The 288,358-nt window shown below is 31.3% G+C and overlaps 5 protein-coding genes, 3 long non-coding RNA genes and 1 pseudogene across 16 annotated transcripts; 7 read left to right on the top strand and 2 right to left on the bottom strand.

The window, feature by feature from the left end:
• Window positions 1-1,317: 1,317 nt before the first annotated feature.
• Window positions 1,318-18,534, top strand: LOC143081791 (uncharacterized). The gene is made up of 4 exons (XR_012980091.1): window positions 1,318-1,397; window positions 2,852-2,992; window positions 14,976-15,124; window positions 18,446-18,534. It is a non-coding gene; the product is annotated as an uncharacterized LOC143081791 (long non-coding RNA).
• Window positions 18,535-62,320: 43,786 nt separating this feature from the next.
• Window positions 62,321-136,801, top strand: LOC143083331 (uncharacterized). 9 transcript variants are annotated; one of them, XM_076259598.1, is made up of 9 exons: window positions 62,321-62,461; window positions 116,185-116,716; window positions 119,735-119,771; window positions 129,806-130,287; window positions 130,662-130,860; window positions 131,216-131,386; window positions 131,950-132,055; window positions 132,534-132,682; window positions 133,205-136,801. In XM_076259598.1, exons 2-9 carry the CDS (start codon window positions 116,189-116,191, stop codon window positions 133,465-133,467), a joined length of 1,935 nt encoding a protein of 644 aa, XP_076115713.1. In that variant the 5' UTR covers window positions 62,321-62,461; window positions 116,185-116,188; the 3' UTR covers window positions 133,468-136,801. The 9 variants fall into 9 exon arrangements, with proteins under 9 accessions (XP_076115713.1, XP_076115711.1, XP_076115707.1 ...); XM_076259596.1 differs by having other exon boundaries at window positions 62,321-62,465; XM_076259592.1 differs by lacking the exon at window positions 62,321-62,461 and adding an exon at window positions 71,905-71,960.
• A 19,441-nt stretch (window positions 136,802-156,242) lies between these two features.
• Window positions 156,243-167,647, top strand: LOC143081790 (uncharacterized). The gene is made up of 3 exons (XM_076257488.1): window positions 156,243-156,301; window positions 165,076-165,746; window positions 166,745-167,647. The coding sequence occupies exons 2-3, from the start codon at window positions 165,173-165,175 to the stop codon at window positions 167,470-167,472; spliced, it is 1,302 nt and encodes a 433-aa protein (XP_076113603.1). The 5' UTR covers window positions 156,243-156,301; window positions 165,076-165,172; the 3' UTR covers window positions 167,473-167,647.
• Window positions 167,648-168,692: 1,045 nt separating this feature from the next.
• Window positions 168,693-180,357, top strand: LOC143084227 (uncharacterized). The gene is made up of 6 exons (XM_076260635.1): window positions 168,693-169,270; window positions 169,803-170,039; window positions 173,137-173,235; window positions 174,385-174,963; window positions 176,482-176,582; window positions 179,074-180,357. The coding sequence occupies exons 1-6, from the start codon at window positions 168,940-168,942 to the stop codon at window positions 180,355-180,357; spliced, it is 2,631 nt and encodes an 876-aa protein (XP_076116750.1). The 5' UTR covers window positions 168,693-168,939.
• Window positions 180,358-181,187: 830 nt separating this feature from the next.
• LOC143083330 (uncharacterized) lies at window positions 181,188-197,754 on the top strand. The gene is made up of 6 exons (XM_076259590.1): window positions 181,188-181,214; window positions 181,861-182,155; window positions 185,489-185,574; window positions 186,518-186,619; window positions 191,776-192,960; window positions 193,662-197,754. Coding segments are annotated over exons 1-6 (2,139 nt in total). The 5' UTR covers window positions 181,188-181,213; the 3' UTR covers window positions 194,132-197,754.
• On the top strand, window positions 187,450-190,816 carry LOC143081789 (uncharacterized). Its single transcript, XR_012980090.1, has 2 exons — window positions 187,450-187,861; window positions 190,315-190,816. It is a non-coding gene; the product is annotated as an uncharacterized LOC143081789 (long non-coding RNA).
• A 4,212-nt stretch (window positions 197,755-201,966) lies between the features above and the next one.
• On the bottom strand, window positions 201,967-238,769 carry LOC143083327 (peroxidase-like protein). The gene is made up of 12 exons (XM_076259589.1): window positions 238,595-238,769; window positions 237,873-238,041; window positions 237,110-237,303; window positions 234,801-234,989; window positions 216,886-216,934; window positions 213,425-213,525; window positions 211,501-211,602; window positions 209,047-209,133; window positions 204,494-205,211; window positions 204,109-204,278; window positions 202,732-202,834; window positions 201,967-202,110 (listed from the first exon to the last, which is right to left on the bottom strand). Exons 1-12 carry the CDS (start codon window positions 238,767-238,769, stop codon window positions 202,023-202,025), a joined length of 2,145 nt encoding a protein of 714 aa, XP_076115704.1. The 3' UTR covers window positions 201,967-202,022.
• On the top strand, window positions 223,781-231,067 carry LOC143083329 (uncharacterized). Its single transcript, XR_012980641.1, has 3 exons — window positions 223,781-223,924; window positions 226,428-226,517; window positions 230,247-231,067. It is a non-coding gene; the product is annotated as an uncharacterized LOC143083329 (long non-coding RNA).
• Window positions 238,770-253,818: 15,049 nt separating the features above from the next.
• On the bottom strand, window positions 253,819-270,377 carry LOC143084226 (peroxidase-like protein; annotated as a pseudogene).
• Window positions 270,378-288,358: the final 17,981 nt, after the last annotated feature.

Raw genomic sequence — 288,358 nt, 5'->3', positions numbered from 1 at the left:
AGGCACATGTCAGAAGGTAAATTGTTACAAAAAAATTGGTCCTATGGAGTGAAATACCCGATCTCAATATTGGTTTAGAAAAGTTCTTTTCTTTTCTTGATTAGTTACTTGAAAAAATTCTGATGAGAACCCAATTAATTAATCAAAACAGGAAACAGAAAACTTACGGACAAGCAGCAAACAACCCCTTTAAGGGAGTTCGCTTCTCAGTTTCAAAGTAATTAACTTTTCAAAACACTAGTCTATATAGATAGAGGATTAATAAAGGAATCCAAAGAGCAAAAAAAATATATAGGTCACCGTGCTTGTTTTCGAGGTATTAGCCATTGAAATTTTGGCGGGAAAATATTCTCTCTTGACTTTTCATAGCTTTATCATTGACAAGTTGAAGTTCTGAAAAACTGTTAAAGAGTAATTAAAATTTTATAAGACTTTTACAGATGGCTTATCATTATACATGTAAAAGATTTACAAAAAGATAAATGGGGGTCACCGGTCAAATTTTTTCAAGGCATTCAAATGGATAAAACCAGAGGATTCCGAAAATCTGACAAAAAAATCTAAAACATGACAAGCCAGCTTCCTTAACCCTTTCCTCCATTGATATTTTATTTCTACATACTTGATTCGCATAGGATTTTTTCAATAAAAAGAAATCATCAGGTTTAAAGTATCAATGCATTGCAAAAAGGAATATTTCATCAATGAAATTCCAGTCAGATGTTCTCTTGAATATCCTTTTTATATTAGATACAAATTTTATTAGGTCTGATACAGATTTTTCGCAGTTAAGACGTTTCAAATGAGGCACTACACAGCGTCAAAAGGCGTCATTATGGAGTAAAGGGGGTGGCGTCAAAAAGCGTCATTATGGAGGAAAGGGTTAAAAGATCAAGCAGTTCACTCAAATGCTCTAAAAGTGAACCAAGATGGATAATCATTTTACAATAGACTTCTTTTTGAATTTTTCTAGATTGTTATAAGGGAATTATGTCATAGGTTTTATTTTTTTCCTTTTCTCAACATTGTAACAAATGTTTCAACAGTTACTTTCAAACATACTTAGACTGATGAAGAAAAGCCTGATTATTTCAGGAATTGATATACTGCAAAAATGGTTTATTTTCTCATGATTTCAAAACCAAAATCCTGATTTTGTAGTTTCTTACTCTTATCTCACTGTAAACTAAAATATTGTTGCAATTTTATCTAACACAAAATTAGCGAAGGAAAATTCTTTGCTAATATTTTCTGCTTTAGAAAAACTCATGATAGATGACAAAGACAAATATTTAACTAATGTTCACTCTATATTGCAGTATGCAGCTGAATAATATACAAAACAACCTGAACCAACTTTAGAATGATAGACGTGCCAATGACCCTTTGAATTCACAGTAAGAAATTGATAAAAATTTGGTTGAATTCGAAAAAGGAAAGGTCTTAATAAATAAGTCGTCTTTTTGATTGTGATTTTTATTAACCCTTCAGTTAGCCTCATTCTGAAGTAATAAAAACAATAAATAGTATTTTAAAGTATCTAAACATATGACCACTTTCTTCTTAAAACAGAGTATATTGTACTTCAATATTGTCTTACTATTTGAGGAGAGTCTTTAGATAGCTCTTCCGTTCTAAGGCGTGCTTGGCAGGTTTGAGGAGAGGAGAGATTTTGTAGAGCCTAGAGTACAAAAGGATTAAGTCGTATTGTTTTTAATGTTTATATTGTGTCACACTTATTGATCAAGTGGGTTGAAGTGGTTTGTCTTTGTATTGATGTGACGCAGAAGTATGTACTACTGCATGATTGTGCATTTATAATCCTTATTACGTCCTTATTATCAGTGGTAGATGTTAAATGTGCTTTAGCAAACAAAAAAGTTTTAAAAAAGTTATAAAAAAAAAAGATTTTCGTAAAAGTACAAATTAGTTTAATGTTGTGAAGTTTGTTTTCATTTGAATTACCAGTATTGATTTGACCATAACTTGAGAGGTTTATTATTTAGACAGCTTTTTCAAAAATTTTGATTATTTGAATCTTGGTTTCTTATTCTCCCACATTTAAAAACACTGTTGGTTTCAATCTTCTGCTTAGGGGTGGTTTTAGTCGGTTATATAAATGATTTTTGTTAGCTTCTTGAAATTTATTTTTTTTTCAAAAGTTTTAGGACTTGGGGAGAGCTGTAAGAAAATAACAATTTTAAAAGGAAGGATGCAGGTCTTTCAGATTAATTTTATTGATTTTCAGATAATTCAATTTCATAGTAAAATCATCCTTGTTAAGATTTGTCAAATCAAATCATGAATAAAAAGTGTGCATTATCTCCCTTTCTACAGCAGATAACTATTGGTCAACTTGTTACATGCTTCACAAAATTAAAAAATAAATTGATAGATTTTTTGAAAAATAGAGAGTCAAGTTATGAACTCACTTATTGTTTCCCAAATCTCTATTCATTTGCATTCATTTTTGAGATAGTTTATGGCGGTGACAGTATTGACGGTCAATAACATTTTTCTAAAAATTGTCAATTCAACTTCATTCAGCCTTTTGTAACTAAATATACACTAGTACTTTAATTGCTATTTCTTACAGTGGTAGAAATTAGTTGTGTCCAAGTTGGCAAGCTTCTTGAAATTACTTATCATCAAATTAATTTATTTTCCCTTGTACATTATATAATCTAAATAGGTACCGGTAATAAAGTTTCCAACATAGCAATTTGAACTTTGGTTAAAGTTACTGTTTATTAAATCTACCACACTGTACAACTGAAACCTCTTATTTTGACCTCTGCCAAAATTAAAATTATTAAATTTTATAACTTAAAATTTATTTCTGTATTTTCAGGGAAAATAAGACTGGATCATTTAAAGTTGCTTGCTGCCAGCAGAAGATATTCATTGATACAGCTGTTCGTTAAGTTTCTCTGGTTAAAAAACAATTTGATTGAATATATACCAGTGGTTATAAAGACCAAAAAAACTGAAGGTAAATTTATAATTGTACATTTATAGGGAGCCTTTTTTGCATGCATCAGTTCTCTACACAAAATGACATCGCTACAACATAAGACGTCAACATCAAAACTTGGATTATTTCCCACGACACAAAGTTTGTTTCTTGTTTTGTCATTCTACATCATCCAACAAAAAGAGAGGAGTTCCCTTTGTTACGACATTGTTCTCCTTTTAATTTTCGTCTCAAAAGATTCAACGGCACAAAATGAAATTATATTGAAAAGAAAATGGAAAATTTGGGAACCTAGTGAGAGTGCGACAATGTATAAGATAAACCCCCGAGTCTATGCAGTCAGATGTGAAAACCTCAACAGTATATTTTAAAAGCATAATAGCCGTCTTTTTATTCTTGTCTACATCATAGTTTTATTACGAGGAACTCATGAAGAAATCAATTTGTTCTCTTTCGTGAATCAACCTTTTTCGCTATTGTTCGACAGAACGAAACTACAATAGTTTACGCTAACAACACTAATACTACTCATGAATATTACATTAGTAGGTTTTTGTTGTAACCTTATGTGTTGTGTAGGGAATTTATTCAGATATTCTTTTGTCAACTTTTTCAATGGAGAGTATGCATATTTTGAAAACGACAAAAGCAGATCATAAAGGATTTTTACTCAGTTAATTATTTTTTCGCATTATTTAACTTTGGCTGTCATGCATCTAAATTGACATGAGGGGTATATAAAAGTGATACACCTGATTTGTCCCAGTCTCAAGTACTTTACTTCTCCATGGCTTAGTTTTGTTCGTATAAGATAAAAAAGGGATTAGGGTTGTATTGTCATTTGATTTGCTTGGTAGTATGTTCAGTTGCCTCCCCTTAAACAGGTGACTTTTCAATTGGTGATATTAATCTCTTTATTAAGTCTAATAATATTTTAATAAGAATTGATATTCCTTTTCTAGTATATATATAAATATATATTTATAATTACTGTAAATATGTCGTACAGTTTTTTGACATACTTATAAATATATATCTAAATTGACACATGTCTATTTTTTTGGGAACTTTTGTAATTCAGTTCATGTTTCGGTACTTCTCTTTTTGTGTTTGTCGTTCCAGGTTTTCATAAGTTCGAGTGAAATCTTTAATTTGGTGGGAGTTAATGGCACAACATTTGATAAACACAAAGGTTTGACACACATTTCTTTGTACAGTGATCACTTTTAAACTTATGGTTTGAAGTAGTTGGATAGAAATGAATGTGCCAACGCTACTATCCATGGCTACATAAAATACCAATACACCTTTTCAGAATATAGTAGGCTATGGTTAGTATCATTGTTCGTACACCGAAATGACAATGTTTTTGGTTTATGATTTTGAATATTTTACTCAGGTCCAAGAATGCATTAGATTCTGAAACGGCAAATTTTGGTCAAGGTTTATGTGTACACATATCCTTGTGTTATTTATATGGTTAGAGCTTTTCAAGACAGAGATGATATCCTGCAGTGGTGAGGCACTCAACTATTTGTATTAAGCTTCATGTACCGGTACTATAAAGCTAGAAGACCTGAATGCTCCATTGCTTGTAAACAGTATATATGTCCATTATCATTGATCTCATTTTCAGGGTTCAGCATTGGCTGAATATAACTGTTTAAAGCTCTGATCCTTGCAAAATATTTATGCCCATAAGAGACCATTCAACTGACATAAGACTCATTTTTATGCCAGAAAGTTGTCTGGGCCATATTGTTTTGCCTTTATTCATCGTTACATTATTCCGTAATTCATCATTCAGCAACAAACAGTTATACATGTACCAGTTAGTCTTACATTCTCCAATGTCAACTTCTTAAGATGGCTTTAGTTTTTTTGCGAGTGGTGCCATTCATGTCCTTTTGACACATCTAGTCTGGACCAGGGTTAAGGGTTAAGTTTTCCTACTCAAGTCCACATGTCACCTACTATAAGCAATAGGTTAACTATATTCGATGTATGGAATAATTGTAAAGTACAGCAGGGTAAATAGGGGCTGCACCCCATTTGTATGGTTCATTTGTCAATGTTAAGTTTTCATGGTTAGGTTCAGATACCAGATACAATATACAGCAAACATTTTTTATTAAAGTTTTCTTTGACAGTTGTTACTATGAAAAATAATTTCACCGAAGAAACTGGTACAGTAAAAATATTGATAATGACAACAGGCCTTTATGATTTATATAAATAGGATATATATATTTATTTGAAGGATACATTTGTACTTAGAACAATCAGATGGTTCAGAAAACTAGGGTATATAGAGAAGATGAAACGATTTCTTTCAAACCAAAATAAGTTTTATATTGTTTTTATTACTAATATTTCATATTTGTTTCCTTTAAATTTGAATTCCTTTTTAGATTATTTTTTTAGATTTATGTAATAATTTGTAAACCATTAAACAAATCTTTTGAAAAGTTGAAATTTTCAGGATCACAAAATCCGACCACTTTATTGATTCATTTTCTTACGTCTTAATTGAGACATAAAGATATTAAATTTTTGACAAATCTTTTTGAAATTAAAACATTTGCTTTATAACCGTGACTCCATACATGTTTAAAAGACCAGAATTGACTTTTATGGTGTAATGGTATGTTGGACTACTTTTAATTTCTACCCGTTGTCAAAATGGATAGTCTATGAAACCGTGATAACTCATCAAACTAGACTATTTTTAATGTGACATAAGTCGTTATCAGTAACATTGTTATAATTTGAAACTTAGATTAATTTGAATTTCAACCTTGCATTTCTCTATACATAGAAGTAGAAGGGTCTCAAATTACATTTATGTCTCGCGAACAATAGAGGAAGATGTATTGTCATTTCAGCCGTGTAAAATAAAACGCTTGATTCTAGATATCCGATACTTTGTAGATGCAAGTGTTAAACAATCGTCTTTTTATTCTGTCGTCAGTAGAAGGTGGGCCCCGTTTGGCTAATCGAATTTGATCCATAACTACAACAATCACTGAGACCTCTGTTAAATTTCCTGTCGATAAATAGAAAATTATTTTTGTTGTCAAACCCCAAATTATCAATCGCTCATGGTCCAGACAAAAGGCTGGAGTGACACGTTAAACAATTGTGAAAACTAATAGCCATATAAAAAGTGTTATCTCGTATATTTAACCTTGCCAATTGTATTTGACTTAATTCAAAGCATAATACATTACTTTATTATGCAGAAGGACGTTATATAAAATTGAACGATTATTTTGCTATTTACAATAAATACCGCAGTTAATAAACGTCAAATTAACAATGCAGCACGTAACACTTCCACGTCTACGATTTAAATTTGATAATTCAGTTTATATAAAGATATTTGTATAGGACATTATCATAGATTTTTGGTCCCTATTTTATATAGATTTTTTGAATACAACTAATAAAGATGTCTCTCATCTATAAATTCATTAGTTGTTTTCTGTTCTACGTATTTATAATATTTGGGGGTGCTGGTGTACTTTTAATATGTCTAGTCAAATATTTTTACTATAATGATATTTTATTTATCTTTTTAATTACTTCAAATCAAATTTGAAACTTCAAAGGGAAATTTTTAAAGTTTTTACAATTTTTGTGGTAAATTGTTGTGTACTTTGAAGAATAAACAATTACATGTGAAATAATGTACAAACAAAATTACTTTTTATGAAAATTTGTATAAGTATAAAAAAAACTCCTCAAAGATACTGGGCTAATGATTTTGTACGTCAGATGCATGGCATGTTTTGTGTACAAAAGACACAATCAGTTATTATAAACAATCATGATAGGTCAGCAACCACAGATACAACCAGTTTTAAAAGTGGGGTTCCAACATAACCAAGTCATAAAAAGGGGTTCCAACTTTATGTTCCCATACAAAAGCTTTAGTTGTCAAATGAAAAGTTGACTCTCTGACCTCTCAAATCCCACACTAGTCAGTCTTTTGTACTGATCACACAATAGTATTTAGGTAAAACATGGTAAAATAATACTGACTTAATGGTAGAAGGTATTTGATAATACAAAGTTTGATTTATGAAATCAAACCAGAGATCGACCTGAAAAAAATCTGATGTAGATGATTGCATGTTTACTTTAGACTTGGTGTAAAAGATAACAGGTTGAGACTTGGTGTAGATTATTGCAGGTTCAGACTTGGTGTAGATGATTGCAGGTTAAGACTTAGTGTAAATGATTGCAGATTTAGACTTGGTGTAGATGATTGCAGGTTTAGACTTGGTTTAGATGATTGCAGTTTTAGACTTGGTGTAGATGATTGCTAATTTAGACTTAGTGTAGATGATTGCAGGTTAAGACTTTGTGTAGATGATTGCAGAGTTAAGACTTGGTGTAGATGATTGCATGTTTACTTAAGACTTGGTGTAAATGATTGAAGGTTGAGACTTGGTGTAAATGATTGCAGCTTTAGATTTGGTGTAAATGGTTGCAGGTTGAGACTTGGTGTAAATGATTGCAGGTTGAGACTTGGTGTAAATGATTGCAGGTTTAGACTTGGTGTAGATTATTGCAGTTTTAGATTAGATATGGTGTAAATGATTGCAGGTTTAGACTTGGTGTAGATTATTGCAGGTTTAAATTAGATATGGTGTAAATGATTGCAGGTTTAGACTTGGTGTAGATTATTGCAGGTTTAGACTTGGTGTAGATGATTGCAGGTTAAGACTTGGTGTAGATGATTGCAGGTTTAGACTTTGTGTAGATGATTGCAGGTTTAGACTTAGTGTAGATGATTGCAGGTTTTGACTTGATGTAGATGATTGCAGGTTTAGACTTGGCATAGATTATTGCAGGTTTAGACTTGGTGTAGATGATTGCAGGTTAAGACTTGGTGTAGATGATTGCAGGTTTAGACTTTGTGTAGATGATTGCAGGTTTAGACTTGCTATAGAAGATTTGAGAAGCTTGGAAATATTATTCTTATATCCCAACGCTAGGTCCACCTTGTCTTTTTCTCTGTTTGTTCAAATGTTCAACAAAATTTTCATTTCACTTTCCTCATATATACTAGCTGCTTTACAAAATGACCTTATATATTAGCTTGACATGGATTACTTATGATGTTAGAATACTTCTGTAATCTGTATGACGTCTACTTTCTATTTGCAAATGCCTAGATTGTTTTAGTTTTTAGTACTGGTATGTTGAATGAACATAACATTTGTTTTCTCACATTTCACAAGCACTACAGTATAACATGACCATATTTGGTCAGCAGCTTGAATGTAATGAGTGGTAAATGTAAGTGTTTTTTTCAGAACTGTCAGACATCTACTTTCTGTTTGATGATAGGTTGAATAACAGGCTGGGACTTAGTCTGATAATTGATTGCATTTTTACAAAAACTGAATAGTTGGTATACGCCTGTCAAAATTTTGACGGGAATTTATGGTATACAAATGTCCACTCCGTCCGTCTGTCTGTCCAGCCTCCACATGTGGCACTGTCACTTGAGAACCACTTATCCAAATTTTATGAAACTTTACATAGTTGTTTCTTATGATGGTCAAACAATCTATACTTTTTGGTGAAAACAAGATTTAAATTTTTTATTTTTTTTCGCGGGACTATATAACTAAAACAGGTGGGTGTTTTTTTCACATGTCACACTGTTTCTCATAAATCGATTTATGTTAATTACTTAAAACTTTACACTCTTAGTTATATTAATCTAAAGATCTGTATACTTTTTGGTGATGATTCAAAATATTATTTTAGAGTTATTGAGTTTTTGTTTTAAAAAAAGGGGGGGGTGTCACATGTCGCGCTTTTGTTTCTTCTTTTCATAACCAGTCGTTTTAAACTTTATATTCCAGAACAAATAGTGTTTGACTTTTTCAATGAATTGGTTTAGATGCTCATTTTAGTTAATCAATGTCCTTTTATTTCAACAAAAATACTCTTGCCTTGAAGTCAAATGTTGAGGATTTAAAAAAAATTTCAGATTCAAGCATACCTTTGATGAAGTCTTAACATTTGTTCTCTTTACCTGAATTCCTAGTTCTTTAAGTGATCACATGATTTATAACAGTACAAATGTCTTAATGACAAGGTATAAAGAAGTAGTGTGAAAAATTAAACCAGTTGTTTATGCAAAGTGACTGCAACCATGTAGGTCTTACGTCTTTTTCCAAACCATCAGAGAGATATTTTTATAAAGAAAAATAATACTTTAAAAAAGCAGCATTAACGATGACATTTTTAATTGACAATAACTGAATTTTGTGTTCTGCTCTTTCTTATGAACTCTTTCTTTACAAAAAACAAACTGGAAGTGTTGGTAATTTTCAATTCTAGACCAACATTTTAATGTACATTTATATATTGGCAATGAACATAATTAAGCTCGTAAATATCCTACAAGGTTTAAATTTAGATAATTTATAATCTTAAGGTGATATGATATAAACATGAAAGGAACATTTTGCATTATGAAATACTTCTATTGTATTTTTCATTTATTCATAAACTTTCCATTCCATTACAGTTAAAAAGGAAATATATTTTATTTTTTCAACCGATTTTTTTTCTAGATTTCGAGGACAATATATTGATATTTGCATATTAACTAACATAATTGGTGGTCTTAAATCTTAAACTTTAAATATGTTGAATATATTGTATGCTAATGAGCTTAATGGAATATAATTTTGGTTTAAAAACGATTTTGAACTATATTTTCGTGTTATTTTATTCTTTGTGTAATTTCCAGTTAATTAAACACAAGTTCATTATTATACAGTCATTGATGAATTTATTCAAACGATCACAAATTATGCCTTAAAAAATCTTAAATTTGTTAACTGTTCAAATTATGATTTTTAAAAGGAAAAGATAAGAAATTTACAGTGCATTATTATCAAAATTTTGAATTTATTTTAGTTACAATACGTTTATGCTTGTTTGTGCTCTGAAAAAAAATATCATAAATTATTCTATAAAAAGTTTGTCTATTGTTAAAATGTATGTTAAAGAGTTCTTTTTTATGATTACATCTTCAATTTAAGAGTATTGGAGTTAATACTTACTATATATTGGTTTTTTGATAGTTTTAATCAGATAAAAAATCTATTCTGAATAAAATTGAATTTTTAATTCTGTTACTTCAACTATTATATACCGGTATGCAATTCTTCACAAAAAAAAAATCATCTTAGATTGCCCTATAAAGGACGCTTTACGGGGAAATCCAAATCACTAAATTTTCATACATACTTTTTAGGTATTTTTTTTACAGTGTATAAAACATATTGACTAAAAATAAGGATAGCCTTATGTCTGAGTGCTTGTTCTTGAGAATCAAGTATTTGAAGAAGAAAAAAAAAGGAATTTTGACGGGAAAGAATGTATCTGGATTTTTATTATAAATTAATATGAATGAAAAATATTAAAAGTATAGAAGAATGAAATGTTTTGTTTTTGTCAGATCAGATCAGAAGTTTTCAATTACAACAAAAATTGGCTAAAGATTAAAATCAGTCTTTTATAAAAGTCTTTCCATTTATGTGAGGCTGTTTTTCAGGATGTGGTAAGCTGTGAGATGGCAAGTTTTAATTCTAGTTCAGGATATTATTTAAGTACAAAGTAGGGTTCATATTCTTTTTACAATGATATCTTCTCGTCCTATAATGCCTGAAATATTTGTCACTGCACATTTAACACTAATTTATCATTGTCATTACAAATATAAGAGTCCCAAGCAAAATTATTTAATGCATTACCTAAAAATCAAATATGATAAGAAAAGGGTTAAACGAAGAGTTAGGACTCAATTTTTGGCTCTCCCTTGACACCATCTGCAAGTATGGTCTTGAGGAAACGATGATAATCGGTCAGAAGGGGACAATAAATGGCTGACCCAGGTTAAGAGAGAGCCATATCTCTTGCACGTTAAAGACACCCTTGTAGATTTCGAAAAAGAGTAGGCTAATGCCGCTACAAGGCAGTACTTGCACCCACAAAGTGGAAAGGGATTAATATCAGTTGCAAAACTTGTTTCCCAATCCACTATAAATAAATATGTTTAAACTAACATCCTAGAGTTTACACTATGGGCCTCTTGTTCTTGTTGCACCATATCAATGAAATATTTGACCTAACAAAATGTTTATTTAGGATTTTATCTTTCTAACTATTTATTACCATTATGTTGTACCGGCACTACCAAAACTTCAAAAGATCTTTAGAAATGTGGATTTATACAATGCATTTAAGAAAAATGGCCAGAGGGGATATATTTTTTCTTTATAAAAATGATAACAATAGCTATTATTCTTTAAAAGAATTTAAAGTTTTTTAGTCTAAAATATCTTCCTTAAGTCCATTAAAACTTTAAATATAGTTCATTTTAGTACCTGTCACGTCATGGAGGGTACGACATTACAATTAAAGATGATGATGTTATCTCTTATCAATCTCATTATCTTACGATAAAGCTAATTAGCTTTAGTCCTTGATCAATGCACTGGAAGAATCAGGTTTTGTACCTTAACAGACCGTTGTTAAATGATCAACGTAAGGTCAACATCTTCAATTTAGAATTTCATTTCTATTTTCAACAGAATTAAAAGCGTCTATTGTTAAGATAAAATAAGGTATGGCCTTCAAGTTTGTTTGATTGAAGGATTTATTGCCGTTTTTAGCAGTATGACAAGTTTGATGTTTAGATTGAGGTCTGTCAACAGTTGTCCTTAACTGACGTCCTTAAATGACTTAGCCCTATTGATATATTAATTTGAATTGACCAATTTAAATGGTGACTTTGTATGAACATCACTTGGGTTGTTTCGAGAAATATTTGAATTTTATTTAGCCTATTATAACCCACAATATTGAATATCGTAATAAAACTTGGTTATCAAATTTTATGGATTTTGTAAAATTTATATTCGTAGTCACTTGTCTCTAAGAGAACAAATGGTGAAAATAAATTAAACATTTTTTTTGTAGCATGTGTATATAAAAAAGAAGATGTGGTATGATTGCCAATGAGACAAGTCACCACAACAGACCAAATGACACAGAAATGAACCACTTTAGGTCACCGTAAGACCATCAACAGTGAGCAAAGCCTGTACCGCATAGTCAGCTGTAAAAGGCCACAAAATGACAAATGTACATGTTATTATACAGTTCTATGGAAAAAAAAAAGCTTTGATGTAAATAAGGATAAATCAGCTGTAAAAAGAAATACAAAACACATTTGAACTTCATTATTCCTCCTGTATAACAAATAATTGCAAAAGTAATACAAATTATTCCTTGTAAAAGTAATGAGGGGCCTCACAAAAATTTCAGTTTATTGTATTAAACATTACCTGTACAAAATCTATAACCATATTTGTGTTTCCTGGCTTGGGGACTTGCATATAAGTATTTGCCTTGGTTTGATATGTTTTTAAGTGCTGAACCCTCCACCTAACCAGGGTTAGCAGTGTGAAAACACAACATAAGAATAAACTAAAAAATTGGTGGAAAATGATTGACTCGACCAGACATCATACACATATTAAACACTGAAACAAATAAATAAAATAACAAAAGACACATAAAACTCATCTGAGAGTACTCTCCTTTACTGAAATCTAGTTCAAAATCAAATTTCAACTACTAAATGAGCCATGCTCTCTCAGACTAGAATGTCAATCAGTACACCTCAAATGAATTTAGTGTAAACAAGTCATAATGATTTAGACCTTGACACTTTGTAAAGACAATTGTTAAAGACAGTATCTGACCTTTAAAAGTGTTTTTTTATATTTTTTAGTGTTGTTTAGTTGCCATATCTCATATTTAATAAGCATGTTTAGTACACCATGTTTTAAGGATGGAATGCAGTGTGCATATTTATACTCCATTTACGGGCATTATGTTTTCTGGTCTGTGCCTCCGTTCATCCGTTCGTTCGTTCATCCGTTCATCCATCTGTCTCGCTTCAGGTTGAAGTTTTTGTTCGAGGTAGTTTTTGATCAAGTTGAAGTCCAATTAACTTGAAACTTAGTACACATGTTCCGTTCGCTATGATATGATCTTTCTAATTTTAATGCCAAATTAGAGATTTTCCCCTATTTTCATGGTCCACTGAACATAGAAAATGATAGTGTGGATGGGTCATCCATGTACTGGGGACACATTCTTTTTTATGACTGTATTGTGCACAAGGTTACAGCCAGCAGTAAGACATGTCACCTTACCAGGACACATTATTTTGACTTCAAACAGACCAGTCTATACTCTAACAGTTCTCAAATATTTTTTTCCCCCCTGGTGGTCCTTGAAGAAAAACTACTGGTCCTGTTTTCCCCCTGGTCTTTGAAGAAAATCTACTGGTCCTCACAACTATTTCTGTTACAAAATACCAAAATTGTGTCAATCCTGTGCAAATTTTGGTGGTCAATTCCATCAGACCACCACTTTTAGAAAACTCTGCTCTAACTGCATTATGCTGCATGTATAGCTGATAAGCAGCAAATACCACTTTTTTAAGTCTTTGATTTAACTCAGCAGAACTATATCTCTGGCACTGGAGGGGAGCATGCTACCACTTTTTAAAGTCTTTGATTTAACTCAGCAGAACTATATCTCTGGCACTGGAGGGGAGCATGCTACCACAAGACCACCAAGACAGTTTTGACACATTGAAATTGTATGCTAAGATGTAGATGTCGTTTTGTTTGATTGTTTACTAAGGTTGCTCTCCTTGACATGTTCCGTGGAGTAAACAAATGAATACAATGCTGTTTGTTCTTCAATTTATAAGAGAATAAATAAAATAAACCGAAATACATTAATAGACAGATGCCTATAAAAAAAAGTAAATTTCTTCATTTTAAAATCTAAATAGGATTAGAATAAGTTATTTCATGTAATCCAAACTCATCTTCTATAAAGCTGTCTTCCCATGTCATATTTTACAATAGTTGTATAAAGATGTAACTTACTTAAACATATAAGATAACGCTAAGAAATAAAATATGTGAAATCTGCAGTAGTAAATCCCTTCACCACCCACATTGTTTAAATTATGGGACAAATTCTATTGTTGTACACTTTAAAAGATCAAACAAAACTTTTAAAGTGGGTGTCATGGTTTTTATACACCCGATTTTTGCAGACACTTGTCAAATTAACGACTGTAATATTGTGTATCTTGTTATAAAATACCTTGTCGGGTTGTAATTCATTTTTAATGCATCTTTTGTGTGTTTTGGCCTATCTCAGGTACAAATGGATGACAATATAGAAATTTACATCACATTGTGTTTTTAACAATAAATTTTTAAATCTTAGAAAACTTTTCAGAGACGCAATGGCTCCTCAGTGCTGATTTATGACGTTCATTATTGTTATTGAGGTACCCTTGTTATCAGAAACAAACTTGACATTGTCAGGTTCTTCCGTTAAAAAAATGATATAGGGCCAAAATTAAATTCATAAAATTTTTGTTATAATTTATTGATATAAAATTGAACCTGCTCCCAAACTTTTAAAAATTTTCAATCCTTAAGAATCTGAACATTTTTGATTTAATGTAAGCCTTAGTTTGAAATAGTTGAGGAACATAAACTTATATAGCTTATATAAAACTTTTTCTTTTTTCAATTTTCTGTAATTTTAGACATTTCACTCAAATTCTCTGGACAGTTGTATCATCATTTCAAATGATATTTGTCCAATGAAAAACCTTTGAAATAATTGTATATACATGTATCAATAATATTTCCATTAATATTATTCATACTTTTTTGGGGCCCTTTATAGCTTGCTGTTCGGTGTGAGCCTAGGCTCAGTGTTTGAGACCATACCTTGACCTATAATGGTTTACTTTTATAAAATTGTGACTTAGATGTAGAGTTGTCTCATTGGCACTCATACCACACCTTCCTATATCTAGTTAATAGAGTAGATTGTTTAAGCTGTATTTGCCATTTTTTAGGTGCTGTGATTTTCTCCAAGTTTTAGAAATATTGGAAATATACACCGACACATGGCAACTAAACTGAAAATGGGATCTTGGCAAGAGAAAAGAAAAGCAAATAAACTGAAAATTGCAGCTTGACAAGATTAAAGAAAAGGCAATTAATAGTAAGAATTTCAGTTTTAATAAGGCTTCTGCTATCAAAGAACAGATCATGACTTAACTGTCAACAATGCTCTATAATGTTTAGCCAACAGCAGTTTTGAGTTAAAAATTAATTGTTGTCAATTGATATAAGAAGAAGCGGTATGAGTGCCAATGAGACAACTCTCTATCCAAGTCACAATTTGTAAAAGTAAACCATTATAGGTCAAAGTACGGTTTTCAAAATGCAGCCTTGGCTCACACCTAACAGCAAGCTATAAAAAGAATGAATATATCTGAAAATCGTCTTCATTTTAAAACAGTTTAATTATACTTTAATTTCAAAGTTCACGGAGGTACGTGTTTAAGTAATGTATCTGATCAATGCAGATCTTATTCGTAAGTTTTGGAAACTGAGAAATTTTGACGGCAAATTTGTCATTGTGATTTAAGGAAACAGAAATAACCAGCAACCATTTAACAAACTTGGAATGTTGGTTTCAAATGAAAATTGGGGTAAATAAATCCTGAAATACAAGTAGCCATTGTTACACTATTTAAGTTAAAATTGAACAATGGTGCATATTTCACAATTAAAGTATCAGAAGCTTGTTTGTAGATCTCAAGTCGTCAGCCTGTGACCCAGTAAACAATAACAATCGGCTATTGTTACCTGTAAATATTGTTAAAGGTAGATAAACAGGTGTTGATTATTGAAAAATGGATCCTATTGTCAAGGCGTGATTTATGACACCCTATTACGTAGGCATCAAGGTGATGGAAATAAAGAAATATTATTTGGTCCAAGATGTTTATTTGAATTAAAAGAAAAAAAAAATGTTTTTCAGGGCGGTTGTCAAAGTGTAATAAAATTTTTATAAATGGGTGGAAATTATTATATTCAACAATAAATTAATAGCTAACAAACAATTTCTAAATAAATTATGAAATATATTTTTATCTGTGATATGATTTAATGGAGTTGAGTTAGAAGTTAATTATCTAGACTTTGTGTCAATATATAACAGCATGGTGCAAGTATAAATGACCAATTGTAAAGCAAGACGGTTTTTAGTCAAAAATGAAATTACACATGTAAACAAATTTAATAATAAATGTGCATGTACATGAGTTAGAGTCTTTGTGAAAAAATCATTGACTGGCAAGCCCCAAAATAAATCTTTCATAAAGTTTCTTTACATTTATATAGCTAATGTCAGGCTTTTTAGTGGCATCTCCAACAGTGAAAGGAGGTATAGTAACCACTCATCTTGTGATCCGTCCATCCTCCTGTGAAAATCAATTGGTAGAAAAACTTTGGTAAAACTATTTTTTAGCTTCTATGCAAGGAAAAGATTTTATGTTTGGGCTGTAGCTTAATTATTATAAGTTATTTTGTGTAAGGAAATGTGCAGAAATTTCCTATTACTTGATTTATTAATCTCAAAGTACATGGAAATTTGCCTCATACTTTTCTTTATAGCTTCAAGTAAAGGGAATTGTCAGATATGCTTCATTATCACTGAACTAGTATACATAAACTAGTATACATAATTATTTTAAGGGCCACCTGAAGGACGCCTCTGGTTGGGGGAGTTTCCCGCTACATTGAAGACCCATTGGTGGCCTTCGGCTGTTGCCTGCTCTTTGGTTGGGTTGTAGTCGCTTTGACACTTCCACATTTCCATTCTCAGTTTTATTCAATTAAACATGTTACCTTAATCAATTCAGCTTGTATTTGTCTTGTTTCAGTAAAAATTTACTGGTTAACAACTTTTACTGGCCTTAGTAGTTTTTGCTTTTGGGTAGATCCTGATGACTGCAAAAATATTTTAAAAAAACATTTAAAAGATTCTTGTCACTCAGAAGTTCAATTTTGTCAAAGTTTAAACAACTTAAAGAGCTAATAGAAACTTTCTAGCAGGCATTTTGAGGAATAAAGAAAATTACGTAGGTAGCAAAATCTTATATGAAAGTTTTTTTTTTTATTCTGGCCTACATAATTGATATATAAAGAGGATAAAAATACTTTAGCAGTTTTGAACTTCTGAGGACTATATTTGTCTATTTTATTTTTGACATAAGTAGTATTATATGCCCCCAAAGTTAGATGGTCTGAAATTTCAAACCTTGATATAAGTAGACAATTCAATGATTGGTTCATTTGTATGGATTCACTGATTTACATTGAAGAAGGTATGCTTATAATCAAAGGGTGATAAAAGTGTTGTGTCAAATTTAACTGAACTTTGATCACGACTGTATCAAAATGAGCGCATGCTTTTGTGACATGCTGACAAATGATAGATCATTAACACACAACTAAATATGTGACATAATGTTTTACACAATTTTCAAATATCTTCTATGCTTATCTATTCTTCCACATTTTGTTTGTTTGCTGTGATATGTTCACAAATATTTGTTGTTGGAGGTCTTTTTGCAAGGAATGTGTCGTCAAAGCTGTGATTTTAACACCTTAAGTTATTTTAGACAAAAATGTTTGCATTTACGACTTGCACCCAATTTTGCACATTTGCCTCCAATCTTGAATGACTAGGATTGCCTGTTTTCCTACTGAAGGTCATGATGGTTCTCTCTAGGTACTAAGGCTTACTCACCTAGTCAAAACTGAACACCATGACAACCCCAATAGTGATAAAGTGGCATAAATCACTCAACGATCCGTCAACTAATCAATTGTTCAATAAATTTCATATTTTTTTAATGTTTGGCAAAAGAAACTAACTTGATAGGACAAACTGTCCCTGCTTATACAAATATAGCATTCAGATACAAATATTTGCCACTGGTCATTAAGTACATTTGTATTTGTAAATGATGAAACAGTCTGCACAAAAAACTTTTTCAACTACTAGACCGAAGACCAATATTCTGACATTTTTCTTATTGGGTCAAACAAAGTTTTGCAAAAGCTTACTAGTCCGAATGAAATTTTACTAGTCTGGCTACATGTAGTGTAGCTTATCTATGTTAATAGAGTATAGAAGATGTTTAAGTCATTCAACAATGCAGCAGTAATCCCACAACAACAAAAAAATGCTAAAAGACTTTTAAGAGAATATGTTTCTACATGTATTGTCATAGAAATATGTGTTATAAAGACTGAAATTGGTTTCTTAAAAATAGATTTCTTTGGAATTTAACATCAAATCTATTTTGAACTATGATAGTCTTCCAGAAAATTTCAAAAATATAAAACATGCCTTGGTGACATGTATTTGAATAAATAATAATAATATGCAATATATGCACTTCAACGACCTCAGAACCTGTGTGTTTCATTTATTTGTCTTCATTCAAGTGCCATAATTTTTTTGCAGGCTAAAAGGTCAGAATACTGAGAAACTCATCTTTTTGGGAGCACAAAGGACATCAAAGAATGAATATTATTTGTGGATGAAGTATGCTTATTTCATATAACTTTTTTTGTTTGAACTTTTTATTTTGACAGCCTTGCACCAGGTTTCACAACTCAACAGAAATGACTTCATATCGAAAAGACAATAACATACGGTCTTTCTGCTCAAATCTGTTAGTTAAGTTTTAGTGCATATCCATTCTAAAGATATTGAAGATGACAGAATTTTTTTAATTGAATGGTTTTATTTATGTTTTTGAAATATTCTTAACTTTTGATAGGCTTTATACTTCAGTAAATGTTATTTAGAGTTTTTATTGTATTGTCAAAAATCATGCAATTAAGTGGGTTTTATTGTGAAATTTTATTGTTAAGAAGTGATTGTGTTAAATGTGAGATGAAGTATTTAAAAAGAAGGCCAAACTAGAAGAATACTTGTTCTTTGGGCTGTCTGGTCTTGATTTTTTTCTTCTTTTTTTAGCACTGTGATTGAGTTGTACTTCAGAAAATGTTATGATTCCTGTTGAACATCGGACTGAATCAGTCAATTTTAAGGTGTTCTCTAAAATAAATCTAATTTTCCGTATTCAGAAATTCTTTAAATATTTTTTAAACTTCAGAAATTCAAAATAACAACATTTTGTTTTACAAATAACCTCTACCATTAATACATAAAATGGATTACAGAAATTGGACAAAATATAGGAAAGCACAACAGTCCAAACCATTTTTTATGTTCCCATCATCAGCAGAAAGGGGCATAAAGTTAAAGTCTTGTTATTGGTTCCCATTCTCTAACTTTAGTTTGCCTGAATAAAATTTTATGAAACTTATACACAATGCTTATTACAATAAAACACAGATCAAGTTTGAATTTGGGTGTGTCACTTTTACTTTCTTGAGTTATACACCTTTATAAGGCTATATGCAAGCAGGGGCATCATCTGTGTTCCATGGATACATTCTCCATTTATTTTTAAAATACCTACATTTGACTCCTTAAAATTTATTTTTTAAAAATACAAACAACAAAAAGTTTTTCCAGAAAAAGGGCATCAAACAACACTGAGAAGTGATTGTTTGAGTTTGACATTGATCTATGGACACTTTATCCATATTATTTTGCAATTTATAAGATTTAAACTGAGCTATTTAATGATTCGTCTACATTTTGAATTGAAATGTTTTAGGAACATTAGACATGAAACAAAATTACCAGAAATGCCTTGCAAATATTATTATTGCTGTTTTAAATCTAGATGTGATTGAAGACAACATGGTATAACTGTATTGATGAATTGCTGTCTCCATGATTTTTACTCATTATCTTCTTTGACTACCAAGGTATATATCTTTTAGCTGTTATTATTTTAAGGTATTGCCAAATTTAAAAAAAAATGCATAGGGTTTCCAAACAATAAAGTTTGAGAAAGGAAATGGTGAATGTGTCAAAGCGACAACAACCCGACCATAGAGCAGACAACAACCGAAGGCCACCAATGGGTCTTCAATGTAGCGAGAATTCCAGCACCCATAGGTGTCCTTCAGCTGGCCCCTAAAACATATGTATACTAGTACAGTGATAATGGACGTCATACTAAACTCTGAATTATACATAAGAAACTAAAATTAAAAATCATACAAGACTAACAAAGGCCAGAGGCTCCTGACTCGGGACAGGCGCAAAATTGCGGCGGGGTTAAACATGTTTATGAGTTCCAACCCTCCCCCTTTACCTCTAGCCAATGTAGAAAAGTAAACGCATAACAATAAGCACATTAAAATTCAGTTCAAGAGAAGTCCAAGTTCGATGTCAAAAACCTTTTTCATGCCTGAAATTGCATTCAATGAAGATTTTGGTTCGCACTTTGTGTAGTAAATGCAGACTAGTTGCAGGTATCCCAATAAAAATAAGGTTTTTTTCTACTTTTTGCTATGTAAAATTATGTTTTTTGTTTGTATGATTGCCAATGAAACAACTGTCCACTCTTGTCCAAATCCCTAGATGACTACAAATATTGGTCATCTAGGCAATAAGAAATACATATACCATATGGTAGGCTATAACAGAATCCAGGATACCAAATGTGAAACAAATGAAAAGAAAAAAAGTTGCTACTGGATTTAAGCTTGAAAAAATATGTAAAAAAACAATCATGGGGGATATCTAATAACACCACTGGACTACAGCCTCCTGAATAGGGAGGGACAAAGGTTACTCTAAAACACATACATATTTTTTTGTTTAGCCTAGAGTATCTCTTATTAATTTTTCATTAACACAGTTGTTTTGAGTAGACAAAAGTAGTGTCCTATATTAGTACTCGTCATGAATATAAAAAATAGCTTGAAACTGTAAGAAACAGAACTTTGAGAAAAAAATGAAAAATCGAAAAAAAAAAGATGAATATCAGTTTGAAAAAAGTAACAATTAAATTATGAAGAAAAAATATTTGAAACAGAGCCTAACAAAAACTTAAAATCAGCTGTTATGTGGTTGAATATGACTAAAAATTGTTACAATTTGTATTAAAGAACTACCTGTGTATGAATACATTATTAATAACACTTACGAGATTTTGATTGATACGAGTGGTACAAATTACAACTTTATAGTGTTGAGTAGAGGTAAATTTGATAGAGTTTTTGTAAGAAGGTGTTGATCAAACCGTTACTTGTTATATCAAATATGAAAATTAAATAACCGATAAAATCATATAATTATAGAATTAACTTAATATTTTTGATCATATTTGACACAGAACGAGATAAAATGCAGAATAAACGTGTGAGGGGGTTGTCCTCAGTTTATATGAAGTTGTTCGTGGAGAAAATTTGATAAATCGCTAAGTCAATCAGGTTCAAGAGGAGTTTTTTCATCTTCTATTCAACGCTGTCAAGTCGTTTTTGCCACTTTGTTGACGACTAAACATTATTATTAATACCTTAAGTGGCAGTTTCAATACGGATTGTTAGAAACGGGCCTACAAACATTTCATATTCTTTACCTAGTTTAATTACGGTTTATTTATGTCACATTAAGAATGCATTATTTTCAATTTATTATACACGTCTTTAAACAGCAAATTTCGTCAAGTCTTTTAAAGGATTTGTCAAAAGAAAATATGAAAGAGTTTGCATTGAAAAGTCCTCGATTTATAAAGAAAATAATGGTCTCTTTATGACAATACCCTACGGAGTTGATGTAAAAATTTAATGCAGTATAAAAATGCGTTTGTTCTGCTTTGTTCGAATGGTCCTTGTACCCTCATTAATATTGTTTTCGTTTGAATGTTTGACTTTAATAAAAATTAACACTCAAAATAGGTATCTCAAGTGATAAAAGGAGTTCTAAAAATGGAAATATAATAAAAATAAAGAAGTCGTCAATCATTTTCATTTCTTGAGATGGAATTGAATAAGAAAAGATAAGCAATAAAGATCATTGTTGAAAACTTTCTCAAATTTTGATGAAAAAATAGTCAAAAGAATTATTTTTTTTTTTGCATCATGTTATGAAAGCATGTTAATTATAAGGAAAAAAGTCTTTGTTGTGGTAAAAACTTTTAATTAAATACTATAAAATGTTAATAATAGGTATTTAAAATTCCCACATTGCGCCTCTACAAACAATACAGTATTTATGTAAATGTTGCCCAGCAACCCAAAAGTGCTCAGCCAAGTTCACTTTTCAAAACAGGATTCATACATCGTTGAGAGCTATTGTCATTTCAGAACCTTTTATAAAAAAATTAAACAAAATATTATAATGTCTTTTAAAATGATGTCTGCTATTTAATTTAACTTTTTAATTTCTTGTTCCCTTTATGAATCACACATGGGTAGTTTAATTCTATTATTATCATTATTTTTGTCTGATTAAATTTTGTCATTTATTTTTGTAAATTTGTGGCACGCCCTACTGCACACCCACTCGTTTTGCTGATGTAATAAGGTATGACAATGCATCTGCAGTGATGTGATTAAAAAGAAGTCATTGATGTCACAATACATATATTTTTTCAGGGTTCAGCCAACTTTTATATTTTAACACCCAAAATATGAGAATGTACTAAAGGATAATAATAGATGACGAAGTGATTGTGTTTTGAAATGCTAATAGATAAAAATATGAGTAAATTTTTTCAGTAGAAAGTAAACAATGAATTTCAATCTTTCAATGTGCAGAATTATGTATTTTTGGTTTTTGGTGATAAGAATGATAGAAAAGCTTAATAACACAAAATATTACAAATTTGATGAACACATCTAGATATATTTTACAGGTTAAAATTTTTCTTGAAGAAATTTACACAGCATGGGAATGGTCCTTTCGAGTCATTTTTTCAGAAAAATGTTTGACCAACTAAGATGGCCACCATTACTAACAATCATTGAATGTTCCTCTTTAATAATTATGTTTAATGAACCCAATCACCAACCAAGATGGCCACCATTACTGAAAATAAAATAAAACTGATACAAACATAAGGTTGTATCATATCGTAAGACTTGAAATGACAAATACTGTTCAGGCATGTTGTCCTTAGGTAATTTTGAAATTCCAGTGATGAAATTTTCTCATAGCACTGGCATTTATACATTAGAAACTATGGTAAAAACAATATTGTTTGTAAAGATTATCCCCTCTTAAAGAACATTGCAGATTTAAACCAAATTTTGGTGGGATGGTCCTTTGGTGTTCCTTTTACAAAATCTTGTCTAATGATCCTCCCTACCACCTAACATTAGAACTGAAGTGAACATTTGGCTGAGATGCATCATAAGACTACAATTGGCAAGCACTGTTTAGTCATGTTGTCATTGAGTAATTTTAAGCATTAAAGTATGAATGATATTTAAAACAATTGAAAATTCAGCACCACAAAAAAACAAAAACCCTACACATACAAATTTATTTTCTGAAACTATTGGGCCAATTGGTACTTGACCCTGCCTGCAAACCCAAAAAAGTCAAAGATATTTACTATTTATATTTCCAATTCGTAAAATTAAGTTTACACCTCACTCAGGCAAAGTTGGTCTTGGACAGTTTTGGCTGTTCTCTAACTGCCTTTTTGTATTTTATGATCTTAAAAAAAAATAAGATTAATGTAAGAATTGATATTTTAAAGCCAAAAGGCGTTTCAAAAACATGCGTCAAACTCACAATTAATATATTTTTTCTACAGAATTACAGACAATTTTGACATTTTGTAATCAGCAGTTTGCGGTGAGAAATATAATTTTTGATAAAGATTTTTGTATAAATGATGAATTACAATTACTTTATTATATAATTGACCTTGACCTTTAAGAATAAGAATACAATTACAACTTTAAAAAACCCATGTAGACAGTTGAGTTTTTGGTAGGAACAAAGTTTCAAAATCATGGTATATTTATCAGAAAGCCTACCAGTACAGAATTGCTTTTGGAGGTTTTAGTCAACTGACCTTAAAAGCTATTTTTTCCATGGATTGCTAATTTTCCATACCATAAAAATATCACATGAATAAATTGAGACAACAAAGAGTATAAATCCTACAGCTAAAAATAGAAAATTCTTATTCCTACATGGTGAAATCATTTATTCTACTTTTTGACCTTAAGTATGGGTATAAAGTCTATACCAGTGCTCATTAATTTTAACAAGTCATGAAATGGCAATAAACAAAGACATTATAAAGAAATGCAGAAAGTAAAAAATAAAGGACAGATGACATATCTATAGTTGTAACTTATCTAAGCAAGTTTTTTACTAGAGGCAAAAAACATTTGGGTGCACTTGATTCACATTGCAGAAGATAAGTTAAGCTAATTGTCTGCTGAAAGACTGGTTCCCTAATAAACAATAAACCTGTTAAAAACCTGTTTAAATTGTCAGCAAATAATGTTAGTAGTGTAAGATTGTGGCATTAAATGCTCTATCAGTCATCACTAAGCATATGTCTTCATAAACTACCGTTTCCAATTAGAGATGGATGTGTTTGGTATTTGTGAGTTAAAATCATGCTGTATCATGATTGAAAAAAGGCAAAAATTCCATGTGATTGGAAGGATTTGCATTATTGAGCTAAAATTTTAAAAGTTAGTATGTGTAATTATATATTGTTGCTGTTTGAACTTAAGTAGCATACACAAAATATCCCAAATTCAGAGGGTAAACTTTGCTCTATGGCATTCCAAAGTGAAAAAAATCCAAGTATTTGAAATTTTTCGAAATTTTGAAGAGTCAAACATTTTAATAGACGTAAGATGTTAAATTATAGATGGATATGTTAAAATAAAAGCAGCATAAAAATTATATGGAAGAATGCTTAAGGTGTAAACTTTGGTTTATGGAGTTGAAGCAATTATCATATTGTGAAGATATAAGAGTCTTTGGGTTTATTTTGTGGTGGTGTACTTGTAGTGTGAGGAAGAGGAGAGAGTTGTTAGGAGAGGCATGTGGGTTTTGGTGAGTCTTTCTTTTTTTTGTGGTGGTGTACTTGTAGTGTGAGGGAGAGGAGAGAGTTGTTAGGAGAGGCATGTGGGTTTTGGTGAGTCTTTCTTTTTTTTTGTGGTGGTGTACATGTAGTGTGAGGGAGAGGAGAGAGTTGTTAGGAGAGGCATGTGGGTTTTGGTGAGTCTTTCTTTTTTTGTGGTGGTGTCTTTCTTTTTTTGTGGTGGTGTACTTGTAGTGTGAGGGAGAGGAGAGAGTTGTTAGGAGAGGCATGTGGGTTTTGGTGAGTCTTTCTTTTTTTTTGTGGTGGTGTACATGTAGTGTGAGGGAGAGGAGAGATTTGTTAGGAGAGGCATGTGGGTTTTGGTGAGTCTTTCTTTTTTTGTGGTGGTGTCTTTCTTTTTTTGTGGTGGTGTACTTGTAGTGTGAGGGAGAGGAGAGAGTTGTTAGGAGAGGCATGTGGGTTTTGGTGAGTCTTTCGGTTTTTTTTGTGGTGGTGTACATGTAGTGTGTGGGAGAGGAGAGAGTTGTTAGGAGAGGCATGTGGGTTTTGGTGAGTCTTTCGTTTTTTTTGTGGTGGTGTACATGTAGTGTGTGGGAGAGGAGAGAGTTGTTAGGAGAGGCATGTGGGTTTTGGTGAGTCTAATCATGCTTTTGTTTGTCTAGGTTGTAATTTTGTACTTATATATTACATTCTCAAAGAAGTTCTTGTCTTCTCAAATATTTTCTATATTTTCCCAAGGTGATTTGTGATTACAGATTGAGTTAAAATTTCGTCTGTTGTAAATTGAGATAATATAATAAACTTGGTTAATATGTAAACATACATTCCAATGTCTTGATGATGACTGCAAACAATTGTCGCTTCTTTTTAACACAGAAATCTCATTTATTTTAAACAATTTTTCATTAATTTTTTGTGTAGTAAATGTCTTTTATCTCTTGAAACTTTTCTCAGTCTGTTGAATGACTGCTATGTCTGTTTCTTATTAAGCGACTGTCTTTTTTTACGTATTGTACCAAATCACCGAGTGTTGAATTTTGAAGTGACTCTGTTGTATTTCTGAATGGAAAAATTCATAGCAATTGAGTTTTATTTGATTTACATTAATGTTAATTTGAAATAGTCTTCCTTGTAAAATTCATTTTATAAACTGGAGTAAGGGGGAGGTTAATAATGCTTGAGGTGGTTACTACAGCAGCAGCATTTAAGACTTGTGAGTAAATAAATACCCAATTCCTACATTGTAAATCATGGCTGATTTTTTTAGGGGGTGGAGGGAGGGGAGTGCCAAAAATGTTGCCCTCGAAGACTGGATCTGCTACTGCTCTTTGCAATTGCTGATCAACAAAATATGACATATTATTTCCAATACAAAAGATAGAAGCATTTAACCAGCAATAAACCTTATGAGTGTTCTTCCCAGGGCCTTAAAGTATTGTGGTACCCTGGTGCTATATTTTCTACCATGGTGTTACCTTTGATGGTTTTATAATAGACTATATTAAGGGCCATGGTGCTATATTTTGGGGAAAACCTGTGCTATAATATTTCTATGGTGTTGTTTGAAAATTTGGGGTAAAACACTGTTGTGTGTTGTTTAGGAGCACATGCTGTTCATCTTCCCTAAATAAAAAAGTTGGACAGGGGGGCAACAGTTTGAACTAGCTAAAAAGTCGTCTATAAAGTCTGCCGGGAAAGGTTTCTCCAAGTGTTTTTCAGGAAACTGGATAGGCTTATACAGAAATAATAAATTACACCTTCATGATGAAAATGAATATTTAAACCAAAAAAAATAAAGTTTGAAATTACAACTTTTACTACTGAAAGATGTAATTTACTGCATTTTTCAATAAAATTTAGAATGAAAATGTTTGTTATGTAATAATTTCTATAAGTATTTGTATCTATCACAATAATTACACATGCTTATTATTCTTCTATCATAAACATAAATGTAAAGTAGAGATCAAATTTGACCTTTTTTTTGTACACACACTCAATGATATCATAGAAGTTTTGTAATACATGTATCAACTTTCCCATGGTCTCTGCACTATGTCCTTGAACAAAAGTTTTCAAACTTATCTTCACTTAGAATATTTCATAATTTTGCATTATTTTTACGCAGCTGATTCATAAATTTTTATGTTTTGATTTGTCTTAAAGTGGTCAACAAGGAACAAAACAATTAATTGGTAATTAAAAAGATTATTTAAGTGACAATTGGAGTATTCTGTGACAGCCACTTAAGCGAGACTCCTTGACGAAGACTTCTTCTCCGGAGTTGTCATTTCTGGTTCCTTTTGAGAAAAACTTGACAAAAAAGCAGGGGAAGGAAACACTGACTAATTCAACCGATAGACAGAGATAAGATTCCCTCCTTTCTATGATAATTAAGGACTTCCCCTTGTTTGCTTGGGTTATTGAGGTTGACGTGCACTGCTTTTAAGTAGCAGTAAAAGATTTGATAATAGAGATTAAATTTCATAAGAGATGGTGTTGAATTGATCAAAAACAAAAATTCTAGGAACAATCTATTTGTAGATGGTTAATTAATTGCATAGAATTGTGTTTAAGTGCAATGCTTTTGACCTGTTGAACTATTTTTATCATAGTCTTTAGTATTATTACGTGACATTATCAAAATCTGGTTAGACCTTTTCTTTAATATTTTAAGCCATTTTCATTATTCTCTGTTATTAATTTATATTTAAGCACCTCATTTATGCCCATAATTCTCTCTTCTATAAACCCCATCCAATGCCATATATCTGTTAAAATCTTAGATTGAAGATGAGGTCATTTCAGGTTTGGGAATTTTTAAACTCCTTTGATTTTCCTACCATACTGGGTAAAAATAAGTTTGCCCCCATATCACCCATTTTTTCTTTTCATAGACGACTTCAATAGCTTAGAAAGAACTGAATTTCATCACCAAAATTTAATCAGATTCTAGATGTCTTTTCTTACGATTTGAGACCTAAATAATGCTTATGCACATTATACGGGAAAAGTCAAATATCTTGAAAAGGAGTTCCACAACCTATAAATATTTTAGCTTATTTTTTTCCTGAACTATGCTCTTTGATTTAAAATGTCAATTTTAAGTTCCAGATTTTTATGCCCCACCTAAGATAGTAGAGGGGCATTATGTTTTCTGGTCTGTGTGTCCGTTCGTCTGTGCATCCGTCTGTCCTGCTGCAGGTTAAAGTTTTGGTCAAGGTAGATTTTAATGAAGTTGAAGTTCAATCAACTTGAAACTTAGTACACATGCTCCCTATGATATGATCTTTCTGATTTAATTGCCAAAATAGATTTTTGACCCAAATTTCACGGTCCACTGAGCATAAAAATTGATAGTGCGTGTGGCGCATCCGTTTTCTATGGAAAAAAATTTTGTTTTTAATATCATTTGGCTATATCCTTAAATGATAGATATTGCCTAATTATCATCATACAGTATTGTGGATTTATTTATCTCTTGACATAGTTTTATTACCCAAAATCCTTTTCAGTTGAAGATTTTGTGACCTTTTTGCACCAGATTAAAAAATTCTGTATATTGGATGAAGTTATTTTAGTTGTCACAGGAAGTGGCCTTTCAGGAAGTTTTTTCTCATCAAAGCATAAAGAGATATTTCTAGTCATTCTATGCTACTGTCATCTCTAATTATCATCATCAAAAGAATAAATTAAGCATTTCTGACCTTCATATGAAAAATTCAAGCATCTTTGACCTTCAGATGATAAATTTTGCTTACGCCTTTACAAGATTTTCCTTGTTTGCAGTTGACCTTGACCTAGTGCAGAACCAATAAATTTAAAATGATTCTAAGCAATGTTGGTCATACAAGGAAGCACTTGTCCTGTATTTTAGAATAATTGACCTCTAAATGATGAAGGTCAAAATTCATGTCGGTATCTTGACCTTGAGTAGGAAGTTTATTACAAGAAATAATCCCCAAAACAACCATATTTTTAATGTTGACAAGATTTCGGTTGTTTTCAAGTTATGTTACCAGTTAAATACTTCATCCTGGTTTGGCAGAAATTATGAATCAAAGATGTGGGAAATTTGTCAATGAATGTGCAATCCAAGAACAAAAGTAACCAAAATGACATTTGATTTCTTGTTTTGTCAGAAATTTTCTGTTGAATAGTTTTCTATTTACTTTACTGAAATGAAAAAAATTTAAAAAAAAAAGAATTGTTTCTGGTTAGAAAAATATATATAACGTTATTAGATAATTATCGGAGATGTGATATTCAATATTTTTCCTTGTTATATAATTGACCTTGACCTTTAAGAATAAGACCACCCAATATTACATTGTCCAAAAGGAAGTACTTTTATGGCACATACTTAAAGTGAGACACTTAATTTGATAGTTTTTGTTTTTTTTGTAAAATAGGGAATTTTATATCATTAATATCTACCACTTCCTGAACAATAATGCAGTTTATTTTAATGCATGCACAAAAAAGCAGTATTTTTCAATATTTCAAAGATATTTTGATAATGTGGTGATGCCGTCTTATTTCAAAATTGATCATTATTGATGTAAGAGAAATCATATTTCAAATAATAAATTCTTTTTCTATTTCCTTGTGATCATTGTTCAGTTAAATTAAATTTACATTTAAAATAAATTTTGCAATATATATAGGACATCCTAGTGTGACTTTTGTTATTTTATAATCATGATCAAATCTAAAGAGGTTGCTTGTACTTTTCACTATGTGCTTTTTCACCCATAGCAGGTAACACAGTCTTTTGGTTGGTTTTTCCAATAATATAACAGAGGTTGTTAGGATTTGCAATAAGAAGTATGATATACTAAAATAACTAAACTCATTGAAATTGAGAAGGGAAAGAGGGAATATGTCAAAGAGGCAACAACCCGACCACTGAGCAGATAACAGCCAAAGGCCACCAATAGCTCTTGAATCATCAACGCTGCCAAAAAATCCAGCACCCCCTGAGGTGGACCTCATTGCTTGGATAAGTTTTGGGGATTGATAAATTTTATAACAGCTCACACTAGAATTCATGTAATGCTAAACATTTGCCATTTTGATAGCAGAAACAGCATACCCTAGACTGCTTAGCAATGGTTCTTCTGGTCCATTGTAGCTGTTGAATAATAGATATGTAGGGGGTCAATATAACTTGGATAGATAGCCAAAAGGGTCGGAGTAAGGTGATATTAGCCCTGCTGTCTTAAAAATACTGTCCAGGAGGATCAAATTCGAATTTCCATTACATTGTATAAAATATTAAGACATATCTTGTCAAAAAGTATGTTTAAAAGATGTATATTATGTCAAAAACCGAGTAGCTAAAGGGTGTATCTAATTTTTGATTATACATGTTATAATTCATTTATGTTGAGTATTTTTTGAGGGAAGGTGAACAATATTTATGAAGAATATTAAAATTTTATTAATACTTTCATTTTCATTTAATAATATTGAAAATATGTCTAAGAAGAATAAAAATCATTTTTTTTTCTATTATGATATGTGGCACGCACATCATGATTTACTATTAAAAAGAACTTAAATTACAAAAACATGTAAAATTGAAATATGAAATAGATGGAACTTGAAATTGAATGAACAATGAAGATTTAACACAACTGACTGCCAATATTTGATACAATAAATTTCATGTAAATAGCGCATGTTACAGTTTCTTTTGAACCTTATTAGGAAAATTGACACATAAAAGAAGAGAAAACTTTCACAGAATACAAAACAAAATTAGGTTATTGTTCAATTACATATAAATTTACTACATGCAGATGCAAATTAAGTCTGCAGTATTTGTTAATTAGGGAACTTAGTCAAATTTATTCTTTGCATGAACTTGAATCCCTGATCTCCATTGCTAAACTCTTTTCTGTTTTGTTAACAAATTTGATATTATTCTCTTTAATGAAATTTCCCTATTATATTCTTTATTGGAAAACAAAAAAATCCTGATGTTTTTGCTAATGTTTCTTGGTATACTTTTGATTTTTTTTTCTATTTTCCAACGTTTTAATTATTCTCCATGTTGTTGAAGTTTAAACGTGTAATGAACGTAAATGTCAATACCTAGTCTTTTTCAATTAATTGAATTCAAAGCTTAACTTTTTTGTAAATTTCAAATGAATTGTGATTGTTAGAAGGTGCTATTTCCGAGATTTTTCAACAATTAATTGACTTTGCATGTCACGTAAAATCTCCGTCCCGTAATTAAAATCGGGATCATTGCTACTTGATTGAGTAATTGTATTACTATTGTTAGCGCAAGTGCATGCAATAACTATAGTAATTTATCTTAAAAAGCACATTCTCCGATGTATTGTTAGGTTAGATGCGTGGATTTGAAGAGAATTAAATCGGCTATCAATGCCAGATACTTTCACTAAGCTTTGTTAACAAGTTTATTTTAGAAATTCTAATTTTTCTTTGCTTTTTACAAGTGGGAAGAGTAAATTAGACAGCTCTTTTAGATTTGTGATCTTGCGATGATTATTACATGAATAATATGTTTGTTTAGATGTTAGGTTTGATATAATGATTTATTTTTTTGTGAATTTCAATTTAATAGCTTCTTTATTTATTGGTATATTCATGATAATGGAGACTTTTTATTAGGTCTTTTATTTTGGGATTAAAAAGGGCAATAGTAGATAATATCTAAGTGCAGGTTCATTTAAACAAATATTCCCCCCAGGGAAGGTACTTGAATATATCATTTAAACAAATGTGCACAAAAAAATGGAATTGTTGTAATCAATTTACAATGGACAACCTGTTTCAAAGTGTCTGAAGCCAAATGGCTGATGGGGGTAAAAACAACGTAGTGATCTTCACCCCATCTATCTTCTAGGAAAAAATAAACTATTAATTCAGAGGGGGAGGAGATAATTTTGCTACAATATTGTCTCAACTCATTCGCCCCCAAGACATTTCTGGAAAATCAGGCATTTTCGAAAATTTGCAATCATATGCAAATTATATGCAAATTAGCAGACTCTTGATGCTGTAACTGATGCTCATCTAGTAAACTATATATTGGGATTTGGGGGCAGATGACATGATGGCATGGGTGGGGGGTGTTGTGGGAGGTGGAATATTTTCTCGTGGGTTTGAACCCACCCCCACTGAAAAATGGTAATTTTCCGTCTATTTTCCGATTTTAAAACGACCTTGAGAGGTGAACACTGACAAGACTGTGTTTCTTTGTCATTCAAGTATTACCCTATAGTTACAGCAGTCCATTCATGCTAGCTTGGAGTATATTTGACTTGAGTATCTTTCTGGGGAATTATTATTGTCAAGTCAGGTCTGCCTAAATGTCGGTTTTTAAAGGAATTTGGACAAAACAGTGACCTAGATTTTACAGACTAGATTCCTATCGGCCATGTTATACCTCGTTGTTTTCCTATACCACCTATGCATGCATGTATGATAATAGTTTATACCAACAGTCACTTCCAGTTACATAGTGGCCATCAAAAGATGCCCACCCCCACCTGACTTTAATTACTTTTCAAGTTTTTTCCAATTTTGAACTCTTTAACGGCTTTCAAAGTGCCATATTTTCATGAACAGACATTTGAGAAGAGTTTATGGACGGTGACCTGCTTGATTGAAGTCCCTGCTATCATGACAGATCGACTGGGGCAGTTTGAAAAAAGTATGGAGGGTCAGACGGGCCATCAAAGAATGATTGTTGCCATCACGCCTACAGACTGGATTGGGGGTCAAAGGTTTAATGTATTTTATGGAAGGAATTTGTTTCTTTTAATTGTTTTTTATGATGAGTTATAATCATACAAGAGTGGATAATTTTCTGCTAAAAGCGAAAAATCAGCTTATTAACCAATATTTAAAAGGTTAGAATTGTAACTATCCAGTTTAATCGTTCTAAACAACCTCAAGAAAATAATCATTAAATGGTCCTAGTTGGCCATTTTAAGACATAACCTTCTGAAACAAGACACTGACTTAGGATTAAATCTGTTACCATTAGTTGGCATTTCATGTCCTTCTGTCCATCCATGTTGTGTACAATTTTGTTAGTCATATATTAAACCTCTCACCAATTTTTGTTTGGGTTGGTCTTGCTTAGTCTTTAGTTTTCCTTGCATTTTGTATACTGTTGTTTGTCTTTTTTTTTTTTATTTGCCTTTCTCTTACATGTGAGAACCACAATTATCATATAGATGTCCTGTTTCAGATATAATCTTGTATTACAGATGATGTCCAGTGGCAAATAGTTCATGCATATTCAACACCCGAACACATTTATGATTAATGCAATAGAAAGTTCTGCAAATCAGACCAACAGGAAACCAGTGTGATGTTAGAAAAGGAAGAAATTTTGCCTTGCTTTAGGCCACCTATATCCCCTTGAGTAAGTTTTTGAAGGGGACAAATTTTTAACATTTAAAGGAGTTGGCATGAGAGCTAGAATTTCTTTGAGACAACATATAACTTAAATCTGAATAAAAACTGCATTTATAAACTGTTTGAAGACCATACATCGTTGGTTTCTTTTTTGTTTGTTAAGTTGCTGTCTTAATGAATTATACCTCATCTCTCATGACAAAACTCATCAACATAAAAACTCAATTTGGACAGACTAACTTGAATAAGAAAAAAAAAAATCAATTTGAAAATTTAACATGCAGACATTTTACAATAAATAATGTGCAATAGAAAGGATATACAAATTTGTCTATTATGATGTGTGATTGTTAAAGAATTGTAATGCATGACAAAAACGAGGACATAAAGATTAGGAAATTACTAGTTGTTTATAAGAAGTTGTACTGAAGTATTTGACAAACATATATAAATCTTGAGAAGACTATTATTGAGGTGTGAAAAAAGATTTTGGTGGTCTATATATTTTATAGACCTTTATTGTATACCCCACGCTATGAAGTATGGCTTCAGATGGGGGTGGTGGGTATTTAGGTTTTTTACCTGTCCGTCAGTCTGTCTGTCCTTTAGTCATTTTTGTTAGCGGATTCCTATTCTAATACTTAATACCTTTTTTTGCACCCTTCTTGGAATATTTGGTCATATATAATGAAAGGAAATTTCCTATTGATTTTGTGATCCCCATGTTATGGTCATAGTTACTAGAAATAGACAAAAAATGTTGAAAAGAGGTTTTCAGATGTCAAATCAAATTAGTTTGCAACCTTACTTGGATATTTGGTCATGTTCAGCTCACGTTCTTGGTTTAATTCCTTCCAAATTGATTTTTGAATGAGTTGAAAATATTTTTTTAAAGCAAAAGAGACTCCAGTAGCATATTTGAAATATAAACTGTTAGAACTTGATTTAAAGAAGAAATATTTATTTTAGTCTTTTGTGGAATGTTGATAATATATTTCAGAAAGAGTTTTGGGCTATCTAACATTCATAGAGAACAAAAAATATATACACAAGTCCCAAGTCAGGTCTTTGTATTTTTGGAGTTTAGTACTGTATGATGTCCATTATCACATTTTTGTTTAGGGGCCAGCTGAAGCCTGCCTCTGGGTGCAGGGTTCTCTCACTGTGTTGAAGACCCATTGGTGGCCGTCGGCTGTTGTCTGCTCTTTGTTCAGGTTGCTGTCTCTTAACACATTCCCCGTTTACATTTTCAATTTTACTTTGTAAACCATAGTCTTTTGTAAAAAAGTTAATCATAGAATCCAGCATTTTATTCTTATTTTTAGGAAAAATTCATAGAATCCAGCATTTTAGGAAAAAAAGTCATAGAGAAGTAGAGATTTGAAAAGAGATTAAATGGATAAGAAGAAAGGCAAGCCAAGATGGAAAGAGACTTAGAGGTAACAATGCCTTATTAATCCACTTGGAGGTAACAATGCCTTATTAATCCACTTTGTTTAATACTGTGGATTCATTATTATTCGTTGGATACCAATTTTCGTGGATTATGTGGGTACAGGTAAAACATAAAATTAAATGTTCATTGTTTGACAAATTTTCCGTAGACTTGTATGCAGACTTTGGCTTAACTTTGAAATTCAATATCCACGAATTTGTAATTTTTAATTAATCCACGAAAATTGGTACCCACAAAAATTAATAAATCCACAGTAAACAGTAAGTTTGTCATTTGATCAGCTGATTATAATTATAATAATAATAATAAATTCTTTATTTAAAGAGGGTAAACACAGTTAGATACAATTACTAACCTTCCCTGAGGCCCTCATATACATGTATACAATACAAGTAAAAAAAAAATGAAATAATAATAATAAGAGAAAAAAGCAGACATACAACATATAAACACAATTGTATAGACATAATAGTTCAATGTACATGTACCATGATTTAAAAGATATAAAACAGTTACAGATTGCATGTAGTAAATAGATATAACATACAAATCATTAAAATCATACATTCTAAGAGTAATAGTTGCAATAATTTCAGACTGAATATTGGGACTGTCTCAAGTATTGTTTTATAATTTGTTTAAAAGAATAAGTGTTTTGCACTTTATGCATTTCATATGGTAGTCTGTTCCATTAAACGAATCCACAATAAGCAAAATTTTTTTTAAACAGTTCAGTTTTTGGCTTTGGAACTATCAAATTACCTTGAGTAACACCCCTTCAGGCGTAAGGATTATTAACAGATATAAGTTGAAACTTTTGAAATAGGTACTGTGGTGCTTCTTTCCGCATACATTTAAATAGCAATAAATATTTGTGGTATTTGATTCTGTTTTCTACTGTCATCCATCCAAGTTCTTTAAATAAGGGGGCTGATGGGGATAATGGGTCTGCATCAAGAATTAATCTTGCTGCTCTTTTTTGAAGTTTTAATATTCTTACTATCCCTTCATTTTTACATTCTCCCCAAACAATACAGCAGTATCAATGAGAGGCAGAATATACCCATTATAATATGCTTTCCTGGCATTAATATCTAAAAATTTCTTTAGTTTAGAAAGAAGGTATATTCTTGATGAAATACTAGCACAAATTTGATCAATTTGATTTTTCCAGCTAAGTGTGCTGTCAATTTTGACACCTAATAATTTCTCCCATGATGAATTTTGTAGTGTTTCTGAATTTATTACTAAATTTGGTTGAAAATATTGGGTTGATAACTTCTGACTTGTTCCAGTAACCAAACATTTAGTTTTTTTGGTATTGATGAACATATTCATTTTGCACCATTCTTCAACTTTGCATAAATCTTCTTGAACATCATCATGTAAATTTTCTATACTTTTCCCGGATTTATGAAGAGTAATATCATCAACATACAAGTCTGTTTTACAATTTTTAATGCAAAGGGGAAGGTCATTTATAAATAAGACAAATAATAAAGGACCTAGTATAGATCCTTGGGGGACACCAAATTTCACATCTTTTTTATCAGAATTAACATTGCAAATGTTTACTTGCTGTCTTCTATTACTTAGGTATTGGTATTAATATGAGGCAGGCATTACCTGTGAATGGAGACGAAGTCTGCATGAATTATTTGTTTTGTAACTTAAATATTTGTCAAAAAAAGAAAAGTAAATACCGTAACGTTTCCGATTTTGGTTCTGTTGTAAGGGATTTTAGTTGTGACGTTATTTAAGTTATGATGTCATATGCAATGTAAACAAAGAAATGCTATCATCAGGTAACGTTTTTTCATATCAAGGAATTATTAAAAATGAAATTGGTAAATTGCGTTCCTTCCTATTTTATACTAGACTGATAAATATATATTTTACTCAAAGTTTCATACAAACGAGACCGGAAAAAAGTAGTACATTGTAGATTTCTGCGCAGATGCATGAATTCAAACATGACATCAAAAAATTTGAACGATTTTGAGTTTATTAGTACAATGAAAACTTCGTCCCAACTTTTTTTTTTATTATTATTTTTTTATTGAATTTTCTATTGTTATTGGGGACTTCGTCCCCATATAAACCTTGAAATGCATTTATATCATTTCTTGTACATATATTCCTTTGATTGATAATTGCTTAAAGGGGCACTAGCTACGAGATATATAAAAAATCTAAAGTTTGATTTTTGTGCCCCACCTACGATAGTAGAGGGGCATTATGTTTTCTGGTCTGTGCCTCCGTTCGTCCGTCCAGTTAAAGTTTTTGGTTGAGGTAGTTTTTGATGAAGCTGAAGTCCAATCAACTTGAAACTTAATACACATGTTCTCCATGATATGATCTTTTTAATTTTAATGCCAAATTGTAGTTTTGACCCCAATTTCATGGTCCACTGAACATAGAAAATGATAGTGCAAAGTTCAGGTTAAAGTTTTTGGTCAAGGTAGTTTTTGATGAAGTTAAAGTTACATCAACTTGAAACTTAGTACACATGTTCCCTATGATATGATCTTTCTAATTTTAATTCCAAATTAAAGTTTTGACCCCAATTTCACGGTCCACTGAACATAGAAAAGGATAGTGGGAGTGGGGCATCCGTGTACTATGGACACATTCTTGTTTTTTGTTCAATCAATAATGAAAGTGAAATAGTGAAATAACAATTCGCTTTTTTCAGCCAAAAAGGGTCAATTTTGTCAAATTACGCTAAGAAACATTGATAATTAGTTATTCACTTGCAAGTAAATGAGTCAACCTCTTTAAATCTGTATTCATGTGAACTTCAATTTAACCCCTCGCTAGAGATTGACAACGCATGCATTGTACGTGTACTGGTTATTTAAAGAAAAAGAATTTCAACAACGAAAGTGAAACTAAGGTAAATCATTTGATTACTAATTAGATACACATAAAATCATTCTTATACGGTTAAAAGCAATGAGAAACATCTATTTTTAATCTATAAAATAAAATCAAACAGACCTATAAAAATCCAATTGCACGTGTTGGTTTAATCTATTCATATCTTTATTTATGTTTACATCGCTTAAATGGTCATCTGAGGTCAAATCGACAGTTAATTATATGGCGTCTGGACTAAAATACACACGAAACGAACCTATCGATATTATCTACCCCATGCTCTGTAAACTGTTTTTTTTTTTTAGACTTTTGATAGTTTGGATAAATGTTTTACATTGTTATAAATCAAATATGAGAATTTGAGTCGAATCGGTGAACATGAATTTGACAGCTAGTGCCCCTTTAACATCACTGTGTTTATATGAACCTAAAACCTGTCATTTTATATAATAAAAAAAAATAACATATAAAAAAAAGAAATGACAAAAGAGTTTTGCACTTGGGAGGAGACAAAATAAATTTGCACCAAAAAAGGAAAATGTGTCTCATATTTAAATTTAGGATCTGAGATGCAATGTACTTTGGGCTTTGGGCTTTTTTGAAGAAAAAATATCTAATGAGGTTGGAGCTACAATCTTATTTGAATGTAACATCAAATCTATAAATATTGAATGCAGCATCTATTATCACTTAACTAGAATACATTCTTGTTTAGGGGCCAATTGAAGCCTGCCTTCAGGTGTGGTATTTTCTTTTCTCCCTGTGTTGAAAACCCAGGGATAGCTTTGGGCTGTTTTCTGCTCTTTGGTAAGGTTTTTGTAGATCTTCGACACATTCCCTGTTTCTGTTCACAATTTTATCTTGAATAAAACTTTGAAGTTTTAGAGAGTGCGGAGGCAAGTGTTTATCTTAGAATGCAAATGTTAAGAGTGCTACATTAGTTTTAGAAAATAATGGATGACATTATGAACTTTGTCCCAATATTCAGCCAAGGAAAGTTATATTTAGATTTCTTTTTAGTACAACCCTAAGTACATTATTATACCAAATTTCATGAAGCAAAAACATAAAAGATGAAATCAAAATAATATTCTATTCCATTCTCTATGTTTATCCAACATCCCTGTATTAATCCTTTCGATTGAAGCATTTATAATACAGTCTTAAAACATTTTAATTTTCAATTTTGCCGTTATCCCACTGTGAAGTTACTCATGATCAAAATTACGATAAAAAGATTCACCCACCAACTTGATAATGAATTCATATTTTATTAACTCGAGTTAAATGGAATTTTTTTCCGCTGATTTCGACTCTTTTGAACCAATTTCTAAAGTTAGTCCCGTTGTTTTGACAAATACATGTAACTGCGCTTAATAACATCCGACCTGAACTGAATACAAATGGTCATTGCGAAACTCGGTTCTTTGCCATTGATTAAATTTTATTTTGAGTATTATACTTTGAAGTATAAAACTATCAATCACAGATATTATTTCTTTAAATTGTATTTCAGCTATTATTAAGAAATGAATTGTCATAACCCATTGTATGCATCAAATGTCGTGAACAGTGAACCAAAATTTTTCTATTTCATCGTGAGAATAGACGAAACATTAAATAATCGTAACGAGGGTTTCTTTTTCTCACTTCTTTGATTCTGTTCTGACCCATTGTTTGTTGATCCAAATAAGTTTTGTTCTCCTTATGTTTAGCAAAAATACTTTGTTCTTTTGAAAAAAGAATATTTCACAAAGTTAATAGGTTCTTCTGAACAAATACATTTTGATGTATTAATCTATGTTTAGTTTAATGTGCATTAAACTTTATTTGTGTGGCGTGCTTACATCTTTGTATCATGATTTATTGTGCAATCGCCAAGTGCGGGGACAATAATACACAAAAATCGGTCTTTTATTGTCGTACTTTATTTCAGTTTATATCACTGCCCCTTTTCCACTTTTAAAAGATTTGAAATGTACTCATTCAAAATATTTCATCAGTGCAAAAAAAAAAATATAAATTGACAAGTAAGAATTAAAAATATATATCTGATTCATAATTTTTTATAAGTTGCTTTGAAATGTCAATTTTAGATAACTGATTTCTTAGTGGAAGTGGGATGGGTTTTTTTTCCTTTAAAAAATATCTTACTTAATTTGAAATCAATCCAAATGTTATCAAAAACATATTGAAAGATTCCATCATTTACCTCCCTTGAATTGTTAAAGAAGTCTAGCTTTCCAGGGAAAGTGGATTTTTTTATTTTTTTTTGTTCTTGATTCAATCTGTTGATTTTATTCTATTAATAAGATTAACATCTTGAAGTCATTCAAACATGCTGAAAAAGGGGGGGAGGGAACTTTCTCAAATAGAACATAGCAAAACTGACATTTGTTTAAAAAATCATTGACATCTTCAAGTCATACTTTCAAACATGCAGAAAAAGGGGGAGATACTATGCAAGGACAGCAAGGTGGGCCTACCTAAAATTACATTTGTTGAAAACCTGATTGACATCTTCAAGTCATACTTTCAAATATTCTGAAAAAGGGGGAGAGAAAGTGTCAAAGACAGCATAGCAAATTTTACATCTTTTTAAACTGATTGTCATCTTATACATATTTTCAAATATGCAGAAAAAGGGGGAAAACTGTGTCAAATATATATCTTGTACAATTATTCTACAATTTCAATATTTGCGATATTTAACATGATTTTGATCATTGAAAGAAAAATTTTACTTCATATAATCAAATTTTTAAATCAAACTAAAAAAAAAATCAGCGAAAAAAAAAAAACAAATTGGCATTGTATATTTTCATAAGAATAGAAGTCAAGAATGTTGGCATTTGACACAATCTATAACAAGCAAAGCATCTTGTGAGTTTTTGATATTGTTCAATAATATTAGCTTGTTTTGGCCTTCAAATATCTTGTCCTGTCATTTTGTTATCTCCCCTGTCAGATCTTGATGCATAATCAAGGGAGATAAACCAGATAATAATGATAAGCCTGTTTATTTTATCAACTAGTAGTTGGTTGTAGTATTACACAATACTGTCTATCTTTATATTGTCAGAAGGTTGAATTTCTAATTGATCACCTGATATATTTAGTTAAGTTGAAGCTACAATAAAAAAAAACTACCGGCACTTATTTTTTGCATTTCAAGATATCTTTATTTTAAGCTCTGGTTCAAGAGGTTGAGGAGAATTTTGTCTATCACTTTGAATCTGTCGGCTTTCCGTTAACTTTTTGCATTTTCATCTTCTTTGAAAATTCTCAGTTCCATCATTCTCTCTAAAAATTCAGGGACAATCTGAACCAAGCTTGGCAAAAAATAATGGAATATAAGTTCTTTCATTAAAAAAATGATTTCATCTAAATCAGAAAAAAGTACTAGCCACTAGGCTATAGTTAATCTTCGCTATATTTGGCTAGGTTTTTCAGTTACATGTATGGACTATACATTTTTTACACTTCTACTCTAGTGATGAATTGGAGACCATATATAAAGAATCTGTGTGGTGATTGGGTGACAGACATGGTGGCTTGGTGGCACTCATTCTTAAAGGCTGTATAACTACCTATAATTGCTTACATCCACTTCATTTGACCTTTGGTTGATAGTTGTCTTATGGGCATTCCTACCATATAGTCCTATTTTTATATTTAAACTTTTTGGAAATCACATTTCATATACTGTACCGGTATTTGTTCATAAGCTTGTCTTAGATGGGAAGAATTATTGTATAAAATCTTACATCTGTTATTCTTAATGTATATGAAGTATTTGCCACTGGACATTCAATAAATAAAAATTCAGCAGTCAGGAATTGTTAGTGCCAAAAGGTTATTATGCTATATTGTGGTCCCTTTAATTTAAGTTTTTCAAACATTGTTTGTTATTCAAAATCAAAATATATCAGTGACTTTGAGATGAAGAACGGTAAAAAAAGCATCATCAGACTCCAGATTATATAATATAAAAAAGAAGATGTGACATGATTGCCAATGAGACTACTCTTCACAAGAGACCAAATGACACAGAAATTAACAACAATAGATTATCGTACAGCCTTCAACAATAAGCAAAGCCCATACCACATAGTCAGCTCTAAAATTCCCCAAATGACAAATGTAAAACAATTCAAGCCAGAAAAATAACTGCCTAAGTTATGTACAAAAAATGATAAACAAAACAAACATGTAACACCACAACAAACCACCTGTTATGGCTATATTTATTCCTTGTGAAAAATTGGTATTATATAATGAATATGCGTTTTGCTATTATATAAAGGTTTTGTCAAATTATTCTTAACTTGATCAGTTAACTGTAATAAAGCATAAATGAATTCATTAACATTATAATTTTACCGGGGAAAGATTGATGAGTTTTTACCTTTATTATATTATAATATGAAAAAAGTTTCAATTTTTTAAATTGTTTGGACTTGATGTTTCAAAATTCATAGATTGTAAAATTGTTATCACCAATTTAAACCTCAATTATATGAAAGAATTAGTTTTAGTTATTGTTAAAATTCTCTTTTATCTTTTGGGAGAAAAGTTTTATCTTCAAAGAGCCAAATCTCGTGCAGACTTTTATGTCAAATGTCTGTCTCTATGTGTTTTTAACTTATTCTTCAACAATAGGAAAACTCTCTTAATCTGTAATAAAAATCTTTAAAACTAGGCAAGTTTCCTGCAATTTTTTTGTTGAAGTTGCAAATTTCATAATAAAGATTTGAATCTTAAAAGTACAAATCAGTAGCTAAATGATATATATACATAAAAGTGGAAAATTTGTTTATTCATTTGTTCGAAAACTTGTTGTGTTCATAATTAATGCTATTCATATTATCAAAAAACAAACTTGCTGACGACAGAACAATTTAAAAAATTAAGATATATAATCGAATTGGATCATTATTGTATATACTAACAATATCCGAAGACGTGAAATAGAATTAAAATTCTTTCGGAATTATTTTAAATTATTAAATTGAGCAAATTTGTAGACAAGCCTATCTTAATCTGTGGGACCATTATTGACAATCAGTGACATTGTATGTCAAAAATTACAATCCAAACAAATAACAAAAGATTCCTGTGTCTCATGGAGTCCTTCGACAAAGAACTAAAGACTATAAAATAATGATCGAAATAGTAACAATTTCACCTTGTTTAAGATAAATCTTTACAAAAGATTGGAGGTTCAATGTCAATATTTTAAATTACCCCTTGTTTAAAACTAAACCTCACATGGGTGTTTGTTCAATTACATGTAAATATACGCATTGTCCTTTTCTTTAAATTAATCATGTAACGTAATACGTAAATCAGGACGGAAAATTTAAGATGAAAACTTTTAAAACTGACACTACAAAGATTTAATGTCATTATTTGGTTATTGGCAAAGGTTTGATGATATCTCTGAGTGTTGTTAGAATGACTCCAGCCTTGGAACCACTTCATGACCATGCATAACATATCGTAGGTGTTAAAAAAATGTCACGGCAGGAAAAGTCTAAAATTAAATCTGAAAGTAATCTATACATTAAAGGTTATCTTTTAACACAATGTGTATTGTGTCGAAATGTTGATCTATCTATACAAAAAATAGACTATGTCAACACAGGGTAACTGATCTGTACATTAAACATCGTAGATAAACATTCGGCACAAAGGAATCTATAACAGTGCAGTGTCCTTACAATGTTTTATGTCTTGTAATTTGATATTAAATTAATCTTCGAAATTTTCCTTCTAATTAAGACAAATTTTATTTTTTGGACAATCGGAAGATGGTACATGGTACTAAAGAATTGGCAAGATTGAAACGGTATTGTCATGAAGAGGGATATTAATATGTCTTCTTAGTGACAATTCTTGGTCTTCATTAAAAAAGAAAGTTGTTCAAGATCATTTTATTTTTGGACAATCGGAAAATGGTACATGGTACTGGATATGGTTTAAGAATCGACAAAATTAAATAGTATTGTCATGAAGAGGGATATTAATATGTCTTCTAGGTGACAATTCTTGGTCTTCATTAAAAAAGAAAGTGGTTGAAGATTTATAATTGAGAGGCCCCGTGCTTTGATAGTAGTATTATATCCAAACAGTTGTCAATGTCCTTTGTGTATTATTTCTCATTAATTGATTAATTATCGTCAGTTATACTTAACACAATTTAAATGTTCATTTCATGTGAAGAATATAATTGTCAAGTTTCTGTTATGGTATATACAACCATTCTGTTTGAAAAAGACGATGAATTATTTTTATATTTTATGTTCGATTCCGTTTCTGTTATGGTATATACAATCGTTCTTTATGAAAAAGACGATGAATTATTTTTATATTTTATGTTCGATTCCATTGCATATGAAAGCAAATGATTTTAATACTCTTTTATGTAGATAATGAGGTTATAGACATGATAATAACCCATAAAAAGATTTCTAAGTGCAAATACACTTGGGTGTTTGTTTATCAGATTGCATAATGTGACGTATAAAAGTTTCTATAGATATTAATTAGTAAAATTCACAAGTCATACATGTAATTTCCTACCCACTTGCACTTATTTTTACTCTGAACAATAACAAATCAATTTTAACTTCCATGGTGAAGCAGCATCATAAAATCTTAGGTTCACAAATATCAGTTAAAATAATATTCAAAGTTTGAATGATCAGATGTAGATGTTACGTCCCCCTTTTCATTGAACAAAAAATTTGTTCACATTAAATTGTCAAATTTAGCAAATGATATTATTACCATTACAGTCGCTTAAATGCCCCCTTTTCTGTAAACCTGATCCCCCCTGTCATTTATTTCTTCTGGTGTTTTAGTAAGTAATTTTCATTAAACTTATTGACATCTTATCCAGAATCAGACAAAATAGAATATTGTTTCATAAATTTTCATTATACAGTTTTAGTGTATGAATACGAACAATATATAATTTAATTGAAAAAAGAAAATTAAAAAAAATTGGACACATTAAAAATAATGCAGAGGGGAAGTAAATATGTTTAAAGTTTAAACTTCGTTATAACAAGATTCATGTGTTTTTCTTTGTCCTATATGTTAAACCTCTACCTAAAAAAAATTAAAATTTAAAAAGAAAAAACTGACAATTTGTTGTGCTAAAAACGAATGGAAAATACAAGATATTTTTCCATGTTACCAGTGAGAATCAAAGTTTGGAAAGTAGTGAACTTAAAAGATTCTTTTCCTAGTGAATTGAAATATTTGATCATTAACCTCCTCATAGACTTTAATTAATAAGCTCTTGACACCTATCTGATGTCTAGTAGCTTACAAGTCAGCACTCATGAAATAGCAATTAATTGTCACATCAAATATAATGCATCTATTATCAACAACAAAAACAAAAAAATAAAACAAAAATTACTTTGGAATTCTAGTGTAAAATGGCAATTAAGTCTATAACAAACAAAAAAATTACTTTTCTTTCAAGTAATAAAAACCATATGTTGAAAAAGGGTGGCAATTTTTTGTGAAATCGTTTGGTTATGAGCACTTGAATGTATTACCATTAATGTCGAGAGGTTATGTTATGCTATTTTTCCTCTCCGCTGACTCAGTACAGAAGGACAGAGGCATCCTTTTCCATAAATCCTCCTTGCAGATCAAATCTTTATTGTTTTGTACCAGGAATCTTTATGTAAATCTTTGTTTTTATTCTTTTACATACATAGAGTATACAAGAGTACAAGAAACGAAATCTACATCATTGGAGCACCTGTCCTCTCTTTGAAGTTGTTGTTAATTTCAGCAAACAGTGGGTATTTCTCAATCAAATATCAATCAGTCTTTTGTGTCGGCTTTTCAAGATCGCATTATCATAACAATCTGAAATCTCTGATCGTCAGTTTCTGCATACGGAACAACTGACAAGGAACTGCTCTGCGGTCTTCATGTTTTTGATATAAACAATTAATTTTTATATTCCTGCTTTCAGATTTACAACTTTAACAGATCAAACCATTATCAAAGAGAATTGTCATTATTAAGAAACCAAGTTTTTTGCCTTTATCTCAATCTTTTATCTAATTTAAGTAAATTGTTTTAGCAGTAAAATTAGAATGAGAAAGAAGTTGCAAGTCAAATATTTGTGTTAATGTTATATTAATTTATTTTTCCATTAATAATAAAACAGCATATATATCAATTTTTCATGTATCAGATATTATTTTGTCCAAAAAAAAATGATGTTATTAAATAATTGTTTTAACTTGTGAGGTAAAATAGTCTTTGAACTTCCGTCAGCTGTTCTTTTTCCTTTATGTCTGTGATTTAAATTTATAAAAGATTTGATAATTATAGATATAACAATATGTGGTATGAGTGCCAATGAGACAACTCTCCACCCAAGTCACAATTTGTAAAAGTTAACTATTATAGGTCAAAAGTACAGTCTTCAACACAGATCCTTGGCTCACACCAAACAGTAAGTTATAAAGGACCCCAAAACTGACTAGTGTAAGACTTTTGTAATAAAAATCATGAAAGTGTAATTCTCTATCAAAAAGGAGAAATATGAGGCATAGATTCATGAACATTTTTAAATGCACTTTTCCTAAACCCAAAACAAAAGATCAGTTCCTTGATTGTTGTCTTCATCTCAAACCCACAGTAAGGCCTTCCAAAACAAAGTATAATCTCAAATTTTAGTCCTAGACTTGACAGTTACTATCACCAGTTTGTTTAGAAAAGTAGAATAATATGTTCATTTCTTAACAAGTTGGTTCTTCTATCTTTTCATGTAGCAAATTGGTATAGAGTTATCTCCCATGTAAGGTATTTTCATATAGTTCATTTTCCAATTATTGCATAATTATTTTCATAATTTTTAAAATCAGTGATGCTAAAACAATTTGAGTAGCTGTGGAAGGAATAATTTTGATATTATGAGCATCAATGATGAGTCTTATGTAAACAAAATGTGTGTCTGGCGTACTAAATTATAATCGTGGTACCTTTGATAACATTGATACAGATTTATTCATTTTAATTTCAGTTTACCGCATGTAATGAAGATTTTTACATGGAAATGGTCTGGGCCTGGTTTTGTCTGGAAATTAAAGACTGCCAGATGATAAAAGATTGTATTCCTTGTAGGCCAATACTGCTTATTAGTACAGGTTACTTATTCTTTAAAATAATTCTAAAGATGATTTCATGGCAAATGAAATTGCTTTTAAGAGCCTGATTTTGGATAGGTATCTAAATCATTGTCTTTATCATCATATTTCAACTTTTGTCCAAATATTTGGGGATTTTTTTTCGAATCATGATATTAAGGGAGTTTGCTTCTCAGTTTTAAGGTAATTAACTTTTCAAAACACTAGTTTATATAGATAGGGGATAAATAAGGGAATCCAAAGAGCAAAAAAAAAATATAGGTCACCTTGCTTGTTTTCGAGATAATAGCAATTGGAATTTTGGCAGGAAAATATTCTCTCTTGACTTTTCATAGCTTTATAATTGACAATTTGAAGTTCTCAAAAACTGTTAAAAAGTAATTAAAATTTTGTAAGACTTTTACAGATGGCTTATCATTATACATGTAAAAGATTTACAAAAAGAAAAATGGGGGTCACCGTGCAAATTTTTTCAATGCATTCAAATGGATAAAACCTGAGGATTCTGAAAATCTGACAAAAAATCTAAAGGTGTAACACCACTAATTCGGGCCCGGCCAGAAAGCACATACCAGAAAGTAGTACATATTTAACACAAAATAGTTCCTACGCATGGACATAACTTTCAAAATATTTAGAGTATTTTATTAATTTTGGTATCAAATGAAAGCTGCATGACTGTTGATCATTGTAGAACAATTTTTGACTGATAAATTTGAATAATAAAAAAATGGCATGAAATTTAAAAAGGAGGGTACATTTTGCCTTTTTGTCAGATAGGAAGTACCTGTTTTGGTACATCCGAAGTTCCGGGAACCAGTTCTTTCTTATATGCAATGTAAGGTATGTTGATTTTTTCAGTACAGGACACCAGAAGGTGTTGCTTTGACATGCAATGATTGTCACTTTATTTGAACTTAAGATAAAAGAGCTGTGACCACTCGAAATTGAGGAATTTAACATAGAAAGCAATGGGGCCATTAATTAGTGGTGTACTTCCTATTACAGAGAATCATCAGAAATCCAATTTTTTGAAGTTGTATCTATTCCAATGAAAATAAGTCAAATTTGATGCTAGTAATCATGTTTCATCATCTTTTTTTGGTGAACCATCCTGTTTATAGGAAATGTAAGCTCTTAAATTGGCATACTCAAGTATTTTAGCCTTTTATGGTCATACAACATGCATGCAGTTAAGACTTGACTCCAAGTTCTTATTTTTGCATTTTTTATGATTGAAATCAATAAAACATGTATTTTATGACTTGCATATGGTACAACATAGCTCTTGGTCAAAATAATTCTATGATTTTTCAAGTTTTATTGTGTTTCTTATGGTAGCCTTTTACAATCTAGGCAAATGGTATATACTCATATAAGAATTCCAAAATCTCACTGTACATGCAATTTTGAACCAATTTAGCAAGTTATTTAGCTGAGGGATATATAAATTGCTCTTAATATTCTATGTTTTACCACAGAAGTAAGGTTTATACAAAAAAAGGCCATTTTTTTTATTTGAAGAAAAAAGGGGGGACAATATTCTCAATTGTGTCTTAAGTTTGGACTAATAAATTTTTATTTAATGAAGAACCTCTGATAAAAATATGACTATTGGTTAGCACAGAGCTTTCCTAATAGAAATTAATAAATAAAACAATAATATTAAGAATAAAAAAGGATTTTGGCCAATATACAATATCCATATGCAGTTTTCTTTGAATAACCCATATATTACTACCAGTCCAATTTGAGCTTAAAATTAGTAAAATAGTATTTGGACTAAAGCTTTATATGTGTTTTATTGCTTGGAATAGATCATAGAATGAAATAAAGTAATGCTCAAGTCAATATAACAAGTTTAGTTCTGTTATAGGTGTAACACCACTAATTCGGGCCCGGCCAGAAAGCACATACCAGAAAGTAGTACATATTTAACACAAAATAGTTCCTACGCATGGACATAACTTTCAAAATATTTAGAGTATTTTATTAATTTTGGTATCAAATGAAAGCTGCATGACTGTTGATCATTGTAGATCAATTTTTGACTGATAAATTTGAATAATAAAAAAATGGCATGAAATTTAAAAAGGAGGGTACATTTTGCCCTTTTGTCAGATCGGAAGTACCTGTTTTGGTACATCCGAAGTTCCGGGAACCAGTTCTTTCTTATATGCAATGTAAGGTATGTTGATTTTTTCAGTACAGGACACCAGAAGGTGTTGCTTTGACATGCAATGATTGTCACTTTATTTGAACTTAAGATAAAAGAGCTGTGACCACTCGAAATTGAGGAATTTAACATAGAAAGCAATGGGGCCATTAATTAGTGGTGTACTTCCTAAAACATGACAAGCCAGCTTCCTTAATTATCCCTTTGCTATCTTCTGCTTCTTTTTAAACATTACAATGTATGCATCAAATTATCCCGTTAAGTTATCAAACATTTGAGGTCAATGCCCCAAACTTATAATTGTATGCTAATATATTGAAAACATACTCAAGAAATAATTGAATTGATTTTAATCGCCAGCTATAAGTTTAGAAAGATGTATATGTTTATTGGTGATTTTGAATCAGCGGAAAGATCGTCCTGAACATGCATGAACTATTTGCTACTAGACGTTAACCAACAATCAATCAGAGGAACTTAACTAATGACCCTATCTTAAATAATTTGAAATTATGCTTGTTATATTTTGTTGGTTGTGTAACTTGAATTGGGGTATCTTGGATTTCAATAAAAAAAAAAAACTTTGAACAAGATAGCTTTGAACAAGAAATCTTTGAACAAAAAATCTTGATCATGGTTGTCTGCTGACACTACATATCAAAGCTTATTGCTGATTGGTCAAAGAAAAGGAAGGAAATCAATGTTTACAAAGAGAGAAACAGTCCTTATAAACAAAATAACTTGCTCTAAGCTCTATGAGTGTACATTAGTTGACAACTTCTATCATAGGCAGATCCATGCAATTTTTAAGGAAAATGGGATGAGCTTCTATCATCGCCAAAATGAGTTTTTTCTCAATTTTTTTTTATCCATTGACACAGTAATCAAGTCTTTCAAAAGAAATATTTTATAATCTTTCACAAAGTTTTCTTGATAAAAGAACACTTTTAAGTGACAACAGTTCTTAAGATAGAATAAAGACTTGCGGAAATAAGTTTCTGTTATGAGAACAGATTTTAAAATGTTGGCTCAGTTCCATGTAAGAAGTTAATTTTCAGTAGTATCAGACAATAGGAGTCAGATAGGTTACTATTTACACCCAATAATCACAATCGTTTGTTTTATCAAGATGGCTTTAGATTATCAGTTATTGTTTACTCCTGAAAATGATTGTATTTTCCCCAAGATATAAACAACAAAAGATAAGAGTGATAATATTTAATTGAAGTATATTAACATGTTTTACGCTTGTTTTATGTCCTGTTTGAACCATAGGTATAAAGCACAAAGGTTTAATATTTGGGTGTGTGGTCGGCTATAGTTCTATTGGATTTTCCTCTCGACTTCAAAAGGGTGGAAATTCTTCCTCATTAGTATTTGGGTAATATCGTCAGACAATACTTTTGTTAAATATTTACCACAATTATTTTTGGACAACGTTAGTGATTGTTTAATTTGCAAACAATGTACCATACTACTTAGACGTGAAAAAAACATACTTAAAATCATGTCCTTGGCAATCTGTGTTTGCTTTGCAAACAATTAGGTACTTAGTTGGATTTTCTAATGGTTAAGGATTAAGATAAACGATCAAAATTTAAACTGAGATATCAAATTTTATTTTTTGCTTAATGTAAAGTCTCTTCTAATGGTATTGTTTGGTTGGTTGTTTACCCCTAAATAAACTTGACTTCATAATTTAGTCATTAATAGAATGAATATTAATAAATACTGATTTTACATTCTGATTTTCATGGTTGAACAATAAATTTCCGTTTTTCTTTTTAATAGACTTTTTACCCATTAACTTATAATTGATAACACTTTTATTAAATAAATTAAAAGAAAGAAATCACCTTCGTAATGCTATTGTTCAGTACATAAAACATCGCTCTGGGGAATACCTTATTTTGAATTTCACAGTGGCTGGTTTTGCTATGGTTGACTGATTTCCAATCTACCCCTCAATGCACCCATATTTTCTCACAACACTTTCCATTTTAACACAATACAAACCTTTTTTTTGGTCATGGTTCATTAGTGCTTGACACATAAAGTTTATTGTAATATACTTAACAATATTATATACTTCATTTTCTATAAACATATTTCTTGACAACTTCATCACCAAACTGTAAGTAGCCTTTTCATAAACTCATAATAAATTATAAATGTCGCATCTCATTTTCTCGCTTTTCTCACGTCTGTCTGTTTTTTTCATGGTAAGATGCAAATGTAAAATACTTTAATTTTCATAATCTCCCAGTAAAAGTTGAAATACCAATGGGTTTGTTTAATGGGTGGATACATTTTGTATAATAATGGCTTGGAAATGTGTATGATATATTTTAGGGGGAATACTGCACATTCATTCATTTTCTTTGGCACCAATTTTCTTAGAGTTAGATTTATGGAAAATTGTATTATCATGTATACTTGATTTCAAAATTTTAACAATGATGAATAAATATCAATGGAAGATATGAAGATTTTGAAAACTGAAATTTGTGGTTAGATTTTACTTGCAAAATCCATAAAATAAATAGTAATAATTGAATATTAATGAGCATTCTACTCCCAGTGGGGGATTACAAAAAAATGGAAATTCATATATTTTGTATTAGCTAGAATATGTTTTGTAAGCAGTTTATTTTCATCATTTTGCATTCAAATAATGATTTGTTCAGATTTTGACAAGTTTAATTATGTGTCATATGAAAATATATATTATTGAAGAGATAGTTTGTAACAGGTTTAAAATCTGCAGTTCTTGAAAATGTGTAGGCTTAATTTGTAGTGTTGTGTAACTTAACAAAATATTTTGTTCTTAAAATAGTAAGATTTTAAATATGAATTATGAAATATAAATTATGAACTAGTACTCCAGTTTCACTTTCACTTTTATGCGTTTTTTGTTTAAATCAGAAATGTGAAATATTAAACCTTTGTTTTTAAGTTATAAGTAAACTGAACTTTGGCTTATTCTTCTTCAATATTGCTATTTCTATTCATATGTACTAATTTGTTTTTTTCGATAATTTTATTTTTTTACAATTATGAAATTAATGCTTCCCAGTACTAACTTTCTTAATTGAAGTTTTTTCACAGTTAAATTCCAGTTCATTGGTTATTTCATGCTATGTTCAATTTATAGAAAAAGCGTTGTCACAGAATATTGTACTCGAAAGACACAACAAATCGGTAAGAAAATTGGTGAATGGGGGAATAGTTAATTATTAGAAATATAAGTGAACTAAATGACTATTTGTGTAAGTTTTTACATATCAGTGAGTAACAAAGCTTCCGTCTTTTCCCACCATTGAATTTTCAATATAGAAGTTGTTTAATAAACTGACTACGAAACAACAAAGGGCAGACCTCAGCGTGACCCAGCGTCTCTCCTCATTCCAGCCGTGTCCGCCAAATAGCTCATTACATCACAATTAAATTAGCCCAACCGATGCAAATGATAAAACATTTAATCAAAACGCGCCTTTTGTAAATTCAATATAGGTTTCTAATAAAACACTGGTATTCAGAGTTAATAAAACTGAGTGCGAGCGTTAAAGCATTAATCTAGGATTTGTTCCCTGAAAGACTTAAACAATTTGGCTTTGTTTGCAAGCACTTGTCACCCATTAGTGGAAAACAATGATACAAAACATATGCCATTCTTAATATCCTTTAGTTACATTGATAAGCTAATGGATATTACAAAATAAATGTCTTGAGATTATGATTTTTTCATTATTTTAAATAAGTATAAAGATGTAAGGGCAGACAACCTGACTCCCAACAAAAAACTTTTCAGACAAGTCAGTGTCAATTTCTTATCAGATCCATGTGGTTTAGTATAAGTATTAAAATATTAAAATGTGCATTAAAAAAGATTACTGTGCAGTCACCTTCTCAGTGTGGGATCTGCATTTAGGAAATGACTGCAGCTTTTTATAAATTGTAATTTATAATAAGAAATTATCTCAAAATTAATGCTAAAATATTTTCTGTAAGAAATATCAGTGTTGAGGAATACAAGAAATCTTGTTCCCTTTTAAAACATAAAATTTTTGGTTTGGAGAATATTTTTTAATGATGATGCATCTGATATGACATCAATTGTAATTTGATTGGACAACAGGTTCATGAAATGGACATTTGAGTGTTTGAATATCCACCTGCAGTTGTGGTAGAAGTTTTCTGAAGATTTTGATCTGTAGAAACTTGATATATCTCCATAATTTCAGGGATTATTAAAATAGGTTCCAATATCAGTTTGGTATTTGATGGTTGCAATCATATTTTATTTGTTAAGTACCGTTATATAACAACCAAAATTTCAAGAACTATGTAGAGAGCGATGGTCATCTGCAGTTTTTGGATTTTTCAGTTTCAGTAATTGTCACATATATTGATGCTCACCTATCAAAATGGAAAGAAACTTACCAATTGATACACAGTACAAATTATAAAAGATAGACCCAAGATTATAAGTTGTCTTTATAATTAATTGTACGCTGACCATTGTCAAAATTAGATGCACATGTCCCCCCAAACTTCTCAATGTATTTTTTCACTATGATATAAATCCAGATTTTTCAAGAAATCCATGAGCTAGTCAATCTGTTTCTTATAAAATTAAGAACATGGTCAGTAAACATCTTTTGGAGGAAAAGGATTTTTTTCTAGTAAAATTTAGAATGCATTTAACTGAAATAAGTTTTCTGTAATTTTTTCTTGACCTATGAAAATTTTTGTCATTAAACATATGTTGACTAAATTTGAGAAAGTGAAACCAAAAGCTGTCACCTATAAATCACTTGCCTAACATGTGTTAAGTATGTGGACATAACTGAGTAGAGTATGATACAAAACCCGTATCAGTTGACTCTTAAAAAAATACTCAGAAAGTCAATTGAACCAGAAATTTAAGTAGAAAATATAAGAAAAAAATTAAAAGATTTCACAATGTTTCACCAAAACTGAAAAAAAGATAAAAAGATCTGGGATGCTTTTTAAAAAGTACATTTTTATACTGCAAACAAAGATTGGTACAAAAAAAGAATGACATTTGACCTGATTTTCCTTTGAAGCTCGACCAACACGGACTTCCTTTACCGTAGCATTTTTTTTCTTCTGGAATTTCCCTTCCGTTGGACTGTATTTTACGAAAATGCACATTGCAAAAACACAATATGTTTTTGTAAGTACAATGTATAAGAATAGAAACATAATTGAAGGAGAAATAATACAAGTACTTAAGAATTTTTATTTGTACACATTGTAAAGGCAATGCACAGTTATAGCGGAAACTATTGAACACTATAATGTGGTCAATATAAAGAGGTTTAAGTGCCTTTGTAAAGGAGCTCTTATCGTGACTACTCGATAACGAAAAAAACTTTTTTCCCATAATTCATTTAATAGGCTGCCAAAATAATATAGATCCGACATGTCACAAAAGGCGAGACGCTTTCCTCTGTTTTTGGATATCTTAACGACTTATTACACTATTTTGTCACTTCAGGCACTCTAATTATGGGCGGGAAACCCTTGTTTTTTTCCTCGTTGCGTTGCTTTGTGGTCATTACAATATTTAGCCGAAAGAATGAAGTCGACAGTCGTAAACGTAAACAAAACATAAAATTAACTAATTGTTTTTGGATTTTAGCCAGGACTAAAAGATCTTTTATATAGATTGCTAATAACTTCCTATACGAAGCAGTAGAAATGAAAGTGTCAGTGAAAAGTTTTTTCTCAGGGTAATTGTTTTAAGTGATGGCTAGAATTATATTTTCCTCTTAATTGTTTCTCTAATTGGCAGTCATTTTGATGGACATTTGTACTTAATCAACTTCCTATTTGGAAAAAGATGGATTTTTAAAATATCTTACTCAAACAATTGACAAGAGTTTTAACAGGCAAATCTTGCTGGCTTAATTATAAGTGTAATGAATTTAGAGCTTTTCATCTTTGTTTAAATATAAATTCTGAGCACATTATTTTATTGAATTAGAATGTGTCTTCTTTTTGGAGGTAATTTGCTTTCAAAAATTATGTTTACATGGATTGTATAACATTTTCTGAAATGGCCCTAGTTTTTAAAGCAGTAAAAGGGAGCAATATTTATTGCCTATATTTTATTAAATATAGGAAATTTTTTAGCATTTCTTATATTGCCTTTTGTGAGTTTAAAATTGGATTCAATATGTATATTTTGTACAAAAGCCATGATCTTTCAAATTATGTATAAAAAGGAAAGTAGAAATGAGAAAATAAAAAGTTAGAATAGAAGTGGCATGAATTTACTTCCTCTTCCCATCATTTATAGAAATTAAAAATTTGGATAGAATTCTTAAATTCTTCCCTCTTCCTTCTAATTTCCTCACCTCTCATTGTCTCTCAATCCCTTTGCATATTCTTAAAATGTAAGCTTTTTTTCTTATTTTTATGCCCCACCTACGATAGTAGAGGGGCATTATGTTTTCTGGTCTGTGCCTCCGTCCGTCCGTCTGTGCCTCCGTTCATCCGTCCACTTCAGGTTAAAGTTTTTGGTCAAGGTAGTTTTTGAAGAAGTTGAAGTTCTATCAACTTGAAACTTAGTACACTTGTTCCCCATGATATGATCTTTCTAATTTTAATGCCAAATTATAGTTTTGACCCCAATTTCATGGTCCACTGAACATAGAAAATGATAGTGCGAAGTTCAGGTTAAAGTTTTTGGTCAAGGTAGTTTTTGATGAAGTTAAAGTTACATCAACTTGAAACTTAGTACACATGTTCCCTATGATTTGATCTTTCTAATTTTAATTCCAAATTAAAGTTTTGACCCCAATTTAACGGTCCACTGAACATAGAAAATGATAGTGCGAGTGGGGCATTCGTGTACTATGGACACATTCTTGTTTGGACTGAAGTTACCCTCCTCAGTCCACTTTAAAAGGAAAACCATTAAGCAACAAGGCTATACTTAATTGCAAAACCCAAAGCTGAAAAATAAAGCCATTATTAATAGATTTTATCCCAGTCTCCCCTTTTTTTGGGAGAGCTTGCATAATTTTTGATTACTGATGGATGTTTGATGTTCGTCTTATTAACAATCATACCACATCTCCTTAATTTCATATTCTACCTATTTGACTTTCAGATATTGAAGGAAACACCATAACTTAACATTATCTCTATGTAAGGTAAACCTTCATTGCTTAGCCTTTACGGTGCTTGAATCTTGTGGAACATAGGGTCATATGTTGTCATCCAAAGTGGAAAGTTCTTTCCACAGTAGTAGAAACAAGTAGCTAGGTAGATTCATAGTATACCACCATCTTAGATTGTACAATCACAGTACAAAATCGGTCTACTTATTTGCCCAAATCAGCAAATTTGGAAACAGATTTCCTATTTAATGGTTAGACTGTTTATTGATATAAAGAAAACTTGTTAATTTATTGTATTATTTAAAAAATTTTAACAAATATCAACCTTTTTGGTTTTTAGAATCATTTTTTTCAAATGAGCCATTAGGGAAATTTTTTATTTTTTCTTGTGGCAAGGAAACAAGTTCAGTGACACCATGTTTTCTTTTTATTTTCTTAGAACATATTATGAAACCTATCTTCTCACAAATTATTTCAAAATTTTATCTCATAGAATTCTTTTTTATACACTCTTATGTGTTTTTCATGAACAAACTAACCAAATTTAGGCAATTTTCAATGACTCATAGCTTGAAAAATAGCACGTGACCCATACTTTTTATTATATTTTTGAAAAAAGCATAGTAAAATCTTCATTTTGGCAAATTATATGAAAATTCTGTCTCAAAAAACATTTACTTATGATCTACCTTAAATCTGTTTAAACAGAAAAAAGGACAGGCAACCAGTCGACAAAATGTATGTTACTAATTACTTGTCCCTTAAATCTGTTTAAACAGAAAAAAGGACAGACAACCAGTCTACACAAAATGTATGTTAGTCATTACCTGTCCCTTATATCTGTTTAAACAAAAAAAAAAGGACAGGCAACCAGTCTATAAAAAATAAATGTAGAAATTACCTGTCCCTAATATATCTGTTTAAACAGAAAAAAGGCAGGCAACCAGTCTAGACACAATGATGACAAGATCCTGTTTACAGAACACACTCTCAGTGTCAAATCCTATTGCATATGTTTGATTGTCAGAGAGAATTATCTATTTCCAGTTATGGCCCTTGATTATAACAAAAGAACAAAAAACATTGTCTAATGTGTGTCTGCAATTGTATTAGTTTAGAAAACAACTAAGGAAATGGAAAAGAAAATAAAATTATGATACGGTTATTTCATCTTGCATTGTTCGCAACAATTTCATTTTATATTCTTCGTAAATCGAATGCCAAGACGATTTACACTAATGAAAAGTATTTTTATTAAGACGAAACTTAATGGATTCGGTTCTTTGTTAATCAGTTCTCTATTGTTACGAAATTTTGTTTGCAGTGTATGCCTTTGTTCCCGAAGCGAGTACAATTCCATGATATTGTATACAATTTAGAAAGACACCGAGTTGTATATTATCTGACTTAACGGGGATCAATAGGCCTGGCTATTGTATTCTGTAATGATATTTAGTCTTCATTTAGCATACTTGAATAGGTTCACAAATTCATCACCGCCTTTGAGGAGAACATCACATTTTCATTACTATAACAAAGCTCAGCGAACTGTTCCAAAGAGGGTTTGTTATAATAATGGCAAAATTAATATCTTTTATTACAATGAGCGGCCGTTGCATTATTTGCAGTATGAAAAAATCATTGCCTCCGATGGGTCTTAAAAATCAATGTTGGTTTTTGTTAATTTTTTTGCTCCCCAAAATGCTGGATCAATAAGTTGATGAAATTCCTAAACATCAATTGGCATTGTTGAATTTTCTTGATGACTAACGAGAAAAGCTTAAGAATTGTTCATTTGTGGTTTTTGTTATGGTTATTAATCCACGCCGCTGCCGTCTCAGCACTGATTCTTTTGGTGAGACACATTTGTTTATTCAAAATCAACACCTGTTTTTTTAAATAGATATATTACATATAATCAGTAGCTTTTATTCATGTTTTTATTTCAATTTTTTTTTTCAATGTTTTTTTAACAAATGTAATAATTTGAATTGTAAATTTTAATTTTTTTCAACGGAAGCAAGTCATATATTAATCAATTTTTAATATTCATCAGCATTCGGTTACAAGTGTACATTTCACTCTTAGAGAAATTGACACACTTGATAAGTGATTATCAGAAATTGATTATTTTAATTACACAATTATGTAATTGAGATATATTCTTTATCAACAGGTACAGATGTGATTGCTGACATCAACTGGTTAACTGAAAATAAAGAGTCCATTTAAACAAGGTAAGGAGATACCTCATTACTGAAAACAATTTACCTGTTAAAGTTGTCACAGGTGCTAATTGATTGAGGGGAATAAAAGGGGGAGGGGAGGGAAATGTGATTTTAGCACTGTGATATGATGTGGTATGCACAGGGGAATGAGAATAATTTAGATTGGTTTTTCAATGGAGGGTGTTAATTTGGTAATTGGAATCATGGCATCGAGAAAAGAAATCATTTTTGTAAGGCTGGTTGTGGTCTCCGAGTGAGAATGATGGATAGTCATCTAAGAAAATATTGTCTTAAAATAATTCGTAAATGTAAAAAAAAAAAAATTATATATGAAAATTGAAATATTGAAAAGTCTATTTTTTAACAGTATTTAAATTAATTTGAGTTCGTTTGTTGCTTGGACTGCAAGCCACTGGTTTCCCCATTCATTCTCCCACTACCCCCCCCCCCCCTTTCCCTCTTTCCCTCTCCATTTTTCCACACTTAGAAAAATGTACAATGTACCTCACTTGCATTTTAACATTTTTTTTTATTTTATATCAATATGGTGCACTCAATTGGAAGTGAACTGGGCTAAATTCAAGACTTAGATACTATTTTTAAAATTTTATACTTTGTATCTAAGTAATTTTGGGGCTTTGGTGCCCAAGTGGTCTAAGTAGGTCTACAATAATCACTAGCCAGTCAACACTTAAGGTTGTGAGTTCAAACTTCACTACTTGTGAGAGTGTTTGACTCATATCTCGATTTTCAAGGATAGCCACTTTTCTGTCAAGGGTTGTGGCTCTCTTCAATACTCCAGGCACCAGCCTACTCCATTATTCCAAATTGGCTACCACTATAAAGCCAAGAGTGTTGAAAGTGGTGTTAAACACAATCAAACAATCAATCTAATTGGTCTTCACGATTTTTGTGGTCTCTGGTACTTTTGACTGGACCTAAGTTCACAGTACAAATTAAGTACTTTTTAGTAAGATATAGTTATGTTAAAACCCAGTGAACAAATGTGCTATGTTAACCTCTAATTAAAAGTGTGGGACCTTTTCTGATCTTTTCTGGAAACAAACTCGGTCAATTGCAGGCATCATGAAGCTATTTAGTTTCAGTGACCATTGGATATCAGAAAAGCAATCCTATTGACTTTAGGTGAATAAAAAAAAGAACTGTCCGCAAGAGACCAAAATGCCTCAGACATTAACAACTATAGCTCACCGTACTGCCTTCAACAATGAGCAAAGCCGATACCGCATAGTCAGCTATAAAAGGCCCCAATATGACAATGTAAAACAATTCAAACGAGAAAACTAATGGCCTCATTTATATAAAAAAATGAACGAAACACAAATATGTAACACATCAACAAACGACAACCACTGAATTATAGGCTCCTGACTTGGGACAGGCACATACATAAATAATGTGGCGGGGTTCAACATGTTAGCGGGATCCCAACCCTCCCCCTAACCTGGGACAGTGGTATAACAGTACAACATAGAACGAACTATAAAAATCAGTTGAAAAAGGCTCAACTCATTAGATGGACAAAAATACAAGTGGACGTGGTATACATATATCAGTAGGGGTTCAGGGAGTTGGAACCCACCCATTTGTTGGACAATCAATGCATTTGAATTGGGACATATCATTGGAAACCTACCCACTTTATCCTGGGTTGAGACCCCCCTTTTGAAAACGGCTAGATTTGCCTCTGATGTTTGATAATTTATAAATAAAATATATAGATTCCACCACTGCATCAAGTGTGTTCAATATTTTTCCACTCCAGTGAGTTAAACTTTAAAAATTAAAGCGCAAAGCTTGTCAAGCTTTTTAAATAATTTAAAAGATTCAACTGTTGCGAGAACTATGGTTATTAATGAGTTATTGTAGTGGAATCTGTTTCTCTGAAGTTTATCTTGCTTTTTCAAAGATCTTAAATGAGAAAAAATTGTCAACAAATTTATATGAATCGGAATGTATCCCACTATATATTTATTAAAAAAAAAATCTATACCACAATGCACCGTTCTTTCATCCCTGAACATTTTGCTTGAATGCAAGAAGTGAACAAGTATCCCGGTGTCACTATTGAGAGGACCAATTTCATCCATCTTTTGAATTTGAACAAATGTTTTCTTATTAGAATTGGACTTCTAATAGATAGATCTTGCTAATCTGGTATCTAGGTTATTTACTGGTCTCTTATCCATCTTTTAAAGACAGCTGCCAGATTATAAAACTTGTTCAAGACCTTTCCAGGTGTTGAGTTAGCTTCTGTTTAAAGGGGGAAGTGTGATTATCTGTAGTTGGCCCCTGAGAAATAAAATATAAGGCTGTTCAATCTTTTCAAAATTACTGCAATTTTAATAATATGTACATTATCAGATTTTGCACAGAAATGTCAATTATGATGTAACAATGACATCATCAACTTATGGAAATTCGAAATGGACATTTATTTTTCATGACCTTAATGGCCAATTTTCAGAGTTTTTATAAAAATTGGATATAATAGATAACCTTGCCCAAAAATATACTTTATTAATGTAAGCTTAATAAAAGACTTGTTGCAGCAAACTTTCAGTTTGGATAAGGCTAAGGCTCATATGAAGCAGTTTGTCAGAATTTTATCCAATGCTTATTGAAGTTCTAACAAATATTGAAAAAAATAGATTATAAATTGAAAAATTTCTAGATGCAGATATCTAGCAGACATTTGCCTTCTAAACATCTGCAGGATATTATATGATAGATTTATGAAGGTGAAGATTTTCAAATTCAAGGGGTTAAAACAAGTAGTGCTTTAATACACAAAAGGTTAAAAGATTGCAATGTCAAAAATCCATCTTAAGGAAAAATGCATTTTTCAACCCTGCAAGAAAAGTTAATGTTTTACTGATGAAAAGAGGCTCACTATCAGCATTGTTCAGTCAAACAGAATAAAAGCTGTCTTGATCATATTTAGTTCTGCGAAATAAAAACAAAAAACGATTATTTCATTTATATGTAAATTATACTGGCACACAATTTGTTTTAGACAATCACATCTTGACAGATTTTCTTTTAAATTGTTTCATTTATAGTGAAATGTGATGGACAGTTTCGGTTTTCGGTTTGTTTATCGTAGTAATTTCTTATTGTTTTCTGACTCACAGCCATGACAATAAATTCTCTCGGCAAACTTTCGCCATGTTTTTCTTGGACATTAAATGGGAAGAATGACGTCTGCAAGAACACTATATGTTTTTATTGTTGTGATTTTCTTAAGAGACATTAGAATGTGTCAGTTAAACAATTACAGCATTGATAGGGACGATTTAGAAAAATATGTACAAGGTCTCAGAATCATTAGAAATAACAATGGACTACTCTCTATGATAGCTCAACGACAATCAGTTGGGGCTCTCAAAAGATTTACCACCAAAATCAATGGAAATAGATAAAGTGACATTTTTTGTTATCGCTGTCAGGAGTTAAGTCCCGATCACGTTTTGATCGCTGTACTATGATTAAGTAAATGTTTTAAAGGCCATTGTTATCTGCCAACGACAAACATAAGAATTATGATAAACCTTTGTTAATAGAGGGTGAATAGCACGAAATCCAAACAGACCAGGTTCTTGTTTACCCCGCTACCTTTCTTATTCTCCAAATAATGCCTACACTCAAACAACAAGCATAGCCGTGTTTCTAAGTCCCTAATCTATCCTACCATTGTACAAGTTTGGGAGAGTTCTCGACAATGGTTTACAAATGAAAGTGTTTACTGTTAACAAACATGATTGTTAGAAGAATGGGCTGAGATAACGAGTCATCGTTGATGTATTGTAGACCGGGGATAATAATAAGGATTAAGTCGGGTAGCGTTATCAGTGGTAACAAAGGGTTAGATAACGGGACTCTGAGATGAATGATTAGAAAATGACTTTTGTCTCCAGTATAATTTGATGTGTTGCAGGATTTAGTTTGTCTCAGTTGACAAGTTTTTCCGATATTGTTCCTTGACGGATTTACGTTTTGTAGGAGGCTGAGTTTTCCCAGGTTTCAGTAGGTAAAATGTATTTGATAATGTACAATGAGGAAGTCATTCATTGTCTCAGGTTTATAAGTCATTGTTTGAACAGCAGATAAATATTTGTAGTATCTATTTTAATTAGGGGAAGATCAAGGTACATTTTTAAGTAGGGGATGTTTGCACTCTATTTTTATATGTGTCTGAGGAAGATTTTTAAGTGAAATTTTTGGGGCTTTTTAGTTTAAATATTTTTGTTAATTAGGTAATACTCATCTATTTTTTCTATTTTCTCTTTTTAAAAGGGGGATCGAGGGAGGTGTTCTAAAGTGTACCTCATAGTGGATAAAATTTGAAAAGACATTCATTTATTTCACAAATAAGAAATTTCAATCTACAATCACAGGTCAACAAATTAATAACCACAGATGCTTCTTTTTTAATTTGAATAATTTTTTTTATTTACTGCAACCAAAAGTTAGATATTTATGAATTGGATGATCTGCTGTTAAAACTTATGTTATTTTTAGATTACTATTTGATAAATATTTGTCTTTCACACAATTTTTGAAGTTCAAATGAACAGTAAAGAAGAGCACCTAGAGAAAAAGAAAAACCACAGCAAGTCAAATTGCAACAAGTATTACTTTGTATAATTGAACAGAGTTATCTCCCCCTGATAAATATAAAGGTATCATTTTTGAAAGAGTTCATGGGTATTTAAGTACCTTTATCTGCAGATATTTGCCCCATTCTACTTGAGAGTGCACAATGTGAAGAGGTAAAAACCAGAAGTCTTTGTTTTATCTGAAGATGAGTTATCAAGAGGTGCTCCTTATCAGGAGCACAATTACAGAACTGTGATAAGCGCTGTCAACAGAATGTAAAGTAGTCATCATTTATCCCAGGGTGTTTGGCTACTGTTTGAAATAATTTTATTACATCAATTAAGTTCATAATTTAATTCTTTTTTCAGAATTTAAAATTTTAAAATAAAATAGAGAGAAAAACAAGAATTAATTTTATGAATATATTGCAGGACACAGATACCAGTAAATTAGCATTCAGCTAAAATTTTAAAATGAATGTAATTGTGATAAAAAACAGAATTACCATTTATTGTATAGCAACAAAATTATTTCAAATAATTGAAATTAAAAGTAAAATGATGAACAGATATTTTTGATGCAGTTTATGGTATATACATATATGGCAACAAATTTCAAAACAAAAGGTTATTGTGCAGTACAATTTGATATTGCACTATTGCAAATTAAGATTCAAATTAGTGGCGTCATCAGTATCAGAAATGTTTGAAACAGTTTTAGAAGCTTTGTCAAACAATAAAAGGGCTATTGCATGAAAATTGGTGCATATTATCCCTGGCATAATCTATATTTCACTCCCAAGTAATAATGGAGTATAAAAATCTATTATGGGCAATATTCATGCGATAATCATATAATACTTTTTGAAAAGTGTGCTGGCAAGTATAAAGGTTTTCAGTACTCCATCAATACAGTACCAGTCCAAAAATGTGACATTTGTTTTAGATAACAGTTTGATTGAATGGCTTACGGGAGAGGAGATTGTTGAAAATGTTTTGTTTCAAATCTAAGGTCAACACAATTTGATAGGCGGAGGTATTGTAGTGCATATAATTTTTGTTTGGACCTTTATACAAAGTCTGTCGGTATTGTAGTGCTTTACTTTTGTTTGGACCTTTACACAACGTCTGTGTCAAATATATTTACAGATATGTTCCATTTATTGACGTCACAATTAAATTTGTTGCTAAAGATATCATATCTAGATATACTTGGATTCATTATTTTTTGTTAGATACCAATTTTCCTTGTTTTTTTGTGGGTACAGGTGAACCACAAATTCAAACGTTCATGAAATTACAAATTTTCTATCGGGCTGTAAGCAGACTTTGTCAATCTACGAAATCACATATCCACGAAAAGGCATGTTTTCTGAAAACTGGGAAACTTTCGTTTAAAATAAATGAATCTACAGTATATAACTTGTCATGTGTAGGATGTAGCCGATGGGCGAGGCAAGAACTGCTCTCCCTTCCAGAACACATGACATGTGTTTCTTATAACTACCAATCTTTTGGGGTAACAGATTGAGAGGATTATGTGTGAAAGTAAACTGTTGCTTTTCTTGTCTTCTCTTTCTTTTGAATTTGTTGTTTTCTCTCTTTCTTTCACCTTAATATTTTGATATTTTTGACATGCTTGATGTCTTTTTATTTTTCTTTAACTTTTTTTTTCAACTTTTATTTATGCTGTATGATTCTTTCCCTTTGAAAAAAAAAGTCATTTATATTTAATTCTTCATGAATTATAGTTAACTGTCTTGCAGCAGTGAACATTTTCACGTAATTACTAAGAAGTAAGGCAGTTAAGACAGTTGAAATTGTTTATATGTGAATTTTCAATTATTTGAATCAAACATCCTCATTATCTTAGGTTTATCTTGATTCATGGATTTTAACAGAGCTCATTGTTTATTGTTATATTCTGATAACTAAGTAAATATCTTATCTGCTACAGAAATTGTTCAAAAATATGATGGTTCAAAGGGATCATACAAGCATTTGTCAGTGTAGTATTATAAAATTTTGACTTAACACAGATTTTTGCTTGACCTTCTGAATTTAGTTGTGATGTGTTGAGAACAAATGTTCATTTTAGTGACCTAGAGATTTATTAGCGAAATAGATACACAAGAGTCAAATTAGAAATTCATTTTTTTTGTTGAAGTTTTTAAAGATTATCTAGGATGATGTTTTATCTATCTTTAACAGTTTTACTGTACTTAATGTCTCTTCTTTTTCAGTAAAAAAAATTGAAAGTTTATGTATTGAGATTGATATAAGGGGATTTAAGTTTTTTCTGTTGTTTTATAACTTTTTAAAACTAATCTCGTATTAGTAGCACAAATGAAAAGGAAACAGATTTTAAACTTTGTTGTCTATATTTGTAGTTCTAAATTTATCAAAATACTGTTTTTTGCAAGATTATTATTAATCACTGATAATAGCAGTTTATGAATTTTAGTATGTTTAAATTTCTGAAACCACAATTTTGCTAATTATTCATAAGTATTTCAATACACAGGAACTATGATCAGGATTAATGGTCAAATTGCTATTTCAGTCAAATCCATTCCAATTATCCTGACATCATTTTGAAATGTGCCCTTCAATATTTGTATGTATCAACAACCCTTTACCTTATCTTTAATGGGAGGAAATTGCACTTTATTAAAACTGATAATTCAATTGTTATTGTCGACAGGTAAATAACCTGTATATTGGGACCACCTAGAAAAACAATGAAATTTTTAATGATTACTAGTAGAAGGTGAATTGATAAAAAGTAAAAAGTAAATACTAGGTGTGTTGTATCTTTTATTCAATGAACAGTTTTAAATTAAACTGTTTTTAAGATCAAAACGTTATCAAAGTGTTAGGTTTTTTAATTAGAATTCTGAAGTACAATGCGTTCTTGTTTATTGAAGCGATAAACTTCAAGTGTCTTCTTTGCAAGTGTAGAACTGTATGAAGCAGCTTTAGTTTCATTTTCCTTTTTATTGGCATGTCTTCTAGAAAAGGGCAGAGATTCTATAGAATAACTTAGATTGTGTTTGCCTATGTAACCAGTGATACATACAGTTGATAGGCCTTTATGTTTTGTTTTTTGTTGTTGTTTTTTTTTTACACTTTTAATCATATTCTTACTAAAAGATGTGAAATGCAGAAACTAAATTTGCCCACATGTAACTCTGGTAAATCATAGCAAGGTTTGAATCCCCCCTTTTTTGTATGATCAATGCGTTTATATGTTAACAAATATTTGGATCCACCTTTTCTCCTGGGTTGGAATCCCCCTTTTAAAAATGACTGAATCTGTCTCTGAAAAGAAAAACAGTAATGGTTCTTAAGAAATCTTCCTTGGAAGTTTGATATGTGTAAGTTGGCCACCTATGTTCTTGATCCTCCTATTTAGACTGAAGAATTAGACAATTTTTTATCAAAGTCATTGTGAGAAAGCAAATATTTGTCACTCTGTTAACTCTGCACTTCAAAGAAACCCTATGTAAAATGTCATTGCATTTTTTCCAAGGATGTGTTTGCACTATATATAATGTTAGGTATGTGATTTTAATTAGAATCAAATTTGTTTGAAGCAGACAAAAGGCCATTACAGTCACTCATAGTTTTCTTGATTTGTAATAAAATCTAAAACTAACAAAAAGTTAATCTCTCTCCCAATGTCAAAATGAATTATCAAAGTTCTGGATTGCAAGTTATATTAGACTATACTGCTGTTTTTTAGTTTCATAAAGACAAAATATCATAATTAGAATAAGAACCATTGAGTACTTGAATTACAACAGAAGCTATTCATCTGTTAACCTTTTGTTTTTATGCCCCACCTACGATAGTAGAGGGGCATTATGTTTTCTGGTCTGTGCGTCCGTTCGTCCGTCCGTCCGTCCGTCCGTCCGTCTGTCCCGCTCCAGGTTAAAGTTTTTGGTCAAGGTAGTTTTTGATAAAGTTGAAGTCCAATCGACTTCAAACTTTATACACATGTTCCCTATGATATGATCTTTCTAATTTTAATGCCAAATTAGAGTTTTTACCCCAATTTCACGGTCCACTGAACATGGAAAATGATAGTGCGAGTGGGGCATTCGTGTACTGAGGACACATTCTTGTTTATAAATACCTCTGATCTATGAAAATTGAAATAAATTTTATCGACATTTCAAAATTTAGCAGAAATCGTAAGGTTTTGAAACCAGAATTGCTTAGTGAATCCAGCTTGATTTTGTGTAACTTTGTCTGATTATTTGAGTTCCACCTAAGCAGTATTAGTTTTGAATTTGAAACACTTCTTTGTAAAACTAAAATAGAATCAACCTCCTTCAGTAAAATTGATCAACTCGTAAGTGGTTTTTGCTATAAGTCTTACTTTGTTTGACAATTAGACTTATTTTGTTGTTTTAAACATCTTGTAGATTTCTTTTCCTTTCCTTTCTTTTTTCCTTGTTTTTTTTTTTTTGCTTGGTTACTGTCTTATTGATGTATGCAACACCATGCCATGTTTTGTTTATAAGTGAACTGACTATTTGTGGTTCCTGACTGTCGAAACTTCACATCCTTTATGTAAGCCTTCTGGTACTCAATCTAAGTAGTGCATTGTCCTCAAAGTTAAAAAAGGGGGGCCTTGGTGGCAGAGTTGTGTAAGAATATACTACTGTTGTTGTGAGTTTGAACCCGCATCATGCAAGTGCACTCTACTCCATTCTTAATTGACTAGGATTGTCTATATTTTCCTATCAAAGGTCTATGGTTTTCTCCAGGCACTCTGGCTTCCTCCACTCATAAAAAATGAACGCCACGAAATAACCCAAAAGTGGCGTTAAAACACCACTACCAATCAATCGATTAAATAGATTGATAAGAAATTCAGAACTTTTAACTGTAGACCAAAACAACATTCTAATTTACTAAACAGCCTTGTAATTTATGTGAGTCATTTATAAAAGTGTTAAGCGCCAATGATGTACCGTATTATTGCTGAACAATGTCAAGTGGCCCCATTCATTTTTTTTTTAAAAAAAAGGTCATCTTAATGAATTTGAATTCAATTGTTTAATATCAGCTGTTACAAATATGAAAATTTTCCCAAATTTTAGAAAAAATCCTTGTAGACAAATGTAAATTTATCAAGTTTTCTTTGAATGTGTGAGGTACATATTCTATTGAGATTTCAGCTGGTGCGAAAAATTAAATGAGATTGAAAAAATTCATAAGGGATGTCAAAATGTTTGATATTAAAAGGAACCTATTGTTACATATTTACATTTCAATCAATGTTTCAGGGTGTTAGATTTTTGTGTCCATGTCTAAGCATGCCGATGATGTTATTCTGAGGTCCTGTCGAAATATATTTGTATTCATAATCCATATTACAATTCACTTTTGTTGTGTAAATTTTCACAAGTTGGCATGAGGACAATTTGTTTATTTTTGTAAATATAATGCACAGTGAGTCTATTACATTTTATTATTATGCCACGTTTTACAAACCTGATTATTTTTCAATTTTATATATTGAAAAGGACTAGTTCTTTAAAATGGCATTGATATTCACGTTGCAGTGTCAGAGAAATGGCTTATCCTTTATAACTGAATGCATCACAATAGCGAAGATTCTAATTTGTTTTCACACTTTAGAAATGTATTCGTCAAAAACGAACATTGTTACGGGAGAACTGATGTTCATTTATTTCTACAAATTAAATTTAGCTTAAACTCTGTTAAATGAATACTCTATTTACTTGCTGTGCCATTGTGCTGTGCCCACTGAGAACTTTCATTGTTGACAAAATTGTCCATGTACTATTGGTGTATTTGCAAGAAATTAAAACAGATTTTATTAAAGCTTTTTTTTATCAAAGAATTTCCCTAACCGTTGAATGCATTTGGTTTTGCTATTTAGAATGCAATAAACAATAAGTCCCTATCCGTTGAATGCATTAGGTTTTGCTATTTAGAATGCAATGAACAATAAGATTTGATAATGTTCCGAATATTGTTGTTGTTTTTACGTGGACAAAAGCCGAACTTAATTGACCTGTATTCTTGTTGCTGTGATCTTCAGCTTAAATAGACAATAAAAGAAAAAGGTTTTATCAAATAACACAGGTATAATTTTTAATCAACACATAAGCACAGCGTCCAAATATTAATTAAATTCCAACAAACACCGTTAAACAATTTCAATACAAAAACCCCTTCTAATAGCCGTCAATTGCATTGTTTTCTGTATTTCATAGATACTTCCTAAATCTGATCGTAAGCTGAAAGATAAATTAAAATATCTATCGATCATAAAGCCGAATAGAAATTAATTTGTTGATTAGGTTGTTTCTAAATATTACAAGTTTTCTGTTTTATCTGCTCATTGTTCTCCGACACTCTGTTTGTTCAAACGTGAGCAAATATTGTGGTGCACTAGATCGTAAGAATTAATGTAAACCAGTAATAATGCGATTCTATTATTAACGTTTATTAAAAGGTATTGTTCCGAGTAGAAACAATTGGCGAATATGGTAATCTCTATACAAAGATAATTGTGTACCGTAGTACATACAGATCAAGTAGAGACTGAATATTGGAATTTTAATAGTATGAGGTAGACACAATGCAAAGTTTACTGATGCTTAGAACAGTTATAAAAAACCTCTGGAAGTATTTACATAGGAGTGCTTTGTTAGGATAGAAAATTCATTAAAATATAACAGCTTAAATCTTGTGGCATTTAAGTTTTTTTCTGTAAAGGGCAGTTACTCATCATTTACTTCAGGGTAGGCGAAATCTACAAGAATTAGAAATGCACCATTTGCCTTCAACCCTTGAGATTTGCTAGCATCAAAATGGATTCTTACTGTCCTGACAGTAACATGTGTAACATGTCAACCTTTACTGTACTGACAGTTACATATGTTACAACCCTTCCTTACTGTACTGGCAGTTTGATATTTTACAACCCATCCTCACTGTTACTGACAGTTACATGTGTTACAATCAATCCTTATTGTACTGACAGTTACATGTGTTACAACCAATCCTTACTGTACTGAGTTACATGTATTGCACCTAATCCTTACTGTACTGACAGTTACATGTGTAACAACCCATCTTTACTTTACTGACAGTTACATATGTTACAACCAATCATTCCACTTGATACTGTCAATAACATGAGTAACGACCAGTATAACCAAGTCGATACCATTTGTAAATGACAGTGACATGTGCAAGCAACCAGTTTTTTCCTTGGAATAATGTTTAACAATCTCATTCTACTGACAGTTAAATAAAATTACCATGCTTTACTGACAGTTAAGTGTAATGACAACTTTTTACTAACAGTTAAATGTACTGATCTGTTTTTACTGACATTTTTTTCAGTAGCAAAAATGTGAAAGTATGTCTAAAGTTATATACAATAATGTGTAACAAAAAAGTTTGTATGACTAAATTTACATATTAATCATTTGTAAGTTAAATCCTGGTTTTACTATAATTGAATTTGTGACAGGTTTAACTGTAATTGTAATGTCAGTTAATATTTTATGTAATGATTAAGCCAGGGGTTATGTCAGGGAAAGAAATCACTTATAGACTCATTCATTGTGTGAAGTAGGTGAAATGAAAGACAATATACAATTGATTCACGTTTAATTTGCTCCTTATGTTAAATGGTACTTAAACTGCCATTCTTGAGGCTGGGGAGGAGATTTTGTTAGGATGATGAAATTTTAAAATGAGTTTGCAAAATGCAGGTGCTGGTGCTGAAATTTTAAAAAGGGGGAGTTGTCAAGGGTTTCTGTTTGGGATCAGAAGTTATAAGTTCAGTTTTTCTGAGCCCAAAGCTATGGATCAGCTATCACAAGGCTAATGACAAAAATACATAATCATGCAGTTGATTATTTTCCAATTGGCTGTATATCTTTGTCTTGAATTTACACCAGCCTCCATTTATAGTCTATATGGTTTTTTTTTTTGGTCCTTCTGTTGAGGTTAGCTTTTTAAGACTTATTTACTACTAAATTTCTTCTTAGTTTTAAAGGGACAAGCTATTTGCATTATAGCAATGACGGGAAATATAAAACACTTAAGAAAGCTAAAAATATTCAGCTGATTGTATAAATTTTGAATTCATAGATCTGATTTTCTTTTTTTGCTAGAATATTAAATGTTAAGTTGTTATTTTTTTAAATTTGTCTCATAATCCAGAAATTGGTAATCCTATTGTTGATGATATGACTATGGCAAAAAAAAAAAGAAGAAAAAAATTATATTGTTTTCCATCCATTTTAGGTACTTTATTTTTTTTTAAACTAAAGTGTTCTTTCTCAAACTTTTGTTTTGGAAACAAAGGCATGAACAAAAGGACAAAAACTACTTTGTTTTGTTTTTATAACTGATTGTTCGATTGTTCGTAGCTCATTTATAACCTCAAGATTTCGTATATAATTGTTTTAACTTCTCAAGAACCTATAAAAACAAATACATAAATTATGTATTGTAATTTCGTTTTAATTTTTAACAACAGATGCTTGTGTTTGGCAAAAAAAAATGTTGAGGAAATATAAAATGAATGGTTCAAACTGTGTTTGTTTTTTTCGACAACAATGGTTTCTTACTCCACAGTTATATATTGAAAAAAATTGTTCAACAAAAGACGAAATTGTTTAAAACTATTTGACGTAGCCTGATGTTTTTGTTCACAAGAATAAATCCATTCATTTTGTTACTCAGACAATAACTATTCAATTGTTGAACAAAACAATACACCATTGTCAGTCTGCACTTTGCAGCATCCAAGCAAGAACCATAACTCTTGTCTTAATTTGAATTCACTTTTAAGTTGTCAGGAAATAATTTGTTAGTGGATTGAAAATGTCAAGCAGTATGATAAGATGCGAGGCTTTTCTAGAAAAGTAAGTTTTAATTTTTCATTGTTTTATTTTTATTATATTTAAAAGTTTTAATTAGCATTATTGATAAATACTTAATTAATGAGGTATGATTAAACAACAATGTTTAACAGCTGAAGCAATTCAATAGAATTTTTAATCATTTGGGATTTTTTTTTTATGGCATTTGATAATCAGCATGTACATGTAATATGAAAACTGTCAATTCCATTGAAAAAACAATTTATTCAATATACTCATAAATTTTCAATAGAATAGATATATATAAGATACAATTAATGAGTAAAAAATCATTTCTCATTTTCATTAATCTGTATTAGATAAAATGGTTGATTTTTTAAGATGATTTATTTAAGAAAAAGCACAATCATTTTTTTTTTCTATTTTGGATAAAAATCACTGACCCTAAAGTCAATTAAAAAAAATAATAATTATTGATGTTATTATTGGTTGATGAAGATAGGGATGTTTAATGAGGAAGTTTAATGTCTAACCTTACAAATTGTTTGTACATATCTTTTTACAAACAATAACTTAAATTTCAAATGAACCTTGATATTTCAGGCTAAAATATCAAGTTTTCTTCTTTATTTTTCAAGGGAGACAACTTGTTTCACATTGGATTTGATTGATATTTTTTATCTGGCTTAACAAAAGATTTATTGTAGTTAAACAAGATTTGAAATCTAGAAGATTACATACATAAGGTTTAAAAGATGCATTTGCTCTCTTCCCTAGCTTTTCATTGTTGATGAAATTATTCCTGTCCCTCCTGAGAGAATCAACTCACAAAATGAAACTCATAAAAGTAGGGTCAGTTATATTATCATCCAACTAACAAGTAGACTATTGGTTCTCAACTTTTTTCTGGAGTCTTTGGGATGTGGTGCTTGGCATATCATGACTTTATATGCTGTCTTTTTGATATTGTTGGATTGTCTCATTGATTCACACACAACATCTCTGTTTGTTCAAGTTTGTCTTCTATTTTCTTCTTTAAACCATGGTGTCAGTATTAAGCCGTTAGTTTTCATTCTTGAATTGTTTCACATTTGTCATTTTGGAGCCTTTTAACACTGACTATGTGGTTTGGGCTTTAAAAATTTGTTGAAGGGTGTACAGTAACCTATAGTCTTTGATTTCTGTGTTATTTGGTCTCTTGTGGAGAGTTGTGTCATTGGCAATCATGCCACATATTCATTTTTACATTTTATGACTTTTTATTCATGACCCCTTTCCTTATCTTAAAGACAGCAAGTTAAAAGCTAAAAAACATAAGGAGAGCTTATTAATCTGACCCCAATTTCTTTGAAAAGCTGTGTCTTTTGTTAATCTACGTCTTGTAATTTCCAAACAGAAAAAGACATCTGTTTTTACGTCAGAAATGATTATTTAATTTATAGTTGCATTATAACAAAATTTAGTCTGAGACAAATAAAATTTACAGGTGCAGACTTATTGAGTAGAGTAAAAATATAAAAAATATATCAGATAATTTGTAAATATGTACATTCTGCAGGTGCAGGGGACATGCATCGAGGGGGCGTTGCTTTATGTCTGTCAAAAGATTGAATGTTTATGACATCAGAGAAATATAATTACATAACGGGATTACAACTGCATCTTTTGACATTCTTTTATGCAAGTTGTTTTCTGGGTTTGGTCTTGAAATTTTTGACAAATATACTGAACTCAATTACTGCTTAGGCAACTCAGAATTGCCTGAGCTGCCATAATGTTCAGATGTTGACAGTATCTGTATCAGCCTAAATGAGTTAGCTTTAAAAACTTGTTGCTCTAAATATATTGCCCAGGTGTCTGATTTGTATATAAGTTATTTATTTTCTAAAAAAAAACTTTAGAATGACATAAGATAAGCTTAAATATTTTGTTTTTTGTTTGATCAATTGGAAGGCTTATTTTAATAACCTTTTGTGAGATACTTGATACAAAAAAATGCCATTTGAACAGTTCTATTAAACTCTTAAGCATTGTATCCTTCATATGCTGTTCTGTCTTTTTGAACAAGCATGATAACTACAAGTTAGAATTCCACACTTAAGCATTGTTTGTTGCTGTTTCAACCAGCCAGCACCGTTAGCTACTAGTCTGATGATACAGACTAGTAAAAGTTTTAGAACTAGTAAATTTTTTAACAAATTTGTTTAGACACATAACAAAAATGTCTGAATATTTGTATTCAGACTAGTACCCATAGTTGGAAAAGATTTTGATGCAGACCAGGGACTACTTATTTGGCTAGCTTCTTTACTATTTGTGTACTGTAGGGTAGAATAGCTATTAGGCTTAACATAAATAGTATGATAACATTGTTCCTATGTAAGTTTCCCCAAAATAGAAAATATTGCCACTTTTGTACTATAATTAACTAGTGTGATGGCTAAACAAAAAATTTAGTACAAAAGCATCCTCATATCTTCATTCACCATTACAATAAAATTCATTACATATTACAGATGAACAAGATTGATATGTTAATTTCTGAAATTGACTTCCCCTATAAAATCTTGAAATTGAAAAAAAATGATTTGAAGAACCCCAAAAAATACAATCAAGTAAATTTTAGACAATCTCACATCTGTAGCTAATGTTATGTAATATTAACTTCTTGTAATATATCATTGTAGAGTAAGAACGGGAAGAAAAAAATAACTTGATATGAAATTTATCTCGAGTTTACTAATCTATGCTATATCATACATCATTGCATAAAAATGGTAAAGATTCCCCCATAAACCGTGTCTTGTAATTTAGTTTATTTCAAAATTGTATAATGTGGCTTGACTGATCTAACAATAAATTCATTCCAGTGTAAAACTCAAACTGATGATATTGTTGCCCGAATTGGCATCAAATACAATGCTTGTAAATCAGACGCGATATCACGCTCCTAAACAATGGAAAACGATGCAGAATATTTGCATGAACGATTTGTGTATTGGAATTTTTAGCATCGGAATGTTTAACGTAATTCAAGATATTTTGTTAGTGTGATGAATCAATCTATTTGTATTGTTGTCGAACAATTTACTAATTTCATTTACATTTATCACCGAGATTTGTCGCCACCAATTGCTCTTTGGGTTTTTTGTTCAATTTTCTTTTTTGTATGCATGAGAAGGCATTGCATCATATCTCATTTAAAAAAGGGGGAGCGTTATAACTTTTTGGAGTTTTTCGTATTCAAAATGAGGAAAATGCTATATTAAGTTTTCTGTTTCTTTTATGATCTTTATTCTGAAGACATTGCATCATATCCCTGTCAAAAAGAAGGGGGAATCATGTTTATTTCATTTTTTTGTATTCAAAATGAGCAAAATGCTATATAAAGTTTTCTATCCTTATACTGATCATATCCCTGTCAAAAAAGGGGGAAATCATTTTAATTTCAATTCTTGATATTCTGAATGAGCCAAAATTTCTTTTATGATCATAATATTCTGCAAGTTGATATAAGACACCTATACATTAGCTTGATGCATAATCTAATTTCTTTTGATATCTAACATCTATGACGATCAAGCACTTGGTAGAATCATTTAGAGTTGATTTAGGATCTATTTACTGTTATGACTTTGTCGGTCCATAAAAAATAACAATACTTCACTGTGAGGGTTCTTTTTGTTAGAATCCTTAGCATTTGACATTATAACAGCTTTATTGTTAGACAAACGTCCCAAAGTTTCGACAAAACTATAATTTAGAATAATTAGTTGTCATTTCTTTATTGAACAATATAATTGATGTTTCAGACTACCTTAACCCTGGTCGCACATGCTATATTTTTCCATTTATATTATTTCGTCAAGATTGAAAAAAAATATATTTGAATTGTGTTGTGTACATTGTTATCTATGACGATGAACTTGGAAATAAATTATATCGTTTATTTCATTCATTTGAGTATAATGTTATCTGTTAATATTTCAATGTTTGAACGTAATAAGTTGGCCACTCACACGGGCCAAAGCAAACGTTGTTCCTTTTAAAACCAATCATTTTCACGTATTAATTTATTTACACGATTTCTAAGTAGCTAACTGTTAAAATTTCTGGTCAATTAAAATTATATCAAATATCAGCTGTATTAAGACCACCGGTTATACGAGAACAATAGATATTACGATAGGAGAAAAACTTCACTTAGACAGAGACTGGTATTTACTTAAAGGGTCGCACTTCTATCAATGACCTCAGGGTGTCAACACAATATTGTACCACATATATTTTACGACGACTTCTACGGGAGTAGGATTGTGGGGCGGAGAAGTGAAGAAACTTTGTAAATGACACTTAGCCGAGGTCTTTAATTAGTAACATTTATCGATGTACGTCCCAGTTTAACGTAAAATGAGATGTGATCTTCTAGACTATAAAGATGAAGTGGAATTTACATTTAATCATGGGTAGGTCTTTTTTTTTTTCTTTAATATTATTAATATGTGATATTGTTCAGTTCACATTTATTGATTCCGTCAGTTCTATGCTTTATCTCTAAATCCCTGTATAGCTTCGAAAGCCTATTCAGATGTTTAACTTTTGTCAATATATCAATGTAGAATAGAACCATTGTTATCAAGTCATTTCTTACAAATTTATTTTATTGAATAAAGTGATAAAACTAATTTAAAGTAAATGATTTGGATTTAGCATTCCACAGACAGGGACTAAAAATTGATCGAGAACGACCAGAAAATTGATATTTTTCTTACGCTTCTTTCAAATGCAATATTATTATCTGTAAAGGCATTGCGATGATATTCACACATCAAAATACTGGTAGGAAAAATTATCTTTTGTATTTCCTTTGCTCATTAAAAGATTGTCCCTCTTCAGTTTAAAATTACAAATTTTCGGTTTAAAATTACAAATTGACAGTTTTAATTTGCACTTTACTTCGCATATTTATAGAGATTTAATTTTAATGTCAATTATGTAAATAAATAGACTTTGTAGCATATTAATTGTTGGTTAAACTCTTCATTTCATAATTTGTACTTTTATAAAGTTATACTTATTATTAAACACACTTACAGAAATAGTTTAAATCTACTTCAGAATACAAAGTTAAAAGCTTTTATGCAGTTAGTGATATTTATCTTTCAATTTTAGTCTATGTATGGAAAAAAAGTTTATAAATCATTTTACTTTTGATGACCGAATTAATGAAATCTTTTTAGTGTGGGATCAGATAAAAAAGACTTTTCCATAAAATATGAAATTCAAATGGTAAATTTAATTTTAAATGTTGCAGAATTGGGATTTTGCTATACATTGTTATACATTGTATCAATTTTAGCTAAGATTTTTCATAGATAAATCTGAGGTTTATAAAAGCAAGTTTAATGAAAAAAATCTTTTAACTTTGATTTTTATTTGTCATGGTATGATAGTATCATAGTCTCATAGTGGTAGCTTACACTTTAAATCATTGTAAAGTTATATATGGAAAATTAAGATATTTTACTGATCTCAGCTTAAAAACTTTAAAAGGAAACAATATAAGCTCTCAAATTTCATCTTGGTTATGTTAGTGAAAGAGATAACTTATTTACACCTATTATTAAAATCTTCTCTATTTGTATTCTCTGTTATGGATCTTATAATGTTGACAGAGAGTTATTCCCCTTTTTTGAAGCATTTTTTCATTCTAAATGACAGTTTTATCAAACTGCCAACTCCATTAATGTTTGGAATTTTATTTATGTGAGAATATTACATAGACATCATGCTTTTTTTTTTTTTACATTTGCTTAAAATTTATTATACTGCTTAAAAATGACAATAGTCACAAAACTGACACATTTTTTTCATGTTTCTTTCATGTACATAGAAATACCAAACTCAAAGAGTGACACATTTCCAAATTATCTCAAAAGATAATTAGAAATAAGAATTTGTTTAATAGTTGATTGAAATCATAATCTTTCAGTTTTAAAGAATTGATCTGAATTCATAAGTGTCCTGGTGATTCATGAAATACTTGCCACTGTACTTGCTACTGGACATTTAGCAAGTAAAAAACAATCAACCAATCACACCCTATTACTTAGTTATTAATATTGAGTGATCTCTTTTTGCTTCTCTGACTAAAACTTTATGAAAATTGAAAGTTAATTTTTATAATTTTGGGTGAATAAGCTTATTATAATTATGTTGTTTTAAACTTTTCAAAAGTGAAATGCTGACAGTTAAGAGTTTGTTGACTGTGGACATATTTTAGCCACTTTTTATTATATGTGCAGTTTGATCTATAACTGATATGTTCCCATTCATTATTGATTTAGATAAACCATTTTTTTTTAATTTTCATTGGATACTGGTCTGAGAGCAATGCTCATATAAATTAATAAATAAAAGTAAGAACGAAATACTAAAAATTGAATTTATGAACAAACCATCTGTAAAAATCAAAAGACCAAATAAAATGTAAAGATCTATATCTTTATAAATATTAAATATTAATAAATATAATGACATTTGGCTCTTTTATGTTTTGTCATGATATGATCATAATTGTGATTTATGAAAAATGTCCACTCTGAAATTAAATGGCCTATAGAGGAAAACCACCAGAATAAAGTCTTTAACACAAATGTTCTGGTACCCACCTACTGGGTTACTGTTTGTTCTGCTTCCCTCCCTACTGATTTACTGTTTGTTATCTCTTTATACTGTTATCTCAGCATCTCTCTGAACAAAGTTCTGTGGTAAATTCTTGGGCCATTTACAACACAACAGGACACCTTTCTAACTCTATCAAAAAATCATGATTTAAAATGAAAATGATTCTTTTATCTATAACATTAGAGATGTTGTTGTTTTATCCTAGCTGCTTGTTGACTTTATATAATTTTTATCATAAAATTCTTGACACTTTTTGTAAGAAGAAAAATGTGTTAGTTTTTTTGAAAGAGATGACATTTAGAGATTGGCATATTTCTTACATTTCTTATTTTAATTTGTAAATATTTTTAGCTGCATTTTTTGACAGCTGAAGTAAGCAAGAGATTTATTTTGCCAGTTATATTATATTAGCTTGATTAATATATGCATGTTTTGCATTTGTGAAAAAAGCCAATTGAATTCCAAACTTTGAAGTTGAATTTAGTTTTTGTAAGATTTAAGATTTAGATTTTGTCTATTTTCAGCAATATTACACCACTTTTTGTTTGTTTTAGTAAGTTCTTTCTTATTCTTATATCAGTCCTGTTCAGTTACGCTAATTTTTTATGTAGAAAGGGCCTTTGATGCTGTAAAATCATTAATGCTACTGAGTACTCTTATCAAGTTTTCTATACATCCCCCCCAATTTTCTCTGAATTAGGAAATTTTGTTTATCCCAAATTTTGTTTTTAAAAACCTTAGACACAAACCAACATTTTGTTCCAGTGTTCTATTCTCCTTTAGTTTATCAATGTGAACCTTTATGAAAGTATTGCTAAATATTACATAACTTTCCATTTTAATAAGCGGAACCTTCCTTATCCAAATAATCAGAGTTCTCAAAATCTGGCGTGTTTGTGTATCATAAGACTGCTTAAATAACCATATCTTTAGCACCTACCAAAAGCCAGGATTCCTGTTGTGACTGCTTTATACATTATATAACCAGACTTATTATGTTATTTAATTTTATTGGTTTTCTAGATCGTTAATAATTAGTTCATATGCTGACAGACTTGTCAGTCAGTAATCAGCAGGAGGCAAGGGGAGATAATCTAATTAATTATCAGCAGATAATCATGTTTGATCACTGATCATCATGATAAGCAGTGATTGGCAGATATTGGCTAGAATTGATTGTTCTGAAGAGTTCCAATAGTTTATTTATTGATGAAACAATGGTAGCTATTGCTACATAGATTTGAAATAATGGTCACTGCTTGGCCTTCAGCAATGAGCAAAACCCATATTATGTAATTCAGCTATGAAAGACCCTGACTTGACAAAAGTGACAAAAAACAGCTTGATATAAATGACAAACCAATATGGTAAATTGAAGAAGATTAAATGACAAGACAGCAACCAACATCACATGACAAGACGGCAACCAACGTCACATGACAAGACAGCAACCAACGTCACATGACAAGACAGCAACCAATGTCACTGTAACAGTAAAAAAAAGATAAGAAACAAAATGCTGGAAGACAAATAAAATAACACTTGGTCATTTGACATTTTCAATTGCTATTTTAAATAAATTTATTGAAAATTTCAAACTTTTCATGGATCCTTTGAAAATGATGAATTGTCCTTGTACAAATATAGCATGATTTTCTATTGTATTCTTAAGCCTTCTAAGGGACAACATTTTGGAAGTTATTTGGATAATTTATAACCCGCATCATCTTTTAAAATCAGAAACAAAATTGTTTACCATCCCATCTTTTGATGCCTCGTTTCACCCATTGTGTATGACAATGCAGTTAACGACTATATCGGCCTTTGATGTACTGAAAACTTCAGAAAATAAAACTGATGATAAAAGAAAATTCTATTCTTACAAACAGCGGGACTATTATTGAAAAACATTATGTCTTTATATATGGAATATTAGAGACAGGAGCCCCTTTAACGTTTGAAAAGTAAAATATAAAATTTCTGACCGGATTACAAAAGAAGGGGGTAGAATTGATTTGTCATAGTACATCATTAAATTCAAATTGTTCGGCATTTAAATCAACTTTTAGTGTTGTTTGATTTACTTTCTATTTTTCAGCTTGGCTTAATATATGCTTTTCTCCTCTAACAACACAAAAGAACATTTTACAAATGCATAAGAACTTTTTTTTATATGTTTTGTAATAAAATGATAAAACTAGTTGCATTTTAAACATTACACGAATGACATACCGTTTTTTGTTAAGGATTAAATGATTGTTCAGACTGGGAAGCAACTAGATTTTATAATGTATAATTTTAATAAATCACGTTTATAATTATGTTATTTTGAAATTCTTACTTTTATCGTTAAGTTCTGTCAATTATCAAAATTAAAGAAAAAGTAAAAGTAGGTCCGCCAAAAATAAATCATGGTTCACATTAAGTCGTATGTACTTTACTTACAAAGTTAAATACAGACACAATTGAATTTTAAATTGAAATATAAATAATTTCTATGTTGTTGAGTGAAAGTCTTATTTTAGAAGTAAAAATCTGTTCCTTTAACAATAGCTTTAATCGGGAACGTTTATATTCGGTGTTTCAATATTAGGATAAGTAATTTTTGGCGGCTGTTGAATTTGGCCCATTGTAATCTTTATTGTTACAAAACAGCGGTATTTGACTTCTGTTCAATGTTACATTTAAATTCAATTGTTAGAAGAAAAGAATAGTTTAAACAATTAATTTTCACCTCCAGTTGTTTTTTCAAGGAATGGAAGTGTTAAATACTTTAATTATTCTTTTCTATGAAGATAATATAAAGTTAAAATATTAGTTTTGAATTTAAAAGTTAGGTCTTAATATCAACTGTTTTGTAAATCAAAAAGAATATATAGTCTAGGACTCTAGGTGTACTATGGTAAACTATACTATCTGAACTTTAAAGTTTTAATTTGGGAAATATGGACTTTTGGACGTTTTGGTTAGGTATGTGTTTTGATTTCTTTTCCTTTTTAAGTGTCCAGCTATCTGGTCAAGACAGAAGAGTTGACATATTTTTGTCAAGACACTTAAGATTTGATGTTAAAAGAAATAGATCTCATTGGATTGGTCCCTAGTTTATAGGAAAGTTTTAGTAACTTTGCAAATAACATAATTGTCAATGGAATAAACGCATTTTGTTGGTACTTAATTGCATGGTTTTTGTCGAGCCTGCAACTTTTGTTGCAGAAAGCTCGACATAGGGATAGTGATCCGGCGGCGGCTACGGCGGCGGCGTTAGCTCACTTCTTAAAAGCTTTATATTTTAGAAGGTGGAAGACCTGGATGCTTCATACTTTGTATATAGATGCTTCATGTTACGAAGTTTCCGTCAGTCACATGTCCAATGTCCTTGACCTCATTTTCATGGTTCAGTGACCACTTGAAAAAAAAGTTCAAATTTTTTGTAATGTTAAATTCTCTCTTATTATAAGTAATAGGATAACTATATTTGATATGTGCGTACCTTGCAAGGTCCTCATGTCTGTCAGACAGTTTTCACTTGACCTCGACCTCATTTCATGGATCAGTGAACAAGGTTAAGTTTTGGTGGTCAGGTCCATATCTCAGATACTATAAGCAATAGGACTAGTATATTCGGTGTATGGAAGGACTGTAAGGTGTACATGTCCAACTGGCAGGTGTCATCTGACCTTGACCTCATTTTCATGGTTCAGTGGTTATAGTTAAATTTTTGTGTTTTGGTCTGTTTTTCTCATACTATATGCAATAGGTCTACTATATTTGTTGTATGGAATAATTGTAAGGTGTACATGTCTAGCGGGCAGATGTCATGTGACCTTGACCTCATTTTCATGGTTCAGTGGTCAAAGTTAAGTTTTTGAGTTTTGGTCTTTTTATCTAATACTATACGCCATAGGTCAACTATATTTGGTGTATGGAAGGACTGTAAGGTGTACATGTCCAACTGGCAGGTGTCATCTTACCTTGACCTCATTTTCATGGTTCAGTGGTTATAGTTAAATTTTTGTGTTTCGGTCTGTTTTTCTCATACTATATGCAATAGGTCTTCCATTTTTGTTGTATGGAATGATTATAAGGTGTACATGTCTAGCGGGCAGATGTCATTTGACCTTGATCTCATTTTCATGGTTCAGTGGTCAAAGTTAAGTTTTTGAGTTTTGGTCATTTTATCCAATACTATATGCCATAGGTCAACTATATTTGGTGTATGGAAATATTTTATGATCTTTATGTCAGTCGCGCAGGTTTTATTTGACCCTGACCTCATTTTCACGGTTCATTGCACAGTGTTAAGTTTTTGTGTTTTGGTCTATTTTTCTTAAACTATAAGTAATGGGTCAATATATATGTTGTATAGAAGCATTGTTAGCTGTACATGTCTGCCTGGCATGGTTCATCTGACCTTGACCTCATTTTCAACGTTCATTGGTCTTTGTTTAGTTATCTTGGTTAATGTTAAGTTTATGTGACAGTTGTAATTAAGCTTAGCTTTATACTTAGGACTATCAACATAATATCAATGATTAGTATAGAAGGCGAGACATTTCAGCGTGTGCACTCTTGTTAAGTCAACATATTATGGTACCCAAGGAAACAATTTGCAAAAAAAAGGTTTCATGCTTCCATCACATTGATTGGTATGCTTGATACAGTTTCAGGTATCCATGACTTGACCTTTTTTCATATATTTTCCCTCAATATGTCATCAAATACCCCTCCCACTGGCATTCTGTCATCAAATATCCATCCCTCCCTCATTGAACGTGCGGGTACAAATTAAAGAACTTTCACCAGGTAAATACAGATACAGGGTAACGTTACGGTACAAGAGCCACAGTTAGAAAATTAACAGTTTGTAAAAACTACCGTATTCATAAAAGGCTTCAGATTCAGCGGACTGTAACCACACTTTACACGTCATTGAGTTGATATAGATGTCATACTATTGTATTTTCAATTTTTATGATAATTCAAAAAACTTTTGTTGTTGGTTATTTGTTATTTTTGAATTTCAATAAATATTATTCCCTTAACACATCATGCGTCAGATTACATAGAGAGGTAGACTAAGCGCATTGTCGAGTAAGTACTGATGTAGCTTTTAGATATAGGTGTGGAGTTAAATGTTAAAATAGTAAAATGTTCCTGAATTTTTACTCTAAATTAATGTTTAATTGTTAAACAAGTAATTGAAAAGTTCCGATATTTGAAAAAAAATAAAAAAAGATTGAAATATTGTGATACTTAATGACCATTTTTACTTGGAGTTCATAAAAATGTAAATCTTTTCAGCTAGAAATTGAAATATTAAGATTTGATGAGAGACAATATCTTTCTCTTCATTATTTAATTATTGTTAAGACAAATCGGATATCACATGTATGTCCTCTTTGATTTGATTTGTAATGCCTAAAAATATACTTTTGTTGGTGTGACGATTTTGCACGTCGTGATATTTAAATTGCATATTAATGATAAATAAATATAAAAGTTATCAAAATTTGAAGATTTAAATTGATGGTTATTTTCCATGCACTTTTATACATATTTCAAAAGTCATATGTTGATTTATAAAGATGACTGGGTATTGGGGGGTTTCCCTTGTTTAGAGTTGCAGATTTCACAATATCAATAGGAAAAATTCCATTCATTTAATCAAAAGAATAAAGACAGGATTTTGAGTTTATACATTCAGTTGTCATTTGATGAGTACCACACAACAAGGTCATGATTCTCTGACCAGTAAAGGTATACATACATATTTCCTGTTTAATTCAGAACTCCACGTGAGGGACTTCTTCTGGTAGGCCAACATTATCAAGGGAGACCACTGGATATTAATTTTCCTAATATTGAATTGGCAGGTTTCTGTTTAGTTCTGAACTCAACATGTGGCACTTTTTTGTATTTGTCACTTGATTAAACATTTGTAAACAGAATAAAAGGTTATTATATCTTGTTGAAGCAGGTTTTATAATCATATTAGCTTCTGTATTTTATATGGACTATTTTCAGTTTATATTATAGCCATTTAAAACTATGATATGACTTCAAATTGTAAAATATCAAAGGAAACAAAATGCTGGAAAGTCAAAGGGTATCTTATATAAAACTGTATAACATTGTTTACTTTAAAACATTTTTATTGTTTTCTTTTCCTTTTGTAGTTTGACTATTCTGTTTTGAATTTCTTTTATGTTAGAAATTTTCTAAAAACAAACTTGATAAAAGTTTTTAAATTTGAATTATTTTTATGGATAAGTCTTTGTGAGCAATAAAATTATATAAATTGACTAAGTGTAGAATCTTCTTTTCGAACGATTATACAAATTGAAAAATAAATTTATTTACAGTTTTAAAACAATTTGCACAAATTGCAAATTGACGACATTAATGCTTGTCTCATTTCGACATTTCGCGAGACGTTGCTTTCTTGTAATGGCATGTTGTACGATAAGAGGAAAACAACAATAAGACAATTTCAAGCAGACAATGAGCAATAAATAAGCCGGTTTCATTGCGTTTTACTTTAATTTGGGACCAAGATAGTCACTGTTATAGGTTTTATGGCCGAGTTTGATTGCGATAGGCTTTTAATATCTTCCATTTTCAATACAATCCTCGGTAACCCTTTGCAACAATTTAGCCTAATAGAAACGAATAAATGGATAAACTAACAGCCTTAATTGTACAAAGTTCTCTTGTTTTATGCTTTTTATGTATTAATTACAGGCTTTTAAATAATTATTCTTATTTGATAGAGATCATTAAGAAAGGATTCCTCCACTTAAAAATAGTACTTAGATTTATTGCAATAAAAACGATGAATTGTTATTTTTTTCTAAGAGCCCACACAAAGACAAGAATTTGTATATATGTGGCATTGGTAATAGACACAAGTTATTGTCCTTAAGAGTTTTAGTTATTTCTAGATACTATAATCACAATGATGATTTTGTTAAATTATACTTAATGCATTGAATTAAGCATACATACAGCATTCTGAAAGTTTTAATTTAAGAAAGAGTTATCTCCCCTTTTTCAAATTAATTTCTTTTTTTAAAATGTTGGTAAAAGTATCAGGAATTAATAGACAAAACTAATGAAATATCTCTGAAACATTTAACTGTAGACTGAGATGGCTCTTGCCTTCAATGGCTCAAACAAGTCATAAAAAGGGCCAACATGATGATGCATCATTGCAACAAATGGACTAATAAATGCAACAGTAGTATTTGAGAGTCAGAATATGGTACTTGATCAACATCAATGGTCCTTAATTCTACTCCATAGCAGTTTTTACACTTTTCCTGCAAGCCTATGCTTGAAAAATTACTATATCAAATCTGTCACAGATTGTTCTAAAGGGCTACATTTCACAAAAAAACATCCAACTTTAATTGAAAGTATGTACAAAACAATGTTTATTGAATTGTAAGATCTGCAATCATTTTCTGTGTAAATTTTTTGTGTGCAAATCTTGGCCAGGCTTATATAGACTCGATCCTTACAAATCTTGGCCAGGATTATATAGACTCGGTCCTTACAAATCTTGGCCAGGCTAATATAGACTCGATTCTTACAAATCTTGGCCAGGCTTATATAGACTTGATCCTTACAAATTTGTCTTGAAAATCTGTGAAAGAGAACTTTTTTCATATTGAATGCATGGCAGTTCTAATTAATGAAGAGGACAGATAAACTGAAGAACACATTTTAAATAAATAACACATTTGTTTACTTTTTTGAACATTTACATCAAATTGCGTATTGTAAAGTTGAATAAATTTGCATATTTTTTAATAGGTAGGTATAGAATAATAACTTAAATTCAGTTATTCTTTTCCGCATTATATTTTGAGATCTAATCGACTTGGAAAGTGCATCTGCTTCTATAACGAACAAAGGACCGAAAAATGTTATTATAAACGTAAATATAGTATTTCATAATAGAGGTTTAGTATTCCAATAAAACATATGGGAGAGATCTGTCGGGGAACAATACAGATTGTATAATACTTATTGTGTTTGGGTAATAGGAGGGGACCAACACGTTATGATTAAATGGGACAGGGTAAAAAGGGAAGGAATGCATATTGTTAAATTTTGGAAATTGTCATACAATTATGGATGGTAAGGGGTCAATCAAAGGTGTTTGACGTAAGAAAGCATAGAAAAAGTTGTAAAATGTGAAATACAGGCTTTCACTTTTTTATTGTTACGAGTCACAACAAAAGAGATTATTTTTATTTTTTTCATATCTCCTGTTTAAAAATTCCAACATGAAAATTTAATTATATTATGACGGTTTATTAAATTTGAAAAAAAAATCTTTGCCAAAGAATTAATGATTACCTTAAAGAATTTGTAGACTATAGTAGGTACATGCTATGAACCTGGCTCACTGGTTATCTAAAGTTTAAAGCCAGTATGAACCCCCCCCCCTTTTTTTTATGTCTTTAAAATGAAGAAAGACAAGATGATAGCAATATGTTAAATCTGAAAATTTTATTTATCAACAAAGGAAAAGCTTGCAAAATGTTAAAAATAACCAAATTAACAATTCTCTTTCTTAAAAAATAGTGGGCGATAGACAAAACATAAGTAAGTGTCCTGAAATGACATTACCCCCTACCAGGCCTCATTACAAGGACTGTGGGAATTGTGGAACCAAGCAGCTGTCAAACTTATTGTTTCAAGGAGGAAGATGTAAACACAGGACAAGCCAAAGTTTATTTTCATTCAACCTGCACTTAAGTTTACAGCGCTAGTGCATCCCAGCAGGAACAAGAAACAGGAATGCCTTTTGTCTACGATAATATAATTATATCTAATGGGTGTATAATTAATGACCCCTTTGTGGTGTGTGTTTGTTGTGATTAGGTCCTTTTGGGTTTATGGTCTGTTTACAAGTAATTTCGTTGAACATCAGGAGGCCCTTGTACTATGGAGCAGTGGTGTAGTTTTAATAAGAGATTTGTGTTGGTTTTATAAGCTAAGATAATTTGATTAAGGGTAATTGTGTGTTTATTAAGTGCTTTGTAATGAAAGGAAAATCTCATGTCAGACAACTTATATTGTCCATCAATTTTTTTTGTATTAAACAGCATGAAAAATTGATGAGATTTGTCTTGTGTTTGTTATCAGAAAATTTGTGATAATATTTTGTTATAATCATTTTCTGTTCAAAACTGAAAAAAATAATGTCAAAATTATTTATGTAACCATTGAAATTAGAAGGAAATACTAGTTTATTAGAACTTTTTTCATTTAATCATGCAGAAATAGATTCTATAAAAAAAAATGTCCTTAAAATTCTAAATCCGTTCTTTAACATAAGAACAACAATGACAAATCTAATGTGCTACTATTTGATTGGATGTTATGGAAAAAAATAATGTAAAAATATTTGTTGATGCATCCTATTTAATCTGACCTTTTTACCTGAAGATTTTAATTTCTTTTTAAAATATTTGTCTCTGTATTATATCATTCAAAAACTTAAGCCTAAATTTTTCACAATGACTGCACATTAATATTTTGGCCACGCCCCCAAAAATCATCAAGTATGGAAAAAAGCAGAATCATGGCAGCAATGACAGTTAAAGCAGTTAAGTAATTATGAAGCCATCCCATTAGTACAATTATCTGTATATTATAATGCAGATTTCAGCACCAATCATCAGCTACTTAAGAATGTCATTAAACAGATAACCAAGGGAGATAAACAGGATTTTCTGACATAACTAACGTTCCTTTGTCAAGTTAAACTGTTACAGATGTAACTACAGTCGATTAACCCCAATTTAACACAATTATAATCAGTGCTACTGGTAATCATTCTTTGTTTTCATTACACAGAGCTCTGTATAAAAGTTAGATATGGTTATTAATGATGGAGGAGTGCAGCAGTGGCAGATCCAGGAGGGTTCTGGGTATTGGACCCCCTCCCCCTATTTTTTTTGGATGATCATTACATCTAAATGGGGACATATAGTTGGAACCCCCCTTTATCCTGAGTTGGATTCTATGCATTGTTTTTTTTTGTATACATCTGCTTATTTCAATTGAAATAATGTGTGCTTTTGAAAAAAAAATCCTTATGAAATTTCACACTTTTAAACATAAAGTCATTTTAGTCTAATTTACATTGAATTTTATTGTTCAGTTTTTTCCTTCCTTAAAATTTTAGTATTTTTTGCTTTACTTCATTGCTGTTCATTTTTTGGTGCTCAACTGTAAAATTATTGTTTTCTAGTTGATTTTGTGTTGGTTTTTTTTTGCTTTGGTTTGCAGCTTTACTGACCTTTTTATACTTACCATTTTACGACCCATTGTTTTACTTTGATGTTTTTGGTACTTAGCTGTGTTTGAAAGGTTACACATTATTAAGGAATCTATTGTTGATTATTAGGTGCACTTGATTAGCTACATCTTCAAGCATTGTTTAAACAAACAAAAATCAGCAGTCAAATGCTTCTATTGACATGAAAGGGGCACCCCATGGGGTTCTCTACTTAGGTGCTATATGTTTACTGGCATGTAATGGCATTTGTGATGGATGGTTGTCACTAGCAGAATGAGGAGAATGTTTTAGAGAGATAAATTCTGTAATTACCAATTGTTGTTCAAAAGCTGCTGCGTCTTTATTTATACCATTCTAAGTGTTAGTTCTTAACTGAATTTGATTGGTAACTAAACAATGCTCAATTCTGTTTTTTAAGAGGGTTTATGGCATTTGAATTGTGACCTACATAATTTATATCTGCAGATAAAAAAATCTTGATTTTTTTTTTGTCAATTTTTGTAGCTGAAGAACGGAACATAAAACACCCTATTAAACAAGGCTCTTTTCATTCTATTGCTTTAATTGCCTGAAATCTAACTTTCATCGATGAGACTGAAGAATTGTATGAGAGGACACAGGCCATGAGTGAGAAGGGGTGTCTACCATCTAACACAGCAACTTAATGCTCTTAGACAGTGAGAAATGCATGTAATTTAAGTAGATTAGCTGTATTTTATTGACAGATACCCAGCATGACCAAGCATTAAATCTAATTGGTCAATGGGCTTGTCTGTTCACTGACAGATATTCAATGTTCTATCATTGAATTCCATTGGTCGTTTGGTGATGATATGATATATTATACCAGACAGAAATTGTTTGAATTCATAGATATTAGAAAGTTTTTCAATAAAAATATTTGGGCTAAGAAAGAGTTGAGTTCATATTCTGGTTAAGAGGGACTTTTTTAATAGCAGATATATCATGTAATTTTCTCCTTTTGTCTTCAAGTATTACAATCTTTATCAATTTTACTTTTCGTCAGCTTCAAGTTTGACAGAAATTTTGACCCCAACATTTTAAATGAATGCAAGATCTTTGTTGTGATCAATTTCTATCAAAATGTAGGTTAATTAAGCCAACTAGATTCAAAGTCCATATCTGATCTAATTTTTTCTTCAAAAACTTCATATTTCATAGACAACAGGGCAACATTTACCCCCTTACTTTAATTAAAATTTTATCCTCATATTGAAATCATTATACTCTAAGGCAGCAACAATTTGATTTTCTGGGGGGGGCTATGGTTTTTTTTTCTGGACAAATTTTTTTTTTCGCCTGTGGCGAAAAACAATCTATTTTTTTTGCGACAAGTCGAAAACAATTTTTTTCTTTCAATTTTAGCATTACATGTAGTGGCAGCTGAGGGTGAAACAAACAATTTTTTTTTCTCAGAATCAAAAACAAATTATTTTTTTCTCCAAAAACTGGAAACAAACTTTTTTTTCCAAAAAAAACCATAGCCCCCCCCAGAAAATCAAATGGTTGCTGCCTAATGGAATAAAAGTAGATAAGAATTCATTTGGATGATAAAATTGAAGTGTGGCCCTCCTTCTACTGTTTCAGCTTATCATATTCTGACAGACTTTTGCTTCTATTGTAACAACATCTGATGACTGGTTTATCAAATAAATAACAATTATTTATAATGTAAGCTGTATAGTCATCATGTAGGAATGTGGAGTTCTCTTTAGAACTTTTGTTTTCATGTTAAAAACCCAACCAAAAAAAAACAAAGAATGAAGTCTTTTTCTTGTAATCTACAAAGAACAGTAAATACATGTTTTATAGGGCATTGGTTAAATGTTGATGAGGGGAGATAACTCTAATTTATTTCATTAATTTTACTATTTAGATAACTATGAATGAATTTTAAAAGAAAAACAGAGTTTGGGCGAATGATATTTTATCTCTCTTTAAATTAAATTATATTTTTTATAATATTTCTAACAATATATCATTGGATTTATGATATGGAATTAATTGACTCCTTCAATTACAAGAAATACCCAATACAAATGCTGCAGTAGTGATTCCTTTAGTTTTCCCTAACAGTGTTTAAATTCAAGACAAAGTTCATGTCATCATGAGAAAATTTGACTCTTTTACTTAACATAACACATCCCTGACCCAAGTTTTAGCTAATGACATGCATAATTACAGATTTTCATAACAAGTTTTCTTTTGATCTTCTAGCAGTAATGGCTGCAATTCCAAGGAGAGTTCCCACAATCTTATTCTAATCAGAAAATAAACAAATATCATTGTTCTGTACAACTTATCACCCTCTCTACCATACATGTCAAAAACTACTGTTGATTCTACACTAATCTTGTCAGGGCTAATAGTTTCTGTAACAGGATTAATTATTGGATGTGATTTCTACAACCAGTTCACTTAGAGTGTCTAAATCATGAAATGTGAGATCTTCAACTAAAATTCTACACTAATCTTGTTAGGGCTAATAGTCTCTGTAACAGGATTAATTATTGGATGTGATTTCTACAACCAGTTCACTTAGAGTGTCTAAATCATGAAATGTGAGGTCTTCAACTAAAATTCTACACTAATCTTGTCAGGGCTAATAGTCTCTGTAAGAGGATTAATTATTGGATGTGATTTCTACAACCAGTTCACTTAGAGTTTTTAAATCACAAAATGAGAGGTCTTTTGGCTTTCACCACTTCACTTTAAAAATTGGCAGATCCAGGGTGAGGGTTCCAGGTGTTGAAGCCCCTCCTTTTCCTTTGACTATCAATGCATTTGAATGGGTACATATGGATGGAACCAGACCCCCCCATTTTGAAAATGGCTAATGTCTACAACCAGTTCACTTAGAGAGTCTAAATCATAAAATGTGAAGTCTTTCATCATATTGTTCACCATTGATGTAGAAACATGTATGTTTGGGCCATACCACTTTTCGGAATAACCATAATAGAACTTGTATAACATTATACTTTCAGCAAATGTTTTCCATTTTAGACTGAATTGACACAGTTTAAATACAACCTGTCCAAATAAAGTATGCAATGGTACTCTTTTATCTATACCAATTTCAGTGTAAAGAAAAACAGGCTGTATTGCTTTTCAACAAATCTTGTTAGGGTTAAAGGGATAAATTATTGGATGTGATCTTTAAAATCAAAGGGATTGTTTACAACAAGTCAGTTTTAAACATTTAATTCTTTAAACCAAATACAAATACATGTAGAATAGAATCTACAATCAGTTAATCACAAACCATTATCTATTTATAGAATTTGTAAATTATGGGTGTTCTCATTTAATGCCTTTTCCATAAATAATATGTTCTGTTTGGTTAATGACTAGGGGATTTAACAAACCATTCAGTATGAAGCCTTGTCCTTATGGTTTTTCAATAGCAGTTGTCCAAGCTGGTATCTCCTAGAACAAACAGTTACCACAAAATTGCTAATACAATAGGAAAAAAAGAATTATTGAATATAAAATGTACAAATATGACAATTAACGATTTCTTGCATGTCAAATGGTGGGTTCTTTTGATTGTTAATTCTTCACATGGTACTCTATCTGATTAAACAACAGTGCATGGTACCACACGACTGGCTGTAGTTTGATTGCATGTGAAGTGATTAGGAGAATTTGGGAGATAAGATTTTTCCATTGTTTCTCACTGGACTGTGACCAGACAGGAGGCAGGGTGTTTTATCATGCTATTTTATCAACCCAAATCTACATACTGATTATTAATTGCTGCCAAACTGAGTGAATTTTGATGTAAAATAAATTAGAGTGTTTGTCTTTGCTCATGTCTTTTAATCAGGAGGTACAGAGATAAATGTATCTTTAATGAGCGTTTATTTGTGATGGAGAGGCAGACTGACATTGTATTGTTTGAAGATTTATTTTCAAACCTTACTTAACAAGAATTACACATTTATTTTTTTGCCATGACATTGTAGGATATAAAGAAAGCCCATTAAGTGAAAGTCCCAAAACAAATCAAGGTTGCAGATTACATATATTGTGCCAAGTTTATAATAAACTTTATTATTTGTTCTAAGGTGCAAATCGGGCTTTGTTTTTCTCTATTGAATTATTTCACATATTGTAATGCTAAGGCCTTTAATTATTTACTATATATAGGAGGTAGGTTTTACTCAATGGTTCGACAGTGCCTTATAGTTATTTACATCCTCATCCTTTCTTCTCTGTGGATATTTGGCTCTTTGGCAATCATACCACATCTCTTTATTTTATACTGAAGATTAGTTGATGATCATTTTGAAATATGGTATGAAAGCTTGTTGATTTATTTTGTCCCTAGCTGGAAAGACAAAAGTGAATGTTAGAATTTATTTTCGTGTCTGTGCTTTTCTAGTTACAGTGTTCATCTGGAATTAAAAATAAATCTCATACTGGTTTTATTTTATATGCAGTCTTTGCTTTCTCGTTTGAATTGTTTTACATTTTTCATTTCAGGGCCTTTTATGGCTGACTATGAGGTATGTGCTTTGCTCATTGTTGAAGGCCATACAGTGACCTATAGTTGTTGATTTCTGTGTCATTTGGTCTCTTGTGGAGATTTGTCTCATTGGCAATCATACCACATCTTCTTGTTTTATATTTTGCCACGTGGAAACTGGATTTATACAATCTATAATACTAAAATTACGAGGTCCAATTTGTCAGCCGTCATCACGTAAAAACGATGAATCAACTTTATATATAACTAATATAGGACAATGGTGTTGATTAAAAATTACACCACTCTAGGCCCATTTGTTTTCCACGTAATTAATATTGCCAATAATTATGAAGTTCCGGATCGAGTCCGACACCGATACCAATAGTTTATTCACCTGTTACCACTACCTTATCTGTACGTTCCGCATCAGACAGGTGCACCACCAAACAGTGTATTTAGAATTTTGCTGTATACTGTTGAGTAAAAAATATTCCATTCCAGGCCCTTTTGTTTTCCAAATTATTAATATTACCAATAATTGATAGGTTCCAGGTCGACGGGTTCAAACAGAAAGATTTTGAAAGCAGAGAAAACTGTGCACCTTATACATGTTATAATCGGCATGACTTTATCAGATGACAATACCAATACTAAAATAAGGCATACGCATAGTTATATATCAGTCACGTACCTGTGATATCACGGGTGTGTTCTAGTATTATATTAAGATTCTTTTGACCTGCAGATGGAGATGACTTTACAAGTAGACATCTATTTGGCCTGTTGCAATGAAAACCTTGTACCATTAAAAAAAAAATCATCTTAAAAGACAGAAGATGTTTTTTCAATTAAATAAAAAAGACAAATCTAATACATAAAAAAGAAGGTAAAGACAAACACCAGAAAGCAAATATCAAATTCATAGAATGTAAAAACATATTGTCACAATAGTAATCTAAAAACCTTAAATAACTTACAAATTTGAACAATGGGAAACTTTCATGGGAATGTCATTCCACAAAGGTTTTTGATACATTTATTATGGCGAGTCAAATGTAGCGTGGCATCATTGTCAGTCATGTAGCCATTCCATGCAGTCACATCTGACATAAGTCAACATTCTTAACGTCTGCTAGAATCGTAGATAAGGATAATAATTGTAAACAACGGATTTCTTAATATGTTTTTGTGTGTGAACTTGAGGATTCTTTGTTTAGTTTTGAACTGTGTTTTTTGTACAAGATAAACTTAATGTTTTGTCCCAGAATCAGTGTGACTGCATGCACGTTTCTTCATGTGAGAACTTTTGTTTTTTGAATATATGCAATGCAATTTGTCTGCATTCTGTTATTTTTATTTAAGCTTTCAATTATGGCTTTGTAAGGTTTTTGGTATTTCTTTGTATTTTAATTACAGCATAAATTATATAGCTGTTAACCATTTTTTTGTATCTTATCAAGAGTCATTTGAAAAAGTGAAGAAATAAGTATTGTTCAGTAACAGCTTTACTTTACACAATATTTAACAGTCTTCCAGCTCATCAGTCTGATTTCAACACCTAACTTTTGTAAAATTTGATCATAACTTTAAAGATTTAGGGATGCACCAAGTACATGTGCCTAACAGTCATTCATTTAAAATGTCCCAATGTACGTCAGGAACCTCAAAAAAAAAAAAAAAATAGAGTACATGTGGCCCAATGGTCATTCATCTGAGAGGTTTCAAGAACTTTAGTATGTGAACCCAAAAAATTGCTTTTAGATTGAAGGAAGTAATATCCACCTCTGTGTGTATGTTTTTAAGGCTTTTAACCTTCATATAACCTAACAGGCATTTGTCTTATTTGATTTTTTTTCTGTAATTCTGAGACTGTGGACCATAAAAAAGCTATTTATAGATGGAAGGAAGTACCATCCACATGTGTGTATGTTTTTAAGGCTTTGAACCTTGGTATAGACCTAAAAGGCATTTGTATTATTTTGGGTTTTTTTTTTCGTAGTTCTGAAAGGTTGGTGAACATTCCAAAGGTCAAAATACATGTTCTATTAGTACTTGGACATTTGATTGAGACCTGTTAAAAAAAATACCTTGAAGCAGGTACCTAAAAAAAGTACAGAGTGTTGAAGGCCACAGTGACCTGTAGTTGTTCAGTTCAACATTGTTTGGTCTCTAGTATCTAGAGAGTTGTCTCAGTAGCAATCATGCCACATCTTCTTATTTTTATAGAGTAGTAGTCCGTACAACTTAAATGGGTTAGGATATCTCCCAATAAAAAGAAATTCTAAAGTTAAAAGAGCCTGTTTTAATATATATGTGCATCGGATAATTTGAGTTGAATGTATGAATTTACAATGAATTGAGATATAAGGTTCCAGTTTGAATAGGGAACATTACATTTGCAACACCTTTTAGCATATAAAATTTAAAATCAGTGAGCACATTGGATTATCATTGCAAGGAAATATCACTTAATGAATCTGAAACAGAAAACAACTTCATTCTTACAATTTGAATATTGGTCAATGCATCCCCTTATTAGAGTGCCAACCACATGGGGGAATAAGATTTGTTCCTGTGGTCTTAGATTTTGTTCTTTTCTTATTTACAGATTATATCAGGGTTTAAAAAAGCAAAAACATAGGTCATCATGGTCTCTTTTTCAACTTCTTTTAATTGAAATCAACAACCCCTGTCAATCAAGCTACATTCTTCTTGTCTCTCTCTCCCAGATTAGAATCAGATATGTACATTATGGTGTAGATTATCTGACATCAGGGTGTTATTGTAGTGTGACATCACATTCATGGTCTTGTCAGATCATTGTCAGATAACAGCGCCACCAAGTGACTTTTTATACTACTTGGGGTTATTGAAAAAAAAATGTAATGGATTTATGAAATGGGATATTTATAGTGTTTGTATTGAACCCTGTGTTTAGAATGGACATATTTCTTGTTATGTTTTTATAATTTCTGCAACAAGTACATGTATTGACCCTCAGAAGATGGGGGGTCAGAAAAATGTACCATTTTTTTTTTCTTTTCATTCTTTAAAGGGGGGGTTTGGGCTGGTTTACCCCGTACCCAAGTCTGGGAAACCTGTTTGTATTAAATCTTTGTATAAATATTCTTTGGCCATAAACCACAGTAGATCAAACATTTACATAATCAGAAAAAAAATCTATAGACAGAAGGTGTATTTTTAAAGGTATTTGAATACTAACTTAAGTATAATAACCTCTTGTTCCAGTTTTTTTTCTCTCTGACAATTGATTAAATTTTGATATTACTGTCAAGTTTTTTTTGTCTATTGTTGCCCTTCAAACCACAGCCATATTTTTTTTCTTCTGACAATCAATTCATCACTTCCCATACTATGTCACTATTTTATTAATATTATTACCAAAAAAAATAAACCTGAGTATTAATACAGCAGTAGGCTAAATAACTGAGCAAAAAACATAAAAAAAATGAGTTATTTTTAAATCTATCAATTGTGGGTTCAAAGTTCTTGTCGCACTTTGATGTGCATCAGGAGGAGACAAACCATACCTAAAATTCAGGCTCTACATTTTTTTTCGCTGGTAAAACTAGGTCATACTGGTAACTGAGTGACATTTGACAGACAACGATGATTTTATTTTCACAGAAACAAACCAAATTTCATCAGAATCACATCTTTGTTTATAAAAATTGTCAGTGAATCATCTCAATGTTTACTTCTCCCGAGATCAAAGGCGGGATCAAGTTTTAACAAAATACCTCATTTCTTTTGATTACCCTCTCTGGGTTCTTTTGTGATAAGTATTAGAGCTTATACTTGATGGGCAAATTTGATCCCAACATTATTTGGAATAAGTCACCTGTTCGCTGGAAATTAAACTAATTTTCAATATCAAAATAGACTGTGTTTTTCTTAGTAGTTTTGTTCTCTTATCAGTCGAGTGGAAATTGCAACAACAGGTGAAAAATAAGCAATTAGATTTTACAACATACAAGATCTACCTTCTTACTGAATAATTTTTCAAAAAATGTGCAATGCAATGAACAATAATGGGTTGAAAAATGCAATATTTCAAGTTTGTTTGCAAAAAACGCAGATTAGCATCTGGCAGTTGTAATTCACCCTTTATTAACCAACAATTTAGAGAGCCCATAAAATCGTAGGAGAAAATTGGATGAGTTTAGAGGTTAATGCATGCTGCTATAGTTGAATAATTGTGACTATTCTTTTATCAACTTTTGATATGATAGAACGATCTTACTAATAATAAATTGACATTAAAACTTGAATCTAATTTTCAAAATGCTTACATTAAATAATACATCTAGTTTAACATATGCTTGCACGAAGAATGTTGGTTGGTATTCAAGAAAGATTGTTTTTAAACCGCATAGAGAGTTTGTTAAGTATAAATCTCACATCTTATTTTTCTTCATGTTTAATTTCTTTAGTGTTCAGATTTAAGAAGTCGAGACTTGCTACTCAGCATTGGTTCAAATTTGCTTGAAATAATGAAAGGTCCAGGACCGTTTAGAATTTTAAGCAAAAGGTCCCCCATAAGAAATCAATGGTTGTGTATAAAAAAACATAGGTTCAAAGAATGGTACTGTCCTTGACTTTTGTAATTTAAAAATAAAAGTCCTCTCCTAGAAAAGACAGGACCTGGACCTCTACCAACACTAATTTAAACCCCTTGATAGAAATGGACATATTTGTTCTTTGGGTTATTGGGTTGCCGCCTCTTTGACCTTTATGCAGAGTGTCCTTCCCTATTGTAAGGGGGCAGATATATGTATTAAGTGAACTCAGCTCTCAGTTCATAAAGTTTCAAAAAAAATCAGTAGCTTATCTGATAAATGAAACATTCTCAAAATAAAATTATCAAAATGACAAAGCATTGCTGTGTTATGCCACTTCAACATTAGTTAAATTCAGGAACCTTTGCTCCTTATCTTCAATTTTCTTAAAGATTTCCCCCTAAAAAGACAGAGACAAATGTATTGATAAGGCTCTTTGTGACTTTTTTGACAATCAGTAACTGGTGCTAGAAAAAGATAAACTTGTTGACGTCTGAGACGAAGTCTTGCATCTGTCGGTGAACTGGAGGTTATAAATGGCTTGTAGAAGCATGGGAATCGTTTAAAGTCATTTCTTGTCTTGTCGCATAAAGCTTTCATTAATTTACTTTAAATTTGACCTGTTTACTGTAAGTTCTGAAATTTTCCATTTTTTTAACGTGGCAGAATGTCGAAGAAGCAAGTTATCTGATCTTTAGTTAATTAAATCACATAATTCAAGTTGATTTTAAAATTGATAACTGCTTATAAAATTTTGAGTTATATATGCATAAAAATTTGACAAAATTCAATTATTTTAACCTGCCTTTTTTACCGTGCACTTGGTGTACCGTACCATCTTTTTAGATCAGTTCAGTATCCTAATAAATTTCTATGAGACCTGAATTTCAGCCAGACTTTGTGACAACTTAAATGTAGTATTGCTTAAAAAATTAAAATTATAGTATTAAGTTCTTGAAAATCAACATGTGAAATATGTTAATTAAGGCAGGACAGGAAATCTAAGATTTGGCTGTTTGTTCCAAGAACCTAATAGTTGATTAACAAGTACATTTTATAATTACTAATCAAATCTTTTAAATTAATTAAAATGAAATCAGTTCCTCTTTTCATTAAGAGTATGATTATCGCTAAAATTATAATCCAAAAATTGTTGAAATTTTAGTTGGAAAACTTCCACTTGCCAATTGTCGAATTTGAGACACGGCATGGGCCGGCACCAAGTTCGTTATCCCGGTAAAAGTGCTAAGTAGGTCTAAAGATATACTCAATTACAGAATTCATTGTACTTCTATTCTCAGTAAAATTCTTATCATAATGTTAACAAGAGATTTGCCTTTGTAGTGAAAATCATGTTAATGTATCGCACGGCAAACTACTCATTAGGACGAATTAGTCTAAGAATGATGTTTGCTTCTTTCATGAAAAATACACAAAATCTTTAGATATGAATTAAGTCTTATTAACTACTCGACGTGAATCAGGAGAGTTATTCAATCTCAACACTTTAACAATTGTCTTAAGAGGGCGCCACCTTCTTTCAATTCCCATTATCTACCCCTCGAAAGGGCTGAGGTTTGGTCTCATAAACGTCAATTGTCCAAACAGAATTTTCGGGAAAACAAAAAGATTAAGAAATAGGTTAAAATAAAAACACCACAAAGATAAGTAGTAGAACTGAATACATATCACTTTATTTCAAGTGGTTAATTTTCTTCTGGGCTCTTATGTTATTGTTATTAATAAATATGAACAGTTGTCATATAAATTAATGCATTGTTGTTATGGTTTGTTCAAGAGTTGTCTCCCATGGGTGAAGTACCCACTTTTCTTTTGTTGATGAAAGTATAATCAAGTCTATTGTAAAATTAGGACATTTTATTAGAGGTGTGAGTAGTTTTTGACTAATTTAAAAGGAATTTAGGACATATTCAGCATATGTTTATTGAAGTGAGTTGTGTTTTCTTTTAATTTACAATTTTCATGATTTTTTAAAAACTATCATCAGAACTGTATTCACAAGTTATATAACCCATTTTAAACAATATAAATTTATTTCATTGTTATCAATAGTCAAGTAAGTTGGGAGAAAGTATTTTGTACTGAAGTTTACTTAATGTAGTACTTTTAGTAGCTTATTAAAGTTCAACATCTTTGGTACAGTTTAATGCATAGTGTAGTCCATAATATTCAATCATAAGGTCTTGTGACACAAATTAGGCTTTCAACATAATTTTTCACTTATGATTGATTGTTGGTTGATTCAAGTCCAGTGGTAAATATTTCATTCATGTTCAATCTTTTTTTTCTTTTCAATTATGAAGATTTCCCCAACTGTTATATTCTTGGTGTGCATTTTGACTCGGGATTTCTTAACTGAATGTAAAATGAAGAAAAAAAAACAGATGGTTTTGCCCTATTTTTTGTTAAAACTGTATTTGCTTAGTAAGTTGTATTTAAAAGTTTTGTTTCGTAATAATTATATGTGAACATTGCCTCATTTCAAACACATTTAAACACAGTTGTTTGATATATACATATCAAAGTTTAATTAAACTTTTGATAGTGAGTTCTCATAAAAAAAATATAACAATTTTGAATTAATTTATTCTCAAAATTGGCCAAAAACCTTCTATATTGTCGTCAAGCTATCAGTTTTACAAAACATTTGTTTACTATTAGAAACTTAATTCATAAAAACACCATTTAACTTTGGGCAGTTGTTTGAAGAAACCGTAAAAAATAGAAATAACAATTAATGTAAGATGGTCAAAATATACTTTCTCAGTTCCATAATCTTTCTCATCTGTTATTGCTTATACAAGATATCCCAAGATCCTTTGTTCCAATCATTAAATTGAAATATAGCGTTCAGTAAACATATTCGCTTAATTGTGATATAATACTCCACCATTCTGGTTTTAATAAACAAATTTTTGTTTTCCATCCATAGTTTGATGGTTGTTCATTAAGTGGGATGGGATATTGTTTCTCACGGAGAATGGTGTTAATTATTATATATAAAAGCCGGAGGTTGAATCGCTTTCATTTTGTTTCTTGTCTTTCTGTAAAGCCTACATCAGGTTATAGCAATAGAAATGTCCCCTAATGTAGTTCAGCTTGTCCTACTTATTTTTCCATGGACAGTCTTTGATACAAACTTTTTGTTTTTCTTTCATTTATAATGAAGTTGTCTTTCACTTTTTTTTCCTCATGGACACTCATACTGCGAGACATTTTTTTTTTCAATTCAAAATAAACTTTTTTCTAGTTTTTGAATGACTTTTCTTAGAAATTTATTCAATTTTAAAAGTTCTTAGTAATAGTAACATTCTTAAATATATTTATAGACTCTGGAAAAAAGTATTTTAAAGATAGACCTAAAAACCACAAATCACTTGACTTTAATTACATGTATCGGTATTTGCCTGAGACAATTGTTTTCTATCAAAACTCGTCCACTTATACTTTGTTAGTTAAGGATCTAATAAGAAATCGGAAGCTTTATGACAGTAGAAATTCTACGAACACTTTTGATCTAAGTTAGGACATGGAAAAGAGGTTTCTTCCGTCTTAGTGTCACTGTGGGACCCAAGTTCCACCAACGCAACTATTTGTCAATATTTGTAACGAATTGTTTTTAAGTGTTGATTAACATTTATTGATAGATTAATTTATCTATTAAAAAATTTATTGTATTACTATCATAAAATTGCCTTTTTTATCAAAATTTTTAAAAACAGTTCTGCTAAAAGATCAGTTAATAGATAATTCAATTCAATTATTGATAACATTTTTTTCAATTGATTGTTATCAGATAGTCCTGTCCCTTTTATGGAAAAAAAATTATGAGTAAAACTGATGATTTTATAAGATGAATTATTGTGATTTTAATCGTGTGACAGTATTCCTGATTCACAGGTGAAGAATCACAAAACGAAAGGTACAAATGAATAATTAGTGTGGATAGATTATCAATCAAATCTCGACATCATATAGATATGTTCCAAGGCCTCTGGTTATTTTCGTGATTGTTAGAAATTCCGGGTATTCTTTCCTTATGTAGTCAATTTTACTATTAGTTTTCTAGTCATATTTTTCAGAAAAGTTGTAAAAGGTGTGTCATATACTCATTTTGGAAAGATAAATAGTTTTGATTATTATTTATGTTTATTGATAATATCCTTCTGTTTTTCTTGAAGTTTTATAAATACACTGAAAAAAAACTTGTATAATTAAAGAATAAAGATTAAATATTTGGGTGATTTAAAAAAAATATTTTATTTTTTTTCAATATTTAAAATAACAGTCTGATAAATGAAGAAATAATTATAACCATATAAAACTGCAAGTAGTTGACAGAAATTTTAAATGATTTATAAAAAACGAAAACAATTAATTTATTTCATTTTTTTACTAAAACAATAACTTTTTGTCAACCACAACTTTTTCCAACTTGTTGAATATTTTGACTACTGTTAATTGTCAATAATTGTCTGGGGAAATAGCAGAAAATTGAAGTCCATAAAAATCTTAAGTACCACTGTAATTTCTTTGTAGTTGTGAAATTCTTTGTCTCCACAAGTTTTCCCTGGTGCGGGCTTGATCTAGGTACCAGGCATGGTAACTCTAGGAAACAATGATTCTGTAAAATAGAAATACTGTATAAACAATGTTATGGACATTCTTCAATAGACATAAATAAAAGAATTGATAAAACACATCATTATTTTTGTTTATCTTATCAGTTTTCCCCTTGATAAGCCCCCTTACTGATGATTTTGAATTATATATAAACAATAAGAAGCTGAGAGCAGTAGCTGTCCATCACTCACACAGCTGAGGGCTCTGATTGGCTGGCAGCCAGGGAGGGGGCATTGTCTTATCACACAATACACATTCTATTCACAGCTTTTGTCTTTATGTTAATAACAAGCAACAAGAAATTTTATCAATAGTTTTCAAAGTTTCTTGGAAAATTTTAAAATGCTGGACGTCTACAATGCTAGCTTAAGGTAGGGTTTTTTGCTTGTAATTATATCTTTTTAACTAATTTTTATACCTTTTTATTCGTCTTATAAATATTTATTTTACTTAAGAAATGTTGTTTTATTGATTGTGCAACAGTAAGTTTCATCCAGTATTCGCTTAGCTGTTTCTTGTGATGGAATTGAAATGGCTGTCTTGCAATGTCATGGTAAATTAATTATTACTTCAGTATTTAATATTCAATAATTGAAAAAAGTTTTTGTTATGATTATTATAATGATGACCATAATTTTGATTTTATGTGTTAGGGGAAAAAGACCTATAGATACTTTTAATAACTTTTATGTTAACAAGCATTAAATATAATGGATGTATCTCAATGGGAAAAAACTATCATTGAAAATCCTATAGTAATTTTACATGTTACAATATTTATATACAGAAATTTTGTCAATAGATTTTTGCAAAAGATATGTGTTCAAATTTTTGTTTAAAATTTGCAGTTTTGATCGAGTGAAAAACTTTCGAAATTTTTAGAATGTTTTTTTTTTTTCATTAACTTTAGAATTTATGCTTATACATGTCAAAAACATTTTGAGCAAAAGTGATTTGCTCCTTTAGCCCTTTTTGTTCTTGCAAACACAATGTGGCGGTACAAAATAGCTTTTTGGGGTTGACATCAAGTTTTCTTTGAAGAGATCCCTTCAGCATTTTTTATACTGTGAAATTTGGGCTTGTGTTGTAAAATGCAGCATTCTATTTGGGTTATAGGTTTATTAAGATTTTCAATAACCCTCTTGCAGGTTATTCTTAAAATCTAAACTTATAACCAGTATTTATTTTATTAGACACTACTGTTTAATTTAAAAGTTTGACTTCTCATACAAAACCTCCAGAATCAACCACTAGTTGGAGCCTGTGACTGCAGACTAAAGCTTTTTTCCACAATAAATTTTTAAAATTTAACTTTGTCAAATATTTTTTTAACTTATAATCTATTCTGAATCAGGTCCTTATCTTGTCCGAAAGATGTCGATAAAAAGTTTTTAATTAAAAAGTGCAATTTTAGCTATCAAGTTGATACTGCATGATAAAATGTCCTAGTTATAGAAAAAACAAGACTCCAATGCAAAAACATGTAAGAAATAACAAATAAAATGTTTGCAATTTGCAAAATATTGGTATGCATTTGATTTCATTTGATTGGCTAACTTTTCATTTGTACCAAAAACTAGGACTCGATGCATCCTACATCAAATATTATTTGATAGGTACAAGTTTCATTAATGAAATTTTTTTATATACATCATTTATAGCTTCAACATGATGTTATAATTAATACAAATCATATCGTGGTGAAGCCAAATATCAAAGAAATTACTTAACAAGTTAAAAGACAAACATAATCTTTATTCTCCATAACAAACACATGTGATACCTTTTTGTCTTGTTTTGTTCGGGAAATTTGATTATAATAAAAATTACATCGGTAATTACATCCTTTGTGACGGGACTATTATACAGTGTTTTGCATTATTGGCCAACGTTTAAGTGATGTTGCATTATCAGGCTCCTTTACGTGTTAATTAGTGTAACATTTGGCCCGTTATCACTTCAAAACCCTTACGCCTGATCACAGAGAAATAAATTACAAATAAAAACTAAGTACAGCTGAAAAGATGTATACCTAAAAATTATATTACGCCTCTTAAATATTTGTACAAGTGAAGAAAAATATGAAGCTACGCCAAAGCATCAATTACCAATTTTCTAATTTTTCTCTACAATGCGGTGGTACAAAGCTGATTTTCAGCGCTATTTAGCATCGGATGTGGTCAATTAGAAGCATCAACAAGTTTTTCAAGTACTGTTAGATTAGTCTTGAACATGACTTTATTAATGGTACAAGCACTTAGGTCAGATCTTATCGACTTAATATCCTTATTTTTTACTGTTTGAGTTAAGTTTAGGGACTTAAAGGAGTTACAAATGTGATTAATTAACCAAAATTCAAATGCATTAAAAAGGGAATTTAAGAATTGAAATTTGAATGCGGGAGGACAAAATGTAAAAATGAAATGCTTGAATAACATGTTTTATATCACACGTTTTAAAAGAGAAAATGCTGTAAATTCATGTATTTAGGCTAATTTTACCTATATTTAAACTGGCAAATTGGCAAATGAACCACATATTAGCCGCATAGAAGTTTTATTAATAAATCATTTGAGTTACATGTTGACCTTACAGGCACACAAACACAGAGGTACAAGATATATTAATAACAAATAAGTTTCTCACATTTGGTCTTTGTTAGATAGTTGTTTTATTGGCAATTATCATATACCACATCTTTGAAAATGGAATACTATAAATTCTAATAGAATGCTTATACAATTGAATTTTGGAATGGATTGGTGTAAAATAGGTTAGGAAATTTAAGTGGGAATCAGGATCTCAAAAGAGGAAAAGACTAGAAGAGTATCAAAGCAGTTTTATAGAGCAAAAATTCAGGAAGTGTGCAATCAAACAGTAAACCAACTGAAGCTCATCTCTTGGTATGGGATTTTCTAGCCGTGTTGAGAACCCTTCGGTTCTTTCAGCTGTTTTCTGCTCTTTGATCTGGTTGTTGTCTCTTTGACACATGAACCCATATCCCATTCTCAATTTTATGATTATATAATATGAAAAATAGAAACACTATTCAATTTATTCGTTGAAAATTACTATATTTTGTCAAATCAGCAAAAAAGTTGCCATGGGTGGGGAAGTGCATGGTTTGATGGTTACTCTGTTAAATCTTTGATACAACATGTGTATTACAAGTAATAACAGCAGATGAAATCAAAAAGAAAACAGGATTATTTTTTCATCTGTGTTAACATTCCCCCAAAAAAGTTTAAAACTTTGTGATCAAAACAAATTGGGAATGTATGAATCATTAAAAGTACGGCAGAAACAAAGATGTTTTTCAGTTCATTGATATAAAAGTCATTCTCCAATTATTTTCAAAGATAGCAAGAACAAAAACATGAAGTGTTGAAATTCTGCAAAATGAAAATTTTAATTGATAAGTATCTCATGCAGACGTTCAACAGCAGAAAGTAACATGTAAGAGATCATCTTTAAAGTGGATGAAAAAAAAATATGATGGTTTGGGAAATAGATTTAAAAATTTATCTTCTGTTCGGCAGATTAGGAGCCTGTTGCATCAATTTTCACATTTTCATTCTTTTCGTTCTTTTGATAAGTAATTTCCCAACTTTGTCAGACTCCATGTTGATTTTTTAAAAAGTAAAGCATTATTGTAAGAGACAGAAAAAAAATAGGCATTTTCTTCAAGATAATGGGGCACTTAAGGGTAATCTTCATCAAAAAGATAAGATATCATCTAATTGACGTGTAGTGATTTGAAAGCTTGAAAGGATGCTGTAATTAAGAAAATCATTTGTTACAATCCAGGGTGTTGTATGCTTGAAATTAACCATGAAAAAAACAATAACAAAATAAACAACTTGTTAGTCCACTTTCTCCCAATTTCGACCAAAAAAATGTCAAAATTATCAAATCTGAAATTGAGCAGAACCGCATAGTAAGTTATAAATTTTTGGCATATGTAATACAATACATTTTTTTTCTGACAAAGATTTCAGAAAGATCTATTTTTTATTCAGATTGAGAACAATAATTCAAATTTTATCAAGAAAAACTTGAATGCTCGCAGCTGTATATAAATTGTTATTTACGAAGCGTCTGACGTTTGGGGGATTCTATAACTACAAATTACCCTCACTAACAAAGAACTTTATGCCATCTTAAACTTCAAATTTTTGAAATGAGAGAAATTCTAGTTGGTAAACCAAGTTTTGACAGGTGTTTAACATGTGTGTTTAATTCTAATGTTAAACGATGGCACTGTTCTGGTACTGAAGAGTCTATTTCACTGATAGAGTAAGTGCAGCTTTTGACAGTCGACTTAGAGAACCCGATCTGTTTTACCCAATAAATAATTTAGTGGTAGGCTGACTGATCTCAAAGAAGTTAAGTTATGTTCAATAGTTGACTACTAATTGTTTAATTGAGCATTTTTTCAGTACTTTCTAAATCATTCTGTAAAAAAAGCAAATGCTCATGATGAAGAAAGCCCTGGCCAATTGACATATATAATAGAATATAGCATTGTTTATGATAAAAAAGATGACTAAGGCCATGGCTAAAAAAGAAAAAAGACAAACTGACAAACTGACAAACAATAGTTCACAAAAAATGTATTTAAAAAAATTACTTATCTTCACAAACCCCACCAAAAACTTGGGGTGATATCAGGTGCATTTCAGAAGGGTAAGCATTGAGATCCTGCTACTCATGTGGCACCCATCATGTTGATCATTTAAGTATAGACCCCTTGACATGCCTAATTCGATAGATCACTTTCCTATCAGTCCTATCTTAGCTGTTTCTTTGCAACTGTAAGTGAGGTCTATAGGATTCATATGCAATGGTTTTGCATGCCTGTATAGTGTCTGTCCTTTAAACTTTAAAAGCAACTGATTTGACAATAAAAATGATAAATAGAGAAAGAAAGCAACCCCATGTCACCCTTCTGCAGTGCTCATCAATTCCATAGAAATATTGAAAAAAAAGTATATATTGACTGTATAGGGAATTGAGATGAATAGAGCTTTTGTCTCTGATTCCGTGTCAGGTCAATATTTCATTTGTATTAGTAACGAAAGCTGATTACGATGATTAACTCCAATTTTAGACTGTTCCTTGTCACCATTTGTCGCTGATGATATCCTTAACTACCATTCTCTGTAGCCAATATCTACAAACACTTGTGAGCGATTTACGATCAAAAATCAATTAAGTCTTGCAGGTGATAGTTCTATTGTAGCGATGAAGAACAAAGCCTGCTTAACAAGAATTGACGAGAGAACTGTTAGGACAATATAATGAAGTAAATAGCTAGATTAGGTGTCTTTTAATCATAAGTTATAAAAAAAAAAGCCTCATAGAGACAAATCATTGAAAATTAGAAAAGATGTTTTTTGTCAATTTTTATCTTTAATGTGGACATTTTACGGATAATAATATGGTTGGAAAGGACTTTTGGGTACAGAATTATAGAGTTATTGGAAGAAGTAGTTCAATGGAATTAATTGATAATTGTCTGTTTGGTATTATGTCTTTTTATAATAAGGTCTTTTTTAGATGAAATATTGATTCTAGGTGAAGATTGTGGATTTAAATCTACTTTTTTAGGTTTGTAATTTTTTTGTGAGTGCAAACTTTAATTTGTTAATAAACCATTGTTTGCAGCTGTTAATTATGAGTCTAAGTGAAGGATGCAAGAGTTAAAGACCCTTTTGTTTGCTTGACATTTTCTTTTTTTAAGTTTTTGAAATATTCGACATAATGGTTGTTATGAACTTTTATATATACCTATCACTTAACTTCAGTTTCTAATTTTTGAAAGCCAACAGCAGGAATCTATTTAAAAAAAATCAATTTATTTAGAATTAAACTGAAAATATAATACATGTATAAAGATTAGAAATCAATCACTTCACTCATATATTCAATTTTCTTTATAAAATATAGCTTTTATAAAGGCCTTAACCCTCTGAAAGCTCAAAATGTAGTTATTCCCCTTGCCGGTATAAATTCTTTCAGAGCATATATATTTCATTTTATCCTATCTTCAAATGTACTTTAAACAATGCTATATCATAAATAAATTTGAGCCTTATTTAAATGATGAAGCATTTCTATTGTTTTCTGAAAAATGCCATTGTAAAAATATAAATTAAACTTTTTCAAGAGACACTTTGGACAGTGAAACACAATAGAAGTGAAATAAAACATATCATAAAAATATTTTACTATGTTAAACAAAGGTGAGATACAGGTATTACGATTTTTCCCTGATTAAATTTTTATCTGCGTATTGAGCTATTTCACCTTGCTTGAGGCGGGAGGTGTAGACAAAGCCATTTACCGTCCCTTCAAAGTGGGTCGTAGTTTTTATGACAATAGTATTTGTCGTGTTATCTCGTTCGCATCAAAGTAAAGACAAAATGTTCGACAGAATATGATTAAACTAGCTACTGATAACAAAATGGTATATTTGCTGTATTTCCTTTGTTTTACAAAACAATAGGTGAATTTATTAATGGCGGGTCAGTGTTTCTAACTTCCTTAGGTTAACTTTACATCTTTTTGTTACAATCAGTTTGACAAGGTTTTGTGTTCAGACACAAAGGATTGCAGATGTATATATCACATTAGTTTGAAAAATATTTTTGGGAGGATTCGTTACTTTTTAAATCTATTTCCTGACGCTGACAAAATGACAAGTAAATTGTTCAACACTTCGTACAAGAATGGTAAGTTATTTTAATAATAATAATAATTTTATTTTCTCTACTTTATTTAAAGAGGGTTACAAGGTTAGGTTATACAATTAATCTTCCCTGAGGCCCTCTTAAAATGTTTTATATTTGCTTTTGAGAAAAAAAAGAAAATCATAGTTTTTGTTTTAAATATTTGTATATAAGTGTAAATATTTACTTAACTTTTTATCATTGAGAATAACTTTAATTTATGCATATCAAATGATGAAAATTTACTTTTTAATAGAAATTTGAGTGCTGGCTCGTGAGACTGTCAAAAGACAATACACTTACCTTAGTAAAATTTAAATTGAATTTTAAAAGGTAAATTTTACTTTTTCTTATCAGTTTAATATCAGGTTTTTAGACCCAAGACAAAAATATCAAACAATTTGGTCATTTAGCCATTTTCACTTTAAGCACTTTGTAAATAAATTCTCGATTAAGCAATTGTTTGGCGCTGTTTGTCATACCATGGTACACAGGAAGTATACGCAAGCGTTTTACTTGTGGGCTTCTAACTTATTCTCCGTGTTAATTGTTTGTTGATAAGTTGACAAATTTCACTGGTAAGCCATTTGTCTGATTGTGGGAGGGTGTAATATACGACGTAAGACGGTGACAGTTTAAAGAGAGGTCATCATTGTGGTCCTTACCTGTAGGGGGTACCTGTCGTTTTAGACCTTTGATGTTATATACTACCTTGTGTGTTAGCCTTTTGTGTTGTGTACAAATTTTGTTTTTACAATAATAAGATTGGGGGAGGGTAATTTATTATTTCTTCTGAAAAGTGAAAACAAGGTAAAAATGTTGTATCTATTTTTAAATTTTTGTGACAAAAAGGATGATGTACAAGATTTAATGAAGACATTGTAGTGGCTGAACTAACTGCATTAGTTTGTATCTTATTGCACCCATGAGTTCCATATTAAAGACAAATCATTCCAACATTTAAAAGTGGACCTCATATTCTTTACTGTTTTTCATTCTATTTATTTTCTTCAATTTTCCTCTTCTCTAATTTGCATTTTTTTTTTTTTTTAATTTCGTATAACTAAAAAAAAAAATTCAATATTGCAGAAAAGAATGCATTTCTCATTTCTCCTTCTAGTTAAGACATATAACTTATGTGCACTATTGACCAGCCTGCTGAAAAAGAATGCATTTACGTAATTTATCAGTCATGCTGAAAATCTTGAGCAGGTTCAAGATTAGATCCGTATCAGATAATTTACTCTCTGAATGCAGCCACAAAAAGTAGGATGGAAGTTAATTAAACGGTGAAGTGAAAAACAAAAGAGTTAGTTTGACCTATCCTCCCTACTGCATACCACACTTGTTATCAAAGGCAGTGGTATCTTTTGTTATGACCAGGAGGAATTTCAAAGTTCACTTCCTACAAGTGCATATTGGGAACTGCATTCTAGTTATTTGTGAAAAGATATGTCCACAAGTTCTGAGTTCAAAGTTAGCCCTAAACAGGTGCATCTAACTGCATTCTATAGTTATTTGTCAAAAAGAATTTGTCCACATGTTCGTAGTTTAAAGTTTAACTCTTACAAGTGCATCTAACTGCATTCTATAGTTATTTGTGAAAAGATTTGTCCGCAAGTTCTTAGTTTAAAGTTTACCTCAAACAAGTGCATCTGACTGCATTCTATTGTTATTTGTGAAAAGATTTGTCCACAAGCTCTTAGTCAAAAGGCTTTCTGTTTCATTTTCCTGATCATGAATGATTCAGTTGTTTTTCTCTAATTGGACATTTTTCTTCTTAAACCATTGTTATTACCAATGATTGTCTTGGTTAGGCTGATGCGAGGACCAGTGCATTTCGCACTTTGAAAGAATAATTGGTAATTTTCTCCCTCGTTTCGTGCATTGATTGACTTCATCCAAGCATAAAAATCAGATATGGAAAAATGTAACAATAGCATTTTGTTACGAATAAGACAAGAATGCATTGTTATAAGTACTGTATCGGTTTTGTTGTCATTTGCTGACGTTATATCAATGCTGAATTGTTGTCCTGTAAAGCGATATAGGGCACCTTTCAGATCATTGTTAAAAAATGAAGATAAGATATATTTACCGAGATTTTCATGGGTGTTCTGGGCATTGTTCTTCATAACACCTGTGTTAAAACCATCTTAAATCCCATTGTTTTAGCTTCCATTGTTTCGTTTGTCATACACTGGTTTTGATTCTGCAGTCACATATTTGAAATTAACATGCATCCTGCTTTAGGATATTTGTTTGTTAGATATTGTATATCATGTCACATACATGTTTATAAATACACTTCTTATGTTCCATTTAAATTTTTAAGTGCAACTAGGTAGATTGATTGATTGTGCGTTCAGTAAGGTAGAAAAATCTGTCTTAATATTTGAAATTTGTTCAGGCTTAGATTTTAATGGTGGCATAATTATAGAGTAGAATTGAGATCAATTTTTTGAAATATTTCATCATTAAAGTAGAAAATGCTAATTTCAATATTTATTTACACTTGATAAGTCCAAAAAATATCAACTTTTGGCAAAACATCTTGTATACAGCAACCTAATATAAACAATACCTAATATTCATCTTTGTCTATCTTCAATAAATAAATTTAAAAATGTCCATAATGATTTCTGAGTTATTCCAAGACCTAAGGATTTGTTGATGCAAAAGGCCCAGGTTTCTCTCTCAAGAGAAAGTTCTCTTTTGACCACCACCTCGGTAGAAATCATTAGTTGTCACTTGTGTGGTCATATCCATTTGTTTATTTTGAATAGAAATTGAAGAATGTTTGTAATGCTCTGGTTGTGTCATTAGTATTGGCTAACCATCTGCTTTCTAAACAATGATAGCCATTTGTACCTAGTGGTCTCATAGATCTGTTTAAATATTTATTCATGGCTTTTCAATCAAAAATGGTGGCAATCATTTACCCCACTGTCCTGTTTATGTGATTTGTTTCTTTATCAAAGTTTAATGTAGAATGTGGGTCCCAGTTGACTTGCTTGATTTCATGGGAGACTAAAACAAAAGCAACAAAAGCTGGTGGTAGATGGAAAGATGTGGACTGAATGAAAGGAATGGAGCATATGAGGTGGCACTTGAGTTTGTCTTTATTAAATGCTGTTTGAATGTAATACCTAACTAAATACATCTGAGTGGGGTTCCACAATTAAATCCCCTAAAAGTATTTCAATCCTGTATTTCATGTCATATCTAAAAATGCTTTTTAAAAAATTATATTTTTTGACAAATTGTTTTTTAAAACTGTTTTTCATGAATAAAAAACAAAAAAATAGAAGAAATTGAAGGGCACTTTAACTTTTGATTGTTTTTTTTTTTAATTGTAGTTTTTGCATGTATCTTTAAATACTTACAAATTGTCTTTCTGCAGAAAAAGAGTCATATATATTTCAATTTTCCTGCCTTCTAATATATACACAATGAGCATGCAGTTAACTTGATTTTTTAATAAATGCATAACTCACATAATAAATATGCAGAGAAATTGTTAATATATATTCAAAATTAAATATTGAATGTAAACAAAAGGAAAATTACTTTGACCAGTCCACATTTTGATGTATGCCAACAACAAATAAAGGCTAATCTGACTAAATGATGTACCATATTAGCACCCTAGGGTCCATTAAGGGGAGGTTAATATGTTTTCCTGGACACCCCCAAGAGATAATATGTCACATCAAATGTTAAAAGTTTCACCTTTGTCTTTTTGAGCCTTTGTACTAAGGGTGGCCTTAGTCTTTTGTTTCTACATATACAAAAAGAAAGTTATTTATAAAGAAAGAAAGAAGAAAGTACAGGTGGTTTTATGCCTTCACTTGATTTTAGATTAATTATCAAGTTGTGGGAGGTTGTCTTTTTAAAAATGACTGTCAACAGGCAGAAAGCATTGTCCTGTTTGCTAACTTTACAAAATCTCCATTGTGGTGGGTTTTTTTAAGTACAAGGGAACCTAATGCAATTCTCTTATACATACCATAAGTGATATCAATTTAATATTATATGATTTAGCATGAGATTATGATACTCAAATGGCACTCAGACTCCTTGAAATGTCTGTTTTTGAGGTGTTTCAGTTTATAAAATTGAGGTTTTAATAGTTCAGTCCAACCTCTCAAAAAAAGGTTGGCAAATGATACATTACCATCATTAAATAAAACTAAAGAAATTTTAAAAGTCAAATTTTTCTGTTATCAAATTTAACAAATTAAATGAACATGAAATTTTTTTTTCAAAAGGAATTTTTACAAATATATGTTGTGATTTAACATGACAAAAATGCTGTACATGATCATAGCGTGTACAAGCTCTGTTGTCAAAGATTTGATTTGTTGTTGTAATTCGACAATCCGTCATAAAATTACAGGTATCTTGTACAGTTATAATCACATGATTATTGTCGTAATTATTTCCTTTCCAATAAAAATATCACTTAAGGTAAAATAATATTGCGTCATAAGTTTTTTTATTGCACATGAATAGACTTTGATTAAAACTGACATAATGATAGTAGACTTATTTAAGGGTTTTGTTCAAGACTTAAAATATATTTGTTTAAGTTTCATTAGAGGCATGAAACTCAAATTAATTGAACTTTAATGCAAAAACAAAAGGCAGCTTTTAAAAGAAAAACAATAATTAACACCTGTAGATCAAACGTTTTAATTTTAAATAATTGTTTATTTTGATGATATCTTATGTAGTCAGTCCTAAGTATTGAACTGACACCATCTTATTGAGAAATAAAGAGAGGCCTGTATTGCAGGCTTTATGGAGTGGGATTAAAATGACATTAAAGTTTCAAACACAAACAATAAAGACCTTGACAAATTGTTTCACTTCAGTCTATTGTTGAAAATGCTATGTTGACCTCTAAGGTTTCTTCGGTGAGTTTTTCTCACTGTGTCCTTTTATAGTTGCTGTATCAATGATATATACCCTACAATTTCCCTTATATAAAGATAGTTACATAGATAGTCACACATGTGTCTCTGTAACAAATGAGTAAATTCTATATGTTCTATATAAAAAAAAAATGAAAAACATTTCCAAATTAAAGTAGAGTTTTATCTAAAAGATTCTGTTACATTCTCTTAAAATTTTAACATTTTCCAGAATTTTATCTTTTATAAAGATGGTTAGAAAATGTCAAATGTTAATTAGTTAGAGGTGCTTAATTACTTATAATGAAAACATTAACTGCCACTTATTTTTTTAAACAAAAAGAGATCCCTTATTTTCATTGGTTTTTTTATGAAAGTAAATTGTGTATTGTTGAAAAAGAAGCAGAAAATTTGACTTATAAACCACAATAACCATCATTTTCCAAAGGCATATTGTTAAGTTTATTTTTACTTTAAAAAACATAATACATTACATAATTTTGAAAAAAAAATATTTGTTTAGCATTTCAATTATTTTTCCAAAACAATTCAACTAATTCATTAATGCCTTAGTCTGGCACATGACAATTCTCACCTATTTTGTTTATTTTTCTGTTGTTTGAGAAATAAATATTTTTACTAGTTTGGGGTAGACCTATCCATCAAAATATATTACACATCGATCAACATAGATTTGTAGTAAAATTTTTCCACAAAAACCTTCGGCACGTTGTTATTATTTGTCAGAGTATAGGTTATCTACACTATTATGACAGATTATTGATTCTTATGTTCTGTGATATTGCCTCGAGGCCTTCAGTCTTAGGTTAATAGGAAGCAATATAAATGTTAGGGAATTGGACAAGGTGCATTACTGTTAACCTTCCTTTTGTTAGTATCACTTCCTACTTAGTTTTATTTATACAAATTGGATTTGCTTTTGTCAACTGAAAGTGGATTGTTTGTTAAAGGAAAAGGAGGTATGAAAAAAATCTATATTTTGAAATTTTTTGAATTTTATTATTTTTGAATTTTTTTTTTTTTTGATTGAGATTTTATAAATAAGATGACAAGTGTTATAAGAGCTAATTTCAATCATTAACACAATTATCATTTTAAACCTTTAAAATAAATGAAAAACCATTTAAATTGACTCTTAAAACTTCTAGTAGATATATCAAATCTAGGAAATTACAATGTTAAAAGAAGGGCCCTTTTAATTTATACTAACCCTGACATTCTGTTTATTATTTTTCAAAAGTTTACAAAAATTCATTTCATAGTATAGATTTATAAGATTAAAATTATATTTCATAAATAAACTTTATCTATGTGTTGATGCCCTTGATATTTTTAGCCTTGAATTTAGTTTTGTGTCAGGTCTTGCACCAGAAAAAAATATATGCACCAGAAAATGACAACTACTGCACTTTAAAAATTATAGAATGATAAGTAAGGTGTTGCAATAAGAGGTCAAGTTATCAAGAATTGCAGATTTTACTTACTAACAAGCGATGCTATTTACCCAGACAAAACTGCGCATAATTCTCAGGCTTTTGTATCAGATAAAAACTATTTTTCAAGAACAGTGTTGAAAAACAAAGTTGACAAAATTTGAAAAATTACAATAAAAAAAAGTTTGATGAAGTTTCCTTTATAAACTGGGTATCATACTCACTAGGTAATAGAATGATACTATAGTGATCAGTATGTTGGCTAATATTTGTTTAGGTAGAGTTGTATTTTTTATTTAAGAGAACACTTTTTTGCTTTGCAATGGTTTATTGAAAAACTTTTGAAGGGATTCTAAGCTTAATCTGTTAAATAATACAATTAACTTTGGTTTTATTCAGATTTATAAGTTTTTACAATATTTTAAAAATTTCGTTTCTTTCCAGGAGTATGTCATCAAAGCGAAAGAACACACCAACCAAATTGTCTCAGGACAGTCTTGTTGTGAATGAAGCCATCACAGAAAGTCTAAACAGTGATTGTAGTGTCAGTGAAGACGAACTTGAATCAAGATTTCAAATAGTGACAAAAACAGATAGCGAATCAGACTCTTGTTCAGAGTCGAGACCAACAAGTAAAAAGCAAAGAATTTTAGAAAGTGTCAAACGTGACTCGGACTCAGAATCAGAAGCATCGCAGCTAGCCAACGGTGTGAACAATACAACAACAAAGTCCTCTTCAGGATTGCATCGTAAATCAATGGACAGTGTCTTACGACGTCTGACATCACGGACAGAAATGGCGGAATGTGACCTAGAGAATAATAACATGAACGATCAGCAGCATGACCAAAAAGTAGAAGAGAGCTTGAAAGTGTTGCTCAGTGGGGGTGACAGTCTGAATGACAAGGAAAAAAGACTTAGTGACATGATTGAACAGCTCCAATCTCTAAAAGATACCATTTCAAGGAAAAAACAGGTTAGCAAAAAATTAAGTAGGAATGTTTGTTTTTTTTGCCATTTTAAAAAATTAGAAAAAAATAAATTAGAAAAAATATGTTTGCATGGTTAGTTGGTTGACTTGGAAGCAAATTATGATAAGTTCAGGCAAAATGAAATTATTATAATGAGTTTTTCCTAATATTCATATTGAAATAAAAAGAAAGCTTTATGCAAAAATATGTATGCCCAGATAGGTGGTTGCCTTGAAATTGAAATATGATCAAGTCTGGCAAAATTCACATAAATGAGTAAAATATACTATATTGTAGTGTTGTCTGGTTTGTAAAATTGTTTGGTGTGAAGAAAAGTTCACAAGCATACGATGAAAGCATTAGTATATTTTACTATCAACAATACCTCTATTAAAACTGATAATAATCAGAATATAAAAGACAGAAGACAATAATTGTAGCCATTTTCATCTATTCACCAGAATTTGTCTTTCCTTTGATCGGCAATAACAACAGGCCATTATTTTTCCGCCAAAAAAAAATTGTTTATTATTTTGACATGTATGGTTCGTTTCATCTTCGTTTATGAAAAATCAGCAAGAATGAACTTCAATAGAGATTAACATTGTCTAAGGCCGTTCTCTAAGACAATCTGGAAGCATAAAACAAAAACAAAGAAAATTGCAATGCTATGTTGTTATCGTTTAACAAGACAGTTGTTTGGATAGATACTAGAGCAGATAATTCGACAGAGAATTGAGGCTTTGAAAGACGTAAATGTTTAATTATTTACTTTTCCGCTGTGATAATTGTGTTTTCCATTGTTGAGATACGGTGAAGTGAAAATCGGTGCAGGCACGGGTTTAACACCTAAGTAACACTGTTTAATTTCCCATAAAGAAAATGGCAGTTAATTACGTGGGGAAAGATGATATATTTTGTAAAAGTGCATCCTGACGACTAATATCTTAAATTTTTCAATTACTCATTGTTTATGGCGTCTCTAACAAATTGTTGGGTAGGGTACTGCACGTTTCCATCATTTTTTTTTTAATCATGACATTTTGACTAACCTGTTCCAGTATTGAGAATTGCAAGTAACTGGTACGCGTCTTAGATACTCATGACATTCGGGCAAACCTTTATGTAAAATCAAAGTAATTCTTTTTTTAAATACAAAAGATAATGTGGGTAGAAAATACTTCTTACGTAAGAGACAATTTGTCAAACAGATTAAAAAGAAATGTTTCTTCATTATTATCTTTAAATCAAATTGAATGATTTGATTTCATTTGAAAGGAGGGTAAACAAAGCTACTGTTTTTTTGGTTTACAAATTGTAAAAAAAAAAATATTTAAATATCAAACTTTTTTGTATGAAGGAGTGTGTTCATTAAACTCTTTATTGAATGAATTTTATAATGTTGCTCTTACATCATCAGATATTCTATTATAATATCTGTTTCTGTTCTTTTTCATTTGTGGTATTCATTTTTCTCTCCTTTTCAAGTATCTTTTTACTCTCCTTCTGAATCTCATATTATTTCCTTTTCAATCTGTTTTATTCATTTCTCTCATTTTTTTCTTCCTTCCTTTCCTTTTGAGCCTAGTCTTTGTCTTTTTCTTCCCTCTTGTTTGACCTTTCTTTCTGTTTTGACTCTTTTCTTACCATAATTATGCTCTTTTTCTTTCATCCTTTTTTTTTAAATTCTCTCTTTCTATCTTTCTTTCATTCTCTCTTTCAACTTTGATTTAAGTAAAAACTAATAAAACCATTTTATTCCCAATTATAATCAGGTTCTTTATAGTCTTTAAGACTTTTATTCTATAAAGAGATGCACTTAGGGTTACAATTTAACCAAGTCATTAGTTTAATGAAAATTGAATAAGATTGAAATTAATACAAATATCCCCTGACAAAGAGAAATTTGACATTTATTTGGTTCTCATGTGCGGAGGCATGCCGAGCAAATTACGATGCTGTATAATGTTAAATACAATAGTCGCTGACGTTCAACAAGCTTCAGATGATTATCTCGTAAAAAATCATCCCAATAAATTTAATTGTTTCAGTAAAAAAGTTTAAAATACTTTAGAACGACTGTGTTTCCTGTTTTCGTAAACTTTAAAATGCTCTTTGAGTTCTTTAACTTCCTGGGATCTATGTACAAAGGGTAAATTATTGAAACGGATAATGGCTCAAATTAGCAGATATTGGCTTCCTAATTCACCTCACTTTCAAAAATTGCCAATCATTATCCAGAAGCTATTTATATTAAGTTGTATATTGTCTTTAAGTGGTCACAAATGCTTTCAAAATGGAACTATTAACAAAGAGCATTTGGACTTTATTGTCTTTTTAATGGTACTAAAGGATCGTTGCTGTTTTTATTTGTCATAAATTTGAGACTGGAATTTTGGTATTAAATGTAAGAAGAAATCCTCCGTACAATAAATTGAAAAAAAACGTAGCAATTATTTGTATCATTTAAGTAAAAAGGTTTTAAGAATTTATATGTAACTGTTTGATTTATCTTCTGTATGGCGCGACTCGACATGACGGAAAAACAAAACATAAATTTTATTTCACAAAATTAACATTCAAGTTAATAGAAATGCTAATTTCAAGGAAATTTGGACTTGCATATTGCCTATCTCTTCTGATATACCCTTTATGAATGAGTTGTGGGGTAAACATCAATGAAACAGCAACCAAACAACAAGAGCAAAAGATGTCTATGTATCAATGTTTTTACATGATGTTCATAATTAGTGGCTGTACCTTTTACTAGAGTAAGAAAATGCCTAGTGACCTTTGACATAGAGTAGAGCGGCTAGACCTGTGATACCAAGAAATTGACTGATAAATTGGGTTTAGCAAATGATATTTGTACACTATATATAATGACTATGTGAAGGAATATTGAACTACAGACTGTCTTTTCAATGAAATAGACAATTACAAGTAATTAAACAATTAATAATATAAATGTAATTAATTACTGAATTGTAATTGCTAATGTATTAATTGTTTTGTCTTTTCAGGATCCATATACAGTTAATGGTACAGATAATAGGAATGGTAAGAAATATATTTAAATAATTTAAAGGTTAAAATTTAGAACCATAGAACATGTGTACTCAAATACTTTGATTTATTGCTAGGCTGGGTAACTACATGTAGTTGAAGCAGACAAGTATTTAGTTTCATCATAAGTGGTAATATGAGAAAGAGGGATTGAAAAAATATAGAAAATAAAAATAGCTTACAATGAAAGTGACACAATATACATGTTATATGACTATATATCTGTATTTTTGAGTCATCAAAATATTAAAAGTACATTTGACCGTCTTTCATTAAAATGGTGTCTTTTATGAAACTTTCTTGGCTGTTATGTTACAGCTGCTTAGTAAAAATTTACTTTTTCTCATAGAATTTGGAATTTTATTAAAATGATCAAAGTTACATTCCTTAAGTATTAGTCTGTATATTCAAATGTTTTTGTCAAAACTTCTTCGTATTAAAATGGCGTAGAATTTTAGTTTAACGATGATGGAAGTCTTTGTATATGAAACAATACATGTAAAAGCAGATATTATACTTATAATAAATTGGACGTGGCTAGTTGTTTCTCCGCCATTTGTTTATTACTTGGTCTTTCATGTCAAGATATTCTCTTCAAAACAAAGCAAATAATGTTGTGGAATGATCATTACTAAGCTTTTGATGTCACCAATTTTTTACCATTTACAAAAGAATTATTTTCTATCAAAGAAATGTTGCAAACTTTCTCGACAATACTTTCAAGTGTTATGTGCTGATTTTTTTGTACTATTCTTGATCTCTCCTAAGAAGAGGAGCACATGTCTGCTGAGAATTTTGATATTTGTTATAGTTTTGGCGCTTTTGTTTCTTCTTTTAAACAGACATTAACAGAAAAATGAGTTAATGATATAAGAAACTACAGGGAGATCTACAAATATGCAGCACTGGTGCAAAGAAATATCTGCTTTTGTTCTTCAAAAAACCTCATTTATTTGCACTGTTTTGCACAGCTTGAGAAAAACACTTAAAGACTTAAGTCTATTTATCCTAATGAAGATCCCCACTTGTTTTTTTAAGATATAACAACTTTTTTCTAGATAATACAGTAGAAGCAAATTTTCCCACATCATCATAAACAATAAACGAATAACGAAGTGTTATTATTTACTCCCCCTGCAAATTTCCTCGCCAAAAAAAAATACCACAAAGCTTTGAACAGTAATACCCCATTCTGAGAAATAAAATTAACTAGTTTGACTAATTTGCCATAAAACAAAATGAAGTCCTACTTGAACTACAAATTTCTTGGTAAACTTGTTGAGAGCATAAATCCCTGGTTTTATCGTTAGGACTTCTAACAGCATCAAACTACAATTAAGAATGATTACATGCTAAGAGACTAAATGAGTGTTTATTTGAAATCCATGCATTGTTTAGAGGTTAATGATTACAAAAGCAGAAAAGTCTTGGGAAAGACATTTCAATATTTTTTTTCATATTGTCATTGTTTGAGTGTGTGAGAAAAGTGGTACCCAGACTCTTTCAAAAACAATTACATGAAATTGATTGGGTAAACAGGGTTGTTGATTTCATTGATGAGGTTTTTAGCTTAGTGGGGTGTATGTAGGAAGGAGGCCTTGTCAAAGTGCATTGCTCTCTAACATGCTGCATGTGTTTGCCTGTAAAAATTGTAAGGAAAGGTTGGTGATACATGTTACGCAAATGTGGGTAAGATGTCTTTAGGGCACTGGACACTTTTTTTTTTATTGGTAATGCAAATAATTTCTTGATCAAACATTTTATAGAAGAAAAAAAAATGATATAAAAAAATTTCAAGTTTAAAAAATACATCATTTAAGTATGAAAATATAAAAACATAGCAAAAAAAACCCATTAAAGTCAGCTATGGATCATTTCAAATGTTCTTTCATTTTGTAAGTACATGTATGTCACTTTTTTTTAAATACGCCCACACACTCTCAAATGGTTGACAAGGGACTTTTTTGTAAATTAATACTTGAATATTTAAAAAAGAGCATCTATTAAATCTTTGAAGTCAATATGTGAGAAAATATCTTAAGATATGTTCTAATTAAAAAAAAAAAAATGAGATAAAAAGGGGACTTTCTTGGAAGATTTTAATGCCAATTTTGTTCCTGAATTTCAAGTTTATTCTTTCCGGCTTCTACGGTTCAACTCTTAAAACTAAGAGATACACAAGTATATAGTATTGACAATTAAAATGATGTAATTTAAACATCAAAAGTGCTAATTTCATCTTCCGTTAGATATCTATTTTATTTATGTTATGACTATGTATAGTACCTTCCCTGTTGTACAATCAAAATAAAATAAAAATTCTACGAAATTAATTTCCTTAATTTCCATTGTTTTACTTTGAAACAATACCAAAAAATTTCAAGAAATGAGGAAATAGCATGTTTTTTGTTATCATAAATGTTTCAATTTAGATGCACAGTTTATAAGGTATAGTTTATTATTTTCATTGAAATATGGTAATTTTTCAAGATGAACTCTTTGGATTTCTGTTAGGGATTGACTAGAGAATTTTAAAATTGTATATGTTATTCTAAATGTTGAAAAACAATTCATTCTCTTTAATTTTTTGTGTTGTTGTTGATTAAGAGGAAAATCATCATTCATTTTTAAGGCCAAAAATCAAAATACTTGCAAGTTTGAAGCCTTAACATGCCACAAACTGAATTTTGTTGTTCGGGTACAAATTTTCTACTGATTCAAGAAATATCGCATGTAATTTTGCCAGTCTCAGGTCCAAATAAACTCTTTTTCAACTTATTTGGTCAGTATTTAACACTAGCTTGACTAAATACTCAATCAGCGAAGATTGAATTCATAGGTTACTTCAATGAATCTAAACGTTCTAGGGTAGGCAACTCTATGTTAGGCAAACAATAATCAATCAATTTTTGGGCAGGCAATCGAACATTGCATCATTTGGGAGGCTAGAAAATAGCCTTTCCCCTTTAGAAGACATACCTATGATCAATAACAAATGCAAGTTTTCAAAGATTGTCTCGTTTGTACTCAATAAAAATGCTGTAAACAATTTTTCTCAAATAACTTGATTACAATAACTAATTCCAAGTCACTCAATAAATGTAGAAATATATTTGTTATTTTTAATCAGATTAGTTTTGTGTTGTTAGATATTTTGTTATTTAATTCCAATCTTGCTATAAGCATACAAATATAATTTCATTATTATGCTAAGCAGTTTCTTCATTTTCTTTTGTAAGCCTCTCTCGACCATATCTTTTTTTAACTATATTTGGTTAGAGTCAACCATTGTATAGTTATTTTCGATAATTTGAATTTGAATATTTTAGATATCTTCAATTTAAAATCTAATTAAGGCGATAGGATGATATAAATCTTGCATTTCTTTGTGAAATTGTTATAACAAGTCCATACAAATATTTTCAAATTAAAAATCCACTTGATGCAATTGGATGAGAAATTTCCTTTTACGCCACAGAAAACTTTGGTTTTGTTTGTTTCTTTAATCATTATTTATCATCGAAACGGGTCGTAACAATATATAAACGTAAACACAATAACCTGCACATTGACGTACTGCTACCCGTCTGGGGTCGTTCAGTACATAAACAGATCCCGGTAACGATTTAAACTGATAACAATGAGATTTCCTTACTTAAAAGTTAAAGTGCGACAACATGGGTGTGGACCAAACAATGGCGGGACAACCAGATACTTGACCCGAGCAATTAGGGAAAACCGCCTCCATTGTCGATTATATTGTTCAAGTACTCCCACAATTTCACCTGTCAAAAAAAATGAAAAGTAATGCTGTTAGAACGTGTGGACCCCTTGCACAGTGACCACTGTCTCTGTCTACCTATAATAAGGTGTAACTTTTTAACATCATGGTTTGAAGTTTAAAAGTTTGATTTTCAGGACAAAAGGGGAAAAAACAAAAGATATTAGCATACAGTATTATCATAAATTTGGGGGAAATCATTTTTAAAATATCAGTGTATTTACAATGCACTTAAAATTTCCACAACACTATTTGAATAGTTTAATCTCAAAACTTTTCATATTCTTATGCAAACTTCAAATGTGATTTTTCTAGATGTCAAATTTGTTTTATTTATTTTATTTAAATTTCTTAATATACACTCCTATAGAAAGTAAACAAGGTTCAATATCCTGTCTTACAAAATTAAATAAGTCACATCACACAAAATACAAATGGATTTCACACCTTAGCTAGATCCTGCATTGTAATAGTTAAACTGGTTTTATGATCATATTTTGTGACATGCTGACTTCACACATCAAAGCTACCCCAATCCCACCCTTGTAAACAAGCTATTGTTTAAACCTGTGAAACTGTATACAAGCATGTTGTTTGTTTGTACTCAGTTTGTGGGACAATAGCCATTACTATATTTATGTACTCAGTGCTAATGACACCCAAATCGTTTCCTGTAGATTTATGAAAATGATAGCTATAGTAATCAAAAAAAGTTTTCTATTGTATTGTGAAATGTCCATTTTTGATTGGTTAATCATGATTCTCTTGATTTAAATACCAGTAAAACACTCATATTATAGAGACTATTATTTCAAGTGATATCATAGTGTTCAGAGACCAGCTTAAAGAAAATGACATTAACTTATTACGGTAAATCTATAGTTACACATTAATTTAATTTAATTCAATATTATAATTATTAAAAGTCTACAAATTGGCATTTGATATTTTGTTTTGATGATTTTAAGTTAGTTTTATTTTAGAAATTTAAAAAATTTAGAATTTAACATTGTAAAAGTAGTTAAAAGAAAAAGCAACAACAATTTTAGAAAACTGATTTATCATGCAAAGGTTTTACATATCAAAGAGACTTTTTGCAATCTTAAAAAATAATTTGAAAGATTTACACCAGTTCTGTAACGAAATTGCTGTAATCTGACTTAATAACGTTTTTTGATGCATTTTATTATGATACAACACAAGAGTATTGAATGTATACTGCAAAGAATTAATAATCGTAGCAAATGTGAGAACAAAAATATAATGATGTGTTATCTTTGTCGATAAACAATGATGTCTTTCACACTGCTTGCTTCTGTAATTATTATTTTATCTCTCTCCTCCGTGTTTATGTTTGTCAAAACACAAGTAAAACACAACTGATCTAAGATTATCTATAATTATAGCCGAAATTAGCCAATGAACTGATTAAGTACCCAATTGCACCCAGTGCCAACGGTGCAAACATTTGTTTCACTCGTCATTCGAGACACCTTCTCCCCCATTCAAGTCTTATCAATGCTTTTTGTTCTTCGGTTTATACAAAGCCTGTAGCTTTTGGATATTTAATTAGGGAGATTTCATTTAATATGTACTCATTATAGTATCGGCAAATGTTTTTTTCGCTAATTTCACGGGTCAGCTTCACCCATGGGATGCCTGCTTTTCTTTCAGCTCGTGATTATATTCATATAGATTAAGAAATGACTCCTTTTCTTCTATGAAGTAATCTTTAAAACACTCCTGCATCTTGCGAAATCATGACTTTTTGTGTCCCTTTGTAACTTTTATGGCAGATTTTGACTGAGAAACTTTATGATAAGAAATTATGCAGTAAAACAAATTATTAAAAAGGTCTTTTAAAGTTTTATAGATTTTAAAATATGATCCTTTGCAGGTATTTTAGAATAATTTAAAGCAAATGTTACCTAGTTAAAAGTTCAACTTATAATTTTCATATGGATTTACATGTTTACACTACCCATGTTCAAAACAGATGGTTTTGCCAACAAGCAAATGTTCAATTTTAATTCTTTTTTTTTTCAAAAAAAAATGACAAAAGATTGTACATTAAGAATATGAAAGTAATTAATAACTTTCTTTCAGAAAAGGTAAACAAATCTCTTTTTCTGTAATTTCTTTTTTTTTTTGGTTTTTGCTTTTTGCTTCAGTAGCTCATTAATACCACGTTCTAAAGAATAAAAGAAAACTTTTTATAACGAGAATAATAAATAAAAACCACATGTTAAGAAAAAAACACATTTCTTCTGTTACAATAATTAAATTTCAGATGTCAACCTCCATTTACTACACTTATAATTTTTCCGGTTTTGATTTCTGATAAAATTGGTATGAACATATTTTCAAAGCAACCTTGCAACATAAAACGATCAAGAACCCCAAAGTTATGTAGAAGAGAGTTCGTCTACTGTCAGAAAATGGCATTGAAGCATTATCAGCGAGTTTAACCCTGTCAGATCGAATAAAACATCGTTCCTGGAACTGACAACAAGAATTGTTTCTGACATAATGGAAGTCAAATGAAGCTTTTTATTGTGGGTTAATGTTTGGCTCATTATATCATGGTCAGTTTTAATAGTTTGAAGTCCTCTCACAGTAGAAGCACCATGGTTTGGGGGAAATATGAGAGGTTTTTTTATGATCCTTCATTATTTGCAGTGGAATTTTGCAGTCCTATTAATCATTTCTGACTGACTTTTATATTTTACAGATTTCTTCTGAAATCTTTTGGTGGAGTTATTGCCCTTTGACCTTTTTGACACAATTTTTTTCCTTCAGATGTTAGAAAATAAAATGTTATTCAATCAAACATGTAAAATGTAAAGTTCTGATAACTTTAACTTTGAATTTGAGTAAATTCTTAAACTTGTAATATATATCTTTGAATTAAAAATGAGTTTTGTTATTTTTTATTTTTCTGTATCAAATTTGGTGTATACACCATTATTTCCACTGCTAGTTACTATTCAGTAGTTCAGGTTGACCCCTGGTCAGTTCTAACTGCTTCTGTGATTGATTAAGTGTTGGAAATCCAATCTTATTGTTTGTTCCTAGATAAACATCCTTGTGAACAGAAGCCCCCTGGGGCCACAATAATCTGACCCCTGGGATAACAGGTGGCCTATCTCTGTCACCACTGAGAGATTTGATAAACTGCATTCTTTCTTGTGTAAATATGCTTCCATGTCTGTTTACGTCTCAAGAATAATTTGTTAGCAAAAGAAACACAGAAAAATTGCACGTTTTTGTAATTGTGTATGATGTTTGAGAGATAGGTCATAAATATTTAACTTATTAATGTAATTATTTATGAAAATTTGCATCATTTTTTTAATAATTCTTATATTTTCTAAAAAGCTTTGCGATGCAGATTTTAATTTTTAGTTTTTCGAAATCTTTTTCAAGTTTTCTTTCAGATTCAAATGTGAAATATACTTAATTTTTTAACAAAATCGAAAAAAATAAAAATAAATTAATTGCATTTGTTGATTTTATGACGTGCAATGTAATTGACCACAATTCTCTTGTATATTTAATTTCTAGATGACAATAAATTTTTTGCTTGTCTATTGAAAACTTTTCGACAGGATTCAACAAATAAATATTAGAGGATGGGATTTAATTAAAAAAATGATTTCACAATGCAAGATATAATTACTCTTTACAGAATTGAATTACCCGATATCTTTTGTCATATAAATACTCTATTATTGCACTTTAAGTTCAATCGCTGTCTGTTTTGACAAAAAATTGATGTGGTTTTATTCACGACGTTTTGACGTTAATCGTGGCTATATAACAATTATTCCAATAAAATTAATCAATTTAGCACCAAACAAATGCACTGATTGATATTTAAGTAGCGACATTGATTTTTTATAGACAAACAGTAAATATATTTGTTGTTTTTCACACAAGTGAACAAGATTTTTTCCCTGTAAGAAAATGATCAATCAAATATCTTTGGCAGATTCATAATTGATTATGACGACTAGTCATATCTTATGTTTTCAATTGATTTGATAAACCAACAAAGTTGACTGTATACATGCGTCTTCTGTGGACACATAATTCGTCATTGTCCCTCAGATTTCAATCTTTGTTGCATTTGTTGACAAATATTTGAGTAAGGTGTCATAATAGAGTTATCTTCTCCTTATTGGATTAAATTTAATTAGTGAAAGAAAAAAAATGTTATTAACAATCGAAGCGGAAAAAAATTAGATACCGATCGAGTCCAATTAATTGAATATGACGTTGATTCATGACTTACTATCTTTAATTAACTCACTTAATGAAGTGAATTTGACGTGACAAACGAGGACAAAAGACAACTTTGTTGATCAAGGGGTATATCACAATAGTAAATGATTAAATCATTTCGATCACTCATTTAACGATTATACTACAAATACTAGTCTCTAAACTGACAATGAGAAACGAGAGAGACAAAGAAAAATTTGAAACATTGATACAAGGTCAAGAAGATTCATTTGGAATCTCTGTCTTTCCGTAACCCCTAGAAATTGTGTTTTAGCCGCTGAATAATGATGTGCCAAGCGTTGATAAAATGCGCCTGTTGTTTTCGTGGATAACCGATAATAATTCGTATAGCTATTCAATCTCGGCTTTGATATTATTCATTTAATGCCAGGAAGAAAAGAATCGGTCCCTGTATCTATAATAGTTTATTATGTAGAATAAACAAGAAATTTCAGCCACTTATATCTTATCACGACAGCCTTATAAATTTAGCCTTCATATAACTCATTCATTGCAAAAAGATAAAAATGAATAATGTTCACGCTAGCTTTTATTTTTCTGTTGATTTAAGGGACAAAAAGTTTTGAAGATTAGTTTTTTTCTTTGTTTCTTTAAGTTTGGGGTTGTCTCGTAAATAGGTTTATTTATCTAAGGGAAGTGATAGTAGTAACATAAATTAGGAGAAATGACTTCAGATTACAGTTTTCACGATTTCCGACCTGACGATTTGAAGGATGGGTTGTCTTCATTTTAATAAAACCTGTCTATTAAGACCAGAATTCTGACATTGGACCTGTTTGTAAGACATATATATGTTCTCTGTGCGGGTGGGTCTTCACAAATTTATTGATTTGAAAAAGAAAAGTACTGCATATTAGCAAAAGAGATAGAAATTAGTTGAAATCCTGAATTTCATGAAAATTTTCAGTTTTAGCTACAAACAACAATTAATCAATTTTATAGAATGAAAGTTTCAAATTAAAAAAAAATAGTTTTCAAATTTCATAAGCGTCAAAATTTATTTGAAAGGACCAGATGTTTACACATTGGAATATTTCTTGCCACAATTCAAGAAATTTGCCCTGACAGGCGTATCCATTTAATGTTCATAGCTTTGTTTATAACTTTAATTATCAGAAAGAAAAACAGTAGCAATTTCTAATTATCAAAGAATTGGTCATTGTCAGAACTAATAAAAGCATCTAAACTGAACTTAAAACAAGCATCAATTAAACATAAATAAGACTAAGACCACACAGATCATGTAGAGATAAGGGGAGATAATCGTCTGCATGTCAGACATCAAATGCTTGTGGTTTTATTGAGAATTTTAATGCTGTTCATTTTGAATTGCCTGTCATCGCTCTTTCTACTGCCATTTGGAAGATTTCATTCTGAGATTTAGATGAATAAATGGTTTTGATGGGATTTTGTTCTGCCACTGTTCTTTGCTACAGTGATAGAATATGAAATTTATTGTTTCAGTGTATTTAGATAGATTGTTATCAGAGAAAAGTTGAATGGCAGAGAATTTTTTTAAATGGGGGTTGGTTTAGTGTAAAATAAATTGCTCCATTATTAATTTATAATAAGAAGAATATATTTCTCCAATAAAGGGCCAAGCATAATCCTGTTTATAGAAATGGTTGATATAGGTTTTTGATATTTCTAGTTTTAGATATATTTAATCCTTTGAAGGTAATAGGTTTTCTTTTTTTATATTTGATAGTGGAAATAAGCAGTTGGTTTAGAAGATCAGTTGATTAGTTGTTTATGAGTATCACTCTATACAAAAAAAATCCAAATACAGAAAATGAAATAACAACATCTTCTTTCATTTCAATACTCAATTACATTATTCTTTCAAAACTATTTCCATATTGTGAGAAAAAATTATTCATGATGATACTTTGTAGTTGTTTTGTCAACAAATAAATAATTTTAATTCTTTTATATTTTACAGTTCCATCTTCAGTGACCTCCCATGTGTCTTCCAAAAGTTCATCTCCTGTAACCATAGATACGAAGAGACGTTCCATATCACCTCTGACTGCATCACCATCATATAAGGTATCACCACAGACCTCACCAAGCATGAGACAACCAAGTCCTCAGACGTGTCCTTCACCTTTGTGGACAGATCCAGCCAGACAAGAAATACCACTCAATCTCTCAAAGCCCAAAACAGAGGTCAAGGATGATTATGAAACCTACAGCCGTGGAAAGTCAGATGTGATGACTCCTCCTCCTGCTCATAACAACCATCATAGGAGACAACCCACACCTTCCTCGCCTCCTCCCGAAACTCCGCCTCCTTTCATGGGAGTTGGAAACCCATTTGGATTCCCTCAGTACCATCCCTTCATGATGAACCCTATGACATCTAGTGTGTTTACCAACTTCACTGCACGCCCACCTATCTTTAACGGAAAACATCTAGACAAGGTATATTATTGTTATTTTTCTAACTGACTATGATAGGCTTCAATAATTCAAACTTGAATTTTTGGGGTGAAAATGCTGAAAAATTACATTTGTCAAATTGTTTCATAGAAATTTTATGAATTGTTATATTTTTTATATCAGAATGTTATGAAACTCTTTCTAGCTGAAAAATTCTCCTTTCAGTTTTCCAAAAATACGACAACAATTGATGCATAATATTAAGGTTACAATGGACAACACATTAGGTATGATCATTTGTCAGAGGAAGTGAAAATTTTCCTCTTTTTCATTTCAATATCAATCATGTCCTTGTGGCATCAAATGAATTTGAAACAGTATAAGGGAAATAACTCTATATTTTTTTTATTTTCTAGGAGTCATTGGTACAGGATGCACTAGCTAAACATCTCGCCCAGTCCGCTAGTACACCAGTTTTTCCAGGGTTTGCAGGATTGCCTATGTTCACTGGGGCACATCTTCCACAAATGCCACAGTTACCAGGGGTCAAGGAGAGGTCAGATCCTCAGGACGAAGACAGTCAAAATAGCAGTAGCTATGTCCAACATTTACAAAGTATGTGTTTATAAGCAGATTGACCATTCAAGTATTAAATTGTGTTTTCCAAGAATGATGCAATGAAATACAATCAACAATGTCCTTATGTAAATAATTTCAATTTCTAAGAAAATATCATCGGTAATCAGATATCCATTCATGTAATAAATTTCACCAAATAAATGTTCAACAAAAATGTTATAAGTGACTGGAAATTACATTTTTCTCAAAAGAACAAAAATAAACTACACACCTAATCAGTTAAAAATGTGTTTAGTTATATCTCTATTTTCAAAGACAATATCATTAACAATGGTATTATTTTGTATCTATAAAAACAATTGTTTTAACATGCTTTTAATTTTTATTTCAGGTAAAATGTTTGGAGCCAAAATCATTCGCTCACCAAAAGATAAACCGGAGCCTGCAAAGCCCCACATTAAACGTCCAATGAATGCCTTCATGGTATGGGCAAGAGAAGAAAGGAGAAAAATTCTCAAGGCCTGCCCAGATATGCATAATTCCAACATTAGTAAAATTTTAGGTATGAATATTACATTCTAATAAATTTTAATTTTAACAGCCATTTTATGTTAAACTATTGAAACGCTCACTTCAAATTTCTTTTTTTCTTCTTTTTTTTCTGGATCTTGTCGGAAAAATATTCTTCATCTTAGCTTTGTAAATGAAAACTATTGTATGCTATTAAATATTACGTTGATTTCAAAGACAATTTGTACTTTTAGTTGTAGTAATTGATTATACGAAATATTTTTGACAAGTTATCTAGGATATGTTCGTCAGAAATTTTCATTAATATTATTTGTACATCAATGAAAACATCGTCTTTGATGTCATTAACAAACATCCAAACAGCTGATAAGAATATGTTATTATGTAAACAAATAAAGGAAATGTAAATTTCTTCAGTTAAAAGAAATTTGAATTATTGCTAAATCCATGTTTTAAAAAGGAACAGATGGTCGTTTATTGTTATTTTTACCTTCAATTAACAATCACTTTAGTATAATAGTGTAGTAAATTTTAAGTGAAATGGCATTAAATTTGCAAATGTTTTATTTATTTTTTTAATTTTTGATAATTTAGGAGCGAAATGGAAGGCTATGACAAATGCAGATAAACAACCTTACTATGAAGAACAATCTCGACTCAGTAAATTACACATGGAGGCACATCCTGATTATAGATACAGGTAATGACATCTTCCTTTGTAATTTCCTCCAATAGTGGAGCACTCAATAAAAAAATTTGAAATAGAATTATAATTTGATAAATTGCTTCTACACAATATTAAAAACAAAATACTTGTCCACTAAAACATTTTTATTGTTCAAAATGTAAACCACAACTAAAGGAAAAACTTTTCAAATTAAATCGCTTGTTATCATTGTGAATTTGAAGAAGAAAAATCCAAATTACAGTTAAGGGGAAGTAACTCAAATAATTTTTACATGGAACAAAAATTTGTATTTTAATATACAACAGACACAAATGAGATTTTGAATAATGAAATAATTAAGTGGACTACCATAGAAAATAATTTATATTTATTGCAATGTCTAAGCGAAAGACCATTACATTTTTTGTTTTTAAATAATTAATGAATTATGGTAAAATTACAACAATGTTTTATAATTTCATGTAAAAAGAACTTTTCATTTAATTTGCAGACCTAGACCTAAACGGACTTGCATTGTTGATGGTAAGAAATTACGTATTTCTGAATACAAACAGTTAATGAGGTCACGACGACAAGATATCAGACGTGTTTGGTACGGTGATTCTGGTACTACATATGTGGAGGGATTACTCAATAATGGTAAGTAAAGAATTTTTGAAAGATAATTTTTATTTTCGATAAAATATTTTGAAGAAAAAAATGATTGCACAATCTTAAATGCAAGTATAATAAAAAAAAAAATCTTATCATTATGTGGAAAATATATATTTGAATTATTCTATGATCATTTGCATTAAAATGTATTTTAAGAAGTAACTTAAACTTTTTATCTTCTATCTGTCAATGGGAGATAACTCAAACTTTTTAGAAATAGATTGGAAAATAATTTCATAAAAATTGATGTACCATCTTTCCATAAAGCTGGTGTATTATCATAACTTATGAATAATTTGAAAAGTAGATCTGTTCTATCTTCTTTTCTTTAATTCACAACTTCATATATTATTATTAATATTTTTTTTAAGCTTAATTAATACTATTATGTTAATATGATGGGATAAATAACTTAATGAAAGGGGAAATTAAAAAAAACAAAATTTATTGTTTGAAATATTATTTACTGGTAAATGTTTAAGTAATCAACTTTTATTATTTCAACAGGAGAAGGAGGAAACACATCAAGGTCACCTTTTGACAATGGTAACCCAACAATGAATGGATCCCCATCCACGTTCCACAATAGTATCCACCATAATGACGAACACATGGTGAACGGTGACGAACCGATGGATAGTAGTGATGGTGAATTTAGTGACAATATTGACGCTTCATCAGACATTAGTAGGGAATCCTCATCATTAAATTCTATAAATAGAAACAGTTCCCATGGAAACAGTAGTCTGCAACAAGCTGCAACGTCATAGTAACCGTGTTATGTTATGTATGAACAAATGGCAGCAGGGTCTCATATATTGTTGTTTTTCTTTATTTTATTGTACGAAAGAGTGCTTGACGAGGTAAACAGGACCGAACACTTAAAAAAAATGTTAGATGGGAAAATTTGATAGTGTATTGTTCTGTAGTTAGTACTTGCATTTTATATGTTGTTCTTTGAGAACAAAATTATTGAATGATTTAAATTATCCAGTTTATTCTCATAAATGACAAAAACTTAAAATCTTTAAATGTTTTGAAAAGATTTATCTTATAATAATTTTTATTTCACCTTGTTCTGCATGAATGATCTCATATTAAGATATTAAAATTATTTTGGGCATTGGAAAAATTTAGAGTGCTGTTTGCATAATTGCATTGCTAACAGAAAATTCTAATTTTCCATCTTAAATAATAACTATGATAGAAATTGCATTAGGAGTTTGATTTTAAAGTTAAGTTATTTATAAAAATGAACTGGAAAATATTTGCTCATTCAATTATAAACGGCAGAATGAAATTCTGAAGTAAGTGTTTATAATACTTACCTGAATTTAAGACACTTTGCATAGTTGTTAACATTTGTAAAACACTCGCCTGAGTGGATTTTTTAGACACTCAATTAGGTGTTTATTTTATTTTGGTGCTAGAAGTATACATGTTTGTGTGTCTGTTCAGATGTTAGTGATGTAGTTGTGATAGTGCTTTTATGTAATTGATAAATATGATCCATCCATGTTTTTTTAACAGGACTACAAAACTGTTGACCATATGCACACTCACTTGGCATTTGTCCTTGACCAGAATTATTTATTTATAAATTATGAAATTTTGTTAAATTGATATTTAATTTTTTTTAAATATGTTTTTCCTTCTTTCTTTTTTTTTTTATCGGAATATGTTTTTCGTACAATTTTTCTTCCAAAATGTTTGAAAAATAGAATTAGTAACAAAAAAATTATAATAAACATTCTGTTCTCTGAATTGAAACTTCCGGCTGTATAAATTCTTAATTTTGAAAAGAAAAAAAATTAAGAATATGTTTTGGTGAGTGTCTGTTGTTATTTTTTGCTATGTTGCCATGACGATGTCCAGTGACGGGACAAATTTTCATGTAATGTATGGTGCAGTCATAGTGACATTGTCTTTTGATTGGTTGAAACCTTCCAGTCTTATATTGGGTCCAATTTTTTATATATATTTGAAAAATATTACGCATGAATTTTATTGTGTTAATACGCAAATATATTTTGTATTAAACTCAGGCAGACTCCTGCTAAAAGTCCCATTGTGTATATATGTTGGATGATTAAATGGAGAAACCATTGTCTCATTGTAATAAACAAATTTTTAGTGAATATGCAAGTTTCATATTGTTTATTTTAGCATTTTCTTTGTATTTCTCAATAAGAAGGAAACAGGTTTTTTTTTTAAAAGTTAAAATTTAAAAATAAAAAATAAAAATTTTGTTTTTTAAACATGTTAAATGAGTTTTAGAATTTTCTTAGTTACATTATTTGTGATTTTAGACATTATGATTCTTTCTTCTTGAAAAATAAAGAAACGATTGAAGATTTTGTAGTCTTCCTTTGTCATACATCTTTCTAATTTATTATTGGATTATGTTTCTCTTTTTTTTATTATTCTATGGATATTTAGGCTGATCAAAGCTTTTTACAATTCCAAAAGTTTGATCTTGTGCATTAGATGCATTATAATTTGTACCAGTTGATATTCTCCAGATGATATTCCTAAACATTAGAATAGGTACCAGTTGATAATCCTAAATTTCATACAAATTAGGTTAATCCTGAATTTTATAACAATCAGTAAAAGAGAATTACAAAGAATTTGCTGAAGCTAACATGATAACTTATGTACAGAACAAATGTAGGCTGTTAGCATTTATTTTTTGTTAAATTTGTTACATATATATATAATTATATTAAAGTTAGAATTATTAATTTTATGTTATAACTTTTTTTTTGCTCAGAGCTGCCATAACAAATAACTGCTAGAAAATATCGTCTTCTTCTACAAATTCATGATGGAAAAAAATATATAATTTTTTTTCACCATTTTAGAAATTCTGCATTGCTTTTCTTTAACTTAATATAGGTGCTTATGAGACTTGCATGATAAATTCTGAATTTAGATACCACCAGTCCAAAATAGTTCCATTTTCATAACGATTGATATATTCCATGTTTCAAACACAAATTCCTACTCAGATACAATGTAGTATCTTAGCAACCATTTAGTAACCATGACATCCATTTTTTTTGTTTTTGTTATTTATTATTTGTTAACATATTTTTTGTGTAGAACAGTAAAATATCAGCAATTGTTATTTTGTCCAAAAAAAAGTATATTATAAATTGGGCATAAATGACAAAATGTCCAAACATGTATGATGCTAGTAATATTTTAACATGCATTTAAACTTAAAGTTGCATTTTGTACTTAAATATTTGAACTGAGGAGAGAAATTGAAAACTAGATTGATATTTAGATATTTCTAGTCAGCTATTAATAGGATGCATTTAAATTTTTTGTTCATGCAACATATATATTTCAAATAGAATGCTTACATTACTTGAAGCTATTATTGAAGTTCAGCAACTGTTCTTTCTAGTGGACGCAAATTAAGAAGCAGCTCTATATTTGACCTTTTGCATTTATATATTGGAACTACAAAATCTATGGCAAATTCAATCTGGATGTTAGATCATCAGCTAGAACTTTCTGACAATTACCTTAGGTCATCAGATATTTTTGTGAATATATTTTTTAAAGATTTGAGTCAATTTATTTTAAAATTAATTGACACATTGAAAACAATAAATCTGGTGAATTAAAAGGAACCAGTTTATTTGCAATTTTGGAATCCAAAACAGTTGATATTTTCACCATCAGCCCCAAAAACAAAACGTTACTCTGTTTGGTGACATATCTATGGTCTCCTATCAGAGAAATGGTGAATTTTAGGGGAGATAACTCATGATTGAAGATATTACCCAGAACACATCAGATTCAGAAATGGTGAATTTGAGGGGAGATAACTCATGATTTAAAATATTTGCAAAAATATGTAATGACTTCTGTAGGTAAAACAATTATATAACTGCTTATATTAGAAAGATGATTATTTGTCATATGACATTAAGGTGCCATTTTGAACAAATTCTTTACATAACCTTGACAACCATTGCTGATACTAATTATTTGTTTACAAAATAGCTATTGAACAAAACATTGTTTACAGTTATTTTAATTTTTTTGTGACATCAGATTATTAATTAAATAATAAACTTTTTTAATTTACTTCTGTGTTATCATATTTTTATGCCCCACCTACGATAGTAGAGGGGCATTATGTTTTCTGGTCTGTGCCTCCGTTCGTTCGTCCGTCTGCTTCAGGTTAAAGTTTTTGGTCAAGGTAGTTTTTGAAGAAGTTGAAGTCCAATCAACTTGAAACTTAGTACACTTGTTCCCCATGATATGATCTTTCTAATTTTAATTCCAAATGAAAGTTTTGACCCCAATTTCACGGTCCACTGAACATAGAAAATAATAGTGCGAGTGGGGCATTCGTGTACTATGGACACATTCTTGTTTTATCCTCATAATAGTCCCTGTCTACTAATCTGTACAAAGCTGATAGTCAGATGCAGATCAAGGATTTTGGAAAAAGGGTGTTTGTTATTGTTATGACCAAGTAGGTCAAGGCAAACAATATTTTGGATGATTTAAGGCCGAAAAAAAGGATATATTTTCAAATCAGCATCCTCTGCACACCCTGAATCCGCCACTTATATCATTAACCTGTTCATATAGCTATGCATTCGGTCACAAATAGTCACTCTCTAAAAATTTTAATTCCCTTGGAATTCAGATATAAAACCTGTTATGATCATTTCCACTGCTCGAAGGTGAAAAGTTTACAATGAAACTGTCCATACATTGAAAATCATGGTTAAAAACAGTTCAATATAGCCAATCTTGTGTATGTACAAACATTGATTTGACTCTCAAACTTTAAAATCCCTCAAAATGACCAGAAACTTTAAAATATTTTTCACCACCAAAAGTCATGGCAAAAAAAAACTATACCTGTGCATCAGTTCAAAAATAGGTTCAGGTGCTGACTGCCAATTTCAAAACTCCTTGACATTATTATTCATCATTACTAGCTACAAGAGGTGTTGAGTACATAGAAGTAAAATACTTTTGATGATCATAGTTAGTCCCCTACCGATGAAGTCAAAGGTGACTTTAGTTTTGCAGTCGTCTGTCCATCTATCTGTCCATCCATCAGTCCAGCAAATCAGTTTTCCACACTTTTTTTCTACATGGTTGAAGATATGGATTTGATACATGGGGTATTATTTTATCATAGCAAGTTACATATCAAGTTTGAATTTTGTTCCAATCTCAAGATTTTGTGCAGAGTTATGGTCCTTTGACTTGGAAAATTCACTCAAATTGAGACTCCAATAACAAAAAATATTCTGGAATAAATATTACAGTATATGTTCCTAACGGAATAAATATGTATAGAATATATGTTCCAACAGGAATAGGTATTATGACATTGTTTATAACAAAGTTTCCAGTGGAACTTCTGTTAGGGGGAACAAATATACGTTGACAAAACTCAAATAATCAGTTTTCAGCTCTTTTTTCATCATGCTTAAAGATATTGATTTGAAATTTGGTATATAGTTTTATCATGACAAGTTACAGATCAAGTTCGAATTTTGATCTGGTCTGATGATTTGGTAGAGAGTTATGGTCCTTGGACCTAGAAAATTCATTCACAAGTAATCAATTTTCCACACTTTTTTAGGTCATGTTGGAAAATATGGACTTGAAATTTGGTAATAGATATATATAGTCTATGAATTTTTAACCGGTAGTGGACTTTGTATTGCCAAGCAATACTCACAAAATGCTTATTAAAATTAACTTTAGTTTACACCCCATGCATATGTATGTGAGGTTACTAGTCTTGAAGGTCTTTGATGAAAATCGTTAGACATCGTTTTCTCTTTAATTCATCCTTATGAGGTTGAAACTCATATGTACCTGAAGATGAACAGTTTTTATTCACACCGGCATGTAGTAGTGGTGCATCTGTTAAATGTCTGCTGTCTGTGGGACTTCTAAATCTGCATCACAATTTACATATTTACATGATGTGGGGGCCATTTTATGATGGATGTCAGCACTGTACATTACTACTTTACTATATCATATTGACTAAAAATGGTTGTGATATACATGTACAGTCTTTAACATTAAAAATTAAAGAACCCTAGTGAGCACGCTCACGTACCCCATGCCCCCACATTGTCACTGGACAAATAAATAAACAGAGAAATAAAATAAAAAATGAATCATAATTTCCTGTCGATATGCACATCTTCATAGTTAGTATGTCCTTATTATCTACAAAGTTTCATGAAATTCTGTTGTGTGGTTTTAGATGAGTTGCGATGACAAACTGTTGCATAAGTATATTAAGGCAAATAAGTTCAAAGTGGCGTAACTCCTAGAAAAATAATTGAATCATAAATTCCTGTCGATATGCACATCTACATACATTGTACATGTAGTATGTCCTTATTATCTCAAAGTTTCCTGAAATTCTGGTGTGTGGTTTCAGAGGAGTTGCGATGACAAGAACAAGAACGGACAGAATGAATGACTGACGGATGGGTCAAAAACATTATAAGCATGCCAACATTATACTCTCCGCAACTTGCGTGGGGTATAATAATAATAATAAAAAAATGGATGTTGGTACACATTAATGGGACTGCAACTCAATGATACAAATAGATGAAAGACATCTAGATACCAATGTTGCCTTCAGCAGTGGACTGGCATAAATGCAGAATATCCGTGTCTAAATGACCCCAAATTGAACAAGTTTTGATGGCAAACAAAAGAAACAGAGACTAACCACCAATGACATTTTTTTTAATAACAAAATAAACAATATACAGACTAAGAGAAGACAATTAGTGGCGAGGGTCCTTAAGACAGACACACAAACATGCAGAGTCCAACCAGTTTTAAGCTCACCTGGCTTTCTGTCTAGTTTTCAGCTTTTTCTATATCTTGGTGTCTGAGTTCTGTTTTCAGTTTTTCATAGATCTCCTATAAAACTACTGGACCAATTATTTGAATAAAATTTGACATGATTGATTGTTGAGTAAAATACCAAAGGGAAATTCAAACTCATACTGAACTTGTCAAATAACAAACTGACAATGACATAGCTAAAAAAGTAACAGACCAATTGAAACAACAGTACATATAACACAACATAGAGCACTAAAGACATAGCAACACGAACCCCATCAAAAACTGGGGGTGAACTCAGGTTCTCCGCAAAGGGTAATAACATCCTGTTCCACATGTGGCTATCGTCATGTTTTTCATGTTAGTACAAACCCAGTAATATGTCTAAATTGGTTGGTCACATTTGGGGGAGGGCAGGGGATTGGATTGTCATTACGACAATATGAACATATGCGGTATCATCTGTGAAACGGATGTTTCATAACGGTCAACCAACTCTTGATGGCATCTGTAAAATTTACGAAGGGATTTCAACTTCACCATTTGATAATCTTGGTTCAATAGCTTCCTTGTGAGCAGAAACTCGCTATCAAAGAAATAATGATAGGAATTAAAAACACTGGTTTCAACTGGATTGTATAACTTCGTATACAGGCGTTGCTGGAATGTAAATGCTACATAGAAAGGGAAAGTTCACAATTGGGAAGCTGAACTTTCATTTTTTTTCATAAAGTTTTTTTTTCAACCGACCCTCCGTTTTGTAAATTTCTAGAAATGAGACAGGCGTAACTGTATTTCTTGAAAGGGTCATAAAAAATTGCATTGTTGAGATTCTTCGATATGCTGAATTTTATACGGAAGCCGATAAGGGCCATTCAAAAAAAATATTTTATGTCGTAATTACGACATAGCATGTCGTAATTTCGACATAACATGTCGTTATTACAACATCGCTATGTCGTAATTTCGACATAACATGTCGTTATAACGACATCGCTATGTCGTAATTTCGACATATCATGTCGTAATAACGACATCACTATGTCGTTAAAACGACATAGCTATATCGTAATAACGACATCGCTATATATAAAAGAATATGTATTATGATTGCCAAGAGACTAAATGACACAGAAATTAACAACTATAGGTCATCATAATGCCCCCAATAATTAGAAAAGCCTCCGATTAGTCAGCTATAAAAGAGGGAGGAAAGATACCAAAGGGAGAGTCCCCGAAATGCTGTGTGGCAGACAGTGTTATTAATTAATTATTAGCTCCCTTGGTAAAACTCCAAATTTCATATTCAATGTATTTTATTGTTAAATAATTTACATGAAGCTTAATAAGTATATATTTGTTAATTGCATAGCTTTTGCTATTTGAATTCATTGGTTAAAGGTTTTTTATTTATATTGTAAAGTTTAATATTTGCATCGTCGCAAAATCTTTGGTTACCTTCTTTGGATACCTTCAAAGAGAAACTTATATATTTCTAAAATCCCATTTAAGTGTTATAAGATACCTGCCGTGGAAGGGCTGTTCTGTCAGACAACTTTGAAATAGACAAATAAGACGTGGAAATATATGAGGACTGACGTTGCATGCCAATCATTCCATCTCCCTTTAAATAAGCGCAAACTACATGGCTTCTTGTAATAAGGGTGAATTGAAGTATTGATAGCTCTATTTCTACTTTCAAACGTTGGGCACGACATTCCTACAACACGACGTTACACTTTCACATTGCGGTGTCGAAGAGGGTTTGTGACTTCGTCTAATTTTTGCAAGTTTTATTCGGTTTTTTTATATTGTTGGTTGATTCTGGTTCTGTTCGTTTTGTGATGTCATTTTATAAAACATTACCTCGAGTTGTGGAAATCGATTTAATAATGTTTACCCTTTAAGTTATTTCAACTAAAAATGCAGTACTGTCGCAAGTAATGTAGGAAGGAAAGATGGGACGGAAGTACATGTATACGGTTTTCCATATTTTTGTTTTATCATAGGATGTTTAACTTTCAAGGTGCATATCATCTGTCATTGTAAAATTTCTATATCTTAATTCAATCAATACAAATATATCTGACACTCTGCAAGTAAATCGAACATTTTTACCCTTGGTTAAATTTGTATTTTCCCTGGCAAATAAGTTGTCGAAATACACCCCTTCAATTACTTGAACCTTGGCTTGAGAATTATTTCCCCAAGTCATATATAGCGTTTAACTTCTGATATACATTCTAAAATATAGTAATCTACTCCTGGATCGTCCGCGAAAACGGCAAATATAATCCCGGGTTTTTATCAATTCGATGAAACGGTTTTCGTTGCTGTTTGGGATTCGTCTTTCAATTACCCCCATTTCATGCACAAGTTTATATTGACGAAAAGTTCCGACTTCGCTAGTACAGGAATTATTTTCATCACGACTGTTATAACATGAATAGCAGGACAAATCGCGAAGTAAAACATTCCGTGAACTGGTATTAAGTCTTTTAATATTGGTGATTGCACCTTACTGAAGTGACGACTTTAAATGATCTATTTCGGAGTACTTCCGTAACATAAATTTCAATTCGCATTTTACATTTAGAGACTGTCTTGGTGTCTCCAATTTGTCTTTGCAAAAGTTGGACGAAGTTCATGTAATGAGATGTTTTCCCCATTTCCCAATTCTTTTAAATAAATCGTTAAAAGCTATAAACGATTAATAAAAATTGCAAAATTTAACCTGTGTCGAACCTATGTCCCCGGGCGGAGTCTATAGCAACATGCATTATTCTTTTTTTTCGGCAGCAATCATCAACCTCTTTTTCCAAATTTCATAACATGATTTGTTTTAATTATCCTGAACATTTAATTGAAACTTTAGCACATGTAACGTCGGAAATTAGCGTCTTTAGGATTTTAGGCGTTTTCAGACGTTTGGACAAATTGGCTACCGTTTTGTAATGTGTGGAAGCATTTTATTCCTTTAAGACCCAAATATGTAGGTAATCTTGGCATTTTTTACTCTTCGTGTATCTAACTTTTGTTCTTTTCAATTATAAAAAATACGCGTTAACTGATTTGAAAAATGAAATATCAACTTGGACAAAATGGCTACCGTTTGAAAAACGACTGTGTAGAGAAGATTTTATTGAATCAGCAATATTTGAACTCACATGAGGCAAATATTTGTACTTTTGTTAGATATTATTATTGTCTTACTCTTTTAATTCATTTTCTGCTATATCTACTTATAAAATTCACTTTCAGATGTTGAGTTAATGAAAAACGTCGTTGGACATTTTTCTTATTCCAGCTTAATATGCAGCCACCGAGTCAAATGAAATTTGGCAAAATAACGGCTTTAACGGCACAGAGAACCAACACATGTCGTTGTTCCTGCCAAGAATCAAGAAGATCAGAGAATAAGAAATAGGATCACTATACATAAGAGTTAAAACAGTTTTTCTTAAATGTAACGTTGGACATCCGTTTTTTTCACATAGCTTTCTTATTTTAATCCTCAAATAAACTAGATATTACTTAGTATATGATCAAGAGCTGTAAAAACATAATTTAAAACATATACTGAATTTGTTACAATATTGTTTCGTGTTTTCTAACATTTTTATTTTTATTTTGTTTTGCGAATGAAATTTCGAAGATTCTGTTTTAAATCCTAGGCGTTGTAGGAACATCGTGCCCAACGTTTGAAAGTAGAAATAGAGCAATCAAGACTTCAATTCAAACTTTTAACAAAAAGCCTTGAAGTTTGCACTTAATTGTAGGGAGCTGAACAGCTTGAGTTGCCTTGGTAGGAATGATTGTTAGACCTAACATACACGGTTGGGTCGGTATGATTACATGGGATCTATAAAATATATAAGTTTCTCACTGAATCTATTCAAAGAAGGTAACCAAAGATTTTGCGACGATGCAAATATTAAACTTTACAATATAAATAAAAAACCTTTAACCAATGAATTCAAATAGCAAAAGCTATGCAATTAACAAATATATACTTATTAAGCTTCATGTAAATTATTTAACAATAAAATTTGGAGTTTTACCAAGGGAGCTAATAATTAATTATAACACTGTCTGCCACACAGCATTTCGGGGGCTCTTCCTCTGGTATCTTTCCTCCCTCTTTTATAGCTGACTATGTGGGGCTTTTCTAATTATTGGGGGCATTATGATGACCTATAGTTGTTAATTTCTGTGTCATTTAGTCTCTTGGCAATCATAATACATATTCTTTTATATATAGCGATCGCTATGTCGTTTTAACGACATAGTGATGTCGTTATTACGACATGATATGTCGAAATTACGACATAGCGATGTCGTTATAACGACATGTTATGTCGAAATTACGACATAGCGATGTCGTTATAACGACATGTTATGTCGAAACTACGACATAGCGATGTCGTAATAACGACATGTTATGTCGAAATTACGACATGCTATGTCGTAATTACGACATAATTTTTTTTTTTTGAATGGCCCTTATCGGCTTCCGTAATTTAACTATATCTTTGGATTTTTTTCATTTTAGCCTTATTTTGCCATGGGTCAACATAAGTTACAAAGGGTCCAAAATTAACTTTGTTCATATTTTAAAAACGTTTTTTAACTGAGTTAATCCCAATATCAGTGTTTAGATAAGAACTCAATTAAATTCTTTAAACAATATCATGCAAAATTTTCCAAAAACAAAAATTATGCAGGTTATTGGGGCCTCATGTTTATAGGTTTTAATGTTTATTTTCCCTTTAGGGGAATGCTTTATTATCTGAACAAAATTCTGTTACATCACCTTGTGTCAGGTTTTTCTACCCAGCCAGTTACTGATTGCTGGATCCTGAAAGTAATTTTTATGCAAACAATTATTATTTGTATCTAAAAATCTTTTTGTTAGAAATCAAACTGGTACTAAGTTAAAAAAAACAAAAAAAAAACATATAAAGCAAGATCATAGAACGCAAGATATATTTTTTTTTATCGAGGACCTTGAATTTCAATATTGTTGAAAGCTGAACAGACATTTATATAACTACAACCAGGGACTTTCTATACTAGTATATACTTAGTATAGAAAGTCACTGCTACAACGAATGGGAGTGTTTAACTACTGAGGCATTGACCATAATGTTCTCGTACGATCGGGAAACGTTTAAAAAAAAAATGATCCAACTGCTGATTCAGCAGTGGTAACGAATTTCCGATATTATTAAAGATTCACAATACAAAGGGAACTTCCTATGCTAATTGAGTCCCTAAATAAATGTGAACAGTTAAGTTTTATTCAAAATTATCGAAAAGCAAAGTTTAATATGTGTTCTCGTACGAATACCGAATAACAGACGGACGGCCACACGAAAAAAAAACCCAAACAAATACTGAAACGTTTCACTATCGATCAAAAATCCGGAAAATGACATATATCACGTATCAACACTTAAAACCGTAAACTTGTGTTGTTTATTATATAAATTCAAATTCTTCGTGTACATATTGTCAATATTTCATTTTATTACTTCAACTTCAACTTCGGTGTAGAAAATTCAGAGGAGGTAGTTGCCTCTCCTGCCTCATAGGTAGTTACGGCCCTGACATTCATGGATCTACCATCTGTCAATACCTGTAACTTGGCATTTTCTACATTTGAAAATGCCTGTACCAAGTCAGGAATATGACAGTTCTTGTCCATTCGTTTTTGATGCGTTTTGTTATTTGATTTTGCCATGTGATTATGGACTTTCCGAATTGATTTTCCTCTGAGTTCAGTATTTTTGTGATTTTACTTTTTTTGCACAAGGTCATGTTTTTTTCTGTGGCTGTTTATGACGTCTTTACACTAAATCCATTGGATGTTGGATGTGTACGGATTGATAGTTTAGTTTCACTATTTGATGCATGATATTTTTATTAGTTGTTAGTGGCTTTGAACTAGTTGTCAGATAACTTCGAGTACTCACAGATCTGTTCATTGTGTCTTTTTGTGTCGGGATGTATAAGTACCCGGCCACGTCCACTTGTATTTTTGTCCATCTGATCAGTCAAGCCTTTTCAACTGATTTTTATAGTTCGTTCTTATGTTGTGCTGCTATACCACTGTCCCAGGTTAGGGGGAGGGTTGGGATTCCAATAGCATGTTTAACCCAGCCACATTATTTATGTGTGTGTCTGTCCCAAGTCAGGAGCCTGTAATTCAGTGGTTGTCGTTGGTTTAAGCGTTACATATTTGTTTTTCGTTCATTTTTTATATATATAAATAAGGCCGTTAGTTTTCTCGTTTGAATTGTTTTACATTGTCTTATCGGGGCCTTTTATAGCTGACTATGCGGTATGGGCTTTGCTCATTGTTGAAGGCCGTATGGTGACCTATAGTTGTTAATGTCTGTGTCATTTTGGTCTCCTGTGGACAGTTGTCTCATTGGCAATCATACCACATCTTCTTTTTTTATATTTGGTATGCATGGCAGTTGTGTTAGCTTTGGTACATCTCATTTCCGTGGAAATTGCTTTGCCATGTACCTTCAGTCAGGGTTCATTTACTTTAATAATTGTAAAACTTACATGTTTTAAAAAGTGTTGCTATTTTAATTTCAACATTTGCATTATTGAAATTACAAAAAAGCAAGACATTTCTCTGTGATAACAGTTTATTTACTAAACTTTATAGTAATTTTTTTACATGCTTAAAAGGAGTTCCTTTTGGAAATTGCATTGTCTATATTTACAGAGGTTAACAAATCTGAACAGAAAACAAAACTGGATTTTACAGTATAAATAATACTGGTGATGTGGTATGATAGCTATTGAGACAATTTCTGTTTATAAACAGCCATAGGTCATGGAACAATAACCATGATCAAAGTTAATGATACTTGCATGCAAAACATTTTTTGATCAGTTATTTTTACAGGACAATATTAATATCTTTTTGAGATAAATATACATGTACTGTAAATTCAGAAATTGTTGCGTGCATTTATTATTGCGAATTTGTCATTTTAGACTAAAACGCAATTTTATTTTTTAATTTCTAAATTTACAGTATTAGAATTAGGCAATGATTAAAGGAGATACATCAAAGAAAACATATGACCAGGATGACTGTCTTAGATTGAAATTTTTTGAAGAACCAGAAATAATATAAGTTTTCACCCTTTCAAATATTATATGCAAAACCGACATTTTTCAGGAACCCAAAAATTGAGCAATGACCTTGAAGAGTAAGCAATGTGTACAGTAAGATATCCATCTTTGTAGTTACCAAAGAGTGGGATAAGAACCTCTTCTCTAATTATACATGGTAAGTATTTTTTGTTGGTTAAAAATTATGCATCAGGAAAAAAGGAGATGCAGGTATACATCAATGAAGCAGCAACCCAACAAAAGTATTTTTTCATATCTCAAAGCCCACCCTCAGAAATTAATTGAAGAATGCTCCAATTTTTAGACCAGTTGATATGAAAACATGTGCAATGCCTAAATCAAATTACATAATTTCAAGCAGAATAATTTTTTTGAACGGCTTCAAAGTTGATATAGATTTGCTAATTTATGTTCTTTTAAACATCTAAACTAGATGCAACTAAACTTTTTTGAAAATCTATGAGATGACACCAAGAGAAAAATTTCAATCCTGTAATTTTTTTTAAACACTTTATCGTCTGCCTTTAACGTTGTTGAATTCTTAATTGCTCTGATACTTTAATTTATTCAAATGTTTACCAGTGAATGGAAGTTGTTTTGATGAAAATCACCTTTTATCAATGGGAGGTAACTTTGATAGCCTTTTCTTATGTGTTTTTAAATGAAGCAAAATTTCATTTAAAACAAAAAATGAATTTCTTCTCTCGATTGTTCCTATTGGTAATGTCTTTTATATTCATATTGATAATTTAAGATAATGAACTACAGAAATTGGTTAAATAACAAATGATAAATACTAAAGCGTACTAGAACACACCCGCGAAATCGCGGGCATATATACAGCTTGTGAACTGTTGCAGGATGATTTTTTGTAAAAGATATTATGTATGGAGAATTACATAGAAGGTATACCTCCCTTTTTCCAAAGTCCGATATTTGTTTCCTTTCTGTTAAATTCAATTAGATTCGTGTTTCTGGCCCTACGACCACAATTATTCCTCTCCTTTGCTACGCTACAATGCTTCTTTTGGTAAAAGTCAAATCAAATTAAAAATTTGCACCGTTTCAAACATGAAATAAATGTAACTGCATATATATCTATTAGTCTAAAGAATATGCTTCTATGACAATTCATCAGTGCTATTTTTTTTGAGAGCCTTATTAACATGCCAATTGTAGGATTTGAATCATGTATAAATGACTAATACCGACTAATGCTAATTTGAGGGGTTGTCGATCGGAGGGGTCCTGATCTCGAAATCCCGGGCTTAAAACCATGAAACTGAGATGCAGAATTTAAAGAAATTCATATCCCGAAATCGAAAAATATATTCCCGGATCCCGTAAGGATCCATCCTCAAATACCGAGCTTGAAAACACCCGATCCCGACGCCCCGAATAAGGTCCTGCCTCCCTCTAATCTCTACCTTACTTTCATTTTTGCCAAATCACTATTTTCCCTTTTAACAATAAATTTTTATGCCCCAATTATGGGCATTATGTTTTCTAGTCTGTGCATCCGTGCGTTCGTTTGTTCGGTCGTCCGTCCGTCTGTCTGTCCCACTTCAGGTAAAAGTTTTTGGTCGAGGTAGTTTTAGATGAAGTTGAGCATGTTTTACTTATTTTAATATATAAAACATGATAATATAGGCTATGCCTGTGTCGTTATTTGCGTGACGATAAGTGATTGAATGACAATAAAACATGATAATATGGGCTATGCCTGTGTCGTTCTTTACGTGACGATAAGTGAATGACAAAAATGATTGTGTTTATTTTCACACGGCCTGGGTCGTTGCTTACACTTGGGACAACATATAACGATCAGGCAATGTTAAAATGGTTTGCATGAATCTTAAATAAAACATGATAATATAGACTATGCCTGTGTGGTTATTTACGTGACAAATAAAACATGATAATTTAGGCTATGCCTGTATCGTTATTTACGTGACGATAAGTGTGAAAATGGCTTGCACTTGGGACAACATATAACGATTCAGGCAATGTGAAAATGGCTTGCATGAATCTTAAATAAAACATGATAATATAGACTATGCCTGTGTCGTTATTTAAGTGACAAATAAAACATGATAATTAGGCTATGCCTGTGTCGTTATTTACGTGACGATAAGTGAATGACAAAAATGATTGTGTTATTTTCACACAGCCTGGGTCGTTGCTTACACTTGGGACAATGAATAACAAAAATGATTGTGTTTATTTTCACACAGCCTGGGTCGTTGCTTACACTTGGGACAACATTCTTATATAACGATTCAGGCAATGAATCTTAAATAAAACATGATAATATAGGGTACATGTATGTCATGTGTAATGTAAAAACTTCTGGAAATATAAACGGAAGAGGAAGTTGTCTATGAATAAAAGCCGGAGTGATGACGGACATATATCCGGACTTCATTTTTTCCGTTTTTCTCCCAAAATAACCGAAACTGAATAATCATAAGAATGGATGACAAATGCGACTATGCATGGTATCTATAGGACATATAGTCACAATGATCAATTTATTGTGGAAGGAGGAGAAGCGACACCAAAAATGAGGTCTTCTCGTTTAATAGTATAGATTAGCTACACACATTAATTCAAGTTTTGGGTATTTTTTCCTATGTTTGCATTTAACGCAAACTGTTGAAAACATAGAACAAAATATATAATGCGTGGTTTCTAATACTTTCCCTTCAGTAGAAATACCTGTTAACTACCGGATTTTACTGTTTCATGAAATAAATAATTTTTATACAAAATTACAAATTCATTGTAAAAAGATTCACTTGACATCATTCCAGGGGTTAGGATAAATGTCATCTATATATATATATAACACTACTGTTGTAGAGTTGTCACGGACTCAGACGTACTTATAAATATAATTATTTTCTGTGACTGTATATTACATTAATTTGTAGGATCCTTTACTATAGATAATTTAGCTGATCTGTAACAATAACATCTTCATGCCTTATATCATGTACTGCAGTACGCCGCGCTAGATTAAAACTGACGAGGAAAGGTAACACACGGCCAGCGAAAGCTCTTTTTTTGAGAGCCCAGGTGGTCGTGTGGTCTAGCGGGACGGCTGCAGTGCAGGCGATTTGGTGTCACGATATCACAGTAGCATGGGTTCGAATCCCGGCGAGGGAAGAACCAAAAATTTGCGAAAGCAAATTTACAGATCTAACATTGTTGGGTTGATGTTTAGACGAGTTGTATATACATTATGTACACAGCCATGTATCACCATCATTGATGGCGATCCGATGGATACATCTGTTGTAGAGTTGTCACTGACTCAGACGTACTTATAAATATAATAATTTTCTGTGACTGTATATTACATTAATTTGTAGGATCCTTTACTATAGATAATTTAGCTGATCTGTAACAATAACATCTTCATGCCTTATATATCATGAACTGCAGTACACCGCTAGATTAAAACTGACGAGGAAAGGTAACACACGGCCAGCGAAAGCTCTCTTTTTGAGAGCCCAGGTGGTCGTGTGGTCTAGCGGGACGGCTACAAGTGCAGGCGATTTGGTGTCACGATATCACAGTAGCATGGGTTCGAATCCCGGCGAGGGAAGAACCAAAAATTTGCGAAAGCAAATTTACAGATCTAACAGTTGTATAATATATATACAACTCGTCTAAACATCAACCCAACAATGTTAGATCTGTAAATTTGCTTTCGCAAATTTTTGGCTCTTCCCTCGCCGGGATTCGAACCCATGCATGCTACTGCAATTTACAGATCTAACATTGTTGGGTTGATGTTTAGACGAGTTGTATATACATTATGTACACAGCCATGTATATATATCACCATCATTGATGGCGATCCGATGGATACATCTGTTGTAGAGTTGTCACTGACTCAAACGTACTTATATATATATATATAAAAGTGTTATGACTGCCAATGAGACCGCTTGAACTGTCCACATGGTAAAGACTTGTTTTTGTTTTGTTTTATAGGTTCCATCATCTGCATGCACACGAATGGTTAACTATTGCAAAAGATTTCAATGAGAAATGGAATTTTCCTAACTGCTTGGGTGCGGTTGATGGAAAACATGTGGTTATCCAAGCCCCAAATAACAGTGGGTCGTTCTTCTACAACTATAATACACACAGTGTAGTACATACGACAGCTGTTGACGCAAGCTACAGGTTTATATACGTTGATGTTGGAAACAATGGCAGAACCAGTGATTGCGGAACTTTCCAAAATTGTTAATTGAACCAGGCTTTAGAGTGCAATGACTTGAACATTCCTGAACCCACACCATTACCAAGCCAAAATAAACCAACACCAACATTGTTTTTTAGTTGCTGATGAGGCATTCCCATTAAAAGAAAATATCATGAAGCCTTATCCCCAACGAGGAAGACTTGAGGATTCCCAGAGAATTTTTAATTATCGTTTGTCCAGAGCTCGACGCAATGTGGAAAACGAATTCGGTATTCTTTGCAACCGTTTCAGGATAATGCATGCCCCTATTTTATTATCACCTGAAAAAGTAACACATTTGGTCATGGCATGTTGTACTTTGTACAATTATTTAAGACCTACCTGAAAGTTTCCTGGGATTACAAGAAACTGAAAATATTGGAATTAACAATTTAATTTATTTATTTATGAAATGCACATTTATACCCCTAGGGGTTGAAGGCATATACAAACAATACAATACAATATACACTTCATGCCACCAATGGTAAGGGGAGGATACCACAGCTCATCTTAGGCTCGTGATATTCGGGAAGAATGCAAAGAATATTTCACAAATACAGGTCAGGTACCATGGCAGCACAAAGTTCTTTCTTAAGCTTAAGTGTTGTATATTCAATTCATTGCAGGTTGGAAATTGACTGTCCAGTTACTTCATTGCATTACTTGTATTCTTGTATAGTACTACTATGTGTAATAGCTACATTTGTACTGACCTAAAGGCATTCATACATATCTGAGAAAACATTTCTCTTTTCTTGTCATCAATAATGTATTATAGGACAAAGGTTTTCATGTAACATGATTATTTTGAATATAAAACAATTATCTACCAGTGTGAGTTTCTGTGTAATTTTAATTTCAATGACAATCTTTGCTATGTGATGAGATATAAACAAGATTAAGATTTGGCTGACTGGATGACTGGCTTTTTAATGTCTAATAGGAAATTAAATGCATATTCAGGACGAAAACTTGATAATGGTTTATAAATATATTAAAGCACTGCTACGGTTCGGTTCCAATTTCGTCGTCATTGCTAATGGAAATATCAATTTCTTGAGGCATTACTTGTAGATATACAATTCAGATAATCGTAGCTTTAATTTCTCAAGATTTTGCAATTTCGAAATGAGACACTAGTTATTGTTCAGAACTGAACAATACTAGTTCGTAATCTTCAAGCAATGAAGCTGTAACTGTATATCAGAAGAAGAAGAAGAGTAGCTGCGTACGTAGATTATTGCTGTTGTCAATCATGTGATGATTTGAATGTGTCATGTTAGGGATATTTGTCATGTCTGGTGATGATGAAAAACCTGTCGTATCAGAATATATCTTATCCATGGTGACATCTCTATCGGATCTTTTTATATTCTGTTTTATCTTCGAAAATTCATGACTATAATGCTAATGTTCGGGCTCGAGGGGCATTTATTTGGACCCATCAGCTTTATCAGCTCCATGCAGGAACTTTCTATACTGTTCTAGCTCTAGAGGGGCGGCGTTGTGAATTAATTAAAATCAAGAGAGAGCAGTCCCGTTTGTATAGAAAGTCTCTGTTCCATGTAAGCGATAGTTTGGTTGCAATTGGTAAAAGATCACGGTCACTTACTACAGATAGTTCGAAAATGGTTGCTAGATAGTTACTAGAGTTTATTTTGCTAGATTGGAATGACACTTATAAAGATTTATATGAAAATAAACGGGGGACGTCTATTGACTCTTAGGACTTGACTTTGTTCACTGTTTACTTTCTTCTGATACATGTAGCTCACTATCCACAGTGAAAAGGTACGTAATTATCGATATGCATAGTTTAATTTTGAATTTAAGAGTAGATCTGGCTCTAGCTTGAGATCGCAACCCTAACATTTTTCATCTCGACTTGTCGACATAAAGGGGGAAAAAAGAGACAAACACGTTTATAAATGCAGTGCAAGATGCAGGACTAAACAATAATAATTATTAATGCTATAAAAATATATAAAAAATTACGAAAATCGTATCAAATAATACACGCATTTTTATTTTTATTTATCATAAAATGTGTGTCTAGGGTTCTAACTGGAGATTGAATTGTTGAAAAATAGTAATTGAATTATGCATAATTATTCAAATGATATTTCTATGACTTTGGCTTTTAAGCTATAATTATAATATTGTTTGATTTTCGTATGCACTAAGAGGAATAATCCACACTTACAAATTAGAACACCGTACAAGTTATAGATATTACATATCTTTTGGACAGGTTGGTGGTGTTTCGTAAATTATACCATATATCTTTTGTTGAAAGCCCCGACCATAACCTCACGAGACCGAAGGTTTTATGGATGATGGTTTAAAGAATGTTATTTTTCGGACTATAATAATGCTGCATTAGAGATTTTAAACATAAACTGCAAAGATGATTCCCAGTCAAAATGAAATTGTTTTGCTGCTATAGATGGAATGGCGGACTAGTTTAACATGTTTAAGTTGACAACTGACTAGAAATGATGTACGCAGATTTTTTATTTTGTAGAGCAGCAAGGAGGCATGTCGGGAGAAGAAATTGAATCTTGCCAACGAAACATTAGAAGATAAAATATAAAACATTTTATCTAATACTTTTAAGCTTTTCGGGCTAAGTATACGTAACTGTGCTGTAAATGGTGTATTGTACATATAGTGGCGTTTTTCAATAAAAACGTGATTTGTCCCAGACACTTTTAAATAATGTTTTTGATCTTTACAAGTATTTTTAGAGGTATTAATAAAATATTGAATCCTGAATGGTTCAAAATAACCAAAAATGGCATGTCCTTAGACATCCAATTCAACATTCATACTCTAAATCGTGATTGTAAAAGGAGGTAGAAATAAATGTTACTTTTACTTAATATAAGTTCTATATTTATTCAAAAGTATGTTTTATTATCTATCCAACATATTTTGATAAACAGTTTTTTTCACAAACGATTTTGAATTTTGAGCAACGAAATGTATCAATTGCGCCAATATTTGGAACTCATTTACGCCAATTTACCTGTTCGCATATATATCATGAATATAAATGATGAATACATATCTATTCTTATGTTTTTGCTTACAAGGTATCATATGTTCGGAGATATTTCACCATGAAGAGGAACATCTGGAGAGAAATCGCGTAAAATTCATTATACAGTCCATGTACAAAGACAGAAGCAAACTTTTTGCTTTACTGAATATTTGATAAGCAAAAAAGAAGAAAATAGAAGCGTTTGCTGATTATTGCGCAAATGGTACTATGTAATTTTAAAACAGGTGACACAAACGTAACATTGGAGACAAAAGTTGTGGCACAAAAGGACGAATTTTTGGCGCAAACGGATTTCTCCCTTTTATAAAATCACTGTTTGCAAGAAATGGGCTGTATAAAAAACATAATGGTCTTACAATAAGTGATGCTTTTATAACGGCAGTTAAATTGTTGGCCAAAAAATTGAGCACAACAAATAGACCAGAGTGATACAGTTTTTTTCTGATGTCCTCTACGAAATGGGTCAAATCTTCTTCAGTATCTGGTTTTAAAATGATGCACAAAATATCAATATTATGCTCTCTGATGAAAAGAATTATTTGTGTAACTATTGCAGTAAAGGGATTGTGGAAAAAAACAACAACATGTGAATAAGTCCACTACGTAACGGTCAACTACGAAACAAGTTTGGTAGAAAAGCATTTCGTAGGGAACACTACCACAATCATACATTCGTTTTTTATTCTTTTTTCAATTATATTCGTGCAAAAGAATTAATAATGATTAGTTTAATGTAATTTTTAATATATTTTTATAAAAAAAAAAGAATAGGGTTGATGTCAACTTCGAAACTTTTTGTTCACTACGAAACTATTTTTGTCAACTACGAAAATCAAAATGCCCACTATATATATATAAGTAACATGAGATGTAGGCTGTACCTTCATTATTATAAAACAAACTAAATGTCAACAGAAGAAATTAAAATGCCGTCAATAACTATAACATAAGATGTGCGTTTAGAACCAGTTCCGTATAGTGGACAAATGTCCACTACGACACAGTATATAAATTATAAAGAAAAATCATTTTGAAGCGTATTTAAGATCGCACTTTTCATTTAAAACAGGTCTATGATAGAGGTATTCAAAATAACTCTTGACATTTTTTTTTAGAAAAGTTGCTTTTTCCATTTTTTGGGGTCTGAAAATCACACTTTTATTGAAAAACGCCCAAAGTATTTGACCTTCAACATAACACATCGTGACAGTGTTCTTGCATGTTTATTTCTTATGAAACAATTTAACAAATAATTTCTGTACAATTGAAAGGGTTATTTAGAAATAACTTTTGATAAGTGCCGTCACTGTCTTTGTTTAAATATTGATTTTCTCCATTTTTATCATAAAAAAGGTTTTCTATTGTTCTTTTTGGCTGGATTTCCTACTGACAAAGCTTGATACGTATACTATTAACTTACTTGGAAACATTTTCATGAGTGCAGCACTAAACATGTAAACATAACCATTGAATGATTCTATTTATATTTTTGGGGGGGGGGGGGGGGGTTGAGATTGTAAAACCGTTGAGTGTATGAACTTACACTTCTATCGTAGGCTTGATAGAATATCCGTCTACTGAAATTAGTAAAAATTTGTTCGCACAAGATGATACTATTACTTAATATAGAATATTTGTACAGCGCCGATTGCAAGGACGATACATGTATGACATTCAAATTACTTTTAATCGTTAATCGTAAACTTATATCCGATAATTAAGGTTTACAAAATCCAGAAAAGCAAATTAATATTTTACAAAGTATAGAAAATTATTAATAAGCTCAATTTATGCACGTCGATATCATTGAAAAATTTGCCTTTGTCATTCATAAAAAAAAATTAGATGATGTTTACAACTGCATAAAATGTCAACTTTTGCTGCATTACGGTACCATATATATATTGTTTTAGATGTTAAGCTATGCTGACAATTCTAGTAACAGGAATGGACTATGGACGTTACAAATGTTACACATTTTTTCTAGTTTCTGTTCAGGTAGACTTTCCCCTGGACATTTTTCAAGGTAACAATTATTCTTGGTCAGTTCGTGTAGTCTTCGGTAAATAAAATATTGAACACCACTAGTACCTGAAAAATGCATTTTGAAAAATTGCGCTCTTGTGAAACCTAAACGTATTTGCACGAGATATACTTATAAGACTTATAACCTCCCTTTACTACAATGATAACGGAACTGGAAATGAGATTTTCAGCACGATACGGACATATATACTACAAAATGAGAAAGGTAAGCTTAGAATTATATAATATCATCAGTTTGCTGATTGGGGTTTGAAAGCAACTGATATATATGTATTAGCAACGATCACATGACCTTGACGACCTCACAATTCACATACTAGTATTATAAGTATATAAATAAACACAAAAGAATGCACTACCATTTAATCGAGCTCTTCATATGTGTGTAACATTTAAAAATATTACTGTAGTGCATTTATATTTTTTCTTTAATTTGAAACTATGTTAATATAGATTTTAATATCGTGTAATGCTAAATTATTATACAATTGCATTGGCATTACTTTATCGGATATTTGTTTTTTTTTTACCGTTTACAGAATGATTATTCAGGACATTTACTTATAACATAATAGGTGTGACTTTGTACTAAATCGATTATATAATCTAGGTAAATAAACAAAACAAAACTTGTGTATGATAATTTAAACATTATTAGGCCTCAATCTTGGACATGCGTATGTGAACATATATTTGTTACGCTTAATACCTATTCCCCTGGAATAAAACAAAGGGTAATTAAAGTTCTTGGGAACAACCATTCTGTACCTGTATATTACACAGTGCAGGATCCGATCGCAGGTATATGCGCACTAGAAGGAGAGCTGGTTGGTTAGTCCAACCGCTGGAGGGCAACCGTGAAACCCTCAACTGTCTTTGGCATGCAATATTCTCTTCCAGATGGTTCCACTGCACTCTCATTTTTGGGGAAAATGAATTCCTCCGAATGTCTGTTTTGTAGCCAATCAATTTGAATGATCTGCTATTACTGGTTTCTTGTCTTTCTACGATATTTGTGTATTGTGTTTGTTTTTAATTTCTTGCATGTAGTCATTTGAATCAATAGCCGGCAGCAACCCTTCAACCACTTTGTAGAACATAGTCAGCCTTCGATGTTTCCTTCGTTCTTGGTGAGGTGGTATTTTCAGCTTTGAAAGCATATTTGTGACGCACCCGGTTTCTCTGGTTATGTAATCATGCAGGATGAAACGTGTGCCTCTTTTCTGTATGCTTTCTAGCTATCTTTTCTATTTCCCTGATGGTGAATGGGTCCCAGATGACAGCACTGTATTCTAGTATGGAACTTACCATGGCTAAGTATGCAAGCTTTTTGAACTCTTGGGGGCACTTGCGTAATATCCTTCTCATGAAGCATAGTGAACAGCTTGCCTTGCTAATTGTTTTCCATATGTGGCTGGTCCATTTTCACTGGGGTAAGGCTGATGACCGTAACTGCATTCACGGTCATCCCAAGATGTCGGATAAAAAATTAGGTCAGTTTCTGTATTGTCTGTTAAAGTGTTTCTATATCATTTTCTTTACAAATCATACATTGAAATGATGTAAATTTATAAAAGAATCACTCGGAAATCACTAATTACTTCCGAGAAATGTGCATGAAACGGGAAATTCGATTTGAAAAAATCGTTCAGATGACCGTAAATCATAATCAAAATATTTTCAAGATGACCGTAACATAAAACAAGGATGACCGTGATTGGTAAAAAGATGACCGTAACTTGTAAAGGATGACCGTAATTTGTAAAGACTGACTGTAATTTATATAGGACGACCGTAACTTTTATAGGATGACCATTAATTCTAAGAAATATCCGTATTGTATTCAAAGCTTTTTTGTTGAGTTTGTCAATATCAATAGGGGCTCGGTTAGCGGATATAAATAAGTTTCATAATTTTTCTTTTAAACTATAATATAATTGGCCGTATTTTGGATTTATGACAATGATAGTAAATAATGAAATATTTATTGATAACGACGTTAAAATTTTAACACAAATTGACAGCGATACGACGAAAATTTAAAGAAACATGAATGTGTCCCTAGTACACGAATGCCTCATCTACACTATCATTTTCTATGTGTATTGAACTATGAAAATGGGATAAAACTGTAATTTGGCATTATAATTAAAAAGATCATACCATAGGGAAAATGTGTACTAAGTTTCAATTTTATTTAACTTGAAGCTGGACAAACGGACAAACAAACAGACGAACAGCCGAACGTACGCACAGACCAGAAAAACATAATGCCAATAAATGGAGCATTAAAAACATTACTATTTGGTAATCGAGTCTGTGTATGGTTCCAGAGGGCAGATTAAAATCTTAATTTGTCTTGATATATGCAGGCGGAAACACTTTTGAAATAGAACAAAAGAATCGAAGCTCTTTGTTTATCGAGAAAGCGATAAATGTTTACTGTAGTGTTTGATATAGTATCAAAATTTTAAAAACTTAATAGAAACAAATAAAACGACAATTTTCTTCTCAATTATGAAGTGTTTTACTTTAAAAACACCATTTGCATAAGTCTTCAATGTATCTATTACATAATATTGCAAAACAATAACATATCTAGTCGACGACATGGGTATCTATAAGTTGGATGTAGAAAATGCATAATCTCCGATTTTTTTTACCACGGACGGAGAACATATCAATCTTTTAGTTCAGAAATATTCGTGTCTGACCTTCCATTATGTGAATCAAGAAAAAATTCTCCAAAATAGGTAATGATTGTATCGAAAAGAGAAAATCGAGTGCACCTTTTTATGTTAGGGCATGTTTGGGGTGTATATTTTGTCTTTAAAACGTACAAAGCAAGAGTATTTGATATAGCATCTCGCTTCAGATTCTATCATTTTTATATATCAAAGCTACAGGTTGACTTTATAACGTAAAAAAATGACAGTACGAAAAGATGAAATATATGGGTCAAGTGAAATACCTATCTAATGAATCACAAAAACAGAGTAGGTATGTTCGAATTGCTATTTTTTTTCTAAAAGTACTTGACGACAGTCTTTTAATTTGGATGATGAAAATGGATATCTTCGAAAAAATATGATTTTCTTGTGTGTGATAACTAGGGTTTATAATCTTCAACCACTGAAAATGTTTAGTCTGCCCTTCCACGAAATATTTAATAAGAATTTTTTTAAATGCTTTAGAATTTTCGAAAATTCCACCTGACATCCAAACAGACAATATTTTTTAAGTTTAATCAATGCAGCTAGTAGACACATTTGTCTTTTAAAATATAACTGACATATAACGATCGATCGTAATGGTGCTATGTGGATAAATTTATCAGTTTTCAAGAGCAAAATTGGCAGAGAGTCATCCCTACAGTGACTTCCATTTCTACGATTGTGAGCATGAACTGGCGTAATAGGGAGATAATTTCGAAGAAGTAGAATCCTGACTATATGAATAACATTTCTGTATATATACAAATAACCAACAACGTTCCCCCTTGTGATACGCTATTCGTACAAGACTATTTTAAGGATCTACTTTGCTGGAACTCACCTTCACTAGTTTAGTCGTATGATATTTTCAAAATATTTCTGTTATTTTATTTGCACGACAAAATGGAAGACGATATAATATCAATTGATGTACATGCATTGGCATTTTTAAAAATGTGTATTTATTATATGTCATTAAAAGGAATCCCAGAAATAAAAAATAAAAATCTTTTGTCGAGCAGTTGCATGGAGGCTGTGCATCGCATTTTTTCATTATACTTGTAAAGTGTCATTTTATCGCGCTTTTGTAGCATGTTTTCCCTACCTGTTCATTTGCATGTATTTTTGCAAATTCATTTAAAAAAAAAACCTCTACTGTAAAAAAGATACATATGGTAATTTTTGCATTTGAAGCACGTCTTATTTTCTTCTACCTATAGGATAATACTCTCATATTAATATGTTTATACCAACACGATTAATCATTTGATACAAAAAAGGTAGTTATATAAACACGGATATTTCTTAGAATTGAGGGTCATCCTTTAAAAGTTACGGTCATCATTTACAAATTACGGTCATCTTAAAAGCAATTACGGTCACCCTTGTTATGAATCGCTGATTCTGTTACGGTCATCTCGATTGTGATTTACGGTCATCTGAGCGATTTTTTCAAATCGAATTTCCCGTTTCATGCACATTTCTCCGAAGTAATTAGTGATTTCCGAGTGATTCTTTTATAAATTTACATCGTTTCAATGTATGATTTGTAAAGAAAATGATATAGAAACACTTTAACAGACAATACAGAAACTGACCTAATTTTTCATCCGACATCTTGGGATGACCGTGAATGCAGTTACGGTCATCAGCTTTACCCCAGTGATTTTAGGTCGTCCGATATATTAAGACCTAGGCAAGGATTTGTTTTACATAATATTATTTCCACATTCCACAGATATTTACCTGGAACTAAAACGTCATATGGTTTCATAGTAATTGTTCCTTTAAAGAAAACGTGTCGTTTGATTTTTTACACCTTATTACCTCTTAATTAATGTTCATTTCACATGACATTTACCTGTACATGCAGTACACAATGGTACATTACAACAATTTGTGTTATATATTTAAACGATGGTTGTTAATCTTAACAAATTTTATAACTGCTTGCTCAACTGTGATTTACTTAACTAAAATGGTCCGTTATTCTGTACCAATGAAGAAAGTTTAGCTTATACATGTGTTATATTAAAATTGGCAATTCACAATTTTAATATAACACGTTATACTTTATAAAGTCTAGAATAAAGTTAGTCACCAATTTCAGATGAAAATGCTTGCACTTTTATTCTAGGAAATTTACTTCAATACATTTGTAGCAAGAACTAATTTTGGTTATTGTAGTATATATTTCTAGAACTTTGATCATATAATAAATATTTCTAGAACTTTAATTATCTAATAACCATGATAACTATTTCTGGAACTTTTATAATATTACAAATGTTCCTGGAACTTTTATAATATTACAAATGTTCCTGGAACTTTTATAATATAACAACTATTACTGGAACTTTTATAATATAACAAATATTCCTGGAACTTTTATAATACATGTATAACAAATATTCCAGGAGCTTTTATTATATAAAACATTTTTTTTTTATTGTCTATAATGTTTATTCTAAAGAACTTTAAGCATATATAAGTTTCATTCGCATCTTTCCTTATTTAATATTAGCATTGGATAAAATGTTATGAAACTTTTGTTTTATGCTAAAAGTTCCTTGAAACAAATTTTATGGTGGAACTTACATTCTGCCACAAATCGTGTTTAACAAATGTGTCAAATGACCCCGCCTGCCGACAAACATGGCCGACATGAGTAAAAATATAACATATGGGTAAAGTGCAAGTTTATTGATGGAGAAATCTGACTGATAAAATCATATGATAAGAATGATGAGGTCCTTGACATTGACATAAACACTGTCTGAGCAGACGACTTCTTTAAGGAGTTTTTGTCCTTAAACAACAAAATTTACCATATTTTCCCAGGTTTGCCTATTATCTTGAAAATTATAGCATACAGAGATAAACTTTATACATCAAATATGATTGATAAGATAAAATCTACACATAATTCAACATGTTGGAATTGTCTGACAACCTCTTATTGGAGTTTAACGCTATAATGACAATTTTTACTACTTTCTTTTTTGTTTTTGTCTTACACCTGAAAACTATAATATGTATATATATATATAGAAATTTAAACCAGTTAAAAGGATCAGCAAGACAAGATCTACAAATAGGACAAACCGATGGTTTTAATGGTCAAACAACTTATATGGCTTTTTGCTCTTCAATTATGATATTTTCATTTACCTTATAAAAAACCCCAACTATAAAAGGAAGAAACGTAGACAAGCAAACGTTATCAACAAGACAATATACTAATTAGAGTACTGTTCGAAAAGTGTCAGTTCTCTCCTTATTGAAGTTATTGCCTTTTAATGACGATTTTGATCCATTTTAAAAGAAATAGTGTTATGCCTCTTATTTTGAATTATTATTGATAGATATCCACTTTAACATGTTTAAATTGCAAAACTTACCAACAAGACAAGATCTACAAAGAAGTCGTTAGTTTACTCTTTGAATGCCACTAAATGACAATTTTTGTACCCCTTTTTGGGGGGTAAAAAAATTATTACAACGAAGACAGAGAGAAAATTTGACAAAACAAATGATCAGCAATTTAAGTTTAACAAAAAAGACATTTTTGTCGTAAATTCAAATTATAAGCCTGATACCTTTGATAACTATTCTAATAGAAACTATAGGCTCCAAGGAGCATGTGTTGCTCACCCGATGTTTTTGTTTACAATTAATGCATGAAATAATGCAACCGTTATACTTTTGCTTTTAGTTTTGTCCGCCAAGTTGTTGGTAGGCGCGGTCATCAGACACATTTTTTTTAAAACAAGATACCCTAACGATGATTGTGGACAAATGTGGTTAATTTGTCTCAGGAGTTTAAGCAGAATTTTTATTTGTAAAAGATTACAAAAATTTACGAAGAATTGTTAAAAATGATTTAAAAGGGTAATTACTCCTGAAGGGGTCAATTGACAATTTGGTCATGTTGTCTTATATGTAGTATGTTTGCTGAACATTATTGCTGTGTATAGTTTATCTCTATACTATAATAAGATTCAAGATAACTGAAAACCGCAGAATTTCCTTAAAATTACCAATTCAGGAGCACAATCCAAGAACGAATTGTCAGATTTATCTGAACATATCAGGGCAGATAGATCTTGACCTGATGAACTGTTTTACCCCATGTCAGATTTGCTGTAATAACATTAACGGTACCAATTTTCTGCACCAGACGCACAGTTCGACAAGCAATGTATTTTCAATGATGCTCGAGGCCAACAAATTTAAAAACCCAAATCTTAATAAAAGGAAGAAGAATTATAAACTACAAAAGAAAAACGTGTATATATCCAAATCCGGGCAAGGAATCAGAGCTTTGCATGAGGGAGATACATTCCTTTATTTGAAATAATATCAATTCTGTTTTGGTTTCAGAGATATCAGCCAAAATCTACATTTTACCCCTATGTTATATTTTTAGCCGTGGCGGCCATCTTGGTTGGTTGGCCGGGTATTGAACACATGTTCAAACTAGATAAGCTGATAATAATTGTGTCTATGTTTGGTTAAATTAAGTCCTGCAGTTTCAGAGGAGAGGATTTTTGTAAAAGTAAACGGACGACGGACGCCAAGTCATGAGAAAAACGCACTTGGCCCATTGGATATGTCAAAGAGACAACAACATGACCAAAGAGCAAAAATCATCCGTAGGCCACTAATGAGTCTTCAACACAGCGAGACAAAATGACTGCATTAAGTTTTGCAAAAAATATATTTTCATTCTGTAACCTGCAAGATCATTTATTTTCATCTAAAAATCAGAATGATTTCCATTAAAGAAATCACGATTAAGAAAACAACTGAAACTGAAAAAAACAACAAAATCATAAACATTAAACGATCAACGAAACAAAGATATTGTCATACTTGAACTGATATTATAGTCTACAATAATGGAGAGTGTTGGAGGCGATGTAGGCTCTTTAGTCTAGTTTATAAATTAGATTCTAAGCGTTCCTATTTGTTAATTAAACTTTTGACATAGCAGTAAATTAAAAAAAATATTTGGCGTTTACAATTATTCAACTAACCCGAATAATGTCAGTCGTTATATTCCGCTGATCTCCGTCTAATCTCCGATTGCTACATTAATAGCCTCGATAGGCTATAGGCCGCTAGAGGGCGCAGAATTATTCGAGTTATTATTCAACCAGAATCAATTGATTCTACGATAGCCGATTGATGTCAGGGTGGAGTTTTAGTTTTTAAGACGTTATAACGACATAGCTTACTCGTCATGTCGACTTAACTTACTCGTTATAATAACTGAGCTTACGTTTTAAACGACTTGACTAACTCTTATCTAAATCCTTATAACGAATTAGCTTAGTTGTTAAAACGAGTTTAATGAGCTAAGTCGTTATATTGAGTAAGCTAATGCGTTATAACGACTTTAAAAAACCTCCCACATGACACTTACCGGCTTCCGTACGATTCAATAATCTTTTCTTGTTAATACCGGGCGTTCGTCTGTAGGTCAGTCCGTTTGTCCGTCCGTACGTACGTACATGTATGTTCCTCCATCGTCAAATAACGTTAACTCAAATTCTAATATGACGACACTTACACTTATCGGACATAGAAATTACCTTGATTGTCATATTCACAATCGAAATAATTGATTCAGGCTATACTTTATTGTAGTTTTAACATGGGTAGGCATTATATTCATGTTATTTTAGCCATCACTATCGCTCGGGCAAAAATAATCACGAATATAATGCCTAACCATGTTCAAACTACAATAAAGTATAGCTTGCATTAATTATTTCTTAAATAACTTTAAACATTTGCATGAATCTTTGATGAACTGGTTTTATCTATTACCGTAAGCTCCAAATAGATTTGATATATTTTAAAGTTTTTCTTTTCCGAGTTACAGGGATCAATTTAAAAAAAAAGAACATTTTCCAGTTTTTGAAAAAAATAACTCAAACATACTTTGAGCAGTTTTCATTAAACTTTGATGAATTGTTCATATATCTATTGACTTGCAACTGTATACGGAACAGTATGGGATATACTCCTCCATGCAACAGCACCACAACACGAACAAAACAGAACATAACTGAAAAGATATATTTAGTCTTCAACAACTTGTCTATGAATTACAGCAAATTCTCAACCGCTCAAATGCCAAACAGAAGTGGTGAGACAGATACTACAGAAGATTGACAATTTACACAAAATTTCTAATCTTACAAGTTTGTTGCTTTTATGTGTAAATGTACTATATTTTTTTTTTATTTTGTTTTAGAAAATTGTGTGTTGAAGTTCATCAAGTTTGCATAATTTCCTTCATCGATGAAACTTGGAAGAGACTTCGTATTAATGCGTAGTGTAATGTCAGTATAATGGAGAGAAAAGACCGTAATACCTATATGACAAACTATGTCAGACTGTGTTTTGTTGCTCAATATGAAAACCGAAATCTTCTGGAAGAGCTGTTAAAAAATCAGATAAGTTTAGGCCATAAGCTTCAACTTAAACGTATACACAGTGTTTTTTTTAATTATGAAGAAGCTGTATTTATACGTGAATGTATTGAACAAAACTGTTTTGAGAAATTAGATCTGCGCTTACTATACTTGCTGATTAGAAATTTACAATTAGTTCAGCCGCCATCAAGAAGGTTGTCTTCCAACTCATATCCGAAAGTTCTTACAATCGAGGATGGCGTTGAACTGATATACCAAAAGTATAATTTAATTTTGCATTCTGGTAAAACTTCCTTCACCAATGAAGAAGTTAGGGAACTATTTTCAATATTTAATGATATAGCAATAACATTTGATCATTTCTGTATGAACAATACAGGCAATAAAAGTGTCACGAGATATATTGAAACATGTTGTGTCGATTACAAGATGCGCTCGAGGTACAGAAATCATTTGCATGTACTGGAAATGAATTTAAAAGAAACAAAAGGTTAGTAAACTGGAAGCTTAACAAAATAAAAAGTCTATGATCCGGGCCATCTGGCCACCACATGGGTTTAAAGTAGTCTGTAAACGTTTTTTCCATTCAACCAAACACGAAAAAAGGAGAAAAAAACGAAGAATAAGTTAAGTTTTACAAGAATGAAACACAAACTTCAAGGTCAAAATTTTGTCTTTAAAAAGACAGTGAGGTTCAATAACTGATTGGCTTGTAAATGGAAAGAAGAGTGCAGATGTTAAAAAACTGAGACATTTAAAATATTTTTTTATTTACTATAACAGTTTCCGGTAACTATTTTAAACTCGTGAAATGTTTGATCTGTATCTATCTATATATATATATATATAACTGGTTTTTTTCCATAGTAAAATTTTGTTACATTTAGCCTCTATCTAAAACTTTGCAAGATACGAAAAGATTATATTGATACCAGTATTTAATGTCTAAGAGCAAAAAATACGAAAGGTTGAACCATTTATTCAAATTGACACCTTTATTTTGTTTACCTTTATGTTTTAAACACCTACACTAATCTTTATTTTATTATAATTACATTACATGCATGTTTCATTATATAATAGGTTATTCTGATTCGCTAGCTGCAATCTCGCGTTATTCCTTAATCAACTTCATTTCAAAATGAATTGTAATATTCGTGTTGACACGTGCTTCTACAATAAAGTGCACAGTTAAACAAAAGAAAAAAAATGATAGCAATCGTGTTTTCATGATCTTAGCTAAAAATGTAATTATAAATATTGAATGCTTCTTTTTGTAAATTCATTTGAGTGTAAAATCGATGACCGTATTTTGTATGAAACGCGGAAGCGCTTTATTTTTAAAATGTGCGCACGGTCAACGCTTTTACAACCCTATGAAATTACTAAAAAAAAGCATTAAATATTTATTATTACATTTTTTTCGCTAAGATCATGAAAACGCGATTGCTATCATTTTTTCTTTCTTAAATATTTCCCAATTTGTAGGACCAAGATATTATCCACGTATGTATGGACGAGAAGAGTTTCAGTTACCGCCCGAAATTACGAACTACATGAGAGTTATATATGCGATTCAAGTCGGACTTACTGATGAAGTCCGTAAATGTATGGCTTCACGGCTACCGCCTGAATACTTGTGTAGGGAAATAATGACATCGCAATTTTTTGATGAACTACCATTGACTATTAAAAATATCATAGGACAATGCCGTCATCATGGATACAAGCATTTCAGTTTATATTTGATAAGATTGCTCATGATAAATAAATTTATCAGTTTTGAAACTTTTGATATAAAATGGATTCTGACAGAACGCGATAAAATTATATATAGAGGAAATGCAGGTTTGACAGATACAGAAATGGGAAAAATTTTCTCAGTTCTTATACAAATAGCAAAAGATTTGGAACTTGAGATGAAAGCACCACTTGACAGTATCGTGGCCAAGTTAGAATACTATAAAACGTGTTGTATGGACGAACGAACATTCGAATGGTTTAAAGAAGGCCTTACATATATAGCAGCGAAGGAACAAGAATTCGGAACCTTTAGAAATAACCCAGGTATGAATATTTTGTCAATGGGAACTGTTAGCAAAAGCCAGTATGAGCAATGTGACTTTAGTTTATTGCTCGTAGATAAGTATCTGGATCAGTATTTGTATGCAAATAATTGTCAGTTATACGGAATTCCTAAAAAGCAAGTTCGTTGAACAAACAGTTAACATTTCCCAATATTTGTGACACAGCTTTCTAATTCGGGAACACTGAGCGCAAACATGTAAAAAAAGAGTGCATGATTTGTATTTACCATATATCATGATAACTTATTTTGTTGGCACTTGCAATCGCAATGTTGGGCCAGTTTTGATGACAGGAAGTGTATTTTTCTACAGCAGTTCAGTTAACTAGTGCAACAGAATAAATTGTTTAATTTGAACATTAAATTTGTACTAGATTAAATTGTTAATTGTGTAAGGTATTAGTCAAAGTTTTATAAGTACAGAGTCCTTCTAACTCATCACTCGTCTATCTGTGACAATTGGTTTTAGAAGTATGAAGAAACCGGAAGAAATACTTCACCCAAAACAAAAAAATGGAAATTGACCATAGTGAACAAAGCGGATTCATCTCTTTTGTCCGTTAATTTTGCATAGAGCCACAAGTTTGAAACCGAAATATCTAAATCCATAACCGGAAAATTACCGTATTGATACTGATATAAGCTATATTTAAAAGTAAAAATTCTTCAATAGAACTAAATACGTATAGGTCAATATACGGTCTACAACATGTAGCATTGGCTCATACCTACCAGCTATCTATAAGGGGCCTAAACAAATTACTAGTGTAAAACAATTCCAACTGGAAAACCAAAGGTCTAATTTATATACAGATTGTTTTATCTTTTAAAGTAAAATTATAATAAAAATAATGGTAAGTGTTATTCTAGTTTTCTGTTAAAAAGATTTTATGTCAAGGACTATTATTGTTCAGTTACTATAGTTAAAAGGTATGTGGTGTTCAGTCACGAGTGTTAAATTCGATTCAGTGCAAAAGTTCGCATTTCCTTCTTTAGTTGATAAAACTATGAACATGCAAATCCTATAGAAGGCAAGTATATTTAAGGAAGTACAATAGTGTCTTAAATACAAATGCGCCATTAGAACAGCTAAATTGTAGAAATCCAAATCGTTAAATATTAGATCTGAGGATAAATTGAAACATTCTAGAGTTCTTTGTTATCATTAAATAATCATTAACCTCTTCCTGTAACAAAATATTCAACAAAATAAAACCATAAGACAACTCCATATAATAGCTTTCGGTTACGCTATTAATATTCCCGTCTACCATTAAGTATACCATGTGTATTATTATTTCACTTTATTAAAAAAAAATCTCACTTTTTAATAGAATCTATCCCGCGATATTGGTATCTTCCACCTGGGCATGACCTAGAACATCTGCAAATTCCCGAATCAAGATACACACTGATTGGCTATGCTTTCGAAGATACCTTATCAACAATTCTTCGAGAATTACTTTATCAAATTGTCCCACCTGTAGTTATTTTCAACTGGATTGTTTTGTCGGACCATTCAGTTAGATATTTTAATGCAACAGAATATCTCAAGTTTCTCGAAAGTCAGGAGAATGGGTACACAGATTTTGACACAATGCTTCTATCATCTGCTTTGCTCCAGCTTCAGAAAAAAGAAATAGATGCAAAAGTTTTAGAAGCAATAAAGAAAACTAAACAGGAACTCCAATGCAGAAGAAACAAGGAACTGACTGATACAGAAACGATGTACTATTTCAATGTTTTTAAAGATGTAGCAAGAATGCTTGATAGAATTCTAACAAGCACAAGACAGAAATGTGTTCCATTGGTTGAACAACTAGAAAACCTGTTAACTGAGGCTGATCAGCTAAAACATTTATTTGCCAGTCTGTTGAAAAAGAAAAGTCAGAAACCAGTCTGGATGGAGAAAGGTAGATTTGGAAAAAGTAAGTTGTAACAGTCATTATAAAGTGACATTTATTTTGTAGTTGATAATCAATCCCTTTGATTGCTACCAGCTTTATCTCGAAAATAACAAAATCAACAAGATATGTCGTTACGACAATTTGCAGTATCTCATTGAGACGTTTGCATTGTTTTGCAAAAGAATGAAATTCTCATGCAAGCAATTTTTCACTCTTATCATTTATATTTCTTATTTGCAAGTTATACAAAACTTCAAAAGCTTTATTAATGTAATTTTTGTTGTTGCTGTAAATTGCCCACATATGAGTTTGTAAAGTTTTTGAAAGTGATATCTGATGAAAGTGATATCTGTTTTTTTTCCTAAATTTTATTGCGACAGTATGTCGTTTTGTAGTAATTATTATTATTAATATAAATGCAGCCTCGTATAAGCATCAATATTAATCGCTGAATTGAACAAGTAAACTTGGCAATAGTTTTAATATATGACGCAATATAGACGCAAACCATGGTGTGTCACATGGTTAAGAAATAATTACACGACTCTTTCAGCTCCTTCGTTATTGGACTCAAGAGAATTTTATGAACTATTGGAACATGGCTTTTACGATTCCTACGAAAATCGTGTTTATCTTGGAGGTCCTTGTAATGCAGGGAAGACAAGTCTGGCATGTGTTTTAACTGGAGACGAAGTACCAGATAAATGGATATCAACAAATGGGTTACAGATATACTTTGGGCAAAATGGTATTCATCTAAAAGACAAGAAAATGATTCAAATACGAAAAGGTTGATACAAATTATTGAAGATAAGAATTAATGATTTGCAAATTTTAGTATCTTATGGTACACATATCCGTTTATTGGACATGTACCTTATGTTGGTGGACGAAGTATAACTTGCTCTAAATATATGTTGCAGTGAATTTGTGAAATCTTTGATTTTGTAAAATCACTAACAGCAGCATTGATTTTGTACATCCCTATTTTTAAATATAAGACGTGTCCTGAACCAATCCAAAGAACCATGCAGAGGCTTAAAAAAGAGGGACGAAAGATACGAAAGGGACAGTCAAACTCATAAATCTGAATGTTTGATCGATTGAATATCGTCATAGATTTAAATGATTATAATCACATGTTAAAATACAGTCAGGAGTCTACTTCGTCAAAATTATCTCCCCATTACGCCAGTTCATTTTCACAATCGTAGAAATGGAAGCCATTGTAGGGATGACGCGCTACCAATATTGCTCTTGGAAACCGATAAATTTATCCACATTGCACCATTACGATCCTTATATGTCAGTTGTATTTTAAAAGGCAAATGTATCAACTAGATAATGAGCATCAGTTAATAATCTTGTCTGCATTGATTCAACTGAAAACTATTGTCTGATCGGTTGTCAGGTGGAATTTTCGAAAATTCATAAACATTTAAAAAAATTCTAATTAAATATTTCGTGGAAGGGCAGACTAGATTTTTTTAGTGTATGAAGACTATAAACCATAGTAATCACACACAAAAAATTGGAATTTTTCGAAGATATGCATTTTCATCATCCAACTTGAAAGACTGTCGTCAAGTACTTTCAGTAAAAAAAATAGCTACTCGAACACACCTTCTCTGTTTTTATGACTCATTAGATAGGTATTTCACTTGACCCATATATTTCATCTTTTAGTACTGTGATTTTTTTGTGTTATAAAGTCAACCTGTAGCTTTAATATATAAAAATGATAAAATCTGAAGCGAGACGATGTATGAAATATTCTTATTTTGTACGATATCAAGACAAAATACTCAACTCAAACACGCCCTAACATAAAAAGGTGACCTCGATTTTCTCTTTTCGATACAATTGTTACCCATTTTTTGGAATTTTTTCTTCAGTCACATAATGGAAGGGCAGACACGAAAATTACTGAACTAATAGATTGATATGTTTTCCGTCCGTGGTAATTTTTTCATAAAAATCGGAGGTTATGCATTTTCTTCATCCAACTTGAAAGATACCCATGTCGTCGACTTGATATCTAATTGTTCTGCTTAACTGTGTACTAGATAAATTGAAAACTTATGCAAATGGTGTTTTTAAAATAAAACACCTCGTAATGTAGAAGAAAATTGCAATTTTGTTTGTTTCTATTAACTTTTTAAAATTTTGTCACTATAGTAATCAATACAGTAAACATTTATCGCCTTCTCTAACAAAGAGCTTCGATTCTTTTGTTCTATTTCAACCTGGTTTCCGACTGAATATAGAAACAAATCACGGGAAAATATTCCCCTATGCTTCATATCTAAATACTATCCCATGGTTAAACAACTAGGCAAAACCATACGAAAGCACTGGCACATTATTGAAAAAGACGAAACTGCTAAACAGCTTTTTCAGAGACCATCCATTATAGCCTACAAAAAGCAAAATAGCTTGAAGGACATGCTTACATCATCAAAACTCAGATAATTCATTAAATAAAACAAAGTTAATACTGTAAACCATACTTTGAAAATCTAGGAATACGCCAGGTGTCGTGCCCCAGTAATATTATTCAGTATCCAATGTATACAATCATTAAAACTAGACTTACAAAAATACGGGTTAGGGGTACCTGATAAGGAATGCCTTGGCCTAAAGCCTAAACCGAAACACCAGGTGTATCAAATAATAATAGACTAGACATGTGATTATAATCATTTAAATCTATGACGAGATTCAATTGCAATTTCGAGGTACTGTTAAATTTTAGTTTTCCTGCAACCATCTCGATGATGGTGGTTGACAACATTTTTTAAACAGTATTGTGCGTTTTATATTTGACAAAATAAAGTCGAGAGTTTTGTTTTATGTATTTTTTAATTTACGTTGGATGTTGATACATTTGTGTACATGAAAGAGACCTGGAACTGATTTTTTTTATTATGAAACAGAAGAGTTTTCGTTGATAACATTAATAATTTGCTATGAATTTTAAATAGTTCTATAAAACACATATCCATTCCTTCCCGTGTTCAACAACTTGAAATAAGGATTCTCACATATTCAAATACAATAGTTTTAGATGTGTGATCAGCGTCACTTATGGGTTTTTTGTAGACGAACCGCGTGTCTGGCGCAAATATCAAATTCCAATCATGGTGCTATGATGAGTTTAATTTATTATTTGATTTTGTCAATACAGAAAAAGAGTGTATCACGCACATTATATGAATTATATTAGAATACAAGTTATAAACTTTCCCTAGTTCAGTATTCGGTTTGAAAATGTGTATGCAATCGCTCGATGTGAGTAAATGCTCTTGCATAACTATTGAGTTTGGTTTAAAAGATAGTTATGGATCTGGAATTTGTTTTTGGTCCAATGGCCGTTCATTACATTATCTAAAAGTGAACATCAACATGTTGTTAATGATTTGAATTAAATGTGTTATCACTCTAATATGATTGTGCAGTTACACCAATTGCATTCGTCTTATCCGTTCCTATCGTCAGCACGTTCGTCAGTCAAAGATATCATCACACATTTTCTCCGAATCAAAATGTCTGCAGTGATGAGTATAGTTTGTGATAATTTTTCACGCCTTTCACAAATCAACTATCTATTTGCCAATGCTTTGAATTAATTCAATATCGAATAAACAAAACAAATCATACTTTGTCCAAGTACTGCTGTACAGAATGACATTATTATTAGTCGGCATTCGTATCAGCGGTGAGTTGTAATATATGAGCACTTATCAAATATGACTGACACCTTGGTTCTGTTTAATTTGTTTTTTTTAAACACTTAAGAACTCTGAGCTTAAGAATTATGAATTATTGTTTTTAAAGTTCCGCTATTTTATTATTTTATACATTTACTTTTTATTTGTTTATTAAAGGTATGCTGTGCCACACAGTTCATGGGAAAGTAATAGCTGCGATGACAAACATACAAAAAGAAGAGGTAGCATCCAATAAAGTTGAAAAGAAAGAAATGGGTAATAATAGAATAAATAATCGAAGAATTTGAATAGAGAAAAATATCAACAAGTGACCGAAAAACACATTAATTAACGAATGTGAGTAGCTCATGAGTTGATTAACAGTGTTGTTTGGTTACGAGGTGAATATTTTTCAATAATTGAATTCTTTGATTAGTTATTTTTTTTTTACATTGACAAACAACTTTTTTTTCCTGACTGTTCTGTAAGCATCACATACATGACATTCATTTCAGTCATTCTTGTAATTTAACAAAAAAAATTATTTCATATCTTTCAAATTATTAATTTGAGACATTTTTTTGTTAAAACGTTGGATATTGGGTTAAGGTTTATGTACCCTTCTGTAGCCATTTTTGTACGAACTTTTCAAACTTCAATTGTATCAAAACTACAGATATAATGAATAATAGAGATAGGCCATTTGGTACATATTCCAAGGGACAACTTGATGCAAAACATTATTTTTTACTGTTCCATTGCATTTAATAGAAAAAGAGGACTTTGTGGCAAATAAATCAAGATTTTTATAGAAAATCCACAGCCTTTATCCTTGTACTCTCATATTTGGCAATTTGATGACTGATAGATATAGGATTATTGCATGCAGTGCTAGCATTGATTTCCTTAAAATAAGTTTATAAATGTAGTTATTGGTTAAGACAAGTATAAATATGGCCAAAATCAAGTACACCTTTTAGGGTGCGCTCGACTTTAGTGACTCAGCACGAGGTGTTTTGGAATTTACAGGTTACTTAGAACTTTTTGTAAAAAATAAACACTAGCACATCATAGAAAATCAAGTGAGTAATTTATGTTTCAAATTTCATAACAAAAATCTCTGTATTAAAGGCTGTGGATTTTCTATAAAAATCTTGATTTATTTGCCACAAAGTCCTCTTTTTCTATCAAATGCAATGAAACAGTAAAAAATAATGCTTTGCATCAAGTTTCCCCTTGGAACATGTACTAAATGGCCTATCCCTATTACTTATTATATCTTTAGTTTTGATAAAATTAGAGTTTGAAAAATTCGTACAAAAATGGCTACAGAAGGGTTTTAATAAACCTTAAAGAAAATACTGTTATCATACATTATTTAATCCTTGTTTTTTATTTCCATTCCTATTCTAGTTGATTTTGAAGTTGGACAATCCTTTGCATTACCTGAATTTGAAGACGCTGTCCCGATTGACGAATGGTTCCATTTGAAACAAACGTTAACAGACGAAATGGAAATTGACGAAGCTTTAGGAAATGACTTAGATAAAGACATAACACAACAAATGAAGTATGGAAGTATATATATGAAATCAAACTTTGACATTCAAGATTTGTTTCAGTTTGATAGTACACCTGAACTGATAAGAACACCAACATTAAATAGAAATGATGGAAATACTGCAGAAAAAGAAAAGAAAACAGAAAACTCATATCCTGAGTATTTGAAAGAGCTTACCTCTAAAGCATCAGCTTTATCAAATACGTCAAATGTGCTTCAAGAAGAGGACTTACGAAAAAGTATACTGGATGAAATAAGACGTGGAGAATATAATCTAGAGATTGCACCATCGGACTTGGTAGATTTTGGCGGACAGAAAGCTTTTGACATGACACATCAGCTATTCATTTTGCAAGAAGGTACTGTTCTGCTGCTATTTGATGGAAGTAAAGATCTGGATGAACCATTGCCGGAATACCCTGGAAAAAATATTTCTTCAGCAGGTAATTTGTATAACCAATATATCAATATAAATAGAAAAAAAACCTGTGGTATAATAGACAATGAAACAGCTAGCCACAATATAACAAATAAAGTCGACGTTAAGATCTGCACGATACCGTACGGCAGATAATATTAACAAGACATCCAATACCGCATAACATGCAAACCCTAGGGAATTACTTCACCAGCAGTGGCATCGACCAAAATGAATAAATTATCATAGAAACCAGGATACATTTTTTTTTAATTTGTGCCAGACGTGCGTTCCGTCTACGAAAGACTCATAAATGACGCTGTAATAAAAAAAATACTCTTAAAAATTGTACCAAAACACATTTGATTAATACGTTTTTCTTTGTGAATTGCCGATCAATTTTTAATCGAGGGTGATTGCTCGTGATTTTAGTTTAAAAGACTAAAAACTGTTTACAGACAAAACATGATTAAAATATTAACAGAGAATTAATCAACAACAATTATAATTCGCAACTATGAAGAATTTATTTTACCGACCTTCTCTACTATTACTCGTTTCATCAAACGTATATTGTCTAATCTGCCAAAAATATGCCTACTTCTACCCCGACTTGTCTTACAAGTTAACTGTTACAATAAATGGTACATACATGTATTGTTGAAATCCTTATATTTGCCTGAAGTTATGAAATAGTACAGGTCCCATTAGTAGAGCAGGAACTACCTACCCTTCTTTAGCCCTTGAGATCAAACTCGATTTTTGGTGGATTTAGTGTAGCTCAGTTTTTATTTTTCTATATTGGGTTTTTGAGTACTATCAGTTTTGAGTTTTTCCCATGGTGTTTTTTTGTGTGTTCTTGTGTCTCTGTTTATTCCGGTAAACGAAGAAGGTCACTTTTATTTTTCTTTTAAAATCGAGCCAATGAATAAGCTGATTCAATTTCCTTATCAATTGGCAAATAATGTTGCATTGTTAACCGTTTAAAATATAGCCAATGACCTTGTAACTTGTCTGACACGAATATAAGCGTGTTACAAAGCTTAACCATTGGAAAAAAATTCCACGCTAGCTTCTGTTAGTAGGGAGTTCATTCAGCCCTTTATTTTCAAATGATAAGCACTTTTTATTTTTATTTCAATGTGTAAATATGTAGTCAACCAATACCTTGTTTAACTTTATGTTTGGTTTTTACTTTTTCGAGTTATGGTCTTAAAAAACTAAATGTTGTGAGTTGATGAGTACGAACATCTGGCTAAATAGCTACATTTTGTGTATTTACTTATAAGGTAAGCTGGACCAAAGGCAACCGTAATCGAAATTATATTTATATGCTACATGTTATCTTTTCAGAGGAAGGCATCAGCTTTAAAAAAAATCATGTTAAAACCGACTGTAACAAATTGATATGTAAAAATGTAGAAGTGCAAATGTAGAATGATCTTAAGGAACTATTGGCCATGTTCACGACAACCCTGTAATGGTTTGTTATGTTTGCTAAGCCACTAGCCCATATATAAAATTTTAAAAGTTTATTTTTCAGACATTCTACTGCACTGGGTTAATTCAGTCTCCACATACTGTACAGAAGATAGTGGAATTCAGAGGATTCAGTTCGTAGCTACTCATAGAGATAGATATAAGGTATAATACGTCTTAACAAGCAACTTCAAAATGAAGAATAACACTCTGTTAAATGAACTATAATTATACGCACACTACACAATCGTTGAAGTCATTCAAAACAAGGTCAATACGCTATTTATAAGAATAAATTATCACAGATAATTGAATAGCACCGCATAAATGGCATTCACGTATGTATGTATGTAGTTCGAGATTTTGCCATTTGAGATGCACCCCTTGATTGACCGCAAGGGTACAGCGGATCCATGTACACTCCCTAAGGATTAATGGAGATGTGTCCTGTACAATATTATCCAAACCACCAGAAGAATCCCAACCCAACACCGCCCAAGGGAGCGTGTAGGACACCGGGAAGTCTGTTATTATGGTGGAGGAAGCCGAAGTACTCGGAGAGAACCACTGGGCTTCTCGGCTGGAACAGACAACCCGAAAAGATTTCAAAAGATTGATCTCCAGGTCAAGATGGGAACATCTTTGACCCACCGAGGATCCCAAAGTATCCAATCTAGTTTTAACACCGGTCTGGATACCAGAGATATGTGTGGGGGGCTCGGGGGGGGGGGCACTTCAAATTTTTTTTGGTAGGGGTGAGCAGCTGAGATATCAAGTACCACACCCTTTTCATATATTTTGTTTATCAAAAATATATAACTTGTCATATATCAATTAACAAAAAAAAAAAAAAAAAAACCTATTGATATATTTGGATATTTAAAAAAAACCAAAACAACTTTTTCAAAAGACAATTAAAAATGTTTGGTGAGATAAGTGTCGTAACGACTCAAGAGAGAAACACTTTCACTGAGTTTAATATTAATGAAAAACTGATCAAACGTTACAGTGTTTCCCTCTCATAGATGACACTATGGAATTTCTTTAAATAATTGTTACCATGTTTCATGTAAACAAATCTTTGAATGTTAATTAGGTGCAAATGTCAAAATGGTGAGATTTATAGCACTTATAACTAGCATCACTGGAAATACCACATCAGAATAAATAGAGTTTAATTGGTTTGACAAATACAGCTGATGCATTTACGACTTTGGTTTCACCCCATCACAAGACAAGGACATCTGATTAGTTTCAGACACTTGTGATATAATCAAGCAAGTAGAAATATCAACCTATCGATATATTTAATCTGAATTTCTCACCCTTTTCACATATCATGGAGCATGAAAAATCGACCTATTCCAGCGGCTCATCCCTACCACTCATCATATAGTAAGTTTTTTGGGGTGTTTGATACTTATGGTAATGACTTGTTTTCGTTTTAGTATGATGCAGAAGTCATATATCTTTAGTAAACTTGATATTAATAATACTATCGAAAGTAAAAGGTCTGTGTTTATATCTTAATCTTTTCATCGATATTAAAACAAATGGACAAATTCAAATTAGTATTCTTATGAATGTGGTGATTTAAACGTTCAATTTCTCAACAGTTACATACCATCTACTCCATCTTGTGTGGCGTTTACCTACCTTAGTTTTTACGTTATTCTGGTGCATGTTCACACTGAACGGACGTCATTAACATCGACGCACTATTTATGTATAAACTGCTCCATCAGTGTTATAATGAATATTGAAAAACATACTTAATTAGTTTTTTTCTTACACTCCCAGAGCAGCTGAGATAACACTTGATATAGTGGGTTAGTTTTAGCTTTTTTGTTGTGATTTGTGAACCTTTTTGTCTTTTCGTCGTCTACTGTTGTTTGTTATGGCGTTTGTAGTTTCTATTGATTTGAATATCCGCTACCTTCCCGTCTGTTTGTATGTGTATGTTTGTCATAATTAAGTGAATTTATATTCTGATTGAAAAGGTACAGTCATAAAATTCATTATCCTATCGATTTACACACACAGATCAGCGGAAAGCCTATAATTCATTGAATATCGGTTGTTGCTGTGAATCATATTTGTTTTTTTCGTATATTATAAAGAGTATATATAAGATTGGTGATTTTCTAGTTAAATTTGTTTCATTTTGCCATGTTGCTGCTTTTGGTAATTTTCAATGTGGTATGAGGTTTGCTCTTTGTTGAAGGCCATACAAATACCTATAGTTACTAACATTTACATCATTTGGATGATAAGCCTAATTGAAACTATACCACATTTTCTTATTTTTATACATCTATTTGTCCAGTAATTGTTTGAGATCTCCATTTATGCAACGACCCATCGATAAAAAGCTACCAAAAATAACATGCAATGAGAATAAGATAGAGACAAAGCACTTTAGTCTAAATAATGATGTGTCACAGAAGACATGAAGTTATCAATGCAAGCAAATAACATTTATTTGGGTGATATTATATCAAGCAGTACTTCGAGGAGAATTTGTTTCAATTGATTTACAATACTTTTTACCATAAAATTCACGCTTACCGCTTATGTCTTCATATAAGTCAACAATCTCAAGTAAACAAAATAAAAATTATTGATAAATTTATACAGTAACGATTATTTTTTACAGACTAATTATGAGATTAGACGGACAGAGCTTGTGGCACAACTTACAAAAACTTTCAAAGAACACGTAAACAAATCTCACCTTTTTTTAGACAATTTGTTTTTCATTGATGCCAGAAAAAAAGATGACAACGAAATAGATAAACTAAAAGACAAGCTCGTTCAAATAGCCTTTTCGCAGAATTCTTGGGGAATGAAGATGCCATTGATATGGGTTCCCTTGGAAAAACAAATTATTGATTTAAAACTTCGAGGCACCAGTATTCTTAGAATGGAGGAGATTCAGAAACTGAACAGATTAAATGAAGACTTAATGATGGATGATGAGAAGCTGAATTTTTTCTTGCGTACACAGCATGCAATTGGAAAATTGATCTTCTTTGATCAAGATGAATTGTCACAATTCATTATCATAGAGCCTAGTGTCCTTGTAAATGCCTTACGATCTTTCGTTACTGATGAGATGTTTTTTCCTGCATATGATACGGAATATTACAACATTCTCAAAAACTTGCAAGAAGATGGAATGCTGAAGAAGAATGACTTGATGAAGTTATGGAACCAAGACGAGTTCCAAGCTATTTTCAAGAACCAAGAATTTAAGGACTTTCTTGTGAAGATACTTCTTCACTTGGATGTTCTTGTTGAACCGAAGCTAGTTAATCAAGAAGTTAATGTCCCCCCAGAATACTATATCATCCCATGTATGATTCAGACTAGACTTAACAATGACTATGCCGAGAAATATTTGAATATAAACAAAAGTATATGCATGGCATATGATTTCAAAATACAACTGGTTCCACCATGCGTTTTATTTCGACTGATTGCCGCTGCTCTCGGAATATGGCCACTTAAAGTGTATCAAGGAAGAAAGATGATTTTCCAAGATATTGCCACTTTCGTATTTGACGAAATAAATGAGTTTTCAATCATTATGCAAGGAAGAAAAATTATTATTTATTTCACAAATTTAAATTCTATACGAAATATTCAGTCGCCCAATGTTGCAAGTGTCCAGGAATGTTTAACAATTGCAATGTTATCGATCTCCGAGTTTTATCAACTTAATTCGCGAAGAATTATTGATGCTTTGAACAGATCAATATTTGAAAAACAATTTGAACTTGAATATGGTGCAGCCTGTAAAACACCTTGCTTTGTGAAGAAGTTCGAAGAACTTAGGCTGTCAAAAGATGGTATGTGGGAATGTCAACATGGTCAGTTTCATGAGGTTGATTACCTACGGTATTGGGATTCAAAGCAGGCACGTTATTTTGTAGAGTAAATAACAAAATATAATTTTGGTCGCTATATAGTGATTAGTTATCAAAGGTACCAGGATTATAATTTGATACCCCAGACGCGCGTTTCGTCTACATAAGACTCATCAGTGACGCTCAGAACAAAATAGTTATAAAGCCAAAAAAGTACAAAGTTGAAGAGCGTTGAGGACCCATAATTAAAAAAAAAATTGACCTAAATATGGCTAAGGTAGTCAATGCCTGGGATAAGAAAATCCTTAGTTTTTCGAAAAATTCATAGGTTTGTTAACAGGAAATTTATACAAATGACCATATGATGGATATTCCTGTCAACACCGAAGTCTTGACTACTAAATATGTATTATATTTACTCCGAAATTATATAAGATAATGCTATGTAAGAATGAATTTATTCGCTCTGTTCTAAATAAGTAAGTGTATGCAATTTCTTCTAATACAGTGCACTGTGAATAAGGACAGGGGATAATTGCCTCAAGGTGCATCTTACATATACAGATTTCCTGGAAAACTCGTTCCGTAACGAATTCAAAACAGCAGTTGCCATAAATTTTTTCTATTGCTTAAATTCTAAAAAAAGATATATTTAGTAAGTATTCACACTACAATGGTTGTACTTGAAAATGACGAGATAATTTATAGCGCTAAATCTACATCTCGGGATAATATTGTTACACACATATTTTAATATACTTAAACTTAAGGGGTCAAATTTCATCTTCGCGCAAAAACATATATAATTAATGATAAGTGTTAAATGAACATTTCTGAAAGTGGTAAAATTTATGAAGACTACACAAAAAAACAGTGTTGATTTTTTTTAATTTTTAGAACCAGAAAAACGCACAGAAAATATTCAAGAGTAAGTAAAAACTTATTACAGATAATTAGGTCTTGACTTCATTTGACCTACACGATGCAGTATGAACCACACAGTAAGAATTTTTAAAATAATCTACTATCTTTTTCATTATAACAACTCCTTTGTGCACGTAGCAGAGATCATTGTTAAACATTTAGTCATAGCTTACATGTAATTGCGTTTAACTGAGTCATGTGGGTAACGTGATAAGCAGTTAAGCAGCAAATAAAATTTATAAAGTTTTGTGTGATTATAATTTAAGACACAGTCGAAGCTACTGTGTTTGTTTACGCATGCTTTGTTTGCTATAATTAGCTTCAGTAAAAAGATACATCGAATAGCAGAATCCAATCATAAAATATATTTTGGTACAAAACAATGCTTCCTTTTTAAACATACTCTATGGAATGTGATCAACAATGTCTGATTTGCTTCCAGAACTGTATTTATTTACATGGTTGTATTTATAAAAGTTGCAATTTTCAAGTATGAAAGTGTAAACGTGTTTGTTTTTGTTTATGATGAAATTTATTATCGAATTAATGTTAGGAACTGGTACGGAATATATTTAACCGTCTAAAAGTGATGAACAGGAGTCATAATAGTGGATGTAATTCAATAATTTCATCTAAGTGATATGTTTCAGTGACTGATACATATATCTCCCCAACTATACTAATGAAGAAGCCACCAGCAGATTTGCTCAGGAAAGTTTCGTTTGCTGTTGGAATTGACGGTGCTAATTTAGGTTCCAACCTGGGTATAGAAAGTACTGTTATCGCAAATATGGTTATTGGTAAAAGATATAACATATTTGAAAAAACACAAAGAATACTTGGCTATTGGGAAATGTTATGTGATCCAGTTACGATCAAACAATTAGTGAAGGCATTGGAAAAAATTGGAGGAAGAGGGTTAGAAACTATTGTTGATTATTACAGGTAATTCATTATATTAATTCATATTCTTTAAATATCGTACAATAAATACACATTACTTTTGGTTTATATTTAAAGGAACCGGACATATTAACGGGATATTAAGGCTCGTGAGGGGAATAGCGTTCATTTTCTTCTAGATAAAATTACAGTTTACGCAGCTTAGTATATGTACTTGGTAAAATGAATAAGAAGTCCGCTATATTCTTCATATGCTTATTTTGTGCATTTGGTCATTAAAATGGCTACTCGTTTTGTACGCATCACTCAATGGTTTGAAATTTGAAATATTAATATTGTTTCATATCTTACCTTTAACAGTATCACTCTGAATTACAAAACCAGTTTTACCAAGAAACGATGTAAAGGTATATAAAATGTTTCAATGCGGTTAAAAAGATAAATGAACATAAGAAAAATTAAAGCACCATAATAAACATAGATAACGTTTGAGCACCACAAACTCGCATTATTATTTTCCATGTTCAATGGACCGTGAAATTGGGTAAACAATCGAATTTGGCCTTAAAGTAAAAAGATCAACCAAAAGGGAACATGTGTACTAGGTTTCAAATTGATTGGACTTTAACTTCATTGAAAACTACCTTGACCAAAAACTTGAACCTGAAACTCACACTTTTAATTTCTATGTTCAGTGGACCATTTAAATGGGGTCAAAAGTCTAACTTGGTTTTAAAATGAGAAAGATCATATCATAGGGAACATGTGTTCTAAGTTTCAAGTTGATTGAACTTCAGCTTCATCAAAAACTACCTTGACCAAAAACTTTAACCTGAAACTCGCACTTTTAATTTCTATGTTCAGTGGACCATGAAAATGGGGTCAAAAGTTTAATTTTGTTTTAAAAAAAGACAGATCATATCATAAGGAACATGTGTTCTAAGTTTCAAGTTGATTGGACTTCAGCTTCATCAAAAACTACCTTGACCAAAAACTTTATCCTGAAGTGGGACGAACGGACGGACAGACGAACAGACGGACGGACGAACAGACGGAAGGACGCACAGACCAGAAAACGTAATGCCCCTCAACTATCGTAGGTGGGGCATACAAAACGTACAATGATACCAGGCAAATGATTGTGTTCGCCGTACGAACTTTTTGAAAACAAAAGAGTTATATAAATGAAACTCGAAAAAAAAATGGAAATCCTAGATAAAGAACAAAGTTAAAAAAAAATAAACACTCAAAAGATTTTGAAAATCACCAAAAGGTAAAAGAGAGAGAGACGGGTGATAACTAAGAGACAATCAAAATCAAAAGCAAAAAGCAAACTGACAACGACATGGGAAACAACAAAACATGACGAGAGTTTGGCCTTCATACTGAACATATCCGTCATCTGTAAAACTAGGATGGTCAATCAACTCGTGATTGCGTCTGTAAAATAATTAATGATTTCAACATCACCACTTTGATAGCCTCCTTGTGAACAGTCACTCCCTATCACGAAAATGACGACAGTTTATATGTTAAAGTATTGCCATTTGAATTTCAACATTTGATTAATACTATAGAATAACATAAAGACGAGACATGTCCCTATGTCAGCAGTTTTTCTTGGTGACCTCCTGTAAGAAGTAAATGACAAATATAAAGGAGAAGGTTGGTCATCAGCAGAGCACTGTTCCATCGGGAATGCAGACTGTGGAATTAAAAGCACATCTACATGTTGACCACTATTAAGTCACTGAAAACCAAGCATCGTTTTTTTTAAAAGTTATATGTAATGATTTGGTTACATTCTATACTGACTGACTTTAAACAGGCAACACTCATTTTTGTAGATTTGTTTAACCAAATCATACAACTACTATTCATGCTTATCACACTTCTTTCTCTTTCGAAAAAAAAAACAATATCTGACTTACCTGTCGTGATTGAACATACCAGATTATTGAGACCGCACGAATTCAGAAAGCGAAATTACGAACCAATAAAAGTTTTTTCTTTCTTTGTGAAACAGTTCTTTCAATCCTTGGCCACACTTAAATCAGTTAAAAAATGTTGCATCTCCATATTGCCAAGACTTAGGAATAAAAATCTTAATCAACCCATTAGAATACTGCAAACAGGAAAATGTGAACGTGCTGCAACCAGAGAATTTGACGTCAAAAACTCTTTTTACTGTACTTCCAACAATGATATCGGAAAACGAGATTTGTTGGAGATCATCAATGACCAGATCAACATGTACTGACGATGCAACGTTAATAGAATTTGATAACGCAACGTCATTTGCGAGACAGGTCTACGGCCGTAACGTCAACTGCTAATCAAATTGCTGAATGCCATTTTGTACAGATTTATGCCATAAACTGAACTGCCAAAGCATCGACTGCAGAAAAAACATTTTTAAAAGCCTTAAGTTCCAACTGCATAATTGTAAAAAAACCACTGTAATGGGTGGGACAACGGCAAAATCAGGTGCAAAACAGAATCCAAAACGTGACGGATATGTTCAGTATGAAGGCCAAACTCTCGTCATGTTTTGTTGTTTCCCATGTCGTTGTCAGTTTGCTTTTTGCTTTTGATTTTGATTGTCTCTTAGTTATCACCCGTCTCTCTCTCTTTTACCTTTTGGTGATTTTCAAAATCTTTTGAGTGTTTATTTTTGTTTAACTTTGTTCTTTATCTAGGATTTCCATTTTTTTTCGAGTTTCATTTATATAACTCTTTTGTTTTCAAAAAGTTCGTACGGCGAACACAATCATTTGCCTGGTAACAATCATTTTTGCGTTTGTTACAGACAGTCATTGCTTTTGATGGTGACGCGTTCATTAGTAAGGAGAAAACCAAGGTTTTAGTGTATACAACAACATTTGAACATTGAAAATTACGTAATCAATTTAACTTTCGAACTGTCTTTTTTGTTAAACATTGAATTATGAAAGAACTTTCTGTTCATAAGTTTGTTTGAAACAAAATGCATTTTTGAAGATTGGAATTTAAAGAAATAATCTAGTGTTGCGTTTCTAAAGTCGGTCAGTATATTCTGTTTATATGGGTTATGTGTTCTGTCTTCAATTTCTAAATACTGCTTCAACATCCAATTATTCAACCTAGTAATATGTTCTGATCATATTAACAATTAAAAATAAAAAAACAAGTGTGTGCCTTAACTTTCAAAACTGTTGTTTGCAATTCCACGATATATTTTAATTCAGCTTTTGTTAAACAACACACTGTATAATTTAGATTTACCTTATATTTGCTAGTGGTCTGCACTTTAAACTGAAACAACATAGTTTTAAATGTTAAAAAGAATCTGTTTATTTATGTAATTTTAAAAACACAACAAATTTTTTTTTTAAGTTTCAGTAACAAACCAACGAGAAGAGGTCGATCAAAGTCATGTCCACTGTTAATTTCGTCACACGAATATATTACGGAAAACAAAGGTATACAACGCTTATTTTGAAATACATTGCTGTAAACGAATTCCACCACAAAGGTGTAGGTAACAAGCTACATATATAATATATTTGAAATAAGAACATGTAATTTAATAAAAATATTGTTTATTTTTATAATAGTTTCCCTTGCAGAGATTGAATAAATACTTGGATTATAACTATATGTTCTTCTACTTTCTGTGCTCGCTTCACATATTGAGTTAAATATCTATTTTATTATACTTTATTGGTGATTATATAGTACCTGTCTTCATTTCCATTGAGCTTTATGCCCGATGGTAGATTTTACATAATTCTATAATCATCTTTACCTTTTTCTTTTGTATTGCGTTTGAATTAAAACAAACTAACTTATTACCTTTATGTATTTAATTAAATTTGTGTATGAATATTTTAAGCAATTTCATGCAAAGCCTAATATTTGCACTTGCTACGGTATCGTACGACCTTGAATAGCAACTTCAACTAAAACATAATACAGATATATCAATTAAATTATCATCGTTAAGATAAAAATAATGAATATTATCATACAATAACGTTGTTTCATTATTGATCCTTTTCTTGCTATTTTTTCATATGACAAGAAACAAATTAGATGATATAATTTTATTTGTTTATATGCATAAGATGAAATATCACCAAGCTTTAAACTGATTATATAAATTTGCCATTTAGTTTTAATATCTGTTTCAGTTAAACCTACCTGTTATCATTATTTACACATTAACTCCTTCAACATGACGAGCAATAACAAAACTGAAAAAGTCAAAAATATCAATCAATTTGAAATGAAATAAACCCAAAATATTTTGAAGTAAAATACATGGTCTGTTATCATGTTTATGTTGAGAAACGGAGTAAATATATTATATTCATGCAAATACCTCAGTATAGCAGCTTTGTAGTCGTTTAAAATTCTTTACAGGTAACAACGTATTATACAAACATACATTTTCGAGCGATGGCTTCTTTGTTGATTGCATTGTTGCCAAAGGTATCAACCTGAGAGTGAAAGCAGAGAAAGATGGTAAATAATTTATATTTAATCAAATGTTCAATTATTATCCGCGGTCTAATTGAAAACAACCCAGATTTCATGAAAATTTCGAATTATACGTTACCTTAATGCTAGTATGTTGAACCCACTCTTGTTCCAAATCTAGAAAATCATACACACATTGAACATACTATAGCATGTATAGCTCGCGGAGTCATATTTCCATGTTTAGTGCAGCACTCAAATGGGCTCAAAGCATTAATTTGGCTTATGTTTTTAGACATCACAAACTTAAGGACATGTGTTAGCATCGAACTACTATATAAACTATAACTTGATGTAAACCAACGTTTAACCGTGTAACAATCGGTCGCAATTCTTGTTTGTCAAATATTTTATAAAAGAGGAACGAAAGATACAAGAGGGACAGTCAAACTCATAAATCGAAATCAACTGACAACGCCATGGCTAAAAATGTAAAAGTAAAACAGACAAACAATAGTACACATGGCACAACATAGAAAACTAAAGAATAAGCAACAGGATTCCACCAAAAACTAGGGGTGATCTCAGGTGCTCCGGAAGGGAAAGCAGATCCTGCTCCACATGTGGCACCCGTCGTGTTGCTCATGTTATAAACATGTCATAATGAATAGTTGTAATAAGTTTCGATATCAATACAAGTTCTTAGAAAACTACCTTCAACCGAATCATTAATTTGGTATCCTTGTTTTAAGTTTCAAGTAAAATATTCACTGTAAGTGACTTCATCAAATGTTTGGATTTCTATATTTTCTATATCTTTAAAAAAAATGTTACACCTAGAGGAAGTGTTTTGCAATTGAAATTGAAAAATTTATGGGAAACTGCTGTGCTCGACTGCTAAACGACTTGTTCTTTTTTTTTATTTTGAAGAAGATTTCATAGAGAAGGTGACTTTAACTATCCTTTAAGTTTAAGTTTTTTTATGAGAAAAGATGTTTTCAATTACTGTAATAAGTATTAGTATTAAGCAAGGTTACTGCATCTACATCAATGAACTTGGATACCAGAGGGACATTCAAGCTCATAGATAGAAAAAAAACGGACAACGTTATGTCTTAAAAAAAAAAGTCAAACAGACAAATATTAGTACTCAAGACACAACTTACAAAACTAAAGAATATACATTCTGCAGTTGATACAATATTCTTAGTTTTGCGTATCCTATCATACTTTCCTTGACGGAGAAGTTCTGCTTCGTGGAACTAATTGTATTATAGATTCCAAATAGTAATGAGGCTTGTTTAGGGGGGGGGGGTATCAATATCCCATATCCCATTAAGTTTTTATCCCAATATCCCGTATCCCTATAATGTTTACCCCTAATATCCCAATAAATATTTTTTACAAATATCCCATATCCCTAAAACTATTTTGAAATATCCCAAAAAATCATTATTAATTCATTCCCAAGCCCATTTTTTCCCTCATCATCACAACGTCAACAATTTTGACTCTGGGAAAACAAACTGTGTTAAAGGAAATTTAGTGCATACTTCTAGTGTTAAATAAGAATATACAATGTATGTGTCCAAAAGAAGAAGTGTTCCATCTTAGAGCCTTGTATAACAATCTCTTTTATGTGATGTTAAACGATAAATATAGTGTAAGGGGTCTAATTTCAGACTTGTTTTAATTGTTCAAACCGTGATGCATATGACTGTAAAATATAATTTTGATAGCATTCTTCTTTCATTGATAAGAAACTTGATCCTACACGTTAACCTATGTTGGAAAGAACAGAAGGACGCAACCCTGTCTCTTGTCCAAGATTGCTCTGACATCCAACGGCTGTTTTGCCAGACAAGCTGGAATGTATAGGACGTCAGATCACGTCATATCAAAAAGTGGATATTTATAGCATGCAAGTTCAATAACTCAAAATTTAACACAAGAAAGCTTTCTGCTAATGTACCTACATTACACTTAACTGTTGCAATTTTTTTACCGCAGGCAAAATTTGCACAGCCCTTGTTTTACAAAGAAATAAGACAACATTTGACTGATCTTGACCTTTATGAATTACATAGATCCCAATATTTTTGTTACTTTTTTTTTTAATTTCCTTCCTCACAACACCAGTAATAGAAAAAAATATATTAATGTACATTGATTATTTAGTAATTATTCGTTATTAACATAGTTTATACAGCGAAATATCTACTTTTTGATATGGGACGTGCTCTGACGTCCCTCGGCCCCAGCTTGTCTGGCAAAACAGCCGTTGCACATCAGAACAATCTGTGAAACGTGGAGATCTCTGAAGATCCTTGCCACGCCACGTAAAAAAATAAGAGGTATAAAATATCCTGTAATCATATAAAGCATCAAAACAAATAATATATTATAAATTACAAACAATAAGGCTTAACAAATCAGATGGATACATCTAACAAAAATCTATGATTATTTCAAGAAAATTATCAATGCATATGAGCATATAATATAAAAAAAAGATGTGGTATGATTGCCAATGAGACAACTCTTCACAAGAGACCACGTGACACAGAAATTAACAACTATAGGTCACCGTACGACCTTCAACAATGAGCAAAGCTCACACCTCATAGTTAGCTATAAAAAGACCTGAAATGACAAATGTAGAACAATTCAAACGAGAAAACTAACGGCCTAATTATGTATAAAAAATGAACAAAAACAAATATGTAACACAGCAACAAACGACAACCACTGAATTAAAGACTCCTGACTTTGGACAGGCACATACATACAGAATGTGGCGAGGCTAAACATGTTAGCGGGATCCCAACCCTCCCCTTAACCTGGGACAGTGGTGTACCAGTACAACATAAGAACGAACTATACAAATCAGTTGAAAAAAGCTTAACTCATCAGATTGATACAAATAGAAATACATCTAACAAAAACAGAGAGTGGACGTGACCGAGTACTTGTACATCCCATCAACAAAAAGACACTAATTACAGATCTGAGAGTACTTGCAGTTACTGACAGCTAGTTGAAAGCCAATTACAACTAATAAAAAGTAATGCATCTGAGACTAAATTATCAAGCATTATACATCCAACATCCAATGGCACGGTAAACAACATCTTCGTAAAAATGAGGATGTGCTATCCCGTTTAAAATATTTTTTTTACAGGTAGAACCAAACTTCAGAACCAAATCTAGAATTTAGTAAAGATTTTAAGTGATTTGTGGTAACTAAACCCCTGACTTAATATTATTTACCAGTAATACATAGGAGGTGTTGTGATATACAAACACTGTAAGATAGTGCCAAAGGAATATCACCATCCAAAAATGGAAAATTAACAATAAGGAACGAAGTATGGAAAGTAAAACAAATACTTTTAAAATTATCAGTACATATGAGCATATAAATATCGAAAATAGATCAATACTTTTCGCTTGGGTTTGGATGACTTTTAAATAAAACGACCATTAACTCAATTAAAATCAACAAAGCACTAAAATGAACTTTAATATTAAACTTTTTGGGGCAATTTTATCAAGTGAGATGTAAATATTTCTGTACTTAACTTTTAAATTCCACTTATTTTTTTTCATGTTTAAAATTCAATATCCTTATGAATGCATCAATATCCCATATCCCATTTACTTTTAGGGCAAATATCCCGTATCCCTAAAATTAAAATGGCAAATATCCCGTATCCCAATATACCCTATACAAGCCTCAGTAATTGTGTTCCCATAGTTACGATGATTGTTATGAAATATTGGTATCTCGAATGACCAGTTTATATTCGACTATATAAAATTGCTTTACATAAAATAATCGGACGGGATAGCAATTAATGTTCAATGTTGAATCTACTCTATTGTTATTTCAAAACTTTCAGGCGACTTCTTTTACTAGTCATTGCACTTTAGGTTGCAGTCTTGTAATTGACTGCTCCATAGGCTTACATGCTAAACAGCTGATCTTTGAAAATGAAAAAATAAAAAATGCTACATAGAAAAAAAATTTCATGTTCATATCATGTATGTACTAATGTGAAATTGTGATTTAATCGAAAAAAAGTGGGTCATACCACGAAGAATAAAAAGTTACGTAACCCTGAAGTCAAAACATTTTTTTTCTACTTTCTGTTTGCTGTTTTTACTAGGCCGCACCACTTCCAGTAAACATGATATCCTTCCACTTTCCTAGATTGATATCCCCAAAAAGATGCAAGATTTTTTTAAAATTATATATATATTTCAATTCAGCATAAACTATAATCAAACAGAAAAAATTGAGTCCTGAAAAAAATTCAGAAAAAAATGGACTATTTTGTTTCCCTCCATGTTTTGACATGCACCGGAAACTGGAGTTGTAATACAAGACTGGTACCTTTAGTGATTAACTTTACTAATTTTCAGCAAGGAAAAAAAATCAACAAATAAGTCAAATGTTGCCGGAATCATTCGTAGGGAGTGAGTGCCCTTACATTAAGGTTTTGTATTACCCTTTTCGCCTTTTGGCTAAACAAAGTATAGTCCACAATATGGAGCATGTCAATTGATGAAGATAGATATACTAAGACCTATGTCAGTGAAACAGGATCTTTAGATCCTCTAGTTTTTGGTTGCGACATCACCGAATACGAGTTATTTCCAATCTATACTTTAAATGAGTAAGACGACGGGTGCAATTAGTACACGAAGAACTGCTTGTTTTTCCGATACAACCGAGTTCGTCGCTTGTTTAGTTTGAAGGGGTTCGTGTTGTGTTTCTTTTTTCGCTTCACTTGTATTGTTTTAAATATTATGAGTTATATTTTTCAATGCCACTGTTGATATCTTCACTTGCGGGTTATTCAGAAAGCAGTTGTTGAGTTTTCTTGTCAACGATTCAAAAATATATATTTTGAAGGAATATGCTTGTTTAGTTTGTGATAGTCCCATCATTTCATACGCACGTTGTTAATAATATAAATTGGATGAGAGAAGTAACAAAATCATTCTCGGTATAACAATATTCTTTCATATGAGTGGCAATTTTCGCATTTAAATTCAAATCAAGACAACTTTTAAGATTAGGAACAATAGATTGTATGTTGTTATAAAATAAAATATGATCAGATAAGAAAACGTTTGTTTTCTTCAAAACACATATGCATTGATATTGCCGAATTTATTTCTTTTTTCAATTTCAGAGTGTTCAAATAGATTAATAGACTGTGAAAGTGTGTATCATCGCCACCTTTTATTGCAAAGAAGGATCGACAGCAGGTATTACAACTCCAGCAAATTAAGAGAAGAGTTAACTGATGCAATACAGGCTAAGGATTCGTTGCTATTTCGACATATTCTTGCATATTGGAATCCTTTTAAAAGCGACATAACATTATTGAAACAGCTACTGGATTTGGCAATCAAAAACCAGTGTGGTTGTTGTGCGAAAGCTATTGCCTGGCAAATAACTAGATTGTTTCTGAAAGAAGTATCAGTGCCTGAATGTTGTGATATTTGGCCTGGATTTAGATGTGCATGCAAGTTTTGGAATGCTCGACATGGTGAAGACTCTATTTATTTTTGTTCTCCTGATGTTGTAATTATCGTCGAAGTAAGTGCCCAAGTAAATGAATGCGAACCAAACTCTTTCTACGGAATACCTATTAGGTATGAAAAGCAAATTAGCAACTCACAGGAGGGGAAACTGATAACGGAGAAAATTACAAGTTTGCAAAACCAAGATCCGGAATGGGTTTCTAAAGTAACTGGAATAGATGGATCTAGAGCAAAACACTATTTTGCACAACATCGGAAGCTCAGTGTTATCTCACCTTCGCCTATAAAATCCCAGGGTTACCCAATAAAACAAATTATTGTTAAAGAACCATGTATTCAGCTTTACTGTCGATTAAAGGGCTACATTCCAGTTGGAGAAGCGCACTTCCCATACGAAATAGATGGTATTCCAACAGACATTTTACAAGGATATGCCGAGTTGTTAGTGGAAGACATAAGAATTGGAAGTGAAGTTGGGAGACTAGGTGGAAAAAGTGGAACACTTGGGGGATTTGTACGATATCTTGGTAAAGATGCATTCCTAACCTGTGCACATGTGATTATTGACAAGGAATATCTAGTTACAAAAGAAAATAGACAGAAAATTCATGAAAATACTATAAATGTTTACTACATAAATCAGGGATCTCTTCCTGGTACCAATGCTCTTCCGTGTGGTGAACTGATAAACTTTGCATTTCCACCAGATGAAAGTGATGGTACAACAGTTGATGCAGCAATCATTCAACTTGACAAAACTTGTGTCAAAATCAATCCCCAAAATATGGTATTTGATCAAAATAGTATAGCCAGGTCAATTACGGATATGGGTAAGATATCTTATGTTTAACTACTGAACATTTGAAATTTTTTCTATGTTTTACATCTTCAAACAATTAGTTTTTGTCGTGATACGGACTAAATTTTTTACAAATGGAGAAGGTGCAATTTTGGCATTTTAAAGTTTTCATCAGATGTAATGATTGAAGCTATTCATTTAATAACTATCCTGTCTAAATTTGATTCAATCAAGTCCTATTTGCTAGTCTAAGCGTACGGTGGTTATAAGGCAATGGAGTGTCTAAAAAAAATCACAAAAATGCTGAACTCTGAGGAAAATTCAAAACGGAAAGTCCCTAATCAAATGACAAACACAAATGATAAAACACATCAAACGAATGGACAACTGTCATATTCTTGACTTGGTACAGTCTACTCAAGGGAGACAAAATTAACCTTATGATTATTCAATAAGATTTAGTTGTAATAGACCTTATGTTTAGCTCACTTGACCAAAACATTTAAGTGTGATTTTGTTATAACTTTACGTTCATGTGTGATTTTGTTATCACTTTGCGTTTATGTGTGATTTTGCTATCACTTTGTGTTCGTGTGTGATTTTGTTATCACTTTGCGTTTATGTGTGATTTTGTAATCACTTTGCGTTAATCGTCTGTCAATGCGTTGTGCGTTCATCCGTTGTGCTGTGTCTGTAATTTTATAATGTTATAATAACCAATATCTATTTTAGGAATGTCATCGGAATACCTAAATAAATGTTGTTTAGATTATAAAGAAGTTGGAACTATATTAGAATTGCAAATGCGATCCAGTGGATCAGTTTCAGGACTGCAACAATGTCAGGATAAAATAGTAATAGAAAAAGAAAGAAGACAAGAACTTCAAACATTTATTGATTCTGTCAGTGAAATGGTAATCCGTAATCCTAAATCAGATGATATTTCTGAATTTATTCATTTTAAAGAACAAGTTAAAACTGTGGCAGATGGTGAGCTGAGAAGTCCAAGAGTGTTTACTGTCTACAATCAGTTATCATTTAGCAAAATTGCTTTTCAGCTAGGTGACTCTGGAACGTGCATTTATGCTGTAGGTCCAAATGGAATAACTGGTTGTATAGGCATGGCAATTGCTTCTCATCCAGCTGGAGGATGCATCGTGACACCAATTAAAGCTATTCTGTCATCTTTCCGAATGTTGTAAATTTGAGAATACTGAGAACTCAGTCATATTTTGAATAAAAAAACTTAAAATGTAGTTCAGATGACTATAATGTTTTGAAGTATTTGAACATATTTCAATTATTTTCATCATCATGATCATTGTCATTCATTTTTTATACTATTTTTAAGCAAGCGCTGATCATCGATCTATATCAGAGAATAACCCCCTTATAGCATGATGTCAACCGACCATCAGTTGAGCCATCAGTATTTCAGTTTCTAAATATTAACGCTTTAATTAGTCATAATGAAATAGAAATTTGTTTTTACCATCAACATATCAAAGATATCGAGAGAGAACGGAACATGACAAACAGTGTGTTTATAATTCATGACCTTTACTAAATGTACACAATGATAAAGTTTTATTTTTGTTATCATGTGTAATACATGTGATTGAATTAAGTTAACGAGTTTCGAACGAAACCGTCCTTCTGCAAAGATTAAATTTCAACTAACAATGAAAACCTGCTTATTCCCCCTATATCTATTTTTTTATTGTCAAAGAAGAAAATTGACAATGGATAATACACGTATTTGTTTTATTTAAGAAATCTCATCCTATATTACATGTATTGTAAAAGCAGCTAGTTGAGCTAAGTAGATATAGGAAGGTGTGGTGTGAGTGCCAATGAGACAACTCTCCAACCAAACAACAATTTAAAAAAGGTAAACCATTTAGGTCAATGTACGGCCTTCAACACGGAGCCTCGGGCCACACCGAACAACAAACTATAAAGAACCCCAAAATTACTAGTGTAAAACCATTCAAACGGGAAAAAAACCAACGGTGTAATCTATATAATAATAAAAAAAATTGTATTTCGGGTTGTTAGTTTTCTGTTGTGGTAAAGACATACACCTGCAACCAAATTATTTAGATTACTGTTTTCAGAATGTTTAATGATATTTTATCATATTATATTTTAATGGGGTTTTGTAAAATGATGATCATAATCCAAGAAATGTGTAACATAGATTTACTAGTATGTGTTTGTTAAAGTATTCACAAACACGTACACGAACTACTTCTTTAAACAAATACACAAGATTTTGATGAAGAATTGTTTTGAAAAAAATCAATCTTAAAAATAAATGTGGAATGGCTGCAGACTGCAGTAATACTCCGCCGCTGTTAATTTGTTCTGGTTTATTTCTTTAAAACATAACAAAAATATTTCTGCTATTTTGATACAAATTATTTGACAGCAAAGCAAACTAATCCCGTTTTTCTATGTTTATGTACAAAATGTTTTTTTTTTCAATTACGAAAAGAAATAACTTGTTTTTAATCGCCATCTCATTGCATCAGAATTTGAGAAATTAAAAAAAAGGGTGAACATATTTACTCATTGTTAAATACAGTGTAAGTTGACTTCCGTTATTTTGTTAAGGAGTGCATTAACTGTATATATATATATTTGTTGTTATAGCACTATTGATTTCAGACGTTGACTACTTCTGGTGTGAATAACAAGAACAATGGGAGTTTAAACCAGTGCTCAAACTTTAATCTCGTAAGATCTGACTCCTTTTATACGTCACTGAATGGGACAAAGGTCTATCTCCATGAATTAATCTTGCATCAAAAACTTGTTCCTTAAACAAACACATTCCCAACTAATTAATTAACCAATCTTTTCTTAGTTGTTCGGAATGGAAAGATTGTATCACCTTTATTATTGTTTTTAAAATGTCTCTTTCTTTTCACAATGATTTATTTATTTGAAACTCCTTTGAAAACTTTAAAACTTAAAGGTTGGGATTGAAGACAGATACGATTTTACACCTATCATCTTTAAGAACCTAGTGAGAGATAAACTATTCAATAATACATAAACGACACTCAAGTCTGTAAACTTCTTTGTAAATTCCACGTCAACAATTCATTTGCATTAAGATGTATCTGAAATGCATATTCTAATGACATTTGTCACTTCTGTTTTTTTTTAAATGAGACATAGTTATCACGTAACTTTTTAATTGACATATCTCAATCCTGAAAAGTACAGTACAGTTAATTTGGTCAGCATTAAACCTATGACATATATCGCCCATTAATATTACCAATCATGTATAACTACAACTTAACTCATTAAAATCATAACTGTCAGTTTGAATTTTAAAATAAATAATATTATTAGATGATTTTGAATTGATTTTTGAGGTAACAATATATTCATTTTGTATGGGTTAACATTGATATGATAAAATTTAGTTTTTTCTAATTTGTAGGTTGTTAATGTGGTTGATGTGCCTCTTAAAATTATAAAGTTATATATACAAAAGAAATGTGCATGAATCCATGAATAGAATTTGAGCATTACAAAAATGAACGATATGCCAGCGTATATCTATACGAATGTTGAGAATATACTACGGATTTGTATGCCCCACCTACGATAGTATACGGGCATTATGTTTTCTGGTCTGTGCGTCCGTTCATTCGTCCGTCCGTCCGTTCGTTCGTCCGTCCGTCTGTCCCGCTTTAGGTTAAAGTTTTTGATCAAGGTAGTTTTTGATGAAGCTGAAGTCCAATCAACTTGAAACTTAGTACACATGTTACTTATGATATGATCTTTCTAATTTTAAAGCCGAATTAAACGTTTGACCCCAATTTCACGGTCCACTGAACATAGAAAAAGAAAGTGCGAGTTTCAGGTTAAAGTTTTTGGTCAAGGTAGTTTTTGATGAAGCTGAAGTCCAATCAACTTGAAACTTAGTACACATGTTCCCTGTGATATGATCTTTCTAATTTTTATGCCTTATTATATTTTTTACCAATTTTCACGGTCCATTGAACATGGAAAATGATAGTGCGAGTGTGGCATCCGTGTACTTTGGACACATTCTTGTTGTTTTTTTTAAAATCTAAACATATTTTCAATAATTTCAAAAACATTTTTGTTTGGTATATAGATAAAACATGATTTGATTTAGCAATATGTTTGTGGCTTTGCACCAGACTTAATAAATGCTTCTAAGTCTGGGCTACAGGCTACGTGGTATGGTTAGGAATTCCACAACCTTAGTTTTTAGAAAAAAATAATATAAATGGTAATTTGTGGGAGAGAATGGCTGTACAAATGTATGTTCTTTTGATGGAATCAAGAGTAGGATGGATACTGGTTGGTGTTGAATTTTGACAACCTTTCAATGTATATATAAGTTTGACACATGCATGCATGGCATGCATGGCATGCAACATTTAAAGGTGTAGACCATAAACTGTATGTCGACCTTGTGATTTGCAAAATATTAAATTATTTCCTTTTCTGTACGTAATCGTAATATTATAAACAATGTACTTAACATATAAAATATTGTCATTAACGTTTGTTCCATGTTCCATTAATGTGTAATTATATCTACATATTATATAAACATACAATTTATGTAAATGTACTATACTCACCTCTTGCAGACTGTTTGTTATGAAGAGAATTAAGCATTTAATCTAAATAAAAAAGAATACCTGCAAAAAGTATATTTTAATTTCAGACAATACATGTTTTTTGTGAGTAACTTTCAACGTATGCACTTGAGACCAGAAGTATTTTTAAAATTATTTTTGCTACTATATCATTAGCAGACAAGAATAATTATTTCTTTCATTTGATCAATCTTGACACCAATCAACCGTAAAATATGTATTATCTGACATGCATACCCTAATAAGTTAATATTTTCTGCAAAGATTTTCAGTTATTTTGTTCACTTTGTACCAATTAAATTAATTTAAAAAGTTAACATATTCAGAAAACTTGCTTTCTTTCTTTTGTCTGGCAATCCCAATTCTTCTTAAAAAACTGAGAATAAGAAAATCTTATTGGTTTCCAATAATTCAATACCTCCATGAGTTGATAAGAAATGAAAATATGGTCATGTTAAGTCTTCTTCCGAACGACAACAAAACCGTTTCCAAAGTAAGACGTCCGTAAGGCGGTGTGGGATGTCGAAACTATGGCGACGCCAAAATCCTCTTTAGAGAGTTTCACTCTTTCTGAACATTAAAAACCATAACAACAACTATAAAGGGACCGTATGTGTATTTTTTGCTAAGTTGTTGTGAACCTGAAAATTCATGTAATATCTACAACTGTTAAACAAATATATTGTTATAAACAAAACAATAAAAGACGAAAACACTTGATATACAGCAACAAATGGCAACCATAGAATTACAGGCTTCTGACATAGGACATACACATATGTAATGTGATTAGATATTTAAGAGACAGTATGTAGGACCGTGAATGTGTATAATGTTGCAGGATTTCTATTTATTGATAATAAAATCAATATTTCAACCGTTAAAACAATATTTAAGTATCTAGTATCAGTGTTGAATTGGTTACTTTTTACAATAGGTTTAGGTAAAGGATCGATAAGTTTACACTGAGTGTATCTTAATCTACGTGCTCGATAAACATCACAGTGAAAATAACATAAAAAAGAAGATGTGGTATGATTGCCAATGAGACAATTATCCACAAAAGACCAAAATGACACAAACATTAACAACTATAGGTAGCCGTACGGCCTTCAACAATGAGCAAAGCCCATACCGAATAGTCAGCTATAAAAGGCCCCGATAAGACAATGTAAAACAATTCAAACGAGAAAACTAACGGCCTTATTTATGTAAAAAAAAAAAATGAACGAAAAACAAATATGTAACACATAAACAAACGATAACCACTGAATTACAGGCTCCTGACTTGGGACAGGGACATACATACATAATGTGGCGGGGTTAAACATGTTAGCGGGATCCCAACCCTTCCCCTAACCTGGGACAGTGGTATAACAGTACAACATAAGAACGAACTATAAAAATCAGTTGAAAAAGGCTTAACTCATCAGATAGACAAAAATACAAGTGGACGTGGCCGGGTACTTATACATCCCGACACAAAAAGACACAATGAACAGATCTGAGAGTACTATTTCAACAGCTAAACCTTTATACATGGTTTCTATGGAAGATTTAGTAAAGTAATCTGTGACAACAAAATTCTTAACTTAATAATCAACCCGTCAAATAAAGATTACATTAAAAAATGGCTCTCTAAATATATACAAAAGTTCAATAAAGGATAAAAAACTTTATTCACATAGTTTTTACACTGACCCCCACCCCCTCTTACCTTAATTTGGAAAAAATGATTGACCTATATACATGAAGATATATATAAAAATCAATGTCAGATAACCACATCTTGCAGCAGTTCAACCCCCCACCTCCAAACTATTCGAATTAAGTTTTTTTTTTTTTTTTTTTTTTTTATCTTACATTGATTTTGATGTCATCCCTTAACGAGAATGGCTATATAAACAGTTGCCTTTCCCTCGACAGGATCCGGAAATTCAGAGGTTGTCGTTTGATATTTCTGTACCTATTTTTCTTTATTTTTTATATACATAAATCGGGCAGTTAGTTTTCTCAATTGATTTGTTTTTCTTTTGTCATTTCAAGGCTTTTTATACATTGCGATGAGGTATGGGATTTGCTCATTGTTAAAGGTCATATGGTTACCTTCAGTTGAAAACTTTAATTTCATTTGGTCTATAATGTGGAAAGCTGACTTAGTGACACTCATACCATAACTTCTAATTTTCATATTGTTGACACGATATAATTTCACAGTGCAATGTTGAAAGCTTACACAAAGTCTTTGAATAATTTACCAGTCAAAGTTGCATGCCACCTCTTTGATTCTCTCATAAAACCAATAATGATATACAACTCTGAAGTTACATATTTAGACACATATATATCTCTTTTTAGAGCAAAAAATAGAGCTTTAAATTCTGGAAAAGAAGTAGATATTTTAAGTTTTGCAGAAAAAAGTCCAATTGAAAAATTACACTTGCATTTTTGTAAATTTTTACTGAGAACTAGAAAGAATGCATCTAATCTTGCAACTAGAGCTGAATTGGGGAGACTTCCTATTATAATAGAATTTAATATTAAAACACAAACTTTATTATATTTAAAGAGATTTGAATGCTGTAAGTTAAATCCTCTTTTGAAAGAAGCTTACACGCTTGGTAAAAACTTAGACTCAGAAGGAGTATACTCCTGGTTTACATATGTAAAAAATATTTTAAGTGAACTTAATTTAGATATAGCACAAATTCAACAAAATACTAGTTCAGACAAAAAAATAAATAATTCATTTAAAGTTTATATAAAAACAAGCTCTAAAAACTACTTTGAAAATTTGATACATGATAAGATGCAAAACATTGATGAAAAAAAGTAAACTTTATTTATATAAGAATCTTGAACAGAATTTACGTTTTGAAGACTATTTAAGAACATCAAACTTTACTTATAGAAAATTAATAACAAAACTAAGAATTAGTGACCATAATTTAAATATAGAAAAAGGCAGACATACTAATATTCCTAGAGAGCAGAGATTATGCCTTAAATGTAAAACATTAGAAAACGAAAAACATTTGATATTAGATTGTAAATTAAATATGGAACTAAGAAATTTTTTTTTTTAACAATTTGGATTTTAATTTTTCTGTTAAAGATTTATCTGATAAAGAAAAGTTGATTTTTATACTCAATCCATCAACACCATAAATTCTTTATTTAAAGAGGGTAACTCAATTAGAAAATTCAATTAGAAAATCACAAGTAAATAAATTGGGGTCCTACATCAAAAGGTCATTAGAATTGAGGACAGGGGACACTGGAATATTTACTGTAAATGAATGATTGTGTGTATATATATATATGTGAAATATAGTTATATTGTTTATTATTTTGTATGTCACAAACTTAATGTTTAAAGTTTACATGGCAATAAATATTTGAATTTGAATTTGAATTTGAATGATGACACTACGACATTAACGTTATCGTCTTGAAAACTCGTAAGATTCATTTATGTATCATCCATTTTTTTTTAATTTAGCAAATTGAATTATGTTAACCCTCAGCCTAAAACAAATATTTCATTATCCTTACATATAAACGCTATATGATTTGCTCATTGTTAAAGGTATGACGATGACCAATAGTTTCTTACTTTCTACGTCATTTGGTATGGCGAAGAATTGTTTCATTGGCAATTATCCCGCATCTCAAAATTCATAAAAGATAAAACCAGACAAGTAGTAACTGATATTTGGTTTACTCAAAAAGTAAAAGAATGAAAAGTTCTGAAATAGAAGAAACAAGTATAACCAATCGAGAATTAGATTATTAATAAAAGAGACATAAAAAGGTGATGGGATATACGACGATAAAGCATGATCTACTATAGGACCGAAAACAAATTAAGAGGTCGAAACACGATCTACGACGACAGACATGTGTCTATTTATCGTACATGTACACTTTACAAAGCTAAACATAAATTTAATTCTTCAAAAAGCGACAATAAATTTCAGAGACCTGCACTGAACCCAATAACATGCCTAAAGTACAAAACGAGTAAGATTGAACTTAGTTTACAGCCAATGATGATATACATGTACATGTACGTGACACCGGCAGTTCAACACAGTGATGGTTGGACTGACCTATATGAAAATAAGGAGATGTGGTATGATTACCAATGAGACAACTATGAAGTACATGTTTATAGTTTCGTTTTTTCTCTTTCAAACAGTTAGAAACAGATACAGCTCTTGATAAGAGGACGGATGTAGAACTGGTAGGAATGTCCATAAACGTCGACAAGCACAACATAAGTTTCATAATAAAACTTCATCTAATGTTTCAAAAATCAATTTTTAAATTAAAAGTATCAAAATTAAATAACAAACGAATATTTCCAAACGTTCCTTCACTTTAATACATTTAATCGTTTTTGTTTTTTATTTGTTTTTATGTTGTTTTTTTTAAATCATTTATTTCCTTTGTAAGAGTTGTATATATTAGCCCATGGTTTCAAGTCCAATCCAGGAAACGTATTACATGGTTTGCGTTCTTTCCTGGAAAAATAATAAGAAAGAAGTAAGACATACGTTTAATGTATAATATTGATCTGTAAATTATAAATATGATTGTTTTATATATGATTACATATACAACTCATAACGATGTTATTATTGCTCAATATGAATACTCAAGTTTAATATAACCAAAAACCGACCCGTTCTTAAGCATTTTAAATTATACTTTTCATCACGTTTTAACAACGACAATCAATGTATAACACTTGTTTGTGCTTTTGATGTTACATTTTGTTAACAAAAACATTTGCAAGTACAACAAAATACTAACGAGTACTACGAAAGAAATCGGAAGTTTAGTTTACGATCATCATACTATGTATATCACTTTTAAAAGTGGAAAAGAATATACTAAAGCACATCCAAACTCTTTAGTCAATTTCAAACAAACATACACATTGCAAAAAAATGAAAAAAAGTAAACGTTGGGCAAATATGGTATGGCTAAATTACATTAATTATAGTTTTCCAACAATCATCTACTGAAGAGACATAAAAAAGATCCCCAAAAAATATCAAAATAAAACAATACCATTAAATAAACAAAGAAAAATGCAGTATAAGTTGTCTAATCAGGAATATTATTCACACAAGTCTTACCCTGCTAATGGAGTATCAAATGAACTCTCGGGCATTGTATTAACGTCCATAGTTCTACAGTACAGCGCCGACAAGGTCTGCTTCTTAATCTGCTGTAATTGGGCTGAAAACATAAATCTCTGTGTGTATCCGTAGTTATATGTGCGCACACGCGCAATTATTATACATAACCGTTGAAATTTTTTTTGAAAATACAGATTCAAAAGTAAATTTGGCTTACTACCAAAAAGTTTTAGAAACGACTTTGAGGAACATCTAATTCTATAAACAAAGGACTGTATTGACGTTAAGAGGACATGCAGAAATAGCATAATGTACACAGTGACCGTTTTATTTAGAGCAGGAGCATAAGGCATACATGTATAATTTTTTTTTATCCCCGTTCCCTCTTTCCTCCTTTTCTCTTTACACGATTGTTGCTACCACTTGTTGATGAGATTTATTCATTTTGTTTTGATCTTAAGATCATCAGAAAAGTTTAAACAAAAAACTAGTAGATCATATTCAGTCTTTTGGTAATTTATGTATCAGTGTATTTTCGCTTACTTTTCTTTTGTTAACTATTTGACATTCGAGTCAGACTACTTTTAGACTGAGTTTTACTGTACGTATAGCGATGTGTTTCTTTATTCTGCATTAGCTAGAGATATAGGATGCGGGATGATATCTCACAAAACATGTTTAACCCCTCCGCATTTTTGCACCTGTCCCATGTCAGGAGCCTCTGGCCTTTGTTAGCCTTGTACGTTTTTTTAGTTTTAGTTCATTTATATGTTTTGGAGTTTAGTATGACGTCCATTTCAACAGAACTAGTACACAGTTTTTTTAGAGGACAGCTGAGGCCCAACTCTTGGTGGCGAATTTTCTCGATGCGTTGATTACCATGCAATTGGAGGCCTTAGGCTGTTACCTTTTCATTGGTCGAATTGTTTTCTCTTTGACATATTCCCTATTTCCATTCTCAATTTTATATCATCAGATTATCAGCATGAATTACAGAAAATTCAGTACTCTTCTGACAATTTGCTCGCAGACTATTTAGATAATTTAGTTTGATTTTAATTTGTACAGCCTAACAACAGTAAACATTTCAGAAGCTATATTAAAGCACTATGGGTAATCTCATTGTTCGTAAAACAATATAAAAAAAGCGTTATATCTTTGGTTATATCTTTGGTTGAATTTGCAGTGTTTAGAACGTTTTGTACCAATCACAACGTGTTTGTGTACGCTGTTGTATATTTTACCCAGAATGCGTTAGATTCTAGAACGGTTACAATTATTGAACAGTCAGAACAATAGTCAACAATTAAAAATGAACATTGATTGTTACAAAAGTATCAAATTAAGAGTATATACAATTTGATGTTTACCCACCTGCCGAGAATCTTGTTGGATAGAAATTATTTTCGTAAAAAAATCTATCGCCGGTTTTGAACAACATGAACTGGAATCCAATCAAACACCTGAATGTCGGACCTACTAGCGCCCCTGGTGCTATTTTCTCTGTCAGACCTCCAGCAAACAAGTCAATATCATCTGGACTCCTATAAATAAAAAGTCAGTAGATTATGACTAATTAATCAGCGACTCTCCATGAATAAACCAAATAATATCTAGAACCCAGTACACAAAATACATTAATTTAGTATAAATTTATTTCCTTACAACATGTGAAAAAAATGAGAATATCTTAATATTTTCACAAATATATATCCAAATCGGAGGACTGGCGTTCTTTAAACTAAAAAATAATTATTACCTGTAAACGGATTTCAAAGCTTTTGCTGACAAAGAGTCATGATCGGTCAATCCATTATAATTTGTTCCAAAATGTTGAGCGGCATGTAGTCCACAGAACTGTCGCCACCTATTGTATGCGGGTATTCCGTGGTCCCTACCTCGCTGAATGTTCAGTGCAGAGAGATCAAAACCGTTCTTCGGCATTGTTTGGAAAAGTCTATTTCTCACAGCTGGTGTCAAAAACCGGTCGGATTTACTTTTGAATTGTGTTGTCATCCATCTTGAAATTGCGTCTGGACCAAACTTATCATCAAAATTCCTTATTAAACGTGTACTGAAAAAATGATCTTCCATTGGTTCTTTGTCACGTGGAGTAAAATCCTCATTGTATGATTCAACTAAGGATCCCACAAGAGAATGTCCGAATCGATAGGCTGCAGCTCCAAATGAATTCCGAGTAGCAGCATTAACAGAGGGATTATACTGTGTATTAAACCCACTTGGAGTACTCCGAAGTCCAAATATGTCCATTCCCTCATCTCCAAGTATAACTGGCAAATACTCAGTATATATAATATGTTGATATACTCCTGTAAGGATCTTTTTTGCCTCTTGATACAGTTGTTCTCCGTCTGAATATCCTAATGACCTCAATCTTTCAACTATATTGTTATGCTCGCGTAGGAATATGATATGGATGACAGTTAACATAGGGACTTCAGCGGGTCTGTTATCTCCTACAAGAAAAAATATGTCTTATAAAAATAGAAGCTAGTTCTCTTCCTTGGAACATACATTGTACGCAGGTATCCGAATCACCCTTATTGATTCAACAAAACATATAAAGGACAGAGATCCAGTGTAAATATACAAAAATACAAAACAACAATTATGAGTTCATAACGCATGAGCCTGCTAAATAGTCGTTTTTGTTGTTGTTAATGTTTGCCATAACGCTTTTATTTTATTTTTTCCAGTAGTTTGCATTAAAACGGACTCATTGTGTTTACCCGAGGACGCGTTTGTTACAAATGCCGTGATTACAACTTCATCCTCTTCCCTCGAATGTGACACAACGCCATTTCTATTTTTATGAGCAAAACGACATGCGCTTGCACTGAGGACAATAGTTGGCCATGTCTTTTACGTATAACCCGCGACCTGGTAGGGCTGGAATGTCCATTTGCTATCTTACACCTCTTCTTCACTGTATGTACAGTAGATTTTCGCTACTTGCGCAAGTAGAAACAAGTGCGAATATAGAGAGTTGGGAATAAAATTTTCATAACGTTATAACATCAAATGTATTTGAAAAATGCAAAATTATTTCGTTGCGAAGTGGGCTAAAAAGCACTAAATGCGAAATGAATATCATCCACGTTTTACAGTATACAGGCTCATAAATTTCCAAATTCTAGAATTTGTTAGGTTGTATAGGATACTAAAAATAGTGAGAATCGTAAATTGTTGTTTCTATAATTATAGAGTATCTATTCTGGAATCTTTAAGCCGGAGTTACTGGTTTCGGTTGAAAACTTTAATAGTGTCTCTTGTAGCTTTTCTACACATACTATATTGTTACATGCACTTGGAGGCTTGTGTGATTAATCGGTCTATTGTCTATTGTTGAAGATCTTTCGACGGGGAGATATTATTAGTTATATCATGGAAGTATTATATTGACAGGAACTCCAACGAAAAATTAGCACATTCCCATCGCACTGATTTCTTTAAGAAAATAAAAGGTTCCGCCTCAGTTTGTCAAGTACGTGATAACTCCTTTGTGGGGTATCTGTGATGCCGCCTTCGCCTGTTCTGTTAACTGAAGCTGGTCTTATCACGTGATTTGGTCGATTGTCTTATCTACCTACCAATGTAAATAAACACGGAAACTCCCGTGGTTATTTGTGAATCGCCACATGAATAACAACACCTGCTTCCATTCAATAAATGAAGAACAAAGCTGAAAAGATCGAAAAAAATCGGTCCATATTTAACAGAATGACATAAGAAAATTAACTGCATTCGGAAAGAGGGCAAGCTTAATTTTAGTTTTGTTGAGTATGTTTTAATCATTGGAACTTTGAAATCGGGAAATATCCGATTATGAAAATTACTTGATTCTGAAGTAGAGTGTTTGCAGAAAATAATGTGATGCGCGTGTAGTGTGCCAGATGGTGCCGGATAACTCAAATTTTAAGTTAAAGATTGTAAACTTTTATCGAGTGTAACACAAATATTTATGGTTTTCTCTATCGTAAAATATTAAAATATCGTAAAATGTTATTAACTTATTTATCAAATATGTTTTAAAGACTAAAAGAGGTTAATAATTACATGCATGTGATGACCTCTACATAGCAATATCAGGTTACGAGACATGCAGATGAATTGTTACACCTTTTATAATAATTCCAAAGTTGTAAACAACCTTAAAGATTCAACCTAGTCCGAGATTACTCTGACGTCTGACAGATTTATTTTTAAGGATGGCTTCAAATATTTCTGGATGCATTTAAAGAATGATCACCATGATGGGCCCTAAGCATTTTATTTTTTTTTTATCATGGAAACCAAATTAGAATTTATTTATGTGTTTAAAAGCTTAACAACTACACCGTATGCTAAACAATTTATGTTTTTGTTTCTTGTTTAATTGCATGAAATATTTGCCATTGGACTTTCAGTACACAATTAATCAAAATATTTGATATTTTTTCAAATCAAAGCTCTTTAACCCCGTCCCCCCGGCCAACTTTTGGATTAAATTTTTGTTGGAAATTCTTTCATTAAACACTTCATTAAAATATTTGTCAAAGTTAGCAGTAAAACGCGATAATAATTACTGATAAAAAAGATTCGTTTACTTTACATGAGAATTTTATGATTTTCAAGCCTAACTTGTATATAACAGTTACGCGTGTTTAGCCAACGGCCCTCTCAGAAATAAAAATCCTACTATTTTAAAATTGATTGGTAACTTAAACTGAAATGTTTATGGCTTGTGAGTATTTTTACTCTTCAGTTTTTTTTTATTTTTTATTAAACAGTCGCGAAGATCTCGTTTCTTTTCTATTTATTTGTTTTTAAGCAGCAAAACCCGTAAGAACTGACATATTTGTCATTCACATGGTCGGTAAATGTCATTTCCTTGACAATTAAGTACACATCCGGTTATTTCGGTATGTTCCGTAATTACGATCATTCACGAGGTTTCAAAAATTTGATCGGAACCCATGCATCCACAAGACATGTCGAGTTAATTAACAAATACTTAACGATTTCGCGGCATCGCACTATAAACGTTTGAAGTCCGCTTGTTGGAGTTCCTGTCAATATAATACTTCCATGGTTATATAGTGTGCTATTATGGGGTCAGTAAATTCGAAAAGAGGTGATAGAAAATTTTCACTGTTTCCACGCGGTTGTTTTCAACCAATCATATTACTAGAAATGTATAGGAGGTAAGACAAATGCCGATAACTTAAATAAATTTAACTTTTGATATGACCTGGGGTGGTGTTCTCGAAGCTATCTTAGGGTTAGGACGTGTCCTAAGTCTATCTTATGACAAGTCTTTGTCCTAAGTCGTGTTCTCAAAGCTCTCTTAACTTATGATATATCTCATTTTTTGTCCTAACTTTAAGTCACCCAATAAGGTAACTCAAGCCCTTTCCGTGTCCGATTTTCTCCCATACCTGGTTAATGTAGCCTTCGTAGATCAGCGGAATATAACGACTGAGTTATTCGGGTTACCAATAAGGTGGCTTAAGATCATCCTATCTTCATTCTAGCATAATAAAGTTTGGATTTAGCTTTTTGCTCATTATTTTACGTGAAAATGAACATGAAATGAAACGCATCATCGGTTATTAACTCGTATATAAAGAAATTGTGCATGATTTTAAACTTTGAACTTCCTGTTTCACGATACGATTACAATACAAGTGTAATTCTCATTTCAAAACAAATTGTTTTCCAGTTTAAATTACAATCCCTTTTGATATAATTACATTGGTAATTATGCATTTAATTCTATACATGTTATTATAAAATTCGTAAACAATTTTATTAAATAATTTCGTCATGAATAAATGTTTTATCAAAAAATTACTTTAACGATTTAAAATTTCGACTTAGGATATGTTTAGGACGTCCTAACATAAGATTCGTCTGAGATAGCTTCGAGACACAACTTAAGAGTGTCCTAAACTGGTCCTAAGTCCATCCTAAAATTGGTCTAAGATGTGTCTTAGGGCGAATCTTAGGATACTTTCGAGAACACCACCCCTGAACTTTAGGTGAGGCTCTATATTTTGATTTGTGTAGACGGTGTACTAGTAGTTTCTTAATGTGTGTTTAGTCACGTGCTGCTTGAATTATGTGTAAAGAATAACGAAAACTTAATCGTCCTAACCATACAATGCATGTAGTAGTATAACATTCTTCAATCAAATCGAGTGACGTGTAATTTTTCACTTCCCGAATTTTTTACAGATTTTAAAAGATACAGAAATGCTTATCAAGCTCATAATATTCAATGATGGTACACTTTGGTATATTAGTTCTTACCAGATTTAAAACACGTCTCTCCATTCAAACATTCAGTTCCTGGGGGTCCATCAGGAAGAATTCTGTTTAATCCCTCCAAAAGTCGTCCTAAATAATCAATTATTTATATAGATATTGATAGCTAAGCAAGCGCAGTTATTGTATCAAAATGTATTAGTAATCAACGTCTCTGACAATGACATTATAAAAAGTTTTTGCAACACTTTTCTTTATTCCTTGAATTGAATTTGATGAAATGATGAATGTTGTTTTTATATGATATATAAGTTAAACAAAAATATTTGTTTATATTACCGGTATAATATAGATACAAAATAATTAAGAATTGAATGCTTCTTTTTGTAACTTCATTGAGGTGTAAAAGCGTTGAACGTAGTACATTTTGTATGAAGCGCAGAAGGTCTTCATTCTAAAAATGTGCGCATGATCAACGCTTTAACAACCCTATGAAATTACAAAAAGAAGCATTCAATACTTAAAATTACACTTTTTAGCTAGTATCATGAAAACACGATTTTTATCAAGTTTTTATTTAATTCACCTGTGCACTTTATTGTGGGACCTCGTGTCTCATGAATGATACATTTTATTGTGTAATGCAATTGATTAAGGAATAACGCGAGATGTGCAGTTAGCCAATCTGAATAACGTATTATAATGAATCGTATATCTAATGTAATTATAACTTCACACAGGACACCATAAAAGAAATGTCGATTCAAATAAATTTCAATGAAAATCAAGTTTTTGAAACATTTTGTTGTGTAAAACAGTAAAAGAAAGAAAAAAAAAAAACGTATTATTTAACTTTTTTCGTACGATTTAGGAGGTCAATATTAAAGTCGTATTTATCGAGGTCATAGACCGAGCAATGCGACATAAAGTTGACTAGATTTACACATCTCCATATGCTTATTTTTTTAAAAGTAAGCCAGTTGGTTGTCAGACAGCTATTTCGCGCTGGTACGCCGTTTATAATCATAATCAATTAATCAAACAAACAATGAATTCTGTATCGATCTTATAAATAAGTTAAATAAGTTAATTTAAAAAGCTACTTGATTCATACATTTCAGATTAGCTAATGGAAAGAATGAAAGGAATCTCTTAAATTCCTCAAACATGTATAATAATAATCTATACTATTAAACGAGAAGACCTCATTTTTGGTGTCGCTTCTCTTCTTTCCACAATAAATTAATCAACACGCCTCTGTGTCCTATAGGTACAGTGCATAGTCGCATTTGTCATCCATTCATATGATTATTCAGATTGAGTTATTTTAGGAGAAAAACGAGAAAAAAGGCATCCGGGTATTGTCCCGTCATTGTACGAAATTTTAAGTCAGATTAGACTTCCGGTTTGCGTTTTTCTGTACACTTTGAACATACATATACTAGTCTACGAATAAAGTGTATTTTCAGAATTTTATCTGCTATCATTTTCAAGTTTACTATCCACGGCAGTCACAGAGTTTATTAAATAGAGAGGGTCTGTATACTATATCAATGATCACCATGGATCGATTAGTAAACGTAGAATTGAAAGTAACTACGCTTTATTTATATAGTAATGAATGTTCATAATATACAGATAAGCGCTAAAATTATTCATGTGAACTTTTGATACTTTTTCTGAAATTCTCCAGTCATTAAATCTTTTACAAAATTCATTGATTACAAAAAAAAAAGAAGATGTGGTATGATTGCCATGTTGAGACAACTCTCCACAAGAGACCAAAATGACACAGAAATTAACAATTATAGGTTACCGTACGGCCTTCAACAAAGAGCAAAGCCCATACCGCATACTCAGCTTCAAAAGGCCCCGAAATGACAATGTAAAACAATGCAAACGAGAAAACTAGCGGCCTTATTTATGTACAAAACATGAACGAAAAACAAATATGTAACACATAAACAAACGACAACCACTGAATTACAGGCTCCTTACTTAAATAAATGTTCATAACATACTAAATGTATGTTCATATTGAAATTGATAGAAAACCAAAAATTGGGAACTTTGGAAATAAAGGTGGAGGGTAAAAAAAACATTTTCCTGTCCCCAATAACCTATGACTTATGATACTTTTGCTGAAATTCTCCAGTCATTCTGTATTTAACAAAATTCTTCCAACAACACTTTACATACTGATACTTTAAACTACGCTCTGAATGCCCGCGATTTCGCGGGTGTGTTCTAGTAATAATAATAATAATAATAATAATAATAATAATAATAATAATAATAATAATAATAATAATTTTTTTTTATTTAAGGTAACACATTTTACAATAAAATGTTAATCTTCCATGAGGCCTTCAAAAACTATTCATACAAAGAGAAAAGAAAAAAGAAAAACAAAATAGAATACATTATAAAAAACTCAAATCTTTTTATCATATAGATAAAGCATAGACCAATCAACTAGCATTAACACTATTATATTACCTGTTCCATTTTCTCGTAGATCTTTTTGTCCATCCAGTGTATTGCCATATGCCACAGAGAGATCAAGGAAAGATGTTCTCTGGTTTATTTGATTTCTTGGCCCTAACAACAATGCGTAAACTCAGTAAGATTTCTTTTAGATATACATTTTGTAAGTTATTAATTAAGACTTGTATAGCTTAAAGTTTGACTGAAAAGCAAGTTTGAATGTAAAACTAGAAAATGAGGAATATATATGACAGAAGTAATCTTAAAAACTTAGTAATCTTATTACTAAAAGTTATTCTCTCATGAAAGTCGTAAGTAATTACTGTAGAAACTATTGGAATGTCGAAATGTAGTTCTGGTTACTTTTTCTATCACCAGGGTATCACCAGCCCAGAAGTCAGCACTTCTGTGTTGACTTGAGTTATCATTGATATGTTCATAATCATAAATTAACTGTTAACAAAACTTTGAATTTTTGAAAAAACTAAGGCTTTTCTACCTCATGAATAGATTACCTTAGCTGTATATGACAAAACTTTTAGGAATTTTTGGTCTCAATGCTCTTCAACTTCGTATATAATTTGTCCTTTAAAACATTTTTGATTCGAGCGTCACTGATGAGACTTTAGTAGACGAAACGCGCGTCTGGCATAAATATAAAATTTTAATCCTGATATCTATGCTGAGTTTATTTCTAAGTTTGTTCATAACTCCCACAAAAAGGGATATTTTAATATTCAGAATGTAAAATGTTTTGATAAATTAATTTCTAAATACTGTTTAAATCATGAAAAAAAAAACAATGCAATATTCTCTGTAAAAATGGGGACGAAAGTACCAGAGGGATAGTCAAACTCATAAATCGAAAATAAACTGACAACGCCATGGCTGAAAATGAAAAAGACAGACAGACATTAGTACATATGACACAACATAGAAAACTAAAGAATAAGCAACAGGAAACCCACCAAAAGCTAGGGGTGATCTCACGTACTCTGGAAGGATAAGCAGATCCTGCTCCACATGTGGCACCCGTCGTCTTGCTTATGTGATAACAAATCCGGTAAACAGTCTAATTCGGTAGGTCACATTCATGAAAGGGAAGGGGATTGTAGTTACGACGTAAGGAACATATCAGATATCATTTGTGAAACGGTTATTCCATAACGGTCAACCAACTCATGATGGCGTCCGTAAAATTTACGAATGGGTGATTTCAACTTCACCATTTGGAACTCTTGGTTTAATATCTTCCTTGTGAGCAGCAACCCTCTATCAAGAAAATCATGATAGGAAATGCGAGCACGAGAATATCATATCAATTTGGAGATATATACCCCGTATGCAGGTGCTGCTGGAATGTTGCTACTTAGAAATGGAAAGTTCACAATTTGAAAGCTGAAATCATCTCTTTTGTCGTAAAGTTTTGTTTTCATTAGACCCTCATTGTCAATTTCTAGATGTAAGTCAAGATATGATGCCAACTTAACTGTATCTGTAGTATCCTTTATATCTAGTTCGATGGGATAGATGCGTTCCACATAGTCACCAAATTTTGAATTATTTATTGAAAGAACATCATCTATATAGCGGAAAGCAGAGTTAAAGGATATTGCTAACTTTTTATATTTCTTCCTAAGAAGTTCCTGCATGAAGTCAGCCTCATAATAAAGAAACAAGTCGGCAAAAAAGGTGCACAGTTTGTTCCCATTGGAATGCCGACAGTCTGTTGAAAAACACACCTCTGCACGTAACAAATATGTTGTCAATCAAAAAATCAAGCATCTTGATAATATCAGTTTTAGAGATTTTTTTGTTTGAATCAGAGTGATCCTTTACATAAGATAGACTTAGGAAACGTCCTAATCCTAAGATAGCTTTGAGAACACCACCCCAGGTAGATATGTATATTTCTTTTGTACTATGAAGTTCATACCTGGAATACATCCGGGTTCCACGCCAAAATCTGACCTCACAAACGGCATACATGTTGTTTTAAAATCGCCAGGAGGTGTACTGAAGGAAAAGCATTCGGGTCTACAAAAAGATTTTATTTGTAAATGTTACCACATAAAATAAATAAATAGATTTTTTTATCATGTCAAAAAAAGATTTCAACTAAACTAATATTTATAACTATCCCATTGAAAAATTAATTTGAAATGTGTTATTAGAATGTTACATAAAATTTGGATTCTCTTCTGTATGTGGCCTCTTAATTATTTCTTTTGTGAAGAATATGCCTTGTATAATTACATTACACTGAGTGTTACATAAAATAGTTCAACGAAAACTGCGTAAATTTTTAAAATACAAAGTTACCCAGCCGTTGGCTGCTCGTTAGATCATGGATGAATTTCAAAGTTAAGACATTACACAGCATCGAATTTATGTGATTTCTTCAATAATATACAAAACAATTTTCAACAGGAAACCTTTTTCTGTCAAAGCTTATATTTTTTTTAGAATGTCTGGTGTTTAAATTTGACACCGAAACAAATATGACGTCATATTGGTATTTACTACAGAAATGATCAACGATTATCAGAGATTTGACCACAAAGTAAAAAAGGTGCAGAATACGCGTTATGAAACCTATAATTCATTCCACTTCCAATAAGTGAATTATGAATGTAAAGTATGAAGTCCTTTGTTTTCACATCTAAGATGTTAAATGGTAGAGTAAGTTCTGCCATTCAAGACTTATAGCTGTACATTGACAATGTCCAGAGATTTCAGAGCATGCAAAACATGAATATCTTATCTGTATTTCAAACAGATTGGCATAAAAAATAAAATCACAAAAAAACTGAATTCCGAGGAAAATTCAAACAGAAAGTTCATAATTTAAATGGCAAAATCAAAAGATAAAACACACCAAACGAATTGACAAAAACTGACATATTTCTGACAGGTATTTTCCTATGTAGAAAATTGTGGATTGAACTTGGTTTTATAGCGCTCAACCTCTGACTTGTATGACAGTCGCATCAAATTCCATTTTATTGTCAACGGTGCGTAAACAAAACAGACATTATAGGTAAAGTTGTCAAATAATGGGTACAGCAGTCATGATCTTGTTACAATCTCAATAGAACAAAAAAAAAAAAAAAAAACAAAAAAAAAACAAAAACAAATATTTATCAAAGAAGCACAAAAAGCATATACCAAAGTTAACAACCACCTTCATTGTTTACTTAGTGTATTTTATTTAAGTATGATAAATTCAACCCATAAAGGATTGAAAATTGTTAAGTCCGGTTACAATGTATGTTACCGAATGGCTAGATCAACATCAACTCTGGTGTATACATGTAACCTTCGCGTTAGCAGTATGTACGATTTTAGCAAAAATATTTATAAGAATACAGTGAATTTTCTTTATAGGTTCTTTTAGTGTAAATCCTGAAGTTTCGTTCGCCATTTTCAGCTCTTTATCAAAGAAGTCGAATTTGTATTGGTCAATACTCATTTAAAACTCGTCCAATATTCTTATAACCCTTGCATAACCTCAGAAATGTAAAGGCGTACTCTATTGATCAAGATTTTTTTTTACCAAAAATAAAATGTAACAATATGCAACAATAATAATATTGATATCTTTATTTAGAGTGAGTAACTCATTTGGGTTACACCAACTTTCAATAATGAAAGGCGAAAGATACCAGAGGAACATTCACACTCACAAGTAAAAAAACACCTCAAAAATCAACTGACAAAAAATAGTACACAAAACACAACATAGAAGCAACACGAACCCCACAAGAATACCTTGTGGTGATCTCATATTGCATTGGAAGGGTATATCTGTTCCACATGTGGTAGTCGTTGTGCTGCTCGTGTAATACGTTCAATTCGGTTAAAAAAAATGAAATCGATTTTTTTCTAATTTAATCAATAATGACCAGACAGGATTTATACCAGGTTAACTTATTGCTGAAAATACTAGATTGATATATGATATACTTCACTCAATGAAGACAAATGATATCCCTTTTATTCACCCTCTCATGGATTTTGAAAAAAAAAATCGAGTTTATCTCATTGATTTTCAAAGAACAGGGGTGGTGTTCTCGAAAGTATCCCAAGATTTGTCCTTAGTCATAGATAAGACCAAATTTAGGATAGACTTAGGATTGACTTAGGACACTCTTTAGTTGTGTCTCGAAGCTATCTCAGACGCATCTAATGTTAGGACGTCCTAAACATATCCTATGTGCGAAATTTTAAATAGTCAAAGTAATAGATTGATAAAACATGTATTAAAGATGAAATCGATTAATAAAATTGTTTACGAAATTTTATAATTACTTGTATTTAATCAAATGCATGATTTACAATGAAAAATATGAAATACTATTAAAAAGGAATGTGATTTAAACTGGAAAACTATTTGTTTTGAAATGAGAATATTGAATTCGTAGTGTCATCGTATCGTAAAACACGAAGTTCAAAGTTTAAAATCATGCACAATTTTATACAAGTTAAAAACCGATGATGTGTTTCATTCCATGTTCATCTTCATGTAAATAAATTAGAAAAAAACATGCAAAAAGTTAGGATAAAGATATGATGATCTTAAGACACCTAATTAGGCGACCTAACGTTAGGACGAAATATGTGATATATTCTAAGTTAAGATAGCTTCGAGAACACGACTTAGGACAAAGACTGGTCATAAGATTGTCTTAGAACATGTTCTCATCCTAAGATAGCTTCGAGAACACCACCCCAGGTTCTTAATGTTTCAAAAGAAATAATGAATCCACTGTAATACAGAACACATAACTTTTGCATTTGATTATAATTCTAAAGATACACCAAGGATATCCTTTATTACCTTACATTATTAGTCGTTGCGTATTAATATAATAGCTGATTTTTTAAATATCATATTTTAGAATGTCGCACTCCTGCTGGAATCCCTAGCTCCAACGAATAAAAACTTTTACAAGTAAACTTTTAAAACAGAAATTATCATATAATATTCATAAAATGGCTTGTAGTTTTGCCAGTACACACATTACAAATTAAAAATAAAAAAAAACTTATTTGTTTATATGGTTTAAGAATTTCTTTGGCATCGCTCGTTATTTGAGTGTACAAACTCATACTCTTGCATGCGTTCTGGTCTAACAGATGTAAAAATTAATTTGTGTTTTACCACTTTTAATAATACATTCATTAGATTCTAGAAATCTTGAAAATGACTCTAAATATATTGTTGCATTGATATCTTCAAAGGGGAATAATAATTCAATATTTTCGTAGTAACTATATATCTCTTTTACTCATACATGAAAAAAAAAAGAATCTAATACATTGCATGTATACAGCTGGACTTCGAAGTTTGAAATCAGTTTGTTGGAAATGTCTGATAAATAATCATGAAATTACCTGATGACAGGGGTATTACCATTGCAGCAGTCGATATCCTGGTCATCATCTACAAAAAAGAATCGAATTAATAAATGCGTTATCGGATAATATAAATATAAATGTTAAGACATCACCATTGTTTGCTTTTCAGTTAGCACCAGTATGATATCCGACATATGTATCCATAAGAAACTCATGGGAATATTTGATTCCAAACTCCGAAGTCCTGATTCGTAATTTGATGGTTGAAAGAAACCACGGTAGGAAACAGTCAATGGTTCAATGGTTTTGTCATGGTCCAAAAGTAAAAGTAAACAAGTTAGTATGGCTAAATGATCAGCAGATTATATAAAGTGTATAAACAAAGCATAAAAGCCAATATATATAGAATTAAGGACTTTTTGTTTTTGATACTAACTTTATCACAGTATAATATCAGGTGAGCCCGAATAATTTCTTTATTTTTCACAAAGCATCAGCAAAGTGACTGATAGTCAGAAATAAGAATGATACGATATGGAGCAGATTTTTCGTCGATCATCATTTTGAGTTAAACAAGTTATAATTTTATTTCTGCTTAGTTTAGTGGATAAGATTACATTTATTTTGTCATTATTCGCTCAGTGTTCATCATGAAAACGATCACATTGATTTAAAATAATTTTAAGAAAGCACTGTGAGGAGACATTTATACATCTGCAACAAGCTCATTTCCTGTTGACTTCATAATTATTTCAAACATTTTAATAGACGTCACTATATAATTCACAGCGCTGAAGTACGTCCATTATTCATAGTTCATTATTCATTATTCAATAATGAATAATGAAATAGTTCACTATTCACTATTCAATATTGAAAAATGAATAATGAATAATGAAATGGTTTATGTTTCATTATTCAAATTGAAGCGGTGAATAGTGAAAAAAATATAAAAAAAATTGACTGTGACACTATAGCTATATTTTGATTCGAAATGACCATAAGACGGTTTACGGAGGACCTAAATGCCACAATATGCATAAAAATGAGGAAATATAAAAAAGAAGATGTGGTATGATTGCCAATGAGACAAATATCCAGAAAGACCACAATGACACAGACATCAAGAACTATAGCTCACCGTACAGCCTTCAACAATGAGCAAAGCCCATACCGCATAGTCAGCTATTAAAGATTCCGCAACGATTATTAGAAGACCTAAATGCCAAAATACACCCGGAAAAAAAAAAGAAATAGCCAATTTTGAATAATGAAATGGATATTTTGAATAATGGAATGGAGTGCGGCGACCCTTTAGCCCCTATTATGGATAAACCTTATACCTCATTCGAAAGCTGATTACAAGACGAACAAAATGTATATAGTCAATATGTTCCGCAACGAATATTAGAAGACCTAAATGCCAAAATACGCGTGAAAATTAAGAAATAGCCAATTTTGAATCATGAAATGGATATTTTGAATAATGGAATGGACTGCGGCGACCTTTTAGCCCCTAGCTGTATATCATAATCATTCTCATTTCTGAGACATATTTATGAGCTGAAGACCAGTGCCAAAATTTCCTCACTGCATTGAAGACCCATAGGTGACCTTCGGTCGTTGTCTGCTCTTTGGTTGTCACTTGTGTTGTTGTCTCTTTGACAAATTCCCAGTTTCTACTTCCCATTTTATAACATGTATGCAGATTTTTCGTAAATTACAATAATCAATCACGCAATTCTGTCCATTATTTATTTGTTATTGAAAATAAGCAAAAATAAATGCACACAAAATTTAACATTGTTAATAAAGGCTTTTTTAAAAATTCAAAACAGTTGCCTACACCGTTAATTTCCTTGTTTGATTTATTTCATATTTTTAAAGCCTTAATAGCTAGCTAGATTGTATGCCTGGATGGATCCAGCCATTTTATAAAGGGGGTTCCCTGTTCCCAACCCAAGATTTAGGAGGGGTGGTTCCAACTATATGTTCCCATTCAAATGCATTGAGTGTCAAAAAAAGGAGGGGTTCCAAGTTGAACTTCAAACCCCTAGAATCCTCCCCCTGTGATCTGTAATTTTTTTCACTTAACCACTGGGGATCTCAACCATTTAAAAGTTTTTCAAACATGTGAGGGTGGGGTTGACCCCCCCATGGAATCTCCCTATATTTCATTTGATGTGTTTTATTGTTCCATACAAGAATATATATGGTTTAGGGGTGGGGATCTTGACCGTTTACAAGATAATAGCACATTCTCAAATTGAACGGGACAGGGTGACCCCCAGGGACTTCCTTTTAATTTTAATTGATTTATTTTATCGTCCCATTCAGGAATATATATGGTTTAGGGGTGGGGATCTGGACCGTTTACAAGATATTAGCACATTCTCAAATTGAATGGGGATGGGTGACCCCCAGGGACTTCCTTTTAATTTTAATTGATTTGTTTTATAGTCCCATTCAAGAATATATATTGTTTAGGGGTGGGGATCTAAACCGTTTACAAGATAATAGCACATTTTTAAATTGAATGGGGTGGGGTGACCCCCCAGGGACTTCCCTTTAATTTTAATTGATTCATTTTATTGTCCCATTCAAGAATATATATATATGGTTTAGGGGTGGGGATCTAAACCGTTTACAAGATAATAGCATATTCTCAAATTGAAGGGGGTGGGGATTACCCCGAGGGACTCACCCTCCCTTCTTTCTTCCCCCCAAAATACCTGATCACCCCCCCCCCCCCCGCTTTTTCCTCATTTCAATCACCCTGATATGATCTGATAGTTTATCACTTACATTACTTACAATAGGAATTGGTTTAAATTCCCCAATTAATTCTAGTCGGTCAAATATATTCATGAATAAATTGATTTAAATTTCATTTTTGATAAAGTTTTCTATGGTTAATAGAAATTGATAGTTACTAATTTGGGAAGCTTTCAAATTCATAGCATGCCGGTGGCTGTGTTCAAAGTGCTCGGTTTTTTTTTATCACCCTCGTTGTTTGCGGACTAACGATTTAGGCCTGTGGTGGATAATAGTGTGCGTGCATTAATTTTCTTTACCTTCTTAATTAATATTTGCAAATACTGACGGCAAGTGTTGTAATGTATCACTGTCTTATTTGAGACCAACGTGCTATTTACATGTGCGATCGAAAATGCAGGGGAAGGAAACTTGTCAATTGTGTTTATTTTTAATCCAAAATAAAATAAGCCGCCGTAAAATTAATCTTGGGTAAATTCCTCAAATTGATGCAAGAGGCTTCTTTTTTTTAAGCTATATTTTTAATGACTTACACTTTTTACCATTATTCTCTTTCTTTCATTATTCTTTATTTCTTTTTTTTTCTTTGCCCGTTATTCTCTATACCCTCTTATGGTGGACTTTCGGTGGTTTATTTTTTTAGTTCTGTGATAAGTCAATATTTCATGCAGGTTCATGAAATAATGGTTTTATGCATATCAGCCAAGATTGTGCGTGGAATTTTAATAAACAATTCAACACCACATGTTATGTGAATTTGATTAAAATCGATGAACATGAATTTGACAGCTAGTGACCCTTTTACAGGTAAAATTCAATTAACAAATTCTGACCTACTGGCATTCAACACCAAATTACCTACTTGCTGTATATTGATAAATGTGATTGTATGTCAATACCTCAACATCGTGAATACGCCATGTGAGGTGTTGGTTATGTGTGCTACGGGGTCACTGGATGCGCCTTCAAAACAGAAAAAAAAACAATAAAAAAGTGTGGAATTTTGTTGTTGAAAATTATTTAAGTTGTAAATTCCTGAAAAATGTACTTAATTCCGTTCAACTGCTAACATGTAAGTTCGATACGAAAATAGGATAAAAAGCATCCGAAAAATTTGTGATCACTAATTGAAGAGCAATGGGTAAAAAAAAAACTGAAGAAGAAAAGTAAAAAGTAAAAGAAAGTCGTTGAATTAATTATTTTACAATTGTTTAAATATATGAGAGAATGTTTTAGGCAAATTGTCTTTATTTACAAATAAATGTATTTAAGTTCAGGAAATGATTTATTCTTCTGCCGGCTTCAAATATTTTTTTATCAATAACACAAGGAGACATTTTTTACTTTTGACAGCATGAACCGCGGTTAATTAGCAAACACACAAAATCGTTTACAAATAAATTTTATAGAAGGAAAAAAAGGGGGGTATTACGCTCACATACTTCTAAAAAGATTTGCATATGAAAGCTGTCTAAAGATAATTTTAAATTATTTCAGGAGTTTTGAAAAAAGAATATATATATATATATATATATATATATATATATACCGTTTAATTTTCGACGTCTATACTGTTACAAAAAAAGGTGATTCTTTTTAAAGATTTGGTACTTCAGTTTCGACTCAAAATTTCTTTTTGAATTGTTAGATGGCAAACTATTTAGGATAAGATTGTATCTGTTCTTTAAGTATTTATGGTGATATTGGCGACGAGTTTCATTATATTATAGCAAGGGCTTGTACAAATTTTTGATTAAAGAATTTCAGCAATATAAATAGACGAAAGTAGGCAAACAATTATTAAGATCTCCAAGCGAGCCAAATTGTACATAGAAAAAGATCTATATTTCTAAACGTTTTTAAATGATATAACTTGAATAGAAAATTTCCCAACTATGTGAAGATTTTTTATATTTCTAAACGTCTTCGATTATTACATACCAAAGAAAAATTTATTTAGCATATTCATATAATTTTATATTTTTTTCCAAGTAAACTTTTTTTTGTAAAGTTTACTTCTATGTGTTTATAACCATCAACACTTCCAGAGACACATTCTTTGCCATCACCAATCAGTCCTAATCATTAAAGATCAATTGACAAAATTCAAATGATGATTGGTATTGAAAATGATCATCGGTCATCCGTGACGTATTCTAAAATCCTAAATAACGGCGCATGTCGATAGATAGATAGTTTATTAATTATCGTCTCGCCATTTAAATTTCACCAAGGGGTTGAAGCAATGAAGGACTTTATAAAACCTGAGACATATAATACAATTGTATTATATGTCTCTGATAAAACCAAGGATGGGTATAGTTACTATACAAATCCTTGATAAAACTATGTACATGTACTTATTGATATTTCTATAACAAATTATACAAACGTTTAGTGTAAAAATCATCGATTTATAAATGTCTCTTTTTGCCTAAAATATATTTGCAGGTTTTGGCATTTTTGTAAATAACATTAATACTTTGGCATCCTAATGCAAAACACAGGTGACAGCCGATTCAAACTTAAATAACTTCTTTAAAGTTGGTTTTATTTTATCAGAGACATATATAATACATGTACTATATGTCTCAATACATGTATTTATTTCTCAAATTTTATCAAAACAAAAATTACAAGATTATGAAATAAGTTATGAATCGAATGAATACCCTCAACACTAAAATACATGTCCTAAGTGACTGTTTATGTCTTGCGTGCACCGAGGAGATCCTTAACGGTTTTTAGACGTACCATTATTATTTATGCATATATTTGAAGCATTTTGTACATAATAGGTATTTATATGTGTGTATCAGAAAAAATAACTTCCCAATTAGCAGAGGCTGATTTAGGTTTTTTTCCAGCCCCACCCCCCACACACTAATCTTGGAAAATGGGAGATTATATAGGGAATCACTGAAGCATGACTGGCAAGGACCCCCTCTTAGGCAGTCAATGGGTCCCCACTTATGAAAATTTCTGGATCAACCACTGCTTATAGTTATCTAAGGTCCTAGTGTGAAATATAACCAATAGGAATTGGTCTTTTTAAACACTTTTACATAGGCCTACATGTATACGTTTTGTCAAGGGTTGGTTCATTACCGACCGTGCAAGGGCTGTATAGCCAGTCAAGGTCGTTAAAAACTTCCATTTGTTGGTTCATGCAATATTGAAATTAGGATTACTCAATGCGCAGTTACTAGTTACTGAAGTTGATATTTGCTACTTTTCTTCTTTATTTCATATAATTGATTTTTTTAAAATTTTTTCTTCGAAAAATTTGTGGTGTTGAAATAGGGAATAGACACAGATACCTAAGCACATTTAACAAAAGAAATTTTGTGTAATGTCATCAATCTGTATTACACGTAGACAGGATGTTCACTAGAAACTTTACGTCATACACACCGGAGAGTACACGCACTGTCGTAATGGAAAATTGCTGTATGTTTTATAATTACCTGTAATCAGCTTTGCAACAAATCAGTTGACTGACCATGTCATTACAGTTCAAACAGATTTTCCTCAAATCAAAATGGAATATATATATATGTATTTATTTCGACTCGTATATATATATATTCATTTTTATATCTTTAAAATTTAAAACTTAAAAAAAAAGTACACTTTGACAAAATTATGAAATATAACGAATTGAACAATTTAAAATAGTATTTTAACAAAGTTCAAGATATATAATTTTACAACGATCCTAAAAATATCCAAACAAACGATAAATCTAACGATATGAACCTACGCAGTTTTATATTATAAGACTGACACACACCAGTTTGCTAACTCAGTGTGCTGGGCCAGGGTGCTGGGTGAAATGTTGGAACTTGATATACATGTAGCATTAAGTTATAGTTCTGTTAAGATTTGATTGCCTTTTTACAGGGAATTTCTATTCTTACTGTTAACAGTTAGTATATAGTATATAATATACTGTTCCTGGCTTAGAATGATTCTCTGCTCAGCAACTGGTGCGTAATTAGCATTTTATTCACGTGATTTTATTCAAATATCTTGTAGCAGTAAAAAAACACAAATTAATGTATATATATAATTTCAAATAGCTTTATTCAGCTTTAAATAATTACAGCGAAAAACAGCGAACACGGGAAAATGAAATGTTTTTAGTAGCTTAAATCTTCCGGTGAGTGTGATCAAATAAAGAGGTTCTCCGATCTTCTCCGTAATACTTGGAAAATCTTATCTGATTCAGGATCAATTCATCGGTTACACTCCCCTATCACCAGTGATTCTTTGTTTTTAGCTGACATTCTGAAAAAAGGTGTGTAAGCATATGATAATAAACCAGTTAAAAAGCAATATCTGTATATATAACTTTAAAAGACACAACAAAACCAAAAAGTACATATAATAACAAACATACACATAATGTGCTGTACATAGTTGTAAAGAAACAAAAACAAAAAAATTATCCACAAAATTACCCTCATATATACTCTAATATCATTAGAGGTGTTCCTGTCTATAGGAAGCTTATACAAAGAAGAAGAAGTAAGTGTTGACTCGCAATTTGCATGATTAATAACAGATATCGACTCGTTACCCGGACTACTGCAAAAAACAATTATTCAGTTCACTGATATAGATGGAAGGTAAACGGACAGAAAGTCGCAGGACAAAAAGTCACAAATTTGATAGGACAAAAAGTCACAAACAAATTGTTGACAATTGGTTTGAATATATATGAAAAAGATCTTGAAATATTTTCTTTTTATTACATATTCATTTTTAATTTAAGGAAATTGCTCATAGAGCTTGATAAACACGATAAATGGAAATGTATTAGATTTTAATCCTGCAAAGGATATATTTATGGGTCATATTTATTGGCAAATTGAAGCCATTTAAGTACCAAGCCACTTTGAAATTTTGTTTTCATAACAATTATTTTATTATTATTGATATTTATTGAATAAATTTTAATTACTAAGTTGCTTCTTATATAAAACTTCAAGAAAAATACAAAAAAAAGTGTTTTCTTGTTCAAAGAAAAATAATCTCTAAACTGAATTGTGACTTTTTGTCTGTGACTTGTTGACTGTGACTTTCTGTCCTACATTCAGATTGAATAGGGGTTTGGTTGACCCCGTCTCCCTCTATCTGAGACTACTATCTCAGTGATGAACTTAATGTTTTATGTATTGTGCTTGTCATATATGTATGTTGGATAAAAGCTCTAGAGCTTATGTTGTATTGTATGTATAACCAACTTTAAATAAATCTTTTTTTGTTATAGCCCATAACAACTATCAAGTAAGATTTAGGTTTTTGTTTTTTTTGGCCAGTTTCTCTATTTTATTATTTTCAAATTAGCAAAAGGTCAACTAAGTGCATATGTCTGACTGAGAAGTTTCATCTTACTTTATTTTCATAGTACATAGGACAATATAAAAAAAGAAGATGGGGTATGATTGGACAACTCCCCATGAGAGACCAAATGAAACAGAAATTAACAACTCAAGGTCACCCTACAGCCTTAACAATGAACAAATATAAAAAAGAAGATGTGGTATGATTGCCAATGAGACAACTGTCCACAAGAGACCAAAATGACTCAGACATTAACAACTAAACGTCGCCGTACGGCCTTCAACAATAAGCAAAGCCCATACCGCATAGTCAGCTATAAAAGGCCCCGATAAGACAATGTAACACAACTCAAAACGAGAAAACTAATGGCCTTATTTATTTAAATAAATGAACGAAAAACAAATATGTAACACATAAACAAACGACAACCACTGAATTACAGGCTCCTGACTTGGGACAGGCACATACATAAATAATGTGGAGGGGTTAAACATGTTAGCGGGATCCCAACCCTCCCCCTAACCTGCGACAGTGGTATAACAGTACAACATAAGAATAAACTATAAAAATCAGTTGAAAAAGGCTTAACTCATCAGATGGACAAAAATACAAGTGGACGTGGCCGGGTACTTGTACATCCCTACACACAAAGACACAATGAACAGATCTGAGAGTACTCCCAGTTATACGGCATAGTCAGCTATAAAAGGTCCAGAAATGACAAAGAAAACAATTCAAACCAGAAAACTAACAACCTAATTTATGTACAAAAAATGGAAAAACAGTTAAATTTTACACATAAACAAAGGACAATCACTTAATTATAGGCTCCTGACTTGGAACAGGCACATATATTATGAATGTGACAGGGTATAAGGAACTATGAAAATGTTTAGCTTTTGTGGTTTGGTTTATTTTCCAGATACTGTAAGCAATAAGGTCACTTTATTTAGTGAACAGAATGATTGTAAGATGCACATGTCTGTCTGTCATATTTTATATGACCGTGACCTCATTTTCATTGGTCAATGAAACACTGCATTGTTTATCATAATTATGCTTAAAGTTACAGGTAGATTATATTTGTAGGATATGTAACAATTGTAAGGTGTGCATGTCTCTCTGGCAGATTCATAAAACCATGACCGCATTTTATGGTTCTTTGGTCAATGCTAAGTTTTCTTGGTTTTGTCATTTTATCAGATATTATAAGCATAGGTCTACTTGTTGTACGAAATGAATGCAAGGTGTCATATAAAAAAAGAAGATATCTGTTTGCCAAGGTTAATTTTACTAAGACCTCATTTTCATAAAACAATGATAATATTAAACAGCAAGAATGAGAATCAAGTCAAAGTTGTATACAAATGAGGCAAAATTTTCAGTTGCCTACTTTTTATGTATTAGTAGTTATTTTTGTCATTAAATGATATTGTTTACCCTTTTATGTGTAGGGCAAGAATATTAAAGATATAAAAGGGAAACTATAAACAGAAGAAATTATCAACAAAAATAGATTTACAAAGGTCAACAAAGCCTAAATGGTAAGTCCACTGTTGAAAAAAGTTTTAGCCCTTGAGTAATGATTAAATATTTACTAAAATAAGATGTGGTACGATAAATGAGAAAACTATCCATCAGAGTTCAATTAAGTGGATGTAAGCATTGTAATTACTTCTTAGAGGCCAATGATGACCTGTTAGTAATGAAAAAACTCATACCCTATACATGATATAGTAATCTATAAAAGACAACGCTAACAAAATTTGAAACAAAGCATCAATTCAAACTTCAAATATACCAGACTAATTTATAAAAAAACAAAATATTATGAAAAACAAAAATGACAGATATGAACCAACATCAACCACTGAACTATGTACAAGCTCCTGATATTGGACAGGCATAATATGGCTGGGTTGATATAAAGATAAGAAGCAGTCTGATTTCAAATAAGACTTTTCTCCAATAGAGATCAAATGACATTTAACAATGTTTAAGGAGGCTATAAAAATTTCAGAAAAATATTAAATATTTTTTTTTCATAACTAATTTTATTTATAACTTTATTAGTTTTTTACTTTTTCATATGGTACAGAAATCATTCTAAAAAATCAATTCGTTTTGGCCCCAGACAACTTTTAAAATGTATATATATCATTGAAAAAGCTCCAAATTATCTCCCTTTGGTGCAGAAATGCCATTTTTTGGCATGAGAATTGTAATATCTTTTTTAGCTCATCAGTGACCTATTTTTTTTTATTATCATTTTCAACTAACTTTACTTAAATTAAACTATTGTAAAATTTAAGCGATTTCTGTAATAAAGTTCTTTTTTCATTTCAAAATTACCTCTATTTCTCCTATTAGTTCAACAGAAAAAAAGGTACCTTTACAAAAATGTATATATATGCTTCTTTCAAAGGCGGATTGTGAGTGTGAATGAATGGTGTCCCCATTTGTAGCTCACCTCTCCCAAAGGGACAAGTGAGCTTATGCCATCACTTGGCGTCCGTCGTCGTCCGTCGTCTGTCGTCGTAAACTATTTCAAGAATCTTCTCCTCTGAAACTACTGGGCCAAATACTTTCAAACTTTAACTGAATGTTCCTTAGGGTATATAATTTATAAACTGTATCTGAAGTTTTGATCTATCAACAAACATGGTCGCCATTGCTAAAAATAGAACATAGGGGTCAAATGCAGTTTTTGGCTTATAACTCAAAAACCAAAGCATTTAGAGCAAATCTGACAGGAGTAATATTGTTTATCAGGTCAAGATCTATCTGCCCTGAAATTTTCAGATGAATCAGACAACCCGTTGTTGGGTTGCTGCCCCTGAATTGGTAATTTTAAGGAAATTTTGCTGTTTTTGGTTATTATCTTGAATATTATTATAGATAGAGATAAACTGTAAACAGGAATAATGTTCAGCAAAGTAAGATTTACAAATAAGTCAACATGACGGAAATGGTCAGTTGACCCCTTTAGGAGTTATTGCCCTTTATAGTCGATTTTTAACCATTTTTCGTAAATCTTAGTAATCTTTTACAAAAATCTTCTCCTCTGAAACTACTGGGCCAAATACTTCCAAACTTTAATTGAATGTTCCTTAGGGTATGTAGTTTGTAAATTGTATCCGAAGTTATGATCTATCAACAAACATGGTCGCCATTGCTAAAAATAGAACATAGGGGTCAAATGCAGTTTTTGGCTTATAACTCAAAAACCAAAGCATTTAGAGCAAATCTGACATGGGGTAATATTGTTTATTAGGTAAAGATCTATCTGCCCTGAAATTTTCAGATGAATCAGACAACCTGTTGGGTTGCTGCCCCTGAATGGGTAATTTTAAGGAAATTTTGCTGTTTTTGGTTATTATCTTGAATATTATTATAGATAGAGATAAACTGTAAACAGGAATAATGTTCAGCAAAGTAAGATTTACAAATAAGTCACATGACGGAAATGGTCAGTTGACCCCTTTAGGAGTTATTGCCCTTTATAGTCAATTTTTAACCATTATTCGTAAATCTTAGTAATCTTTTACAAAAATCTTCTTCTCTGAAACTACTGGGCCAAATACTTCCAAACTTTAACTGAATGTTCCTTAGGGTATCTAGTTTATAAATTGTATCCGAAGTTGTGATCTATCAACAAACATGGTTGCCATTGCTAAAAATAGAACATAGGGGTCAAATGCAGTTTTTGGCTTATAACTCAAAAACCAAAGCATTTAGAGCAAATCTGACATGGGATAATATTGTTTATCAGGTCAAGATCTATCTGCCCTGAAATTTTCAGATGAATCAGGCAACCTGTTGTTGGGTTACTGCCCCTGAATTGGTAATTTTAAAGAAATTTTGCTGTTTTTGGTTATTATCTTGAATATTATTATAGATAGAGATAAACTGTAAACAGCAATAATGTTCAGCAAAGTAAGATTTACAAATAAGTCAACCCGACGGAAATGGTCAGTTGACCTCTTTAGGAGTTATTGCCCTTTATAGTCAATTTTTAACCATTTTTCGTAAATCTTAGTAATCTTTTACAAAAATCTTCTCCTCTGAAACTACTGGGCCAAATACTTCCAAACTTTAACTGAATGTTCCTTAGGGTATCTAGTTTGTAAATTGTACCCGAAATTTATGATCTATCAACAAACATGGTCGCCATTGCTAAAAATAGAACATAGGGGTCAAATGCAGTTTTTGGCTTATAACTCAAAAACCAAAGCATTTAGAGCAAATCTGACGTGGGTTTTATTGTTTATCAGGTCAAGATCTATCTGCCCTGAAATTTTCAGATGAATCAGACAACCTGTTGTTGGGTTGCTGCCCCTGAATTGATAATTTTAAGGAAATTTTGCTGTTTTTGTTTATTATCTTGAATATAATTATAGATAGAAATAAACTGTAAACAGCAATAATGTTCAGCAAAGTAAGATCTTCAATTAAGTCAATTTGACCAAAATTGTCAATTGACCCCTTAAGGAGTTATTGCCCTTTAAAGACTTTTTTCACAATTTGTTCATCATGTTGACTTACTTTAAAAAATCTTCTCCTTTGAAACTGCTGTATCAATTTCAGCCAAACTTAGGCTAAATGAGTTTCAGAGTATCTAGTATAAATTTTATATTTTATTTCCTTGTATGTCAAGAAACATAGCTCCTATGGCTAAAATAGAACATAGGAGAAAATGATTATTTTTTTTGGCTTTTGAAGAAAATAGGACGATCCAAAAAACATTTAAATAAATTGAAAAGCCAAAATAATCATTGATGAGAGATTTAATCAACAGAATTAAGGTGAGCGATTCAGGCTCTTGAGAGCCTCTTGTTTTAATTTAATTTTTCTATTTTTCCAGAAAGTATAAGATAAAGTTCATTTATAGAAAAATATAGCATAACCCTATATTAAGAAAAAAAATTGATTGAAACCTGTGAGCCCCCTTAATTTAACAAAAATAGTTCACTGTACAGCCTTTGACAATGAGCAAACGCTATACCATGTATACCGGACAGTGGTTTTAATAACAGCACAACATTTGAACAAATTGTAAAAATTGTTGCAATGGGCTTAACTCAAAAGACTGCAACAAGGAACCAAACAATAACCAGTAATATGTAAATCATAGACACAAAGCACTGAAATAAGAGTACTAACAATAGATATTTAAATGAAAGTTTATTAAAATGTTCATAAACATGATGAAATAGTCATTTTATTGCTTTATTTCTCTTCAATTATAATTTTTGAGTTTTGTGTATTTGTAGGTCAGACATCTTGGTTTTCATGGTCATCATTCAACAGATCAATACTGAACAGAAAACTTGGAAGATGATATTTTTCTCAACAGTGCGACTTTTTTTGATTAATTTGAAATGGAATGTTTTTTTTCTACATTTAATAGAAAAAGGAAATTTCAACATAATGACTATAAACAAAAAGGAGTCATATCATCACGATCATAGATGCTCCAGAACTTGATCATGTAAATGCAACAATGTAATTATCAATTGAAAGAAGGAACGAATGAAAAAAATATTAGTATGTTGTTTTCCAAATAAACCTGCTTTGTCTTCTCATTTGAATCGCTCCATCCAATAAAGATGTACTGAGGAGGATCTTTGAAGAACAGATTGAAAAATGTTTTGTCTAAGAATTGCAGGAATATTCTAGTGGATGAAATAATTTATTGACTTGACTCTTATATAGTGGACTGAATAATTGTACATAGCAAGCAGCGAAAAAGAAAACTAAAACTTTAACACAAAAAGTGTTTAAATTATAAATTTGCAAATATAAGCATAATATTATGTACACCACAAAGGTATATAATTCAAATTGTTTGCATATTCATGTATTGCAATGAAACTATAACAAAGAAAACCTTACTTCATGAAAAGAGTAAATTATTCAGTCAGAATATGAAATATTTTTTTCAGTTCTATTTTTCATAATAAAATAAACAAGACAAAGATTTCAAAACAATATTTTTTCATTTATTTAAACATGTCATCATTTTGTTTCAGTGAAAGAACTTTACTCTTTGACCTTAAATTTTATTATACATTCCAAAATCAGAATTATAATCTTTATTGTCATATTAACAATTAAAAAACATGTTTGTGACAAAATGAAAAAAAAATTATATATAATAAAATATAAAAAAACTTGTATACATTTAAAACTTTTTACTACCAAACAGCATTCATTGCAACATACACATACTGTATATTTATATCTATATATTTATAATTTGAATCCCATAGGATTTTATTTTGTCCCATGGGATATTAAAAATCCCATGGGATAATAATAATCCCATGGGATTTTTTTTGTCCCATGGGACAACAAATATCCCATGGGACTACAATTATCCCATGGGACCAAAAAAAATCCCATGGGATTTAACCAAAATCCCATGGGATAATGGTAAATCCCATGGGATTTTGCCTTGTCCCATGGGATATTGAAAATCCCATGTTTTTATAAATCAAATAGCAAAATAAATATAATAGTAACAGTAGAAAACTAATGAAATTATTGAATCCCATGTAATTCCGCTCATTTTGGTTATATATATGACACTGTAGCTCTTATTTGAGGCGGCGGCGGATTTGCAAATGAGTGTTTTGCAAATTTAAAGTGTCCAGTGTTTTATGGTCATTTCGAATCAAAATATAGCTATAGTGTCACAGTAAATTATTTTTATATTTTTTTTCACTATTCACCGCTTCAATTTGAATAATGAAACATAAGCCATTTCATTATTCATTATTCCTTTTTCAATATTGAATAGTGAATAGTGAACTATTTCATTATTCATTATTGAATAATGAATAATGAACTATGAATAATGGACGTACAAGGGAAGTAACTATAAGATGTGATGATAAAGTTTGGTTTGATTCAAATTTGAGACTGGAAACGAGAAAACGGGACAGATTTCGCAAAATTTTTATGCGTTCACATAGTACATCTACTGAACATAAATATAAGCAACAAAGGAACAAAGTTAATAATTTAAAAAAGCAAGCTAAAAAGCATTTTTACGCGACTATAAACGAGAATTTGGATGAACTTAAAGTTGCAAACTGTAAACAGTATTGGAAGACCATCAATATGCTAATTAAAAACGACAGACCAACTCATGATATTCCTCCGCTAAGAGACCCGGATCATAACTTTAACCTTGCGTATGAAGGAACAGAAAAGTCAGAGATTTTAAATAAATATTTTTGTACTATTTCTAATATAAATGATGCTAATAAAGATTTACCGGAATTTGATGATCGCTGTCATGATTTTCCTTCGCAGATAATTGTTAGTGGACAAGATGTACTTGATATTATTTCCACGCTTGATCCAAATAAAGCGGTAGGACCAGATATTGTTAGCAACAGAATGTTACTTGCTGTTAGAAATGAAATTTCAAAACCATTATGTTTACTTTTTAATAAATCACTTCATGAGAGAGTATTTCCCGATCAATGGAAAATTGCATATGTTATTCCATTATTCAAAAGTGGTGACAAATCACTACCTTCTAACTACAGGCCTGTCTCCTTATTGTCATGTGTGAGTAAATTATTAGAAAAAATTGTTTTCAAAAATATTTTTAACCATTTACATAAAAATAAACTGTTGTATAAGTATCAATCTGGATTTATTCCAGGATATTCCACTACGCACCAATTAATTGAACTTTACAACAAAATTTTATTGGCGCTAAATGATAAGCTAGTTACTAGCATTACATTTGCTGATATAAGTAAAGCTTTTGATACGGTTTGGATTAAGGCTTTGCTATACAAACTTGAAAAATATGGTGTAAAAGGAGACTTGCTGTGTTGGTTAAAAAGCTACCTTCATGTATGTAGCCGATCTCAGAAAGTTGTCTTAAAAGATTCACTTTCAAAATTTGGAAAATTAAACGCCGGTGTGCCTCAGGATCGGTATTAGGACCGTTATTGTTTTTGATATATATAAACGATATAGCTGATGGTTTTTCTGGATTTGGGAGGCTTTTTGCAGATGACACTTCAATAGGTAATACTGCTCCTAACGAATCCATGTTAAGAAATTTAATCAGCACAGATCTTGTTTATTTAAATGCGTGGTCAAACAGATGGCTAGTGAAGTTTAACCCAAATAAAACAGATATTATGATATTCAGTATGAAAACTATACAAAGTAATTTTTCTTTTGATTTTGATGGCACTAAATTAGAGCCAGTTCATACGCATAAACATCTTGGTGTCATATTTAGTAGTGATTGTAAATGGAAAAAAACTTCGAAGCAGCTTAATGTTTTAAGAAAACTAAAATTTAGACTTAAGAGGGAATATTTGGAAAAAATTCATATGACTTTTATTCGGCCAATTTTGGAGTATTCGTCAGAAGTATGGGATAACTGTGGACAAACAAATTCTGATCGGTTGGAAAATATCCAAATCGAGGCTGCTCGAATAGTTACGGGATTAACAAGTTACGCTAGTCGGAACAGTATCTATTTAGAGACGGGATGGGAAAAATCAAGAGTCAGACGGGAGGTTAAAAAATTATCTATGTTTTATAAGATTATAAATAACCAAGCGTCAGATTATTTACACGATTTGGTTCCGGATTTTGTATCAGATATTTGTAATTATAATTTGCGTAACAGTCAAAATATTACTATTCCCGTAAATCGTTTATCAGCTTCTCAACAGTCTTATTTTCCGTCATTGATTGCACTGTTGAACTCTTTAGACTTAAGTATAAGACATATTCCTACATTTTCCTTTTTTAAATTAAACTTGCACAAACTATACTATAGAAATAATAAATCTCCGAGATTTGGTTCTTTAGGAGATCGTTTGTATTCTGTTTTAAACACAAGGCTGCGTAACAGATGTAGCGCACTGCGTGCTGACTTGTTCAAAGCAAATTTGATACAAAATGCAAATTGTTCATGTGGTTTTATTAATGAAAATGTTGAACACTATCTATTATATTGTATTAATTTTTCAGCTCAGAGAAATCTGATGTTTAACGAAATTAATGTCTTTAATGTAAATATTACTATCGATTTATTATTATTTGGTGATCATGCTTTAAGTACTGAAGAAAATGATAATATTTGTTTATCTGTTCAAAGGTATATAAAAAATACCAAACGTTTTTCTCTGCATTGACAACCTTAATTCTGTTTACAACACATGTGATTAAAGATATTTCTATATACATGTAATGACAATAATCGAATGATCTTGATGAATATTTACTGTTATGTTTTGTTATCAATAACGATTCAATGGATTTTTAACGAAAGAATATAAGAATACGTTTCAAATCTATACTTACCATTGTGCAGCTGACATCCCTTTCGTAAACTTGGATAATATATAAAGATCCCACGCTTTATTATGAGATAAACACACATATGGTACTTATTTAAATTATGTTCACAAGAACAAAATTTGCCCATAGGTAATTCCACTAACTATTCGGTGTGTTTGTGTCGTATTTATACTGTTAAAAGATGCACTCGATTAAAATCCATTGATTCGCTTCAAAAAGTTTCCTTTTGTTTTCATGTCTTTATTCTTAAATTAGTTAGTATGAAATATTTGATGTGTTCATTAATTAATGTGTATTATTTTGTTTTTGTTTTGGAGAAGACGTTGCTAAGTTGTAAAACTTGTGTCTGATCCTTTTGTCATTTTGAACAATAAAATATGTTTAAACTATACAAATTTTATTACACTACCCAGTACATGGCAATAGTTTTTATTGTACTTATATTGTACATCATCTCTGTAGTGTATGGTGACCCTGCTTACCTCTGAGAATTGGCGTTGAAACAAAATCATGGTCAATAAACTGTCCAAAGTGAGTTAAATCTATACTAAATCGTTTACTCCGTGGTGGTGACGTCCCTGTATTGAACAATGCGTTGGATATATCTCGGGGACTAGGAAGCGGGACTCCAGTTATACTTTTTCTTCGTGGTATCGAACCAAGGTTGAATTCTAAAAAATGGCATAGACAAATGTATGCGAAACCGATAACTATGATTTTAAACGAATAACACTATCAATTGCAATTTTCTTCTGCTGGACTATACTTCTTATGACTAAAACAAATTACTTTATCACATGACTGGATCCGCAATGATATCGTAATGAAATTATATTGATATTTGAGCCTTAAGAAGTGATCATGGAAAGAATGAATTTTCGTAATCATACTATCAATCTATTTCCTCTATTCTGAAATTTCGGAATGAAAAATAATATTTATTAGAAACATAGAACTATCACTATATCTAGTGTGTAACGGTATTCAAACCGTCGGACAGTTAGATTTTGAAATTTAAAAGGCGAATACATATTCTATATTATTTCTAAAATTTGTATTGTTTTTCAGGAAACTCAGTAGAAATCATTGAAAGAGGGACGAAAGATACCGGAGGGACAGTCAAACTCATCAATCTAAAATAAACTGACAACGTCATAGCTAAAAATGAAAAACACAAACAGACAAACAATAGTACACGTGACACAACATAGAAAACTAAAGAATAAACAACACGAACCCCACCAAAAACCAGGGGTGATATCGGGTGCTCCGGAAGGGTAAGCAGATCCTGCTCCACATGTGGCACCCGTCGTGCTGCTTATGTGATAACAAATCCGGCAAATAGTCTAATTCGGTAGGTCATATTCATGAAAGAGAAGGGGATTGCAGTTACGACGTAAGTAACATATCCGATATCATTTGTGAAACGGTTATTCCATAACGGTCAACCAACTCGTGATGGCGTCCGTTTGGAACTCTTGGTTTAATAGCTTCCTTGTGAGCAGCAACCCTCTATCAAGAAAATCATGATAGGAAATGCAAGCACGGGAATATTGCATCAATTTGGCGATATATACCCCGTATGCAGGTGCTGCTGGAATGTTGCTACTTAGAAATAGAAAGTTCACAATTGGAATGCTGAAATCATCTTTTTTGTCGTAAAGTTTTGCTTTCAACCGACCCTCATTGTCAATTTCAAGATATGAGGCCAACTTAACTGTATCTGTAGTATCCTTTATCTCTAGATCGATGGGATAGATCCGTTCTACATAGTTGAAACTTGACGTCCTAATTGAATTTTGACCAGTCATCTGCTGAGAACAAAGCTTTCTTTAGAGATGAGAATTATGTCTCTGACACCGATGGAGATATTTGAAAATAGCATTAAAATTATAGAAACAGAGATTCAAGTGAGTCAATGTAAATTTGGTACCAGAAATATACTACGGTGGCGATGATTAATGTATATCAATAAGCCGATATGGTAGGATTGTCAATGTGAAAACTATCTTCAGCTAACGGCTACATGTCAAGAACAACATCCTCAGGTCACTATCGCTTTTATAATTTTCCCTTTGATCTAATTTTGTGATAATTTGACATATCACTGTACTTGCCTGAGATTTCAGCGACTTCATTGGTAAAAAGTAAAAACACAAAAATACTGAACTCCGAGAAAAAATTCAAAAAGGAAAGTCCCAAATCAAATGGCAAATTCAAAAGTTCAAACACATCAAACGAATGGATAACAACTGCCATATTCCTGACTTGGTACAGGCATTTTCTTATGTAGAAAATGGTGGATTGAATCTGGTTTCATAGCAAGCTTAACCTATCAATTGCATGACAGCTGCACCAAACCCCATTACAGTGTCAACGATGCGTGAACAAACAAAAAAAAAAATAGACACAATATATAGGTAAAAATGTCAAAAATATGGGGTACAGCAGTCAACAATAAAAAAACGAATAACAATAAATAAAAATCGAAAACGTCATACAGAAATCATCGACAATATTTGGTATACAGACTACAGGATTGGAACAGGCATAGTTTGAAATAGAACAACTTACAAAACTAATATCATATCGGCAGTATGCTATTGAGACACGAGACAACAAGCGTGACCCAATTCAAAAGAAAAAACCCAACGGCCTTAGTAAAAACCGTGTAACATTATACAAAAGTAAAATACGTCATACCGATCTAGAATTCAAAATACTATTATGGTCTACATGCGGTTTGGATCAGACATAATTTGAAATCAATCAGAAAGCACAGTTGACTCACCATCGCCGTAAGCAGGAGGCAAAAATCTTGCCTGTGTTGTAAAAGATGCCCCCCATAAGGGGTTACGTAAATTATTACAAGATCCATTTGCTGTTCTGTACAAGTCATTTGGATTACATACTGGAGAACGCATTGGACAGTAAGGAACCAATTGTCTCCTGAATTCCGCAGAATCTGGAAGTGCACCACCATTCCTAAAATTTAATAGATCGATAATAAGAATATCTAGCAACACGAGATGTTTCACTTCCTTAAATAACTTGAAAAGTATCCTAATATATTATACTTTCAAGCGGGTTTCTTTATTGTACCATGTCACTTCTATTTAGGGACGACATCAAAAGATCAATGTAAGATAAAAAACTTAATTCAAATAGTTTGGGGGTGGGGGGGTTGAACTGCTGCAAGATTTGGTTATCCGACATTGATTTTTACATATATCCATATGGGTCAATCAATTTTTCCCAAATTAAGTTAATAGGGGGGTAGGGGGGTCAGTGAAAAAACTATTTGAATTAAGTTTTTTATCCTTCATTGAACTTTTGATGTCGTCCCTTACACCTAACTGATTTCTTTATCTTTTAATGAATAGCTGAACATGTTTTTTTTTTTAATCTGAAATTCAAATATGTTTTCCAATTAATATACTTCATAAGTAATATGACTTCTCCTGATCAAAGAAATTTTCTTAAAATCCATTGATCAACTTCGAGGTAATGAGATTGAGAGTTAATTGCCGCTAAATATTAATTTAATCACATACCTTTCAGCAAAATTAGCAGTTGCAGTGGTAACAAGATCTCCTGCGAAGCCTACGGCTTCAACAAAGTCAGGAGCTTCTCGTCGAGAAAAGAATCGCGCATGGATTGAAACTGGAGTGTCCACGGGCGAAGCGGCAGGCGGAGCGGCCATTCCTTGTGGGCCACTTTGACCTAAACACAGAAAAACAATAAAAAGTATTCAGAGCTTGGCTACATTTAATATATATGTACATGTACATCTTCAATAACCCAAATCATTGCAGGCATACTCTCCTGTGCATCTTAAAGTTCACAAATAATTACATGCATACTCTCATGTTCATCTTGCATACTACAAAGAATTACTAGCATACTAACATGCACATCTTGCATAACACAGTAATTGCATGCATACTCTCATGTACATCTGCATACCACAAATAATTACTAGCATCCTAACATGTACATCTTGCATAACACAGTAATTGCCTGCATACTCTCATTTACATTTTTTATGTCAAAAATAATTGCATGCATACTCTCATGTACATATACCCATACACATAAACGTATACGCATTCATGTCTAATCGAGGCTGATGGTCGGGTTGATGTCTCTTTGACACTTTCCCAATTTCCATTCTCAATTTTATTAACCAAAACCAGTGTTGTTAAAAAAAAAAAAAAAAAAAGAAGGATAAACGATTACTAAATTTGTTTCTCAATTTGGTCATATACATTGTTACCTGATGCAGCTCTTTGTGCTTGAACAAGTCCTCCTGATCTTCTTGCACTCACTTCCCTGGCAGCATCAGAGACTGCAGCAGCAATACTGTTATTCGTTGGACCTTGTGATTTTACGGGTTCTGTAAACTGAGTTAAAACCAACAATATAACAACCGGGAAATTCTTTGATTCCATTAGGTTGTGAATGAGCACTTTTCTTTACTCTGAAAAAAAATCAATATTAAAATGTCAGAATTTGTTAAAAAAAAAGCTTTGCAATCCACCGCACGTGTATCGACATTTACATATTCAATGACCGCCATCCATATACATGTAAGGATAAAAACAAACCTGCCTAAAGTCTAGGAGCTTTAAATGTATTATAAACTTCAGTTTGAAAATATTTTAATTTAATGGATATTGAAAAATAACTTCTAACTTGACTTATTTCGCCTACTTACAATTTTACATTTTTCACTTCCAAGTTTACAATTTTCACCTCCAAGTTTACATTTTCACTTCCAAGCTTACATGTTTCACTATCAAGTTTACATTGTTCACTTTCAAGTTTACTTTTTCACTTGCAAGTTTAAATTTCTCACTTTTTAATTTACATTTCTCACTGTAAAGTTTAAATATCTCTCCTTCAATTTTATATTTTTCTCTACCAAGTTGGAAATGGGGAATATTGAGTTCGAACGCAGATATGTCAATTTGTATGTTGGAAATGTCAATTTGAATGTTGGAAAGGAAATATGCCCAACATCATCTTAAATGTAACATAATATAGTCTACAATAATAGATATATGTCTGTACATTGTGTATCAGTTAATCGTTCCGAGACAAAAAAAAAAAAACAAAAAAAAAAAAACATCAAAAAATAATTTTACCAGGAATAGTCACAGCTTTGCCATCTACATAGTAAAATAATAATTATAATAATAAAAACAATACACATTAAAACAATATGTTAATGCATCAACAGTTTATATTGGCTGGCTGTTTTATTTTATATATCTGTACAAATAATTACCTTTTCAGACTAGTTGTTACTTTTTTTGCAACTCAGTGTGGTACAAATGTACCTCCCCCCTTATTTTTCAAAGAAACAAACTCTTATTTTTTCTGAATTTTTTTTTGAAACAAAAATAGCTAATTATAATTAAAGATATTATACATTAAACAATATACGTCTTATTAAAACATGTTTCTACAGAATATTATAATAAGCCTATACAATCTATACGAAATGAAAAATAAAAATAGAAACAAATATAAGCTAACTTACCAGACTGATTTGAAAATGTAGCTGTTAGTCCTTCTTTGTGTGTAATAACGCACATATGTTATCCTGCTGAGATCGAGTGAAGATGTTGGTCAATTAAAAATTTACAAAAAAGTTATTATTTCATTTTTAATGAAGTGCACTTTCCTCAGACCTTTTATCAAATGGAATATTTACCACATGTCACATAAAAATAAACACAAATATTTCTGCATTTATTCACAAAACAACTATTTCATATAGATTATTTATGGAAAATGAGCAATAACACATTTTTCAATCACATTATTTTCATTTTACATGCATATGTTTAATAAATAAATGAATAAGCACTTGTTTTACTTTTCTTGCGGAATAAAAATGTCGAAACAAATGTTCCAAATTAAAATGGATGTAAAATTAGAAATGTATTGATATTGTTAATGCAATAAGGTTAGCAAAATATGTCAGTTTGGCTCACCTGGACAAAAAGGCAAGTGTGACATTTCTACTTCATATTGCCGCTAAAATTTCTAGTTCATCGTCAATTCTTCTAATTCTTTTCCCCAACGATTGATGCAGAGAATATATTATTTAGGCACTAGTCTTCAATCCTGAAAATGTGTGCAGGAATTTATTTAAATGTTTTTTTTTGAAATTTTTATTAATACTATAAAAAAGTATGAGTTACATTTTAATTCTGTTTTGATTCCGAAAAAAATACTAAAATTTGAAGATCTGTCAAATAAAATTAAGAATTGGAATGGGGAATGTGTCAAAGCGACAACAACCCGACCATAGAGAAGACAACAGCCGAAGGCCACCAATGGGACATCAATGTAGCGAGAAACTCCCGCACCCGGAGGCGTCCTTCAACAGGTCCCTAAAAAATATGCATACTAGTTCAGTGATAATGGACGTCAAATGAATGTATATTGATATTGATATTGGAAATATAATTAAGAAACTACTTAATATCAAGAATAAATCACCGAATATACATGAATTCCAGAGTCCACTTATTGCCTAAAAATATATTTGGCAATAATCATCATCAGTTATCACGAAATAATCTTAACTCCTGAAAATTTCAGGCAATAACTTAATGTCTATGTATTCGCTTATTGCCTAGGATTTAAGCTTCATGAATAATTTCACTTACTGCCGCAGTAACATTTATAAAGTTGAGAATGGAAATGAAGAATGTGTCAAAAAAAGTAAAATTAAAAAATATACTGAACTCTGAGGAAAATTCAAAATGGAAAGTCCCTAATCAAAAAGCAAAATCAAATGATAAAACACATAAAACAAATGGACAACAACTGTAACATTCCTGACTTGGTACAGGCATTTTCGTATGTAGAAAATGGTGGATTGAACCTGGTTTTATAGCACTAAACCTCTCATTGAGAAATCAATCCGACCAGAATGCAGACAACAGCCGAAGGCCACCAATGGGTCGTCAATGCAGCGTAAAACTCCCGAATCCGGAGGCGTCCATTAGCTGACCCCTAAACAAATATGTATACTAGTTCAGTGATAATTGACGTCATACTAAACTCCGAATTATACGCAAGAAACTAAAATAAAAAAATCATACAAGACTAACAAAGGCCAGATGCTCCGAACTTGGGACAGGCTTAAAAATGCATGTACATATATATTATACATGTATATTCAGGTGAGCCTTCAGTTGAAACATAAACAGCTAAATTTAACTGCGTTATATTTAATCATGCAATATTGAAATACGTGTAAGCTTCATATGATATACTGGATTAACATTATACTTATCATGCTTATGTTGCTTCTAGTAGAATAATACATTTAATTTACAATTTATGGACTTAATCATGAGTTAACTGTATTTAATATTTTGATTCAGGAAATAGAATAATATTATGTGTTAGTTTAAATCTATTTTATTGTCCAAAAACATTGACAATAGGATTAGACACAAGTTTTGCAACTTAGAACGTCTTCTCCATTACATACAAATAATAAATAACCGAACAAAAATAAAATACATAATAATAACATCATAAACAAAATTAATATAGACATAAGACATGAAATTAACAAGAATTTAAACGACATGGCTCATCGATTCCTAAAAGTCGAGTTGACCGTAAATTTTTATGATAGACTTACCTAATAGGTTGTTTTAATCTTGGAATAAATATTCACTCAAAAGGTAAGTTATTATTGTAATTTAAACAATTGAATTACATTGTTGTTGTCAACTGATAGGATTTTATAATAAAATCAACTTGATGGTCCATGTCTTTGGAAGAAATGAACAATTTCATTCGAAGTCAACAAAAAGTATTTACCTTATTATTGATATATATTTAACCATAATGTGTATAAACTATGAAAAGCGATTAGTCTCTCTAATATAATTCTGCACTTTTGTAAAAATTAGAGTGTTTATGTTCATATTAAACATAGCACTGCCGTACATTAAATTTTCAAAGTCGGTAAGTATATTTCTTTTCTAAGTTCAAGAAATAAGTTATTCCTTTGAACTGTATAATTTTTACACGAGAGGAAATAACGTTGAGCATTTTCTTATAAATAACCACATTGTCACATTGCGTTAGGTTTAATGTTTGCGTGATACAGATCCATGTTAAGGGCACTGCACTTGTTTCTTAATCTTGCGTGTAAAACATTTAAACATCTATCGCCAATATTGAAACATGAATGGGGTGATTTGTTTTTATAATATTTCTGTTTAATTTTTAATTTAAACATATGTAAAGAAAGTTCATTTCTAATACTTAAATCGAGCGAATTTTACAGTTTGATACTAGATGAAATAAATGATTCCTGATACAGAGACAGTCTGCTAGAGGTTTGGTATATATTTTGACTGCTTCGTAGATTGTAATTGTTTGTTTCTGCCACTGTAGGGCGTATTAAATCTAATAAGTTATCTCTTTAATTATTTTGTAAAATAAAGTTAATTTCTTAACTTCCCGTCTAATGTTTAATTTCCCCCAAACCGTCTCTAAATAAAGTGATTGAGTGCTAGCATAGCTTGTTAGACCAGTGACAATACGTGCTGCTTCCAGTTGTAATTTTTCTAATCTTTCAGAATTCAACTGTCCGCAATTATCCCAAACTTCAGAATAATATTCTAGAACAGGCCTTATAAAAGTTAATATATTTTTTTCTAATTATTCCCTTTTTAGTCTGAATTTCAAACGTCTAAGAACATTTAATTGTTTGGATACCTTTTCTATTAAAGAATTAACATGCTTGGTCCACTTACAGTCACTGCTAAAAAATATGCCTAAATGTTTATAACTAGTAATTGTATCTACCTGAACTCCGCCAAAATCAAAAATCAAGTTACACTTGGTTAAAACTAAATAACATGATATTAGTTTTATTTGGATTGAATTTAACTAGGAATTAATATTTTGTAGATCTATATTTATCATAGATTGGAGAGTAGTTTCATCTGGAGCAGTATGTCCAATAGATGTATCATCTGCAAACATTCTACGTAGTTTAAACATATTTATTTATAGTGGATTGGGAAACAAGTTTTGCAACTTATATTAATCCCTTTCCACTTTGCGGGTGTGAGTGCTGCCTTGTAGCGGCATTAGCCTACTCTTTTTCGAAATCTACAAGGGTGTCTTTAACGTGCAAGAGATATGTCTCTCTCTTAACACGGGTCAGCCATTTATCGTCCCCTGCCGACGGAGTATCATCGTTTCCTCAAGACCATACTCGCAGATGGTGTCAATGGAGAGCCGAAAATTGAGTTCCTGAAATTTTCATCCCAAACGGGAATCGAACCAGGAACCTCTGTGTTAGTAGTCCGATGCATTAACCACTACACCACGGCTCCCTACGTAATCCAATCATATCATCTGCAATATCATTAATAAATATCAAAAATAAAAGGGGACCCAGTACCGAACCCTGTGGAACACCAGCTTTAAGATTACTTTATTCTGAAGTCGCCTCTTTTAATACTACCCACTGAGTTTTATTTGTTAAGTAACTTTCAAGCCATATTAACAGATGTCCTTTTATATCATATCTTTCTAACTTAAGAAGTAGACCCCTTATCCATACTCGATCGAATGCCTTGCTTACATCGGCAAAAGTTAAACTTGTATAGAATTTATTGTCTAAAGCATACATATACGTATGAATACATAAGGGAAGTGCAATTTCATTTTCTACTGTTATAAGCATTCTATTACTAATTTTGTCTGGACCAGCAGTTTTATTTGGATCTAAAGTAGAAATAATATCTTTAACGTCTTCTAAAGTCACTGGGGTAAAGCTGATGACCGTAACTGCATTCACGGTCATCCCAAGATGTCGGATGAAAAATTAGGTCAGTTTCTGTATTGTCTGTTAAAGTGTTTCTATATCATTTTCTTTACAAATCATACATTGAAACGATGTAAATTTATAAAAGAATCACTCGGAAATCACTAATTACTTCCGAGAAATGTGCATGAAACGGGAAATTCGATTTGAAAAAATCGCCAAGATGACCGTAAATCACAATCGAGATGACCGTAACAGAATCAGAGATTCATAACAAGGCTGACCGTAACTGCTTTTAAGATGACCGTAATTTGTAAATGATGACCGTAACTTTTAAAGGATGATCCTCATATTCTAAGAAATATCCGTATTTATATAACTATCTTTTTATATCAAATGATTAATCGTGTTGGTATACACATATTAATATGAGAGTTTTATCCTATAGGTAGAAGAAAATAAGACGTGCTTCAAATGCAAAGATTACCATATGTATCTTTTTTACAGTAGAGGGTTTAATTTTTAAAATGAATTTGACAAAAGACATGCAAATGAACAGGAAGGGAAAAATGCTACAAAAGCGCGATAAAATGACACCTTACAAGCATAATGAAAAAAATGCGGTGCACAGCCTTCAACTGCTCGACAAAAGATTTTGTTTTGTTTCTGGGATTCCTTTAAAAGACATATAATAAATACACATTTTTAAAAATGCCAAAAATTTGCATGTACACCCATTGATATTATATCGTCTTTCATTTTGTCATGCAAATAAAATAACAGAAACATTTTGAAAATATCATTCGAATAAACTAGTGAAGGTGAGCTCCAGCAAAGTAGATCCTTAAAATAGTATTGTACGAAAAGCGTATCACAAGGCGGAACGTTGTCAATTTGTATATATACAGAAATGTTATTCATACAGTCAGGATTCTACTTCTTCAAAATTATCTCCCCATTACGCCAGTTCATGCTTACAATCGTAGAAATGGAAGCCATTGTAGGGATGACGCTCTGCCAATTTTGCTCTTGAAAACTGATAAATTTATCCACATAGCACCATTACGATCGATCGTTATATGTCAGTTATATTTTAAAAGACGAATGTATCTACTAGCTAATGAGCATTAGTTAATGATCTTGTCTGCATTGATTCAACTTAAAAATATTGTCTGTTCGGATGTCAAATGGAATTTTTGAAAATTCTTTTAAGCATTTAAAAACATTCTAATTAAATATTTCGTGGCTAAACATTTTCAGTAGTTGAAGATTATAAACCCTAGTTATCACACACAATTAAGAAAAGCATATTTTTCGAAGATATCCATTTTCATCATCCAAATTAAAAGACTGTCGTCAAGTACTTTAGAAAAAAATAGCTATTCGAACACACCTACTCTGTTTTTGTGATTCTTCAGATAGGTATCTCACTTGACCCATATATTTCATCTTTTCGTACTGTCATTTTTTTACGTTATAAAGTCAACCTGTAGCTTTGATATATAATAATGATAGAATCTGAAGCGAGATGCTATATAAAATACTCTTGCTTTGTACGTTTTAAAGACAAAATATACACCCCAAACATGCCCTAACATAAAAAGGTGCACTCGATTTTTCTCGTTTCGATATAATCGTTACCTGTTTTGGGGATTTTTTTCTTGATTCACATAATGGAAGGACAGACACGAAAATTTCTGAACTAAAAGATTGATATGTTCTCCGTCCGTGATAAAAAAAAAAATCGGAGGTTATGCATTTTCTACATCCAACTTATAGATACTATATATAAAAAAGAAGATGTGGTATTATTGCCAATGAGACAACTATCCAGAAAAGACCAAAATGACACAAACATTAACAACTATAGGTAACCGTAAGGCCTTCAACAATGAGCAAAGCCCATACTGCATAGTCAGCTATAAAAGGCCCCGATAAGAACCATGTCGTCGACTAGATATTTTATTGTTTTGCATTAGATACATTGAAAACTTAGGGAGCTACCATTTGATTTTTATGGGGGGGGGGGGGGGGGGGGGGGGGGCTAGGATGAAAAATTTTGTCCTGCCTTTTTTTTTAGCTGTAATCTCTGTCCTGCCTTTTTATTTTTCACTCTGTTCGGTCCTGCCTTTTTTTTTTAGTTTATCCTGACTTTGTTTTACCTAAATTGTCGTCCTGGCTTTTTTTTTTTGCAAGTGTCTCATCCTGCCTTTTTTTTTAACTCAAAACTCCTGTCCTGCCTATTTTTTTCAAATTTCATCCTAGCCCCCCCCCCCCCATAAAAATCAAATGGTAAAACCCTTATGCAAATGGTGTTTTTAAAATAAGAAAATTGTCGTTCTATTTGTTTCTATTAACTTTTTAAAATTTTGTTACTATATGAAACATTACAGTTAACATTTATCGCTTTCTCGATAAACACAGAGCTTCGATTCTTTTGTTCTATTTCAAAAGTGTTTCCGCCTGCATATATCAAGACAAATTAAGATTTTAATCTGCTTCCTCTGGAACCATACACATGGGCTCGATTACCAAATATTCGTATGTATTATTAATGTTTTTAATGCTCCATTTATTGGCATTATGTTTTTCTGGTCTGTGCGTACGTTCGTCCGTTCGTCTGTTTGTTTGTCCGTTTGTCCAGCTTCAAGTTAAATAAACTTAATTAGTACACATTTTCCCCTATGGTATGATCTTTTTAATTCTAATGCCAAATTACAGTTTTATGCCATTTTCATAGTCCACTAAACATAGAAAATGATAGTGTAGATGAGGCATCCGTGTACTAGGGACACATTCATGTTTCTTCAAATTTTCGTCGTATCGCTGTCAATTTGTGTTAAAATTTTAACGTCGATATCAATAAATATTTCATTGTTTACGAGAAAAATGCAATTTACGGTCATCCTTTACAAGTTACGGTCATCTTTTTACCAATCACGGTCATCCTTGTTTTATGTTACGGTCATCTTGAAAATATTTTGATTATGATTTACGGTCATCTGTACTATTGTTTGTCTGTTTGTCCTTTTCATTTTAAGACATGGCGTTGTCTAATTATTTTAGATGTATGAGTTCGACTGTCCCTCTGGTATCTTTCGTCCCTCTTTTAATAATCTGTTAATGAACAAAAACATTTGACGATTGAAATGCTTATACATGTCAAATTTAAATTAGGGTATAAAACGTTTTAAAAGTTACCAATTTGAAAATGAATAAAACTTCATTGTCGGACAAATATTTCATATCTGATGATTTTGGAGTACAATATAGTATTGACAATTTATGTGACTGTTCATTAGTGAATGTCTTGAAATCTTCGAATCAAGAACAATACGATTTTCAAATCGCTCAAAATAAATATACACATTTTCAGCGCTGTCACAAATACAGCAGAATTTGCAACTACTATTTTGATCAGATAGTTGGGCAATACACTTGTAAGTCACAACCGACGACATGCTGTAAGACTACACAATTTGTTAGACACATTATAAGGTATATTTGGGGTCACTGGCACACTATATAACGAACATTACAACCATAGATCCGAGGATATAACCAGTCTAGTAGTAAGCACTTTTGTGTCGACATGCATAATCATTGATATGATCAAAATTTTAAATAGTTTGTTTTTAAAGTGTTTTTTTCAATTTTTCAAAATACTAAGGATTTTCCACCCAAGAATTTTATAACCATAGATGTATTTGGCAAACCTTTCTCAATTTTGTGTCCTTTTTGCTTTTCAACTTTGTCATTTCTTCGGTTAAACAACCACTTGGATTCGATCATCACTAATGAGTCTTTTAAACACGAAAAGGCTTCTGCCTACAAAATTCAAATCCTGGTATCTATGATGAGTTTATGCATATAGGAATTGACTATTAAGAAACAGCAAATTTAAGCTCTTTAAATCATCATTGTAAGTGTTTCTTTTAACCGTTTTAGGGAGCTACTTTTTGATTTTAATGGGAGGACCAGGGTGTAAAATGTTGTTCTGTCTTTTTTTTTTAGTTGTTATCTCTATCCTGTTTTTATTTTAATTTTATCACTCTATTCGGTCCTGCCATTTTTTATTGGCTAATCCTGATTTGGTTTTACATAAATTGTCATCCTCCCTTTGTTTTGCAAAGTTGTTCATGCATTATTTTCTCTTGTTTTTAATTTTTCTATTGTAGCTCAACCAAAAAGCAAATGGCAGCTAGCTGCCTTAGTCTTTTTTACCTACCGCTACAATAAAGAAAAAGATTCAAAAGTGCAACAATGAATTGTTTTTAATAAATTAGTTTATTGTGACTAAAGATGGAGTTATTCTTTTTAGTCCCTTTTTGTATTTCATTTGACAATCTGAATGAAAACAAAAATTAATTTTAAAAAATAAGTACGCTCATTACCAAAGAATGACTTATGCCCGATTAATCTTCGAAGTAAGAATATTTTCACAACCCATGCCTAGAAACACGACGAACACAAAATAATACACATAAAACTAAGAACTAGGCTTCTTGGCAGATGCTCCAAAAGGTTACGCAGATCTTGTTCTACATGTGGCGCTAGTTGTTTTGCCGTCATGGTAAGCATATTACCTAATATATAAATGAACAGTGTATGTAAAGTGCGGATCCTAAAATACCATTTTCACTGTATATGCCATGCATTTCTGATGTAGAATGGTAAATAAACAGACGAAAAAATTATGATTTTTGAAGAAAATGAAGAAAATTGTTCACATGTATTATATTTAGTAATAAATAATACATGTTATACAAAGTAAGAGGTGGGAACGGGTTTTTATCGCGCCGAGAGCCATCCATACGTGAAATATAAACCGAAATGGGTGAATATTTAGGACGTTTTACGAACAAATCGTGCAGGTGATTAAAAACTAGCAGGAAAGATGTAGTTGCAAAAAGATATTCATTACAACACAATTATTAATGTTGTATAACGTAGAATAGCTTTTGTTATTCAGTTTGCCATAATTGTATTGAATTCCACTATGATGCTATCTTTATGCGAGTCATGTTCACTGTTGAATAATGATACTTTACTTTCATTTTCACTGTAGAGCGATTCATTAGTATTGTATATGCGGTGCATTTTCACTGTATGAATTTTATTAATTTTTATTCATTAAATTCCAAATTCAGCGACTCAAACAATAATTAAAGTAAGAAAAGGATTTGATAGTGCTGACTTTGAGATGAAAAGTTTGATTGAACACTCCAATAAATTCAATAGAATTAATATTTATTTCAAATAAAACACATCATTGTCATAATATAACAATTTGTGGATCATTTCAGAGTTGACAGTGTTTTTAGATTAATGCAAAATATTTTCAAATGCATGCCAATTTGATAAAATTCATGTTTCTGCAGTAGTCATTATACGCATGTGCAAACAAATTTTATCATTGGATTTCGAGTATGGGTCTATTTACAAATCAGAAGAAGCATGTCATAGAATTTTTAGAATTCATCAGAATCTTTATTTAAAGTGTAGTTATATTTATCCAATGCATTGAAACTTCATCACTGAATACCTACATCTCTCATGTCTGTCGAAATAGAATGGGATAAAAAGGGATAAAAACAACAATACTTTCTAATATTTTTTTATAGATCACTTCTTGACCAATTTCAATGAGGTTTTGAAGTAAGATTTTTGATTTTGGGTCCGGTTTTAAATTGGCCCACAGGGTTCAAAATAAAATTTGAGGTTCTTTGGTAGGCTGAATCCATAAATGATTGTGTTTATTATTATTTTTTTAATTTTTGGCCCATTTAACAAGTTTGTGGGGTCCATACTGTCAAGAAATAAATTCTATGGATTTCAACAACAGTTGAATATTTGGGATACTTTGGAATGCTGAATCTTACCGTGTTTTTAAATTTGGGATTTTGGTATTTTGGGCCAAGTTATCGAAATGGTCCACATTGAGGCCCAAAGGGTCCGAAATTCAACATTGTTTTTATTTCATCAAAAATGAAGTCTAGCTTGAATGTTGTGTACATACTTACCCCAAACTGTTCAGGGTTCGACCTCTGCGGTAGTATTAAGGGTGCTCTACAACACGTACATCATCTTCCAATGCAACTTTATCAGTATACGTTTTTGACAGATAAAGTTTACCCTACACAACTTGACTTGCATTTCAAGCTTTAATGACTTTGGATAATTATATGTCACGTTGTCGTTTCATTTTATACAGTAAAGAACATGCAAGCAACAATCGAGCTAAAAACTATCTTTCCTTCAGAATATGGATGTTGAAGCATTTGGGGGCTCAACAATAGGGGAGGCAAGTGAAGATGAATCACCGAAAAAAGAACTTAAGTTAAGGAGGGGTCTTCATACCAATGCACGTATTGTCCTTTCAAGACGAAATGGGTAGCTAGTTTTCCCAGGCATAAGAAGATCCACACTAATGGGTTAAACAAATGTGACCAGTGTGAATTAAAATTTTAAGACTTCTTAATAAGCATAATAACAACTGATAGCATGGAGAAAGCCTGATATGTACTCATTGTTCCAAACACTTCAAAAGCAGAACTGGGCAGTGGCTGATCCAGAACTTTATGTAAGGCGGGCCCGATGGCTGACCTAAAAAGGGGGGGGGGGGGGGGGGCTCAAGTCATGCTTCAGTGATTCCCTATATAATCAACCAAATTTTTCCAAGGCCCCCCTGGATACGCCTATGCTAGCATAGCTTACCATATGAAGAAAGCAACAGGAACTTTTAATCACATCTGCTCGTTTTATAGTAAAACATTAAAAAGGCTTCGCTGACCGCAGAGATCGAACCCTGAACAGTTGGGGCAAATTTGGACATAATATTAAAGCTTGATACTATCTGAATTTGGATTGGGATCAAATTTATGACGTTATATAGGTTTCTGACACAAGGTAAATGTTGTCGAAGATCTTAAATCGGATGCGCAATACTGTGCAACTGAAGGTTTCTTCCCGCCCATAACATTTTGTTTTCCTTCTAGGATAAATAACCATCAAACCAAATCCCAGTCTTTCCTTTCTGGTAATGAACAATTTTAGAGAGGTCCATACACTTGAACACAAAATATTGTCTGGAAACTAGAAAAATGTTTGTTTTGCCATTTCTTTTGCCCCTAATTTCTGCATGCTTGGGGCAATTATCCCCGAACCAAATCCCAGTCTTCCCTTTTGTGATAATGCGAAAAAGATCTAAAAACGTACACACAAGTAATTATCCGGAAAATACAAACATGATTGTTTTTGTCCCTTTTTGTTCCTTCATTCCTAAACTGTAAGTACCATAACCCCAAAATGAATCCTAACATTCTACTTGTGGTATTGAACACAGTGGTATAATTTCAGAACAATCAAAATTCTTATACACAAGTAATTATCCTGAAACTAAAAACATGCTTCTTTTATGCCCCTTTTTCGTAAACGGTTGGAACCATCATCCCAACATTATCCCAACCTTCCGTTTGTGGTATTGAACCTTCTTTAAAATTTATATAGATCCATTCACTTAAATTAAAGTTGTCCGGAAACCAAATGGGTCTTCAGACGACGCAGACGATAACGACATCATAGCAATATACGAACCGGAAAAAAAAAACATTGCGGGGAAACATTTCAGTTTACAGTTCACACATGTCAATACTGTGGGAAAACGTATAAATAGCCAGCCAGTTTCTATAGACATATACAAGTTATAAATAGATATAAATGTTAAAGTAATCAAATAAGTTTTTCATTTGTTGCAAGTCTAATTATTACATTTATCTACAATAAAAATTCATCGCATTTTCTAAAATTCTACATCAGAAATGAATGCCATACAGTAATAATTCATCGCATCTATAGTGAAAATGGATCGCTTTTAATAACTGATATTCTATGTTATGTTGCTTTTATAACACATATTTGAACTTTAATAGTGTTATTTTACATTAAAAAGACACATCATAATGAAAATATGTTAAAATTTAGTTTCAAATCAATTATTTTGGTATTTTCAAAGCGTAAACAAATAAAGTTTTCCCATGATCCTTTATTCTACAATGAACATACTCGCATACAACAGTGAAAATGAACTGACTGGATTAGCACTTTACATACACTGAATGAATATTCGATTTGAATTGTGGTATTTATTGTAATGGAATATTGATGAACTTCTAAGAGCTTCTAACCGATCATTGACCTATGCAAAATATATATAATTTTTCGGAAAAGGTATTTTTGAATAAAGAAAAAAAAAAAAAAAAATAGACAACGAAAGACCAATCTGTCATTTTTTATAAAAATATATGAAGATACCAATGAAGCAATTTCTGTAAAAGTCACACACCATGAAAGAAACAGAATGACAAAAATAAATATAGCCTTAAAAAGGAAAACAAAAATACCGAAATCCAGGGTAAATTCTAATAACACATCAATAAACACTGACAAAATCAAACATAATCAACCGTGCAACCGTAAAACACAACTGTCAATTTCATGTACACTTGGCTAGTTTTGAAAAAAAAATCTGGAGAAAATTGTAGGTTAAAGTAGTTTAACCTGCAACTTGTGTACCTTTGTGTGTATTACCACAATATAAACAACTCAAACAGACGTGATAGAGTAAGGATACAATAATGTGGTTCAAGCAGCCATAATTGTGTAAAAATACATCAAAGAAATACAACACATCTGACTAAAAATTCCATACAAACATACAAATATATATACATGATATATATACTGTAAACAATTTAATAAAAAGTAACAAACATAACAAACATAGCCCTAATGATTCAGTAACGCGAACTAGAAGTAATGGATGAACTTTGAAAAGGTAAGCAGTTTGTGGTTCGACAGGTGGTATCCGCCGAGACACGTACCACCAGTAAACATTCCGTTATATACGTACTCAAAAGGGTTTGTTACTTATGATGACTGAACTTGATATACATGTTTTAAGGTGTGCTGGATTTCATTTAATGGATTACAAATGAGTATATAAAGCCATTGTTTTATCTGTATACGAATGACTTTTTTGGACAATGCAGTGAACGAAATGGTTCTTCCTGGTAGCTCCATTGTTCAATTATCCAGGCTTGCGTATTGTTGTGTGTTTGTTTTTTTCTACACGTGCTATAGGTATAGGAGAGGGTTGAGATCTCAAAAAACATGTTTAACCCCGCCGCACTTTTGCGTCTGTCTAAAGTCAGGAGCCTCTGATCTTTGTTAGTCTTGTATAATTTTGAATTTATGTTTCTTGTGTATACTTCGGAGTAAAGTATGACGTCCATTATCACTGAACTAGTATCGATTTTGTTTTGGGCCAGCTGAAGCTTGCCTCCGGGTGCGGGAGTTTCTCCTTGCATTGAAGGCCCATTGGTGGCCTTCGTCTGTAGTCTGCTGTTGGTCGGGCTGTTGTCTCTTTGACACATTCCTCATTTCTTTTTCAATTTTATTCTTTCTGTTCAACAATGGAATATGCTTAACACACATTCTGCTAAGAACGAAATTTTAGTTCGCAAGTATACTAATTCAAATAAGTTTGCATTACTGACTTGCAAGACAATATTACATCAAAGATGATTTGGAGCGTATTTTAAAAACATTTAACCAAACTGACTTTAAATAGAGAAATAGTATGTCAATATTCCTCTTTAATAAATGTTGAAAAAACAACAACATATAAACATATATTTATTCAAATCGTTGATACTGTCTGGTAAGGTTGATAACTGTTTGTTAATCATTACATCACTATGTTCATTTGTAGTAAGAGTATGTATTTTCCCATGGTTTCAAGTCAAGTCCAGGAAACTCTCGACATTGTCTGCGCTTTTTCCTAATAAAAAAGAAACAAAAATGTATTACATACGTTAATGCTGTAAATTTTCGATTATATTTGTTTTATTTAACTGATACCACATGTACAATATAGTATGCTCTATAACTAAACAGTAATACATATCTTTTCGTTAACTGTTGAAATTATATTTTAATCACGTCTTTAACCGTGACTGCTTTATAGATAGACTTAATTTGTTGTTTTCATTTGTACTATTTAAAATTTTCTTCTAAAGACCACACAACTCGATACATGTATATCAACTATGGAACATAATATTAAATTCATTATACTATAATTTTCACCGTTTTATTAGGTTTGACTCTTTTATCTGTACGTTTTTTATGTTTGTTAATCACAAAGCCTTTGGATTCAGTTTTACAAAAGTAGGTTATGGCAAAAAGAAGCGTAATAACAACATGCACAGTTGCAATGGATAGGTGAAACCAAACGTAGACCAACTTTTGTCGGACAAAAGTTAATTTTCGTATATGCCTGCCATTCTACTCCCTCAATAAATACATGTAGGAACATATGAGATCATCAGAAATTTGAGAATTATTATCTTGTTAGACATTTTTTAAATATATCTTACCCTGCTAATGGAGATTCAAATGCACTTTTAGGCATTGAATTAACGGCCATAGTTCTACAGTACAGTGCTGACAACGTCTGTTTCTTTATTTGTTTTAATTGTGCTGAAAATGTAAATCTTTGTAAGAATAGTAATCGTATAACAATTGCGAACAAATGATAATTCTTTGATACTTTGTTGCAAACTTTTGAAATACATACTTATAGCAAATACTTATAAAAATAAAAATGACAAAATGACACACTGAGTAACAAAAAAAAGTCCTACACTTAGAAATGTTCCAATATTAATCGAAGCAAAGAATGACTGGTCTCATTGTTATAAACACATGGCAAAACAACATATGTTCCAAAAGAACTGTCGTGTGTATACCATGATACACATATTCATTGACCTCATTCTCTTTTTGAAATAAACTTGTTGCTATATGGGACAGCAATGTGCTATCGATCTTTGTAATTTTATTATCAAAATTCACAATGTTATAATAAAAAATAAAGAATTAACATTTCTTGTACATAATCATTTCAATAAATGTTTTCTACCTAGCAAAAACATACCTGCAGTGAATCCTGTTGGAAGGAAATTGTTTTCGTAAAAAAATCGATCGCCTGTTTTAAACAACTTAAACTGATATCCTATTAAACACCTGAATGTTGGCCCTACTAGCGCCCCTGGTGATTTTGTCTCTGTTAGACCTCCAGCAAACAAATCAATATCATCAGGATTTCTATAAATAAATGATTGAGGTAAATCTATTTAATCAACGAACAACAAAAACAAACAAATAAAAATATCTATTGTTAAAAAAATACTTTTCTGAAGATTTTAGTTTAAGGATGTACACCTCTGAGGAGCCAACAATTTCTAGAATTAAACTTTTTTTCTAAACCTGATTTTTGGGTTTATATGACTGTAAAAAAGTAATTGGTGAAGAAAAAAATCATATGGTGGCGCGCTTCTTTTTCGCTACGGCCCTCTGAAAGTACCCAATTTTGATGATTTTTCCATTTTTCATCAATTTTTGGCTATTATCGTGAAAAAATGACAGTTCCACAATTTAACTTCTTTTCATACTCTCAATATAGATGCAGTGGACCAATCTGAATAAATTTAACTTACAAAAACTATAGGTAGTTAATATAAGAAAGTTTTATCATATTTTGATGCTTTTTCGTGTTAAATTTACCATGTTGTCAATTTTGTAAATTTGTGGTTTTTCCCTGTTTAAAGAACAAAATGCATATTTGTTCCACTTACTTGTTATAAATGATTGAAACATACATATTTTTGAAATATGAAAAGAAAAAAGTTATACATCCCGTTTATGTTTCTGGTAAAATCATTTTTTGTACCCCTCACCCATTTTTCTCAATATTTCACTAAATAAGACTGACTTGATTAGTAATATAATTTGAAAATGTAATTATTCAAATACTACTTATTGGAAATACACAATTCTTTCGCACAGTTAAGTTTGATTATGATAATTATCAAAATCATTGCTATTTTCAACTTATATCACATGTTTTGGAAATAATTCCAGAACGACATTTCAATGAGACTGAACGAGACTGAAATGTCAGAAGCATACATCCTTAAACTTAATTTCGCATTGGCTAGCCAGTTCTATTAGTCTCCGCGACGATTTTTATAAGTATTTGCGACGATTTATGTTCGCGTTCAATTACTCATGAAAGTCGCGAATATAAATCGCTCGCGCAAATTAATTGTATATACTTTTTGTCCTCCTGATACAGTAGTTTACCGTCGGTTCAACCAAATAAATTCAATTTTTCTACAATATTGTTATATTGTTTGAATGTTTGTATGATATTTGTAGTAAGACGTGTTTTATTTTTGTGATGTAATTTTACACAATTATGGATGTGTGGACCAAATTATTGTCGCCTTAATCTATTATGTCTGTTTGGGTTACTCTTTCATTGTTGTCAATATAACGGAAATATACACAAAGTTAATACAAGTTGGAAGTAATGCTAGTCGCAAACATGATAAAAACAGGTCTAACCCACAATTTCTCCCGATATACTTCCATAACAAGCCAGAAGTACATGAAGATGACAGTTTTTTTTCACTGGTTCTGTTGAACGGTTGATAATGTTTGATTTTGTCAGTTTTTATTAATGTGTTTGAAGAACTTACCCTGGAATTTGTTATTTTTGTTATCCTTTTAAATGGTATATTTATATAATAACATTTTTTAAAAAGATGAGTATATCTTTATTATATCATTAATATTATATACAATGAAAGACTGAAACTTGAAGGTTGAAAAATTTGAAAATAGAACTGGAGTATATGCCAAAGAGACCACAACCCGAACAAAGAACAGACAACAGGCGAAGCCACCAATGGGTCTTTAACGTAGCTAGAAAAATCCAGCACCCGTAGTTGGTCCTAAGCTGACTCCTAAATAAAACAGTGTACTAGTTCAGTGAAAATGGACGTCACACAAACATCAAAAATACAGAAATGAACTAAAGTTTAAAAAATATACAAGACTATCAAAGGTCAGAGGATCCAATATTGGGGACGGCACAACATCTCAGCGATGTTAAACATGTTTTGTGAGATATCAACCCATCCCCTGTAGAATAAAGAAACACATATCAAATAGCACAGTAAAACTCAGTTTAAAAGAGGCCCGAATCCCATGTCAGACCAGGTTACAAAATGACAATGATACATACAAAAAACTAGAGGCTCTAAAGAGCATGTGTCGCTCACCTTGGTCTATGTGAATATTAAACAAAGGAATCAGATGGATTCATGACAAAATTGTGTGTTGGTGATGGTGATGTGTTTGTACGTCTTACTTTACTGAACATTCTTGCTGCTTACAGTTATCTCTATCTAGTTTCAGTGGAAAATGTTAGTGAAAATTTACAAATTTTATGAAAATTGTTAAAAATTGACTATAAAGGACAATAACTCCTTAGGAGGTCAACTGATTATTTCGGTCATTTGACTTATTTGTAAATCTTACTTTGCTGTACATTAAACTGCATTTTACCCCTATGTTCTATTTTTAGCCATGGCGGCCATCTTGGTTGGTTAGCCGGGTCACCGGACACATTTGGTAAACTAGATACCCCAATGATGATTTAATTATAAAGCTTAATTTCATATTTTGAATACTGTATATTTAAGTTTAAATCAGTACTTGCAAACCTTACTTTTATGTATAGTAATATTCACGTTATTTTCTATGAATATTCATTAGGGATTTACTTGAATCATTGTATCTGATTGGTTGTTAATATTTCGCAGTCAAGTTTAATTTCCTTGGTTTTGTACCTGTACATTTCCACGGGACGATAGCCATGACAGTCCATTGAATTTATGTCTGCTTATATTGACCACATAGTTTACCTTTAAACCTTATATATTTTGGACAACATTATTATAGAATACTGTAAGTTACTTCTTTATTAACATTATTGATATTTTTCACGTAAATGAGATTCTAGTAAAGTTTCTATTTTGTCTTGTAACGTTCTCCTCATATCGCATGCATGTAACACAAGTACACGAGATGTACATGATAGTATTTTATTAAGCTATAAGTATATGATTTTATAATCTACGGTTTATTTGCCACGGTAGAATTGTATTGTTAATTTGCGTACATTACTATTTGGTTATTGTCATGAATAGTCTATATTTTATAAATGACGGCTTATAAGTGAAAGACGGAAAAGTGTTTCCATTTATATAAAGTAATAGTTTTGTAGTAAATAGTTTTTTACAAGTACAAATATGAATGAGTAAAGAATATTGGTTATGTTGTATATTTTTATAATTAGATTCCGAGTATTTATGTTCGTATTTTGGTTTCAGGACTCCATGTAATGTAATTATGTAGAACACATGATTTTGTGATGTTTATATGATGTGCCGTTAACCGTATCAGTACAACTCACTCCACAAGTGGTAAGAGTATATTTATTTATAGTTTAGGATTGTTAATATTGTATTGTAAACACGAGTTATCTCCCGTTAGTTTGGAGCTTTTAACAAATCGATAATATTGACATCATTAGTCTTAATGATTATTATATTTGCAACTTTATGATTGTTGTATGATATTATGTAGTTAATTATTATACGTATTATATATTTTAATGAAGTCATTATTAATAAATGTAGATGTAACATTTATTATATACCGTTTGTAAGGTAAACCAGTATTTAATACAAATACACAGATACACGTAAATTACATTTTACATTTCGATTTCATGCATAGTCAAAGGTTAAGCAGTTGTAATAGTACACGTGACACCCGATGATTATTGCATAGAATGTGAACAGTGAACATTTACTACTTGCAATACATTTTACTTGCTACTTAGTTAATAACAGTTAAAGGTATTACTTAATATATTTCTGTACTTTATAACCTGTGATATTCGTAAAAGTATATATATTTATGTTATATGAAATAGCTTGTTATTTATATATGTTGTATTGCTATTTCAGACTTGTTTTATCTACTGGTACAATAAATCATCAGAACCTTAAGCTTTCGTTGGTGTTATTCCTTGGCATTGAAAACCACCTACTACAAATGGTTTAATTTGGCCCAGTAGTTTCAGAGAAGAAGATTTTTGTAAAAGTTAACGACGCAGGACGACGACGGACGACGGACGACGGACGCAAAGTGATGGGAAAAGCTCACTTGGTCCTTTGGGCCAGGTGAGCTAAAAAGTACTACTAGCAGTTACTGACATGCCAGCTCCAGACCTCAATTAAGCTGTTGGAAAAATTATGTTTTCATCTTGAATCATTTAATTACCTGTAAACGGACTGTAAAGCTTTTGCTGCCGAAGTGTCATGATCAGTCAATCCGTTACAGGTTGTTCCAAAATGTTTAGCGAGATGCAGTCCACATAACTCTCGCCACTTATTGTATGCCGGTATTCCATGGTCTCTTCCACGCTGAATGTTCAGTGCAGAAAGATCAAAACCGTTTTTCGGCATTGTTTGGAAAAGACTATTTCTCACAGATGGGGTTAAAAACCGATCTGACTTACTCTTAAACTGAGTTGTCATCCATCTAGAAATTGCATCTGGACCAAACTTTTCATCAAAATTCCTTATTGAACGTGTACTGAAAAAATGATCTTCCATTGGGTTTTTGTCAAGTGGAGTAAAATCTTCAGTGAATGATTCAACAAAAGAACCTACAAGTGAATGTCCGAATCGGTAAGCGGCTGCTGCTAATGCATTTCCAGTAGCTGGATTGGCAGAGGAATTATATTGTGTATTGAACCCAGTTGGGGTACTCCGAAGTCCAAACATGTCCATTCCCTCATCTCCAAGTATAACTGGCAAATACTCAGTATATATAATATGTTGATATATTCCTGTAAGGATCTTTTTTGCCTCTTGATACAGTTGTCACCGTCAGTCCATCCTAATACTCGTAATCTTTCAACTATATTGTTATGTTCGCGTAGGAATATAATATGATTGACAGTTAGCATAGGGACTTCAGCGGGTCTATTATCTCCTACAACAAAAATCACGTGGTATTGAAATACAAAACGACAAAAAGATGTAATCCAGTGCCATACAGATAAGTTGAAAAGTGAGGCGAGGCGGCACCTTTCTGAAAGTGATTAGCCCCCCAAAAAAAGGAATTCTTATTATTCAATGGTATTCAATTGCAGTATTTTAAGTTCTTTAAACATTTATACTTGGTCGTGATGTTTACTATATAAAGTTTCTATCATTCTATTATAATTTTGAACTAAAGCATTAACGCAAAAAATTGTGAAACATCATCAAGAGTTTTGGGTGAAATAAACAAACAACGGATGACGACAGCCATGGACGCCAATGGTGAAATATTTCACTTGACCCTTCAATCATACATAATATAGTTTTTTGTTTCCTCTACAAAACTTTGTTCGGAATGTGACTGATGATTTTAAATACAGAATTGATCATTGAACAAATCAAATTCCATACTCTGATTCATTACGTCTTACCAGATTTAAAGCATACTTCTGTAGGTAAACATTCCGAGCCTGGGGGACCGTTGGGTAAAATTCTGTTTTTTCCTTCTAAAAGTCGTCCTTAATACATAAATAAAATATATATTATATAACACATTTATTTACCCCTTCGTAATTGATTTCGTATAGTTTTATGCTTTAAATGCTACTGAAGGGGAAAGCCATTACACTGTCCAGTTTGGTTTATGTGTAATGTCATCTCCCTACTTGCTCTTTGAGGTATAAAACATAAAAAATAAAAAAGGAATTGGTATGAAAAAGATTAACAAATGAAACACTATCAACACCCAGGACTTAATTATTTGAAGACAATGTCGATTATACAGCTGATGATGTTTGTTATAACCTGATATAGTTTTTCCCAAAAGAGGTACATTACACTGTAAAAAAAATCATTGAAAAAGCTACGGAATATTTTTGTCTAATTTGCATTTAATATATATTCTTGTAAAAAATAAAATTACAAAAATACCTACTCCGAGGAAAATTAAAAAAGAAAGTCCCAATCAAAATTGCAAAATGAAATGATAATGATATGTAAATGACACAGTTCAACGTGCTGGAAAAAGTAATTGCAAAGATATTCATTTTTGTAGAATGAACTTTGATCCGACAATAAGTCATAATAAAAAAAGAAAAAAAAAAAAAAAAATACCTGTTCCATTTTCTCGTAGATCTTTTTGTCCATCCAGTGTATTCCCATACGCCACAGAGAGATCAAGGAAAGATGTTCGTTGGTTGATTCGGTTTCTTGGTCCTTACAAAAAATATGTAAACTATATTACTAAATATTTAAAATACATGTATAAGTCTTCAACCCACCAATTTTTCCTGTTAAAAATGTCCTGTACCAAGTCAGGAATATGGCCATTGTTATATTATAGTTCGTTTCTGTGTGTGTTACATTTTAACGTTGCGTCGTTTGTTTTCTCTTATTTTTGAGTGTAAATTCACATTGCGATAAGAAGTGTCACGGTACATGTACTTGTCTATCCCAAATTCACGTATTTGGTTTTGATGTTAAATTTGTTATTCTCGGGGGATTTTTTCTGATGCTTGGTCCGTTTCTGTGTGTGTTACATTGTAGTGTTGTGTTGTTGTTCTCCTCTTATATTTAATATGTTTGCCTCAGTTTTAGTCTGTTACCCCGATTTTGTTTTTTGTCCATGGATTTATGAGTTTGAACAGCGGTATACTACTGTTGCCTTTATTGTATGCAATTTGGGTTGACTGTAAAACTATGACTATGTTTGACGTAAAACTGTAAATCGTAGAATTAATAATAAAACAATTAGTCTTTTTTTATAATATCAGGGTAACGTCCAGTCATCAGTTTTTGAATACAATTTGTAATTTCCAAAGCCTTTGAGCAGTAGATGTTCAGTGCTTTTCGTTTGTTGATGTGGTTCATTAGTGTTTTCATATAAACTAAATCGTTGGTTTTTCTGTTTGAATGGTTTTACACTAGTCATTGTTGGGGGCATTTGATGTTCGGTGTGAATCATGATCCGTATTAAAGGCCGAACTCTGACCAAAAATGGTTCACTTATACGAACAGAGACTTGGATGGAGAGTTGTCTCCTTTGCAGTCATACCACATCTTGTTATATATATATATATATATATATATATATATATATATATATATATATATATATATATATATATATATATATATATATATATATATATATATATATATATATATATATATATACGAGTCTAAATTGAAAACTACGTTCAAACCTATGATTGCGTTGGATAAAAACCGCAATTTTTATACGTGTGCATGTAAAATAAATTTCGTTGTAGAAGGGTCTAAAAACAGCACAAACAACATTTTCCAAAAGACCAAAAAAGTGAAAAAGTATATTTAAACAAAACTCATTAGACTAACAGGTCGAACAACTGATGTTCTTTAACCCTGTTGACTGCCATTGGCGATTGCCAAATAATATTGATCACAAGATGTAACAAAATGGATCTTAATATAAATTTGATACTAAACAGATAAATAATTAACTTGTGGCTACGATGTTATGCCACAAACATACGGTGTCTATATGTTTTTAGTACACCAGATTCGGATTTCGACATTAAATGTCTCTTCAGTGATATTAGGGATCGAAACGGTATTTGGAAGGCCATATACAAAGTACCCTCATTTTTAGATAGACTCTTGAATTTTAAGAGTCAATGTAGGATGAACGGATCATATAAACCGGAGGGAAAATATGATACAAGCCCAAACGAAAAAATATAAACGAGTCTAAATTGAAAACTACGTTCAAACCTATGATTGCGTGGGATAAAAACCGCAATTTTTATACGTGTGCATGTAAAATAAATTTCGTTGTAGAAGGGTCTAAAAACAGCACAAACAATATTTTCCAAAACACCAAAAAAGTGAAAAAGTATATTTAAACAAAACGCATTTGACTAACAGGTCGAACAACTGATGTTCTTTATATATAACCGTCTTTTAAAGGAAATTAAAAAGAACAAGTACACAAAAGCTGACAAAAACGTGCGAACAAATACCATAATCCCGACGTCCGGACAAGAGTCTGTGACATTAATAACAACGAAAATTTAAAAGTTAGTATAGATTTTTGATGAATTCTTTTCTTAGATGGATTAAAAAAAGTTAGGTATATTGTCTAATTCAAAACCAAAATTGCAATGTATTCTGTAATCCTTCATTGAAAAAACACAATGACGCTAAATAAGCAGACTGTGTATCTTGTTTTTTTAAGTGTTTACCTGGAAAACATCCCGGATCAGCACCAACATCTGACTTCACAAACGCCATGCAAGTAGTCGTGAAATCACCAGGAGGCGTACGGAAAGAAAAGCATTCGGGTCTACAAAAATATTCTATCGTTAGTTCTTTTGACATATAAGACACTTCTTGTTAGAATAATGTTAATCAAAAACGTGCTCCTTTAATTATTCAACCCTTATTTTATTGTTATTGTATTTACATTGTATCATAAATCAAATTTATTCGTTCAGTGTTAGTTCAATTGACATTTTATAATGTGTTTTTTCTTTGTTGTGATGTTACACTATTGTTTCAGATAAGGGTGACGGTTTGGTACGGTTTAAAACGATTAAACCGGCTGCAGCTGTATGCGCCTGTCCTAATTCAGGAATTTGATGTTAAGTAGTTGTAGTGTGTTGATGTGGTTCACAAGTGGTTCTTGTTTTTTTATATATATTATACCATTGGTTTTCCCGTTTGAATGGTTTTACACTAGTTATTTGTGGGGCCTTTATAGCTTGCTGTTCCATGTGATCCAAGGCTCTTTGTTGTAGACCGTACTTTGGCTTATAATGATTTACTTTTATAAATTGTGACTTTTAGAGAAATGTCTCATACTCATACCACACCTTCCTAGGCCTATATCTATGATTACAGAAAAGTACAAAAAAAAACAAAAGTAAACATTTATTATGCAATTGCATGATGCATTAGAATTGTTGAGAACGTGTGTTCACGTTAAAATACATAAGGGCAACCCTTTGACATATATGTGAGCATCTTCGGAGAGAATCTACATTATATAAGAAGATATGATATGAGTGCCAATAAGACAACTCTCCATTCAAGTAAATTACGACTGATTGACTTTGGAACATTGAAATATGAATTAAAGTAGAATTTTTGTCTGATTTGTAAAGTTCTAAAAACAACTTAATTTGCAAATAGTTACAGACTTTCCGTAGAGATTTTGCCAACCCGAAATAGGTTTTCTGTTGTTTTGATATTCATTTACATAAGGTAGACTTCTATCCGTCGCAGCTCAATTATGTTCAATATGTTTTTAAAATGTTGCATTATGAATTAAATAATTATTCACTTTCTAAAAGAAAGATCTGAATAAGTATAACTTAATAGTGTTGTTACACTTTATAACAGATTGTAACCAAAGACAACCAACGACTTATAAACTAGAGATTTCAAATAGATATATAAACAATGAAGCGGGGATAAAATTAAGGCTAATATATTTTTCCGATGTTCAAACCTTATCATTTGAACAGAAAGATACAATTCAATGTAACAAACATAAAATGAGGGAACAGTCTAAATAAAACGGAACATGGAAATGGGGAATGTGTAAAAGACACAACAACCGGATCAAAGGGCAGACAACAGTTTAAACACTAAATTGAGCGAGACCAGGTTAGTCGATATCATAAGCGTCTCCTGCTTTGCATGCATTACCCGACGTGCAAAAACAAACTCAGCACAAACGTTACACATAAGGATTTGACACAATCATTTATGTCACAAACCAAGGACTATAATGGTATCCAAATCTAAGACCGAGAAAGCATATGGGAAGTGAGGTGTGTTTGCAGAGAAAGACTGATAACTCTGTTGGTGTAAAAAGTACACCATTGTTTATTTCGTGAGTATGAAATTTGCATATTTATAAACCTGCATCTTAATGATGTAACCACATAATACAAGTACAGTATTGTTTAAGAACCATTTTAAAACGACTTATATATGTTATGCCTTCCTGCCTTTACCCCAAAATATTATTTTTTATAATAAAGAAATGAACACATAAAAAAAAATATACAGCTGATGCAATGCTTGTTAATTATTGAGGTCGAAGTCAAATAAACATGAAGTTACCTGAAAACAGGATCATCACCATTGCAGCATAATATGTCCTCGTCCCCATCTAAAAATAAACAAATTGTATCTATATATATCATAGAAACATTATGCGTAATAATTGGTCTTTGACACCTACCCATGGTTGTGAAGTTGCTTCCATAGTTCAAGTACCAGTCGGTTATACAGCCAAGCGTTGCAGGTACCATTGAAATGGATGATATGAATATGCAACTTTATTTGGTATGAACGATATTGAAAGTTGAGTTATAAAAATACATACCTAAACAAAATGTGTCTATGATTCTGAATCGGGTTTAATTGGGCGTTTGTTAGTTAACAGTGTATATCGTTAAAATATATTCCTGAAAGTTAATTTAGACCAGTTTAAAACATTTAGTTTTTCTTGTATTCCTCTCATGCTCCAGTTAGAACAACTATAAAGAGAGTCGTCTGATTGGTTTTTATGGATGAACTGATACCCAACCACTCCAGTCAGAATTCGGATGGTCATGGAGGAAGAGTGTAATACTCTCTGAAACGAAGGAACACCTGCATCAAGTATTTGATGGTATAAATAAGCATATTGCAAAATTAAAATGTCTAACCTATCCAATGTACCATAATATCCAATTTTAGGTCAAAGGTTTTCAATTTTGTACTTGTTTGGCTTTATAACTATTTTGATCTGAGCGTCACTAATGAGTCTTAAATAGACGAAACGCGCGTCTTGCGTATTAAGTTATAATCCTTGTACCTTTGATAACTGGTTAAATTAATTTGAAATATCGTTCTAATTACGATCAACTCTTTTTGCTGATTTACATAATTATGTAAATATTGGAATTGGTCGTACAAGTGAGAGATTTAAATTAGCGCTATAAAACCAGGTTCAATCCACCATTTTCTACTTAAAAAAAATGCCTGTACCAAGTCAGGAATATGACAATTGTTGTCCATTCATTTGATGTGTTTTATCTTATAATTTTGCCATTTGATTAGATACTTTTCGCTTTGAATTTTCCTCGGAGTTCAGTATTTTTATGACTTTACTTCTTATGTCTCTTTATCATTCTGAGTTATATCTTTTGTGTTTGACTTGATTATTTTTTTCGTCCATCACTTTTTTTAAACGGTGCTTGAAACTCCCTGTATTTCAACTGATATTGATTTTTTATGGGGGTTATGTACAATCATGATGTTTTTTTGGTATTGCTTCTCCATCGAAATCTAATAGATATCGATAATTTTACTCCTCTAAAATGTTCATTAGTTAATCAGAATGATCTCTTCAACTTTGAAAAGGGTGTGATTATATATATTAGGATAGTCATTTCCCTTTTTGATGTTTGACACGAATGATGTATTGAGGTAACACATACACTTTTATTCAAAGGTACCCAGGCTTTTTTTATATGAGCTTCTTGGTCCACATACATGTACACAAGGGTCAGCATCATACTCTTTCATTGATTTTTTGTATATCAAATTGTAGGTTTCCATACGCTGGTTGGGGAAAGGGGTTGACAAAATGTTTTAGACCAAATATGGAGTGGTTGATCTTATCAACTATAAGATCGAGAAATGAAGATGAAATATACAAGGTTGCAGAAGGAGTCTGTTCTTCTGTTAGCGCATGTCGTCCGAAAACTTATATTCAGTGAGTGAAACTACCTTCACTTGTTCCATGAACAATTGTCTTTAAAAAGCATATTTTTTAATCGTACTGAACGCGGATAAAATATTTTCCATTTGACAGTAAGCAAACAACAATCAATCAATAAATAAGTAACCATCAAACAAAACATAATATTTACTTCGAAATCATTGCCTTGCCGTAAACATAAATATATATATTCGCATTATTGTTAATCATTTTTCGTCATTTTTCCTGTTTTAAACTTTATAAATAACATAAAAATTTGACGCTATGATGATTGTATAATGTATATACATGTATAACTGATATATTTCATTATTCAATTAAAAAATAAAGTTGTCATTCGACTGAAGATTGTAAAAGTAAAGAAAGTACAATGTAGACATTGACGACTTAAAGTGTCTTTGTAATGGGAATTGACTTTGTAAAATAGAAACGAAAGGTACCAAAGGAACATTTAACCTCATTAGTGGAAAATGTCTACAAAAAGTAAAATCACAAAAAAACACGAAAACATGACCCCTACAAACAAACGATAAGATCTTAAGAGCTCCAGAAAGGTAAAACATCCTTCTTCATATGATGCACCAATCGTGTTGCCTGGGATATTTACAGATAAGAACTCATAACCGTAGAAATGAAGACGTGATTGTATTTATCAAAATTGGAACATATCTGTCGTCATCGGAAAAACATATATTTCTGAACGATCATCCAACATATGTTGGCGTTTGTAAATGTTTTGATGAGATTATGTCAACTTCATCTTTAAAAACTCTTGTAATTTAGAATGCAGTGAGTGACATCGTACATGACAAGGTAAACCAATCTTTGATAGTGATTGTGTATGCCTTTTTATTCTATATATTGATTGCTTTAAATACATGTTTTGAAGAAATAAGGAAATCGCAGACAACATTTCATAAGGACCAAGCGGGGACGTATTGGTGACAGTTTATCATAAAGGGACAACCACTTGATTATTTCAAGGATCGGGGCAAAGGAAATTTATAAAAATAACCAGGCATTGTGATAGGTAATAAACAAAAATGTTGAAAATGTGTGTCGTATGAGTTAAAGGAAACAGTTGTATGAATTTTGCAAATTTGAAATAGTTTAATAAATAATAACATGACAAAATGACGGGTAAAAATACAAATTCCGTCTCATAAATCGTCCTGCATCCATCACCAGATTTTCAAAATGATTTACTCCTACCACTAATGACCAAGTACTAAAAACACACTTGACTCACTATCGCCATATACAGGAGGCAAGAATCTAGCCTGTGTTGTTATAGATGCTCCCCATAAAGAGTTACGTATGTTATTACATGAACCATCTGCTGTTCTGTATCGGTCGTTTCGGTTACATGTTGGTTCACGTATTGGACAGTATGGAGCCATAAGTCTACTAAATTCGGTACGATCTGGAAACGCACCTCCATTCCTAAAATATAAGTACATATCTGATCGAATTTCAACAAGTAATAGTAAATGTCACAAACTTTTAGCACTACTCTGGAATCGAAAGTTAGTTTTGAATAACTATCCCTTCCCCTTAAAAACAATGTAATGAATATAATATTACAAAATAATGGTGCTTCAGAAGCAGCGTTTTTCAAATTTTTAGGAAAAATTCGAACCCTTAAATTATATTATATTTATTAACTGTTTTATTATCTAGGCTTGATAAACGATAAAGCAAATTTTTTTGGTGTTTATTCTTGCAACTGTGATGAAAGTAGGGGAACCCTATCTATTTGCCACTTTAATGTGTATTCTCATACAATGAATCACTGCAATATGCCAAGAATCGCCAAAAAAATACTTTTGAATATTTGACAGTGAAAAAACATAAATAAAACAGGACAGAACAGAATATGTAACACTGAAGAATTTAATCTTATATTAACAGCGCGTCATAATTATCACGATGCATATTAAAAAACATCCTAAGCTAGAATTAATTTAAATTATATACAGACATTCATTTCTGTGTGTAGTGTGTGTATTTTAGTCCATATATATTTAAATACGAATCCAAATGGAAGAAAATGTCAATAATCAATTAGAAAACCTTCAGATATATTTACTAAAACGACTTTTATTCCTCAAACCATGTTGCATCAAATTTAGCTTTATACAATATAGGCCTATTAAATGTTGAGGCAAAACATGTCAAAGAACTATACTATAAATGCCATCAAAACTGACAACACCTTTTACTATCACAAAAATATATAATAAGTATCAACAAAATCCCTGAATGGAGACCATCAATTTCAATGATTTCATGAGCAATCTTAATTTACATTATACATAAAACAATCTTATGGCTATTAAAAGATAATTGATTTTTACTCCACGTGATAGTGAAATCTTACCATGGAATATAAGTTGTTACCCAATTAGATTTGACTTGTACGAACCTTTCGGCATATTTATTGGTTGCAGTAGTAACCATATCTCCAGCATAACCGATGGCCTTCATGAAGTTAGGAGCTTCTCTTCGACTAGAAAATTTGGCATACATTGATATTGGTGTGACTGCTGCCGATATGGTTGGTGGTAAATTCATCCCTTCCAAGCCCATTGTACCTTAATAAACAGAAAATACCAATATTATACACACATGAAGGCTAACGATTTGACCAACGGTACTAGTTTAAGATGAATTCTAGTATTCTGAAATCAATGCAATACACAAAGGATGTTGCAAATTCAGTATTTCGTCTAAAGAATAGCATTAGATTAGTGTCAATATTTTCTATCATGATGGTACTTTCATTTGCACATGCCCATTTTTTTTCTTTCAATGTAAATACTTACAAATATTGGGTTCTTTCAATCTTGATTTTTTATTAAAAAAAATATATATAAAATTGAGAATGGAAATGGGGAATTTGTCAAAGAGGCAACAACCCGACCTTAAAACAGACAACAGCAGAATTATGTATATATTCTTTTTGCGCGTTTCTTTCTGTACTATGTGCGTATTTCAGGCTTAAGTAAGCCAAATTAAGACAAAGGTCACTCTGATCTTCATTTTGGTGTGCATGTCTATGCTTAGAAGAACTTATCTAAGAAAAGGATGCTGCTCACGATCAACAATAGTACTATATGAATTTATATTCGACAAGTTTATGCAAATAACAAAACGATTACAACAAAATGTTGTCCAATATATTCTTCTAAGTTACTTTGAAGTTACTAGCATGAATGAACGTCGTTAGCATGTGCTTGGACAAAAGCCAAACATTTTTACCTGTAGCTGCTTTTTGTACTTGCGCAAGTCCGCCAGATCTTCTTGCATTCACTTCCCTTGTGGCATCTGAGATAACTGCCTCCATACTGTCATTCGAAGGATCTTGTGTGTGTACAATTGCAGTAATTTGTACAAGTACCAACAACTGAACACGCCGGAAATTTCTTAAATTCATTTGGTTAAATGATGTGTATTTATTTGTTTTCTGTAAAAACATAAAAAAATTCGAACTCGTTTAAAGACCTCTTCAAATTATTTTTTCACTGCATATGTACATTCAACAATTAAAATGACAATCATTAAAGATAAGTAAATGATATAAGCTAGACTATAGAGCTGTCATCTTCAGTTTGTTATAAATTGTGAAAGTTTGTTTTAGCCATCTCCGTTACTTAGGTTGGTCGTTTTGGAATTACCATTTCACAGGTCGCTATAACAATTCCCTTCCTTTTTACGAATTTCACGTACAAAATTAGACTATTTACCAGATTTGTAATAACATGAGCAACACTATGGGTGCTTCATATGGAGAAGGAGATGCTTGCCCATCCGGGGCACCTGCGATCACCCCATATTTTGGTGGGGTTCGTGTTGCTTAGTCTTTAGTTTTCTACGTTAAGTCTTGTGTACTATTATATGTCTATTTGTCTTTTTTTTCCCTTTTTAGCCATGGCGTTGTTAGTTTATTTCGATTTATGAGTCTGACTGTCCCTTTGATATTTTTCGCCCCTTTTCAGTAGTTGTTAAATACAAAGCAACACTTAAAGCACTGCCTCTTCCATATGCTGATTTATCACTCATATTCATTATCTTTGTGTCTTGTGTTTTTTTCTTCTATTTCATGTATTTATAAAGGAAATGGTAAAATACACAATTTTAGCAACACCACGTCTTGTAAATCTTTCAAAGCGAAAACTGGTCGACCAAGTACTTGGATGTCTGCTGTCTTTCTGAAGTCTTTCGAAAAAGCCTTTGCGGACGTACAAACTGTTTAAAACAAATACATTATGAAAATAATGCATAAAAACCTTATTTCTAAAATAAAAAAAATGTGTATAAATTTATTACAGGTTTTATTCACCTTGTTTCTCTATAAAATTGGCATTGCATATACATATAATTACATTAGATGTATGCTTCATTATAATATGTTATTCTGATTGACTACACTGCAATCTCGACAATTCCTTAACCAGCTTCATTAATCAATAAAATGTATCATTCATGTTGACAGGAGGTCCCAAAATAAAATGCACAAGTAAATAAATGATCCTAGCTAAAAAATGTAAGTATTGAATATTTCTTTTTTTTAATTTCATAGGGTTGTAAAAGCGTTGACCGTGTGCACATTTTTAGAATGAAACCTTCCGCACTTCAAACAAAATGTACTTCGGTCAACACTTTTACATCCCAATGAAGTTACAAAAAGAAGCATTCAATTCTTAAATGAAGCGTTTTGTAAATGTACAAACTGAGCCAGAACGTGAACATGATAGTACTATCTCAAGGTAACTGTCTACGTAAAGACATATATGAAGACATAATTCTGACCCAAAGCCTTAGTACCACCTGCTTCGCGGAGAAAGTACAATCTCAAAGTTTTTGGTTTGATCCGCCTAGGAAAAGCATTCTTGGCTTGAAGTACCCTACAACGAAAACACTGAAAGGCTTTCACGTAAATGCAAGGTAGACCAGTTCTTGAGTTGCCAGATTTACATAAAATGCATATCAAAATATATTTCAGTATAATTTATACGAAATGGAAAAACAAACATTAACAGTTTAATCTAGTTAAGTAAATTTCAAATAGTGAGCAACAGGAAATTTGATGGATAAGAATTGATATAAATGTTTACAGAAATCTACTTTGAAATACTGAAAATCAGAATTTTAATTGGGCATAATTAAAACTCTATGGTGTCTTTTTTTTCGAATGTGTATCAAACCTCTTACTCTAAAATTGATTATTTATTAAAACATATGAAATAATTGGGAGTCATACATTTTTGTTGATATTATTGTGAGTTCACGTCAAAATAATTTTAAAAATGAGACTTGCACCAGGCATAAGTTTACCTTTGCTGAAGATAACACATGTTAAATTAAAAATTAATTAAACCATATAAACATAGCATGGACATTTAAAACAAATGGTAAGCTACGCGCTGAAAACAAAAAAGATGTTGCTTTAGCATTTGTTTTTTTTATTGAAGTGCAGGGTTGTTTTTTTTATTGAAGTGCAGGGAGACGAAAAACGACCTACATATCTTAAATATTATTGTAGATAAATCCCGATGGCCGTACCAGCTGTTTTGTTCTTCCTGCTAGACGAGAAAAGACAATACAATCATACTTCAAATTTGCTACATTAGTTGCCATTCAATTCTTAGATCTAAACTTGCTAAAATCAGACAAAAATTGATTTTTTCAAATGTGAAATAAATCATGTAGTTTTACTTCTTCGATTAAAATAAAATATCGTATAGTCACGAGATTGTCCAAGATGTTGTAGGAAAACAAATGAAGGAATAAAACAGATGTAAAAGAAATGTCAAGGAAACATAAGGGATATTTAATTTCTTTTAAAGTCGAAAATAAACTAACAACGACATCGCCATCACCAACACTAATAAAAGATCAAAACAACATCGTATAAAACACAGCATAAAAAAAAGACTGACCATCACCAACCGCAACAAAAAGTTTGGGTTTAACTCAGGTGCGCCGAAAGGGTTAGCAGATCTAGAACCAAAGGTGTAAAAGTCTTTTTGACCTTTTCTTACTTTTTTTCAAAAGAAGGCAGTGAAACAAACAATACTAAATTACTGACTACTTTAAAAAAAATAAAAAGTTCAATAATTGAAGAAAAAAATGAGTGCATGACTGATTGATCCACAGTTTTAAGTTACACATTAGATTCTCGTTTCGTTTTCTATATGTGTTTGAATGAAACAATTTCTTGAAAAAGCACTTTTCATTTTGAAATAATGGGACTGTTATCGAATCTTCACATTTAAAAACTTAATAATTGTAACGTATCATAGTTTTATATACGGTTGTTTTTTCAGTTAAACCTCCACGAAATGAAAAGAAAAAAATATGCCTTACCTGTATTAAGGATAACCAGTGGACGATATGTAATAAGAATGATGAGTCTTGATTAATTTATGTAAGGTTATGACCTTCATTTTCCCTCTTTAATTGACCGTTTATCATAATGAGTTCAACCTATGCAAAATTAAGCTTTCATAAGGTTAATCTTTAGAATGAAACGAAATTTGTACGGGGACGTATGAAATGCCTCACTCCCAGATTGATTATTTATAGGGTAATGGACAGTACTACATATTTTCTTCATATTTTTCGTCAGTTCACTCATTGATTGTTATTGAATAAATTAGTTGTGCACAAGGATTATGTTTCTAGCGGATTACAAATGTAAGCACACATGTACTATATTAAAAGTTCTTGTTAATAAAAATCGAAGACACAAATATGTACCGCCTTTTGTGTCAAACAAAGAGCTTTGATTTAGCTAATTGATTGGTTTTGCTTTCTTTTGTTTTAAAAAAAGAATGATTAGAAACAATAACGTACTATAAATCTAACTAGTAGACAAAGCACATTGTAAATGTTGGCATCGAGTTCAGTCTTATGTACTCAAAATATACCTCAACATTGGGATTTACTACTATAGGAGATAAGACCATACAATTATACTTCAATTTATTAAATTGTTTTTTTTATTGAAGTGCAGGGAGACGAAAAACGACCTACATATCTTAAATATTATTGTAGATAAATCCCGATGGCCGTACCAGCTGTTTTGTTCTTCCTGCTAGACGAGAAAAGACAATACAATCATACTTCAAATTTGCTACATTTAGTTGCCATTCAATTCTTAGATCTAAACTTGCTAAAATCAGACAAAAATTGATTTTTTCAAATGTGAAATAAATCATGTAGTTTTACTTCTTCGATTAAAATAAAATATCGTATAGTCACGAGATTGTCCAAGATGTTGTAGGAAAACAAATGAAGGAATAAAACAGATGTAAAAGAAATGTCAAGGAAACATAAGGGATATTTAATTTCTTTTAAAGTCGAAAATAAACTAACAACGACATCGCCATCACCAACACTAATAAAAGATCAAAACAACATCGTATAAAACACAGCATAAAAAAAAAGACTGACCATCACCAACCGCAACAAAAAGTTTGGGTTTAACTCAGGTGCGCCGAAAGGGTTAGCAGATCTAGAACCAAAGGTGTAAAAGTCTTTTTGACCTTTTCTTACTTTTTTTCAAAAGAAGGCAGTGAAACAAACAATACTAAATTACTGACTACTTTAAAAAAAAATAAAAAGTTCAATAATTGAAGAAAAAAATGAGTGCATGACTGATTGATCCACAGTTTTAAGTTACACATTAGATTCTTGTTTCGTTTTCTATATGTGTTTGAATGAAACAATTTCTTGAAAAAGCACTTTTCATTTTGAAATAATGGGACTGTTATCGAATCTTCACATTTAAAAACTTAATAATTGTAACGTATCATAGTTTTATATACGGTTGTTTTTTCAGTTAAACCTCCACGAAATGAAAAGAAAAAAATATGCCTTACCTGTATTAAGGATAACCAGTGGACGATATGTAATAAGAATGATGAGTCTTGATTAATTTATGTAAGGTTATGACCTTCATTTTCCCTCTTTAATTGACCGTTTATCATAATGAGTTCAACCTATGCAAAATTAAGCTTTCATAAGGTTAATCTTTAGAATGAAACGAAATTTGTACGGGGACGTATGAAATGCCTCACTCCCAGATTGATTATTTATAGGGTAATGGACAGTACTACATATTTTCTTCATATTTTTCGTCAGTTCACTCATTGATTGTTATTGAATAAATTAGTTGTGCACAAGGATTATGTTTCTAGCGGATTACAAATGTAAGCACACATGTACTATATTAAAAGTTCTTGTTAATAAAAATCGAAGACACAAATATGTACCGCCTTTTGTGTCAAACAAAGAGCTTTGATTTAGCTAATTGATTGGTTTTGCTTTCTTTTGTTTTAAAAAAAGAATGATTAGAAACAATAACGTACTATAAATCTAACTAGTAGACAAAGCACATTGTAAATGTTGGCATCGAGTTCAGTCTTATGTACTCAAAATATACCTCAACATTGGGATTTACTACTATAGGAGATAAGACCATACAATTATACTTCAATTTATTAAATTTGATGCAATACAATACTTTGATCTAACAGTCAAAAACCAAAACTAAAGCTATAACTATACGTATGAACCAAATTAGCGGTTCATACGTATTCACGGTTCTGATTTTATAAAAGCACTGCATTTTGCAATGAAATTGCATCAATACAGATTAAAAAGGCGGTAACTAATTGTAACATTTTATTGCATTTTCTACTTTGTTTAACATAGGAAGATGATGTTAACAAAAAACAATACCCAGTTGCAGACTAGTTCAAGGATTTACGGCGACTCTCATTCACTTGCCGCTTTCGTAATTTTTTTTGTTTTGTTTAATAAGTCAAGAAATATTTTAGTTTCTAATGTACAATCTATGTTTCTGTCTTTGTCCTACATTTAGAATGAACAATTTCTTATAAAGACTATCCATTTTCTTTTATGTAAAGTTTATCTAAATGGAAAAGAAGCAAATACAATTTAACTTTCCTAAGTAAATGACAAACAGTGAACAACAAGGAAAATGAATGAAAGTTCTTGATTTATATATGTCCTAGATCATGACCAACATTTTTCTTCTCTTTAAAAGAGGGGCGAAAGATACTAGAGGGACATTCAAACTCACAGATTGAAAATGAACTGACAACGTCATGGCTAAAACAAATTAAAAGACAAATAATAGTACAGAAGACACAACACAGAAAACTAAAGACTAAGTAACATGAACCCCACCAAAAGTTGAGGGTGATCTCAGGTGTTCCGGAAGGGTAATCAGATCCTGCCCTATATGTGGCACCCGTCGTGTTGCTTATGCTATTGTAAATCCGTAAATAGTCTAATTCGGTAATTCACATTCGTGAAAAGGGAATGGGATTGTAGTTACGACATAAGGAACATATCCAATATCATCTGTGAAACGGTTATTCCATCTCGTGATGGCATCCATAAAATAAACGTCTGGATGATTTCAATCTCAAAATTTGGAATTCATGGTTTAATAGCTTCCTTATGTACAGTAACCTTCTATTATAGAAAACATCTAACTTCCAGATTGATTATTCATGCAATACGGATAGTTATACATGTTTCTTATTTTACACCACAACGAGATAAACGAGGCGCATTCAAGTAAATATAAGGTTGACCAGTTCTTGTGTTTCGAAATTTTCAAATGATTGCATATTAAAATCATAGTTTCAATAAAAAATATACAAAGTAATAAAAACCCCAAAACATTAGCCAACTTGAAAAAATTTCAAATAGAGAACGACAGGGAAATTGAGTCAAAAGTCTTGATTTATATGTTCTCAGTATTATGTGTTGATTTACTGAACATCATAATTGTATTAATGATTAATCGCATGTTTTATAATTAAACACATGAGACAAGCTCTACATTGTAGTCGTATGAATAAATTGTCTTTAGATAACAAAGGTTGAAACAAAATTTACCATATACACATAGCATATAAATGTACAAATCGGATAAAAATGTTTTTAGTACGTGCGGAATAGAAAACAGCTGTTCAATTTGATTTTTTTTCTTTTTTATTAATTGAGACTTAGAGACGAAAAACGGCCTACTGATCTAACATGTACTTGTGGATGAGTAAAAATGGACTTGCCAGATATTTTGGTCTAGATGACAAAAGACAATTCAATCAAACTTGAATTCATTACAATACTTTCAATACAATACTATGATCTTATAATCAAATGAAAAACGATAATTTCACATGTGAAATAAATCATGTAATTTTACTCTTCTGATTTCACAAAACACCTCATAGTTTACAGATTGTCAGAGATGTTGTAATGAACAAAAAATGAAGGCGTAAACCAGATGTAAAAGAGATGTAAAAGATACCAAAGGGATTTTAATCTCTATTAAAGTCGAAAATAAACTAACAACGTCATGTTAAAACAAACAAAGTTTGATCAAAACAACGGTATACAAAATACAACAAGTTGTGCCAAATACGCTAAGCTAATATATGCATTGGATAAGAAAATCCTTAGTATTTCAAAAAACTCGTACTTTGAATGAATAAGCTTTGAATGAATACAAAGATTATTTTCTGGTGGATGACAAATGTCAGCACAAATGCACTACATTAAACGTGCATGACAATTAAGAATCGAAAACAAGTGATTAACTCCATACGTACTGTGACCTAAGCTTATTTTCTAGTTTAGTCTTTTATCTAACCCGAGGATAAGGTCCAGTGTAATTGTTTGCATCAAGCAAATTCTAATATACCCCTTATAGCCCTGAACATTTGGGTTAACTACTTCTGGAAAAAAAAGATTATACAACCATCGTGTTTGTTTTATAATTTAAGTTCATTCATATGTTTTGTGACATTCATTTTCACTGGACTGGTACACATTTTGTTGAGGGGTTAGGTCTCGCTGTGTTGAAGACCTATTGATAGCCTTTGTCTCTGTTATGCTTTGGTCGGATTGTTTTCTCTATGACACATTCCAAAATTCCCTTCTCAATTTTATTAAGTCTATAACATTGGTTACAACAATGCTATACTATGATCTAAACGTCAAATAAAAACATGTGTAACAAATCTTGTAATTTGACCCCACTGATTTTATAAAACACTATTTTTTCAAAACGTTGTTCGTAATATTGAACATTAAAATACAATATGAGATGGCGTAACAAAGTGGCAATTGTTCTTTACACTTCATCTTTTATTTACATAGGAACACGAAGACGCCAATATAATCTGAATAATACTCAATTACTACCTAGTCCATGTATTCAAAAATGAAAAAAAATAAACATTTGTAAACTTTTGACTGAACAATAGTTATTTTTCACTCATGCAATACCCGCTTTCGTAATACTTACGTTTTTAACAGTCCATCGTGGAATATGTTCCTAATTTGTCACCAAACACTTCGGATTTATTAAAAAAAAAATAAGAATCAAACAATTAGAAACGATCTTTTCATTTAAATAATGGACTTAATGTATCGGTTACTGCGTCTGCTCAATATAAATACATTACATAATTTACTTACGTTTTTTTATATGTAGTCAGCGAACAGGGATTTGCGTGATATATCTTTATTTTATAGGTCCTAAAAAGGTCATCTACGTACGTCTACTCTGTTCGACTCAAAATTCGGAAAATAATGTTCTTTGATGTCCTTCGTATGACTGTTCATACGTAAATAGAATTTTTGTTAACACATGTGGCGAAGTAAAAAAAGTAAAACATCTGCACGTCATAGTTTTTTTGAACCTATATCTAATCATTTAATACATTTAACATTCAAGCACTTAAATTGATTTTTTCGGAAATAAATAGCTCAGGACAGATTAATCATGTAATGATAGTTAATTCAAAAATAGGCAAATGGTTTACCACATAAAGTCAACGGTTAATTTTGTTCAGCTGGAAAACATTCTATTGTAAACTGTTTTCAAATAACTAAAACAGCGTTTGAATTTCCTCAGTAACGGAATGGCGGATATCGTTGACCCTAAGGATTCTTTGCGTAGGCATGGATAATAAACACACAACATATTTGTTTGTAGCTTTTCATGATTGTAGCAGTTTCTTCTAGCTATTTATATATTTTCTGAGATATAGTTTCACAAGAATTTGAAAACGATTTAAAAATTAATGTGATCAAATATAGTAATATTTCTCATCGTACGTATTTATATTCAATTTGTGAGAAAGAAAAACAGATTTACCTTATACAGAAAACATTTGAAACATTTCTCTACGCTCAAGTATAAACACATCTATGGATTGATGCATGAATTCTTTCAAAACAAGAATACGTGTTTAATATTTAGAAACCGCAATATGTAGGTTAAAACTCAACTTTTGCAAGTATGTTTTAAAAGGTCGCATATGTAATCAGCGTTTGTTGATGTTACAGTTCAATTGTAAACTGATTGAAAACAATACATTTAACTACTTAAAGCATTTTTATAAAATGTGATTGCAAAAGAAAAGACGAGGAGAAAAGAGAGTGGCCATATGTGAAACACATATTCCATAACGGTCAAACAAATCATGATGGCGAAAATAAAAATCACGATATTAAAACTTTATCAGGACAACCTTTTTTGCAAAGCTTCCCTGTAATCTGCAATAACCTTGCAATGAAGTTATGATATAAACCACTGGCAATGTGATATAGAAATTCCATATGAAGATGTTACTCTTCGCTTCATAATAAGCAATGTTATGGAGATAGCATTTCAATTAACAAAACTTATGAAAAATAGCGTGATTTGGTTCATATCAAATAAATACATGAAACAAACGTATACATTACTGATTTCACAAAACACCGCATAGTGTAGAGATTTCAGAGATGTTGTAGGGAACAAAAAATGAAGGCGTAAACCAGATGTAAAAGAGATGTAAAAGATACCAAAGGGAATTTAATCTCTATTAAAGTCGAAAATAAACTAACAACGTCATGTTAAAATAAACAAAGTTTGATCAAAACAACGGTATACAAAATACAACAAGTTGTGCCAAATAAGCTGAGATAATATATGCATTGGATAAGAAAGTCCTTAGTATTTCGAAAAACTCGTACTTTGAATGATTAAGCTTTGAATGAATACAAAGATTATTTTCTGGCGGATGACAAATGTCAGCACAACTGTACTACATTAAACGTGCATGACAATTAAGAATCGAAAACAAGTGATTAACTCAATACGTACCGTGACTTTAGCTTATTTTCTACTTTAGTCTTTTTTTAGAAATGCATTTAAGCAATAACGGGCTATATATCTAACCTGATGATAGGTCCAGTGTAATTGTTTGCATCAAGCAAAGTCTAATATACCCATTATAGCCCTGAACATTTGGGTTAACTACGTATACTTATGGAAAAAAGATTATACAACCATCGTGTTTGTTTTATAATTTTAGTTCATTCATATGTTTTGTGACATTCATTTTCACTGGACTGGTACACATTTTGTTGAGGGGTGAGGTCTCGCTGTGTTGAAGACCTATTGGTAGCCTTTGTCTCTGTTAGGCTTTGGTCGGGTTGTTGTCTCTATGACACATTCCAAATTTCCCTTCTCAATTTTATTAAATCTATAACATTGGTTACATATTTTTTTTTGAACAGCGGTATACTACTGTTGCCTTTATTTACAATTCTATACTATGATCTAAAAGTCAAATAAAAACATGTGTAACAAATCTTATAATTTGACTCCACTGATTTTATAAAACACTATTTTTTCAAAACGTTGTTCGTAATATTGAACATTAAAATACAAAATAAGATGGCGTAACAAAGTGGCAATTGGTCTTTACACTTCATCTTTATTTACATAGGAACACGAAGACTCCAATATAATCTGAATAATACTCAATTACTGACTTACTAGCTAGTCCAAGTATTCGAAATGAAAAAAAAAATAATAAATATTTGTAAACTTTTGACTGAATAATAGTAAATTATTTTTTACTCATGCAATACCCGCTTTCGTAATACCTACGTTTTTAACAGTCCATCGTGGAATATGTTCCTAATTTGTCACCAAACACTTCGGATTTATTAAAAAAAAATAAGAATCAAACAATTAGAAACGATCTTTTCATTTAAATAATGGACTTAATGTATCGGTCTGCTCAATACACATACATTACATAATTTACTTACGTTTTTTATATGTAGTCAGCGAACAGGGATTTGCGTGATATATCTTTTCTTATAGGTCCTAAAAAGGTCATCTACGTATGTCTACTCTGTTCGACTGAAAATTCGGAAAATAATGTTCTTTGATGTCCTTCGTATGACTGTTCATACGTAAATATAATATTTGTTAACACATGTGGCGAAGTAAAAAATAGTAAAACATCTGCACGTCATAGTTTATTTCAACCTATATCTAATCATTTAATACATTTAACATTCAAGCACTTAAATTGATTTTTTCGGAAATAAATAGGTCAGGACAGATTAATCATGTAATGATAGTTCATTTTAAAATAGGCAAATGGTTTACCACATAAAGTCAACGGTTAATTTTGTTCAGCTGGAAAACATTCTATTGTTAACCGTTTTCAAATAACTAAAACAGCGTTTGAATTTCCTCAGTAACGGAATGGCGGATATCGTTGACCCTAAGGATTCTTTGCGTAGGCATGGATAATAAACACAAAACATATTTGTTTGTAGCTTTTCATGATTGTAGCAGTTTCTTCTAGCTATTTATATATTTTCTGAGATATAGTTTCACATGAATTTGAAAACGATTTAGAAATTAATGTGATCAAATATAGTACTATTTCTCCTCGTACGTATTTATATTCAATTTGTGATAAAAGAAAAACAGGTTTAGCTTATACAGAAAACATTTGAAACATTTCTCTACACTCAAGTATAAACACATCTATGGATCGATGCATGAATTCTTTCGAAACAATAATACGTGTTTAATATTTAGAAACCGCAATATGTAGGTTAAAACTCAACTTTTGCAAGTATGTTTTAAAAGGTCGCATATATAATCAGCGTTTGTTGATGTTACAGTTTAATTATAAACTGATTGAAAACAATACATTTAACTACTTAAACCATTTTTATAAAATGTGATTGCGAAAGAAAAGACGAGGAGAAAAGATAGCGGCCATATGTAAAACACATATCCTATAACGGTCAAACAAATCATGATGGCGAAAATAAAAATCACGAAATTAAATTTTTATCAGGAAAACCTTTTTTGCTAAGTTTCCTAGTAATCCGCAATAACCTTGCAATGAAGTTATGATATAAACCACTGGCAATGTGATATAGAAATTCCATATGAAGATGTTACTCTTCGCTTCATAATAAGCAATGTTATGGAGATAACATTTCAATTAACAAAACTTATGAAATATAGCGTGATTTGGTTCATATCAAATAAATACATGAAACAAACGTATACATTACTGATTTCACAAAACACCGCATAGTTTAGAGATTGTCAGAGATGTTGTAGGGAAAAAAATGAAGGCGTAAACCAGATGCTAAAGAGATGTAAAAGATACTTAAGGGAATTTAATCTCTATTAAAGTCGAAAATAAACTAACAACGTCATGTTAAAACAAACAACGTTTGATCAAAACAACGGTATACAAAATACAACAAGTTGTGCCAATACGCTAAGCTAATATATGCATTGGATAAGAAAGTCCTTAGTATTTCGAAAAACTCGTACTTTGAATGAATAAGCTTTGTATGAATACAAGGATTATTTTCTGGCGGATGACAATGTCAGCACAAATGTACTACACTAAACGTGCATGACAATTAAGAATCGAAAACAAGTGATTAACTCCATACGTACTGTGACCTAAGCTTATTTTCTAGTTTAGTCTTTTATCTAACCCGAGGATAAGGTCCAGTGTAATATTTGCATCAAGCAAATTCTAATATACCCCTTATAGCCCTGAACATTTGGGTTAACTACTTCTGGAAAAAAAAAAGATTATACAACCATCGTGTTTGTTTTATAATTTAAGTTCATTCATATGTTTAGTGACATTCATTTTCACTGGACTGGTACACATTTTGTTGAGGGGTGAGGTCTCGCTGTGTTGAAGATCTATTGGTAGCCTTTGTCTCTGTTAGGCTTTGGTCGGGTTGTTGTCTCTATGACACATTCTCAATTTCCCTTCTCAATTTTATCAAATCTATAACATTGGTTACATATTTTTTTTTGAACAGCGGTATACTACTGTTGCCTTTATTTACATGCTATACTATGATCTAAAAGTCAAATAAAAACATGTGTAACAAATCTTATAATTTGACTCCACTGATTTTATAAAACACTATTTTTTCAAAACGTTGTTCGTAATATTGAACATTAAAATACAAAATAAGATTGCGTAACAAAGTGGCAATTGGTCTTTACACTTCATCTTTATTTACATAGGAACACGAAGACTCCAATATAATCTGAATAATACTCAATTACTGACTTACTAGCTAGTCCAAGTATTCGAAAAGAAAAAAAAATAAATATTTGTAAACTTTTGACTGAACAATAGTTATTTTTCACTCATGCAATACCCGCTTTCGTAATACTTACGTTTTTAACAGTCCATCGTTGAATATGTTCCTAATTTGTCACCAAACACTTCGGATTTATTAAAAAAAAAATAAGAATCGAACAATCAGAAAAAATCTTTTCATTTAAATAATGGACTTAATGTATCGGTCTGCTCAATACACATACATTACATAATTTACTTACGTTTTTTATATATAGTCAGCGAACAGGGATTTGCGTGATATATCTTTATTTTATAGGTCCTAAAAAGGTCATCTACGTAAGTCTACTCTGTTCGACTGAAAATTCGGAAAATAATGTTCTTTGATGTCCTTCGTATGACTGTTCATACGTAAATCGAATTTTTGTTAACACATGTGGCGAAGTAAAAGAAGTAAAACATCTGCACGTCATAGTTTTTTTGAACCTATATCTAATCATTTAATACATTTAACATTCAAGCACTTAAATTGATTTTTTCGGAAATAAATAGGTCAGGACAGATTAATCATGTAATGATAGTTCATTCAAAAATAGGCAAATGGTTTACCACATAAAGTCAATGGTTAATTTTGTTCAGCTGGAAAACATTCTATTGTAAACTGTTTTCAAATAATTAAAACAGCGTTTGAATTTCCTCAGTAACACAATGGCGGATATCGTTGACCCTAAGGATTCTTTGCGTAGGCATGGATAATAAACACACAACATATTTGTTTGTAGCTTTTCATGATTGTAGCAGTTTCTTCTAGCTATTTATATATTTTCTGAGATATAGTTTCACAAGAATTTGAAAACGATTTAAAAATTAATGTGAGCAAATATAGTAATATTTCTCCTCGTACGTATTTATATTCAATTTGTGAGAAAGAAAAACAGGTTTACCTTATACAGAAAACGTTTGAAACATTTCTCTACGCTCAAGTATAAACACATCTATGGATTGATGTATGAAATCTTTCGAAACAAGAATACGTGTTTAATATTTAGAAACCGCAATATGTAGGTTAAAACTCAACTTTTGCAAGTATGTTTTAAAAGGTCGCATATGTAATCAGCGTCATGTTGATGTTACAGTTTAATTGTAAACTGATTGAAAACAATGCATTTAACTACTTAAACCAGTTTTTAAAAATGTGATAGCGAAAGAAAAGACGAGGAGAAAAGAGAGTGGCCATATGTGAAACACATATTCCATAACGGTCATACAAATCATGATGGCGAAAATAAAAATCACGAAATTAAAACTTTATCAGGAAAACCTTTTTTGTAAAGCTTCCTAATAATCAGCAATAACCTTTCAATGAAGTTATGATATAAACAACTGGCAATGTGAGATAGAAATTCCATATGAAGATGTTACTCTTCGCTTCATAATAAGCAATGTTATGGAGATAACATTTCAATTAACAAAACTTATGAAAAATAGCGTGATTTGGTTCATATCAAATAGATACATGAAACAAACGTATACATTACTGAAATCGTTTTTAAATCATAAACCCCTCAAAAACAACAAGACACAGTAGTGATATCTTCATTTACTTATATAAATTGCAGCAACTCTGAGGACATCTGAAGAGCTATATGAACAAAAGAACCTACAAAAATAGCGAAATCCAACAAAATCAACTTTGCTTGAGATAGTTTAAACCTTAGTGTCTAAAAGTTGAAGTATGAGAAGACTTTTTAACCTACTTGCCCGATAATTCATTTTAATGAAAGGTTTATATACAATGATATACGTTTGACATTTTTTTTAAATACATGTGTACTACCCCGTGCCAATTTATTCTATTCTTAACCTGGCTATGGCTTATAATGATATATACATGTATATTAAACCTGACTGATTGTGTATCAACGTTTTTATTGAATTGAAGAATAGCACTTAATTAAGTGCAGTTGAAATTTCAGGAAATTGACTGACATGACTGAATATCCTCATGTATTTACTTCTTTTTTTCGAAAGGTAAGACCAAAAGCTCATTGAAGTCCAAATTCTTGTAAGAAAGCTACAGAAATTAACTGTGAAATAACACGATACTTCATGTCAATGTAAAAGTTTAATTTTCTGGTTCGTCAAATAATAAAAGTCGTCTGAGTTCAAGGGTTCTTTATTCGTGAAATGTACAGGATTCGTAATCACATATATTAATCTTTCTCTTACATGTATTATAAACAGTAACACAGAAATACTAAATTAAAGATTGATAAAATAATGACACAAACAAGATACAATACAGGATTTATGTTACTAGTGCCAATGCGAAAACACTGCATCAAATTACATTGCGTAAAAAAAAAATCATATGTCATGTGCGGCTTTACATAAAGCGTTGGCTCACACCGATCAACAAGCTATGACAGTCTCTAAAAGGACTAGTGTAAAATAATTCAAACAGGAAAACCAACGGTCTAAAAGAGGGGCGAAAGATTCCAGAGGGACAGTCAAACTCATTAATCGAAAATAAACTGACCACACCATGGCTAAAAAAAAAAGACAAACAGACAAATAAAAGTACACATGATACAACATAGACTCTATTTATAAAAACGAAAAACACTTATTAACCACTTCAACAAACGACAATCACTGAACAACAGGATCCTGACTTTCGACAGTTCACATTTACAAATAAGTTCATACAAATCCTACATGTGGACCTTTATTTCTTAATATTTATTATACATATTATTATTTATGGTATTTAAAGTTTAGCTTTTACATATTTTATTTGCCACACATCACAAAAAAAGATTTGACAAAAGTTAAAATGCATAGTAATATAACAGTTTCAATCTCTCTATCATATAATTTGAGCTTTTCATATACTGTATCTTATAATAATATAAAAGAATTATCACGTATATTAAATATGAATAAACATTATTGACCTGATGCCATTCTTGCTTAACCGTTCATAATAAGGGGGAATAGTCCCCGTGTAGTATTTTCAAGCGTAAATGAAAGAATCGTAATTGTAAAATTATACAGTTAAAACTAATAGAATATAATGACGATCAATTAACACACTTTGGTGACTAAACAAATTTGTGGAACTGATTTTATACAATACACAACATCAACAGCTACACAATTAAACGTGTATTCTATTAGTGACCATTTACATATCAATATATAATGGATCTACTGGCAAATATATAATACAATGTATTATAAACTAAACTCAATAATATTATTATAAGTACAAGATTTACTTACACAAAAGAATCATTACAAAAAGGTACTTTTATTTATCAAAAAGTTAATGTCATCTTAATTTGTCTTCAATAATGTACCTAGAACATTATGTATAACATGTATAATACATTACAAGTAACAACGGTCAAGAGCAATGTTAAAATAAGTAAAACTAGGCCGCCCATCAAAAACTATGCTATTCTCTCTAACTTATAATTCAGAGTCACTTGGACATTTAGGAAACCTATTTTTACGTACAAATTATCATGCTACAAAAATATCGTAATCAAGATTCATACTTCATTCATCTGTCAAAACAAAGGCGGTCATTCAATCTACTGTAAATTTAGAAATTATTGCATGCATTTATCATTGCGATTTTTGAAGAATGGACATAAATGCGAGATATATAAAGCGATTTGTTGAAAATATGCATACAGATATATGGATGAGACATCAGAATATGAGTTCTTATCATTGCGATACTCACTCAGTCGCATTATTCGCAATGAATTTACTGTAACATTGTGTGTTTACGTCATCGAGTGTAGGTTCGATCGTTCTGAGGCTTCTCATTTTTTTGGCTAATCTAACAATTTTTCAATATTGGTTATAAGTTCAACTTACAGAATAATCATCACAGAAACATGAGAAAGTGACGACGCAAATTGCGATAAATATTCTTGATTTATACTAAGCGATATTGAATAAAAATCTTCAATTACCGTTTTAATATAAACAAAAAACTGTCCATCTTACTGGGTTTTTAAAAATAAAATGTCTATTACCTTATATGTATACATTATGCATATTTTTATTATAATCGGGGTAGCAACATTAATCGAGGGAAAAAAAACATAAGAAAGGAGAGAAGTATTAATTCTTTGGTATGTACAACTCGCTCGTATAGCTTTAATGGAATCTAATAGTTAGTTGTCAGTTCTTGTATTCAAAGTCATCATAAACAAACACGAATTCTATAAAAACATAAATACATAAAGGCAACACTAGTATACCGCTGTTCAAAACTCGTAAATCTATGGACCAGCTAGACCAACATATATCTGAGCATATTTTGTGCTGAAATACATATTCTTACTCTGGTCCATCAAAATATTCTTGAAGACTATGCAAGAAAACTGAAAATAAAATTGATAACCAGTAATCATTACAGAGTGGACTCACTCATAAAAAATGTGAAGGACATATAAGAAGGAAGCCTTATACACACATTGCAGGAAACATGAATATATAAGGTGGTGTTATCATAGTTGTCTACTCATCAACGTGAGTACATCTTTCTTTCACTTTAATATTAGCAAAACAGTTTATTCAGTCAATAAAAAATTATTACACAGAAAATGACAAGCAACAAACAAAAGAGACTGCAAATACATCATTAAGGGAGTTTGCTTCTCAGTTTCAAAGTAATTAACTTTTCAAAACACTAGTTTATATTGATAGGGGATTAAAAAAGGAATCCAAAGAGCAAAAAAAAAATATGTAGGTCACCGTGCTTTTTTTCGAGATATTAGCCATTGAAATTTTGGCGGGAAAATATTCTCTCTTGACTTTTCATAGCTTTATCATTGACAAGTTGAAGTGCTCAAAAACTGTTCAAAAGTAATTTAAACGTTATAAGACTTTTACAAATGGTTTATCATTATACATTTAAAAGATTTACAAAAAGAAA

The sequence above is a fragment of the Mytilus galloprovincialis genome, chromosome 7, assembly GCF_965363235.1.
Source record: "Mytilus galloprovincialis chromosome 7, xbMytGall1.hap1.1, whole genome shotgun sequence".
Taxonomy (NCBI): domain Eukaryota; kingdom Metazoa; phylum Mollusca; class Bivalvia; order Mytilida; family Mytilidae; genus Mytilus; species Mytilus galloprovincialis.
This window is presented reverse-complemented; position numbering and strand designations above follow the sequence as displayed.

What these genes read in the sequence shown, in the direction of transcription:
- LOC143083331 (XM_076259591.1), top strand. Translation starts at nt 76,329, where the DNA reads ATGAGATGTGATCTTCTAGACTATAAAGATGAAGTGGAATTTACATTT. An exon ending in GAATTTACATTTAATCATGG is followed by an intron (nt 76,385 to 116,184) that starts GTAGGTCTTTTT and finishes GTTTCTTTCCAG; the next exon opens with GAGTATGTCATCAAAGCGAA. An exon ending in GGAGGGATTACTCAATAATG is followed by an intron (nt 132,683 to 133,204) that starts GTAAGTAAAGAA and finishes TTATTTCAACAG; the next exon opens with GAGAAGGAGGAAACACATCA.
- LOC143081790 (XM_076257488.1), top strand. Translation starts at nt 165,173, where the DNA reads ATGGAGAGAAAAGACCGTAATACCTATATGACAAACTATGTCAGACTG. An exon ending in GAATTTAAAAGAAACAAAAG is followed by an intron (nt 165,747 to 166,744) that starts GTTAGTAAACTG and finishes CCCAATTTGTAG; the next exon opens with GACCAAGATATTATCCACGT.
- LOC143084227 (XM_076260635.1), top strand. Translation starts at nt 168,940, where the DNA reads ATGCTTCTATCATCTGCTTTGCTCCAGCTTCAGAAAAAAGAAATAGAT. An exon ending in AAAAAATATTTCTTCAGCAG is followed by an intron (nt 174,964 to 176,481) that starts GTAATTTGTATA and finishes TTTATTTTTCAG; the next exon opens with ACATTCTACTGCACTGGGTT. An exon ending in CTCATAGAGATAGATATAAG is followed by an intron (nt 176,583 to 179,073) that starts GTATAATACGTC and finishes TATTTTTTACAG; the next exon opens with ACTAATTATGAGATTAGACG.
- LOC143083330 (XM_076259590.1), top strand. An exon ending in ATATATTACGGAAAACAAAG is followed by an intron (nt 185,575 to 186,517) that starts GTATACAACGCT and finishes AATTCTTTACAG; the next exon opens with GTAACAACGTATTATACAAA. An exon ending in CAGGTCAATTACGGATATGG is followed by an intron (nt 192,961 to 193,661) that starts GTAAGATATCTT and finishes TATCTATTTTAG; the next exon opens with GAATGTCATCGGAATACCTA.
- LOC143083327 (XM_076259589.1), bottom strand. Translation starts at nt 238,769, where the DNA reads ATGGAATCAAAGAATTTCCCGGTTGTTATATTGTTGGTTTTAACTCAG. An exon ending in ACTGCTAATTTTGCTGAAAG is followed by an intron (nt 237,304 to 237,872) that starts GTATGTGATTAA and finishes ATTAAATTTTAG; the next exon opens with GAATGGTGGTGCACTTCCAG. An exon ending in AGAGACGTGTTTTAAATCTG is followed by an intron (nt 205,212 to 209,046) that starts GTAAGAACTAAT and finishes TTTTTCTTGTAG; the next exon opens with GAGATAACAGACCCGCTGAA.